Below are 288,358 nucleotides of genomic sequence, written 5' to 3' on the forward strand. Positions count from 1 at the left end.
GCACAAGTGGATATCACACGATTGATCACACGGTTCAATGTGCGGATGGTACCCGGGTCTGAAGGAGAGGAGACTCTCATCCAGACCTGGGTACTATAGAAACTGTAAAAAAAGAATTTAAAATAAAAAATAAAGATTATACTTACCTTCCGATGTCCTCCCCGTGTTTTCTCCCCTCCGTCTGGTCTGCTCTATGGGTCGCGGTGTTGTGAAGGACCTGTCATGACATCATTGAGTCATGTGACCTGTCACGTGACTCAATGACGTCACTGCAGGTCCTTCACACCACCGCGATCAGTGCAAGAGACCGGACGCAGTGGAGAAAATACCGGGAGGACATCGGAAGGTAAGTATAATCTTTTTTTTTTATTTTTTGCCATTCTTATTCTTTTTTTTTTTTAACTAACTTGGTCACACTATATAAATCCATGCATTGATTTATATAGTGTTAACAAGTTGTCAAGCACTTTTCCAAGTGATGCTAAAATCGCTTGGAAAAGAGCTTGATAACCCGCATGCAGAAATGCATGCAAAAACGCTTGACAAACGCTTCTACCTGGCGGGAAAAACGCATGTAAAAAACGCATGCGTTTTTCCTGCTAGGGAGAAGCGGAAAAAATATGCAGTATTGGATCGGATCGGACCGATACCCAAAAATATCGGATATCGCCGATTCCGATACCGGAAACCAATGCAAGTCAATGGGACACAAATATCGGAATGAAAGTAAACCCTTTCTTTCCTTGTAGGTTAATTCTACATGAAGGAAAACAACTAAGAATAATGTAGAATGTATTGGGGGAGGTGGAGGAGACATTAAAGGCATAGAGGTTTAGCCCAATCAAATGGAATAGCAGGAATTAATATTTTTTTTAAGACGTTCGGAGTTACAAAGATATTGACTATGTTAAGCTTTTTTATATTTTGTCAGATATTTATGTTTCACTACTTCCATGCTCTTCACCTTCTTATTTACTTCTCCCACACTTTCTCCTTCATCATCCTCAGCAGCATCTTTTTCATCAACTTCTTCTTCATCTTCTTCTTCTTCACCTTCTTCCTATTATTCTTTTTTTTTACATTCTTCATATTCTTCTTATTCAACTATTATTCTTCTTCATATACTACTTCTTCATCTTCTTCATATTCTTCTTCTTCATCATATTCTTATTTGTGACAGGCATTCCTGTAGTTGTTATCTATAACAGTTTGAAGATTACACCTTCCATTCTGCCTGTCACAAAAGATTTACAACAGGATTTGTCCGCGTTCAGTTTGGCCTGCAGCAGCAGGTATTTTCCAGGGGTACCACGAGGAGGAACGGACTCACCCCCATACACTGCTTAGTCTTCTTCTGCTTATAATTTAGATAATATCTTTTGCTCTGATTTTTAGTCTTATGCTTAATGTTCTTCTGCTTTTTGTTCTGCAGCTTCTTGTTCTTCTGCTTCTTGGTCTTCTGTCTCTTGTTCTTCTGTATCTTGGTGGTTGTCTTCTTGTTCTTTGTCCTCTTGGTCATCTTCTTCAGGGTCATTTTCTTCATCTTCTTTGGAGTGGTCTTCAGGGTCATCTTCTTCAGGGTCGTCGTCTTCGGGGGTTGTCGTCTTCGGGGTCGTTGTCTTTGGGGTCGTCGTCTTCTTTGGGGTGGTCTTCAGGGTCATCGTCTTCAGGGTCCTCGTCTTCGGGGTCCTCGTCTTCTTCAGGGTGGTCTTCAGGGTCGTCGTCTTCAGCGTCGTCGTCAGGGAGATGCAGAGTGATTATCCAAAACCATTTCAAAAAGCTTGAACTTGGAAATGTAGCAGAAGGTACAAGAAGGCTGAGGAACTGCCAAGAACCAGCTGATGGTACTGGAACCCGGATGGGTAGGAGAAGGTACAAGAGCCAATGGAACTACCGAGAACCAGCTGACGGTACTGGAACCCGGATGGGTAGCAGAAGGTACAAGAGCCAATGGAACTACCGAGGACCAGCTGATGGTACTGGAACCTGGTTACTAAGCAGGAGGTACCTGTGCCAGAAAGCACTACCAAGGACCAGCAGACATTGGTGGAACTCGGATACCGAGAAGGAGGCACCTAAGCCAAAGGCACTGCCTGGAACCAGCTGATGTTACTGGATCCCAGGGGGACTTATTCAAGATTGACTTCCAAAGAACCAGCTAATGGTACTGGAACTCAGATAGGCAGCAGAAGGTACACATGAAAAAAAAAGTTGCAAGGCCGCGAGCCGGCCGGAGTTACCGAAACCCACAGTCCTACAGGGGGTGCTTGTCCTATTGGCACTATGGAACCAGCCTTCATTGCCAGATCCCGCAGCCCACATAGGAGTCACCTAAACTGCAGGCACCATGACAGGACAACGTATTGGAGGCAAAGTGACGTTGACACTACCCGGAAACAGCTGGCATGCTGGAACCAGGCTGGGCAGGAGGGAGTACCCGTGCCAAAGACACTGCTGGGATACAGCTGGTGGTGCTGGAACCCAGGGAAAATACTAAAAACAGAGTGGAGCCAGAGGCCTAATTGGAGCAAGTTTAAAATCAGTAGTAGTGTCAATGTGGACAGAGCAGGAGAAATTGCCGGACACACAGCAGGGGATCAGCTGACGTTACTGACCCCAATAACACTGGAGCAAGTGTTGACTGTGCAGACAGCACTTCTGAGCAGCAACTGGCGGTGTTGGAGCCCAGGGATTACAGTTCAGGTGGTAGAAACATGAACACAACAGGAGACCGGGATACTGTTGCCAACCAATTATTTAATCTGGAAGAGGACTGGCAAATTCATGCGAGATGCAGGCCTTGTTCATTTTCAGAAAAGTAAGCCGGTCAACGTTATCGGAGGATAGCCGGATGCAACGGTCTGTTAGTACACCACCTGTGGCACAAAAGATGCGTTCCGATAATACACTAGCAGCAGGGAAAACCAGCACCTCCAATGCATACTGGCTAAGCTCTGACCATGTATCCAGCTTAGAGACCCAAAACTTGAAGGGGGAAGAGCGGTCTGGGAGTACACTGAGAGGGCAAGACATGTAGTCTGTCACCATCTGACGGAAACGTTGCCTCCTGCTGACTGGAGCCATCTGTGATGGTGTAGACATTTGTGGCGGGGACAGAAAACTTTGCCACATTTGGGCCATACTGGTCTTGCCTTGTGCTGAGGCACTGCTTCTGCTCCCTCTTTGTGCAGAGCTTCCTCCACTGCCTCGATGCACTGAGCTGCTTTGTAAAGCACTAGCTGCACTGCTCTCGGGTGGAATGGAGAACGTGATGGAATGCACCAGGGTGTCTTGGTACTCCCGCATTTTACGCTCCCAGTTCAACGGTGTTATGAGGCTTTGTAAATTGTCCCAGTAGCGAGGATCTAGGAGGGTGGACACCCAATAATCAGCCGTGTTGAGAATGTGGGCGATGCGGCTGTCGTTTCTCAGGCACTGCAGCATGAAACCAACCATGTGTTGCAGACTGCCAACTGGCCAAGAAACACTGTCCCCTGATTGAGGCGTGATCTCTGCCTGCTCTGCATCACCCCTCCCTCGCTCTAGATACTGACTACTAGAGCATTGTGTACCTCCCTCCTCTGGACAGATGTCTTCCTCCTCCATTGACTCCTCCTCATCCTCCTCACAAAGTGTCCCCTGCCTAGGCCTTTGTGAGGAACCACGTTGTGCAGACTGTACAGAAGCAGATGGCATTTGTGACTCCTCATCCTTCCAAAACCTCCTCCCTTAGTGCTTGCATTGTTTTTTCAAGCAGGCAGATAAGGGGGATAGTCATGCTGACTAGTGCATCATCTGCACTCGCCATCCACATGGAATAATTGAAGGCACGCAAAACGTGGCAGATGTCCTTCATAGAGGCCCACTCAGTGGTGGTGAAGTGTGAACGGCGCGCAGTGCGACTTGTCTGTGCCTGCTGCAGCTGGTACTCCATTACTGCTGCCTGCTGCTCACACAACCTCTCCAACATATGTAACGTTGAATTCCACCTGGTGGGTAGGTCAAATATGATGCAATGTTCCGGAAGGCGTAATCGGCGCTGCAGAGCTCCAATGAGCGATCTTGCGATGCTGGAACGCCACAAGTGAGCACACTCTATCCGGACCTTGTGCACCAGTGCATCAAGATCCAGATAGTCCCTCAAAAAACTCTGCACGACCAAGTTGATCACATGTGCCAGACATGGGAAGTGAGTGAAGTTGCCTAGGCCCACTACCATGCCTGGCTGGAGATTCGTTGGCACAAACCACACGTCACTTTGCTGCTTGATGGCATTTCAGAGCTCCTGTGCTGTGTGGCTTTGATTCCACAAAGAAATTAATTTCAATACGGCCTGTTGACGTTTGGCCACAGCTGTGCTCATATTGGTCATAACAGGTGACCGTTCACGGGTCGATGTGGAGGTAGACCGTGACGGCTCCTGCAGCGCTGATTCAGAGGAACTGGAGTAGGAGGAGGAGTCAATGTGTACAGACTGGATTCCTGCAATCCTTGGAGTTGGCAGAACACGTACAGTGCCACTCTCAAGATCTGTACCCGGCTTCACAACAATTACCCAATGGGCAGTGAGGGAAAGGTATCGTCCCTGTCCATGCTTACTAGTCCATGCATCAGTGGTCATGTGGACCTTGCTACTGATGGCGTTTTGTAGCGCATGTTTAATTTTTCCCTCCACATGCTGTTGCAGGGCAGGGACGGCTTGCCTGCTGAAATAAAAGCGGCTGGGCACATTGTATTGTGGGACTGCCAATGCCATTAAGTTACGGAAGGTGTCAGTCTCCAACAGCCTGAATGATAGCATTTCAAGGGACAGTAGTTTTGCAATGCCAGCATTCAGAGCCTGTGCTCGGGGGTGGTTTGCCGAGTATGGGCGCCTTTTCTCCCATTCCTGTGCTAACGATGGCTGTAGACTGGCCTGGGAGTGTGAGGATGACAGGGAACGTGGTGCTGTGGGTGGAATGACACTGTGTCTCTGTACAACAGTGCCAGAGGTTCTTCCATGGTGATCCTGTGAGGAAGCTGAACCTGGTGTGTGTGAGCTGGAGGAAGAGGCTACAACTTGAGCTGAAGAGGTGGTAGGTGGTGCTGTAGGTTGGCCTAGGTCTTCAGTGTGTCTTTGTAACTCCACCACGTGCTTGGTCCGCACATGTTTCCACATATTTTTGGTATTGAGGTTGTTGACACTTTTCCCTCTTTTCACTTTCTGATTACACAGCTTTCATTTGACAAAGCAAATGTCATCTGCAGCTGTGTCAAAAAAGGACCAGGCACTGCAAGTCTTGGGAGCGCCCGTTTTGGGTTTTGGAAGATGCATGCTCCTAATGGGTGCCGAAGTGGAGACTACAGGCAACCAAGTCTGTCCCCTCCCTCCCCCTCCTTTTTGGGCCATTCAAGGAATCTCTTCCTCAGAGCTGCTCCTACCACCTTCCTGTACCTCACGCCATGATGGGTCAAGGACCTCATCATCTACACTACCCTCTTCAAACAACTGCTTCTCCTGGGTAGTCTCGAGAGCACGGTACGCACCAGAAAGTGGCACCTGAGTCTCATCATCAGATGTGTACTGAGGTGTGCTGACCATAGGCACTGGCCCATCTGCCTCTTCAGATTCAGAGAGACAAAGCAGTTGTGCATAACTGCATACTACCTCTTCTTCAAATTCTAGAATTCTGCTTGGCTGGCCCCCTTTTTCCAAGCCAAGAGATTCAGAGAACAGATGTAGAGATGGCTCCTGTCCAGGGCTCTCTGACTGCCTGGGCAATTTGGCAGGTGGTGAAGAGACAGATGGGTGCTTTTCAGTGCTCAGGACCTGAGAGGATCAGGAACTAATTGAAGTCGATGCGTTAGCTGCCATCCATCCGACAACGGCTTCAATTTGGTCCTCCTGCAGCAGTGGGGTACAGCGAGCTCCTACAAAGCTGCGCATAAAGGACTGTTCCCTGGTAAAACTGAGGGATGCTGAGTCACTGGTGCCTGCAGCAGGCACAGAATCCCCACGTCCTCTCCCATCAGAAACTCCACTCCCACGCCCATGACCATATGCCTTACTCCCTGCCTTCTTCATCTTGGTAGACTGATAAAGATAGGCAGAAAAGTACTAAGGGCTTAGTGTGCTTATTCCTGAACAGCTGCTAACAGGTATAAGAAACACTAATTTTATAAAGTGTGGACTAGACTTTAATATGAGCTAATGTGGCCTACACAACTGTAAAGTGGAGTGTTTGGTGAACTTTATTTACATTTTTTTTTTCAGAAAGAGACACTGTATGTGCCCAAAGATGTAAAACCGATAGTATCACAAACTTTTTGGAGCTATTACAATGCAGGAAGGTAACCTACAATGCAATAGATGAGGCTACAAAGAATAGGATAATACTAATCTGGCTGGGGCTGCAGAGCACAAGGCTGCAGAAAGGCTCCTCTATCTACTCCTATATAGTTTGTTTGCAAGCAATCTAGCTGGATACGGATGGAAACACACTAATAGGAGAAATCAGGAAAAATGAGCAGCACTAATGCAAAAAAGGACAATGTATGAGGCAGTGACGCACGCTGAGCGGACTACAACCAGATGTGGCTGCAGAACACACTACAGCGTGAGCTGCACTCACACACAGAGACCTCGCAGACAGCCATGAACAGTGCAGAGAACTGTGCACTAGCGCTGCAAGTCAAAAGAAAGCTTCTCTATCTACTCCTATATAGTGTGTTTGGAAGCAATCTAGCTGGATACGGATGGAACCACACTAATAGGAGAAATCAGGAAAAATGAGTAGCACTAATGCAAAAAAGGACAATGTATGAGGCAGTAATCAAGTAAATAAGGTTCCGGCACTCATAAATGATGAAAAAGTCAAATTTTAAATTTGAACTCAATTTCTTTTATTGTTTCTCCAGTGAGTGATTTCCCCCAAGGTATCAACCCCACCGGGGTTTTCATCAGAGGCCTGAATCAATTGAGTTTGGAACCATGAGAGGTAAGTATTCCTCAGGATGGATCTCTGGCAGCAAATGTGAAAGTTGATTAGAGTCCCCAGTGGTATGTAGTATGTGGCACATGTGGCCACCAAACTCCAGGAGGAGGAAGTTAATACATGCTGTCAAGGGTTATATAGGAGGATGGGCTGCCAGTCTGTGTCCTATACAAGGTGACCGAGTATAGGACACAGACTGGCAGCCCATCCTCCTATATAACCCTTGACTGCATGTATTAACTTCCTCCTCCTGGAGTTTGGTGGCCACATGTGCCACATACTACCTACCACTGGGGACTCTAATCAACCTTCACATTTGCTGCCAGAGATCCATCCTGAGGAATACTTACCTCTCATGGTTCCAAACTTAATTGATTCAGGCCTCTGATGAAAACCCCGGTGGGGTTGAAACATTGGGCAAATCACTCACTGGAGAAAGAATGAAAGAAATTGATTTCAAATTTAAAATTTGACTTTTTCATCATTTATGAGTGCCGGAACCTTATTTACTTGATTATTGGAACTACGTTGCATTCCTGGCACCTATCCCATATAGTTGAGCCTGGTATTTAGATTTCTTCTAATGTATGAGGCAGTGACGCACACTGAGCGGACTACAACCAGACGTGGCTGCAGAACACACTACAGCATGAGCTGCACTCACACACAGAGACCTCGCAGACAGCCATGAACAGTGCAGAGAACTGTGCACCAGCGCTGCAAGGCAAAAGAAAGCTTCTCTCTCTACTCCTATATAGTGTGTTTGGAAGCAATCTAGCTGGATACGGATGGAGCCACACTAATAGGAGAAATCAGGAAAAATGAGCAGCACTAATGCAAAAAAGGACAATGTATGAGGCAGTGACGCACGCTGAGCGGACTACAACCGGACGTGGCTGAAGAACACACTACAGCATGAGCTGCACTCACACACAGAGACCTCGCAGACAGCCGTGAACAGTGCAGAGAACTGTGCACTAGCGCTGCAAGGCAAAAGAAAGCTTCTCGCACAGCGGTTTATAAAGTAGCCTGGGTAAAGCACAATAAAGCAAATCGCTATCTCAATCTGTCCCTCAGAACAGCAGCGTCCTGTCCCTAACTGAATTCACAGCAGAGAGAACCCAAAATGGCGGCAGAGGCTTTTATAGTGCATCATGACATCATTTCAGTAGCCAATCACAGCCATGCCATTAGTTAACATGCCTAACATGCCTAACAGGATGTGCCCACACTTCTTAGGATCCTCATTGGCTGAATAAAATCAAACAGGCTCACTGCATTGTGGGAGCTTCCGATTCCGGTATTCGATATTCTAAAAGTATCGGAACTCAGTATCGGAACTCCGATACAGCGAATATCGGTCGATACCTGATATTTCAGTATCGGAATGCTCAACACTACACATAGCCTAACAGAAAACTAAGCAGGCGGTGGTCTCTATCATCATCATGGCCTCACCACGGCACTATGAACTCTCGTGAAGGAGAAGCCAGGACCCACCGGAGGAGTCTCCGGTGTTCTGGTGGGTCCGTCCATCCCTGCTGAGAAGCAGCTCTGGCTAAGAAAAGTGTGGGGGAAGGCTCTCGGACACTTTATGGCAGCTTTTTTAATGTGGATCGGACATGCTTATGCATGTTATTTCTCAACCCGCATTGCAGACCAAGCCATTGCCCAACTCTGTAGTCATGAAATTAAATGCGCAACGAAAGATGTTTGTGTGTCAAAGCACCGCCGACAAGTGCGAGTTGATGCTGGATGGGCTGCCATTGCTTCTTCAACAAGCTGCATTAGAGGACTTCCAGGGAGAAATGCCAGTCCTTTCACTGAGCTAAATACAACTCAGCAAAAAAAGCTGTGGACTGGCTCCTTACCGTCCCTGGCCACATTCACCTGTCCACGTGTTCGTGGTTAGGCGGTCCTTCCCAGCAAGTGCGGAGGGCACGGGTAATGTTGTGGGACCCGTGCTTGTGGAAGGCGTAGACGATACCGGGAAAAATAGTGGTGGCTGGGGACCTAGTATGGATACCCGGTCTCCTCGAGCCTTAAAGGCCCCATTTCATGTGCAAGCAGCTGTCAAAAATTTGGCAGTATAGTATTGCAGCCTGTGGGTGGGAGGGTGGCTGGCTGCATACTTGCGCTTGCATTCCAAGGAATGGGGTAGGGACAACTGAACGCTGCACTGGGACAAGGACATGGATGGTGATTGTTGCAAGTCTGCAATGACAGGTGCATTGCGGGATGCATCTTCGCATGCGCCAAGGATCACTTATGATGGGCACACTTTTAGGCAGTGACCTGGGAGTCAGAAATGCTTCCAGAGGTCTTCCCCATGCTGTTCCTTTGTCTTTTCAGCACTGTATGCATGTGTCTGATGATGTCTCACACACCACATGGCCAGATAATTTTGTAAAATGTTAAAATGACATTTCCCAGTGAATGCATTTGTCTTGGTTGAAATTAATGCAAAAGTGCAAAAATGCATCAAAAACGCAACGTGTGAATATAGCCCAAGATGTGGAGGAGTATTTTTGGTTTTGGTTATTTATTTTGCCTTATATGCAAGTTATTAGCCTGGAAAGGATGTTCCTTAACATATTTCCCAGGAAAATCCATTTTGGTTTTGTTTTTGTATGTTTTATTGTGAGTCCGTAAAAGTGGCATAATACTCTGACAAACTTGTTGACAGCGGTGACCTGGGAGTCAGAAATGCTTCCAGGTGTCTTCCCCACGCTGTTCCCATGTCATTTGAGCACTGCTCCCGTCGATTTGGCCAATTTTTAGGCCCTCTGCAGACCGCTGGTGGGAGCCGCCTAAAAACTACTTGAGATTCCCATAGACTTACATTGGGCTCGTTGCTCGGGTCGAGCACCCGAGTATTCCAATTTGCTCGACCCGAGCAACGAGTACCCGAGCATTTTAGTGCTCACTCATCGCTAATGAAAATGTATTATTTTGTGATCACTATTACTCAAGTAACCCCCAACCTGTATATTTGATATGCAATCTAGCCTATGGGTTAATAATAGTTCTAGCTGTGCCCTGCTTCTTGTTGGGCCTTGAACTTGTTGTGAAAGGTAATTGTTTTTCATTGTTGTCAAAACCCTGTTTAGTTTGCTGGACCTGGAGGTTTCTTCTCCACAATTTTTATCAGGGTAGTTGAAGTCCCCCATAATAATTACATCTCCTTGATTCTCTGTCTCATCTATTTGCTGTACCAGGATATTTTCTGCCGCTTCCATTAATTTTACAGACTTATAACAAACCCCTATCAGTATTTTATTATTCTTTCTCCCTCCCCTTATCTCCACCCAGAGGGACTCTACACTCTCATTAGCCTCACATATCACATAGGATGGGTTTTAGACTACAGCCCTCTAAATTACCAGCACAGTCATAGCTCTCATTCAGCCATGTCTCAGTTATCCATACCATATCATAATTTTCTTCCAACAATATTAATTCTAACTCCTCCATCTTATTGGTGAGGCTTCTGGCATTAGTGTACATGCACTTTATGTTTTTCACTGTACATCTACTCCTACTTGTGTATTGACTGTCCTAACCCCTCCCCCATGCCATCTCCAATTCCAATACTTATACTCATGTCACTATCTACACTATCTTCCCCAACTGTACAGTATTTGCCGACTCCCAGTCTTTAGTTTAAAGACTCCTGCAACCTTTTAGCCATTTTTCCCCCAACACAGCTGCACCCTCCCTATTAATGTGCTGCCCATCCCTAGTGTAGAACCTATAGCCAATAGAGAAGTTGGCCCAGTTCTCCCGAAAACCAAAACCCTTCTTCCTACACCAATTCCTGAACCACTTATTCAACCTCTCTAATTTCCTGCTGCCTCTCTTGCGTGGCACATGTTACAGGCAGTATTTCAGAGAATACTACTTTTGAAGTTTTTGATTTATGGTTACAGCTTAATTCCTTGAAATCATCTTTATCGACCTTCCAGCTACCTCCACCTTTGTCATAGGTATCGATGTGCACCATACCAGCTGGGTCCTCACAATCCCTTCCCAGTCATCTGTCAACCTGATAAGCAATTTTCAGAATGACATGAAGACAACAAACCATTTGGAGATCTCTGTCTTTGTGTCTTTTCCCCTAATAATGGAGTCCCCACTACCAGCAACTGACTGGCTTGCCTTGCGCTTCTATTTCCCCGCTAACTGGAGCAGACATTCCCTTGGTTTTCAGAGGTTGGGTCTTGTTGCAGCAGTCCCAACCCTGTACTGACGCCCCCTTCATCTGTCAACTTTGCAAACTCGTTGGGGTATGCCAGAAGAGGAATAGCCTCCCTGACATTCTTCCCTTTACCCCACCTTCTCACTGTCGCTCAGCTAGCATCACCTGCATTCTAATTTTCACCTCACTGTCCTGAAGCTCCATGCTAGGATCCTCCCCCAAATCTACCACAGCGAGCACCTGCTCAGTGAGCAGCAAACTCTTTTCCATATTGTCAATGGATGTCAGTGTTGCCAGCTGTTTACTTAGATCCAGTACTTTGGCTATCAAATATACAACGGACACACATCTTGCACAGCAGTATGCATGCTCAAACGGTTGCTCAATGTGGGTGGCATTGTCAATAATGGAGCACATTTTCCTGATGGGATTTCACAAGACTGAAATATATAAGCAAATAAGCAAGTAAATACAAACACTGAATTAATAAAAGCTACTACCTTCTAAACTCCCCGAATCCAATGTCACTGAATCACAAGTCACACACTTAAGACAAATGACATTAAGGCTGTGTGCCCACGATGCGTTTTTAATGCGTTTCTGCAGCGTTTTTGCAAGTTGGCAAGTTAGAACTGTAAGATTCTCTACGTGAACCACTGGTGTTTTGTGGAAAAGCACATGTACACTGTGTTCCAAATTATTATGCAAAAAAAGTTTAGGAGTGATAAGTTAAGAATTTTTTTGTTTGTCAGTTAAACTCATTGATGATGACGTGTGTCAGGGCTCTTTATATCACTGTAAGCAATTGCAGACACCTGTGCTAATTAGTTTGGCAGGTGTGTCCAATGAAAGGCAAGACTACTTAAGAAGGCTGTCCCACATTATTAAGCAGCCTACATTTTCTGCCAAAATGGGAAAGAAGAAGGATGTGTCAGCTGCTGAGAAGCAACAAATTGTGGAGTGTTTAGGTCAAGGCATGACTGCAATCAACATTGTCAAGACACTTCATCCTGATCATCGCACAATCAAGAAGTATGTTGCTGATTCACAGTACACACATGTGCGTGCTGATAAGGGAAATGTGAGGACTCTTTCCTACAGGCAATTATGTCAGATTAAAAGAGCAGCAGCAAAAAAGCCTTGCTATAGCAGCAGAACAGTTTTTGCAGCTGCTGGTGCCTCCAACGTCCCCCGAACAACAAGATGCAGGGTCCTTCAGAGGTTTGCAGCTGTACGTAAGCCATCCTGTCGACCTCCTCTATCCACTGTACACAAGCAGAAAATGCTCCAGTGGGCCAAACAATACATGAAGACTGACTTCAAAACTGTTTTGTTTACCAATGTGTGGTGTGCAACGCTCGATGGTCCAGATGGATGGAGTAGAGGATGGCTGGTTGATGGACACCCCATGCAAACACGGCTATGGCGCCAACAAGGAGGAGGTGGAGTAATATTTTGGGCTGGAATCATGGGGAGAGAGATTGTCGGCCCCTTTAGGATCCCTGAAGGGGTAAAGATGAACTCCATAATGTATGTGGAGTTTCTCAAACAGCACTTCCTGCCATGGTTCAAGAAGAAGAACCGTGTATTCCGCAGCAAGATCATTTTCATGCATGATAATGCACCGTCTCATGCTGCACATAACACATCTGCATCTCTGGCTGATATGCGCATAAAAGGGGACAAACTTATGGTGTGACCCCCATGCTCCCCTGACCTCATCCCCATTGAGAACCTCTGGAGCATCATCAAAAGGAGTGTTTATGATGGCAGGAGGCAGTTCACATCTAAGCAACAGCTCTGGGAGGGTATTCTGTCCTCATGGAAAACAATTGAAGCAGAAACCATCCAAAACCTGACAAATTCAATGGACGAGAGAGTTCAGAAGCTCATTTCGAACAAGTGGTCCAATGTGCAAATGTAACATCACCTAGAATAAAGTTTTGAGTTGAAAACTGTTTAATTTCAGTTTCTAATAACCTGCTAATGCTTATAATTTCAAAAATGACCATTTTTGGGTTCTTTAATAAAATGAAAAGGTTGATCGAAGAGTGTGGGGGATCTAAGAGTGTGGCAACCCAGTAGTCAGGATTATTTCGAATTCTGACAATCTGAGGGTCATGTTGCAGTAGTGCAGCAAGAAGGCACTCATGTGTCTTGCACATCTTGGAGCCAAAAAATTATTTTCCGGGCTAGATGCAGCTAAAAATTATTATTCATTTGAAAGCTGGTGGAGCTTAGTATAGACAACGCTCATCTCTAGTGGTGGCATAAGAGGAGGTGGAGGAAGTAGAGGAGGAGGAGTTGTATGCGGAAGGGCTAACATCTGCAAGGTCCAGACGGTCGGCAGCACCAGGGCGGCAGGCATGTGAGGGTGGGGGAGATGATTTTACCAGGGCGCATGGTAGCAGCCAAACTAGTGAGGAAGGTGCAGGAGCCCAGGAAGAAGTGGAGGACGAACTGATGGAAGACTCATCAGATGAGGGAGACCTTGATCACATTTCTGTTGTGCGAGGTTGGGGGGAGAGGACAGAGGAAGGAAGCATGATTGTTACCTCGCCACCAACACAACAGGGACTTGGTGCTCCTGGATGCGCAACACACATGAGTGCCTTCTTGCTGCACTACCTGCAACATGACCCTCGAATTGTGAGAATTAGAAATAATCCTGACTACTGGGTTGCCACACTGTTAGATCCCCGGTACAAAAGTAAATTTGCAGAAATTATTCCTGCCATAGAAAGGGATGCACGCATGCAGGAGTATCAGCAGAGACTGTTGCAGAATCTTACATGTGCTTTTCCACAAAATACCAGTGGTGCACGTAGTGAATCTCACAGTTCCAACTTGCCAACCGTGGGACCGTCAAGTGTTCAGCACTCAAACCGTAACAGAACCACAGTATCTGCTGGTAACATCAATTTTGCGGAATCATTTCACCACTTTTTTAGCCCATCCTTTGCAAGGCCACAGGAGACAAGAAGTCTAACACATAGTCAACGCCTAGAGACGATGGTACAGGAGTATCTCCAAGTAAACATTGAAGCCACGACTGTGTCACTGGACCCTTGCTCTTTTTGGGCTTCCAATCTGGATAAATGGCCGGAGCTAGCCACTTACGCCTTGGAGATCTTGTCATGCCCCGCAGCCAGCGTTCTGTCTGAACGTGTGTTCAGCGCTGCTGGTGGTGTGCTGACAGATAAGCGCACGCGGCTCTCCACTGATAATGTAGACAGACTCACGTTCATAAAGATGAACAAATCATGGATCCGAAACGACTTTTCTACCCCTGTGTCATCCTGGGGAGAGTAAAAGCTTGATGATTGGTTAAAATCACCCTACCAACCGTTTTAAGCTTTCAAATTACTAATCATGTTTATCTGTATCTTGACTGGAAAATAATTTGGGCTTTGTAGCAGTGTGCAGCACTGATCCTATTAGGCCATCTATACTAAAGCTTCACCAGATTTAAAATTAAAAATAATTTTTAGCTGCATCTAGCCCGGAAAATAATTTTGGGGCTCCGAGATGCGCAAGGCACATAAGTGCCTTCTTGCTGCACTACCTGCAGCATGACCCTCATATTGTCAGAATTCGAAGTAATCATGACTACTGGGTTGCCACACTCTTAGATCCCCCAAACTTTTCGATCAACCTTTTCATTTTAATAAAGACCAAAAAAATGGTCATTTTTGAAATTATAAGCATTAGCAGGTTGTTAGAAACTGAAATCAAACAGTTTTCAACTCAAAACTTTATTCTAGGTGATGTTACATTTTCACATAGGACCCCTTGTTCGAAAGGAGCTTCTGAACTCTCTCGTCCATTGAATTTGTCAGGTTTTGGATGGTTTCTGCTTCAATTGTTTTGCATGAGGACAGAATACCCTCCCAGAGCTGTTGCTTAGATGTGAACTGCCTCCCGCCATCATAGACACTCCTTTTAATGATGCTCCAAAGGTTCTGAATGGGGTAGAGGTCAGGGGAGCATGGGGGTCACACCATAAGTTTGTCCCCTTTTATGCCCATATCAGCCAGAGATGCAGATGTTTTATGTGCAGCATGAGATGGTGCATTATCATGCAGAAAAATGATCTTGCTGTGAAATACACGGTTCTTCTTCTTGAACCATGGCAGGAAGTGCTGTTTGAGAAAATCCACATACATTATGGAGTTCATCTTTAGCGCCTTCAGGGATTCTAAAGGGGCCGACAATCTCTCTCCCCATGATTCCAGCCCAAAACATTACTCCACCTCCTCCTTGTTGGCGCTGTAGCCGTGTTTGCGTGGGGTGTCCATCAACCAGCCATCCTCCACTCCATCCATCTGGACCATCGAGCGCTGCACGGCACTCATCCGTGAACAAAACAGTTTTGAAATCAGTCTACATGTAATGTTTGGCCCACTGGAGCCATTTCTGCTTGTGTGAAGTGGATAGAGGAGGTCGACAGGATGGCGCATGCACAGCTGCAAACCTCTGAAGGACCCTGCATCTTGTTGTTCGGGGGACGTTGGAGGCACAAGCAGCTTCAAAAACTTGTCTGCTGCTATGACAAGGCTTTTTTGCCGCTGCTCTTTCAACCTGACGTAATTGCCTGTAGGAAAGAGTCCTCAATTTGCCCTTATCAGCACGCACACGTGTGTACTGTGAATCAGCTACATACTTCTTGATTGCCAAGACACTTCATCCTGATCATCGCACAATGTTGATTGTAGTCATGCCTTGACCTAAACACTCCACAATTTGTTGCTTCTCAGCAGCCGACACATCCTTTTTCTTTCCCATTTTGGCAGAAAATGTAGGCTGCTTAATAATGTGAGAGAGCATTCTTAAGTAGTCTTGCCTTTCATTGGACACACCTGCCAAACTAATTAGCACAGGTGTCTGCAATTGCTTACAGTGATATAAAGAGCCCTGACACACATCACCATCAATGAGTTTAACTGACAAACAAACAAATTCTTCCCTTATCACTCCTAAACACTTTTTGCATAATAATTTGGAACGCAGTGTACATGTGCTTTTCCACAAAACACCAGTGGTTCACGTAGTGAATCTTACAGTTCTAACTTGCCAACCGTGGTCTGTATGGAGTTGTTCAATAAAGGGCCCAAAATTAAGATAACATAGATGGGAGAGGTCTCTATGAATAGGAATTCCTAAGTATTTGATACCCTGTGAGGGCCAGGCAAAGGGAAAGTTGGACTGGATGGAATCCTATATGGATTTGGGGAGGGAGACATCGAGGGCCTCAGACTTCGCTGCATTGATTTTAAAATTTTACCATGTAACAAAGTGATCTATTTCAGCCATAACAGCATGGATGGATATATGTGATTGAGTGATATATACTAGGACATCATCAGCAAATAGAGAGCACTTGTACTCGGTGCCTCCCACCTCAATCCACCTAATATTGGGGTTATGGCGAATTGATGAGAGCAGGTGCTCCGTCACTAGGATGTATAAGAGAGGGGACAGAGGACATCACTGCCTTGTCCCATTGGTGATTGTGAAAGGTGATGAAAATGTTCTGACGCACCCCCTGGGCCTTGGGACACCCGGAGCCGGACCCTTTTTGGTGGATGCTGGTGGTTGTAGTCTTCGTGGCGGCGACCCGGTTCCGTGGCTCAGGGCGGTCAAACCAGTGGCGGAACTATTTATGTGGTTTTGATGTTTAAATGTCCGACTACGCCACCCGTGGATTGCGGTCAGAGTGAACCGCCGCTACAGGGCAGACCGCTGAGGCTGGTGTTGTGGGTGCAGCAGAGCGTAGCATAACTCCCCACGGGAGGAGTATAGCCTCAGGGCAGTGTATGCGGAGGATGGGGGTGATGGTGCAGGGCAGCAGCAGTAACGACACGGAGTCAGTGATGCAGTTCAGGGCCTTTACTCACAGTTCTTATTATCCAGACCACGTCTGCAGGTAACGGCTGCCCACGTCGTACTGTGCTCACCAGGTGAGGGGCTCAGACAACTCCCAGATAACTTTGGAGCACTTCACAGGACCCCCTTTGTGTGTCCTTTGTCTGGCCTTTCTTACCAACACTTCTGTCCGGCTGCCTCGGGCCTCCTCTTGGTAAACTTGGCGCCAGTTTCCCTGACCCTATGTGGTGCCTTCCTAGCGGGTGTAGCGAGGGGCTGCGCCACATAAAATGTCAGAGCCTCCGGTTTCTAGCTGAGGGTCGTTTCCTGCCTCCACTAGTTCGGGGACCGGTCTCCCCCTTTGGCCTGACCCCTCCACGCAGGTGGATTCGGGCGTGCGGTGGCGACTCGCCCGTCCGCACCCCTGGGATCCCTTCATTCCTCGTTCCTGGAGCCTTCTCCGCTCCTCTTCCTTCCTTCTCCCTCTTCCAGGCCTGGGCCTCTGTTACTAGGCCCGCCTCCGGAGCAGAGCTCATGCAGAGCCCCTGCTCCCTGCCACTTCTGCTCAGACTTCTCTGCACCGAACTAAGATGGTGCCCACCTTTTATACTCCCTTCTCAATGCACCCAGGAACTGCTTCCTCCCTGTTCCTGCACTACAGGGTTCCCCTTCCTCAGTGTTCCCTCCCCCCACTCCAGCCAGGGACAGGGACTGTCGTGCCCATCTCAGGGGCATATTGGTCGCCCTGCCCCACGGCAATGTGGTGTAATGCATGCAGGTGTCGGGTCCTGATCCACACTCCATCCTTACCTGAGAGTGAGATATCACACCTCTGGGTGAGGTGCAATACGTCTGTAGCAACCGAGCCCTCAGGGTGCTACAGTTCCATTTATCTTCAGCCTAGGTGACGTATTGCGATACAGGGCTGTGATTTTGGCTATAAAAGGGTCCCCTAGACCCCTACCCCAAGCTTTTTAAGAGAATCATATATGGCGTGCCAGGAGACTCTATGGAATGCTTTCTCAGCATCCAACGAGAGTATCTAATTACAAATTTTTAACTGCATCTAGCCCAGGAAATACTTTGTGCCTAGTAGCAGTGTCTGCTAGTCAGCGGATTATCCCGGCTGTTAAGCAAGCTGCACCACCTGTAGTTTAGACACTTAATTTTTTCAAAGGAAATGCTTCGGGACCATGGGATACTTAGTGAAGAGCATCAGGAGGCACCCCAAGGCATAGGGGCTGGGACTGGCAGTAGGATGCCTTGCGGTGGACAGCCGAGCTCGATCCTTATAAAAGCTTTTTAACTGCAGCAGCTTTAGTGGACGCTACTGGAGCTGGAATTACCGCGGCTGCTGGCATGAGACTTGCCCTCCAATAGATCCTTGTAAATGGATTTAAAGTGTATTCATTCAAATTAGAGAGACAATTTAAATTAAAAAGCTTAGAGCTGCCTCCACCACAGGGGGGCTCGCTCGACCCACCAGCGGACAGGCACCAGTATTGGGAGAGGGGGGCTGGCCGTCAGGGTTCACCGCGGCTCTGGCACAAACCCGGTGACACGGAGGTGGCACGGGCAGGAGCGGACTGGCCGTGTCGGCTTCTCACTTTTTGGATTTTAGAAGGGCATGACATGCCTATATCTGTGTCTCCCCCTCCTTTTACTCCTCCACCTCTTTTCTTTTCGCATGACTATATGTACTTGTCACTTTTCCATGTGTTAGTTATGTCTTCTGAGCAGTTTGTCAGCTTTTGGACACCTTTGAAGGTGTTTTCTATGTGTTTCTATGTGTTTTTGTTTGCCTGCCATTGGTTTTAACGGTGTTCGAAGGTGTTCGACGAACAGTTCGACGAACAGTTCGGCGAACACACGGGTGTTCGACGAACCGAACCGAACTCGAACACTACGGGGGTGGCTCAACACTAGCCACCACCTGACTCCGAATTCTGTTTAACATGTGCTCCAGCATGTAAATCACCAGAATAGTCATGCTGATAATGGCATCGTCAGCACTATACATCTTCGTCGCCATTTCAAAACTGTGCAGAAGGGTGCATAGGTCCCTGATCTGAGACCACTCCTCCAGCGTGATTTGTCCCACTTTTGGATCTCGTTGGACCAGGCTGTAGGTCAGAACGTATTGCACCAGGGCTTGTCGGTGCTGCCACAGTCGCTGCAACATGTGCAGAGTTGAATTCCACCGGGTAGGCACATTGCATTTTAGCAGGTGAAGTGGCAGGCCCAATGACTTCTGTAGAGATGTAAGTCACTGAGCTGCGTGATGCGAACGGCGGACGTGAGCACACAGTGACCGTGCCCTCTGCAGAAGGCCATCTAGTCTGGGATAGTGGGCTAAAAATTGCTGGACAACCAGGTTCAACACGTGAGCCATACAAGGCATGTGTGTGACATTGCCCAGGCGAAGGGCCGCACACAGGTTTGCAGGATTGTTGCACACGGCCTTCCCTGGTTTCAGGTTCAGTGGAGACAGCCATTCATGAAACTGGTTCTCCAGAGCTGACCACAACGCCTCAGCTGTGTGACTCACATTTCCCAGACATTTCAAAGTAAAAACTGCCTGATGCCATTGAGCCCTGCTGCCAGCATAGTAAGGAGGTGTGCAGGATCCCTTCTGCACAGTTAGAAAGCTTGTGCCATGACCAGACAGGCTTTAGGTGCAGGTGGAGGACCGAGAGGAGGTTGAGGAAGCAGAAGCAGTGGAGGAACTTCGAGATAAAGAGTATTGACGCACAACTCGTGGTGACGGCAAGACTTGGACAGCAGCCCCTTGTCCTGCTGTCACCATAGTACCCCAGTAATGCCCCTGTCCATGCCTTCTCGTCCAAGTGTCTGTGGTGAAATGCACCCTGTCACACACAGAGTTTCTCAAAGAAGCGGTGATGTTGTGTGCGACATGCTGGTGGAGCGCAGGCACACCTTTCTTTGAGAAGTAGTGCCGACTGGGCATCTGGTAGTGGGGCACTGCGACGGACATAAGGTCTCAAAAATCCTCTGTGTCCACCAGGCGGAAAGGAAGCATTTCTGTAGCCAAGAGCTTGCAGATGGTGAAATTCAACCTCTAAGCTTTCTCTTGGCTAGGAAGAAATGGTCTTTTACTTGTCCACATCTGAGGGACCGAGGGCTGGCTGTTGTGCTTAGACGGGGTTGAGAAGGGTGTCCCCGGCAAAATGCCCGTCTGTGAGGAAGATGCAGGGAGACATGTTAGGTTGTCTTGATCCAAAGGTGGTGCTATGGAAGTCGGACAGCACTGAACACCAGCTGGTGTTTCCACCTCCAAAGAAAATGATGAACTGCCAATCACGCTGGCTGTTGCGGGTAAAGAGGTAGCAGGTCTGCATCCCAAAACAGGTGTGACTGCTGTCCCCCCAGTCACAGAGGATGAAGAGGCCGTGGATGCACAAGATGTGGCAGACGGTGGTTGGCCCGGCCAGCTTGGCCGCATTGTAGCACAGTGAGCTTCCCACTGCAACTTAGGCTTCATATCCTTGTGCCAGTTCATGCATGAAGTACTCAAACTATCTATTTTTTGGCCTCTACTTAGCTTTTGCTGACAAATGTTACAGATAACACAAGTTGGGTCATCTTTATTGATCTGAAAAAATGCCCAGGCTATGCAAGGCTTAGCACCCATGCGACCTGAAGTGCCACCACGACTTGTGGTCAGAGGCAGAGCTGTGTTTGAGGATGCAGTTGTTGACGTGCTTCCAGTACTACGTCTCTGTCCAGGAAGGTGCAACCTGACCTCATAGTCACTAGCATCCTCCTCCACCTCCTCTGCTGACCTCATCGACTGGCTGACTGTAGGTTGACAGTAAGTGGGATCTCCAACCTCATCATCAGCACCCTGTGTGTTATCACATCCGTCGTCCTCAGAGCCAACCTCTTCCTGCTCTGACAAAAAACTAAAGTTGGCACTCCAATCAGGTATTTGAGTCTCATCATCGTCTTCCTCATTGTCTCCACCAACAGGAGTTACAGTTTGGGAATGATGGTCTACAGTATGGTCAGAACCTTTTGCATCTGGTCCTGGATCCGACTCATAAAGATTCTGGGCATCAGTGCAGATCATTTCCTCGTCTGGATTCACTGAAGCTCTGGAGTAGAGATGAGCGTTGTTCTACTCGAACTGTTCGCCAATCTCAAATTCGAGCTGTTTTGGGCGGTGTTCGAGCCGGTCGGCGAACACGAACAATTTGAGAAAAATTCGGCTGTTCGAGGTTATGTTCGATAACTGTTCGTGCACCAAAATCATAACTGGATTTTTTCTCAGTAATGATGAAAATTAATGTTAATACGCAGTTTGAGTGTACAGCGGGGCGGGGGGAGGGGCAGGGGATGGATCTCTGCAGGAACAATGAAGATCTCCATTTTTTTTTCTCTTTCCCGCATTTGCAGTGGGGAGGTGCAATCTGTCAGCCTATCAGCAGCGCACACACGGAGCGAAGTGCTTTTTTTCACACAAGCAAGGGCATGTGTGATTGGCAGTGTATGTCACATGTCCTTGCCCTATAAGACCAAGCCATTTTCCCCGTCGCCACCATTTTCTCACTGCTGCAGCTGCGTGTTAGACGGCACCGCTGTTGCTGTGTGCGCTATACCTTGTTAATTTCAAGCCAATTTTCGCACAAATATACAGATAGCTTGGGAGTAGGGAATAGTTGTGATTGCAGTCCTTTTAAGGACTAGGTTACAGCATTTCCTACGACTTTTATCAGGCAGGTCTGTGCTCTTAAATAGATAGATTGTGGGAGTAAAGACTAATTGTAATTGGAGTCCTTTTCAGGACTAGGTTACATCAGTTCCTATCAGTTTTTGCCAGGCAGGTCTGTGCCAGTGCTGTGCAAGTTTTTTTCACAGCATTTGGCTGAATCTAGCAAAGCTAATCCTTTTTGGCCTATTGCAGAGTGTGTTAGTCAGTGGAGTAGCCTATCTGTGTTGCAAGATATACCACCTGTGTATAGAATACCAATTTTTTTACTGCACCTAGTGAAGTAAAATCTTTTGGGCATAGCATCATTCTATTAGTCCATCTATACTGACCTCCATCAGGTTGCAAACTGAATATAATTTTTTTCTGCATCTAGCTCTGAAAAAATATTTGGGCTTCTAGCAGTGTGTGGGACTTGTTCTATTAGTCCTTCTATACTGACCTCCAGCAGGTTGCAAATTGAATATAATTTTTTTCTGCATCTAGCTCTGAAAAAATATTTGGGCTTCTAGCGGTGTGTGGGACTTGGTCTATTAGTCCATCTATACTGACCTCCATCAGGTTGCAAATTAAAAATAATTTTTTTCTGCATCTAGCTCTGAAAAAATATTTGGGCTTCTAGCAGTGTGTGGGACTTGGTCTATTAGTCCATCTATACTGACCTCCATCAGGTTGCAAATTAAAAATAATTTTTTTCTGCATCTAACCCAGCCAATAGTTTTGGCCTAATACCACAGTTTGGCCACTCAGCTCTGCTCGGTTACCATCCATTGTTTTTTTGTGCAAACAACTCCAGAGTTGTGAATTAGTTAACCACCAAAATGAGTGGAAAAAGGCCTGCTGCTGGTGGAAAGGGGAATAGGCGTGTTGGGAAGGGGAAAAAAGGTTGTGTCCGTGGGGTAGGTGCAGAAGAAAGACCATCTTCCAGCCAAACTAAAATGTCTACTTCTTTTAGCGGACAATGTGATAAGATCCCTTTCTTACGGCCACGCCAATCGCTACAAATTCCAGATGAGGCACAAAAACAGCAGGTGCTTCAACGGATATCAAGTGCTCCTTTAAGTGGGCTCTCCTCCACATCAACTTCAACATCACAAATACTCCAGTCCTCAAAGGTGTCACCCAAATCGCACTTGCTTCCTCACAGCTCCCAAATCTCCAGCTGCCCGTCTGAGTATGAGGTAGAACAGATGGTTGAGTCTGCAGAGCTGTTTACTCATACTATAGCCTGGGAATCAGAGGTCGACTCCAGCGCTTCTGTGAATCCAGACGAGGAAATGATCTGCACTGATGCCCAGAATCTTTATGAGTCGGATCCAGGACCAGACGCAGAAGGTTCTGACCATAATGTAGACCCTCATTCCCAAACTGTAACTCCTGTTGGTGGAGACAATGAGGAAGACGATGATAAGACTCAAATACCTGATTGGAGCGACAACTTTAGTTTTTTGTCAGGGCAGGAACAGGTTGGCTCTGAGGACGACGGGTGTGATAACGCACAGGGTGATGATGATGAGGTCGGAGATCCCACTTACTGTCAACCCACAGTCAGCCAAGAGATGAGGTCAGCAGAGGAGGTGGAGGAAGATGCTAGTGACGACGAGGTCAGGTTGCGCCTTCCTGGACAGAGACGTAGTACTGGAAGCACGTCAACAACTGCATCCTCAAACACAACTCTGCCTCTCACCACAAGTCGTGGTGGCTCTTCAGGTCGCATGGGTGCTAAGCCTTGCATAGCCTGGGCATTTTTTCAGATCGATAAAGATGACCCAACTCGTGTTATCTGTAACATTTGTCAGCAAAAGCTAAGTAGAGGCCAAAAAATACATAGTTTGAGTACTTCATGCATGAACCGGCACATGGACATGAAGCATAAGTTGCAGTGGGAAGCTCAGTGTGCTACAATGCGGTCTAGCCGGCCGGGCCAACCACCGTCTGCCATATCTTGTGCATCCGCGGCCTCTTCATCCTCTGTGACTGGGGGGACAGCAGTCACACCTGTTTTGGGGCGCAGACCTGCCACCTCTTTACCCGCAACAGCCAGCGTGATTGGCAGGTCATCATTTTCTTTGGAGGTGGTAACACCAGCTGGTGTTGAGCGCTGTCCGACATCGATAGCACCACCTTTGGTTCAAGGCAACCTAACATGTCCGCCTGCATCTTCCTCACAGACCGGCAGTTTGCCGGGGACACCCTTATCAACCCCGTCTAAGCACAATAGCCAGCCCTCGGTCCCTCAGATGTGGACAAGTAAAAGACCATTTCCTCCTAGCCATGAGAAAGCTAAGAGGTTGAATTTCACCATCTGCAAGCTCTTGGCTACAGAAATGCTGCCTTTCCGCCTGGTGGACACAGAGGATTTTCGAGACCTTATGTCCGTCGCAGTGCCCCAGTACCAGATGCCCAGTCGGCACTACTTCTCAAAGAAAGGTGTGCCTGCGCTCCACCAGCATGTCGCACACAACATCACCGCTTCTTTGAGAAACTCTGTGTGTGACAGGGTGCATTTCACCACAGACACTTGGACGAGTAGGCATGGACAGGGGCGTTACATGTCGCTGACTGGGCACTGGGTAACTATGGTGACAGCAGGACAAGGGGCTGCTGTCCAAGTCTTGCCGTCCCCACGAGTTGTGCGTCAATCCTCTTTATGTCATTTTTCCTCCACTGCTTCTGCCTCCTCAACCTCCTCTCGGTCTTCCACCTGCACCCAAAGCCTGTCTGGCCATGCCACAAGCTTTCTAACTGCGCAGAAGGGATCCTGCACACCTCCTTACTATGCTGGCAGTAGGGCTCAACGTCATCAGGCGGTTTTTACATTGAAATGTCTGGGAAATGTGAGTCACACAGCTGAGGAGTTGTGGTCAGCTCTGGAGAACCAATTTCATGAATGGTTGTCTCCACTGGACCTGAAACCAGGGAAGGCCGTGTGCGACAATGCTGCAAACCTGGGTGCGGCCCTTCGCCGGGGCAATGTCACACACGTGCCTTGTATGGCTCACGTGTTGAACCTGGTTGTCCAGCAATTTTTAGCCCACTATCCCAGACTAGATGGCCTTCTGCAGAGGGCACGGTCGCTGTGTGCTCACTTCCGCCATTCGCATCCCGCAGCTCAGCGACTTACATCTCTACAGAAGTCGTTGGGCCTGCCACTTCACCGGCTAAAATGCGATGTGCCTACCCGGTGGAATTCAACTCTGCACATGTTGCAGCGACTGTGGCAGCACCGACAAGCCCTGGTGCAATACGTTCTGACGTATAGCCTGGGCCAACGAGATTCAGAGGTGGGGCAAATCACGCTGGAGGAGTGGTCTCAGATCAGGGACCTATGCACCCTTCTGCACAGTTTTGAAATGGCGACAAAGATGTTTAGTGCTGACGATGCCATTATCAGCATGACTATTCCGGTGATTTACATGCTGGAGCACATGTTAAACAGAATTCGGAGTCAGGTGGTGGCACAAGAGGAGGTGGAGGAAGTAGAGGAGGAGGAGTTGTATGCGGAAGGGCTAACATCTGCAAGGTCCAGACGGTCGGCAGCACCAGGGCGGCAGGCATGTGAGGGTGGGGGAGATGATTTTACCAGGGCGCATGGTAGCAGCCAAACTAGTGAGGAAGGTGCAGGAGCCCAGGAAGAAGTGGAGGACGAACTAATGGAAGACTCATCAGATGAGGGAGACCTTGATCACATTTCTGTTGTGCGAGGTTGGGGGGAGAGGACAGAGGAAGGAAGCATGATTGTTACCTCGCCACCAACACAACAGGGACTTGGTGCTCCTGGATGCGCAACACACATGAGTGCCTTCTTGCTGCACTACCTGCAACATGACCCTCGAATTGTGAGAATTAGAAATAATCCTGACTACTGGGTTGCCACACTGTTAGATCCCCGGTACAAAAGTAAATTTGCAGAAATTATTCCTGCCATAGAAAGGGATGCACGCATGCAGTAGTATCAGCAGAGACTGTTGCAGAATCTTACATGTGCTTTTCCACAAAATACCAGTGGTGCACGTAGTGAATCTCACAGTTCCAACTTGCCAACCGTGGTCTGTATGGAATTGTTCAATAAAGGGCCCAAAATTAAGATAACATAGATGGGAGAGGTCTCTATGAATAGGAATTCCTAAGTATTTGATACCCTGTGAGGGCCAGGCAAAGGGAAAGTTGGACTGGACGGAATCCTATATGGATTTAGGGAGGGAGACATCGAGGGCCTCAGACTTCGCTGCATTGATTTTAAAATTTTACCATGTAACAAAGTGATCTATTTCAGCCATAACAGCAGGGATGGATATATGTGATTGAGTGATATATACTAGGACATCATCAGCAAATAGAGAGCACTTGTACTCGGTGCCTCCCACCTCAATCCACCTAATATTGGGGTTATGGCGAATTGATGAGAGCAGGTGCTCCGTCACTAGGATGTATAAGAGAGGGGACAGAGGACATCCCTGCCTTGTCCCATTGGTGATTGTGAAAGGTGATGAAAATGTTCTGACGCACCCCCTGGGCCTTGGGACACCCGGAGCCGGACCCTTTTTGGTGGATGCTGGTGGTTGTAGTCTTCGTGGCGGCGATCCGGTTCCGTGGCTCAGGGCGGTCAAACCAGTGGCGGAACTATTTATGTGGTTTTGATGTTTAAATGTCCGACTACGCCACCCGTGGATTGCGGTCAGAGTGAACCGCCGCTACAGGGCAGACCGCTAAGGCTGGTGTTGTGGGTGCAGCAGAGCGTAGCATAACTCCCCACGGGAGGAGTATAGCCTCAGGGCAGTGTATGCGGAGGATGGGGGTGATGGTGCAGGGCAGCAGCAGTAACGACACGGAGTCAGTGATGCAGTTCAGGGCCTTTACTCACAGTTCTTATTATCCAGACCACGTCTGCAGGTAACGGCTGCCCACGTCGTACTGTGCTCACCAGGTGAGGGGCTCAGACAACTCCCAGATAACTTTGGAGCGCTTCACATGACCCCCTTTGTGTGTCCTTTGTCTGGCCTTTCTTACCAACACTTCTGTCCGGCTGCCTCGGGCCTCCTCTTGGTAAACTTGGCGCCAGTTTCCCTGACCCTATGTGGTGCCTTCCTAGCGGGTGGAGCAAGGGGCTGCGCCACATAAAATGTCAGAGCCTCCAGTTTCTAGCTGAGGGTCGTTTCCTGCCTCCACTAGTTCGGGGACCGGTCTCCCCCTTTGGCCTGACCCCTCCACGCAGGTGGATTCGGGCGTGCGGTGGCGACTCGCCCGTCCGCACCCCTGGGATCCCTTCATTCCTCGTTCCTGGAGCCTTCTCCGCTCCTCTTCCTTCCTTCTCCCTCTTGCAGGCCTGGGCCTCTGTTACTAGGCCCGCCTCCGGAGCAGAGCTCATGCAGAGCCCCTGCTCCCTGCCACTTCTGCTCAGACTTCTCTGCACTGAACTAAGATGGTGCCCACCTTTTATACTCCCTTCTCAATGCACCCAGGAACTGCTTCCTCCCTGCTCCTGCACTGCAGGGTTCCCCTTCCTCAGTGTTCCCTCCCCCCACTCCAGCCAGGGACAGGGACTGTCGTGCCCATCTCAGGGGCATATTGGTCGCCCTGCCCCACGGCAATGTGGTGTAATGCATGCAGGTGTCGGGTCCTGATCCACACTCCATCCTTATCTGAGAGTGAGATATCACACCTCTGGGTGAGGTGCAATACGTCTGTAGCAACCGAGCCCTCGGTGCTACAGTTCCATTTATCTTCAGCCTAGGTGATGTATTGTGATACAGGGCCGTGATTTTGGCTATAAAAGGGTCCCCTAGACCCCTACCCCAAGCTTTTTAAGAGAATCATATATGGCGTGCCAGGAGACTCTATGGAATGCTTTCTCAGCATCCAACGAGAGTATTTACTTACAAATTTTTAACTGCATCTAGCCCAGGAAATACTTTGTGCCTAGTAGCAGTGTCTGCTAGTCAGCAGATTATCCCGGCTGTTAAGCAAGCTACACCACCTGTAGTTTGGACACTTAATTTTTTCAAAGGAAATGCTTCGGGACCACGGGATACTTAGTGAAGAGCATCAGGAGGCACCCCAAGGCCTAGGGGCTGGGACTGGCACTAGGATGCCTTGCGGTGGACAGCCAAGCTCGATCCTTATAAAAGCTTTTTAACTGCAGCAGCTTTAGTGGACGCTACTGGAGCTGGAATTACGCGGCTGCTGGCATGAGACTTGCCCTCCAATAGATCCTTGTAAATGGATTTAAAGTGTATTCATTCAAATTAGAGGGACAATTTAAATTAAAAAGCTTAGAGCTGCCTCCACCACAGGGGGGCTCTCTCGACCCACCAGCGGACAGGCACCAGTATTGGGAGAGGGGGGCTGGCCGTCAGGGTTCACCGCGGCTCTGGCACAAACCCGGCGACACGGAGGTGGCATGGGCAGGAGCGGACTGGCCGTCTCGGCTTCTCACTTTTTGGATTTTAGAAGGGCATGACATGCCTATATCTGTGTCTCCCCCTCCTTTTACTCCTCCACCTCTTTTCTTTTCGCATGACTATATGTACTTGTCACTTTTCCATGTGTTAGTTGTGTCTTCTGAGCAGTTTGTCAGCTTTTGGACACCTTTGAAGGTGTTTTCTATGTGTTTCTATGTGTTTTTGTTTGCCTGCCATTGGTTTTAACGGTGTTCGAAGGTGTTCGACGAACAGTTCGACGAACAGTTCGGCGAACACACGGGTGTTCGACGAACCGAACCGAACTCGAACACTACGGGGGTGGCTCAACACTACTCTGGAGCCGACCTCTGATTCCCAGGCTATATTATGAGTAAACAGCTCTGCAGACTCAACCATCTGTTCTACCCCATACTCAGATGGGCAGTTGGAGACTTGGGAGCTGTGAGGAAGCAAGTGCAATCGGGGTGACACCTCTGAGGACTGGAGTATTTGTGATGTTGAAGTTGAGGTGGAGGAGAGCCCACTTAAAGGAGCACTTGATATCCGTTGAAGCACCTGCTGTTTTTGTGCCTCATCTGGAATTTGTAGCGATTGGCGTGGCCGTAAGAAAGGGATCTTATCACATTGTCCGCTAAAAGAAGTAGACATCTTAGTTTGGCTGGAAGATGGTCTTTCTTCTGCCGATGTTACTGGTGCTTTAACACCTACCCCACGGACACATTCTTTTTTTCCATTCCCAACACGCCTATTCCCCTTTCCACCACCAGCAGGCCTATTTCCACTCACTTTGGTCGTTAATTAATTCACAACTCTGGAGTTGTTTGCACAAAAAACAATGGATGGGAACCGAGCAGAGCTGAATGGCCAAACTGTGGTATTAGCCCAAAAGTATTGGCTGGGTTAGATGCAGATAAAAATTATTTTGAATTTGCAACCTGGTGGAGGTTAGTATAGATGGACTAATAGAACAAGTCCCACACACTGCTACAAGCTGAAATATTTTTTCAGAGCTTGATGCAGAAAAAAATTAGATTGAATTTGCAACCTAGTGGAGGTTAGTATAGATGGACTAATAGAACAAGTCCCACACACTGCTACAAGCCGAAATATTTTTTCAGATCTAGATGTATAAAAAAATTATATTGTATTTGCAACCTGGCGGAGGTTAGTATAGATGGACTAATAGAACAAGTCCCACACACTGCTACAAGCCAAAATATTTTTCAGAGCTAGATGCAGATAAAAACTATTTTAAATTTGCAACCTGGTGGAGGTTAGTATAGATGGACTAATAGAACATGTCCCACACACTGCTACAAGCCGAAATATTTTTTCAGAGCTAGATGCAGAAAAAAATTATATTGAATTTGCAACCTGGTGGAGTTTAGTACAGATGGACTAATAGAACGAGTCCCACACACTGCTACAAGCCGAAATATTTTTTCAGAGCTAGATGCAGTTAAATATTATTTTGAATTTGCAACCTGGAGGAGGATAGTATAGATGGACTAATAGAACAAGTGCCACACACTGCTACAAGCTGAAATATTTTTTCAGAGCTAGATGCAGTAAAAAATTAGATTGAATTTGCAACCTAGAGGAGGTTAGTATAGATGGACTAATAGATCAAGTCCCACACACTGCTACAAGCCAAAATATTATTTCAGATCTAGATGCAGAAAAAAATTATATTGAATTTGCAACCTGGTGGAGGTTAGTATAGATGGACTAATAGAACAAGTCCCACACACTGCTACAAGAAAAAATATTTTTTCAGAGCTAGATGCAGATAAAAACTATTTTGAATTTGCAACCTGGTAGAGGTTAGTATAGATGGACTAATAGAACATGTCCCACACACTGCTACAAGCCGAAATATTTTTTCAGAGCTAGATGCAGAAAAAAATTATATTGAATTTGCAACCTGGTGGAGGTTAGTACAGATGGACTAATAGAACGAGTCCCACAAACTGCTACTAGCCAAAATAATTTTTCAGAGCTAGATGCAGATAAAAACTATTTTGAATTTGCAACCTGGTGGAGGTTAGTATAGATGGACTAATAGAACATGTCCCACACACTGCTACAAGCTGAAATATTTTTTCAAAGCTAGATGCACAAAAAAATTATATTGAATTTACAACCTGGTGGAGGTTAGTACAGATGGACTAATAGAACGAGTCCCACACACTGCTACAAGCCGAAATATTTTTTCAGAGCTAGATGCAGATAAATATTATTTTGTATTTGCAACCTGGTGGAGGTTACTATAGATGGACTAATAGAACAAGTCCCACACACGGCTACAAGCCGAAAAATTTATTCAAAGCTAGATGCAGAAAAAAATTATATTGAATTTGCAACCTGGTGGAGGTTAGTATAGATGGACTAATAGAACAAGTCCCACACACTGCTACAAGCCTAAATATTTTTTCAGAGCTAGATGCAGAAAAAAATTATATTGAATTTGCAACCTGGTGGAGGTTAGTATAGATGGACTAATAGAACAAGTCCCACACACTGCTACAAGCCGAAATATTTTTTCAGATCTAGATGCAGAAAAAAATTATATTGAATTTGCAACCTGGTGGAGGTTAGTATAGATGGACTAATAGAACAATTCACACACACTGCTACAAGCCGAAAGATTTTTTCAGAGCTAGATGCAGAAAAAAATTATATTGAACTTGCAACCTGGTGGAGGTTAGTACAGATGGACTAATAGAACGAGTCCCACACACTGCTACAAGCCAAAATATTTTTTCATAGCTATATGCACAAAAAAATTATATTGAATATGCAACCTGGTGGAGGTTAGTATAGATGGACTAATAGAACAAGTTCCACACACTGCTACAAGCCGAAATATTCTTTCAGAGCTAGATGCATATAAAAATTATTTTGAATTTGAAATCTGGTGGAGGTTACCATAGATGGACTAATAGAACAAGTCCCACACACTGCTACAAGCCGAAATATTTTTTCAGATCTAGATGCAGATAATAATGATTTTGAATTTGCAACCAGGTGGAGGTTAGTATAGATGGACTAATAGAACATGTCCCACACACTGCTAGAAGCCCAAGCCCAAATATTTTTTCTGAGCTAGATGCAGATAAAAATGATTTTGAATTTGCAAACTAGTGGAGGTTAGTATAGATGGACTAATAGAACAAGTCCCACACACCGCTACAAGCCCATGCCCAAATATTTTTTCAGAGCTAGATGCAGATAAAAATTATTTTGAATTTGCAACATGGTTGAGGTTAGTATAGATGGACTAATAGAACAAGTCCCACACACTGCTACAAGCCCATGCCCAAATATTTTTTCAGATCTAGATGCAGATAAAAATTATTTTGAATTTGCAACCTGGTGGAGGTTAGTATAGATGGCCTAATAGAATAATGCTATGCCCAAAAGGTTTTACTTCACTAGGTTCATTAAAAAAATTTGTATTCTATACACAGGTGGTGTAGCTTGCAACACAGATAAGCTACTCCACTGACTAACACACACTGCAAGAGGCCAAAAAGGATTTGCTTTGCTAGATTTAGCCAAATGCTGTGAAAAAAACTTGCACAGCACTGGCACAGACCTGCCTGGCAAAAAGTGATTGGAACTGATGTAACCTAGCCCTCAAAAGGACAGTAATTACAATTAATCTTTACTCCCAACCTATCTATTTAAGAGCACAGACCTGCCTGATAAAAGTCATAGGAAATGATGTAACCTAGTCCTCAAAAGGACTGCAATTACAATTAGTCTTTACACCCAACCTATCTATTTAAGAGCACCGACCTGCCTGATAAAAGTGATAGGAACTGATGTAACCTAGCCCTGAAAAGGACTGCAATTACAATTAGTCTTTACTCCTAACCTATCTATTTAAGAGCACAGACCTTCCTGATAAAAGTCGTAGGAAATGATGTAACCTAGTCCTTAAAAGGACTGCAATCACAACTATTCCCTACTCCCAAGCTATCTGTAGATTTGTGCGAGAATTGGATTGAAATTAACACTGAAAGTATAGCGCACACAGCAACAGTGGTGCCGTCTAACACGCAGCTGCAGCAGTGAGAAAATGGTGGCGACGGGGAAAAGGGCTGGGTCTTATAGGGCAAGGACATGTGACATACACTGCCAATGACACATGCCCTTGCTTGTGTGAAAAAAAGCACTTTGCTCCGTGTGTGCGCTGCTGATAGGCTGACAGATTGCACCTCCCCACTGTAAATGCGGGAAAGAGAAAAAAAAATGGAGATCTTCATTATTTCTGCAGAGATCCATCCCCTGCCCCTCCCCCCGCCCCGCTGTACACTCAAACTGTGTTTTAACATTAATTTTCAGCATTACTGAGAAAAAATCCAGTTATGATTTTGGTGCACGAACAGTTATCGAACATAACCTCGAACAGCCGAATCTTTTTCAAATTGTTCGTGTTCGCCAAACGGCTCGAACACCGACCAAAACAGCTCGAATTTGAGATTGGCGAACAGTTCGAGTCGAACACCGCTCATCTCTAGTCACAAGAACTTTCCAAGTGATTCTTGTCAATCCACATGTGGAAATGTCAGTGAATAACGCTCCATTTCCGCATGTCCCTGGCAGGAAAATGCAAGTACAATCCACATGCTTTTTTTTCTGCCAGGGAGATGCAGAAATGCTCAGGAAAAAATCCTGAGCATTTCTGCATCGTGGGCACATAGCCTTAGAACGAATCACAATCACAGGCTCTTTCACACGTGCTATAACAGATGATTTAAATACAGTTTTCTCCTCTCTTAGCTGCAACTAACTGCAATGTCTAGATAGATATGATTTGCATTCATAAATTTGTTAAAATTGATAATAAATTGTTATAGGTCCTATGTCACAAGGACAGAATATGATGATGGATATATACTCTCTGTAAATAGCTCACAGTTTGTGAGGTTGTTCAGAAACATTGTTGTCACAGTGTAATCTGGTGATGCGATGTGCCTTAACAATTAATGTTCATGGGAATTTGATAACTCACAAATCATAATTCCACTTAATGCTGTGCAATAAAATATATATCGTACGGCACAATTTATGGAGTCAATGGCTATGATTATCACTCACTGCAGGCAGGCTTCAAAGCTGCTTTGGTTACATTGGGCACAGGATATAAAGCTGTGATACCTGTTCCTTTATTTATGTGTCTGAAACTTCTCATAATTTGGCGTGCTTCCAAAACTACTGGAATCTTTATGCATCTTCCAAAGCCATGCATCAATAGACAGTTGAGACGATAGACAGTTCTGATTATACTAATTTCATCATGGCATTTTTTGCATGACATTTTTCACAGAAAACTCAAAAACGATTGCATGAAAGGAGTTTAATATATTGCTAATATTAATAAAATGACTTGCTATTTCTTTCAACAAGGGGCTAGATGTGATTGAATTATATTGACAGCAGTCTTAAAATTAAGCCAATTATGTATTCACTATAATAATAAATATCCCGTATCCTTAATATTAGTCACAACTCTGTAAAATAGTCTATGCTGGCCCTGTAAAGTTTTCAAGGCATACCTTAATTAAGTCAAAATTGTGTGCAGTAAAGTGCTCTAGACTTGTACTGCCTTCAATTTTTGTGACTGGGTGTACAGATTGTCTTCCAAAGGACTCCTTTTCTGTCACGCAGTCACAAAGCATGTTCTTCCACTTACCTTTCTTAAGGGTATGTGTGACACCCCAGGGGTCTGGTTGCCACAGTGATAGAGATATTACGTCTGAGAGCAGGTGGGAGGTCCTTTGGTCAGGGATCCTGTGCATGCCACACCTCCTGCCCAGTCTTGGGAGGGGAAGGACTTCCCCTATATAAACCTGGGGCTGAGGCAGGGTAGGGAGTTCTGAGAGGAGAAGACAGGGAGCAGAGCTGCTCTATGGGCTCTGCTCCACAGGCAGGCCCTGTCCAGGGGCCTGAGCCTGGAGTCAAGGAGAGTAGAGACGAGAAACAGCAGAAGCAATACTACTACGAGTCAGGGGCTGGCAGCTGCAGAGCTCGCCCTGACTGAGAAGCTTTCTTACCGGACCCGGCGTCCGAGGCTGTGGGGACTAACTCTTACCCAGCAGCAGAAGCCGACCGGCAGGGGATTTCAGGTCCTCAGGCCCAGAAACCCGAAGGCACGGTCACACGCGTGGGACCAGCACCGCCATCGTGGAGCGGAAGCCATTAGAAGGCCCCGAGTCACCGGCCATACGGGTGAGCACCACACGGTACACTCAGGGACGTGAGCTACTTATATCCGCTTCTAGCAAGGTAGCCAGAAGAGTACAGTCAGTTTGGGAGGCCTACAACTCCGCCTGGCCAGGGGAGATCCCATCTGCTCAAGGACTGACCAGGCCCCGTTCACTAGCAAGTACTCCGGGAGGGTCTATCGTTGTTACCAGTAAAGACCCTGAATTACACCGCACCGTCTCTGAGTGGTTCCTGCTACCCCCATCATCCACACCTGCTGCCCTGAGGCCATACCCCTCCCGTTGGGGGTTATACCATCTACGCTGCACCATCCATCCACCGGCCTCAGCGGACTGTCCTGCAGCGGCAGCTCCATAGCTGCATTCAACGGGTGGCGTAGTCGTCCTACATCTACCGCTGTTACATCGCCGCTCAGTTTGACTCCCTGGGCACGGACCGGGTCACCGCCACGAGACTACAACCCTCAAGAGATCCGGCTCCGGGTAAGCTCCCGCGTGCGCAACGCAGCGCGACACAGGCCCAGGGGCGCGTCAACTTTGGCGTAGTCGGCAGGATTTCGTGCCCGCAACCACCGGGTACTGCGTGCCTGAAAAAGAGACTTTTCAAACTTACCAGTGGTGAAGATTCCCGCCATCTGTGAAGATTCCCGCCATCCGTGGAGTTTTCCCGCCATCCGGCGCCATCTTCTGCCTTCTTCCCGTCATCCGAGGAGTTTTCCCGCCATCCGGCGCCATCTTGGAGACGCCGCGCGGGAAGAAGAGGGGCGTGGACTCCGAAAGCGCGCGAGAACTGAAGCCCCGCCTCACGTCCGGACGTTGCGTAAGGTCCTGGAAGGAGCCCAGCAGACGCCGACGTCACAGGAGCGCGACGCCAGGTCCTCTACCCCGACGATTGACTGCGGAGCCGCGGCCTACGGAAGAGGATCTCCGGAAGGTAGGCCACGGTCCACTAGGGGGGAGGAGGACACCAGGAACGGACAGCAAGATGGCGGACCGGCAGCAGACTAAGCTGCCCAGCATCGGCAGTGCCCCAGTCGTCGCCGGCCCCGACCAGCGCCGGGAGAAGACGCGTGACGCAGGAGTGGTCGCGGGAGCAGGTAAGAGGAGACTCCCTGTCCCGGACGCTGCCAGCGTCAGCCTGCTCCCGGGCCCCCTGGTGGAGCCGCCGATTCCGGGCGCTGCAGACACCGACCTGCTCCAGCCCCCGCAACAAGCCCTGCGGCCAAGCCCTCCAGCCCTGGGCACTACCACCACCAGCCCGCGCCCAGGCCCAAAGTTGCACCCTCTGACCCCGGGCGTCATCAACGGCGACCCTCTCCACGCCTGGTCGCAAGGCCTGAACTCCCCAGGTGCAAAAGGACTGTACGCCCTCCACGTTAACCAAGGAGGAGCTGCAGTACTACCAATACGAGGAAAGCCAAGAGGACCCGGACGGGTCTGAAGCCTACACACAAGAAGGAGCAGGAGGATGCCGTTACTGAAGTACGGTAAAGTGGAACTGTACATAGTTACCCGTAGGGGTACTTGTGTTGCTAATTAAAATATGGTCCCCGTTGGGACAAGTGTGAACTGTTCCCGTGTGTCCCCTATCCTTAACCAGGCTGAGGACTGTGAGCAGCCATCCCATCTCCCCACAGGCTGAGGACTGTGAGCAGCCAATCCTTATCCCCACTGGCCGAGGACTGAGAGCGGCCATATCTTGTAAATATTATGTGTTTCCAGTTATTTATAGGAGTCCTTGGTGGATTTACCGGGAATCCTTTGTACAGTTAGTGGAGCGTAACCCAGGATGGACTAAAAGACTGTTAAGGACTCGGGGTAGGACAGACCCCTACCTGGTTACGTCTCCCTGTTTTGGTGAAATGGACACCTTGCTTTCTTCAAAGACTGCACCCGGTTACGGACACGCCGTGACCAGCTTTATGCGTTTCCTTATTGTAATGTTATTGTTTATACTTTGTTATGTTACAAAAATATGTTTAGTCCCGGAGTACTAAATTTCACTAGGGGGGAATGTGACACCCCAGGGGTCTGGTTGCCACAGTGATAGAGATATTACGTCTGAGAGCAGGTGGGAGGTCCTTTGGTCAGGGATCCTGTGCATGCCACACCTCCTGCCCAGTCTTGGGAGGGGAAGGACTTCCCCTATATAAACCTGGGGCTGAGGCAGGGTAGGGAGTTCTGAGAGGAGAAGACAGGGAGCAGAGCTGCTCTATGGGCTCTGCTCCACAGGCAGGCCCTGTCCAGGGGCCTGAGCCTGGAGTCAAGGAGAGTAGAGACAAGAAATAGCAGAAGCAATACTACTACGAGTCAGGGGCTGGCAGCTGCAGAGCTCGCCCTGACTGAGAAGCTTTCTTACCGGACCCGGCGTCCGAGGCTGTGGGGACTAACTCTTACCCAGCAGCAGAAGCCGACCGGCAGGGGATTTCAGGTCCTCAGGCCCAGAAACCCGAAGGCACGGTCACACGCGTGGGACCAGCACCGCCATCGTGGAGCGGAAGCCATTAGAAGGCCCCGAGTCACCGGGTGAGCACCACACGGTACACTCAGGGACGTGGGCTACTTATATCCGCTTCTAGCAAGGTAGCCAGAAGAGTACAGTCAGTTTGGGAGGCCTACAACTCCGCCTGGCCAGGGGAGATCCCATCTGCTCAAGGACTGACCAGGCCCCGTTCACTAGCAAGTACTCCGGGAGGGTCTATCGTTGTTACCAGTAAAGACCCTGAATTACACCGCACCGTCTCTGAGTGGTTCCTGCTACCCCCATCATCCACACCTGCTGCCCTGAGGCCATACCCCTCCCGTTGGGGGTTATACCATCTACGCTGCACCATCCATCCACCGGCCTCAGCGGACTGTCCTGCAGCGGCAGCTCCATAGCTGCATTCAACGGGTGGCATAGTCGTCCTACATCTACCGCTGTTACATCGCCGCTCAGTTTGACTCCCTGGGCACGGACCGGGTCACCGCCACGAGACTACAACCCTCAAGAGATCCGGCTCCGGGTAAGCTCCCGCGTGCGCAACGCAGCGCGACACAGGCCCAGGGGCGCGTCATATGCTGTAGGTTTTGCTTTGTGAATGTGTATGTCTCGCTTAAAAGCCTAACACGAGTTGCTTTTTGAATAAAATGTAGTGCCATATTTATACTAATTCTGATGGAGAGAATATATAGATTTTCCTTTATAATCTGTTTGCTTCTTCTAATTGAGTCTGCAGCCTAGCCCAAAATTGCAAGGTAAAATGTTTTGTAATAAAAGCAATGTGAGCATATCCTTAGACATAGAGAAATATTTGCAAATAAATTTCATTTTGATTTTCCAAAAATTAACATTAAGTATGAATGAAAAGAAAGATGCGAAAGTGAATGAACAGATTAGTGGGAAGGGACCATTTAACATTACAAGAACTAAGTTGATGCCTTGTAAGGCAGCAAGTTTTTTGTGAAAGAGTAACTAAACCTTTTATTATTTTTTTATTCACATTTCATTCCACTAATAACTACAATCAGATTGGTGGGGGTGTGAGTCCTCAGACTCCTACAAATCACTCAAACCTCCACCACCCCCAATTCTTGAACAGTATGCAATTTAGGAGATAGGCGTGCACTGCTACAGCCTGAGTGGCCACGCAGTCCAGAAAACGGATTCAATAGAAAGCTTCAGCTTTCTATTGCATCCATACCCTGTGAGTGTACTTACCCAGGAGCTGTGAACTCCTGTCTCCAGAGCTGCTCACCTCTCATGGTTGTGGGACAGGTTTTAAGAAATTGGTAGGTGTCTCCAGACCCAGAAATCTGCTATCTGTTTGTAATTATTAGGGTAATGAAATGTGTAAAAAAAACATTTCAAAGGTTTAGTTACTCTTTAATCATGTAATAATTTAGTTTCTGTTTGACTTAAATCATGAGTATACTGCTACCAAGCTAATGCTACATTAATAGTTTTTCCCTGAATGTCTTTATTAGACTTATTAGGTATGACTTCACATGGGTTGATTCACATAGGAAACCTATTATCACTACCTAAAAACAGTAGCCACGCAACCAATTGAAGAAAATAATTTCATCTTTATTCCAGAACTTTATAATACAAAACTGCATTAAAAGGTGTGAACCTATGCATGTTAAGAAAGAAAGCAATTAACTTCCAGTTTGACACTACTGATGTAAAACATTATCTAATATAATATGAAATACTTTACCTAATTCATCAGAAGTAGGCAACTATAAACAGCATAGAGTTTATAATAGCCTTGTGCCCACATACAAAATAATCAACAGTAGATAGTGCTATTGGAGGCTCTTATGAATATGCATTTAGTAGTTCATTAATAACTATATCTGCAAACTGATGGTCAAAATGAATTCATAAACTACACTGCTCAACACTGAAAATGTAGCATCAAGAAGGAAAAGTTGTGGAATTTTGGAAACAACTGGATTCATATAAATGTTAATGACATGCCACTGATGACTGAATGGAAACATTTTGAAAACATTATTAATTTATTCCATGTCGAGCATAAGCATCAAGAGCCATAATACACACACTTACACATCTTGGCATGCTATCAATGAGGTTATTAATGGTTGTCTGAGAAATGATTTTCCATGTTAAATGCACTTTGCCACATAAATCAATATTCATAGCTGGCAGCTCCCTTTGAAATTGCCGACCAATGAGGTCTCAAATGTGCTTAATGGAAGACAAGTTTGGAGATGCTGTAGGTAGAGATGAGCAGGTCAAAGTGTGGAAGATCGAGTCTGAGTCGAATTTGCCGAAATTTCCGGTTTAATGTGAATTCAAACACTTGAGATCTGATGTGCAGTTTGTAAAAAAGAAAATTTGCTTGCCACATTGCTCAAACATCAGGGAACAGGCAAACATAATTTTGCATTGCCACTTGGTCTTCTCCATAAGGCCCAGCAGCTATAAAATCTTACAGATTATTACACCATATTCAGTGGTGGTCAGTTTCTGGAGCAACACAGATCAGTAGTTCCCAATGGCGCACAGTTTGTATGGCATTTTGCAAAATGGCCAGCATGATAACTCAGTGGTTAGGACTGTTGCTTTGTAGCACTGGGGTCCTGGGTTCAAATCTCATCAAGGACATCAGCAAGGAGTTTGCATGTTCTCCCTGGATTCTCCGGTTTCCTTCCACACTCAAAATATATACTAATAAGAAATTTAGATTGTGAGCCCAAAGAGGACAGTGATGATGATGTCTGTAAAGCGCTGTGGATTTAATTGCACTATAATAAGTGAGTAAAATAAATTTTCCATCTACAGGGTCACTGGATAAGTCTGGTTAATTAAGTAGAGTGTAAGCTCTCATGGTCATTGGGATACTTTCTCCAGTAAACTGTTTGCTCTTATGGTCAGTGGGGTTAGCTCTCTGTCTCACACCTGTAAAGTGAAAGCTCTCATGATGAGCATGGTCCTCTCTCTCCTGTAGAGTGTAAGCACTAACGGTCAGTGGGTTCTTTTCTCTCTCTAGCTCACCAATTAATGTGAAAGCTCATATGGTCAGCAGGTTCCTCTCTCTCTCGTCTTCAAGCTTTCCAATATTGAAATTTGCGCTAATTTATTACCCACAAATAAAATGTTTTGGGCTAATTTGAATTTCAAACGATTCACTCATCTCTAGTTGCAGGCTATGGCAGCTTGTTTAGACCACACAGGCTACTCACAGTAAATCCAGCAACATGTGGTCTGGCATTGTAGTGTTGAAAAATGGCTCCTGGGACACATTGGAGAAATGGCTATATCTGTGGTTCCACAAACAAATCAGTATAACATCTAGCTGTTAGTTTCCCTGGAATGAAGACTATAAGTGTCTGACTACTGTACATTATGCTACCCCTTAATATAATTCCTGGAGTAAGACCACTGTGATGCTCTCTTATTAAGGTCACTTCATGCAGTTGTCCATGTGGTTTCCAGACCAATCTATGATTATTATTTCACCAGGACAAAAGCAGGACTCATTGCTGAACAGACCTACATTCTAGCCTTCACTGACATCTTGATCTGCGCCATGAGAACTTTTGAGAGCAGTGGTGTAAGGTGAATTGAACGCCTCTAACTGGACATGTGGCTTGTAGCCCAAACTTGTGAAGAAAAGTCTCATTATATTTTGCGCAGACACTGTTTGATGCCTTGGCATATTATTATGTCCAATTTCAATTGCAGTACATAAAAGATCAGTAGGCACTATTCTTTTAATTTGATGATCTATCCGTGCAGAGGTTTGTCTGTGCGCACCATTTTCTGTCAATTCAGTTTGTAGTTGTTCTCCTAACAAGGGATGAGTGAATACTTCAATATTCGGTTCGGATTACAATCGTCGAATTTACAATATTCGCCGATTTATTCGTCAAGCATCGTCGAACATTATCGAATGCCATAGGATTCAATGTGGGTAAAAAAAAACGCATATAAAACACCTTAAAACAGGCCCAAAAGCAGCCAAAACACATCAAATTATGGGTAGACACCTGGAAAGTGCCATCAATTGACCGAGAGTACAAGTGCTATAATTATTATTATTATTACAGCGACATTTATTCCGTGGAGCTTTACATGTGAAAAGGGGTCATGGTTGGTGACTCACCAACTGGTACAAGAGGAGAGAGAACCATGCCTGCGAGGGATGAATGAGTATACAGTAGGTCAGGGTACAGCTAGTCATGCGGCAGTATGCTAGAGTGAGGGTTATCTCAGATTGGACGCTTGTCAGAAGAAGTGGGTCTTCAGCTTCCTTTTCAAGGTTTCCACGGTAGGCAAGAGTCTGATGTGCTGGGGTACACCATTACACAGTAGGTGAGATGCATGGGACAAATCTGCTGAAAGCCTAAATCACAGTAAGCTTCCAAGAGCTCACAATTGAGCAGATTAACCTCTGCACCAATTAATATGAAGGCGAAAGGCTTCTAATGACTACAGGAGTGGGAGGAATCAGATGATGCGGTCTTCAGGCACCTCTCTGTCATGGTAAACCCATGACACCTTGCAAGCTTCAACTAAATTTTCACAAGGTAGACAGCAGCGGTGGTCGGTCTCCTAGACAATGAGCTAACTACTTTATGATGATAGAGGACACCATCTCCTTAACATGCTGCTGGTACTTTTCTGTGGGAATGAGCTCTTCTCCAACCAGCCTGGAATATTTCCAGTGAATTATGGCACAACGCCATGGCATTAGCAGAGCACCCAGTACCAGAAGCGAAGCCATCCACAATTTCCTTCTCAGGAATTTTATTTGGTAGAATGAGTGGCTGCCCAAACATTAGTTTCTCACAAAGGACACTGAGTGGCAGTAGGTGCAAGTTTCTTCAACGTGTTAGATATCAGAGCCAGAAGAACAGAGAGCAGCACGGTGGCTCAATGGTTAGCACTGCAGCCTTGCAGCGCTGGAGGCCTTGGTTCAAATCCCACCAAGGACAACATCTGCAAGTAGTTTGTATGTTCTCCTTGTGTTTGCAGGGGTTTCCCCTAAGTTCTCCGGTTTCCTCCTCAGGAAAAAAGTAGCCATACAGGAGTGTTCACAGTTCAAAAAATTAGGGCCTGACACCACCATTTTCGTGTCCAGCAGATTGGAGATGGTGGATTTCAACTCCTTAGCTTTGTCATGTGTAGGAGGAAAAAATCTTTTACAGGACCAAGGGCTGGCTGCTGTGCTGAGAGAGGACGGAGTATGGTGAACCGGAAAAACTGCTGGATCGTGAGTGAGATGCAGGCGGAGATGTTACGATGGATTAATAAAGTTGTGGTGTGCTCGTTTTCTGAGATTGGTCAAAAACAGCAGGCATGTCTGCTTCTGTTACAGCTGACGGGCTCTCACTCAGCCTGACTGGAGCGGGTAAAGAACTGGAGGTTCTGCGGTGGGAGACCTGCGTGACAATACTTGGCAAGGTAACAGAGGAGGAGGAAGAAGCAGCAGATGTGGTTGATGGGGCGGCTAATGGTTGTTGAGGTCCGCATTTTAGAGAGATTGACAGAGTAACATATGTTGATTGCGCATGTGAAGGTTCATGCATGTAGTAGTCAAATTTTTGCACTGCTTTCTATACCAATTTTGAGTTTATGATGTCTGTGTACCCCTGTGTGGAGATCAATATCTGCACCAAGGGCTTAAAAGATTAAATATAGCCTGTTTTATGTTCCACGGTAGAAAGAAAACCAGTTTCTATTTTATCATGTGTACCCTTGTAAGAACAATATCTACACCAAAGAATTAATTTGAATAGAGTATAACTAGTATAATGGGGACCGACACCTATTCAACTACAGCCAACCCAGTAGATGGAGACTCAATCACGAGTGTTCACATTTCCCTAAATTAGGGCCTAACACCACCAGAGTGGCATCAATTTCACCAGAGTAGAAGTAGTTTAACGGAGACCAAAACCTCTTCCACTACAGCCAACCCAATAGATGGAGACCCAATCAGAATTATCCACATTTACAAAAATTAGTGGCAGACACCAGCAAAGTGGCATCAATTTCAGTACAGTACAAATTGTAGAATTAGGAAAGACACCTCTTCCACTACAGCCAACCCAATAGATGGAGACTCAATCAGGAGTGCTCATGTTTTAAAAAATTAGGGCCTAAAACCACCAAAGAGGCATCAATTTCACCAGACTAGAAGTAGTTTAATTGAGACTATGGAGACATATAATTATCCTCCCAATATACATATCTTGATTCAAGGATAAGTTGTGTGGGATCCTTCAAATATGAAGGTAATTTTATTACTTATTTTTGTAAAAATAAGTCATTAAAATGAGAAAGAGAACTAGTGAGGGAGCCGATCCCCGATATGATAGGCCGTCCTGGGGGATTTTTTTGATCTTTGTGTAATTTCGGTAAATGATAAAAGATGGCTTGATTCGGGCAAGTCATGGTTAAAAAACGTTTTTCTTGTTTATTATCTGACTTCTGTAAGCATCATTTATCAGAACATGATATTCTTTTTCATATATATCAATGAGATCAGAATCCAAAGGTATATAATATTTAGTGTCAGATAAAATATTAAGTGTTTTTTTATATAATCTAGTGTCCCTAATGCTGAAGTGGATAAAATTGCAATTTTGGTGCCACTTCTTGATGTATAAATGAATCAGTGGTATTGGGCTTGGAGGTTTTTTTGTGATTAGTGATCTGAAAGGGTCTGTGGATGGTCAGTTTACGAACAAACCTGTTCAGATCCAAATTCAGATGAAGATCATCTACTCCTTGCGTAGGACAGAAATTTAACCCTTTACTACGTAATAGTCTTTCATCCAGATTTAGGACATCACTGGATACAATGTGGAAAAAAAGTATTTAGACATCCACCAATTGTGCAAGTTCTCCCACTTAAAAAGATGAGAGAGGCCTGTAATTGACATCATAGGTAGACCTCAACTATGAGAGTCAAAATGAGAAAACAAATCCAGAAAATCACATTGTCTGATTTGGAAAGAATTTTTTTTTACATTTTGGTGGAAAATAAGTATTTGGTCATTTACAAAAGTTCATCTCAATACTTTGTTATATATCCTTTGTTGGCAATGACAGAGGTCAAATGTTTCTGTAAGTCTTCACAAGGTTGGCACACACTGTTGCTGGTATGTTGGCCCATTCCTCCATGCAGATCTCCTCTAGAGCAGTGATGATTTGGGGCTGTCGCTGGGCAACACGAACCTTCAAATCCCTCCAAAGGTTTTCAATAGGGTTTAGATCTGGAGACTGGCTAGGCCACTCTAGGACCTTGAAATGCTTCTTACGAAGCCACTCCTTCATTGCCCTGGCAGTGTGCTTGGGATCATTGTCATGTTGAAAGACCCAGCCAAGTTTCATCTTCAATGTCCTTGCTGATGGAAGGATATTTGCATTCAAAATCTCACCATACATGGCCCCATTCATTCTTTCATGTACATGGATCAGTGGTCCTGGTCCCTTGGCAGAGAAACAGCCACAAAGCATGATGTTGCCACCCGCATGCTTCACAGTAGCTATGGTGTTCTTTGGATTCAACTCAGCATTCTTTCTCCTCCAAACACGACGAGTTGTGTTTCTACCAAACAGTTCCAATTTGGTTTCATCTAGCCATGTGACATTCTCCCAATACTCTTCTGGATCATCCAAATGCTCTCTAGCAAACTTCAGATGGGCCCGGACATGTAATGGCTTAAGCAGGGGGACACGTCTGGCACTGCAGGATCTGATTCCCTGGCGGTGTAGTGTGTTACTCATGGTAGCCTGTGTAATGTTGGTCCCAGCTCTCTGCAGGTCATTCACTAGGTCCCCACGTGTGGTTCTGAGACTTTTGCTCACCATTCTTGAGATTATTTTGTCCCAAGGGGATGAGATCTTGTGTGGAGTCCCAGATCGAGGGAGATTATTAGTGGTCTTGTATGTCTTCCATTTTCTAATTATTGCTCCCACAGTTGATTTCTTCACACTAAGCTGCTTGCCTATTGCATATTCAGTCTTCCCAGCCTGGTGCATGGCTACAATTTTGTTTCTGGTGTCCTTCGACAGCTCTTTGGTCTTCACCATAGTGGAGTTTAGAGTGTGACTGTTTGAGGATGCGGACAGGTGTCTTTTATACTGATAACAAGTTCAAACAGGTGCCAGTTCTGCAGGTAATGAGTAGTGTTGAGCCACCCCCGTAGTGTTCGAGTTCGGTTCGGTTCGTCGAACACCCGTGTGTTCGCCGAACTGTTCGTCGAACTGTTCGTCGAACACCTTCGAACACCGTTAAAACCAATGGCAGGCAAACAAAAACACATAGAAACACATAGAAAACACCTTCAAAGGTGTCCAAAAGCTGACAAACTGCTCAGAAGACATAACTAACACATGGAAAAGTGACAAGTACATATAGTCATGCGAAAAGAAAAGAGGTGGAGGAGTAAAAGGAGGGGGAGACACAGATATAGGCATGTCATGCCCTTCTAAAATCCAAAAAGTGAGAAGCCGACACGGCCAGTCCGCTCCTGCCCGTGCCACCTCCGTGTCGCCGGGTTTGTGCCAGAGCCGCGGTGAACCCTGACGGCCAGCCCCCCTCTCCCAATACTGGTGCCTGTCCGCTGGTGGGTCGAGCGAGCCCCCCTGTGGTGGAGGCAGCTCTAAGCTTTTTAATTTAAATTGTCTCTCTAATTTGAATGAATACACTTTAAATCCATTTACAAGGATCTATTGGAGGGCAAGTCTCATGCCAGCAGCCGCGGTAATTCCAGCTCCAGTAGCGTCCACTAAAGCTGCTGCAGTTAAAAAGCTTTTATAAGGATCAAGCTCGGCTGTCCACCGCAAGGCATCCTACTGCCAGTCCCAGCCCCTATGCCTTGGGGTGCCTCCTGATGCTCTTCACTAAGTATCCCATGGTCCCGAAGCATTTCCTTTGAAAAAATTAAGTGTCTAAACTACAGGTGGTGCAGCTTGCTTAACAGCCGGGATAATCCGCTGACTAGCAGACACTGCTACTAGGCACAAAGTATTTCCTGGGCTAGATGCAGTTAAAAATTTGTAATTAGATACTCTCGTTGGATGCTGAGAAAGCATTCCATAGAGTCTCCTGGCACGCCATATATGATTCTCTTAAAAAGCTTGGGGTAGGGGTCTAGGGGACCCTTTTATAGACAAAATCACGGCCCTGTATCGCAATACGTCACCTAGGCTGAAGATAAATGGAACTGTAGCACCCTGAGGGCTCGGTTGCTACAGACGTATTGCACCTCACCCAGAGGTGTGATATCTCACTCTCAGGTAAGGATGGAGTGTGGATCAGGACCCGACACCTGCATGCATTACACCACATTGCCGTGGGGCAGGGCGACCAATATGCCCCTGAGATGGGCACGACAGTCCCTGTCCCTGGCTGGAGTGGGGGGAGGGAACACTGAGGAAGGGGAACCCTGTAGTGCAGGAGCAGGGAGGAAGCAGTTCCTGGGTGCATTGAGAAGGGAGTATAAAAGGTGGGCACCATCTTAGTTCAGTGCAGAGAAGTCTGAGCAGAAGTGGCAGGGAGCAGGGGCTCTGCATGAGCTCTGCTCCGGAGGCGGGCCTAGTAACAGAGGCCCAGGCCTGGAAGAGGGAGAAGGAAGGAAGAGGAGCGGAGAAGGCTCCAGGAACGAGGAATGAAGGGATCCCAGGGGTGCGGACGGGCGAGTCGCCACCGCACGCCCGAATCCACCTGCGTGGAGGGGTCAGGCCAAAGGGGGAGACCGGTCCCCGAACTAGTGGAGGTAGGAAACGACCCTCAGCTAGAAACCGGAGGCTCTGACATTTTATGTGGCGCAGCCCCTCGCTACACCCGCTAGGAAGGCACCACATAGGGTCAGGGAAACTGGCGCCAAGTTTACCAAGAGGAGGCCCGAGGCAGCCGGACAGAAGTGTTGGTAAGAAAGGCCAGACAAAGGACACACAAAGGGGGTCCTGTGAAGTGCTCCAAAGTTATCTGGGAGTTGTCTGAGCCCCTCACCTGGTGAGCACAGTACGACGTGGGCAGCCGTTACCTGCAGACGTGGTCTGGATAATAAGAACTGTGAGTAAAGGCCCTGAACTGCATCACTGACTCCGTGTCGTTACTGCTGCTGCCCTGCACCATCACCCCCATCCTCCGCATACACTGCCCTGAGGCTATACTCCTCCCGTGGGGAGTTATGCTACGCTCTGCTGCACCCACAACACCAGACTCAGCGGTCTGCCCTGTAGCTGCGGTTCACTCTGACCGCAATCCACGGGTGGCGTAGTCGGACATTTAAACATCAAAACCACATAAATAGTTCCGCCACTGGTTTGACCGCCCTGAGCCACGGAACCGGGTCGCCGCCACGAAGACTACAACCACCAGCATCCACCAAAAAGGGTCCGGCTCCGGGTGTCCCAAGGCCCAGGGGGTGCGTCAGAACATTTTCATCACCTTTCACAATCACCAATGGGACAAGGCAGTGATGTCCTCTGTCCCCTCTCTTATACATCCTAGTGACGGAGCACCTGCTCTCATCAATTCGCCATAACCCCAATATTAGGTGGATTGAGGTGGGAGGCACCGAGTACAAGTGCTCTCTATTTGCTGATGATGTCCTAGTATATATCACTCAATCACATATATCCATCCATGCTGTTATGGCTGAAATAGATCACTTTGTTACATGGTAAAATTTTAAAATCAATGCAGCGAAGTCTGAGGCCCTCGATGTCTCCCTCCCCAAATCCATATAGGATTCCATCCAGTCCAACTTTCCCTTTGCCTGGCCCTCACAGGGTATCAAATACTTAGGAATTCCTATTCATAGAGACCTCTCCCATCTATGTTATCTTAATTTTGGGCCCTTTATTGAACAACTCCATACAGACCACGGTTGGCAAGTTAGAACTGTAAGATTCACTAAGTGAACCACTGGTGTTTTGTGGAAAAGCACATGTACACTGCGTTCCAAATTATTATGCAAAAAGTGTTTAGGAGTGATAAGGGAAGAATTTGTTTGTTTGTCAGTTAAACTCATTGATGGTGATGTGTGTCAGGGCTCTTTATATCACTGTAAGCAATTGCAGACACCTGTGCTAATTAGTTTGGCAGGTGTGTCCAATGAAAGGCAAGACTACTTAAGAAGGCTCTCTCACATTATTAAGCAGCCTACATTTTCTGCCAAAATGGGAAAGAAAAAGGATGTGTCGGCTGCTGAGAAGCAACAAATTGTGGAGTGTTTAGGTCAAGGCATGACTACAATCAACATTGTGCGATGATCAGGATGAAGTGTCTTGGCAATCAAGAAGTATGTAGCTGATTCACAGTACACACGTGTGCGTGCTGATAAGGGCAAATTGAGGACTCTTTCCTACAGGCAATTACGTCAGGTTGAAAGAGCAGCGGCAAAAAAGCCTTGTCATAGCAGCAGACAAGTTTTTGAAGCTGCTTGTGCCTCCAACGTCCCCCGAACAACAAGATGCAGGGTCCTTCAGAGGTTTGCAGCTGTGCATGCGCCATCCTGTCGACCTCCTCTATCCACTTCACACAAGCAGAAACGGCTCCAGTGGGCCAAACATTACATGAAGACTGATTTCAAAACTGTTTTGTTCACGGATGAGTGCCGTGCAGCGCTCGATGGTCCAGATGGATGGAGTGGAGGATGGCTGGTTGATGGACACCCCACGCAAACACGGCTACAGCGCCAACAAGGAGGAGGTGGAGTAATGTTTTGGGCTGGAATCATGGGGAGAGAGATTGTCGGCCCCTTTAGGATCCCTGAAGGCGCTAAAGATGAACTCCATAATGTATGTGGATTTTCTCAAACAGCACTTCCTGCCATGGTTCAAGAAGAAGAACCGTGTATTTCACAGCAAGATCATTTTTCTGCATGATAATGCACCATCTCATGCTGCACATAAAACATCTGCATCTCTGGCTGATATGGGCATAAAAGGGGACAAACTTATGGTGTGACCCCCATGCTCCCCTGACCTTTACCCCATTCAGAACCTTTGGAGCATCATTAAAAGGAGTGTCTATGATGGCGGGAGGCAGTTCACATCTAAGCAACAGCTCTGGGAGGGTATTCTGTCCTCATGCAAAACAATTGAAGCAGAAACCATCCAAAACCTGACAAATTCAATGGACGAGAGAGTTCAGAAGCTCCTTTCGAACAAGGGGTCCTATGTGAAAATGTAACATCACCTAGAATAAAGTTTTGAGTTGAAAACTGTTTGATTTCAGTTTCTAACAACCTGCTAATGCTTATAATTTCAAAAATGACCATTTTTTTGGTCTTTATTAAAATGAAAAGGTTGATCGAAAAGTTTGGGGTATCTAAGAGTGTGGCAACCCAGTAGTCATGATTACTTCGAATTCTGACAATATGAGGGTCATGCTGCAGGTAGTGCAGCAAGAAGGCACTTATGTGCCTTGCGCATCTCGGAGCCCCAAAATTATTTTCCGGGCTAGATGCAGCTAAAAATTATTTATAATTTTAAATCTGGTGAAGCTTTAGTATAGATGGCCTAATAGGATCAGTGCTGCACACTGCTACAAAGCCCAAATTATTTTCCAGTCAAGATACAGATAAACATGATTAGTAATTTGAAAGCTTAAAACGGTTGGTAGGGTGATTTTAACCAATCATCAAGCTTTTACTCTCCCCAGGATGACACAGTGGTAGAAAAGTCGTTTCGGATCCATGATTTGTTCATCTTTATGAACGTGAGTCTGTCTACATTATCAGTGGAGAGCCGTGTGCGGTTATCTGTCAGCACACCACCAGCAGCGCTGAACACACGTTCAGACAGAACGCTGGCTGCGGGGCATGACAAGATCTCCAAGGCGTAAGTGGCTAGCTCCGGCCATTTATCCAGATTGGAAGCCCAAAAAGAGCAAGGGTCCAGTGACACAGTCGTGGCTTCAATGTTTACTTGGAGATACTCCTGTACCATCGTCTCTAGGCGTTGACTATGTGTTAGACTTCTTGTCTCCTGTGGCCTTGCAAAGGATGGGCTAAAAAAGTGGTGAAATGATTCCGCAAAATTGATGTTACCAGCAGATACTGTGGTTCTGTTACGGTTTGAGTGCTGAACACTTGACGGTCCCACGGTTGGCAAGTTGGAACTGTGAGATTCACTACGTGCACCACTGGTATTTTGTGGAAAAGCACATGTAAGATTCTGCAACAGTCTCTGCTGATACTCCTGCATGCGTGCATCCCTTTCTATGGCAGGAATAATTTCTGCAAATTTACTTTTGTACCGGGGATCTAACAGTGTGGCAACCCAGTAGTCAGGATTATTTCTAATTCTCACAATTCGAGGGTCATGTTGCAGGTAGTGCAGCAAGAAGGCACTCATGTGTGTTGCGCATCCAGGAGCACCAAGTCCCTGTTGTGTTGGTGGCGATGTAACAATCATGCTTCCTTCCTCTGTCCTCTCCCCCCAACCTCGCACAACAGAAATGTGATCAAGGTCTCCCTCATCTGATGAGTCTTCCATCAGTTCGTCCTCCACTTCTTCCTGGGCTCCTGCACCTTCTTCACTAGTTTGGCTGCTACCATGTGCCCTGGTAAAACCATCTCCCCCACCCTCACATGCCTGCCGCCTTGGTGCTGCCGACCGTCTGGACCTTGCAGATGTTAGCCCTTCCGCATACAACTCCTCCTCCTCTACTTCCTCCACCTCCTCTTGTGCCACCACCTGACTCCGAATTCTGTTTAACATGTGCTCCAGCATGTAAATCACCGGAATAGTCATGCTGATAATGGCATCGTCAGCACTAAACATCTTCGTCGCCATTTCAAAACTGTGCAGAAGGGTGCATAGGTCCCTGATCTGAGACCACTCCTCCAGCGTGATTTGCCCCACCTCTGAATCTCGTTGGCCCAGGCTATACGTCAGAACGTATTGCACCAGGGCTTGTCGGTGCTGCCACAGTCGCTGCAACATGTGCAGAGTTGAATTCCACCGGGTAGGCACATCGCATTTTAGCCGGTGAAGTGGCAGGCCCAATGACTTCTGTAGAGATGTAAGTCGCTGAGCTGCGGGATGCGAACGGCGGAAGTGAGCACACAGCGACCGTGCCCTCTGCAGAAGGCCATCTAGTCTGGGATAGTGGGCTAAAAATTGCTGGACAACCAGGTTCAACACGTGAGCCATACAAGGCACGTGTGTGACATTGCCCCGGCGAAGGGCCGCACCCAGGTTTGCAGCATTGTCGCACACGGCCTTCCCTGGTTTCAGGTCCAGTGGAGACAACCATTCATGAAATTGGTTCTCCAGAGCTGAACACAACTCCTCAGCTGTGTGACTCACATTTCCCAGACATTTCAATGTAATAACCGCCTGATGACGTTGAGCCCTACTGCCAGCATAGTAAGGAGGTGTGCAGGATCCCTTCTGCGCAGTTAGAAAGCTTGTGGCATGACCAGACAGGCTTTGGGTGCAGGTGGAAGACCGAGAGGAGGTTGAGGAGGCAGAAGCAGTGGAGGAACTTTGACAAAAAGAGGATTGACGCACAACTCGTGGGGACGGCAATACTTGGACAGCAGCCCCTTGTCCTGCTGTCACCATAGTTACCCAGTGCCCAGTCAGCGACATGTAACGCCCCTGTCCATGCCTACTCGTCCAAGTGTCTGTGGTGAAATGCACCCTGTCACACACAGAGTTTCTCAAAGAAGCGGTGATGTTATGTGCGACATGCTGGTGGAGCGCAGGCACACCTTTCTTTGAGAAGTAGTGCCGACTGGGCATCTGGTACTGGGGCACTGCGACGGACATAAGGTCTCGAAAATCCTCTGTGTCCACCAGGCGGAAAGGCAGCATTTCTGTAGCCAAGAGCTTGCAGATGGTGAAATTCAACCTCTTAGCTTTCTCATGGCTAGGAGGAAATGGTCTTTTACTTGTCCACATCTGAGGGACCGAGGGCTGGCTATTGTGCTTAGACGGGGTTGATAAGGGTGTCCCCGGCAAACTGCCGGTCTGTGAGGAAGATGCAGGCGGACATGTTAGGTTGCCTTGATCCAAAGGTGGTGCTATCGATGTCGGACAGCGCTCAACACCAGCTGGTGTTACCGCCTCCAAAGAAAATGATGACCTGCCAATCACGCTGGCTGTTGCGGGTAAAGAGGTGGCAGGTCTGCGCCCCAAAACAGGTGTGACTGCTGTCCCCCCAGTCACAGAGGATGAAGAGGCCGCGGATGCACAAGATATGGCAGACGGTGGTTGGCCCGGCCGGCTAGGCCGCATTGTAGCACACTGAGCTTCACACTGCAACTTATGCTTCATGTCCATGTCCCGGTTCATGCATGAAGTACTCAAACTATGTATTTTTTGGCCTCTACTTAGCTTTTGCTGACAAATGTTACAGATAACACGAGTTGGGTCATCTTTATCGATCTGAAAAAATGCCCAGGCTATGCAAGGCTTAGCACCCATGCGACCTGAAGAGCCACCACGACTTGTGGTGAGAGGCAGAGTTGTGTTTGAGGATGCAGTTGTTGACGTGCTTCCAGTACTACGTCTCTGTCCAGGAAGGCGCAACCTGACCTCGTCGTCACTAGCATCTTCCTCCACCTCCTCTGCTGACCTCATCTCTTGGCTGACTGTGGGTTGACAGTAAGTGGGATCTCCGACCTCATCATCATCACCCTGTGCGTTATCACACGCGTCGTCCTCAGAGCCAACCTGTTCCTGCCCTGACAAAAAACTAAAGTTGTCGCTCCAATCAGGTATTTGAGTCTTATCATCGTCTTCCTCATTGTCTCCACCAACAGGAGTTACAGTTTTGGAATGAGGGTCTACATTATGGTCAGAACCTTCTGCGTCTGGTCCTGGATCCGACTCATAAAGATTCTGGGCATCAGTGCAGATCATTTCCTCGTCTGCATTCACAGAAGCGCTGGAGTCGACCTCTGATTCCCAGGCTATAGTATGAGTAAACAGCTCTGCAGACTCAACCATCTGTTCTACCTCATACTCAGACGGGCAGCTGGAGATTTGGGAGCTGTGAGGAAGCAAGTGCGATTTGGGTGACACCTTTGAGGACTGGAGTATTTGTGATGTTGAAGTTGATGTGGAGGAGAGCCCACTTAAAGGAGCACTTGATATCCGTTGAAGCACCTGCTGTTTTTGTGCCTCATCTGGAATTTGTAGTGATTGGCGTGGCCGTAAGAAAGGGATCTTATCACATTGTCCGCTAAAAGAAGTAGACATTTTAGTTTGGCTGGAAGATGGTCTTTCTTCTGCAGATGTTACTGTTGCTTTAACACCTACTTCACGGACACAACCTTTTTTCCCCTTCCCAACACGCCTATTCCCCTTTCCACCAGCAGCAGGCCTTTTTCCACTCATTTTGGTGGTTAACTAATTCACAACTCTGGAGTTGTTTGCACAAAAAAACAATGGATGGTAACCGAGCAGAGCTGAGTGGCCAAACTGTGGTATTAGGCCAAAACTATTGGCTGGGTTAGATGCAGAAAAAAATTATTTTGAATTTGCAACCTGATGGAGGTCAGTATAGATGGACTAATAGAGAAAGTCCGACACACTACTAGAAGGCCAAATATTTTTTCAGAGCTAGATGCAGAAAAAAATTATATTCAGTTTGCAACCTGATGGAGGTCAGTATAGATGGATTAATAGAACAAGACCCACACACAGCTAGAAGCCCAATATTTTTTCAGAGGTAGATGCAGGAAAAAAATATATTCAGTTTGCAACCTGATGGAGGTCAGTATAGATGGACTAATACAACAAGTCCCACACACAGCTAGAAGCCCAAATATTTTTTCAGAGGTACTGTAGATGCAGATAAAAATTAGTTTTAATTTGCAACCTGATGGAGGTCAGTATAGATGGACTAATAGAGAAAGTCCGACACACTACTAGAAGGCCAAATATTTTTTCAGAGCTAGATGCAGAAAAAAATTATATTCAGTTTGCAACCTGATGGAGGTCAGTATAGATGGATTAATAGAACAAGACCCACACACAGCTAGAAGCCCAATATTTTTTCAGAGGTACATGCAGGAAAAAAATATATTCAGTTTGCAACCTGATGGAGGTCAGTATAGATGGACTAATACAACAAGTCCCACACACAGCTAGAAGCCCAAATATTTTTTCAGAGGTACTGTAGATGCAGATAAAAATTAGTTTTAATTTGCAACCTGATGGAGGTCAGTATAGATGGACTAATAGAGAAAGTCCGACACACTACTAGAAGGCCAAATATTTTTTCAGAGGTAGATGCAGAAAAAAATATATTCAGTTTGCAACCTGATGGAGGTCAGTATAGATGGACTAATAGAGAAAGTCCGACACACTACTAGAAGGCCAAATATTTTTTCAGAGCTAGATGCAGAAAAAAATTATATTCAGTTTGCAACCTGATGGAGGTCAGTATAGATGGATTAATAGAACAAGACCCACACACAGCTAGAAGCCCAATATTTTTTCAGAGGTAGATGCAGGAAAAAAATATATTCAGTTTGCAACCTGATGGAGGTCAGTATAGATGGACTAATACAACAAGTCCCACACACAGCTAGAAGCCCAAATATTTTTTCAGAGGTACTGTAGATGCAGATAAAAATTAGTTTTAATTTGCAACCTGATGGAGGTCAGTATAGATGGACTAATAGAGAAAGTCCGACACACTACTAGAAGGCCAAATATTTTTTCAGAGGTAGATGCAGAAAAAAAATATATTCAGTTTGCAACCTGATGGAGGTCAGTATAGATGGACTAATAGAGAAAGTCCGACACACTACTAGAAGGCCAAATATTTTTTCAGAGCTAGATGCAGAAAAAAATTATATTCAGTTTGCAACCTGATGGAGGTCAGTATAGATGGATTAATAGAACAAGACCCACACACAGCTAGAAGCCCAATATTTTTTCACAGGTAGATGCAGAAAAAAATATATTCAGTTTGCAACCTAATGGAGGTCAGTATAGATGGACTAATACAACAAGTCCCACACACAGCTAGAAGCCCAATATTTTTTCAGAGGTAGATGCAGAAAAAAATATATTCAGTTTGCAACCTGATGGAGGTCAGTATAGATGGACTAATACAACAAGTCCCACACACAGCTAGAAGCCCAAATATTTTTTCAGAGGTACTGTAGATGCAGATAAAAATTAGTTTTAATTTGCAACCTGATGGAGGTCAGTATAGATGGACTAATAGAGAAAGTCCGACACACTACTAGAAGGCCAAATAGTTTTTCAGAGCTAGATGCAGAAAAAAATTATATTCAGTTTGCAACCTGGTGGAGGTCAGTATAGATGGATTAATAGAACAAGACGCACACACAGCTAGAAGCCCAATATTTTTTCAGAGGTAGATGCAGGAAAAAAATATATTCAGTTTGCAACCTGATGGAGGTCAGTATAGATGGACTAATACAACAAGTCCCACACACAGGTAGAAGCCCAAATATTTTTTCAGAGGTACTGTAGATGCAGATAAAAATTAGTTTTAATTTGCAACCTGATGGAGGTCAGTATAGATGGACTAATAGAATGATGCTATGCCCAAAAGATTTTACTTCACTAGGTGCAGTAAAAAAATTGGTATTCTATACACAGGTGGTATATCTTGCAACACAGATAGGCTACTCCACTGACTAACACACTCTGCAATAGGCCAAAAAAGATTAGCTTTGCTAGATTCAGCCAAATGCTGTGAAAAAAACTTGCACAGCACTGGCACAGACCTGCCTGGCAAAAACTGATAGGAACTGATGTAACCTAGTCCTGAAAAGGACTCCAATTACAATTAGTCTTTACTCCCACAACCTATCTATTTAAGAGCACAGACCTCCCTGATAAAAGTCGTAGGAAATGCTGTAACCTAGTCCTTAAAAGGACTGCAATCACAACTATTCCCTACTCCCAAGCTATCTGTATATTTTTGCGAAAATTGGCTTGAAATTAACAAGGTATAGCGCACACAGCAACAGCGGTGCCGTCTAACACGCAGCTGCAGCAGTGAGAAAATGGTGGCGACGGGGAAAATGGCTTGGTCTTATAGGGCAAGGACATGTGACATACACTGCCAATGACACATGCCCTTGCTTGTGTGAAAAAAAGCACTTCGCTCCGTGTGTGCGCTGCTGATAGGCTGACAGATTGCACCTCCCCACTGCAAATGCGGGAAAGAGAAAAAAAAATGGAGATCTTCATTGTTCCTGCAGAGATCCATCCCCTGCCCCTCCCCCCGCCCCGCTGTACACTCAAACTGCGTATTAACATTAATTTTCATCATTACTGAGAAAAAATCCAGTTATGATTTTGGTGCACGAACAGTTATCGAACATAACCTCGAACAGCCGAATTTTTCTCAAATTGTTCGTGTTCGCCGAACGGCTCGAACACCGCCCAAAACAGCTCGAATTTGAGATTGGCGAACAGTTCGAGTAGAACAACGCTCATCTCTAGTAATGAGTGGAGGACAGAAGAGCCTCTTAAAGAAGAAGTTACAGGTCTGTGAGAGCCAGAAAACTTGCTTGTTTGTAATTGACCAAGTACTTATTTTCCACCAAAATTTGAAAAAAAAATTTCTTTCCAAATCAGACAATGTGATTTTCAGAATTTGTTTTCTCATTTTGTATCTCATAGTTGAAGTCTACCTATGATGTCAATTACAGGCCTCTCTCATCTTTTTAAGTGGGAGAACTTGCACAATTGGTGGCTGACTAAATACTTTTTTCCCCACTGTAAATTGAATATTCTCACGGTCAATATATCTTTTTGAGTGGAGTTCCATTGTTTTCCATAGTGTTTTCCACCTCTTCCAATTTCCTACCATATCAATCCATAAAAAACTTTTTCCCCCATTAAAAGTGTCCACCACAAGAAAAAGAAAAGAACCATCCTAAGTAAACGAGGAGGTGGAAAATACCATGGAAAACAATGGCACTCCACTCAAAAAGATAGCTCGACCGTGAGAATATTCAATTTATTCAGTCATGTCCTAGATCTGGATGAAAAACTATTACTTAGTAAAGGGTTCAATTTCTTTCCTACGCAAGAAGTAGATGATTTTCATCTGTATTTGCATCTGAACATGTTTGTCCGTAAACTGACCATCCACAGACCCTTTCAGATCACTAGTAATAAAAAAAACTCCAAGCCCAATACCACTGATTCATATATACATCAATAAATACATCGACCAGTCCATGTATTATTAGTTAGCCTATTTAGTATATCAAGGCTGCATTATACAATATATGTACATTTTACCTTTTGTGTCTCCCCCATTTCCTCATAGACTGTAAGCTTGCGAGCAGGGTCCTCACTCCTTTTGATTTGAGATATGCTTATTCTGTATTGTTTGTATAAGTCCCCCCTAAAATTGTAAAGTGCTGCGGAATATGTTGGCGCTATAAAAATAAAAATTATTATTATTATTATAAGAAGTGGCACCAAAATCGCAATTTTATCCACTTCAGCATAAGGGACGCTACTTAGGCGCTTTTTACAGCTTAGTAATGGAAGAATTAAAAAGACCAAACAAGGTATCCAAAATATATGTGAGGAGGAAAAAAAAGCCTTGAAACATCTACAGAACAATGATATAATTACCATTAGACAAGCATATAAAGGAGGTGGGGTAGGTATACAAAATAGAACAGATTATATCAAAGAAGCACTTAATATTTTATCTGATACTAAATATTATACACATTTGGATTCTGATCCCTTGGATATATATGAAAACAAATATCATGTTCTGATAAATGACGCTTACAGAGGTCAGATAATAAATAAAAAAGAAAAAGTTTTTTAACCATGACTTGCCCGATTCAAGCCATCTTTTATCATTTACCGAAATTACACAAAGATCAAAAAAATCCACCAGGACGGCCTATCATATGGGGATCAGCTCCCTCACTAGTTCTCTTTCTCATTTTATTGACTAATTTTTACAAAAATACATAATAAAATTACCTTCATATTTGAAGAATTCCACACAACTTATCCTTGAATCAAGAGATTTATATTGGGAGGATAATTACATATTTTTAACACTTGATGTATCTGCTCTTTACTCCAATATCGAGCAAAATCTGGGATTGGATGTGGTGGATTTTTTTCTCTGAAGATCCAGATATACTACCGGATCAGAAATTATTTCTTTTGTGAGTTTTGAAATTAATCCTTGAACATATTGTGTTTTCCTTTCAAGACAAGCTGTACTTACAGTGGTTCGGGACTACGATGGGGACTCGGGTTGCCCCAAGTTTCAGAAATTTGTTTATCGGGCGATTTAAGTCCCTGTCGCCAATCCTGTCCGCCAAATATGCTGATCAAGAGGTTTAGTACCATTGTTATATAGACGACTTTTTCATTATATGGAAGGGTACAAAAAAATAGGGCAATGCTATTTCTAAATTAATTAAATGAAAATGACTGGGGAATAACATTTTCGGGAAATAACTGAGCAGAAAAACAGTGCTTCTCGATCTAGAAATTTTTATTGAACATCATTCTATAGTAAGTAAAACACACTTCAAGACTACACTGGTAGATACAAATGGTTATTTGGATTATAAAAGTGCTCACTACGCTAAATGGAAAAATAATATTTTGCCCAGCCAATTTCGCCAAATTAGGAGAAATTGTACATCTGTGAAGGACTGTATAGAACAATCTGAAATACTGCTATCCAGATTTAATGGGAAGGGGTACCCCAGGAAACTTGTACAATCTGTGAGCTCAATCTCCTTTTGAGACAAAATGACTGTTTACATTCAAAAAATTCTAATAAAATCAACAGGAAAAGCAAATATGCATCCAAGTGGGGTTATACTTTTATCACCACATTCAATAAGTTAAATTAAACGATCCGTAATATACTTAATAAATATCGGTATCTGTTAAAGAAAGATCTGATAGTAAAAGAACTAATTCCTCCGAAATCCAATATTGTGTTTCGTAGAGGAAAAAATATTAAAAACAATATAGCACCCAGTTTATTAAAGAGCAAACTAAAATCTACCCTGAATACCCCTAATAGTATTAAAACCAAAAGAGTGGGAGCACATAGATGTGGAAACTCACGTTGTCAGTGTTGTCAAATTATTAATCATGGACAAAAAACAGTAAAAATCAAAAATACGGGTAAAATATATAATCTTACTCGAGAACTCACATGTAACTCAGACTATATAGTTTATGTTGTGACCTGTGATTGTGGACTCAATTATGTGGGATGCACTACAAAAACATTACATAGCCGCATGAACGGTCAAAGACACAATGTGAAAATAGTTTTTTTAAAACAGAGCTTGACCAAGCATATCACTTTGAGTCATAATAAAAAATGTAATTCTATAAGGGTTACCCCTTTGGAGCAAATTCCTATGACTGTACTCAATAGGAGATCAGTTCTTAATACCAGAGTCCTATTGGATCTATCGTTTGGGCAGTTTACATCCAGATGGACTTAATAAAGTATTAGAATCCATCTGAGAACTCTTTGAACTCAATTCCCCTCTGATCACATTCATCTTGGTTTGATGCAACTGTTTTTTTCCCTGAAACACACCCGATGTGAGCTTGAGAACTCTTTGGACTTAATTCCCCTCCGTTCACATTTACCTTGGTTTGATGCAACTGTTTTATCCCTGAGCCACACCCGATGTGAACGTGAGATGGAATTTGAGAGGGTCTCCTTGCATATGTTCATACACAATACGAACACTCAGGGAAATCCATTCACAAACGATATACCTTACCTAGGGATAGGATGTAACGAATAGTAGAAAAAAAAAAGAGGGAGAAAGAAAAAAGAATATATATATATATAACAACATTTTTTTTAAAAATTAATGAGGTACCATGTTTAATAATTGAATTAGGTCACCACATGTCTATGTTGTAATGATATATATTTTTAAAATATAGGTTGTTTTTTAAGTGAATTTTTTTTTTAAATGTGTGTTTTTTTTTTTATTCATGTATTTATTAGTGTTGAGCGAGCACTAAAATGCTTGGGTGCTCGAAGCTCGGGCCGAGCTCGCCGTGATACTCGGGTGCTCGAACCGAGCAACGAGCCCAATGTTAGTCTATGGGAGACCCGAGCATTTTTGCAGCGGCACCCCCGGCAGTCTTTTAAAACTCTAACAAGTGCCCAAAACGATAGTGACAGTGCTCAAATAACATGGGGACAGCATGGGGATCGCCCCAGGAAGCATTTCTGACCCCCAGGTCACTGCTGTCAACAACGTGGTCAGAGGTATTAAGCCACTTTTAAATGCTCACAATAAAACGTTCAAAAACGAAACTGAAACTGCTTTCCTGTGAAATATGTTAAGGAAGTTCCTTTCCAGGGTAAAGACTTGTGTATAAGGTAAAATAAATAACCAAAAAAAAAATACTCCTCCACACCTTGGGCTATGTTCACAAGTAGCAATTTTTATGCGTTTTTGCACTTTTGTATTGCTTTCAACCGTGACAAATGTATTCACCGGGAAATGTCATTTTAACATTTTACAATCTTATCTGGCCATGTGCTGTGTAACACATGCATACAGTGCTGAAAAGACATGGGAACAGCATAGGGAAGACCCCTGGAAGCATCTCTGACACCCAGGTCACTGCCTAAAAGTGTGCCCATCAGAAGTCATCCTTGCCGCATCAGAAGATGCAGGCTTGCAACTATCCCCGTGCAAGTCCTTGTCCCAGGGCAGTGTTGAATTGTACCTCCCCCATTCCTTGCAATGCAAGCGCAAATATGCAGCCTGCCATCCACCCACCCCCAGGCTGCAATACCATACTGTTAGCTTGCTCTTGAAATGGGTCCTATTAGTTAGGAGGAGGCTGAAGCTGGCCACTATCTCATGGCTGCTTCGGCAGCGAGGTCTCCATACTCAGTCCCCAGCCGCCACTATTTGTCCCGGTAACCTTCCCCACACTTTTCTTAGCCTGGCCTGCTTTAGGGCAGCATTGGACGAGCCCACCAGAGAACCAGACTCCTACGGTGGGCCCTGGCTTCTCCATCAGGGGAGTTGAGAGTGCCAAGGTGAGGAGCATGATGATGATAGAAGTTAGCATCTGCTTTTTTTTCTTGGAATGCAAGCGCATATATGTAGTAGCGGCTAGGCCTGAGGTGGTCAGCGTTTTGGCGCATATCCTACATCCTCCGAGGATTGATGTATGTTTTCCTGCTATTATCCCAGTTCTATGACTCCTGTTAAAACAAAGCTTCAGGTGATAAATGATGGATGAGGTGGTGGCAAAGGAGAAAGAGCAGGAGGAACAGGGACCATTCACATCAATATCAGGCCAGTCAACCACACATGTCTTGTAGGATATGTTTCTGTACCAAAAGGAGCGTTTCGGCTACACAGTTATAGGGCATACAGTGAGTGCAATGCCTACCAAAAATGTAGAGGCACTCCAATGCCCCTTGGAAGTGACATGGAGGTCAGAGGGTCTTAACTAAACCATTTTTTCCTTTTATAGCAACTGGGTCTCCTGTGCACTGTTGGCCTAAACAGTGAATGGAAGGCTTTCAAAAAATTATGAGGAACTGCAATACCCCTTGAAACAGACGTGGATTACAGCGTACTAAAAACCTTCTACCCATTATTGGTGAGTGGGTCTCCCTTATTGTTCGCCTATGCATTTAAAAGCAAAAGCTGACCAAAATTAGGAGGAAATGCAGTGCCCATTCGAAGGTTAGAGTTAATTAAAAACAACATTTCAATGCCCCTTGGAAGAGCTGTGGAGTTCAGAGTGGTTTAACAAGACGCTTTCAATGCCCCTCGGAAGAGACGTGGAGGTCCCAGTAGCTTAACAAGATGGTTTTAATGCCCCTTGGAAAAGTGCTGGAGGTCACAGTAGCTTAACAAGACGGTTTTAATGCCCCTCAGAAGAGACGTGGAGGTCCCAATAGCTTAACAAGATGGTTTTAATGCCCCTTGGAAGAGAAGTGGAGGTCCCAGTAGCTTAACAAGACGGTTTTAATGCCCCTTACAAGAGCCATACAGTACAGCATATTACAAACATTATTCCCATTAATGGGGAGTGGGTCTCCAAAAGTCTTTGCCTATGCGTTCCAAGCAAAAGCTGACAAAAATTAGGATGGAGGAACTTGCAATGCCCCTTACAAGAGCCATGCAGTACAGCATATTACAAACATTATTCCCATTATTGGGGAGTGGATCTCCCATAATCTTTGCCTATGCTTTCCAAGCAAAAGATGACCAAAATAAGGACAGAGGAACTTTCAATAATGGCAACACGGACCATGTTCACCCTGGTGGTATAGTGGTGGTGGAGGCTGAGGATAAGGAGAGGAACATAAAACAGCCGAAATGAGGAAGCGTATACCCATGTGTGGGTGTGAAGCGGTTCATGTGAATACATCTCCCGAAATAACACAGTGGATTTGACTTAATGTTACTCTGCTGTCGTTTGGTGGTGATGAGAAGTCTGGCCCAACCCAGCCCTTGTTCATTTTGATAAGGGTCAGCTTGTCAGCATTGTCAGTTGACAGGCGAGTGCGCTTATCAGTTATAATTCCCCCAGCAGCACTAAAAACACGCTTTGATAACACGCAAGCGGCAGGGCAGGCCAGGACCTCCAAGGCGTACAGAGCGAGTTCATTCCAAGTGTCCAGCTTGGATACCCATTAATTAAAAGGCACAGAGGAATCACGGAGGACGCTTGTGCGGTCGGCAAGGTACTCCCTCACCATCTTTTGAAACTTTCCACTCCTTGTGAGAGTACCCCGTGCCTCAGGGTCTGTCCGAAGGGAGGATCTGAGAAAACTGTCCCAGAACGTTGACAGTGTTCCCCTGCCTCTGCTGGATTGGAGTTGCGTCTCTCTCGCATGTACGCCTTGGTTGGGCAACAAACTGTGACCTCTGCCGCTAGCGTGTTCAGATGGGAATTTTTTTAACAGTTCTGCAGCAAGGGCCTTCTGGTACTGCCCCATTTTTGTGGACCTCTCCACCTCAGGAATAAGAGAGAGAAAGTTCTCCTTGTAGCGGGGGTCTAAAAGTGTCACCAACCAGCATTGACTGTCACCCAACATTTTGACAACGCGAGGGTCACAGTTAAGGCAGCGTAACATAAAGTCAGCCATGGTTGCCAGACTGGTAATGGGCAAGGCTTCCATGTCCTCACCAAGATGACCACTGTCCATGTTCTCCTCCTCCTCCTCCCCCCTGTCCTCATGCCACCCACGTTGAACCGATGGTATGACAGTTGTACAGGTACTACCGTCTACAGCGCATGATACAAGCTCCTGTTCTTCCTCCTCCTCCTCCTCCTCTCCCTCATTGTCCCCCAATGCACGTTGGGATGAGATGAGGCTGGGCTGTGTGTAATCGACCGCTACGGCTTCTTGATCCATCTCATCATACTCTGGCTGCAATGCCTCCTCTTTAATTCTCTGCAGAGAGCGTTGCAAAAGACAGACAAGTGGAATGCTGACACTAATGATGGTGTCATCACCACTCACCATCTTGGTGGACTCCTCAAAGTTTGTCAAGATGGAACAAATGTCAGACATCCAGGTCCACTCCTGAGGTCTTATGTGTGGAGTCTGATCTGAATATCGACGGCCTTGTTGCAGCTGGTAGTCCACAACTGCTCTCTTCGGCTCACAAATCCTTTGCAACATGTGGAGGGTAGAGTTCCAACGTGTGGGGACATCACACACCAGTCAGTGTGATGGAAGCTGCAAACGCTGCTGCGACACAGCAAGGGCGGCGGTAGCTGTAGCCGACTTGCAAAAATGAGCTGACAGGCGGCGTACTTTGACGAGCAGATCTGGCAACTCGGGGTACGATTTAAGAACCACGAGGTTAAGCACATGAGCCAGGCATGGTACATGTGTGATCTCGCCTCGCCTCAGAGCCGTCACCAGGTTACGGCCATTGTCACACACAACCATGCCTGGATGTAGGTTCAGCAGTGTCAGCCACAGATCTGCCTGCTCTTTCACAGCTGTCCACAACTCACAAGTAGTGTGAGGTTTCGCACCTAAGCTTAAGAGTTTCAGCACAGCCTGTTGCTGCTTGGCAGAGTCAGTACTGCAGTGCTTCCAGCTTGAAACTGATGTGGTGATATCTGAGATGGAGGCTGAACATGAGAAGGAGGATGATGCACAGGAGCTGTACACTGTGGGGGCAACTCTGATTGACATTGGGGCCGCAATCCTCGGTGTGGGGAGGATGTGTTCCGTCCCAAGGTCCGACTGGGTCCCTGCTTTCACTATGTTTAACCAGTGCGCCGTCAGGGAGATGTACCGTCCCTGGCCACAATCACTTGTCCACGTGTCCATTGTCAGGTGGACTCTCCCAGTAACTGCGTTGTTGAGGGCACGGCAGATGTTTTGGGACACGTGCTTGTGTAGTGCGGGTATGGCACACCGGGCAAAATAGTGCCTGCTGGGGACCGAGTACCGAGGGACGGCCAACGCCAAAAGGTTACAGAAGGATTCCGTCTCCACCAGACTAAATGGCAGCATTTCCAACGCAAGCAGTCGTGAAATGTGCAAATTTAGGACTGTGGCCTGTGGGGCATTAGCTGCGAATTTCCACTTTCATTCAAAGGTCTGGGATATGGACAATTGAACGCAGCTGTGGGACGTGGACATGGACGTTGATGCTGTTTCTTGAGAAACTGCCATAACAAGTGAAGGCTGAGAGGAGGGGGCATCTTTGCATGCAGTATGGACAGGGGATTGCGTTGCACAAACAACAGGGGTTCTATTGCATGCACAACAGCGGAAGAAGCAGTGGTGACACCCGCTGACACTGGTCGTGGACCCTGGGGTTCGCCTGACAAAGTCGAGTGCTTTGTTGCCATGTGCCTGATCATGCTGGTGGTGGTCAGGCTGCTAGTTTTGTCACCCATGCTGATGCTGGCATGGCAGGTGGTACTAATGGCCTTTTGGGGGTTATCAGCAGAGTCTTTAAAAAAATTCCAAACTCTGGAAGACCTACAGGCTGTACTGGCAATGTCCCTCGTGTTGATGTTATGGGGAACTGTTGCCTGCCTTCTGTGTGCGGCCACAACACTGCTTCTTCCTGCCTGTTGGGGTACTCTGCCTCCCACACCCTGTGTGCTGCTGGCCTCGCTCTGCATGTCCTCCTGCCACGTTGGGTCAGTTACTTGATCATCCACCACCTCCTCCTCTTCCACTTGCGCACCACGATCCTCCTCCTCACTTCCTGGCAATTGTGTCTCATCATCGTCCACCTCTTGTGACAAATTGCCAACGTCGACTTCCTGTGGCCGTGGCTGTTCAAATATTTGGGCATCGCTACATGGGATCTCCTCTTCCACCACTTCAAGCGGAGCAGGCGAGAGGCACAAATCTGGAAATGGACCAGTGAACAGCTCTTCAGAGAGTCCAAATGTGGGATCAGTTGCTGTCTAATGACTCTCGGCATGGTGGGAGGAAGGAGCATCAGGGTGAGGAGGAGTATGCCGTCGAGACTCATGGCTACTAAGATTTGACCATGTGGAAGACAGACCGGAGGAGGTGGTGCACAGGCAACTGGAAGTATTGTCTGCAATCCAATTAATAACCTGTTCACACTGATCAGTTCGCAATACATGTGTTGTTCTGTGCTTCCCTAGTAATTTGGTCAAGAAGTGGGAGCGAGAAGATGTGGCTGTTGGTTGTGGCATATTTTCACCTTGGCCACGGCCCCGTCCTCTGCACGCACCATCACCAGAACGTCCACTTCCATGTCCCTTGCCACGCGCCTTGCCCATTGTAAAGGAAGTAAAATAGCTTACACTCGCACTATCAATGGAAAAAGGGTAATAGAAAGTAGATTAGAACTGTGAAAGAGGAAAACCACAATTGTATTTCTTTGGCCTACACCCGACTCTTTTAAACAATCTGAACAATCAGGGAGAAGCTATTACTGTTTTCCTTTACGGAAAAAATACCAAAAGCTGGATAATCGAGATTTTTTGTTCTATTTCTCGGGCTTACACCAGACTATTTTCAACAGATATATTTGTGTCTGAACAATCAGGGAGACACTATTACAGTTTTTTTTACGCCAAAAAATGCCAAAAACAGGATAATAGAGATTTTTACCGTGGAACAGCAAAACCACAGCTATAATTTACTGGTGTATTCCAGACTTTTTAAAATATATATATTTGCGGCTGAACAGTGAGCGACACACTCAAACTGCTTTTTTTTTTAGATACAAATGGCCCAAAAGTGGATAATAGAGGTTTAAACCATGGAACTACAAAACCACACTTCTATTTCTCTGGCCTACACCTGACTATTTTCAACAGATATATTTGTGTCTGAACAATCAGGGAGACACTATTACAGTTTTTTTTTACGGCAAAAAATGCCAAAAGCAGGATAATAGAGATTTTTACCATGGAACAGCAAAACCACAGCTATAATTTACTGGTGTATACCAGACTTTTTAAAATATATATATTTGCGGCTGAACAGTGAGCGACACACTCAAACTGCTTTTTTTTTTAGATACAAATGGCCCAAAAGTGGATAATACAGAGGTTTGATCTGTGGAACTGCAAAACCACAGTTCTGTTTCTCTGGCCTACACCAGACTATTTTCAACAGATATATTTGTGTCTGAACAATCAGGGAGACACTATTGCAGGTTTTTTTTTTACGGCAAAAAATGCCAAAAGCAGGATAATAGAGATTTTTCACCGTGGAACAGCAAAACCACAGTTATAATTTACTGGTGTATACCAGACGTTTTTAAATATATATATTTGCGGCTGAACAGTGAGCGACACACTCAAACTGGTTTTTTTTTAGGTACAAATGGCCCAAAAGTGGATAATAGAGGTTTGAACAGTGGAACTGCAAAACCACACTTCTGTTTCTCTGGCCTACACCAAACTATTTTAAACAGATATATTTGAGTCTGAACTGTCACAGACACCCTTTTTTTTTGGGGGGGGGGGGACACCAAAAGGTTAATAAGATGGGTATTTGCACAGTGTGAAGGAGGGAAAAAAAAGAGGATTTAGATGAAAAAAAAAGGATTTTTCCTGGACCTCGAGACCTAGAGCTAAGTCCAGCAATTTCAGCAACAGGAGCACACAGGACTGTAATGTAGCGTTTGCTGGTATAACCACTGCGTCTCCTATACAGCCTGCCTGCCTGATATCTGAAATGGATATTAGTCCTGAGAAGGACTGTTTGTTTGATCTGGCAGCCTTTGCAGACCCTACTCTTACTATTTCATGGTATATATCTCTCCCTAAATCAGCAGCGCTGTCCCTACACTGTCTGATCCCAGCCATCTGTGTCCAAGACGGCGGCGCCCGGTTTTAAATACTCGAGGTGACGCTGTGCGACCAGTCAATCAACGTAATGCCCACAACCAACATGGCTGCGGCATTACAGTGACTGGCTGGCAATCCCTGCATGTTCATTGGCTCTGTAAAGAGCACCAAACATGCAGGGCGGAGACCCGAGCTCCCGCCCGAGTAACCCGGAAATGCTCGGTGCTCGCCTAACATCCCGAGTAGCGTGATGCTCGGGCGAGTACCGAGCAGTGTCGAGCATGTTCGCTCAACACTAGTATTTATGCATTTTATATATGTACCAATATCGTTCGGGTTTAATAACATTGTCTGGGGAGAATATATACCTGGTTCCTTGTGTCTGACACCATTGTAGATACTGATGATAGGAAACTCTGAGAGGAAACACTCCACCCACAACTAATTAGGTATAAGATATAAAAGTTTCTATATGTCTAATTCTTTTACACCTGATGATGACTCATAGAAGTTGAAACATGTTGTGTTTTTAAAAGTTTTCTATGGTAAATGTGTGTTAGGGGGATGGTTGCAAACAACTTTATTTATAATGGAAAGCAACCGAACCCGGGGTCCGCGATGCAGCCTGGAGGACTGCGGCCGAACACCTTCTGGGTAAGAATGTAAAACAACCAACTGAAATAACAATCCCTTCCGTGTTACTGCACACCGGAACGGGAATAGGGATTCGCACTATCTCCGTTAACTGCACGAGAGATGTGCGACAAATAATGTATCTGTAGCCCTGTTTACAGCACAGGGACTACGCAGCAGGCGCTAGGATGCGTGTGTGATTCACGCCGGTGTATACGTGCTCCCAGCCTGCGTGCTACCGGACTGAGGAGTATCTCTCCACGTGGCTTACAGGCGGTGCCGGGAATACGGAGTCAGCAGACTGCTCGGGGTGTTTAGCGACACCTTTGTCGGAGCCAGACTGTCAGACGAAGCTACCTGCCTCCCTCCATCTAAGGGTGCCTATCCCACGCTAAACCTGCCTGACAGAAGCTATATCAGCAATAGCACACGTGGAGCCCAACCGACCAAGCGTCCACACAATAACACCATCTTAGCTCATTGATCAGAGAGCGCTGCCATGTTTGTGGGCGGGCTATTTAAAGATTAAGCCCTGCCCACCGTCACATTATTGGTGACGTCACCAGCGACCAATCAGGCAGTGCTAGGTCACCGGAGCAGCTGACTCCCAAACCACCAATCACGGTCCGCCATGTCATGGGCATGCTCAGTGCAGCGAATCCTGGACTTAGGCTGTAGCAGCCCTGTTTCCCTCCGCAACCTATGCTTAATGTTGCTAGGAACAAAGACCCAAAAGACAACTTGTACATCTCGTGCACCAGCTAGGTGTTGGGACTGACGATGATGCTGAGCAGCATCTGCCCTGGCTGGACTGGAATTGGAGACCACAGAATCCACTGATGGTTCTGAACCCATTTTGGATCCAGCAAACGCCCGACGCCTAACAATGTGGTTAGACAGTAAAATCTGTTTTTAAAACCAATAAATCTAATATTGATATATGGACTGTCTGATCTCCATATCCAAATGGAAGCACCATCCCAAGTTCTTCTTTCCTTGTATTTATTTGCTGAGATAGTGTGGCACAAAAAAAATTAGATTCCGAAATGTGGACTCCTAGCTGAAGCAAAACTAGTAGCACAAAATATTTATATGCAGAAATGTGTCCTGCCTGGCAAAAAATATTACCAGTACAAAATATTTATATGTAGAAATGTGTCCTGCTTTCTGTAACATGCTATTAGCACAAATAAGTTAGATTCACAACTGTGGACTCCTGGCTGAAGCAAAACTTGTAGCACAAAATATTTATATGCAGAAATGTGTCCTGCCTGGCAAAAAATATTACCAGTACAAAATATTTATATGTACAAAAGTGACCTTGTTTCAGAACCATGCTATTAGCACAAAGAATTTATAGTTTCAAATGTGGACTCCTGCCTCGAACACAATATTAGCAGCACAAAAAAGTTATATTCTGAAATGTTGCATGGTGTGTCTGGACCACACCATTAGAAAAAAGGATAGATCTGCTGGAAGGTCGATTTCAGAGGCACACAGGATCCTAGCTTTCTCATTATCCAGTAGCAGCAGGAGGAGCAGCCTTTCTGCGCTGTTACACTGACAAAATGGTGCCAAAACAACATGTCTACTCTTTATAAGGGGAGGGACATGTGACTTCGGCATCCAATAACACAAGCCCTTGTGTCTGGACGTTATGGATGGTTTCTGCACCCTAATTTGCTGCTGGAATCTCCACACATTAAGTTAAGAAGAAAAAAAAAAAAAAGAATAACAGTCCGCAGCTCCTCTGATCTCTCCCTACTCCCTCCCTTCATCAAATATGTTTCCCCCCGATCATCGTACAGCACCACTATCCTAGCCAAAGTCCTAATAATAGCATTAGTGTAAGCGCAATAATTTACCACACTTTGGCCAAATTTTGCCGATTTTGAGTAAAACGCTAGTTGGTCCGAACACATATCCGAATGTGCAATGTTCGTGCCGACTTTAAGATTGGCAGATGTTTTTCAAACAAGTTTGCTCATCTCTACCCCTAATCGCTAGAAGAGCAGAATTCCTCCCTCAAGTGACCCCAATTTGGAATTCATACCCCTGCCAAACATGTAGGTGCTTAATATGGTTTAGGCACACAATGGGGCTCAGAAGGCAGAGGGGCATTTGGATTTGGGAGCGAAGAATTCCTTGTATTTCTTTTGGGATGAGGAGCCGTAACGCTTTTCCAGAGCCTTTGTACTACCAGTAACATGGAAGCCCCCCAATTTTCAGTGACAGATGATGGACTTGAGTGGGGACTTGCTTTTTTTCTGAATTGAGTTGAACCTTCTGTTGGGAACATTTTACATAACATTTGGGATCACATTTATCTGGCGCTCTACGCTGTGCATGTACATTGGGGTTTCCATTTAAATCTGAGTCACTTGATACAGGTGAAACCCTAGTGGGATCCATTCACTATAATGAGGCAACAGAGTTACTTTGGACTACGTCTGGCCTCTGTTTAACTGTGGCTGATTGCGCATTTATGCACGCCTAAAAAGACAGACAATGCCAGATCCTAGGCCAGACAGTGCCCACAGTGCCTCCATCTGCCTCATTAGAAGAAATATTCCATCGGAGGTTCCATCTGAATCACATATTTCAAAGATTTACATGGAATTCCCAGTGTAAGTGTGGGGCCCCTGCGGGTTCAGTCGCCACAGAGATACTGCATCTCACCCAGAGGTGTGGTATCTCACTCTCAGGTAAGGAAGGAGTACTGCCCGGAACCCTAACACCTGCATCCAACACTACACTACTCCAGACCAGCAGGAGGGGCAAGATGCATTGCTTCCCTGCTGAACCCTGTCCCTGGCTGGAGTGGGGGGAACCAAAGTAGGAGGAACCATGTAGTGGGTGTGGGTGGAGGAAGAAGATCAGGGGAGCATTGAAGGAAGTGATATAAAGAGAGAGGCCATCTTGGGAGTGTAGACAGTCTGAGAGGAGAAGTAGAGGGAGCCTGAGCTCTGTAGGAGCTCTGCTCTGGAGGGGGGCCTTGCCAGAGAGGCCAAATACTGAAGAGAGAGAGAGGAGCAGGAAAGGCTCAAGGAATATGGAAGGGGCCCCAGGGGTACGGGTAGTGCTGGAGGCCACCCGTATGCCCGAATCTAGCAGGAGGTGGAGGGGTCAGGTCGCACAGAGGGGACCGGACCCTAAACTAGCAGAGTTCTTTAAGTCTCAACTAGGAAACCAAAGCCTGCAGTATTTCAGATACTGCAGCCACAAGCCACATATAATCACCAGAAAGGTGGCCATAGAGGACCCAGGGGACAGAGAAGACGTCGCCCGGCAAGGTCCGTGTCCACTGGCCTGAGACACTAGGTGTGAGGTGCAGGGAGACGGCCAGTGGAAATACACAGAAGGGGGTCCCGTTACCTACTCTGGGGAGACCTGGGAGTTTGCTGAACCCCTCTCTGAGTAAGCACAGGTCGCCGTGGGAAGTTACTCTAGTACTGGTAATTGGAAGTCTAAGAAACCGTGAGTAAACCCTGAGGACTGCACCTTACTGTCTCTGTGATCATTAGCTACGCCATCCTCTGCACTACACCGTAGCAGCAACATCTACACTGCTCTGGAGCTAAACTCTAATTGTGGAGAGCTAAACCAACTCTGCTGCATTCACACCAGCTCCAGAGGACCTGCTCTGCAGCGGCGGCTCCCTATAGCCGCATACCACAGGTGGCATCACGAACTGTATATAAAAACTATAAATCCCCTGTAAAATATCTCCTTTTTACTGACCGCCCTGCGTCATGGACCGGGTCACCGCCACTGTGACATCACCCCTAGCAATGACTGGCCCGGCACCGAGTACCCTATGGCCCAGGGGGCGCGTCATAAGGGCTCAACATAGAGCTCAGGATAAATGTGAGCCAAGTCTTACTGCGATCTCTGGAAGGCAGAATGAAATCAACAGCTAGTCAAGAATTTGTTTTATTTATTTTGCATGCCACTTCCCGTGCAATATAAGTGATTAGAAGATTTTATTCTTTATTTTTCAGATCTGTGCGATTACAGCAATACCAGTTTTATATTGGATTTTTATGTTTGGCAGCTGTCGCACACTAAAAGACGCCTTTTTTTTGCAATAACTTGTTTTTGCACTGCCATATTTTAAGAGCTATAATTTTTCCATATTTCTGCAGACAGAGTAATGTGATGGCTTGTTTTTTGCAGGATGAGTTGACGTTTTTTTTGGTATCATTTTCGGGCACATAACTTTTTTTCATCGCTTTCTATTCCAATTTTTGGGTGGCAGAATGAACAAACACCAGCAATTCAGTAATTGTTTTTTTGTTTTGTTTTTTTATGCCGTCTCGCATGTGGTAAAATTGATAAGGCCACTTTATTCTTCAGGCAAGTATGATTACAGCAATACCTAATTTATGACTTTGTTTATGTGTTTGCTTTTGCTTTTATAGAAAAAATAATTATTTTTGCATCACTATATTCTGAGAACTATAACAACTGATGAGGCTGTGTGGAGGCTTTTTTTGCAGTACAAGATGATGTTTTCAGTGATACCATTCCTATTTACATTTGCCTTTTTGATCGCTTTTTTTTCTACTTTTTTTACAGCGGTATGATGAAAAAGCATAGTTTGCCACTTTTTTTTTATGGCGTTCACTGAACGGGTTAACTAGTGTGACACTTTTATAGATCGGGTCATTCCAGACTCGGTGAAACCAAATATGTGTATTTTTTGTTTTATTTTAATTTTTTTACATACAAATGTGTATTTATTAGTGCAATATTTTTGATTTATTATTTTGCAATTTTTGTTTATATTTTTACAAAAATAATTTACTTTTTTTATTACCTTTTTACTTAGTCTTTCGGAGGGACTTTCACGACTTTCACTTTTTTTTACTTTGATTACCTGGCTGAGCATTGACATGATGCGACTGCTCAGCCGTGAATCCAGGAGTCACTGAGCTGAGCCTGAGAACTGCTGCCTGTAACTGGTGGTAACTTCAATAATGTCACTGCAGGTCACTGAAGCTGAGTTCTAGGACTCAGTGTCTCTTGGATTCACGACTAAGCGGTTGCATAATGCTACCTCTCAGCCATGCAATCCAGAGGATGCAGAGTTGACCTCTTCGTGGGACAAATGGATTGTCGTCGGACAGGTGAGGAATATAGTGCTTTATTATTATTATTTTTAATTTTAGAGTAATAAATAGGTAAAAGAGGGTGAGGAGTGTTTATTTCAAATAAAGGTTTTTTATATGTTTTATTCAATTAAATTACTTTTTCTGTGTCTGTGTTTTTATTTTATTTTTACAACCGGGTTAGTAATGGGGTAGTCTAATAGACGCTTCTCCATTACTGAACCACTGGGCTTGATGTCAGCTGTCTTTACAAAGTTGATATCAAGCCCACAAATATTACCTCAATTGCCACCACACCAGAGCAAGTGGGAAGAGCTGGGCAACGCGCCAGAATTGGCGCATCTAAAGGATTTACCTTTTCTGGGATGGCTGTGGGCTGCTATTTTTAGGCTGGGGAGGGCCAATATCCATGGCCCCTTCCCAGTATGAGAATATCAGCCCCCAGCTGTCTGCTTTAGCTGGGAAGGTTATGAATTATGAAGGGGACCGCACACCGTTTTTTTTTAATTATTTATTTAAGTAATTTAAAAAAATGGCATGGGACCCCTTTATTTTTAATAACCAGCCGTGATAAAGCTGATAGATGGTGGCTGTAGCCGCAGCTGTCTGCTTTGCTTGTGCAGGTTATCAAAAACAGAAGAGACCACAAGTCTTTTTTACTATTATCTATTTATTTATTGAACAGGTGGCGCCGACTGGTGAATACTTCCATCAGCAGTGCCTGCTCTCAGAGTAGTACGTTCATCACCCAATGCCTGTGACCGACAGTAACCTTTTTACCACTGGTCACAGATGCTGGCTCACACAACATCATCTGTGGGACATATCAGGGTCTGCCTGTGAGGAAATATGAGTGGCTGGCTGTGGGGAAGATAAGAGGGGCTGGCTGTAGAGACATACATATGGATGGCTGTGGGGAAATATGTGGGACTGTCTGTGGGTAAATATTTATGGCTGGCTGGGGGAACATTTGTGGACTGTGGGGACATATAAGGGGCTGGATGTTGGGAAATAAGAGGAGCTGGCTTTAGGGACATACATGGGGCACGCTGTTCAGAAATAAGAGGGGCAGGCTGTCGGGTATTATGTAGGGCTGGTTGGAGGACATACAAGGAGCTGGGTGTGGGGACATTCAAGGGGCACGATGTTGGAAAATAAGAGGGGCTAGTTGTGGGGTCATATATGTGGGGCTGGCTGTGGAGACATATGTGGGACTGGCTGCGGGGACATATGTGGGGATGGGTGAGGAGAAATAAGAGGGGCATTTTGTTGGGAAATAAAAGAGGATAGCTGTGGGGACATATATGTGAGGCTGACTTTGGTGACATATATACGTGGGGTCGCCGGTAGGAAATAATGTGGGGCTAGCTGCGGGGACATGTATGGGGCTGGCTTTGAGGACTTACAAAGGGCTGGCAGTGGGGAAATAAGAGGGGCTCAGTATGGGGAAATAAGTGGGACTTGCTGTAGAGATGTATGTGGGGCTGGCTGTCGGGAAATATGAGGGGCTTACTGTGGGGACATACAAGGGACTGACTGATGGGAAATAAGAGTGGCGGCTGTGGGGACATATATGTGTTAGAACCCTCCTGTTAGTTTTTTCTATCTTGTGTATTGCAGTCATGTGACCATCTGCTCCGCCCTTCTGGCTTTGCTGGACTTCAGTGTTGTTTGACTGTTTTGCAAGCCTTGTGCTTCGGTGCCTATCTCTGTCAGTTTGCTTGGTCATCTTGGACCTCTAGTACTTTTGTCAGTTAGTCTTTTGTGTTCTACAACAATTTCTGTTTAGGAGGTGTCCCATTTTTATCCCAGTCCTTAGTTCTTTTAGGGACCCCTCCCTTATATCTATAGGTCTTCGTTCAGACTAGCCGAGGATGAAGGCGGGTCTGTTCACTAGGAACAGGCAGCCCACTACATCGTAGGGATTCAGCTTAGTCTTACTGTAGGGACAGCTTTCCTCTATCATTCCTTAGTTCTTGTTGCAGATCATAACTATATGAGTCTGGCTGCAGGGACATACAGTGCTGGCCAAAAGTATTGGCACCCCTGCAATTCTGTCAGATAATACTCAGTTTCTTCCTGAAAATGATTGCAATCACAAATTCTTTGGTATTATTCTCTTCATTTAATTTGTCTTCAATGAAAAAAACACAAAAAGAATTGTCCTAAAGCCAAATTGGATATAATTCCACACCAAACCTAAAAAAGGGGGTGGACAAAAGTATTGGCACCCTTTGAAAAATCATGTGATGCTTCTCTAATTCATGTAATTAACAGCACCTGTAACTTTCCTGAGGCACCTAACAGGTGTTGGCAATAACTAAATCACACTTGCAGCCAGTTAACATGGATTAAAGTTGACTCAACCTCTGTCCTGTGTCCTTTTGTGTACCACATTAAGTATGGAGAAAAGAAAGAAGACCAAAGAACTGTCTGAGGACTTGAGAAATCAAATTGTGAGGAAGCATGAGCAATCTCAAGGATACAAGTCCATCTCCAAAGACCTGAATGTTCCTGTGTCTTCCGTGCGCAGTGTCATCAAGAAGTGTAAAGCCCATGGCACTGTGGCTAACCTCCCTAGATGTGGACGGAAAAGAAAAATTGACGAGAGATTTCAACGCAAGATTGTGCGGATGGTGGATAAAGAACCTCGACTAACATCCAAACAAGTTCAAGCTGCCCTGCAGTCCGATGGTACAACAGTGTCAACCCGTACTATCCGTCGGCGTCTGAATGAAAAGGGACTGTATGGTAGGATACCCAGGAAGACCCCACTTCTTACCCCGAGACATAAAAAAGCCAGGCTGGAGTTTGCCAAAACTTACCTGAGAAAGCCTAAAACGTTTTGGAAGAATGTTCTCTGGTCAGATGAGACAAAAGTAGAGATTTTTGGGAAAAAGCATCAACATAGAGTGTACAGGGAAAAAAAAGAGGCATTCAAAGAAAAGAACACGGTCCCTACAGTCAAACATGGCGGAGGTTCCCTGATGTTTTGGGGTAGCTTTGCTGCCTCTGGCACTGGACTGCTTGACCGTGTGCATGGCATTATGAAGTCTGAAGACTACCAACAAATTTTGCAGCATAATGTAGGGCCCAGTGTGAGAAAGCTGGGTCTCCCTCAGAGGTCATGGGTCTTCCAGCAGGACAATAATCCAAAACACACTTCCAAAATCACTATAAAATGGTTTGAGAGAAAGCACTGGAGACTTCTAAGGTGGCCAGCAATGAGTCCAGACCTGAATCCCATAGAACACCTGTGGAGAGATCTCAAAATGGCAGTTTGGAGAAGGCACCCTTCAAATATCAGGGACCTGGAGCAGTTTGCCAAAGAAGAATGGTCTACAATTCCAGCAGAGCATTGTAAGAAACTCATTGATGGTTACCGGAAGCGGTTGTTCGAAGTTATTTTGGCTAAAGGTTGTGCAACCAAGTATTAGGCTGAGGGTGCCAATAATTTTGTCCGGCCCTTTTTTGGAGTTTTGTGTGAAATGATCAATGATTTGATTTTTGCTTCATTCTCTTTTGTGTTTTTTTCTTGCAAGCAAATTAAATGAAGAGAATAATACCAAAGAATTTGTGATTGCAATCATTTTCAGGAAGAAACTGAGTATTATCTGACAGAATTCCAGGGGTGCCAATACTTTTGGCCAGCACTGTATGTGTGGGGCTGGCTGTGGGGACATTTCAAGAGGGGCTGGCTGTGGGAACATTACAAGAGGTGCTGGCTGTGGGGATAAAACAAGAGGGGCTTTGGGGGACATCATATTATATGGGAGACTGTGGGGAACATTATACTGGGAGCTTTGGGGCACATTATACCCGGCTGTGGTGACATCATACTATATATAATATGTTGGGGGCATCATATTGAATAGGGAGCTGTGGAGGACATTATACTACATAGAGTTCTGTGGGGGACATCATTAATGTATAGAGGATTGTGGAGGACATTATACTAGAGTCTGTGGAGACATGTAAAGAGGGCTGTGATGACTATAATGTATAGGGGCTGTAGAGGCAATAATACTGTATAAGGGGCTGAGATGGCCATATTGTATAGGGAGCAGTGGTGGACGTTATACTGTATATTAGGTGGCTGTGGTGGACATTGTACTGCTTGGAGGGCTGTGGTGTATATAGTGTACAGTCATGGCCAAAAGTATTGAGAATGAGACAAATAGTAATTTTTACAAAGTTTACTGCTTCATTTTTTGTAATGGCAATTTGCATATACTCCTGAATGTCAAAGAGTGATCAGCTCAACAGCAATTACTGTACTTGCAAAGTCAATATTTGCCCAGAAAATGAACTTTAACCCCCAAAACACATTTCAACATCATTGCAATCCTGCCTTAAAAGGAGCAGCTAACATCGCTTTAGTGATTGATCCATTAACACAGGTGTGGGTGTTGATGAGGACAGGGCTGGCGATCAATCAGTCATGATTAAGTAAGAATGATATCACTGGACACTTTAAAAGGAGGCTGGTTCTTGGTATCATTGTTTCTCTTCAGTTAACCATGGTTATCTCTAAAGAAACACGTGCAGCCATCATTGCACTGCACAAAAATGGCCTAACAGGGAAGAGTATCGCAGCTACAAAGATTGCACCTTTGTCAACAATCTATCGCATCATCAAGAACTTTAAGGAGAGAGCTTCCATTGTTGTCAAAAAGGCTCCAGGGCGCCCAAAAAAGACCAGCAAGCGCCAGGACCGTATCTTAAAACTGTTTCAGCTGCGGGATCGGACTACCAGCAGTGCCGAGCTTGCTCAGGAATGGCAGCAGGCTGGTGTGAGTGCTTCTGCACCACTGTGAGGCGGAGACTCTTTGAGCAAGGGCTGGTTTCAAGGAGGGCAGCAAAGAAGCCACTTCTCTCCAGAAAAAAATCAGGGACCGACTGATATTCTGCAAAAGGTACAGGGAGTGGACTGCTGAGGACTAGGGCAAAGTCATTTTCTCTGATGAATCCCCTTTTCGATTGTTTGGGACATCTGGAAAACAGCTTATTCGGAGAAAAAGAGGTGAGCGCTACCACCAGTCTTGTCTCATGCCAACTGTAAAGCATCCTGAAACCATTCATGTGTGGGGTTGCTTCTCAGCCAAGGGAATCGCCTCACTCACAGTCTTGCCTAAAAACTCAGCCAAGAATAAAGAATGGTACCAGAATGTCCTCCAAGAGCAACTTCTCCCCACTGTCCAAGAGCAGTTTGGCGCCCAACAATGCCTTTTCCAGCATGATGGAGCACCTTGCCATAAAGCAAAGATGATAACTAAATGGCTCATGGAACAAAACATAGAGATTTTGGGTCCATGGCCTGGAAACTCCCCAGATCTTAATCCCATTGAGAACTTGTGGTCAATCATCAAGAGACGGGTGGACAAACAAAAACCAACAAATTCTGGCAATATGCAAGCATTGATTATGCACGAATGGACTGCTATCAGTCAGGATTTGGTCCAAAAGTTGATTGAGAGCATGCCAGGGAGAATTACAGAGGTCTTGAAGAAGAAGGGGCAACACTGCAAATATTGACTTGCTGCATTAACTCATTCTAACTGTCAATATAACCTATTGGTACTCATAATATGATTGCAATTATATTTCTGTATGTGATATAAGCATCAGACAAACACTAATAAAAACCAGAGGCCAGCAGATCATGTGAAAATATAATTTTGGTGTCATTCTCAAAACTTTTGGCCATGACTGTATATTGGGGGACTGTTGTGCATATTATACTATTTGGGCTGCTATGGTGACCATCATAACGTGTAGGGAGAAAATGTGAGTAGAGGGTACAGTTTAGAGAGGATAAAGTCGTGGGCAGTATGAGGTCAAAGTGTGAAAAAGAAGCACATAATGGATATGAATAGGGGGCAGTGTGAAATGGGGACACAGTATGAAGAAAGGTTACCATGGCTGGGAGACAGTGCAGAGATCTAGAGACTATAAGACTGTGGAGAAGAGACAGCCATGGTATAGGTTGTGGTTCATAAGGACGGATGGTGTGGCATTATATCTGATAACGGCAGACAGTGTGGTGGTTATAGCTGATATTGGCAGACAGTGTGGTGGTTATAGATATTTAAGGTGGACAGTGTGGAGGCCATATACCATTGGAGGCTTATTTAGGGCATAGTATGGACAGATATTTTTATGCAGAGAGCATTACAATGACACTCTTATTTTTAAGGGCACTGTGTTGGCATGTCCTGCAGAAGACTGAAGAAGAGAGAATCTAGAGTTAAGAGTTGTGGAAGTGAAATATCATCATGGCATCAGGAAAAGATAGAGATGAAAAAAAAAAGAAATTACTCAATCAGAGAAGATGTCACCTATAATGAAACTGGATGTAAATGTTTACTTGTTGATACTGACTATGTCTCATCAGTGCTGTGGTTCCAGTATGGTCCGCAGTCTGATAATGACTGATAACAACAACTCCCAGCATCTTACCACTGATAAGGACATACAGAAAGTTGTAGGTACATGAGAAACAAATGTATATGGCACTGACTTGACATTACAATTGATTTCTGTACTAAGCTTGGTGATGTAATCTTGTAGTGATGGTGGTTCTGGTGACGTATACATGTACAGATGATGTTACTGTTGTATTTATTTAGTGACCGTGGTTCCTGTTATTTGTTCATGTAATGATTGAGGTTCTGGTGATACACTAATCTACTGATGCTGGATCTGATGAGGTATTTATGTACTGATTGTTGTTTCTAGTAACGTATACATGTGCTGGTGTTGTATTTATCTACTAATGGTGGTTCTCGCGATGTATTCATGTACTTATTGAGGTTCTGGTGACTCATGAATAGAGATGAGCGGTGCTCGAATCGAACTGTTCGCTAATTTCAAATTCGAGCTGTTTTGGGCGGTGTTCGATTTGAAAAAAATCCGGCTGTTCGAGGTTATGTTCGATAACTGTTCGTGCACCAAAATCATAACTGGATTTTTTCACAGTATTGCTGATAATCAATGTTAATACACAGTTTGAGTGTACAGCGGGGTGGGGGGAGGGGCATGGGATGGATCTCTGCAGAAATAATGAAGATATCCATTTTTTTTTCTCTTTCCCGCATTTACAGTGGGGAGGTGCAGTCTGTCAGCCTATCAGAAGCACACACACAGAGCGAAGTGCTTTTTTTCACACAAGCAAGGGCTGTGTATGTCACATGTCCTTGCCCTATAAGACCCAGCCATTTTCCCCGTTGCCACCATTTTCTAACTGCTGCAGCTGAGTGTTAGACGGCACTGCTGTTGCTGTTAGCGCTATATTGTGTAGCTGAATTGCAAGCAAATTTTCTCTTAAATAGACAGAAAGGTTTAGGGAGTAGAGACTAGTTTGTAATTGCAGCCCTTTTGAGGGCTAGGTTACAGTAGTTCCTAGCACTTTTAGCAGGCAGGTCTGTGCTCTTAAATAGACAAATAGGTTGGGAGTAGTGACTAGTTGTAATTGCAGCCCTTTTGAGGGCTAGGTTACATCAGTTCCTATCACTTTTTGCCAGGCAGGTCTGTTTTAGTGCTGTGCAAGTGTTTTTCACAGCATTTGGCTAAATCTAGCTAAGCAAATCCTTTTGGGCCTCTTGCATTGTGTGTTAGTCAGTGGAGTAGCGCATCTGTGTTGCAAGCTACACCACCTGTGTATGTAATACAAATTTTTTACTGCACCTAGCCAAGAAAAACCTTTTGGGCATAGTAGCAGTGTATGGTACTCATTGTATTAGGCCATCTATACCCAGCTCCACCAGCTTTGAAATTAATAATAATTTTTAGCTGCATCTAGCCCGGAAAATAATTTTGGGCATAGTAGCAGTGTGTGGTACTCATTGTATTAGGCCATATATACCAAGCTCCACCAGCTTTGAAATTAATAATAATTTTTAGCTGCATCTTGCCTGTAAAATAATTTTGGTCATATTAGCAGTGTGTGGTACTCATTCTATTAGACAATCTATACTAAGCTCCACCAGCTTTCAAATTACTAATAATTTTTAGCTGCATCTTGCCTGGAAAATAATTTTGGGCATAGTAGCAGTGTGTGGTACTCATTGTATTAGGCCATCTATACCAAGCTCCACCAGCTTTGAAATTATTAATAATTTTTAGCTGCATCTAGCCCGGAAAATAATTTTTGGCTTAGTAGCAGTGTGTGGTACTCATTGTATTACGCCATCTATACCAAGCTCCACCAGCTTTGAAATTAATAATAATTTTTAGCTGCATCTAGCCTGGAAAATAATTTTGGGCTTAGTAGCAGTGTGTGGTACTCATTGTCTTAGGCCATCTATACCAAGCTCCACCAGCTTTGAAATTAATAATAATTTTTAGCTGCATCTAGCCCGGAAAATAATTTTGGGCCAAGTAGCAGTGTGTGGTACTCATTGTATTAGGCCATCTATACCAAGCTCCACCAGCTTTGAAATTAATAATAATTTTTAGCTGCATCTTGCCAGTAAAATAATTTTAGGCATATTAGCAGTGTGTGGTTCTCATTCTATTAGGCCATCAATACCAAGCTCCACCAGCTTTCAAATTACTAATAATTTTTACCTGCATCTTGCCTGGAAAATAATTTTGGGCCTGTAGCAGTGTTTGGTACTCATTCTATTAGGCCATCTATACCAAGCTCCACCAGCTTTCAAATTAATATTAATTTTTAGCTGCATCTAGCCCGGAAAATAATTTTGGGCATAGTAGCAGTGTGTGGTACTCATTGTATTAGGCCATCTATACCAAGCTCCACCAACTTTGAAATTAATAATAATTTTTAGCTGCATCTTACCTGTAAAATAATTTTGGGCATATTAGCAGTGTGTGGTACTCATTCTATTAGGCCATCTATATTAAGCTCCACCAGCTTTCAAATTACTAATAATTTTTAGCTGCATCTTGCCTGTAAAATAATTTTGGGCATATTAGCAGTGTGTGGTACTCATTCTATTAGGCCATCTATACTAAGATCCACCAGCTTTCAAATTAATAATAATTTTTAGCTGAATCGTGTCTGGAAAATAATTTTGGGCATAGTAGCAGTGTGTGGTACTCATTCTATTAGGCCATCTATACTAAGCTCCACAAGCTTTCAAATTAATAATCATTTTTTTTCTCTCTGAACGTGTGTTCAGCGCTGCTGGTGGTGTGCTGACAGATAAGCGAACGCGGCTGTCCACTGACAATGCAGATAGACTCACGTTCATAAAGATGAGCAAATTATGGATCCGCAAGGACTTTTCTACCCCTGTGTCATCCTGGGGAGAGTAAAAGCTTGAGGATTTGTTAAAATCACCTCACCAACTGTTTTAAGCAACTCTGGGGCAATTGATGCCACTTAGGTGGTGTGTGTGCCGCAAATTTTTTGAAAAAATGGAGACTCTTTTTGGAGTCCACTTGCTGTGTTTTACGTGATATTGGCATCGCCAATTACAGGTGGGTTGGGTCTCCCTCCCCCCCTTTTAACCGTAAGAAACTACATACACTATGGCTTGGGGTAACACAGATGGTTGAGTCTGAAGAGCTGTTTACTCAGAGGTCTGCTCCAAAGCTTCATTGTCTGCTAGTCAGCGTAGTAACCCAGCTGCGAAGCAAGCTGCACCGCCTGTGTATCTAATAATGAATTTTAACTGCATCTAGCCTAGGCAGACTGTGGTGATCCCCAACCAAACCCAGACGCTCAACCCCCTAACGCCCCCCTTTCATTGACAATACAATCATGTAACTCTAACTACTGGATGGGTGAGGATCGGTCACAGCTTTATTAACTGTTTATACTCATTACATTAGAAAGGCATTTTATTTCTAAAATAATTCAGCTTGTTGCAGCATGCCCTATGTCTCCAGTCTCCACAACAGCAAGTTGGCCAACAAGTGTAACTCTCCAACATGTCCTTTCTATTTCCAGGCCACGGAGGATCCTGCATACTCGGTTGCAGGACTCTCACCCCCATCCATCACTCTTAACACTTGTTCCACTCCATCCTGGAGTCCTGACAGGAATATGTCCAGTCCAATATCCATTAAGTGAACACAGTCGGACTGCATGAGCAGTATGAGGCCTGCTTTATCTCCTTCCAGTTGTCCACCTCTGTCTCTTATAAATTTTGGCATCCAAATATATATTAGCCGCCTTGTCCGTTCGATGGCCGTGATGTCTCGGGCACCTTGCCATACCAGGCTGGGCACAATCTCTGACTATTTTTGTGAAAAATTCTCTGAAGCACTCAGTGTCTAGTTTCGTTATTGCCATTAGTTATACGCTCTTGTGATAACTTAGGTCGTTACCCCCGGCCTGTATAACTAAGATGACCGGACCTCTTGCCTCTCTCCCTACCTTGATTGCCTCCATTAGTACCTGTGGCCATTGCAGGCCTCTAATACCTCTCCAGTTGAAATATGTGTTATGAAACTCTAATTTCCTGCTGCCTGGGCGGACTTTCGCCCTTTTTTCTGCCCAATATATATACGAGTGGCCTATCACCCACACTATTGGCTTAGCATCACCTGTAAAAGAAACAAACCACGTTAGGATAACAAGTCCGGTCTTATGTATCTCGCCAAACACGTGGATTGTCATCTCCCTATCCTCTGAACTTCCGTTTGTGACAGTCCTACTCTTGCTGCTTCCGTGACCGCGCCTATGCGGAATGAGTGTGTCCCATAATCTTTGGGATGGTTCCCTGCCGATGTTATGCATTTATCAAATATAGCTTGGAACTGGTATCTTGATAATGGCGTTCCAACAATGTGTGATAGGAAGAAATTACTTTGTGATCTGATGGTTATATATGTTTTTACTATTGTTACCTGGCTCAGAGTACCATTTGTGAGTTGTAGAAGTCCCCAAGTGACCCTGCCCGCTGGAACCGTTTTCGATTTGCGTATGCGTAGACATATTGCATTATTGGCTATGACTACGTCCTGGTGTAATAAGCCTCCACTGGTGGTAATTTTGGATTGAGGGACTAATTCGCTTATGCATAGCACCCCGAAGAAGGCGAACGCAAATACAGTAGACAGTAGTGTTGCTTCGAATTGTGAGTATCATGTTAATAGTGTTAGGGATATGAATAGAGATGAGCGGTGTTCGAATCGAACTGTTTGCCAATCTCAAATTCGAGCTGTTTTGGGCGGTGTTCGAGCCGTTCGGCGAACACGAACGATTTGAAAAAAATTCGGCTGTTCGAGGTTATGTTCGATAACTGTTCGTACACCAAAATCATAACTGGATTTTTTCTCAGTAATGCTGAAAATTAATGTTAATACACAGTTTGCGTGTACAGCGGACGGGGGGAGGGGCAGGGGATGGATTTCTGCAGGAATAATGAAGATCTCCATTTTTTTTTCTCTTTCCCGCATTTACATTGGGGAAGTGCAAAATGTCAGCCTATCAGCAGCACACACACGGGGCTAACTGCTTTTTTTCACACAAGCAAGGGCATGTGTCATTGGCAGTGTATGTCACATGTCCTTGCCCTATAAGACCCAGCCATTTTCCCCGTCGCCACCATTTTCTCACTGCTGCAGCTGCGTGTTAGACGGCACCGCTGTTGCTGTGTGCGCTATACCTTGTTAATTTCAAGCCAATTTTCGCACAAATCTACAGATAGCTTGGGAGTAGGGAAGAGTTATGATTGCAGTCCTTTTAAGGACTAGGTTACAGCATTTCTTACGACTTTTATCAGGCAGGTCTGTGCTCTTAAATAGATAGGTTGGGAGTAAAGACTAATTGTATTTGCAGTCCTTTTCAGGACTAAGTTACATCAGTTCCTATCAGTTTTTGCCTGGCAGGTCTTTGCCAGTGCTGTGCAAGTTTTTTTCACAGCATTTGGCTAAATCTAGCAAAGCAAATCCTTTTTGGCCTATTGCAGAGTGTGTTAGTCAGTGGAGTAGCCTATCTGTGTTGCAAGCTACACCACCTGTGTATAAAATACCAATTTTTTTACTGCACCTAGTGAAGTAAAACCTTTTGGGCATAGCATCGTTCTATTAGTCCATCTGTACTAACCTCCACCAGGTTGCAATTTGAATAAAATTTTTTTCTGCATCTAGCTCTGAAAAATTATTTGGGCTTCTAGCAGTGTGTGGGACTTGTTCTATTAGTCAATCTATACTGACCTCCATCAGGTTGCAAATTAAAAATAATTTTTATCTGCATCTAGCTCTGAAAAAATATTTGGCCTTCTAGCAGTGTGTGGGACTTGGTCTATTAGTCCATCTATATTGACCTCCATCAGGTTGCAAATTGAATATATTTTTTTTCTGCATCTAGCTCTTGAAAAATATTTGGGCTTCTAGCAGTGTGTGGGACTTGGTCTATTAATCCATCTATACTGACCTCCATCAGGTTGCAAATTAAAAATAATTTTTATCTGCATCTAGCTCTGAAAAAATATTTGGCCTTCTAGCAGTGTGTGGGACTTGTACTATTAGTCCATCTATACTGACCTCCATCAGGTTGCAAATTGAATATAATTTTTTCTGCATCTAGCTCTGAAAAAATATTTTGGCTTTTAGCAGTGTGTGGGACTTGGTCTATTAGTCCATCTATACTGACCTCCATCAGGTTGCAAATTGAATATAATTTTTTTCTGCATCTAGCTCTGAAAAAATATTTGGGCTTCTAGCAGTGTGTGGGACTTGGTCTATTAGTCCATCTATACTGACCTCCATCAGGTTGCAAATTGAATATAATTTTTTTCTGCATCTAGCTCTGAAAAAATATTTGGGCTTCTAGCAGTGTGTGGGACTTGGTCTATTAGTCCATCTATACTGACCTCCTTCAGGTTGCAAATTGAATATCATTTTTTTCTGCATCTAGCTCTGAAAAAATATTTGGGCTTTTAGCAGTGTGTGGGACTTGGTCTATTAGTCCATCTATACTGACCTCCATCAGGTTGCAGATTAAAAATAATTTTTATCTGCATCTAGCTCTGAAAAAAATATTTCAGCTTGTAGCAGTGTGTGGGACTTGTTCTATTAGTCCATCTATACTGACCTCCTTCAGGTTGCAAATTCTATATCATTTTTATCTGCATCTAACCCAGCCAATACTTTTGGCCTAATACCACAGTTTGGCCACTCAGCTCTGCTCGGTTCCCATCCATTGTATTTTTGTGCAAACAACTCCAGAGTTGTGAATTAGTTAACCACCAAAATGAGTGGAAAAAGGCCTGCTGCTGGTGGAAAGGGGAGTAGGCGTGTTGGGAAGGGAAAAAAAGGTTGTGTCCATGGGGTAGGTGTTAAAGCAACAGAAACATCTGCAGAAGAAAGACCATCTTCCAGCCAAACTAAAATGTCAACTTCTTTTAGCGGACAATGTGATAAGATCCCTTTCTTACGGCCACGCCAATCGCTACAAATTCCAGATGAGGCACAAAAACAGCAGGTGCTTCAACGGATATCAAGTGCTCCTTTAAGTGGGCTCTCCTCCACCTCAACTTCAACATCACAAATACTCTAGTCCTCAGAGGTGTCACCCCAATCGCACTTGCTTCCTCACAGTCCCAAATCTCCAGCTGCCTGTCTGAGTATGGGGTAGAACAGATGGTTGAGTGTGCAGAGCTGTTTACTCATACTATAGCCTGGGAATCAGAGGTCGGCTCCAGAGCTTCTGTGAATCCAGACGAGGAAATGATCTGCACTGATGCCCAGAATCTTTATGAGTCGGATCCAGGACCAGACGCAGAATGTTCTGACCATAATGTAGACACTCATTCCCAAACTGTAACTCCTGTCGGTGGAGACAATGAGGAAGACGATGATGAGACTCAAATACCTGATTGGAGCGACAACTTTAGTTTTATGTCAGGGCAGGAACAGGTTGGCTCTGAGGAAGACCGGTGTGATAACACACAGGGTGATGATGATGAGGTTGGAGATCCCACTTACTGTCAACCCACAGTCAGCCAAGAGATGAGGTCAGCAGAGGAGGTGGAGGAGGATGCTAGTGACGACGAGGTCAGGTTGGGCCTTCCTGGACAGAGACATAGTACTGGAAGCACGTCAACAACTGCATCCTCAAACACAACTCTGCCTCTGACGACAAGTCGTGGTGGCTCTTCAGGTCGCATGGGTGCTAAGCCTTGCATAGCCTGGGCATTTTTTCAGATCGATAAAGATGACCCAACTCGTGTTATCTGTTACATTTGTCAGCAAAGCTAAGTAGAGGCCAAAAAATACATAGTTTGAGTACTTCATGCATGAACCGGCACATGGACATGAAGCATAAGTTGCAGTGGGAAGCTCACTGTCATACAATGCGGCCAAGCCGGCCTTGCCAACCACCATCTGCCACATCTTGTGCATCCGTGGCCTCTTCATCCTCTGTGACTGGGGGTCAGCAGTCACACCTGTTTTGGGACGCAGACCTGCCACCTCTTTACCCACAACAGCCAGCGTGATTGGCAGGTCATCATTTTCTTTGGAGGTGGTAACACCAGCTGGTGTTGAGCGCTGTCCGACATCGATAGCACCACCTTTGGATCAAGGCAACCTAACATGTCCACCTGCATCTTCCTCACAGACCAGCAGTTTGCCGGGGACACCCTTCTCAACCCCGTCTAAGCACAACAGCCAGACCTCGGCCCCTCAGATGTGGACAAGTAAAAGACCATTTCCTCCAAGCCATGAGAAAGCTAAGAGGTTGAATTTCACCATCTGCAAGCTCTTGGCTACAGAAATGCTGCCTTTCCGCCTGGTGGACACAGAGGATTTTCGAGACCTTATGTCCGTCGCAGTGCCCCAGTACCAGATGCCCAGTCGGCACTACTTCTCAAAGAAAGGTGTGCCTGCGCTCCACCAGCATGTCGCACACAACATCACCGCTTCTTTGAGAAACACTGTGTGTGACAGGGTGCATTTCACCACAGACACTTGGACGAGAAGGCATGGACAGGGGCGTTACATGTCGCTGACTGGGCACTGGGTAACTATGGTGACAGCAGGACAAGGGGCTGCTGTCCAAGTATTGCCGCCCCCCCCTAAGAGTTGTGCATCAATCCTCTTTATTTCAAAGTTCCTCCACTGCTTCTGCCTCCTCAACCTCCTCTCGGTCCTCCACCTGCACCCAAAGCCTGTCTGGTCATGCCACAAGCTTTCTAACTGCGCAGAAGGGATCCTGCACACCTCCTTACTATGCTGGCAGTAGGGCTCAATGTCATCAGGCGGTTTTTCTTTGAAATGTCTGGGAAATGTGAGTCTCACAGCTGAGGAGTTGTGGTCAGCTCAGGAGAACCAATTTCATGAATGGTTGTCTCCACTGGACCTGAAACCAGGGAAGGCCGTGTGCGACAATGCTGCAAACCTGGGTGCGGCCCTTCGCCGGGGCAATGTCACACACGTGCCTTGTATGGCTCACGTGTTGAACCTGGTTGTCCAGCAATTTTTAGCCCACTATTCCGGACTAGATGGCCTTCTGCAGAGGGCACGGTCGCTTTGTGCTCACTTCCGCCGTTCGCATCCCGCAGCTCAGCGACTTACATCTCTGCAGAAGTTTTTGGGCCTGCCACTTCACCGGCTAAAATGCGATGTGCCTACCCGGTTGAATTCAACTCTGCACATGTTGCAGCGACTGTAGCAGCACCGACAAGCCCTGGTGCAATACGTTCTGACGTATAGCCTGGGCAAACGAGATCCAGAGGTGGGGCAATTCACGCTGGTGGAGTGGTCTCAGATCAGGGACCTATGCACCCTTCTGCACAGTTTTGAAATGGCGACGAAGATGTTTAGTGCTGACGATGCCATTATCAGCATAACTATTCCTTTGATTTACATGGTGGAGCACATGTTAAACAGAATTCGGAGTCAGGTGTTGGCACAAGAGGAGGTGGAGGAAGTAGAGGAGGAGGAGTTGTATGCGGAAGGGCTAACATCTGCAAGGTCCAGACGGTTGGCAGCACCAAGGCGGCAGGCATGTGAGGGTAGGGGAGATGGTTTTACCAGGGCGCATGGTAGCAGCCAAACTAGTGAGGAAGGTGCAGGAGCCCAGGAAGAAGTGGAGGACGAACTGATGAAAGACCCATCAGATGAGGGAGACCTTGATCACATTTCTGTTGTGCGAGGTTGGGGGGAGAGGACAGAGGAAGGAAGCATGATTGTTACCTCGCCACCAACACAACAGGGACTTGGTGCTCCTGGATGCGCAACACACATGAGTGCCTTCTTGCTGCACTACCTGCAACATGACCCTCTAATTGTGAGAAATAGAAATAATCCTGACTCCTGGGTTGCCGCACTGTTAGATCCCTGGTACCAAAGTAAATTTGCAGAAATTATTCCTGCCATAGAAAGGGATGCATGCATGCAGGAGTATCAGCAGAGACTGTTGCAGAATCTTACATGTGCTTTTCCACAAAACACCAGTGGTGCACGTAGTGAATCTCACAGTTCCAACTTGCCAACCGTGGGACCGTCGAGTGTTCAGCACTCAAACCGTAACAGAAACACAGTATCTGCTGGTAACATCAATTTTGCGGAATCATTTCACCACTTTTTTTAGCCCATCCTTTGCAATGCCACAGGAGACGAAGTCTGACACATAGTCAACGCCTAGAGACGATGGCACAGGAGTATCTCTAAGTAAACATTGAAGCCATGACTGTGTCACTGGACCCTTGCTCTTTTTGGGCTTCCAATCTGGATAAATGGCCGGAGCTCGCCACTTACGCCTTGGAGATCTTGTCATGCCCCGCAGCCAGCGTTCTGTCTGAACGTGTGTTCAGCGCTGCTGGTGGTGTGCTGACAGATAAGCGCACTCGGCTCTCCACTGATAATGTAGACAGACTCACGTTCATAAAGATGAGCAAATCATGGATCCGAAATGACTTTTCTACCCCTGTGTCATCCTGGGGAGAGTAAAAGCTTGATGATTGGTTAAAATTACCTCACCAACCATTTTAAGCTTTCAAATTACTAATCATGTTTATCTGTATCTTGGCTGGAAAATTATTTGGGCTTTGTAGCAGTGTGCAGTACTGATTCTATTAGTCCATGTATACTAAGCTCCACCAGATTTAAAATTACTAATCATGTTTATCTGTATCTTGGCTGGAAAATAATTTGGGCTTTGTAGCAGTGTGCAGTACTGATTCTATTAGGCCATCTATACTAAGCTCCACCAGATTTAAAATTACTAATCATGTTTATCTGTATCTTGGCTGGAAAATAATTTGGACTTTGTAGCCGTGTGCAGTACTGATTCTATTAGGCAATCTATACTAAGCTCCACCAGATTTAAAATTAATAATAATTTTTAACTGAATCCAGCCCGGAAAATAATTTTGGGGCTCCTAGATGCGCAAGACACATGAGTGCCTTCTTGCGGCACTACCTGCAACATGACCCTGAGATTGTCAGAATTCGAAGTAATCCTCACTACTGGGTTGCCGCACTCTTAGATCCCCCACACTCTTCGATCAACCTTTTCATTTTTATAAAGAACAAAAAAATGGTCATTTTTGAAATTATAAGCATTAGCAGGTTATTAGAAGCTGAAATCAAACAGTTTTCAACTCAAAACTTTATTTTAGGTGATGTTACATTTGCACATAGGACCCCTTGTTCGAAAGGAGCTTCTGAACTCTCTCGTCCATTGAATTTGTCAGGTTTTGGATGGTTTCTGCTTCAATTGTTTTGCATGAGGACAGAATACCCTCCCAGAGCTGTTGCTTAGATGTGAACTGCCTCCCGCCATCATAGACACTCCTTTTGATGATGCTCCAGAGGTTCTGAATGGGGTAGAGGTCAGGGTAGCATGGGTGTCACACCATAAGTTTGTCCCCTTTTATGCCCATATCAGCCAGAGATACAGATGTGTTATGTGCAGCATGAGACGGTGCATTATAATGCATGAAAATGATCTTGCTGTGCAATACACGGTTCTTCTTCTTGAACCATGGCAGGAAGTGTTGTTTGAGAAACTCCACATACATTATGGAGTTCATCTTTACCCCTTCAGGGATCCTAAAGGGGCCGATAATCTCTCTCCCCATGATTTTAGCCCAAAACATTACTCCACCTCCTCCTTGTTGGCGCTGTAGCCGTGTTTGCGTGGAGTGTCCATCAACCAGCCATCCTCCACTCCATCCATCTGGACCATCGAGCGTTGCACGGCACTAATCCATGAACAAAACAGTTTTGAAGTCAGTCTTCATGTATTGTTTGGCCCACTGGAGCCGTTTCTGCTTGTGCGCAGTGGATAGAGGAGGTCGACAGGATGGCTTACGCACAGCTGCAAACCTTTGAAGGACCCTGCATCTTGTTTTTCGGGGGACGTTGCAGGCACCAGCTGCTTCAAAAACTTGTCTGCTGCTATGACAAGGCTTTTTTGCCGCTGCTCTTTTAACCTGACGTAATTTCCTGTAGGAAAGAGTCCTCAATTTGCCCTTATCAGCACACACACGTGTGTACTGTGAATCAGCTATATACTTCTTGATTGCCAAGACACTTCATCCTGATCATCGCACAATGTTGATTGTAGTCATGCCTTGACCTAAACACTCCACAATTTGTTGCTTCTCAGCAGCCGACACATCCTTTTTCTTTCCCATTTTAGCAGAAAATGTAGGCTGCTTAATAATGTGGGACAGCCTTCTTAAGTAGTCTTGCCTTTCATTGGACACACCTGCCAAACTAATTAGCACAGGTGTCTGCAATTGCTTACAGTGATATAAAGAGCCCTGACACACATCACCATCAATGAGTTTAACTGAAAAATAAAAAATTCTTCCCTTATCACTCCTAAACACTTTTTGCATAATAATTTGGAACACAGTGTACATGTGCTTTTCCACAAAACACCAGTGGTTCACGTAGTGAATCTTATAGTTCTAACTTGCCAACCGTGGTCTGTATGGAGTTGTTCAATAAAGGGCCCAAAATTAAGATAACATAGACTGGAGAGGTCTCTATGAATAGGAATTCCTAAGTATTTGATACCCTGTGAGGGCCAGGCAAAGGGAAAGTTGGACTGGATGGAATCCTGTACGGATTTGGGGAGGGAGACATCGAGGGCCTCAGACTTCGCTGCATTGATTTTAAAATTTGACCATGTAACAAAGTGATCTATTTCAGCCATAACAGCAAGGATGGATATATGTGATTGAGTGATATATACTAGGACATCATCAGCAAATAGAGAACACTTGTACTCGTGCCTCCCACCTCAATCCACCTAATATTGGGGTTATGGCGAATTGATGAGAGCAGGTGCTCCGTCACTAGGATGTATAAGAGAGGGGACAGAGGACATCCCTGCCTTGTCCCATTGGTGATTTTGAAAGGTTATGAAAATGTTCTGACGTGCCCCCTGGGCCTTGGGACACCCGGAGCTGGACACTTTTTGTAGATGCTGGTGGTTGTAGTCTCCGTGTCGGCGACCCGGTTCCGTGGCTTAGGGCGGTCAAACCAGTGGCGGAACTATTTATGTGGTTTTGATGTTTAAATGTCCGACTATGCCACCCGTGGATTGCGGTCAGAGTGAACCGCTGCTGCAGTGCAGACCGCTGAGGCTGGTGTTGTGGGTGCAGCAGAGCATAGTATAACTCCCCACGGGAGGAGTATAGCCTCAGGGCAGTGTATGCGGAGGATGGGGGTGATGGTGCAGGGCAGCAGCAGTAACGACATGGAGTCAGTGATGCAGTCCAGGGCCTTTACTCACAGTTCTTATTATCCAGACCACTTCTGCAGGTAACGGCTGCCCACGTCGTACTGTGCTCACCAGGTGAGGGGCTCAGACAACTCCTAGATAACTTTGGAGCGCTTCACAGGACCCCCTTTGTGTGTCCTTTGTCTGGCCTTTCTTACCAACGCTTCTGTCCGGCTGCCTCGGGCCTCCTCTTGGTAAACTTGGCGCCAGTTTCCCTGACCCTATGTGGTGCCTTCCTAGTGGGTGTAGCAAGGGGCTGCGCCACATAAAATGTCACAGCCTCCGGTTTCTAGCTGAGGGTCGTTTCCCGCCTCCACTGGTTTCGGGGACCGGTCTCCCCTTTTGGCCTGACCCCTCCACGCAGGTGGATTCGGGTGTGCGGTGGCGAGTCGCCCGTCCGCACCCCTGGGATCCCTTCGTTCCTCGTTCCTGGTGCCTTCTCTGCTCCTCTTCCTTCCTTCTCCCTCTTCCAGGCCTGGGCCTCTGTTACTAGGCCTGCCTCTGGAGCAGAGCCCATGCAGAGCCCCTGCTCCCTGTCACTTCTGCTCAGACATCTCTGCACTGAACTAAGATGGTGCCCACCTTTTATACTTCCTTCTCAATGCACCCAGGAACTGCTTCCTTCCTGCTCCTGCACTACAGGGTTCCCCTTCCTCAGTGTTCCCTCCCCCCACTCCAGCCAGGGACAGGTACTGTCGTGCCCATCTCAGGGGCATATTGGTCGCCCTGCCCCACGGCAATGTGGTGTAATGCATGCAGGTGTCGGGGTCCTGATCCACACTCCATCCTTACCTGAGAGTGAGATATCACACCTCTGGGTGAGTTGCAATACCTCTGTAGCAACCGAGCATTCGGGGTGCTACAGTTCCATTTATCTTCAGCCTAGGTGACGTATTGCGATACAGGGCCGTGATTTTGGCTATAAAATGGTCCCCTAGACCCCTACCCCAAGCTTTTTTCCCACCAGTATTGGGAGAGGGGGGCTGGCCGTCAGGGTCCACCGCGGCTCTGGCACAAACACGGCGACACGGAGGTGGCACGGGCAGGAACGGACTGGCCATTTCGGCTTCTCACTTTTTGGATTTTAGAAGGGCATGACATGCCTATATCTGTGTCTCCCTCTCCTTTTACTCCTCCACCTCTTTTCTTTTCGCATGACTATATGTACTTGTCACTTTTCCATGTGTTAGTTATGTCTTCTGAGCAGTTTGTCAGCTTTTGGACACCTTTGAAGGTGTTTTCTATGTTTTTCTATGTGTTTTTGTTTGCCTGCCATTGGTTTTACCGGTGTTCGAAGGTGTTCGACGAACAGTTCGACGAACAGTTCGGCGAACACAAGGGTGTTCGACGAACCGAACCAAACTCGAACACTACGGGGGTGGCTCAACACTAGATATGATGTGAGAAATCAGTTTTAGTGACACGGGATGGGACGTCTACACTCCTGACTTGGCAGACCCCTTTTCAACCCTTTTATGGATTGTCTGATGATGAATCTCTTTGTCACATGTCCCCAATTCAGTAGTTGGAAGTGAAATGCTACTCCGGTCAGCCACCTCTGCGCTGACGCCCCTGATATGCCCCTCATCATTAGCTGGTGGAGAAATTCTATGGTGACTTGTGATCTGGCTTGTTCACATTGGTTAACCCGTCTGCCTGCTACTAGTCGTGTCCCCTCTTCCCATGCCTTACCGTATGCTTGCCACGTCGACGGGCAACTGACGCTCTGATTAATGGCATCAACTATTCTCCACTAGATCCCATCGGAAGGCTGGGCTACTGTTGCACGATGGGTGGGTGTTGGGGAGGAGATCTGTGAAAATCTGCCAATTGAATTGTTATAAAGCGTTAGCAGCAGCGTTAGACCCCTCAGCATCATGCCTAGCGCAGACCCATACATTGTGTTTTAGGCACAGGAATGCTAGCCGGCGTAGTAGGCCTAGCACTGGGAGAGACAATGATGCCATATTATTAATGAAGTGCGCTAGGCTGGTGTTTTTAGTTACGAAGGGTATATTTTTGTTAGCCAGGCGCGCGCCCCATATTTCTATTGCTACCACTATTGGAAATAGTTTCAGGACTGTCTGTTTTTTGTCAGCACTTGTTCTGCCCAATACGGAGGCCATAAGCTTGTAAACCATTGGTTATTTAGTATCGCTGCATATCCACCTGATTCTGCCGCCCCGGTGAATAATCTTCGTTGAAAGTTGGACTGTTCTGCTGATATAAATAACGTGTGACCGTTGAATGATTATAAGAAGGTTTTCCACACCTCTAAGTCCACCAGTAGCTGCCTGATGATTCTGATTGTATGACTCGGTTTAGATGCCCCTTTTGTTGCGGGTGATAAATGAAAAGAAAAAACCCTTCCGACTGGCATCACCCGGCTCTCAAGCACGAGGAGACCTAGTAATACTTGCATCTGCTGTAGTGTTACTTTCCATACTGCGCAAAAAACCTGGATCAGGTGTAATGTTTTGGTATTTTTTCCCATGGGAGGCGGAACAACCTTGCTGTGGTGTCGATTTCGATGCCTAAGAAAGATTTTTTTTAGTTGTGGGGCCTATGTTTTTGGTTGGGTATAATGGGACTCCAAACCGATGGGAGATGTTTGTTAATTCGTTGAGTAAGGGGCAGCGAAAGTGGATGACCAATCGCCACATGACAGAAAAAGAAAGGAAAAAATCAGCTCACCCACCTAGAAGATCAACAGCACGGAGCCAGGAGTGCTACCAGACGAACATGAGGAACCAGGAAGATCCAGCTGAATAAATCATCTAAAATCCACTATTTATTGGGTCATACAAAAAATATTTTAAAAGTCCACCTTGGAGAAGAACAGCAAACGCGTTTCGAACTAAAGGTTCTTAATCATTGCATAGCAAAAAAACAGCAAGGAAGTGGTATTTATATGTCATGTACTGTTCAAGGTTGAGTTAATCAGAAATTTAAACACACATACCATGTTAAAATCGTATAGCATAGAAACAATGCATATAAATGTAAATAATCCAAAAGAAAAAGAAAAGAAGAAAAAAGGAACATATATATAATAATAATCTATAAATGATCATTCATAATGATACATCAAATCATGTCTGATGCTTAAACCCGCTGGTACACATGTATTTAAAGTATAAATCTACCAACTTTCTCTATTAAGGAGCTTTCTCCTATAATCATCCACCAAATCTCCACCAGTCGCCATGGCCCACGGAGGGGACACCACAGTCAGTGAATCCTTCCTTATTTAGTATAAAGTCTGCCAATACTTTGGGCGTATTAGCCCAGCTGCGAAGCAAGCTGGACCGCCTGTGTATCTGATAATAATTTTTAACTGCATCTAGCCTAGGCAGACTGTGGGGACCCCCAACCAAACCCAGATGCTCTGCATCTAACCCAGCAAATCATTTGATAGTATTGCTAGTAGCAGAGTAGCATGCGCTCTAAACCTAGCATAGCCTGTGCATTTTTTCAGATCGATAAGGATGACCCAAATCATGTTATCTGTAACATTTGTCACCAAAAGCTAAGTAGAGGCCAAAAAATCCATAGTTTGAGTACTTCATGCATGAACCGTCACACGGATATGAAGCATAAGTTGCAGTGCGAAGCTCACTGTGCTACAATGCGGCCTAGCGGGCCGGGACAACCACCATCTGCCCCACCTGTGTCATTCTGGGGAGACTAAAAGCTTGAGGATTTTGGAAAATCACCTCACCAACCATTTTAAGCAACTCTGGGACAATTGATGCCACTTAAGTGGCGTCTGTGCCACAATTTTGGGAAAAAATGGAGACTCTTTATGGAGTCCCCTTGCTGTGTTTTACATGACGTTGCCATCGTCAATTCCAGGTGGGTCGGGTCTCCCCCCCCCCCTTTTAACCGTAAGAAACTACATACCCTATGGCTTTGGGTAACACAGATGGTTGAGTCTGAAGAGCTGTGAACTCATACTATAGCCTGGGAATCAGAGATCTGCTCCAAAGCTTCGGTGTCTGCTAGTCAGCGGAGTAGACACCACCTGTAGATCTAATTACAATTTTTTTCTTCAAATTCAAGGTTTTTTTTATTTTTGTGTTGAAAAAGTACAAGAAAATACAATATACATAGTAAAAGGGGTAGTATAACCATAAATCTATGCATAACGACAGTACATTGGGGGGTACAGGGAGGGTTTTCCATCAATATCCAAATCAAGCATGTATTTTTCCATATGAAAGATAGAGAGAGAGGGAGCGGACCACGGCAGACCACCAATCAATAAAGTGCGATTATGATCATTGTTGTGCCGACATCACGGATAACTTTAGTTGGGGGCTAGATGGTAGGCGTCAGAGTTTTGCAAATCAATCCAATCCCTCCAAATCACACAGTATCTATCAACACCAGCTGGTGAATTGGCAATCAGATGCTCCATCCTATTAAGGAGGGAGATCTCAGGAAACCATTCCTCCACAGTGGGTGGGTCTCTGCTTTTCCAGTGTCGTGGAATGACATTCTTAGCCGCCTGTATTAGGTAGCCTATTGATGACCTTTTATAACTACGTTTACTTATTGGTAACATTGATAAAAGGAGGGCTTCTGGCGTATTAGGGATAGTCAAACCAGTCATTTTCTCAATCATGGGAACCACCTTTGCCCAAAATGCATTTATTAAAGGGCATGCCCACCATATGTGTGATATTGTCCCTTCCCCCTCCCCACATCTCCAATATCTATCTGAGACCACTGGATACCATCTATGAAGGACTGCTGGTACCCGGTACCATCTAGACATAATTTTGAAGGAGGTTTCCTGAGCTTTGGACCCTATTATGGTTTTATGTGTTAGGAAGAAACATTTATCCCATTGTGAGTCAGAGAAGGACTTCCCCAGTTCCCTTTCCCATGCATCACAGAATTCTGGCCTATTGTCAGTTACCTGGGCAATGAGGAGATTATACAGTAGGGAGATGGAGTGTGTAGGGGGTGACAATGATCGGCTCAATTTTTCAAAGTTTGTGAGATCTCTATGAAGATGTGTGTGCTTCTTACAGTTGAATAGAAGTGTTGTAACTGGCTAGATTCAAAATTAGCCTTCGGGGAAGTGGCTCTTCCCTGTAACAAGTCATTGAGGGGGAGCAGCGAAGTATTGGAGATGACATGAGAAAATAATATCGGATGGGATTTATTGAACCGAGAAATCTATTTGCAGATAGTCCTGGTGGGAAATCTAGATTATCAGAAATCGGGAGCAAGGGGCCCTGGGGGTCGATTGAGGATGAGCTTTTTTTTTGGGATCTCAAAGCCAAAGCAGTGGCATAAGTACTATATGACATGAGGCCAACAGAGGGGACAATTACATGGGCGCACCATGGGAGAGTGGTAAGAGCTTTAGGACAAATGGATTGAGCTATTTTGACCCACAATTTCCCCTCCGAATGATGGAAGAAGTCCAGGATTCTAGCATGTACTGCTGCCATGTAATGCCTTCCACAATCTGGAAGGCAAAGGCCCCCCTTTTGTTTGTGTCTGATCAGAAAGACCCCCCCGAATAAGTGGACACCCACTTGCTCAGATAAATCTGCAAAAGCTACTGCGTAGTCTTTTAGTCTTTTCCAAAAATTTGAGGGAATTACCACCGGAATGGTTTGGAAGAGGTATAAGAGTTTAGGTAGGACGTTCATTTTTAGTATATTTATTCTGCTGAACCAGGAAAAATCCTTCACAGTCCAAGAAGTAAAATCTCTATGGAGTTGTTCAATAAAGGGCCCAAAATTAAGATAAAATAGACGGGAGAGGTCTCTATGAATAGGAATTCCTAAGTATTTGATACCCTGTGAGGGCCAGGCAAAGGGAAAGTTGGACTGGATGGAATCCTGTATGGATTTGGGGAGGGAGACATCGAGGGCCTCAGACTTCGCTGCATTGATTTTAAAATTTGACCATGTACCAAAGTGATCTATTTCAGCCATAACAGCAGTGATGGATATATGTAGTTGAGTGATATATACTTGGACATCATCAGCAAATGAAGAGCCACCTCAATTCCCCTAATATTGGGGTTATCGTGAATTGATGAGAGCAGGTGCTCCATCACTAGGATGTATAAGAGAGGAGACAGAGGACATCCCTGCCTTGTCCCATTGGTGATTATGAAAGGTGATGATAATGTTCCATTTATCGTCAGCCTAGCTGACGGATTGCGATACAAGGCCATGATTTTGGCTATAAAAGGGTCCCCTACCCCAAGCTTTTTAAGAGAAAAATATTTGGCGTGCCAGGAGACTCTATGGAATGCTTTCTTAGCATCCAACGAGAGCATCTAATTACAAATTTTTAACTGCATCTAGCCCAAACAATACTTTAGGCCTAGTAGCAGTGTCTGCTAGTCAGCGGATTAACCCAGCTGTTAAGCAAGCTACACCACCTGTAGTTTGGACACTTAATTTTTTCAAAGGAAATGGTTCGGGCCCCCGGGACACTCAGTGAAGAGCATCGGGGAGGCACCCCAAGGCACAGGGGCTGGGACTGGCGGTAGGACGCCTTGCGGTGGACTGCCAAGCTAAATCCTTATAAAAGCTTTTTAACTGCAGCAGCTTTAGTGGACGCTACTGGAGCTGGAATTACCGCGGCTGCTGGCATGAGACTTGCCCTCCAATAGATCCTTGTAAAAGGATTTCAAGTGTACTCATTCAAATTAGAGAGACAATTTAAATTAAAAAGATTAGACCTGCCTCCACCGCAGGAGGGCTCGCTCGACCCACCAGCAGACAGGCACCAGTATTTGGAGAGGGGGGCTGGCCGTCAGGGCCCACCGCAGCTCTGGCACAAATCCGGCGACATGGAGGTCGCACAGGCAGGAACGGACTGGCCGTGTCGGCTTCGCACTTTTTTGGTTTTTAGAAGGGCATGACATGCCTATATCTGTGTCTCTCCCTCCTTTTACTCCTCCACCTCTTTTCTTTTTGCATGACTATATGTACTTGTCACTTTTCCATGTGTTGTGTCTTCTGAGCAGTTTGTCAGCTTTTGGACACCTTTTAAGTGTTTTCTATGTGTTTTCTATGTGTTTCTATGTGTTTTTGTTTGCCTGCCATTGGTTTTAACGGTGTTCGAAGGTGTTCGTCGAACAGTTCGACGAACAGTTCGGCGAACATACGGGTGTTCGACGAACCGAACCGAACTCGAACACTACGGGGTTGGCTCAACACTGCTCATGAATATACTGATGGTGATTCTGGTGATGTGTTCATGCACTTATGGTGGTTCTGACGCCATATTCATGTACTGATGTTGGCTGAAGTGACCTGTTTATTTATTGATTATAGTCCTGGTGCTATATTTAAGTACAATATATGGCTCTAGTGTTCTATTTATGTACTGATGATGATTTTGGTTTCTTATTCCTGTACTGATTATGGTTCTGATGATGAGTACAGCAACAGAACCATCATCACTGCATGCATACGTCACCAGAGCGATCAGTAGTATATGGATACAACACCAGAACAGCCATCACTATATGAATACAGTACAGACCAAAAGTTTGGACACACCTTCTCATTTAAAGATTTCTCTGTATTTTCATGACTTTGAAAATTGTACATTCACACTGAAGGCATCAAAACTATGAATTAACACATGTGGAATTATATACTTAACAAAAAAGTGTGAAGCAACTGAAAATATGTCTTATATTCTAGGTTCTTCAAAGTAGCCACCTTTTGCTTTGATGACTGCTTTGCATACTCTTGGCATTCTCTTGATGAGCTTCAAGAGGTAGTCACTGGAAATGTTTTTTCAACAATCTTGAAGTAGTTCCCAGAGATGCTTAGCACTTGTTGGCCCTTTTGCCTTCACTCTGCGGTCCAGCTCACCCCAAACCATCTTGATTGGTTTCAGGTCTGGTGACTGTGGAGGCCAGGTCATCTGGCGTAGCACCCCATCACTCTCCTTCTTGGTCAAATAGCCCTCACACAGCCTGGAGGTGTGTTTGGGGTCATTGTCCTGTTGAAAAATAAATGATGGTCCAACTAAACGCAAACCGGATGGAATGGCATGCCACTGCAAGATGCTGTGGTAGCCATGCTGGTTCAGTATGCCTTCAGTTTTGAATAAATCCCCAACAGTGTCACCAGCAAAGCACCCCCACACCATCACACCTCCTCCTCCATGCTTCACGGTGGGAACCAGGCATGTAGAGTCCAGCCGTTCACCTTTTCTGTGTCGCACAAAGACACGGTGGTTGGAACCAAAGATCTCAAATTTGGACTCATCAGACCAAAGCACAGATTTCCACTGGTCTAATGTCCATTCCTTGTGTTCTATAGCCCAAACAAGTCTCTTCTGCTTGTTGCCCGTCCTTAGCAGTGGTGTCCTAGTAGCTATTTTACCATGAAGGCCTGCTGCACAAAGTCTCCTCTTAACAGTTGTTGAAGAGATGTGTCTGCTGCTTGAACTCTGTGTGGCATTGACCAGGTCTCTAATTTGAGCTGCTGTTAACCTGCGATTTCTGAGGCTGGTGACTCGGATAAACTTATCCTCTGAAGCAGAGGTGACTCTTGGTCTTCCTTTCCTGGGGCAGTCCTCATGTGAGCCAGTTTCTTTGTAGCGCTTGATGGTTTTTGCAACTGCACTTGGGGACACTTTCAAAGTTTGCCCAATTTTTCAGTCTGACTGACCTTCATTTCTTAAAGTAATGATGTCCACTCATTTTTCTTTACTTAGCTGCTTTTTTCTTGCCATAATACAAATTCTAACAGTCTATTCAGTAGGACTATGTAACGGGTCTGGGAGGCGGAACTTCTGAGCTACTATACAAGGGGGCGGTCCTTGTAAGGGAGCGGGTGGCGACCAGGCAGGCAGTCACAGCAGGTGACCGGGACAGTCTCTAGAAGAACGGGCAGGAGGTCACGGCAAGTGACCGGGGCAGTCTCTGGATGAACGGGCAGATGGTCACGGCAAGTGACCGGGGCAGTCTCTGGGTGAACGGGCAGATGGTCACGGCAAGTGACCGGGGCAGTCTCTGGGTGAACGGGCAGATGGTCACGGCAAGTGACCGGGGCAGTCTCTGGGTAAAGGGTTGGTACGACCTGTGGCGGTTGATGGTAGACGTGAGCTCCCAGGTGAGCAGGCGAGAGTCTCTGGATAAACAGGTGGTCACAGCATGTGACGGCGGAGCCTCCAGGAAGACCAACAGACAGGCGGCAGATGAGCGCTCCCAGGTGAGCGGGCAGAAGTCTCTGGACAGGCGGGTGGTCACAGCACGTGACGGCAGAGCCTCCAGGTAGGCTAGCAGACAGGCAGCAGATGAGCGCTCCCAGGTGAGCGGTCAGGAGTCACTGGACAGGCAGGTGGTCACAGCACGTGACGGCAGAGCCTCCAGGTAGGCTAGCAGGCAGGTAGCAGATGTGCGCTCCCAGGTGAGCGGGCAAGCTGGTCCATAGACAGACTGACAAGAGTTGGAAGGCAGACCGTCGGACCTCAGGCAAGCAGGCAGGTAGTTGAATATGAGGCAGGAATAAGACAGCAAGCTGGCAGGAATCTGGCAGGTATCTGGCAGGTAACTGGCAACGGGACCTGAGGGCTGAAGCAGAGTAGTGAACAGTGCAACAACATTGCTCGGGCACCTCCATTTTGGAGGAGGTGCCTTATATATGGTGAAGTCCTCCGGCCATTGGCCGGGGACTCCTTAGGACGGCGCGCGCGGCCCCTTTATGAGGGAGGGAGAGCGCGCGCGTGCGCCCTAAGCACAGTGGCCGGGAAGGAGCGCGCGCTGCCAGCAGAGCGGGAGGAGGACGGCGGGCACGGAGCAGAGAGGTGAGGGGAACAGCGTCCCTGCCTAGCAGAGGGCAGGGACGCCGGCGCTACAGACTATCAGCTGTGTATCCACCAGACTTCTGCACAACACAACTGATGGTCCCAACCCCATTTATAAGGCAAGAAATCCCACTTATTAAACCTGACAGGGCACACCTGTGAAGTGAAAACCATTTCCGGTGACTACCTCTTGAAGCTCATCAAGAGAATGACAAGAGTGTGCAAAGCAGTCATCAAAGCAAAAGGTGGCTACTTTGAAGAACCTAGAATATAAGACATATTTTCAGTTGTTTCACACTTTTTTGCTAAGTATATAATTCCACATGTGTTAATTCATAGTTTTGATGCCTTCAGTGTGAATGTACAATTTTCATAGTCATGAAAATACAGAAAAATCTTTAAATAAGAAGGTCTGTCCAAACTTTTGGTCTGTACTGTACATCACCAGAATCACCATCAGAACAGAAATTCAAAACAAGAACCACCATCAGTACATGAATGTGGTCCCACGACCACCATCAGTATAGTAACATGGCACATGTACCACCATCAGTACAGATATACGGCATCAGAACCACCATGAGTTTTGCTGCAAACTGTATTTGTCACATGACGGGCATAAAAAACATAAGTATCCTTTTATCTAAAATGTGATCTGTTTAGTTTCCATTCAGGTATCCTCCAAATGCTGGAAACTTTAATTGTAAACAATTGGCCCCCATTATAGGGCACCAAAATACCTTGTCCCGGCCCTGGAACTGCCATATGACATATATTGAGAAGGGGTTAAAATAAATTACTTTATTTGTCGTACATAGATGTAGCTATACTCACAAGGGGTTAATTAAGGGTGAGGGGTCATACTTAAGGGATTATAAGTAGAGATGAGCGTTGTTCGACTCGAACTGTTCGCCAATCTCAAATTCGAGCTGTTTTGGGCGGTGTTCGAGCCGTTCGGCGAACACGAACGATTTGAAAAAAATTCGGCTGTTCGAGGTTATGTTCGATAACTGTTCGTGCACCAAAATCATAACTGGATTTTTTCTCAGTAATGATGAAAATTAATGTTAATACGCAGTTTGAGTGTACAGCGGGGTGGGGGGAGGGGCAGGGGATGGATCTCTGCAGGAATAATGAAGATCTCCATTTTTTTTTTCTCTTTCCCGCATTTACAGTGGGGAGGTGCAATCTGTCAGCCTATCAGCAGCGCACACATGGAGCGAAGTGCTTTTTTTCACACAAGCAAGGGCATGTGTCATTGGAAGTGTATGTCACATGTCCTTGCCCTATAAGACCCAGCCATTTTCCACGTCGCCACCATTTTCTTACTGCTGCAGCTGCGTGGTAGACGGTAGAGATGAGCATTGTTCTACTCGAACTGTTCGCCAATCTCAAATTCGAGCTGTTTTGGGCGGTGTTTGAGCCGTTCGACGAACACGAACGATTTGAGAAAAATTCGGCTGTTCGAGGTTATGTTCGATAACTGTTCGTGCACCAAAATCATAACTGGATTTTTTCTAAGTAATGATGAAAATTAATGTTAATACGCAGTTTGAGTGTACAGCGGGGTGGGGGGAGGGGCAGGGGATGGATCTCTGCAGGAATAATGAAGATCTCCATTTTTTTTTCTCTTTCCCGCATTTACAGTGGGGAGGAGCAATCTGTCAGCCTATCAGCAGCGCACACACGGAGCGAAGTGCTTTTTTCACACAAGCAAGGGAATGTGTCATTGGCAGTGTATGTCACATGTCCTTGCCCTATAAGACCAAGCCATTTTCCCCGTCGCCACCATTTTCTCACTGCTGCAGCTGCGTGTTAGACGGCACCGCTGTTGCTGTGTGTGCTATACCTTGTTAATTTCAAGCCAATTTTCGCACAAATCTACAGATAGCTTGGGAGTAGGGAATAGTTGTGATTGCAGTCCTTTTAAGGACTAGGTTACAGCATTTCCTACGACTTTTATCAGGCAGGTCTGTGCTCTTAAATAAATAGATTGTGGGAGTAAAGACTAATTGTAATTGCAGTCCTTTTCAGGACTAGGTTACATCAGTTCCTATCAGTTTTTGCCAGGCAGGTCTGTGCCAGTGCTGTGCAAGTTTTTTTCACAGCATTTGGCTATATCTAGCAAAGCTAATCCTTTTTGGCCTATTGCAGAGTGTGTTAGTCAGTGGAGTAGCCTATCTGTGTTGCAAGATATACCACCTGTGTATAGAATACCAATTTTTTTACTGCACCTAGTGAAGTAAAATCTTTTGGGCATAGCATCATTCTATTAGTCCATCTATACTGACCTCCATCAGGTTGCAAATTGAATATAATTTTTTTCTGCATCTAGCTCTGAAAAAATATTTGGGCTTCTAGCAGTGTGTGGGACTTGTTCTATTAGTCCATCTATACTGACCTCCATCAGGTTGCAAACTGAATATAATTTTTTTCTGCATCTAGCTCTGAAAAAATATTTGGCCTTCTTGCAGTGTGTGGGACTTTCTCTATTAGTCCATCTATACTGACCTCCATCAGGTTGCAAACTGAATATATTTTTTTTCTGCATCTACCTCTGAAAAAATATTGGGCTTCTAGCTGTGTGTGGGACTTGTTCTATTAATACATCTATACTGACCTCCATCAGGTTGCAAACTGAATATAATGTTTTTCTGCATCTAGCTCTGAAAAAATATTTGGCCTTCTAGCAGTGTGTGGGACTTTCTCTATTAGTCCATCTATACTGACCTCCATCAGGTTGCAAAATAAAAATATTTTTTTATCTGCATCTAGCTCTGAAAAAATATTTGGCCTTCTAGCAGTGTGTGGGACTTTCTCTATTAGTCCATCTATACTGACCTCCATCAGGTTGCAAACTGAATATATTTTTTTTCTGCATCTACCTCTGAAAAAATATTGGGCTTCCAGCTGTGTGTGGGACTTGTTCTATTAATCCATCTATACTGACCTCCATCAGGTTGCAAACTGAATATAATTTTTTTCTGCATCTAGCTCTGAAAAAATATTTGGCCTTCTAGCAGTGTGTGGGACTTTCTCTATTAGTCCATCTATACTGACCTCCATCAGGTTGCAAATTAAAAATAATTTTTATCGGCATCCAGCTCTGAAAAAATATTTGGCCTTCTAGCAGTGTGTGGGAATTTCTCTATTAGTCCATCTATACTGACCTCCATCAGGTTAGAAATTAAAAATAATTTTTATCTGCATCCAGCTCTGAAAAAATATTTGGCAGTCTAGCAGTGTGTGGGACTTTCTCTATTAGTCCATCTATACTGACCTCCATCAGGTTGCAAATTAAAAATAATTTTTTGTCTGCATCTAGCTCTGAAAAAATATTTGGCCTTCTAGCAGTGTGGGGGACTTTCTCTATTAGTCCATCTATACTGACCTCCATCAGGTTGCAAACTGAATATATTTTTTTTCTGCATCTACCTCTGAAAAAATTTTGGGCTTCTAGCTGTATGTGGGACTTGTTCTATTAATCCATCTATACAGACCTCCATCAGGTTGCAAACTGAATATAATTTTTTTCTGCATCTAGCTCTGAAAAAATATTTGGGCTTCTAGCAGTGTGTGGGACTTGTTCTATTAGTCCATCTATACTGACCTCCATCAGGTTGCAAACTGAATATAATTTTTTTCTGCATCTAGCTCTGAAAAAATATTTGGCCTTCTAGCAGTGTGTGGGACTTTCTCTATTAGTCCATCTATACTGACCTCCATCAGGTTGCAAACTGAATATATTTTTTTTCTGCATCTACCTCTGAAAAAATATTGGGCTTCTAGCTGTGTGTGGGACTTGTTCTATTAATACATCTATACTGACCTCCATCAGGTTGCAAACTGAATATAATTTTTTTCTGCATCTAGCTCTGAAAAAATATTTGGCCTTCTAGCAGTGTGTGGGACTTTCTCTATTAGTCCATCTATACTGACCTCCATCAGGTTGCAAAATAAAAATATTTTTTTGTCTGCATCTAGCTCTGAAAAAATATTTGGCCTTCTAGCAGTGTGTGGGACTTTCTCTATTAGTCCATCTATACTGACCTCCATCAGGTTGCAAACTGAATATATTTTTTTTCTGTATCTACCTCTGAAAAAATATTGGGCTTCCAGCTGTGTGTGGGACTTGTTCTATTAATCCATCTATACTGACCTCCATCAGGTTGCAAACTGAATATAATTTTTTTCTGCATCTAGCTCTGAAAAAATATTTGGCCTTCTAGCAGTGTGTGGGACTTTCTCTATTAGTCCATCTATACTGACCTCCATCAGGTTGCAAATTAAAAATAATTTTTATCTGCATCCAGCTCTGAAAAAATATTTGGCCTTCTAGCAGTGTGTGGGACTTTCTCTATTAGTCCATCTATACTGACCTCCATCAGGTTGCAAATTAAAAATATTTTTTATCTGCATCCAGCTCTGAAAAAATATTTGGCATTCTAGCAGTGTGTGGGACTTTCTCTATTAGTCCATCTATACTGACCTCCATCAGGTTGCAAATTAAAAATAATTTTTGTCTGCATCTAGCTCTGAAAAAATATTTGGCCATCTAGCAGTGTGTGGGACTTTCTCTATTAGTCCATCTATACTGACCTCCATCAGGTTGCAAACTGAATATATTTTTTTTCTGCATCTACCTCTGAAAGAATTTTGGGCTTCTAGCTGTATGTGGGACTTGTTCTATTAATCTATCTATACAGACCTCCATCAGGTTGCAAACTGAATATAATTTTTTTCTGCATCTAGCTCTGAAAAAATATTTGGGCTTCTAGCAGTGTGTGGGACTTGTTCTATTAGTCCATCTATACTGACCTCCATCAGGTTGCAAACTGAATATAATTTTTTTCTGCATCTAGCTCTGAAAAAATATTTGGCCTTCTAGCAGTGTGTGGGACTTTCTCTATTAGTCCATCTATACTGACCTCCATCAGGTTGCAAACTGAATATATTTTTTTTCTGCATCTACCTCTGAAAAAATATTGGGCTTCTAGCTGTGTGTGGGACTTGTTCTATTAATACATCTATACTGACCTCCATCAGGTTGCAAACTGAAAATAATTTTTTTCTGCATCTAGCTCTGAAAAAATATTTGGCCTTCTAGCAGTGTGTGGGACTTTCTCTCTTAGTCCATCTATACTGACCTCCATCAGGTTGCAAAATAAAAATATTTTTTTGTCTGCATCTAGCTCTGAAAAAATATTTGGCCTTCTAGCAGTGTGTGGGACTTTCTCTATTAGTCCATCTATACTGACCTCCATCAGGTTGCAAACTGAATATATTTTTTTTCTCTATCTACCTCTGAAAAAATATTGGGCTTCCAGCTGTGTGTGGGACTTGTTCTATTAATCCATCTATACTGACCTCCATCAGGTTGCAAACTGAATATAATTTTTTTCTGCATCTAGCTCTGAAAAAATATTTGGCCTTCTAGCAGTGTGTGGGACTTTCTCTATTAGTCCATCTATACTGACCTCCATCAGGTTGCAAATTAAAAATAATTTTTATCTGCATCCAGCTCTGAAAAAATATTTGGCCTTCTAGCAGTGTGTGGGACTTTCTCTATTAGTCCATCTATACTGACCTCCATCAGGTTGCAAATTAAAAATAATTTTTATCTGCATCCAGCTCTGAAAAAATATTTGGCATTCTAGCAGTGTGTGGGACTTTCTCTATTAGTCCATCTATACTGACCTCCATCAGGTTGCAAATTAAAAATAATTTTTTGTCTGCATCTAGCTCTGAAAAAATATTTGGCCTTCTAGCAGTGTGTGGGACTTTCTCTATTAGTCCATCTATACTGACCTCCATCAGGTTGCAAACTGAATATATTTTTTTTCTGCATCTACCTCTGAAAAAATTTTGGGCTTCTAGCTGTATGTGGGACTTGTTCTATTAATCCATCTATACAGACCTCCATCAGGTTGCAAACTGAATATAATTTTTTTCTGCATCTACCTCTGAAAAAATATTTGGGCTTCTTGCTGTGTGTGGGACTTGTTCTATTAGTCCATCTATACTGACCTCCATCAGGTTGCAAACTGAAAATATTTTTTTGTCTGCATCTAGCTCTGAAAAAATATTTGGCCTTCTAGCAGTGTGTGGGACTTTCTCTATTAGTCCATCTATACTGACCTCCATCAGGTTGCAAATTAAAAATAATTTTTATCTGCATCCAGCTCTGAAAAAATATTTGGCCTTCTAGCAGTGTTTGGGACTTTCTCTATTAGTCCATCTATACTGACCTCCATCAGGTTGCAAATTAAAAATAATTTTTATCTGCATCCAGCTCTGAAAAAATATTTGGCCTTCTAGCAGTGTTTGGGACTTTCTCTCTTAGTCCATCTATACTGACCTCCATCAGGTTGCAAACTAAAAATAATTTTTTGTCTGCATCTAGCTCTGAAAAAATATTTGGCCTTCTAGCAGTGTGTGGGACTTTCTCTATTAGTCCATCTATACTGACCTCCATCAGGTTGCAAACTAAATATATTTTTTTTCTGCATCTACCTCTGAAAAAATATTGGGCTTCTAGGTGTGTGTGGGACTTGTTCTATTAATCCATCTATACAGACCTCCATCAGGTTGCAAACTGAATATAATTTTTTTCTGCATCTACCTATGAAAAAATATTTGGGCTTCTAGATGTGTGTGGGACTTGTTCTATTAGTCCATCTATACTGACCTCCATCAGGTTGGAAACTGAATATAATTTTTTTCTGCATCTAGCTCTGAAAAAATATTTGGCCTTCTAGCAGTGTGTGGGACTTTCTCTATTAGTCCATCTATACTGATCTCCATCAGGTTGCAAATTAAAAATAATTTTTATCTGCATCCAGCTCTGAAAAAATATTTGGCCTTCTAGCAGTGTGTGGGACTTTCTCTATTAGTCCATCTATACTGACCTCCATCAGGTTGCAAATTAAAAATAATTTTTTGTCTGCATCTAGCTCTGAAAAAATATTTGGCATTCTAGCAGTGTGTGAGACTTTCTCTATTAGTCCATCTATACTGACTTCCATCAGGTTGCAAACTGAATATATTTTTTTTCTGCATCTACCTCTGAAAAAATATTTGGGCTTCTAGCTGTGTGTGGGACTTTCTCTATTAGTCCATCTATACTGACCTCCATCAGGTTGCAAATTGAATATAATTTTTTTCTGCATCTAACCCAGCCAATAGTTTTGGCCTAATACCACAGTTTGGCCACTCAGCTCTGCTCGTTTCCCATCCATTGATTTTTTGTGCAAACAACTCCAGAGTTGTGAATTAGTTAACCACCAAAATGAGTGGAAAAAGGCCTGCTGCTGGTGGAAAGGGGAATAGGCGTGTTGGGAAGGGGAAAAAAGGTTGTGTCCGTGGGGTAGGTGTTAAAGCAACTGTAACATCTGCAGAAGAAAGACCATCTTCCAGCCAAACTAAAATGTCTACTTCTTTTAGCGGACAATGTGATAAGATCCCTTTCTTACGGACACGCCAATCGATACAAATTCCAGATGTGGAACAAAAACAGCAGGTGCTTCAACGGATATCAAGTGCTCCTTTAAGTGGGCTCTCCTCCACATCAACTTCAACATCACAAATACTCCAGTCCTCAAAGGTGTCACCCCAATCGCACTTGCTTCCTCACAGCTCCCAAATCTCCAGCTGCCCGTCTGAGGTAGAACAGATGGTTGAGTCTGCAGAGCTGTTTACTCATACTATAGCCTGGGAATCAGAGGTCGACTCCAGCGCTTCTGTGAATCTAGACGAGGAAATGATCTGCACTGATGCCCAGAATCTTTATGAATCGGATTCAGGACCAGACGCAGAAGGTTCTGACCATAATGTAGACCCTCATTCCCAAACTGTAACTCCTGTTGGTGGAGACAAAGAAGAAGACGATGATGAGACTCAAATACCTGATTGGAGCGACAACTTTAGTTTTTTGTCAGGGCAGGAACAGGTTGGCTCTGAGGACGACGGGTGTGACAACGCACAGGGTGATGATGATGAGGTTTGAGATCCCACTTACTGTCAACCCACAGTCAGCCAAGAGATGAGGTCAGCAGAGGAGGTGGAGGAAGTTGCTATTGACGACGAGGTCAGGTTGCGCCTTCCTGGACAGAGACGTAGTACTGGAAGCACGTCAACAACTGCATCCTCAAACACAACTCTGCCTCTCACCACAAGTCGTGGTGGCTCTTCAGGTCGCATGGGTGCTAAGCCTTGCATAGCCTGGGCATGTTTTCAGATCGATAAAGATGACCCAACTCGTGTTATCTGTAACATTTGTCAGCAAAAGCTAAGTAGAGGCCAAAAAATACATAGTTTGAGTACTTCATGCATGAACCGGCACATGGACATGAAGCATAAGTTGCAGTGGGAAGCTCAGTGTGCTACAATGCGGCCTAGCCGGCTGGGCCAACCGCCGTCTGCCATATCTTGTGCATCCGCGGCCTCTTCATCCTCTGTGACTGGGGGGACAGCAGTCACACCTGTTTTGGGGCGCAGACCTGCCACCTCTTTACCCGCAACAGCCAGCGTGATTGGCAGGTCATCATTTTCTTCGGAGGTGGTAACACCAGCTGGTGTTGAGTGCTGTCCGACATCGATAGCACCACCTTTGGATCAAGGCAACCTAACATGTCCGCCTGCATCTTCCTCACAGACGGGCAGTTTGCCGGGGACACCCTTATCAACCCCGTCTAAGCACAATAGTCAGCCCTCGGTCACTCAGATGTGGACAAGTAAAAGAACATTTCCTCCTAGCCATGAGAAAGCTAAGAGGTTGAATTTCACCATCTGCAAGCTCTTGGCTACAGAAATGCTGATTTTCCGCCTGGTGGACACAGAGGATTTTCGAGACCTTATGTCCGTCGCAGTGCCCCAGTACCAGATGCCCAGTCGGCACTACTTCTCAAAGAAAGGTGTGCCTGCGCTCCACCAGCATGTCGCACACAACATCACCGCTTCTTTGAGAAACTCTGTGTGTGACAGGGTGCATTTCACCACAGACACTTGGACGAGTAGGCATGGACAGGGGCGTTACATGTCGCTGACTGGGCAGTGGGTAACTATGGTGACAGCAGGACAAGGGGCTGCTGTCCAAGTCTTGTCGTCCCCACGAGTTGTGCGTCAATCCTCTTTATGTCAAAGTTCCTCCACTGCTTCTGCCTCCTCAACCTCCTCTCGGTCTTCCACCTGCACCCAAAGCCTGTCTGGTCATGCCACAAGCTTTCTAACTGCGCAGAAGGGATCCTGCACACCTCCTTACTATGCTAGCAGTAGGGCTCAACGTCATCAGGCGGTTTTTACTTTGAAATGTCTGGGAAATGTGAGTCACACAGCTGAGGAGTTGTGGTCAGCTCTGGAGAACCAATTTCATGAATGGTTGTCTCCACTGGACCTGAAACCAGGGAAGGCCGTGTGCGACAATGCTGCAAACCTGGGTGCGGCCCTTCGCCAGGGCAATGTCACACACGTGCCTTGTATGGCTCACGTGTTGAACCTGGTTGTCCATCAATTTTTAGCCCACTATCCCAGACTAGATGGCCTTCTGCAGAGGGCACGGTCGCTGTGTGCTCACTTCCGAAGTTCGCATCCCGCAGCTCAGCGACTTACATCTCTACAGAAGTCGTTGGGCCTGCCACTTCACCGGCTAAAATGCGATCTGCCTACCTGGTGGAATTCAACTCTGCACATGTTGCAGCGACTGTGGCAGCACCGACAAGCCCTGGTGCAATACGTTCTGACGTATAGCCTGGGCCATCGAGATCCGGAGGTGGGGCAAATCACGCTGGAGGAGTGGTCTCAGATCAGGGACCTATGCACCCTTCTGCACAGTTTTGAAATGGCGACGAAGATGTTTAGTGCTGACGATGCCATTATCAGCATGACTATTCCGGTGATTTACATGCTGGAGCACATGTTAAACAGAATTCGGAGTCAGGTGGTGGCACAAGAGGAGGTGGAGGAAGTAGAGGAGGAGGAGTTGTATGCGGAAGGGCTAACATCTGCAAGGTCCAGACGGTCGGCAGCACCAAGGCGGCAGGCATGTGAGGGTGGGGGAGATGGTTTTACCAGGGCGCATGGTAGCAGCCAAACTAGTGAGGAAGGTGCAGGAGCCCAGGAAGAAGTGGAGGACGAACTGATGGAAGACTCATCAGATGAGGGAGACCTTGATCACATTTCTGTTGTGCGAGGTTGGGGGGAGAGGACAGAGGAAGGAAGCATGATTGTTACCTCGCCACCAACACAACAGGGACTTGGTGCTCCTGGATGCGCAACACACATGAGTGCCTTCTTGCTGCACTACCTGCAACATGACCCTCGAATTGTGAGAATTAGAAATAATCCTGACTACTGGGTTGCCACACTGTTAGATTCCTGGTACAAAAGTAAATTTGCAGAAATTATTCCAGCCATAGAAAGGGATGCACGCATGCAGGAGTATCAGCAGAGACTGTTGCACAATCTTACATGTGCTTTTCCACAAAACACCAGTGGTGCACGTAGTGAATCTCACAGTTCCAACTTGCCAACCGTGGGACCGTCAAGTGTTCAGCACTCAAACCGTAACAGAACCACAGTATCTGCTGGTAACATCAATTTTGCAGAATCATTTCACCACTTTTTTAGCCCATCCTTTGCAAGGCCACAGGAGACAGGTAGTCTGACACATAGTCAACGCCTAGAGACGATGGTACAGGAGTATCTCCAAGTAAACATTGAAGCCATGACTGTGTCACTGGACCCTTGCTCTTTTTGGGCTTCCAATCTAGATAAATGGCCGGAGCTAGCCACTTACGCCTTGGAGATCTTGTCATGCCCCGCAGCCAGCGTTCTGTCTGAACGTGTGTTCAGCGCTGCTGGTGGTGTGCTGACAGATAAGCGCACGTGGCTCTCCACTGATAATGTAGACAGACTCACGTTCATAAAGATGAACAAATCATGGATCCGAAACGACTTTTCTACCCCTGTGTCATCCTGGGGAGAGTAAAAGCTTGATGATTGGTTAAAATCACCCTACCAACCGTTTTAAGCTTTCAAATTACTAATCATGTTTATCTGTATCTTGACTGGAAAATAATTTGGGCTTTGTAGCAGTGTGCAGCACTGATCCTATTAGCCCATCTATACTAAGCTCCACCAGATTTAAAATTAATAATAATTTTTAGCTGCATCTAGCCGGGAAAATAATTTTGGGGCTCCAAGATGCGCAAGACACATAAGTGCCTTCTTGCTGCACTACCTGCAACATGACCCTCATATTGTCAGAATTCGAAGTAATCATGACTACTGGGTTGCCACACTCTTAGATCCCCCAAACTTTTCGATCAACCTTTTCATTTTAATAAAGACCAAAAAAATGGTCATTTTTGAAATTATAAGCATTAGCAGGTTATTAGAAACTGAAATCAAACAGTTTTCAACTCAAAACTTTATTCTAGGTGATGTTACATTTTCACATAGGACCCCTTGTTCGAAAGGAGCTTCTGAACTCTCTCGTCCATTGAATTTGGCAGGTTTTGGATGGTTTCTGCTTCAATTGTTTTGAATGAGGACAGAATACCCTCCCGCCATCATAGACACTCCTGTTGATGATGCTCCAGAGGTTCTGAATGGGGTAGAGGTCAGGGGAGCATGGGGGTCACACCATAAGTTTGTCCCCTTTTATGCCCATATCAGCCAGAGATGCAGATGTTTTATGTGCAGCATGAGATGGTGCATTATCATGCAAAAAAATGATCTTGCTGTGAAATACATGGTTCTTCTTCTTGAACCATGGCAGGAAGTGCTGTTTGAGAAAATCCACATACATTATGGAGTTCATCTTTAGTGCCTTCAGGGATCATAAAGGGGCCGACAATCTCTCTCTCCATGATTCCAGCCCAAAACATTACTCCACCTCCTCCTTGTTGGCGCTGTAGCCATGTTTGCGTGGGGTGTCCATCAACCAGCCATCCTCCACTCCATCCATCTGGACCATCGAGCGCTGCACGGCACTCATCCGTGAACAAAACAGTTTTGAAATCAGTCTTCATGTAATGTTTGGCCCTCTGGAGCCGTTTCTGCTTGTGTGAAGTGGATAGAGGAGGTCGACAGAATGGCATATGCACAGCTGCAAACCTCTGAAGGACCCTGCATCTTGTTGTTCGGGGGACGTTGGAGGCACCAGCAGCTTCAAAAACTTGTCTGCTGCTATGACAAGGCTTTTTTGCCGCTGATCTTTTAACCTGACGTAATTGCCTGTAGGAAAGAGTCCTCAATTTGCCCCTATCAGCACGCACACGTGTGTACTGTGAATCAGCTACATACTTCTTGATTGCCAAGACACTTCATCCTGATCATCGCACAATGTTGATTATAGTCATGCCTTGACCTAAACACTCCACCATTTGTTGCTTCTCAGCAGCCGACACATCCTTTTTCTTTCCCATTTTGGCAGAAAATGTAGGCTGCTTAATAATGTGAGACAGCCTTCTTAAGTAGTCTTGCCTTTCATTGGACACACCTGCCAAACTAATTAGCACAGGTGTCTGCAATTGCTTACAGTGATATAAAGAGCCCTGACACACATCAAAATCAATGAGTTTAACTGACAAACAAACAAATTCTTCCCTTATCACTCCTAAACACTTTTTGCATAATAATTTGGAACACAGTGTACATGTGCTTTTCCACAAAACACCAGTGGTTCACGTAGTGAATCTTACAGTTCTAACTTGCCAACCGTGGTCTGTATGGAGTTGTTCAATAAAGGGCCCAAAATTAAGATAACATAGATGGGAGAGGTCTCTATGAATAGGAATTCCTAAGTATTTGATACCCTGTGAGGGCCAGGCAAAGGGAAAGTTGGACTGGATGGAATCCTATATGGATTTGGGGAGGGAGACATCGAGGGCCTCAGACTTCGCTGCATTGATTTTAAAATTTGACCATGTAACAAAGTGATCTATTTCAGCCATAACAGCATGGATGGATATATGTGATTGAGTGATATATACTAGTACATCATCAGCAAATAGAGAGCACTTGTACTCGGTGCCTCCCACCTCAATCCACCTAATATTGGGGTTATGGCGAATTGATGAGAGCAGGTGCTCCGTCACTAGGATGTATAAGAGAGGGGACAGAGGACATCCCTGCCTTGTCCCATTGGTGATTGTGAAAGGTGATGAAAATGTTCTGATGCACCCCCTGGGCCTTGGGACACCCGGAGCCGGACCCTTTTTGGTGGATGCTGGTGGTTGTAGTCTTCGTGGCGGTGACCCAGTTCCGTGGCTCAGGGTGGTCAAACCAGTGGCGGAACTTTTATGTGGTTTTGATGATTAAATGTCCGACTACGCCACCCGTGGATTGCGGTCAGAGTGAACCGCCGCTGCAGGGCAGACCGCTGAGGCTCGTGTTGTGGGTGCAGCAGAACGTAGCATAACTCCCCACGGGAGGAGTATAGCCTCAGGGCAGTGTATGCGGAGGATGGGTGTGATGGTGCAGGGCAGCAGCAGTAACGACACGGAGTCAGTGATGCAGTCCAGGGCCTCTACTCACAGTTCTTATTATCCAGACCACGTCTGCAGGTAACGGCTGCCCACGTCGTACTGTGCTCACCAGGTGAGGGGCTCAGACAACTCCCAGATAACTTTGGAGCACTTCACAGGACCCCCTTTGTGTGTCCTTTGTCTGGCCTTTCTTACCAACCCTTCTGTCCGGCTGCCTCGGGCCTCCTCTTGGTAAACTTGGCGCCAGTTTCCCTGACCCTATGTGCTGCCCTCCTAGCGGGTGTAGCGAGGGGCTGCGCCACATAAAATGTCACAGCCTCCGGTATCTAGCTGAGGGTCGTTTCCTGCCTCCACTAGTTTCGGGGACCGGTCTCCCCCTTTGGCCTGACCCCTCCATGCAGGTGGATTCGGGCGTGCGGTGGTGACTCGCCCGTCCGCACCCCTGGGATTCCTTCGTTCCTCGTTCCTGGAGCCTTCTCTGCTCCTCTTCCTTCCTTCTCCCTCTTCCAGGCCTGGGCCTCTGTTACTAGGCCCGCCTCCGGAGCAGAGCTCATGCAGAGCCCCTGCTCCCTGCCACTTCTGCTCAGACTTCTCTGCACTGAACTAAGATGGTGTCCACCTTTTATACTCCCTTCTCAATGCACCCAGGAACTTCTTCCTCCCTGCTCCTGCACTACAGGGTTCCCCTTCCTCAGTGTTCCCTCCCCCCACTCCAGCCAGGGACAGGGACTGTCGTGCCCATCTCAGGGGCATATTGGTCGCCCTGCCCCACGGCAATGTGGTGTAATGCATGCAGGTGTCGGGTCCTGATCCACACTCCATCCTTACCTGAGAGTGAGATATCACACCTCTGGGTGAGGTGCAATACCTCTGTAGCAACCGAGCCCTCAGGGTGCTACAGTTCCATTTATCTTCAGCCTAGGTGACGTATTGTGATACAGGGCCGTGATTTTGGCTATAAAAGGGTCCCCTAGACCCCTACCCCAAGCTTTTTAAGAGAATCATATATGGCGTGCCAGGAGACTCTATGGAATGCTTTCTCAGCATCCAACGAGAGTATCTAATTACAAATTTTTAACTGCATCTAGCCCAGGAAATACTTTGTGCCTAGTAGCAGTGTCTGCTAGTCAGCGGATTATTCCGGCTGTTAAGCAAGCTACACCACCTGTAGTTTGGACACTTAATTTTTTCAAAGGAAATGCTTCGGGACCACGGGATACTCAGTGAAGTGCATCAGGAGGCACCCCAAGGCATAGGGGCTGGGATTGGCAGTAGGATGCCTTTCGGTGGACAGCCGAGCTCGATCCTTATAAAAGCTTTTTAACTGCAGCAGCTTTAGTGGACGCTACTGGAGCTGGAATTACGCGGCTGCTGGCATGAGACTTGCCCTCCAATAGATCCTTGTAAATGGATTTAAAGTGTATTCATTCAAATTAGAGAGACAATTTAAATTAAAAAGCTTAGAGCTGCCTCCACCACAGGGGGGCTCGCTCGACCCACCAGCGGACAGGCACCAGTATTGGGAGAGGGGGGCTGGCCGTCAGGGTTCACCGCGGCTCTGGCACAAACCCGGCGACACGGAGGTGGCACGGGCAGGAGCGGACTGAACGTGTCGGTTTCTCACTTTTTGGATTTTAGAAGGGCATGACATGCCTATATCTGTGTCTCCCCCTCCTTTTACTCCTCCACCTCTTTTCTTTTCTCATGACTATATGTATTTGTCACTTTTCCATGTGTTAGTTGTGTCTTCTGAGCAGTTTGTCAGCTTTTGGACACCTTTGAAGGTGTTTTCTATGTGTTTCTATGTGTTTTTGTTTGCCTGCCATTGGTTTTAACGGTGTTCGAAGGTGTTCGACGAACAATTCGACGAACAGTTCGGCGAATACACGGGTGTTCGACGAACCGAACCGAACTCGAACACTACGGGGGTGGCTCAACACTAGTAGACGGCACCGCTGTTGCTGTATGCGCTATACCTTGTTAATTTCAAGCCAATTTTCGCACAAATCTACAGAAAGCTTGGGAGTAGGGAATAGTTGTGATTGCAGTCCTTTTAAGGACTAGGTTACAGCATTTTCTACCACTTTTATCAGGCAGGTCTGTGCTCTTAAATAGATAGGTTGTGGGAGTAAAGATTAATTTTAATTGCAGTCCTTTTCAGGACTAAGTTACATCAGTTCCTATCAGTTTTTGCCAGGCAGGTCTGTGCCAGTGCTGTGCAAGTTTTTTTCACAGCATTTGGCTAAATCTAGCAAAGCTAATCCTTTTTGGCAAATTGCAGAGTGTGTTTGTCAGTGGAGTAGCCTATCTGTGTTGCAAGCTACACCACCTGTGTATAGAATACCAATTTTTTTACTGCACCTAGTGAAGTAAAACCTTTTGGGCATAGCATCATTCTATCAGTCCATCTATACTGACCTCCATAAGGTTGCAAATTGAATATAATTTTTTTCTGCATCTAGCTCTGAAAAAATATTTGGCCTTCTAGCTGTGTGTGGGACTTGTTCTATTAGTCCATCTACCCTGACCTCCATCAGGTTGCAAGCTGATAATATTTTTTTTCTGCATCTGCCTCTGAAAAAATATTTGGGCTTCTAGCTGTGTGTGGGACTTGTTCTATTAGTCCATCTATACTGACCTCCATCAGGTTGCAAATTCAAAATAATTTTTATCTGCATCTATCTCTGAAAAAATATTTGGCCTTCTAGCAGTGTGTGGGACTTGTTCTATTAGTCCATCTATACTGACCTCCATCAGGTTGCAAATTGAAAATAATATTTTTCTGCATCTAGCTCTGAAAAAATATTTGGCCTTCTAGCAGTGAGTGCGACTTGTTCTATTAGTCCATCTATTCTGACCTCCATCAGGTTGCAAATTTAATATAATTTTTTTCTGCATCTAGCTCTGAAAAAATATTTGGCCTTCTAGCAGTGTGTGGGACTTGTTCTATTAGTCCATCTAAACTGACCTCCATCAGGTTGCAAATTGAATATAATTTTTTTCTGCATCTAGCTCTGAAAAAATATTTGGGCTTCTAGCAGTGTGTGGGACTTGTTCTATTAGTCCATCTATGCTGACATCCATCAGGTTGCAAATTTAATATAATTTTTTTCTGCATCTAGCTCTGAAAAATATTTGGCCTTCTAGCAGTGTGTGGGACTTGTTCTATTAGTCCATCTATACTGACCTCCATCAGGTTGCAAATTGAATATAATTTTTTTCTACATCTAGCTCTGAAAAAATATTTGGGGTTCTAGCAGTGTGTGGGACTTGTTCTATTAGTCCATCTATGCTGACCTCCATCAGGTTGCAAATTGAATATCATTTTTTTCGGCATCTAGCTCTGGAAAAATATTTGGGTATCTAGCAGTGTGTGGGACTTGTTCTATTAGTCCATCTATACTGACCTCCATCAGGTTGCAAACTGAATATAATTTTTTTCTGCATCTACCTCTGAAAAAATATTTGGGCTTCTAGCAGTGTGTGGGTCTTGTTCTATTAGTCCATCTATACTGACCTCCATCAGGTTGCAAACTGAATATAATTTTTTTCTGCATCTACCTCTGAAAAAATATTTGGTCTTCTAGCTGTGTGTGGGACTTGTTCTATTAGTCCATCTATACTGACCTCCATCAGGTTGCAAATTGAATATAATATTTTTCTGCATCTAGCTCTGAAAAAATATTTGGCCTTCTAGCAGTGTGTGGGACTTGTTCTATTAGTCCATCTATACTGACCTACATCAGGTTGCAAACTGAATATAATTTTTTTCTGCATCTACCTCTGAAAAAATATTTGGGCTTCTAGCAGTGTGTGGGACTTGTTCTATTAGTCCATCTATACTGACCTCCATCAGGTTGCAAACTGAATATAATTTTTTTCTGCATCTAGCTCTGAAAAAATATTTGGCCTTCTAGCAGTTTGTGGGACTTGTTCTATTAGTTCATCTATACTGACGTCCATCAGGTTGCAAACTGAATATAATTTTTTTCTGCATCTACCTCTGAAAAAATATTTTGCCTTCTAGCTGTGTGTGGGACTTGTTCTATTAGTCCATCTATACTGACCTCCATCAGGTTGCAAATTGAATATAATATTTTTCTGCATCTAGCTCTGAAAAAATATTTGGCCTTCTAGCAGTGTGTGGGACTTGTTCTATTAGTCCATCTATACTGACCTCCATCAGGTTGTTAATTGAATATTATTTTTTTCTGCATCTAGCTCTGAAAAAATATTTGGCCTTCTAGCTGTGTGTGGGACTTGTTCTATTAGTTAATCTATACTGACCTCCATCAGGTTGCAAACTGAATATAATTTTTTTCTGCATCTAACCCAGACAATAGTTTTGGCCTAATACCACAGTTTGGCCACTCAGCTCTGCTCGGTTCCCATCCATTGTTTTTTTGTGCAAACAACTCCAGAGTTGTGAAATAGTTAACCACCAAAATGAATGGAAAAAGGCCTGCTGCCGGTGGAAAGGGGAATAGGCGTGTTGGGAAGGGGAAAAAAGGTTGTGCCCGTGGAGTAGGTGTTAAAGCAACCTTAACATCTGCAGAAGAAAGACCATCTTCCAGCGAAATTAAATGTTTACTTCTTTTAGCGGACAATGCCTTAAGATCCCTTTCTTACGGCCACGCCAATCGCTGCAATTTCCAGATGAGGCACAAAAACAGCAGGTGCTTCAACGGATATCAAGTGCTCCTTTAAGTGGGCTCTCCCCCACATCAACTTCAACATCACAAATACTCCAGTCCTCAGAGGTGTCACCCCAATCGCACTTGCTTCCTCACAGCTTCCACATCTCCAGCTGCCCCGTCTGAGTATGAGGGAGAACAAATGGTTGAGTGTGCAGAGCTGTTTACTCATACTATAGCCTGGGAATCAGAGGTCGGCTCCAGCGCTTCTGTGAATCCGGACGAGGAAGTGATTTGCACTGATGCCCAGAATTTTTATGAGTCGGATCCAGGACCAGACGCAGAAGGTTCTGACCATAATGTAGACCCTCATTCCCAAACTGTAACTCCTGTTGGTGGAGACAATGAGGAAGACGATGATGAGACTCAAATACCTGATTGGAGCGACAACTTTAGTTTTTTGCCAGGGCAGGAACAGGTTGGCTCTGAGGACAACGGGTGTGATAACACACAGGGTGATGATGATGAGGTTGGAGATCCCACTTACTGTCAATCCACAGTCAGCCAAGAGATGAGGTCAGCAGAGGAGGTGGAGGAGGATGCTAGTGACGACGAGGTCAGGTTGCGCCTTCCTGGACAGAGAGGTAGTACTGGAAGCACGTCAACAACTGCATCCTCAAACACAACTCTGCCTCTGACCACAAGTCGTGGTGGCTCTTCAGGTCGCATGGGTGCTAAGCCTTGCATAGCCTGGGCATTTTTTCAGATCGATAAAGATGACCCAACTCGTGTTATCTGTAACATTTGTCAACAAAAGCTAAGTAGAGTCCAAAAAATACATAGTTTGAGTACTTCATGCATGAACCGACACATGGACATGAAGCATAAGCTGCAGTGGGAAGCTCAGTGTGCTACAATGCGGCCTAGCCGGCCGGGCCAGCCACCGTCTGCCCCATCTTGTGCATATGCGGCCTCTTCATCCTCTGTGACTGGGGGGACAGCAGTCACACCTGTTTTGGGACGCAGACCTGCCACCTCTTTACCCGCAACAGCCAGCGTGATTGTCAGGTCATCATTTTCTTTGGAGGTGCTAACACCAGCTGGTGTTGAGCACTGTCCGACATCGATAGCACCACCTTTGGATCAAGGCAACCTAACATGTCCGCCTGCATCTTCCTCACAGACGGGCAGTTTGCCGGGGACACCCTTCTCAACCCCGTCTAAGCACAACAGCCAGCCCTCAGTTCCTCAGATGTGGACAAGTAAAAGACCATTTCCTCCTAGCCATGAGAAAGCTAAGAGGTTGAATTTCACCATCTGCAAGCTCTTGGCTACAGAAATGCTGCCTTTCCGCCTGGTGGACACAGAGGATTTTCGAGACCTTATGTCCGTCACAGTGCCCCAGTACCAGATGCCCAGTTGGCACTAGTTCTCAAAGAAAGGTGTGCCTGTGCTCCACCAGCATGTCGCACACAACATCACCGCTTCTTTGAGAAACTCTGTGTGTTACAGGGTGCATTTCACCACAGACACTTGGACGAGTAGGCATGGACAGGGGCGTTACATGTCGCTGACTGGGCACTGGGTAACTATGGTGACAGCAGGACAAGGGGCTGCTGTCCAAGTCTTGCCGTCCCCACGAGTTGTGCGTCAATCCTCTTTATGTCAAAGTTCCTCCACTGCTTCTGCCTCCTCAACCTCCTCTCGGTCCTCCACCTGCACCCAAAGCCTGTCTGGTCATGCCACAAGCTTTCTAACTGCGCAGAAGGGATCCTGCACACCTCCTTACTATGCTGGCAGTAGAGCTCAAAGTCATCAGGCGGTTTTTACTTTGAAATGTCTGGGAAATGTGAGTCACACAACTGAGGAGTTGTGGTCAGCTCTTGAGAACCAATTTCATGAATGGTTGTCTCCACTGGACCTGAAACCAGGGAAGGCCGTGTGCGACAATGCTGCAAACCTGGGTGCGGCCCTTCGCCGGGGCAATGTCACACAAGTGCCTTGTATGGCTCACTTGTTGAACCTGGTTGTCCAGCAATTTTTAGCCCACTATCCCAGACTAGATGGCCTTCTGCAGAGGGCACGGTCACTGTGTGCTCACTTCCGCCGTTCGCATCCCGCAGCTCAGCGACTTACATCTCTACAGAAGTCGTTGGGCCTGCCTCTTCACCGGCTAAAATGCGATGTGCCTACCCGGTGTAATTCAACTCTGCACATGTTGCAGCGACTGTGGCAGCACCGACAAGCCCTGGTGCAATACGTTCTGACGTATAGCCTGGGCCAACGGGATCCAGAGGTGGGGCAAATCACGCTGGAGGAGTGGTCTCAGATCAGGGACCTATGCACCCTTCTGCACAGTTTTGAAATGGCGACGAAGATGTTTAGTGCTGACGATGCCATTATCAGCATGACTATTCCGGTGATTTACATGCTGGAGCACATGTTAAACAGAATTCGGAGACAGGTGGTGGCACAAGAGGAGGTGGAGGAAGTAGAGGAGGAGGAGTTGTATGCGGAAGGGCTAACATCTGCAAGGTCCAGACGGTCGGCAGAACCAAGGCGGCAGGCATGTGATGGTGGGGGAGATGGTTTTACCAGGGCGTATGGTAGCAGCCAAACTAGTGAGGAAGGTGCAGGAGCCCAGGAAGAAGTGGAGGACGAACTGATGGAAGACCCCTCAGATGAGGGAGACCTTGATCACATTTCTGTTGTGCGAGGTTGGGGGGAGAGGACAGAGGAAGGAAGCATGATTGTTACCTCGCCACCAACACAACAGGGACTTGGTGCTCCTGGATGCGCAAGACACATGAGTGCCTTCTTGCTGCACTACCTACAACATGACCCTCGAATTGGGAGAATTAGAAATAATCCTGACTACTGGGTTGCCACACTGTTAGATCCCCGGTACAAAAGTAAATTAGCAGAAATAATTCCTGCCATAGAAAGGGATGCACGCATGCAGGAGTATCAGCAGAGACTGTTGCGGAATCTTACATGTGCTTTTCCACAAAACACCAGTGGTGCACATAGTGAATCTCACAGTTCCAACTTGCCAACCGTGGGACCGTCGAGTGTTCAGCACTCAAACCATAACAGAAGCACAGTATCTGCTGGTAACATCAATTTTGCGGAATGATTTCACCACTTTTTTAGCTCTTCCTTTGCAAGGCCACAGGAGACAAGAAGTCTGACACATAGTCAACGCCTAGAGACGATGGTGCAGGAGTATCTCCAAGTAAACATGGAAGCCATGACTGTGTCACTGGACCCTTGCTCTTTTTGGGCTTCCAATCTGGATAAATGGCCGGAGCTAGACACTTACGCCTTGGAGATCTTGTCATGCCCCACAGCCAGCGTTCTGTCTGAACGTGTGTTCAGCGCTGCTGGTGGTGTGCTGACAGATAAGCGCACGCGGCTCTCCACTGATAATGTAGACAGACTCACGTACATAAAGATGAACAAATCATGGATCCGAAATGACTTTTCTACCCCTGTGTCATCCTGGGGAGAGTAAAAGCTTGATGATTGGTTAAAATCACCTCACCAACCGTTTTAAGCTTTCAAACTACTAATCATGTTTATCTGTATCTTGGCTGGAAAATTATTTGGGCTTTGTAGCAGTGTGCAGTAATGATTCTATTAGGCCATCTATACTAAGCTCCACCAGATTTAAAATTACTAATCATGTTTATCTGTATCTTGGCTGGAAAATTATTTAGGGCTTTGTAGCCGTGTGCAGTAATGATTCTATTAGGCCATCTATACTAAGCTCCACCAGATTTAAAATTAAGACTAATTTTTAGCTGCATCTAGCCCGGAAAATAATTTTGGGGCTCCGAGATGCGCAAGACACAAAAGTGCCTTCTTGCTGCACTACCTGCAACATGACCCTCAGATTGTCAGAATTCGAAGTAATCCTGACTACTGGGTTGCCACACTCTTAGATCCCCCACACTCTTCGATCAACCTTTTCATTTTAATAAAGACCAAAAAAATGGTCATTTTTGAAATTATAAGCATTAGCAGGTTATTAGAAACTGAAATCACACAGTTTTCAACTCAAAACTTTATTCTAGGTGATGTTACATTTGCACATAGGACCCCTTGTTCGAAAGGAGCTTCTGAACTCTCTCGTCCATTGAATTTGTCAGGTTTTGGATGGTTTCTGCTTCAATTGTTTTGCATGAGGACAGAATACCCTCCCAGAGCTGTTGCTTAGATGTGAACTGCCTCCCGCCATCATAGACACTCCTTTTGATGATGCTCCAGAGGTTCTGAATGGGGTAGAGATCAGGGGATCATGGGGGGCACACCATAAGTTGTCCCCTTTTATGCCCATATCAGCCAGAGATGCAGATGTGTTATGTGCAGCATGAGACGGTGCATTATCATGCATGAAAATGATCTTGCTGTGGAATACACGGTTCTTCTTCTTGAACCATGGCAGGAAGTGCTGTTTGAGAAACTCCACATACATTATGGAGTTCATCTTTACCCCTTCAGGAATCCTAAAGGGGCTGACAATCTCTCTCCCCATGATTCCAGCCCAAAACATTGCTCCACCTCCTCCTTGTTGGCGCAGTAGCCGTGTTTGCGTGGGGTGTCCATCAACCAGCCATCCTCCACTCCATCCATCTGGACCACTGAGCGTTGCACGGCACTCATCCGTGAACAAAACAGTTTTGAAATCAGTCTTCATGTAATGTCTGGCCCACTGGAGCCATTTCTGCTTGTGTGCAGTGGATAGAGGAGGTCGACAGGATGGCGTACGCACAGCTGCAAACCTCTAAAGGACCCTGCATCTTGTTATTTGGGGGATGTTGGAGGCACCAGCAGCTTCAAAAACTTGTCTGCTGCTATGACAAGGCTTTTTTGCCGCTGCTCTTTTAACCTGACGTAATTGCCTATAGGAAAGAGTCCTCAATTTGCCCTTATCAGCACGCACACGTGTGTACTGTGAATTAGCTACATACTTCTTGATTGCCAAGACACTTCATCCTGATCATTACACAATGTTGATTGTAGTCATGCCTTGACCTAAACACTCCATAATTTGTTGCTTCTCAGCAGCCGAAATAACCCTTTTCTTTCCAATTTTGGCAGAAAATGTAGTATGCTTAATAATGAGGGACAGCCTTCTTAAGTAGTCTTGCCGTTCATTGGACACACCTGCCAAACTAATTAGCACAGGTGTCTGCAATTGCTTACAGTGATATAAAGAGCCCTGACGCACATCACCATCAATGAGTTTAACTGACAAACAAACAAATTGTTCCCTTATCAATCCTAAACACTTTTTGCATAATAATTTGAAACACAGTGTACATGTGCTTTTCCACAAAACACCAGTGGTTCACGTAGTGAATCTTACAGTTCTAACTTGCCAACCGTGGTCTGTATGGAGTTGTTCAATAAAGGGCCCAAAATTAAGATAACATAGACGGGAGAGGTCTCTATGAATAGGAATTCCTAAGAATTTGATACCCTGTGAGGGCCAGGCAAAGGGAAAGTTGGACTGGATGGAACCGTGTATGGATTTGAGGAGGGAGACATCGAGGGCCTCAGACTTCGCTGTATTGATTTTAAAATTTGACCATGTAACAAAGTGATCTATTTCAGCCATAACAGCCTGCTGATGGATATATGTGATTGACATCATCAGCAAATGCAGAGCACTTGTACTCGGTGCCTCCCACCTCAATCCACCTAATATTGGGGTTATGGCGAATTGATGAGAGCAGGTGCTCCGTCACTAGGATGTATAAGAGAGGGGACAGAGGACATCCCTGCCTTGTCCCATTGGTGATTATGAAAGGTAATGAAAATGTTCTGACACGCCCCCTGGGCCTTGGGACATCCGGAGCCGGACCCTTTTTGGTGGATGCTGGTGGTTGTAGTCTCCGTGGCGGCGACCCGGTTCCGTGGCTCAAGGCGGTCAAACCAGTGGCGGAACTATTTATGTGTTTTTGATGTTTAAATGTCCGACTACGCCACTCGTGGATTGCGGTCAGAGTGAACCGCCGCTGCAGGGCAGACCGCTGAGGCTGGTGTTGTGGGTGCAGCAGAGCGTAGCATAACTCCCCACGGGAGGAGTATAGCCTCAGGGCAGTGTATGCGGAGGATGGGGGTGATGGTGCAGGGCAGCAGCAGTAACGACACGGAGTCAGTGATGCAGTCCAGGGCCTTTACTCACAGTTCTTATTATCCAGACCACTTCTGCAGGTAACGGCTACCCACGTCGTACTGTGCTCACCAGGTGAGGGGCTCAGACAACTCCCAGAAAACTTTGGAGCATTTCACAGGACCCCCTTTGTGTGTCCTTTGTCTGGCCTTTCTTACCAACCCTTCTGTCCGGCTGCCTAAGGCCTCCTCTTGGTAAACTTGGCGCCAGTTTCCCTGACCCTATGTGCTGCCTTCCTAGCGGGTGTAGCGAGGGGTTGCGCCACATAAAATGTCACAGCCTCTGGTTTCTAGCTGAGGGTCGTTTACAGCCTCCACTAGTTTCGGGGACCGGTCTCCCCCTTTGGCCTGACCCCTCCACGCAGGTGGATTCGGGAGTGCGGTGGCGACTCGCCCATCCACACCCCTGGGATCCCTTTGTTCCTCGTTCCTGGAGCCTTCTCCGCTCCTCTTCCTTCCTTCTCCCTCTTCCAGGCCTGGGCCTCTGTTACTAGGCCCGCCTCTGGAGCAGAGCTCATGCAGAACCCGTGCTCCCTGTCACTTCTGCTCAGACTTCTCTGCACTGAACTAAGATGGTGCCCACCTTTTATACTCCCTTCTCAATGCACCCAGGAACTGCTTCCTCCCTGCTCCTGTACTACAGGGTTCCCCTTCCTCAGTATTCCCTCCCCCCACTCCAGCCAGGGACAGGGACTGTCGTGCCCATCTCAGGGGCATATTGGTCGCCCTGCCCCACGGCAAAGTGGTGTAATGCATGCAGGTGTTGGGGTCCTGATCCACACTCCATCCTTACCTGAGAGTGAGATATCACACCTCTGGGTGAGGTGCAATACGTCTGTAGCAACCGAGCCCTCAGGGTGCTATAGTTCCATTTATCTTCAGCCTAGGTGATGCATTGCGATACAGGGCCGTGATTTTGGCTATAAAAGGGTCCCCTAGACCCCTACTCAAAGCTTTTTAAGAGAATATTATATGGCGTGCCAGGAGACTCTATGGAATGCTTTCACAGCATCCAACGAGAGTATCTAATTACAAATTTTTAACTGCATCTAGCCCAGGAAATACTTTGCGCCTAGTAACAGTGTCTGCTAGTCAGCGGATTATCCCGGCTGTTAAGCATGCTACACCACCTGTAGTTTGGACACTTAATTTTTTCAAAGGAAATGCTTCGGGACCACGGGATACTCAGTGAAGAGCATCAGGAGGCACCCCAAGGCATAGGGGCTGGGACTGGCGGTAGGACGCCTTGCGGTGGACAGCCGAGCTCGATCCTTATAAAAGCTTTTTAACTGCAGCAGCTTTAGTGGACGCTACTGGAGCTGGAATTACGCGGCTGCTGACATGAGACTTGCCCTTCAATAGATCCTTGTAAAATGATTTAAAGTGTATTCATTCAAATTAGAGAGACAATTTAAATTAAAAAGCTTAGAGCTGCCTCCACCACAGGGGGCTCGCTCGACCCACCAGCAGACAGGCACTAGAATTGGGAGAGGGGGGCTGGCCGTCAGGGTCCACCGCAGCCCTGGCACAAACGGAGGTGGCACGGGCAGGAACGGACTGGCCGTGTCGGCTTCTCACTTTTTGGATTTTAGAAGGGCATGACATGCCTATATCTGTGTCTCCCCCTCCTTTTACTCCTCCACCTCTATTCTTTTCGCATGACTATATGTACCTGTCACTTTTCCATGTGTTAGTTATGTCTTCTGAGCAGTTTGTCAGCTTTTGGACACCTTTGAAGGTGTTTTCTATGTGTTTCTATGTGTTTTTGTTTGCCTGCCATTGGTTTTAACGGTGTTCGAAGGTGTTCGACGAACAGTTCGACGAACAGTTTGGCGAACACATGGGTGTTGGACGAACCGAACTGAGCTCGAACACTACCGGGGTGGCTCAACACTATTTATAAGGGTCAACTGGTTGGGGCATCCAGTCCTTTGGAAGTGCATTGAGCTGTAGGTTGGATTGCTGCTAAAGGGAGAAAAAAAATCCTCTTTAAATCTTCTTCCTTAGTAAGTGCAAACGTAAGTATGTGTGTGACTTGTTTTTCAGTGACTTTGGATTCAGGGAGTTTTGAAGGAAGAAATTTGGACTGAATTGCTGTCTGTATTTTATTAATTCTTTACATTTTTTTTACTTAACATTTCTGTTTAGTGCAATCCCCATTAGGAAATGAGCTCCATTATTGACAATGCTATCCAGTGAACATCTTGCCACATGTATGCAATCCTTGAATAGCCAGTCGTGGGTGCAGACTGTTGTGCGAGATGTGAGCACGTTGTGTGTTTGGAAGCCCAGGTACTGGATCTAAATGAGCAGCTGGCAAAACTGACATCCATTGACAATATGGAAAGGAGTCTGCTTTTCACTGAGCAGCTGCTCACTGGGGTAGATGTGGGGGAGGGTGGTAGTAGGGAGCTGCACGACAGTGAGGCAGCTAGCTGGGTGACAGAAGGTGGTAGAGGGAAGAGTGCCAGGGAGGCTAGTCCTGATCTGGCACACTCCAATAAGTTTGCAAAGTTGGCAGATGAGGTCGGTGTCAGTACAGGGGTAGCACTGCTGAAAGCCAGAAAAGTGTCAGCTCCTGTAAGGGGGCAAATAGAAGAGCAGGGCAGGCCAGGCAGGTGCTAGTAGTGGGGGACTCAATTATTAGGGGAACAGATAGGGCAGTCTGTCACAAAGACAGGGATCATCGAACAGTGTGCTGCCTACTTGGCACTCGAGTCTGGCACATCGCTGATCGGGTTGACAGATTACTGGGAGGGGCTGGTGAGGACCCAGCAGTCATGGTGCACATTGGCACAAATTACAAAGTTAGAGGTAGGTGGAAGGTCCTTAAAGATGATTTCAGGGAATTAGGCTGTAAGCTTAAAGCAAAAACCTCCAAGGTGGTATTCTCTGAAATACTGCCTGTACCACGTGCCATGCCAGAGAGGCAATGGGAGATTAGGTAGATAAATAAGTGTCTCAGGAATTGGTGTAGGAAGGAGGGGTTTGGGTTCCTGGAGAACTGGGCCAACTTCTCAGTTGGCTACAGGTTCTACGCTAGGGATGGGCTGCACCTCAATGGGGAGGGTGCAGCTGTGCTGGGTGAGAAAATGGCTAGAAGGTTGGAGGAGTGTTTAAACTAGGGATTGGGGGGAGGGTATTCATTTTATAGGTGGGGAAGATAGTGCAGATAGTGACCTTGCCACAAATGAAGAAATTGGGGTTGTGGTTATAATAGTCAATATAGTAAGAAGGAATAGAGGTACAGAGAGATACATAAAATGCATGTACACTAATGCCAGAAGCCTCACCAACAAAATGGAGGAATTAGAATTAATTTTGTTGGAAAATAATTATGACATGGTAGGGATATCTGAGACATGGCTGGACGAGAGCCATGACTGGGCAGTTAGTTTACAGGGCTATAGTCTGTTCAGAAATGACCGCACAAACAAGCGAGGGGGGTGTGTGTTTATATGTAAAATCATCCTTAAAACCCATCTTGCATGAGAATATATGTGAATCTAATGAAAATGTAGAGTCCCTGTGGGTGGAGAAAAGGGGAAGGGGAAAAAATAATAAATTACTGATAGGGGTTTGTTATAGATCTCCAAAAATAATGGAAGCAGGGGAGAATATCCTCATAAAGCAAATAGATGAAGCAGCGACTCAAGGAGATGTCATTATTATGGGGAACTTTAACTACCCTGAAATACATTGGGGGACAGAAACCTGTAGTTCAAGCAAAGGTAATAGGTTTTTGGCAACTATGAGATGCAATTAACTTTCACAACTGGTTCAGGACCCTACAAGAAGGGGGGCACTGCTAGACCTAATATTAACCAACAGGCCAGACCGCATGCCAAATATACAAGTTGGGGGTCACTTGGGTAATAGTGATCACAAAATAATAAGTTTTCATGTATCCTTTAATAAGATGTGTAGTAGAGGGGTTACAAGGACACTAAACTTCAGGAAAGCAAATTTCCAACGGTAGAGATGATCTTAGTGCAATAAACTGGGATGATATCCTGAGACATAAAACTACGCAAAGCAAATGGGAGACATTTATTATCATCCTGAATAGGACCTGTGCACAATATATACCCTATGGGAATAAACATGCTAAAAATAGGAGGAAACCACTATAGCTAAAAAGAGCTGTAAGGGGCGCAATAAGTGACAAAAAGAAAGCATTTAGAGAACTAAAGCAAATAGGTAGTGATGAGGCATTAAATAAATACAGAAAATTAAATTAATTCTGTAAAAAAACAAATCAAGGCAGCAAAGATTGAGACAGAGAGACTCATTGTCAGAGAAAGTAAAAATAATACCAAAATATTCTTTAACTACATAAATAGTAAAAAAACTAAAAAATTATAGTGTTGGCCCCCTTAAAAATAGTCTGGGTGAAATGGTGGATGAGGATGAGGAAAAAGCCAATATGCTAAATGATTTTTTTTCAACAGTATTTTCACAAGAAAATCGCATGACAGAAAACATGATCAGTGATAACAAAAATTCTCCATTAAATGTCACTTGCTTAACCCTGTAGGAAGTATGGCGGCGTCTAAAAATCATTAAAGTTGACAAATCCCCGGGCCCGGATGGGATACACCCGTGAGTACTGTAGGAATTAAGTAACGTCATAGATAGACCATTGTTTTTAATCTTTAAAGATTCCATAATAACAGGGTTTGTACCACACGACTGGCGTATAGCAAATGTGGTGCCAATATTCAAAAAGGGGACAAAAACCGAACTTGGAAATTATAGGCCAGTAAGCTTAACCTCTACTGTGTGTAAAATCCTGGAGGGTTTCCTAAGAGATGCTATACCAGAGTATCTGAAAAAGAATAACCTCATGACCCAATATCAACATGGGTTTGCGAGGGATCGTTCCTGTCAAACTAATTTGATCAGCTTTTATGAGGAGCCAAGTTCTGGACTGGACCATGGAAATACAGTGGATGTTGTGTATATGGACTTTTCAAAAGCTTTTGATACGGTTCAATACAAAAGGTTGAAACATAAAATGACAACAATGGAGATAGGGGAAAATATATGTAAATGGGTTAAGAACTGGCTCAGTGATAGGAAACAAAGGGTGGTCATTAATGGAATACACTCAGACTGAGTCTCAGTTAACAGTGGGGTTCCACAGGGGTCAGTATTGGGCCCGCTTCTTTTTAACATATTTATTAATGACCTTGTAGGGGGCATACAGAGTAGTATTTCAATATTTGCAGATGACGCTACCTCTGCAAGGTAATCAATACAGAGGAGGACAATTTTATATTACATGAGGATCTATGTAAACTAGAAGCTTGGTCTGATAAATGGAAAATGAGCTTTAATGGGGATAAATGTAAGGTAATGCACTTGGGCAGAGGAAATAAAATGTATAATTATTAGTGATGAGTGAGTATGTTCAGTTAACCCTTTCGCCGAGCATGCTCGGACGAGCACCGAGGAGTTACAGCTGCTCGGTGTTATGTTTGAATCACTCCGGTGTGAATGATTTGCGACTGTTTGACAGTTTTAATACATGTGAGGAATGCATTTTTCTTACACATTCCTCACATGTATTAAAACTGTCAAACAGGAAAGAAGGTTTAATCATAATCACAGACACGGATTCTTTACTGTAAGAGCAGTGAGACTATGGAACTCTGCCGCATGATGTAGTAATGAGTGATTCACTACTAAAATTTAAGAAGGGCCTGGATGCCTTTCTTGAAAAGTATAATATTACAGGTTATATATACTAGATTCCTTGATAGGGCGTTGATCCAGGGATCTAGTCTGATTGCTGTATGGAGTCAGGAAGGCATTTTTTCCCCAATGTGGAGCTTAGTGTTTGCCACATGTTTTTTTTTTGCCTTCCTCTGGATTAACATGTTAGGCTATGGGTTGAACTAGATGGACTTAGTCTTCCTTCAACCTTAAAAACTATGCTACTATGTTACTATTGTACAACACTGCAAACTATGTTGGTGTTATGCGAATAAATAGCACGAATTATTATGTGCTGCGAGCTTTTGCTGTGTAAATTAATGAACAATCATACATGCATTTCAAAAACAACAAATCTACCACAAAGCCTCTTCCTTCCTAGGTCCTATAACCACTGAATAAAATAGGAAATTCCTTTTTTTTAGCATTTAATATGTTTTATTTTTAGATTTCACCACTACTTACCTGTTTCATAAGGCACTAGGCTTCAATTTATTTCTTTCATTGCACAATTGACTTACTTATAAGGTTGTGCCAGCTTCAATGTTCTTTTATATAAGTCTAATAATTTTCTTTTAAGCTGTTCAATGCTAATCTCAAAATTATCCGCTTACCTCTAAGACTTACTGCTTTTGCAATTGGTAGAAGTCAGTAAGGTTCATATTAGCAATGTATTCCCTACAGCTGTGAATTACAAAATATAAAAGTGTGATTAAATACAATTACTACTACAATTAGAATGATTTCTTCTGTTCCTTTCCATTTTAAACAGAATTTTTTTACACAGCCCATAGCTGTAAATAGTTAATCATTCTTATAGCTCACAGTTTGTTATGGAGCCGATTCTACTTGAAGTCCAGCTTCTTAAAATGCCAATTCACAATAGCTATTCTGATAGATTTTGATTTTCATATTCATTCATGTCTCAAACAAAAAATACAGCAATGAATTGTCTTATGTTCCCAATTAATACACATTTGTTGCAGTTGAGTGGTTCACACATGTGCTGAACGGAAAACACAGAAGCTGTGAATTCTGCTAACCAAGTGTTGCCATGGTATCTTACTTGATAAAAAAGAAAACCCATATCGCTTTGACAACTCATATTTCTAAACGTGACTTCTCTTCATGAAATATACATACTATACTGGGTGATAAGGTAGCTGTCACAAAGTAAAATAATGGGATTGTTTGATCTGCTCCAATAATGTATACACTATTATTTAGTTGAGCTACCAATTTAGTATGATATAGCGAACATAAAGCAAATCACTTTTTTAAGTTATTTTCTTTTTACTGGAACTAAAAGTTAAAATACTATAAGCAGTTATAAGTGCAGAATTTCTTCATGATTCGGTTTCTTAGGCTATGTTCACTGTTTTTTGAGCCATTTAAAAACCACAAATTTTTCAAGCAGAAACTGTTTTTGAAAACGCTCCTTTTTTGGGGAGGTTTTGGAGGAGATTTTTTTTTTCTGAAGAGGATTCAAGAGATTTGGAAAGGTTTCTTTCTTTAAGTGTTCTTTCCAGCCTTTTGACATGACAGTGCTTAGTTGGAGAGGTTTTCTTCAGGATCTGATTCGAAAAGTGTGCTCATACTAAATTATTTTGCTGAGTTTTCAGAACAGAAACTTTCCAGCCCTTCAATTAAAACTTGTGGTATTTGAATTCCTTGTGGTTTCTGGAGCATTTTTGAGCACATTCCAATGTCTAGAATTATAAATCTGGTCACAGACATCTAGATAGAATTTTATACAATTTGCTATGAACTGCATGATATTATAGATGACATAGAAGGGTTGATCCTCCTGACCTCTCCTGACTGATTCCCTTTAATATTTGATGCATTTTATCAGTGGCGTATGCCTCCATGCCCCTCATCAGAAATGTACTTTTCAAAAATGTGATGTGTGGGTGTAGCCACGCTCTATCCCACCCTGGCTCCTCTCCTGCTCCACCCATTTTGACAGAGGAATTTGAATCCAGTATGTAAACACAAAAATTCACTAGATTTTTTGGGCAACTCTGAATTTTACACCAGTGTTTCTGGCATAAACACTTTGATGTATTGGCTCGTTTGATATTTTAGTGTGTGAAGTTAGAATTATAATACCTTTTTTCTTCTTGCTTCTGCATTTCTGTTTTTGGAAAAACAGAAGCTGTGATACTTTGCTCTGTTTGTCAAGTATCACAGGTGAGCAAAAGACTGCATTGACCTACAGATGTAGTCAAGTTTGAGTTGACAAATAATGCATCATCTTGATAACTTTTCTCAGAAGCTAATTTCAGGATTAATAATTCTAGCCTTCCTTAAAAATAAATTGTGATCAAATAAATTTTAATCTAAATCTATTTAGTGCCATTAAAATTCTCTACAGTTCTATCAACTGTTGCATTTTTTCCGACTTCCTGCGTGATGACGTTTCGTTTGAGTATCCCAGTGCATGCTAAGATACTCAAACGAAACATCATTGAGGGGTAGAGGCTGCTGTCACTGCATCAGCCCCTGACCCCTCCCAGGAATGAAGCCTCATCGGTGACGCTCATTTCAGGAGCTGGGCTAGTCTGTGCTCTGTCCCTGCACGCTGTTATTGTGCAAAGTACACAATCACAGTGCGTTCTGTGTTGCCGGCTCAGATCAGTAGTAATGAGCCAACAACAGAGTAGCGTTCACTGTCAGTGTAAATTGTCAGGATACCCAGCATTCAGAGATCAGAGCCACCCCAACAAACAAGACCACAATGATGTTTCATTTGAGAATGAGGGAATTTTTAATGCAAGCATTTTAGAAATGAATTTAGATTAAGGCACTAAATAGATAGTCATTTAGATTAAAATGAATTTGACCTTCGGGCCACCCCTTTAAATGCTAGGTATGCATAGGTATTATGAAGTGTGTACATTTATTGCTCTTATTACAAAACCTAAAGGACACATCTTTAAACTTCTTATAAAACTGTCCATTTAGTCTTTTGGTAATACAACCATTTATTCAGACTTACTAATCAACTCTTCAGTCCCTTCGGTGGTTTATCATCAACTTGACCATCTGTTACTGCTGGCTCAAATCCTCCAGAGGCTAATCTTCTGCAATACTTATTATGCCAAAAAAAACTATGTGCATTTTCCTTTCCTCTATTCTTACCTAAATACCTTGGATGCAGCTGACATGGCATTCACAGTATAAAGCTTTTATAGGATATTCAGTAGAAAAATAAAGAATTATGCTAACATTTACACCATAAATGGTAGTATAAATAAAATAGTGTACCTAAATATGTATTTTGCTAATTTAAATTTTTATTGACTGTGCTTTGTGATATTAAAATTGATTAAGGTATAGGTGTAATTTTTAACACCTACACATTTTTATATTATAACCAAAAAAAAATGATCCTCTTTTAAAGGACAAGTGGGGCAGTCAAAGGATGTTACACACACGCCCGGACTGACTGGCGTGAGCATGATTAGTGATCCCACTGGACGATGAACTGAGGAGTGCCTGGAGGGGCGTCACTAAGTATCAACTTGGTCCGACCAAGGTCACACGGCGGCTCAGTCGACTCCTTGAACCAGGGAGGAACCGAGCAGAGGGACCAGGTGCAACTCCAGGTTAGACCCCGGTCACAGCTGTTGACCCACACTGGGGAATGCAGGAACTGGTAGGTTAGGCTGGCATACAGACAGGTGGGTACTGGCAGGCACGGCTGGTATGCAGACAGGTGGTTATTGGCAGGCACGGCTGGTATGCAGACAGGTGGGCACTGGCAGGTAGGAACACAGGCAGGATAGGGAACAGTACAGATTGGGACACAGGAATGGAGCCGCAGGTGCGGTAGACAAGCAGAGCAGAGCAAAACCCGCAGATGCGGTAGACAAGCAGAGCAGAGCAAAACCTGTAGGTGCGGTAGACAAGCAGAGCAGAGCAAAACCCGCAGGTGCGGTAGACAAGCAGAGCAGAGAAAAACCCGCAGATGCGGTAGACAAGCAGAGCAGAGCAAAACCAGCAGATGCGGTAGACAAGCAAAGCAGAGCAAAACCCACAGGTGCGGTAGACAAGCAGAGCAGAGCAAAACCCGCAGATGTGGTAGACAAGCAGAGCAGAGCAAAACCCGCAGGTGCGGTAGACAAGCAGAGCAGAGCAAAACCTGCAGGTGCGGTGAACAAGCTGAGCCAAGCGAAACCGCAGGTGCGGTGAAAAAGCAGAGCAGAGCAAAACCGCCAGTGCAGTGAACAAGCAGAGCAGAGCGAAACCGCCGGTGCTTTGGACAAGCAGAGCGGAGCGAAACCGCAGGTGCGGTGGACAAGCAGAGCAGAGGGAAACCGCAGGTCTGGTGATCAAGCAGAGCAGAGCGAAATCGCAGGTGTGGTGAACAAGCAGAGTAGAGCGAAACCACAGGTGCGGTGAACAAGCAGGGCAGATCAAAACCGCAGGTGCGGTGAAATAGCAGAACCAGATACACACAAGGTACTTACAATGAAATAGCGAGTGTACACAAAACTCACAAACAGAAGTTCAGAGACAACGAGCTGGAGTTAGGTGCAGGTTCAGACACTGCAGGAAAAGGGAAGGTTCGGACATAGAGAGAAACAGGTAATAGGCTAGGACACAGTTCAGACAGGAACTGAGCCAGGAATAAAATACAGGAATGAGCCTGGGAACTCAGTCCCCAGGGTGGCGGAGACAGACTAGAAGTCACAGAAGCAGGTAACAAGCCTGGGTATACAGCCCCCAGGGGCAGAAACAGACAAGATACAGGACAGGACCTGGCAACTCAGCTGCACAGAACACACTGTATGATAGTGTTGCTCAGGCACCCCCTACTGGGTGGAGGGGATTTAAGTATCCAGTGACTCACAACAATAGGCTGGGGAGGCATTAGAAGTGCGCACACAGTAACTATAAGAATCAGGCAGTAGCCGCGCCGCCGCCCTAAGCAATCAGACAAGAGACACAGCAGGTACTGGAGCAAAGTGTGCAGCCTGGATGGCGGTCTTGCATGATGGGAGGTGGTAAGCCATGCCAGCACGCCGCCAGGGATGTTACACAGGAGATTGTTTAACTTGATTTCTGGAAAAAAAAACATGAACAAAAACTTGGATGAAAAGACAGATGCGAATCTATGATAGTACTTTTGCATTTGTCTTCCATAGTCTCCAATGCTATAAAAAACTGAACAATTTTTTATTTGTTTTTTAAGGAGTAAAAAAATGCATCAGTCTGTGTTTTTTTTCTTCTACAAATAAATGGATTGAAACAGATAGGGGCATAAACATTTATGAAAATGACACTTATTTGATATATGTTTTTACACTATACTCTATGTAAATACAAAAGTATCCGTATCCATTTAAATACGTTTTTGTACAGTACAGAAACATCAAGAACACCAAAAAACGAAGTGTGAAACAGGCCTAATTTAGATACCTGGTTTAGTTAAAATTATAGATGAGTGGCATTTTCAAATTTGTTCTGACAAAAGTAATATGCAAATTACCTTTTCAGAGAGGAAGAGGACTGGAACTCTAGTGCCACCTTAATGGAAGAAGCAATCCTAAAAGTCAATATTGACCCTTTAACGAGCCTTGCCACATGTCTTATTATGACTAGTATGACTTTTATCCTAAGTCGTTAAAGTGTCGATATTGACTTTTAGGATTTCTACTTCCAATAGGTGGAACTAGAGTTCTAGTCCTCTTCCTCTCTGAAGAGGTAATTTTCACATTTAATTTCCCAGAGGAACATTGCAAGGCTTAAAAGTCTCCCCACATTAACATGCCAGGCTAGGCATGCCACTTTTCCCAAGGAGAAACGTTACGTCTAGGATTCAGAAAAATGTAAATTGTATATGTGTGTCTGTGTGTATATATATATTTATATATATATATATATATATATATATATATATATATATATATATATATACAGATTTTAATACATAGAAGTGCCCTGTTGGTTTATCTAGAGCCATTGTTTAGCAACACTAATGGAGGATAGCTTATATGCTCTGTTTTGGGAAATTTGACACAAATAATTGTTCTTTATCTACAATCCAAATTTAAGATATGGTTTATGATGTCACCCTGGCACTGGACTAGCAAATTATATTTAACTGAGCAATTAGTGTGCTATTTACTAAATATTAAAATAAAGACCAAATCAATTGGCCATATTTATGGTTTTCCGTGAAATTTGTATTATATGCTTTAGCAGATATTTGTAGGCAGGATTCAGGTCACAAAAAATGAATACTTGTAATTATTGTCAGAGTTAGAAATAGCTTTGTATAACCTCTTTACTGTACAGAGTAATAAATTGCTGAAAATAATTACATGTTCATTGGGAACATTAGCTTTTTATAATATTTACATTTCGACCTTAAAGTTTTCCTTTACGACCCCAATTTAAAAAAGTTGTGATGCTGTCTGTGTAAAATGTAAAAAAATGCATTGATTTATAGCCATATTTTGTATGGAACACATTGCAGAAGTTGAAAGTTACATATTTTTCAATTTAATTTGAAAAAATTAACTCATTTAGAAACTGATGACAGAAACACATCTTAAAAAAGTTGTAACACAGATAACACATGACTGTATGTAAAAAAAAACATTTCAGTGAGAGAGTCTCTCAGAAAAAAAGATGGTCAGAGGTTCACCAATCTGAAAAACCAAATCTAAAAATTGTGCAACAATTTCAGTAATATAGTCCTCAGCACAAAATTGTAAAGACTTTGAATATCCCAGCAGCTACAATACATAACATCATCAAAAGATCCAGAGAACAAGGCAGATGCTCAATATTGGATGTGTGTGATATATGGGCCCTCAGACGGCACTGCATTAAAAACAAGCACAATTCAATTATCCTTTTTTTCACTTCTTTGTGAGTTTTTCTTTTCTTCTTTGTGAGTACTTCCCTGCTTTAATCATGTTTTTATTTGCATTCTGTCGTAATAAAGGATGAATTTATTTAAACTCTCTGCTTGTATGTGTACATTAATTTTTGATAGTAATTTTGGATCTATCACTATCTTAGTTATGTGTTTTGTGTGTATACATGTATATTTGATATGAGCAGATCTTTTCAAATTCAAATGTACGATTTTGCAGTATTTTCTAGAAAAACATTTGATTTACAGTGAATACATTCATGGAAATTGCATAATTAAAAAGCCTCAACACACCTGGAAATCTTTGAGTACCCCTTGGAGTCAACTGAACTTGTTTTAAGCTCTGTAATGCAAACACAACCCTTTTAATGTTTAAATGACCTCCACTTATCTGGCTAGAAGAAAATGGATGGTAACCAGAGGAAATAAACAGAAAATGTAATAACATACTGCAGTATCAGACTTTTTAGGCTACTCAAATTGTTAAAATGGTCCAAAAAATTTTTTTTCGGGGTGTCGAGGGAAATGCATACATTGCTGTTGTTTATAGACTGGTGGTTCAAACAGAAGAAGCTTTGTCATTTTCACACATTTAGATGCAACAATTATCCTTTGTTTGGGAGTATAAAGAGCTCTTTGGTAAATGAAGCAATCACTTTTTTATAATATGTTCAAAAATTATCCCTATAGGGAGACAAAACAGGTGTACTTTATTCTTTTGATTGTGATTAGTGTTGAGCGATACCTTCCGATATCAGGAAATATCGTATCGGATTGGATCGGGCCGATACCCAAAAAGTATCGGATATCGCCGATTCCGATACCGGAAACCAATGCAAGTCAATGGGACACAAATATCGGAATGAAAATAAACCCTTTCTTTCCTTGTAGGTTAATTCTACATGAAGTAAAACAACTAAGAATAATGTAGAATGACATGAAAAGCCGGCAATTCAGCAGCGGCATTTACCGTTACCCGACAATTTACAACAGAAAGAATAGAGCATCACACATAGATTAGATAGATAGAAACATGTCAGTCACATATATATGAAGTACAGTGACAGTGTTGCTTACTGTACTTGTCATTTAGTGTAAAGGATTTATTAAAAAAAATATTAGTGCTTTCGTGCACCGTCTCTTTAAAAAAGCCGGCCGGCAATTCAGCAGCGGTACCCGACAATTTATAACAGACAGAATAGAGCTTCACACATAGATTAGATAGATAGAAACATGTCAGCCACACATATAAGAAGTACAGTGACAGTGTTGCTTACTGTACTTGTCATTTAGTGTAAAGGATTTATTTAAAAAAATAATAGTGTTTTCATGCACCGTCTCTTTAAGAAAGCCGGCCGGCAATTCAGCATCTGTACCCGACAATTTAGAATAGAAAGAATAGAGAATCACACATAGATTAGATAGATAGAAACATGTCAGTCACATATATATGAAGTACAGTGATAGTGTTGATTACTGTACTTGTCATTTAGTGTTAAAATAAAGGATTTATTTAAAAAAAAATTGGCGTGGGGTTCCCCTTAATTTTAGGCTCTAGCGGAGGTTAAGCAGACAGCTGGGGCAAATGTTTGAAGCCTGGGAAGGGGGTAATACCCACGGAGCTTCCCAGGCTACTAATATCAGCCCCCAGCTGAATACCTAGCCTTTACTAGCTATTAAAATGGGGGAACCCCCCAAAAAAAATAACGTGGGGTCCCCCCTAATTTAATAGCTAGCACAGGCTAGTCAGACAGCTGGGGGCTGATATTAATAGCCCAGGAAGGGTGCCATGAATATTGGCCCCCTCCCAGGCTAGAAACACCAGCCGTCAGCCGCCCCAGAAATGGCGCATCCATAGGATGCGCCAATTCTGGCACTTAGCCTCGCTCTTCCACGCTGCCCTGGTGCGGTGGCAGGGGGTAATAGGGTTGGGGTTGATGTCAGCTTATAATGCCAGCTGACATCAAGCCCAGGTTAGTAATGGAGAGGCGTCTATAAGACACCCCCATTACTAACCCCATAGTCAAAGTTAAAGAAAAACACAAACACCCAGAATAAAGTCCTTTAATTGAAATAAAGACACAATCCTTTATTGTTCTAAATTAAACCATACTTACCATCACGCCCATTCCAGCTGAAGCCAACGATCTCCTGCAATAAAAGAAAAATAATAAACCAACCTCATCCTTACCTTTCCATGGCTCCCACGACGGCTCCAGCTCTGCTACATCGAGATGACAGGCTGGACCGCAGCAGAACGCTGCCATCCAGCCTGTCATCCCGCAGACAGTGAGAAGCGCAGGCATGCTTGCGCTCCTCAGTGTCTCTCTGTGACGTCATCCAGATGAGCCGAGTTCATGTCCAATGAACTCAGCTCACCTCATGCACGTCACTGACAGCGTGGGAAAATTCTCACGCTGAAGTGCTGAGTGCAGGAGAATTTTCCCACGCTGTCAGTGACGTACATGAGGTGAGCTGAGTTCATTGGACATGACCTCGGCTCATCTGGATGCCGTCACAGCCAGACACTGAGGAGTGGAAGTATGCCTGCGCTTCTCAGTGTCTGCGGGATGACAGGATGGATGGCAGCGTTCTGCTGCGGTCCAGCCTGTCATCTCGATGTAGCAGAGCTGAAGCTGTCGTGGGAGCCATGGAAAGGTAAGGATGATGTTGCTTTATTATTTTACTTTTATTGCAGGAGATCGTTGGCTTCAGCTGGAATGGGCGTGATGGTAAGTATGGTTTAATTTAGAACAATAAAGAATTGTGTGTTTATTTCAATTAAAGGACTTTTTTCTGGGTGTTGTGTTTTTTTAAATACTTTACTAGAAATTCATGGTGGTCATGTCTAATATTGGCGTGACCCCATGAATTTCGGGCTTAGGGCCAGCTGATAATGCCAAGCTGGCCTTAACCCCTTTATTACCCAGTGAGCCACCGCACCAGGGCCCTGGATGAGTTGGGTACAGCGCCAGAAGATGGCGCTTCTATGAACGCGCCATTTTCTGGGGCGGCTGCGGACTGCAATTTGCAGCGGGGGTGGCCCAGAAAGCTTGGGCCTCCCTGCGCTGCGGATTCCAGCCCCCAGCTGCCTAGTTGTATCTGGCTAGGCACAAAAATAGGGCGAAGCCCCGCGCATTTTTTTTTTAAATTATTTCATGAAATTCATGGAATAATTAAGAAAAAAAGGGCTTCCCTATATTGTTGTGTCCAACCAGGTACAAATAGGCAGCTGGTGGTTGGGGGCAGCCCATTCCTGCCTGCTGTACCTGGCTGGACACAAATATAGTGTGAAGCCCCACGTCAATTTTTTTTTAATTATTTCATGAAATAATTTTTTTAAAAAAGGGCTTCCCTATATTGTTGTGTCCGGCCAGGTACAAATAGGCAGCTGGTGGTTAGGGGGCAGCCTGTTCCTGCCTGCTGTACCTGGCTGGACACAAATATAGGGCGAAGCCCCACGTCAATTTTTTTTAAAATAAATCCTTTATTTTAACACTAAATGACATTTGAGGAGTTAATAAAGATGCAGTCCCTAAATTATTATTTATTTTTTAATTAATTTTTCCCAAAACTTTTGACGTGGGCTTCGCCATATTTTTGTATGCCAGCCAGGTACAGCATCCAGCTTCTATGAACGCGCCATTTTCCGGGGTGGCTGCGGACTGCAATTTTCAGCGGGGGGGGGGGCAGAAAGCTTGGGCCTCCCTGCGCTGCAGATTCCATCCCCAAGCTGCCTAGTTGTACCTGGCTGGACACAAAAATAGGGAGAAGCTTCAAGTATTTTTTTTTTTTAATTATTTCATGAAATTCATGAAATAATTAAGAAAAAAAGGGCTTCCCTATATTGTTGTGTCCAACCAGGTACAAAGAGGCAGCTGGTGGTTGGGGGCAGCCCGTTCCTGCCTGCTGTACCTGGCTGGACACAAATATAGTGCGAAGCCCCACGTCAATTTTTTTTAAATCATTTCAGGAAATTCATGAAATAATTAAAAAAAATTGATGTGGGGCTTCGCCCTATATTTGTGTCCAGTCAGGTACAGCAGGCAGGAACGGGCTGCCCCCAACCACCAGCTGCCTATTTGTACCTAGCCGGACACAACAATATAGGGAAGCCCTTTTTTTCTTAATTATTCCATGAATTTCATGAATTTAAAAAAAAAAACGTGGAGCTTCGCCCTATTTTTGTGTCCAGCCAGGTACAACTAGGCAGCTGGGGCTGGAATCTGCAGCGCAGGGAGGCCCAAGCTTTCTGGGCCCCACCCGCTGCAAATTGCAGTCCGCAGCCACCCCGGAAAATGGCGCGTTCATAGAAGCGCCATCTTCTGGCGCTGTACCCAACTCATCCAGGGCCCTGGTGCGGTGGCTCACTGGGTAATAAAGGGGTTAAGGCCAGCTTGGCATTATCAGCTGGCCCTAAGCCCGAAATTCATGGGGTCACGCCAATATTAGACATGACCACCATGAATTTCTAGTAAAGTATTTAAAAAAAACACAAACACCCAGAAAAAAGTCCTTTAATTGAAATAAACACACAATTCTTTATTGTTCTAAATTAAACCATACTTACCATCACGCCCATTCCAGCTGAAGCCAACGATCTCCTGCAATAAAAGAAAAATAATAAACCAACCTCATCCTTACCTTTCCATGGCTCCCACGACGGCTCCAGCTCTGCTACATCGAGATGACAGGCTGGACCGCAGCAGAACGCTGCCATCCAGCCTGTCATCCCGCAGACACTGAGAAGCGCAGGCATACTTCCACTCCTCAGTGTCTGGCTGTGACGGCATCCAGATGAGCCGACAATGAACTCGGCTCACCTCATGTACGTCACTGACAGCGTGGGAGAATTCTCCTGCACTCAGCGCTTCAGCGTGAGAATTTTCCCACGCTGTCAGTGACGTGCATGAGGTGAGGTCATGTCCAATGAACTCGGCGCACCTCATGCACGTCACTGACAGCGTGGGAAAATTCTCACGCTGAAGCGCTGAGTGCAGGAGAATTTTCCCACGCTGTCAGTGACGTGCATGAGGTGAGCTGAGTTCATTGGACATGACCTCCGCTCATCTGGATGCCGTCACAGCGAGACACTGAGGAGCGCAAGCATGCCTGCGCTTCTCAGTGTCTGCGGGATGACAGGCTGGATGGCAGCGTTCTGCTGCGGTCCAGCCTGTCATCTCGATGTAGCAGAGCTGAAGCTGTCCTGGGAACCATGGAAAGGTAAGGATGAGGTTGCTTTATTATTTTACTTTTATTGCAGGAGATCGTTGGCTTCAGCTGGAATGGGCGTGACTGTAAGTATGGTTTAATTTAGAACAATAAAGAATTGTGTCTTTATTTCAATTAAAGGACTTTTTTCTGGGTGTTTGTGTTTTTTTTAAATACTTTACTAGAAATTCATGGTGGTCATGTCTAATATTGGCGTAACCCCATGAATTTCGGGCTTAGGGCCAGCTGATAATGCCAAGCTGGCCTTAACCCCTTTATTACCCAGTGAGCCACCGCACCAGGGCCCTGGATGAGTTGGGTACAGCGCCAGAAGATGGCGCTTCTATGAACGCGCCATTTTCCGGGGCGGCTGCGGACTGCAATTTTCAGCGGGTGGGGCCCAGAAAGCTTGGGCCTCCCTGCGCTGCGGATTCCAGCCCCCAGCTGCCTTGTTGTACCTGGCTGGACACAAAAATAGGGCGAAGCCCCACGTATTTTTTTTTTTAATTATTTCATAAAATTCATGGAATAATTAAGAAAAAAAGGGCTTCCTTATATTGTTGTGTCCGACTAGGTACAAATAGGCAGCTGGTGGTTGGGGGCAGCCCGTTCCTGCCTGCTGTACCTGACTGGACACAAATATAGGGCGAAGCCCCACATAATTTTTTTTTAATTATTTCATGAATTTCCTGAAATAATTAAAAAAAAATTGACGTGGGGCTTTGCACTATATTTGGGTCCAGCCAGGTACAGCAGGCAGGAACGGGCTGCCCCCAACCACCAGCTGCCTATTTGTACCTGGTTGGACACAACAATATAGGGAAGCCCTTTTTTTCTTAATTATTCCATGAATTTCATGAAATAATTAAAAAAAAAAAAACGTGGAGCTTCTCCCTATTTTTGTGTCCAGCCAGGTACAACTAGGCAGCTGGGGGATGGAATCTGCAGCGCAGGGAGGCCCAAGCTTTCTGCCCCCCGCTGAAAATTGCAGTCCGCAGCCGCCCCGGAAAATGGCGCGTTCATAGAAGCTGGATGCTGTACCTGGCTGGCATACAAAAATATGGCGAAGCCCACGTCAAAAGTTTTGGGAAAAATTAATTAAAAAATAAATAATAATTTAGGGACTGCATCTTTATTAACTCCTCAAATGTCATTTAGTGTTAAAATAATGGATTTATTTAAAAAAAAAATGGCGTGGGATCCCCCATAATTTTAGTCTCTAGCGGAGGTTAAGCAGACGGCTGGGGCAGATGTTTGAAGCCTGGGAAGGGGGTAAAACCCACGGAGCTTCCCATGCTACTAATATCAGCCCCCAGCTGAATACCTAGCCTTTACTAGCTATTAAAATGGGGGACCCCCCCCAAAAAAATGACGTGGGGTCCCCCCTATTTTAATAGCTAGCAAAGGCTAGGCAGACAGCTGGGGGCTGATATTAATAGCCCAGGAAGGGTGCCATGAATATTGGCCCCCTCCCAGGCTAGAAACACCAGTCGTCAGCCGCCCCAGAAATGGCGCATCCATAGGATGCGCCAACTCTGGCACTTAGCCTCGCTCTTCCACGCTGCCCTGGTGCGGTGGCAGGGGGTAATAGTGGTGGGGTTCATGTCAGCGCCAGCTGCCATGAAGCCCAGGTTAGTAATGATGGGCGTCTATAAGACACCCCCATTACTAACCTACAAAGTGTTAAAAAGAAAAAACACACACTACACCCAGAAAAAAATAATTTATTTGAAATAAAACACACAATTTTATTTAATTCTTAGTTTACTAAAAATAATAGTTACCTGTCCACGTTCCTGCGCTGATCTCCCATGCACAGCTGTCACATCTGGAGATGGTGACAGCTGTGCATGGCTGCTGTAAGCTCACGCTGCCGGGAACACGTCCGCTCCCGGCAGCGGGAGCCACTGACTGAGGTCACCGGAGTGCATTCAGTCAGCGCAGCTCCGGAGACCTCCTTTACGGCACTGCTGTACCGTGGGAATTTCTCATTATACAGCAGGGCCGTAAAGCAGCTAACCGGAGCAGCGCTGCCTGAACTCCGGTGAACCCGCTTATGCTGTCATTTTAGCGGCGGCAGCGGTTCAGAGCGGTCACATTCTATGTGGCTGCTCTGAACTGGAGATCTTCGTGGGACACTCGTGGACTACTACGGAGGGGTAAGGATAAGGTTGTGGTTTATTATTTTATATTTTATTACAGGAGATCGATGGCTTCGGGGAATTAGGTGTCTTGGTGAGTATAGGTGTAGTTTTTTATTTTTTACTTTATTTTAGGTGGCGATCGGCGGGGACAGGTAATGTATGAACTAATTTCTTTTAGGTAACCACTGGCCACCAATGACATGTATTTAACATTTATTGGGGACACAGTAGGGCAATTTAAATAGCAGGATCAGTCTGATGGGAACTACTGCTCCCATCGAGCTGATCCTGCTGGCAGGAGTGGACGGGGGACAGACATAGGCCGATGGGAGTAGTAGTGTCACATCGGCCTATGTCTGCCTGCACGCACACACACCGCACACACCCGCACACATCGCACAGACACCCCGCACACACACCCCGCACACACACCCCTCACACATCGCACAGACACCGCGCACACCCGCACAAACATCGCGCACACACCCCGCACACACACCCCGCACACACACTAATCATGACGGGTCTGGGAGGTGAGGCTGACCTGTGCGGCCGTGGGAAAGTTCATGTGAGTTCATGCAGTCAAGCATGAACTCACATGAACCCTCTGAGGGCAACGCGGCGACTTCAAATGAACAGCTGATCAGCATCACCTGATACCTCAGCTGTTCATTTGAAATAACCGGCGGGAAAGCGCAGCACAGAACGGGAAAGCCAGCGGTGAAGTCTTTTCACTGCCGGCTTCCCCGCCCGGGTCCTTCACTCCCCGCTCCTTGGAGCTGCGCTCCCCGCCCGGTCCTAACTTACGATCGGGATGGGAGGTGGCGAGGGGAGCGGAGGATCGGGGTGGGAGGCTGCGGGGAAGCAGTATGGGGCTGTGTGATTGTTTAAAAGCCGGCGGCTTTATACCGCCCGCCGGCTTTTAAACAATCAGGAGAATTCTCCCCCGCTGGGATGGCATTCTGATGACAGGCTGGATCGCGCTGCCATCCAACTTGTCATCCTTCACAGACACTACAGAGCGCAGGCATTATGGGAACTTCCGATTCCGGTATCCGATATTGTAAAAGTATCGGAATTAAGTATCGGAATTCCGATACCGCGAATATCGGCCGATACCCGATATTACAGTATCGGAATGCTCAACACTAATTGTGATGAAACAATGGTCTCTTAACTAGAAGAGAAAAATATTATCCATCTTTTTTTTGTGGTCCGCAACTGGTTTGCCAATAAAAAAATGCTTAGGCAACTACAAATACTTTTTATTAAGCAATTCAAAAATTATCCCCTTATAAAGAGGGCCATTGTTTTGAATGTGAAGAAGTTCTGACTCTGGGCCATCAAGCCTTTTAAAAAATTAGCCCTATTTTTCTAGCTCTTTGTTGAGGGTACAAAACCAATAGAGTACATTTCCCAGCATCAGTAGTACAGTCAGTCAAGAAGTATGAAACACATTGGGAAGACAGGAGGAGTGTAGATATCATGGCTGTGCAGTGGCTGTGGCAGGAGCAGCATAATAGACTAAAAAGATGGAAAAGACTGTAAAGTTCAGAGTCAGCAATGGCCCCAGATGCAGTAGTACAGACTAGCACTGAGCAGCCAAGAGGTTTGTGGTTGGCATGGCTGTGGCAGGAGTAGCATAGTAGAGAGTTAAGATGGGGCAGACCATTAAACGCTTGCAATTATAAGACCATAAATGGCAGCCCCAACAGTTGCAGTAATACAGTATAGATGAAATGATGTTCAGGGTTGAGATGTTTGGCACAGTGTAGTCCATAGACCCTGATGGCAGCAGAATTGTGGATGACAGACAAGGACAGCCAGGCAGACAGATGGTAAAGCCAATTTAATCATTGGCATCAGCCAAAGATGCATGAAAGTCTGCAGTAATCCATGCACAATTCTTTTTGACAAATATTAGGCTTATAGCGGACTCTTAGTCACTGTGGTGTGAAAAATCCATGGCCATGCTGAACACCTTCATCCACTATACAAAAGCTTTAGCAATTAGAGAACACAGATTTTCCTACTAATATGCCAATTTCAACACCCCAAAAATGTCTGAGCAATTTTTCAAAAAAAATGTTTAATTTGAAAAAAAAAAATCATTTATGAAATTTAAAGAAGTTTGGTTGGATAAATCAAAAATGTTACCCTTTCTCACAATCCTGATAAGGGTTATACCAGGAAAATTCAACTAAGATGCCGTAACAATAATATTTAATTCACTCAAAATTAGAAAGAAAAGAGAGTTTGTTGCATTGAAAAACTGATGCATGTAACGTAATATATTTTTGTTAAAAAATGTTGTATTTTGGGCCCAAGCCTGGCATCGACAGATCTTTAGTACAACATAACATAGTAGCTAGATATCTTCCATTGAGCCTGACAGCAATTCTTTTCCCTTGATTACTTACAGGGACCCGCACCCACCTCATTATGACACCACCAATACTATTTTACAGTGCCTCCATGACTCTTATTCACTGATACTCTGTTTTCTCACTTGTTTACTCATTTATCTCTCTGCTACACTAATCTGTCTCTGAATCCTTCTGGCTGTTCCCATACAACTAAGTAACAACCATCTATCTGTATGAAACTGATTTCTACGCATTGACTTTGTATATTTTTTTTTTTTGGTCATTTTGTAAATAGTATCTTTAAGTGTATTATTTGCTTATTATGCAAGTAAGAAGTATACATCACTCCTGGTGAGTGATTTAGGTGCCCAACGCTTTAAGAATATTTAAGTGGCAAGTGTATATTATTTGTTTACTGTCTTATCGCTAATGACATGTCCATCTACTTTTCCTATAGTGACTACGGCACTGGGTCGAAATATCAATATTATGTTGCTTCCATTCCTACACCTTTGGAAAATTGAAATACACGTCTGTTTATTTGCCTTCACTTGGAATATAATATTCTTGCAACTGTGAAACAAAAATATGTGGTGAAATTCCTTGCTATATGAATCAAGGGCTTGCATCTCCTCTCACCTGCACCTCAAAGCCTCATAGACAGAGATGTCAAACATATTCTCAGTCAATACAGGCTGGGACACTTCCCCAAGCTCTACAACTTTGCCATAATAGAGAAACAAGCCATTAACTCAATCAGGGAAAATATTATTATTGTCATTAAACCAGCTGGCAAAGGGGATACCATTGTAGTTATGGATCGCACACAGTATCTATACGAGATACACCTCCAACTATCGCACACCACCACATGTACCACATATACCAGGATTCTGAAAGGCCCAACTGCTATTATCAGGGATAAAATTCACCATACTCTTTACTTGTATCTTGAGAAAGGAACCATAGATCAAATAATGGATACATTCTTGATCAACGTGCACACCGTCACTCCAGTATTTTACACTCTACACAAATCATTTCTCAACCCCACAGGTCACCACACTGTGGCCTCCAATTATTTGATTCTATCCACACTATCCATCTACCTCGAAAAATCCTCACACCGCTCACCCGCAGCATGCGCTACTTTCTACTTAACATCGGACATTTCCTACAGTCCCTTCAAAACTTGATCTTGCTTCCCCCAGACAGCTTGCTAGTGACACTCAATGTCAATAGCCTTCACACATCTATAACTCATGACAAAGGCCTAGAAGCCGTCTCTCATTTACTTTTCACCACTCATATGGATAGTGATTCTATCCAACTTGACCTTGACCTGCTGTTCAATGTCCTAGATGAAAACTTCCTCCTCTGCGATTACTATTACCTCCATGTGGCTAGTCAGCGTCAGCCACTTGTGCGGGCTGAACTATTCTTAATTTTGCGAGATGTATTATTCTTTTGTTCAGTAAGTCAAGGGACATGAGCCATTTTTTCATGTGAGACTGTCCGGTGCCCCTTTTTGTATGCTAATTTGTGGAATGCTTGCTGATTACAAATTGCTTAAACCCCTTTGGGGTGTACTAGTCTGCATCATTTGAAGGACAATTATGCAGTCTAATTAAACTAGCAAACAAAGAGGGAACAACTGTAATTATTTCCTCCCCCAATCTTGTGGGCACAATGCCCTGAAATGGGAGATGTGAGATATAAAAGGGGCTTGCTCCTGTCAATGGTGTAATTATACAGGACCATGGTTCCAGATGATGGATTACAGAACTGCTCCACTGCCCAACACTGACACTGAGCCCACAAATTTGTTTGGAGAACCCAGATTGGAACAATTCGGTCACCTGGCCCCATACCTCCCTGTGCTCAGTCAGCTTCCTAAGCTTGTCACTATCTCCTCTCAGTGGCTGCCTGCCAAAAGCAGGGTGCTGCTGGCTGGGGTAGTTGGCCCTGGATGCCCTGAAGTCATGGAGGTTCTAATCCCTGGTGAGCCAGTGTAAGAGTTAGACTCTGTCACTTTTAACATCTTGTATCCTTGCTGGGAATGTACTATATGCTGTTAACTGTTGGTGATCCAATAAAGTCTTAGCGAAGTGTGGTACTCTCAACCTGTGCTGTTTGAGTAGTGTTCTGCCCATGGGGAAGGATTATGGGCATTCAATGGGATGAGCCCTGGCTTGTGGGGTCCTTTTAAAGACAACCAGGCCTGCGGATGAGAGCACTCACTGACACTCGTGTCTTCACAATCCAGACCTGGTGAACAGTGATGAGCTCAAACATAGCCCAGGGGTACGCTAATGCTGACATGAGGCTCTATGAAGAACAACATGTCTACATCTATTAGCTTTTTCTATAATTCTTAGTGTGCTGGTACAAGTACATAGGCGACATTTTCTGTATATGGCACGGCACTTGCGACACACTCACCACCTTTGTCAGAACAGTCAACTCAGTCAGACCAGGACTCAAAGTTACGCTCAACCATAACCCCAACTAAAAACCTTTTCTCAACACACTGGTACTTAAGAATCCAGAAGGGCTTCTCTCCACTGACCTATACTCCAAACCCAAGGACTGCAACAGTTTACTATACTAATCCAGCTATCACCCTAGAGCTACCAAAAACAGTCCACCGAGATCACAATTCCACAGAGTTACCAGGATCGTCTCAGACATCTCTTTAAGCTTAAAAGGAAGCAAGGGTTTGTCAAAAAAAAATTCAAGGACAGACATTACCCCTCAAATCTTCTTCTGCAAGAGGAAAACAGAACTCTGTTTTCACCTCCTTCCCTCGCAATATCAAAGATCATCTGGTTAAGGCTGACATAGGTAGCACCAAGAAACTACCTACCCAATGCTTCTTTGGTAACAGGAAATGAGGAATATTTCCCTGCCTCAATTGTGCTGCATGCTCGAATGTCATCAAATCCAGTGAGATTGCTCATCCCTGGACAGGCCACTAGTACCCCATCAAGGGATACTACACATGCGATTCCAACTTTGTTGTTAATGTCGTAAAATGTCTTTTCAGGCTGCTCTACGTTGGTGAGACCACACCACATGTAAGAGATCACATAACTAGCCACAAGTCCACCATCCATTGTGACAAAACTTGGCTGCCCCTACCTCACCACTTTTCCAGTGCCAGACACACAGTTTCACAATTTTATCACCATTTTGCATTTATTTATTTATTTTTTTTTTTTCTTCTATTTTTTTTTTATATTTATTTTTTCATTTTTCACTGTTTTATATTTGTTTTGAATTTTATTTTTTTTATGTATTTTCATTTTTTATTTTTCTCTCTCTGTTTCCCTCTTCCACTTTCACATTTCTCTACCTTCCTTTTTCACTCCTCCCCCTTTCCTTCTTTTCCTTCCCTTTATTCACTTTACTCTCGTCTGTACTGTACATCTCCTATCAATCCTTCGGGTCCACTTTCCCTAAGCCAATTCCAGGGCGCCCGTGCCTGCTTCACCCTCCGCAACCCAACTATGTGAGCGCACCCTTACCCCAGCACAATTCCCGCCCCGCCTTCCTCATGATGCGTCCTTCCTTCTTTCTATGTCCACAGCCCTGGCATCTCCACATACATGGTGCTCACGTGCATGTTTATGCATCTCCCTGGCAACACCTTCGAACCCGATGCCATCACACACATAGCGCCCTCCCCCGAAGTCGTTTAGTACTTCAGTTTCAGCGCTCCCAATCACCAGATGTAAAACACAGCATATGGGCCTTTTTACCACAATGGATATAAGCCATAAGCCTGACACACGTAAACCAGTGTCCTGGGACCTTACTGTATCAAGCCCTCCACCTCCAAAATGTTTGCCTGTGTTTTTACATCTAAGAATTTTTTGGACTAAAGCTTTGGAAGATATCGCTTTGGTGCCGGATTTTTTCGTACTTAATTGGACTCTTTGGGATTGTGGCCAGGCACAAAGGGACAGGTGAGCAGGAGAAAAAAAACTTTTTCTTTATTTATGATTGTGACCCATCTATCTATAGTGCTGTATATTGTGGTCCAAAATATCGACCTATGTGAACCTGATTTCTAAGCATTGACTTTGTATTTTTTTGTACATTTTGTAAATAGTGTCTTTATGTGTATTATTTGTTTACTGTTCTTATCACTAATGACATGTCCATTAGAGATGAGCGTTGTTCTACTCGAACTGTTCGCCAATCTCAAATTCGAGCTGTTTTGGGCGGTGTTCGAGCCGGTCGGCGAACACGAACAATTTGAGAAAAATTCGGCTGTTCGAGGTTATGTTCGATAACTGTTCGTGCACCAAAATTATAACTGGATTTTTTCTCAGTAATGATGAAAATTAATGTTAATACGCAGTTTGAGTGTACAGCGGGGCGGGGGGAGGGGCAGGGGATGGATCTCTGCAGGAACAATGAAGATCTCCATTTTTTTTTCTCTTTCCCGCATTTGCAGTGGGGAGGTGCAATCTGTCAGCCTATCAGCAGCGCACACACGGAGCGAAGTGCTTTTTTTCACACAAGCAAGGGCATGTGTGATTGGCAGTGTATGTCACATGTCCTTGCCCTATAAGACCAAGCCATTTTCCCCGTCGCCACCATTTTCTCACTGCTGCAGCTGCGTGTTAGACGGCACCGCTGTTGCTGTGTGCGCTATACCTTGTTAATTTCAAGCCAATTTTCGCACAAATATACAGATAGCTTGGGAGTAGGGAATAGTTGTGATTGCAGTCCTTTTAAGGACTAGGTTACAGCATTTCCTACGACTTTTATCAGGCGGGTCTGTGCTCTTAAATAGATAGATTGTGGGAGTAAAGACTAATTGTAATTGGAGTCCTTTTCAGGACTAGGTTACATCAGTTCCTATCAGTTTTTGCCAGGCAGGTCTGTGCCAGTGCTGTGCAAGTTTTTTTCACAGCATTTGGCTGAATCTAGCAAAGCTAATCCTTTTTGGCCTATTGCAGAGTGTGTTAGTCAGTGGAGTAGCCTATCTGTGTTGCAAGATATACCACCTGTGTATAGAATACCAATTTTTTTACTGCACCTAGTGAAGTAAAATCTTTTGGGCATAGCATCATTCTATTAGTCCATCTATACTGACCTCCATCAGGTTGCAAACTGAATATAATTTTTTTCTGCATCTAGCTCTGAAAAAATATTTGGGCTTCTAGCAGTGTGTGGGACTTGGTCTATTAGTCCATCTATACTGACCTCCATCAGGTTGCAAATTAAAAATAATTTTTTTCTTCATTTAGCTCTGAAAAAATATTTGGGCTTCTAGCAGTGTGTGGGACTTGTTCTATTAGTCCTTCTATACTGACCTCCAGCAGGTTGCAAATTGAATATAATTTTTTTCTGCATCTAGCTCTGAAAAAATATTTGGGCTTCTAGCGGTGTATGGGACTTGGTCTATTAGTCCATCTATACTGACCTCCATCAGGTTGCAAATTAAAAATAATTTTTTTCTGCATCTAGCTCTGAAAAAATATTTGGGCTTCTAGCAGTGTGTGGGACTTGGTCTATTAGTCCATCTATACTGACCTCCATCAGGTTGCAAATTAAAAATAATTTTTTTCTTCATTTATCTCTGAAAAAATATTTGGGCTTCTAGCAGCGTGTGGGACTTGTTTTATTAGTCCATCTATACTGACCTCCATCAGGTTGCAAATTAAAAATAATTTTTTTCTGCATCTAGCTCTGAAAAAATATTTGGGCCTCTAGCAGTGTGTGGGACTTGGTCTATTAGTCCATCTATACTGACCTCCATCAGGTTGCAAATTAAAAATAATTTTTTTCTGCATCTAGCTCTGAAAAAATATTTGGGCTTCTAGCAGTGTGTGGGACTTGGTCTATTAGTCCATCTATACTGACCTCCATCAGGTTGCAAATTGAATAAAAAAAATTTCTGCATCTAGCTCTGAAAAAATATTTGGGCTTCTAGCGGTGTGTGGGACTTGGTCTATTAGCCCATCTATACTGACCTCCATCAGGTTGCAAATTAAAAATAATTTATTTCTGCATCTAGATCTGAAAAAATATTTGGGCTTCTAACAGTGTGTGGGACTTGGTCTATTAGTCCATCTATACTGACCTCCATCAGGTTGCAAATTAATAATAATTTTTTTCTTCATTTAGCTCTGAAAAAATATTTGGGCTTCTAGCAGCGTGTGGGACTTGTTCTATTAGTCCATCTATACTGACCTCCATCAGGTTGCAAATTAAAAATAATTTTTTTCTGCATCTAGCTCTGAAAAAATATTTGGGCTTCTAGCAGTGTGTGGGACTTGGTCTATTAGTCCATCTATACTGACCTCCATCAGGTTGCAAATTAAAAATAATTTTTTTCTGCATCTAGCTCTGAAAAAATATTTGGGCTTCTAGCAGTGTGTGGGACTTGGTCTATTAGTCCATCTATACTGACCTCCATCAGGTTGCAAATTGAATAAAAAAATTTTCTGCATCTAGCTCTGAAAAAATATTTGGGCTTCTAGCGGTGTGTGGGACTTGGTCTATTAGTCCATCTATACTGACCTCCATCAGGTTGCAAATTAAAAATAATTTTTTTCTGCATCTAGCTCTGAAAAAATATTTGGGCTTCTAGCAGTGTGTGGGACTTGGTCTATTAGTCCATCTATACTGACCTCCATCAGGTTGCAAATTAAAAATAATTTTTTTCTTCATTTAGCTCTGAAAAAATATTTGGGCTTCTAGCAGTGTGTGGGACTTGTTCTATTAGTCCTTCTATACTGACGTCCAGCAGGTTGCAAATTGAATATAATTTTTTTCTGCATCTAGCTCTGAAAAAATATTTGGGCTTCTAGCGGTGTGTGGGACTTGGTCTATTAGTCCATCTATACTGACCTCCATCAGGTTGCAAATTAAAAATAATTTTTTTCTGCATCTAGCTCTGAAAAAATATTTGGGCTTCTAGCAGTGTGTGGGACTTGGTCTATTAGTCCATCTATACTGACCTCCATCAGGTTGCAAATTGAATAAAAAAAATTTCTGCATCTAGCTCTGAAAAAATATTTGGGCTTCTAGCGGTGTGTGGGACTTGGTCTATTAGTCCATCTATACTGACCTCCATCAGGTTGCAAATTAAAAATAATTTTTTTCTGCATCTAGCTCTGAAAAAATATTTGGGCTTCTAGCAGTGTGTGGGACTTGGTCTATTAGTCCATCTATACTGACCTCCATCAGGTTGCAAATTAAAAATAATTTTTTTCTTCATTTAGCTCTGAAAAAATATTTGGGCTTCTAGCAGTGTGTGGGACTTGTTCTATTAGTCCTTCTATACTGACCTCCAGCAGGGTGCAAATTGAATATAATTTTTTTCTGCATCTAGCTCTGAAAAAATATTTGGGCTTCTAGCGGTGTGTGGGACTTGGTCTATTAGTCCATCTATACTGACCTCCATCAGGTTGCAAATTAAAAATAATTTTTTTCTGCATCTAACCCAGCCAATAGTTTTGGCCTAATACCACAGTTTGGCCACTCAGCTCTGCTCGGTTACCATCCATTGTTTTTTTGTGCAAACAACTCCAGAGTTGTGAATTAGTTAACCACCAAAATGAGTGGAAAAAGGCCTGCTGCTGGTGGAAAGGGGAATAGGCGTGTTGGGAAGGGGAAAAAAGGTTGTGTCCGTGGGGTAGGTGCAGAAGAAAGACCATCTTCCAGCCAAACTAAAATGTCTACTTCTTTTAGCGGACAATGTGATAAGATCCCTTTCTTACGGCCACGCCAATCGCTACAAATTCCAGATGAGGCACAAAAACAGCAGGTGCTTCAACGGATATCAAGTGCTCCTTTAAGTGGGCTCTCCTCCACATCAACTTCAACATCACAAATACTCCAGTCCTCAAAGGTGTCACCCAAATCGCACTTGCTTCCTCACAGCTCCCAAATCTCCAGCTGCCCGTCTGAGTATGAGGTAGAACAGATGGTTGAGTCTGCAGAGCTGTTTACTCATACTATAGCCTGGGAATCAGAGGTCGACTCCAGCGCTTCTGTGAATCCAGACGAGGAAATGATCTGCACTGATGCCCAGAATCTTTATGAGTCGGATCCAGGACCAGACGCAGAAGGTTCTGACCATAATGTAGACCCTCATTCCCAAACTGTAACTCCTGTTGGTGGAGACAATGAGGAAGACGATGATAAGACTCAAATACCTGATTGGAGCGACAACTTTAGTTTTTTGTCAGGGCAGGAACAGGTTGGCTCTGAGGACGACGGGTGTGATAACGCACAGGGTGATGATGATGAGGTCGGAGATCCCACTTACTGTCAACCCACAGTCAGCCAAGAGATGAGGTCAGCAGAGGAGGTGGAGGAAGATGCTAGTGACGACGAGGTCAGGTTGCGCCTTCCTGGACAGAGACGTAGTACTGGAAGCACGTCAACAACTGCATCCTCAAACACAACTCTGCCTCTCACCACAAGTCGTGGTGGCTCTTCAGGTCGCATGGGTGCTAAGCCTTGCATAGCCTGGGCATTTTTTCAGATCGATAAAGATGACCCAACTCGTGTTATCTGTAACATTTGTCAGCAAAAGCTAAGTAGAGGCCAAAAAATACATAGTTTGAGTACTTCATGCATGAACCGGCACATGGACATGAAGCATAAGTTGCAGTGGGAAGCTCAGTGTGCTACAATGCGGTCTAGCCGGCCGGGCCAACCACCGTCTGCCATATCTTGTGCATCCGCGGCCTCTTCATCCTCTGTGACTGGGGGGACAGCAGTCACACCTGTTTTGGGGCGCAGACCTGCCACCTCTTTACCCGCAACAGCCAGCGTGATTGGCAGGTCATCATTTTCTTTGGAGGTGGTAACACCAGCTGGTCTTGAGCGCTGTCCGACATCGATAGCACCACCTTTGGATCAAGGCAACCTAACATGTCCGCCTGCATCTTCCTCACAGACCGGCAGTTTGCCGGGGACACCCTTATCAACCCCGTCTAAGCACAATAGCCAGCCCTCGGTCCCTCAGATGTGGACAAGTAAAAGACCATTTCCTCCTAGCCATGAGAAAGCTAAGAGGTTGAATTTCACCATCTGCAAGCTCTTGGCTACAGAAATGCTGCCTTTCCGCCTGGTGGACACAGAGGATTTTCGAGACCTTATGTCCGTCGCAGTGCCCCAGTACCAGATGCCCAGTCGGCACTACTTCTCAAAGAAAGGTGTGCCTGCGCTCCACCAGCATGTCGCACACAACATCACCGCTTCTTTGAGAAACTCTGTGTGTGACAGGGTGCATTTCACCACAGACACTTGGACGAGTAGGCATGGACAGGGGCGTTACATGTCGCTGACTGGGCACTGGGTAACTATGGTGACAGCAGGACAAGGGGCTGCTGTCCAAGTCTTGCCGTCCCCACGAGTTGTGCGTCAATCCTCTTTATGTCATTTTTCCTCCACTGCTTCTGCCTCCTCAACCTCCTCTCGGTCTTCCACCTGCACCCAAAGCCTGTCTGGTCATGCCACAAGCTTTCTAACTGCGCAGAAGGGATCCTGCACACCTCCTTACTATGCTGGCAGTAGGGCTCAACGTCATCAGGCGGTTTTTACATTGAAATGTATGGGAAATGTGAGTCACACAGCTGAGGAGTTGTGGTCAGCTCTGGAGAACCAATTTCATGAATGGTTGTCTCCACTGGACCTGAAACCAGGGAAGGCCGTGTGCGACAATGCTGCAAACCTGGGTGCGGCCCTTCGCTGGGGCAATGTCACACACGTGCCTTGTATGGCTCACGTGTTGAACCTGGTTGTCCAGCAATTTTTAGCCCACTATCCCAGACTAGATGGCCTTCTGCAGAGGGCACGGTCGCTGTGTGCTCACTTCCGCCGTTCGCATCCCGCAGCTCAGCGACTTACATCTCTACAGAAGTCGTTGGGCCTGCCACTTCACCGGCTAAAATGCGATGTGCCTACCCGGTGGAATTCAACTCTGCACATGTTGCAGCGACTGTGGCAGCACCGACAAGCCCTGGTTCAATACGTTCTGATGTATAGCCTGGGCCAACGAGATTCAGAGGTGGGGCAAATCACGCTGGAGGAGTGGTCTCAGATCAGGGACCTATGCACTCTTCTGCACAGTTTTGAAATGGCGACGAAGATGTTTAGTGCTGACGATGCCATTATCAGCATGACTATTCCGGTGATTTACATGCTGGAGCACATGTTAAACAGAATTCGGAGTCAGGTGGTGGCACAAGAGGAGGTGGAGGAAGTAGAGGAGGAGGAGTTGTATGCGGAAGGGCTAACATCTGCAAGGTCCAGACGGTCGGCAGCACCAAGGCGGCAGGCATGTGAGGGTGGGGGAGATGATTTTACCAGGGCGCATGGTAGCAGCCAAACTAGTGAGGAAGGTGCAGGAGCCCAGGAAGAAGTGGAGGACGAACTGATGGAAGACTCATCAGATGAGGGAGACCTTGATCACATTTCTGTTGTGCGAGGTTGGGGGGAGAGGACAGAGGAAGGAAGCATGATTGCTACCTCGCCACCAACAAAACAGGGACTTGGTGCTCCTGGATGCGCAACACACATGAGTGCCTTCTTGCTGCACTACCTGCAACATGACCCTCGAATTGTGAGAATTAGAAATAATCCTGACTACTGGGTTGCCACACTGTTAGATCCCCGGTACAAAAGTAAATTTGCAGAAATTATTCCTGCCATAGAAAGGGATGCACGCATGCAGGAGTATCAGCAGAGACTGTTGCAGAATCTTACATGTGCTTTTCCACAAAATACCAGTGGTGCACGTAGTGAATCTCACAGTTCCAACTTGCCAACCGTGGGACCGTCAAGTGTTCAGCACTCAAACCATAACAGAACCACAGTATCTGCTGGTAACATCAATTTTGCGGAATCATTTCACCACTTTTTTAGCCCATCCTTTGCAAGGCCACAGGAGACAAGAAGTCTGACATATAGTCAACGCCTAGAGACGATGGTACAGGAGTATCTCCAAGTAAACATTGAAGCCACGACTGTGTCACTGGACCCTTGCTCTTTTTGGGCTTCCAATCTGGATAAATGGCCGGAGCTAGCCACTTACGCCTTGGAGATCTTGTCATGCCCCGCAGCCAGCGTTCTGTCTGAACGTGTGTTCAGCGCTGCTGGTGGTGTGCTGACAGATAAGCGCACGCGGCTCTCCACTGATAATGTAGACAGACTCACGTTCATAAAGATGAACAAATCATGGATCCGAAACGACTTTTCTACCCCTGTGTCATCCTGGGGAGAGTAAAAGCTTGATGATTGGTTAAAATCACCCTACCAACCGTTTTAAGCTTTCAAATTACTAATCATGTTTATCTGTATCTTGACTGGAAAATAATTTGGGCTTTGTAGCAGTGTGCAGCACTGATCCTATTAGGCCATCTATAATAAGCTTCACCAGATTTAAAATTAAAAATAATTTTTAGCTGCATCTAGCCCGGAAAATAATTTTGGGGCTCCGAGATGCGCAAGACACAGAAGTGCCTTCTTGCTGCACTACCTGCAGCATGACCCTCATATTGTCAGAATTCGAAGTAATCATGACTACTGGGTTGCCACACTCTTAGATCCCCCAAACTTTTCGATCAACCTTTTCATTTTAATAAAGACCAAAAAAATGGTCATTTTTGAAATTATAAGCATTAGCAGGTTGTTAGAAACTGAAATCAAACAGTTTTCAACTCAAAACTTTATTCTAGGTGATGTTACATTTTCACATAGGACCCCTTGTTCGAAAGGAGCTTCTGAACTCTCTCGTCCATTGAATTTGTCAGGTTTTGGTTGGTTTCTGCTTCAATTGTTTTGCATGAGGACAGAATACCCTCCCAGAGCTGTTGCTTAGATGTGAACTGCCTCCCGCCATCATAGACACTCCTTTTAATGATGCTCCAAAGGTTCTGAATGGGGTAGAGGTCAGGGGAGCATGGGGGTCACACCATAAGTTTTTCCCCTTTTATGCCCATATCAGCCAGAGATGCAGATGTTTTATGTGCAGCATGAGATGGTGCATTATCATGCAGAAAAATGATCTTGCTGTGAAATACACGGTTCTTCTTCTTGAACCATGGCAGGAAGTGCTGTTTGAGAAAATCCACATACATTATGGAGTTCATCTTTAGCGCCTTCAGGGATCCTAAAGGGGCCGACAATCTCTCTCCCCATGATTCCAGCCCAAAACATTACTCCACCTCCTCCTTGTTGGCGCTGTAGCCGTGTTTGCGTGGGGTGTCCATCAACCAGCCATCCTCCACTCCATTCATCTGGACCATCGAGCGCTGCACGGCACTCATCCGTGAACAAAACAGTTTTGAAATCAGTCTTCATGTAATGTTTGGCCCACTGGAGCCGTTTCTGCTTGTGTGAAGTGGATAGAGGAGGTCGACAGGATGGCATATGCACAGCTGCAAACCTCTGAAGGACCCTGCATCTTGTTGTTCGGGGGACGTTGGAGGCACAAGCAGCTTCAAAAACTTGTCTGCTGCTATGACAAGGCTTTTTTGCCGCTGCTGTTTCAACCTGACGTAATTGCCTGTAGGAAAGAGTCCTCAATTTGCCCTTATCAGCACGCACACGTGTGTACTGTGAATCAGCTACATACTTCTTGATTGCCAAGACACTTCATCCTGATCATCGCACAATGTTGATTGTAGTCATGCCTTGACCTAAACACTCCACAATTTGTTGCTTCTCAGCAGCCGACACATCCTTTTTCTTTCCCATTTTGGCAGAAAATGTAGGCTGCTTAATAATGTGAGAGAGCCTTCTTAAGTAGTCTTGCCTTTCATTGGACACACCTGCCAAACTAATTAGCACAGGTGTCTGCAATTGCTTACAGTGATATAAAGAGCCCTGACACACATCACCATCAATGAGTTTAACTGACAAACAAATTCTTTCCTTATCACTCCTAAACACTTTTTGCATAATAATTTGGAACGCGGTGTACATGTGCTTTTCCACAAAACACCAGTGGTTCACGTAGTGAATCTTACAGTTCTAACTTGCCAACCGTGGTCTGTATGGAATTGTTCAATAAAGGGCCCAAAATTAAGATAACATAGATGGGAGAGGTCTCTATGAATAGGAATTCCTAAGTATTTGATACCCTGTGAGGGCCAGGCAAAGGGAAAGTTGGACTGGATGGAATCCTATATGGATTTAGGGAGGGAGACATCGAGGGCCTCAGACTTCGCTACATTGATTTTAAAATTTTACCATGTAACAGAGTGATCTATTTCAGCCATAACAGCAGGGATGGATATATGTGATTGAGTGATATATACTAGGACATCATCAGCAAATAGAGAGCACTTGTACTCGGTGCCTCCCACCTCAATCCACCTAATATTGGGGTTATGGCGAATTGATGAGAGCAGGTGCTCCGTCACTAGGATGTATAAGAGAGGGGACAGAGGACATCCCTGCCTTGTCCCATTGGTGATTGTGAAAGGTGATGAAAATGTTCTGACGCACCCCCTGGGCCTTGGGACACCCGGAGCCGGACCATTTTGGTGGATGCTGGTGGTTGTAGTCTTCGTGGCGGCGATCCGGTTCCGTGGCTCAGGGCGGTCAAACCAGTGGCGGAACTATTTATGTGGTTTTGATGTTTAAATGTCCGACTATGCCACCCGTGGATTGCGGTCAGAGTGAACCGCCGCTACAGGGCAGACCGCTAAGGCTGGTGTTGTGGGTGCAGCAGAGCGTAGCATAACTCCCCACGGGAGGAGTATAGCCTCAGGGCAGTGTATGCGGAGGATGGGGGTGATGGTGCAGGGCAGCAGCAGTAACGACACGGAGTCAGTGATGCAGTTCAGGGCCTTTACTCACAGTTCTTATTATCCAGACCACGTCTGCAGGTAACGGCTGCCCACGTCGTACTGTGCTCACCAGGTGAGGGGCTCAGACAACTCCCAGATAACTTTGGAGCGCTTCACGGGACCCTCTTTGTGTGTCCTTTGTCTGGCCTTTCTTACCAACACTTCTGTCCGGCTGCCTCGGGCCTCCTCTTGGTAAACTTGGCGCCAGTTTCCCTGACCCTATGTGGTGCCTTCCTAGCGGGTGGAGCAAGGGGCTGCGCCACATAAAATGTCAGAGCCTCCGGTTTCTAGCTGAGGGTCGTTTCCTGCCTCCACTAGTTCGGGGACCGGTCTCCCCCTTTGGCCTGACCCCTCCACGCAGGTGGATTCGGGCGTGCGGTGGCGACTCGCCCGTCCGCACCCCTGGGATCCCTTCATTCCTCGTTCCTGGAGCCTTCTCCGCTCCTCTTCCTTCCTTCTCCCTCTTGCAGGCCTGGGCCTCTGTTACTAGGCCCGCCTCCGGAGCAGAGCTCATGCAGAGCCCCTGCACCCTGCCACTTCTGCTCAGACTTCTCTGCACTGAACTAAGATGGTGCCCACCTTTTATACTCCCTTCTCAATGCACCCAGGAACTGCTTCCTCCCTGCTCCTGCACTGCAGGGTTCCCCTTCCTCAGTGTTCCCTCCCCCCACTCCAGCCAGGGACAGGGACTGTCGTGCCCATCTCAGGGGCATATTGGTCGCCCTGCCCCACGGCAATGTGGTGTAATGCATGCAGGTGTCGGGTCCTGATCCACACTCCATCCTTATCTGAGAGTGAGATATCACACCTCTGGGTGAGGTGCAATACATCTGTAGCAACCGAGCCCTCGGTGCTACAGTTCCATTTATCTTCAGCCTAGGTGACGTATTGTGATACAGGGCCGTGATTTTGGCTATAAAAGGGTCCCCTAGACCCCTACCCCAAGCTTTTTAAGAGAATCATATATGGCGTGCCAGGAGACTCTATGGAATGCTTTCTCAGCATCCAACGAGAGTATCTACTTACAAATTTTTAACTGCATCTAGCCCAGGAAATACTTTGTGCCTAGTAGCAGTGTCTGCTAGTCAGCGGATTATCCCGGCTGTTAAGCAAGCTACACCACCTGTAGTTTGGACACTTAATTTTTTCAAAGGAAATGCTTCGGGACCACGGGATACTTAGTGAAGAGCATCAGGAGGCACCCCAAGGCATAGGGGCTGGGACTGGCACTAGGATGCCTTGCGGTGGACAGCCGAGCTCGATCCTTATAAAAGCTTTTTAACTGCAGCAGCTTTAGTGGACGCTACTGGAGCTGGAATTACGCGGCTGCTGGCATGAGACTTGCCCTCCAATAGATCCTTGTAAATGGATTTAAAGTGTATTCATTCAAATTAGAGGGACAATTTAAATTAAAAAGCTTAGAGCTGCCTCCACCACAGGGGGGCTCTCTCGACCCACCAGCGGACAGGCACCAGTATTGGGAGAGGGGGGCTGGCCGTCAGGGTTCACCGCGGCTCTGGCACAAACCCGGCGACACGGAGGTGGCACGGGCAGGAGCGGACTGGCCGTCTCGGCTTCTCACTTTTTGGATTTTAGAAGGGCATGACATGCCTATATCTGTGTCTCCCCCTCCTTTTACTCCTCCACCTCTTTTCTTTTCGCATGACTATATGTACTTGTCACTTTTCCATGTGTTAGTTGTGTCTTCTGAGCAGTTTGTCAGCTTTTGGACACCTTTGAAGGTGTTTTCTATGTGTTTCTATGTGTTTTTGTTTGCCTGCCATTGGTTTTAACGGTGTTCGAAGGTGTTCGACGAACAGTTCGACGAACAGTTCGGCGAACACACGGGTGTTCGACGAACCGAACCGAACTCGAACACTACGGGGGTGGCTCAACACTAATGTCCATCTCTTTTTCCTATAGCAACTATGTGACAAAGACCCAGGACCAGGTCGAAAGATTAATATTATGTCGCCTCCATTGGTGCACCTTTGAAAAATTGAAACACATGTTTGTTTATGTTCCTTCACTTGGAATAAAATATTCTTGCAACTGTGAAATAAGAGTGTGTGGTCAAATTCCTTGCTATATGAACCAAGGGCTTGCACCTTCTTCTGTCTGCAACTCAAAAACCTCACTGTGTGTGATCATCAATTCTCTTTACCACCATTCTTTTGCAAAAGGCAGTATAAGCCAAATGGTCTGGTATCAATTGTGGTGAACTTGGATATATGTGAGTACAATTTCCATGTAATTATTGTATTATTGTATTAGAACTGATGATGCAATGGAGGTATAGGTGGAAGTGTATGGAAAGCAGTAGATGAGGATGACGATGGAGCTCACGACAACGGAAACTGTAGAAAATCACTGCATGAGCTCAGGAATACTTCCTTAAGTAATTGTCTGTGAAAACCATTCATCCCACAATCCCCAAATGCAAGATAGCTTTTTATATGAAAGAAGAAGCCTTATATCAACACAATCCTGAAATGCTGCCACCTTCTCTGGACCAAAGCTCATTTAATATAGACTGAGGCAAAATGGAAAAGTGTTCTGAGTAGTGATGAGCGAGCACTATAATGCTCGGGTACTCGTTGCTCGGGTCGAGCAAATTGGAATACTCGGGTGCTCGACCCGAGCAACGAGCCCAAATGTACAGTAAGTCTATGGAAAACTCAAGCATTTTTCAGGCGGCTCCCCCCGGCGGTCTGAAGAGGGCCTAAAAATTGCCCAAATCGATGGGAACAGAGCTCAAATGATATGGGGACAGCATGGGGAACACCCCTGGAAGCATTTCTGACTCCCAGGTCACTTCTGTCAACAACGTTGTCAGAGGTATTACACCCCTTTTACGGACTCACAATAAAACATACCAAACCAAAACCAAAATGGATTTTCCTGGGAAATATGTTAAGGAACATCCTTTCCATGACATGTACCATGTATATAAAGCAAAATAAATAACCAAAAACAAAAATACTCCTCCACACCTTGTGCTATGTTCAAACATAGCATTTTTGATGGGTTTTTGCACTTTTGCATTGCTTTCAACCAAGACAAATGCATTCCCCAGGAAATTTCATTTTAACATTTTACAACCTTATCTGGCCATGTGGTGTGTGACACATCATCAGACACATGCATACAGTGCTGAAAAGTCATGGGAACAGCATAGGAAAGACCTCTGGAAGCATCTCTGACTCCCAGGTCACTGCCTAAAAGTGTGCCGATCATAAGTGATTCTTGGCGCATGCGAAGATGCCTCCCGCCATGAACCTGTCATTGCAGACTTGCAATAATCACCTTCCACGTCCTTGTCCCACTGCAGCGTTCAGTAGTCCATACCCCATTCATTGGAATGCAAGCGCAAGTAAGCAGGCAGCCAGCCACCCACCCACCCACAGGCTGCAATACTATACTGCCAAATTTTTGACAGCTGCTTGCACTTGAAATGTGGCCTTTTAGGCTCGTGGTGGCGGAAGCTTTTCATAACCTCATGCCGGCAGCAGCCGGGTGTCCATACTCGGTCCCCAGCCGCCACTATATTTCTCGGTATCACCTGCGCCTTCCACAAGCACAGGTCCCACAACACTACCCGTGCCCTCCCCAGAGCACTTACTGGGAAGGACCGCCTAAACACAAACACGTGGACAGGTGAATGTGGCCTGGGACGATACGGAGCCAGTCTACAACTTTTTTTGCTGACAGTTGTATTTAGCTCGGTGAAAGGACTGGCATAGAGGGAAACCCTATCTACCCTGCATGTCATTTCTCTCAGGAAGTCCTGTAATGCAGCTTGTTGCAGAAGCAATGGCAGCCCATCCAACATCAACTCGCCCTTGTTGGTTGTGCTTTGACACACACACATCTTTCTTTGCGCATTTAATTTCTTGAATACAGAGTTGGACAATGGCCTGATCTGTAATGCGGTTTGAGAAATAACATGCATAAGAATGGCCGATCCACATTGAAAAAGCAGCCATAGAGTGTCCGGGAACCTTCCCCCACATTTTTCTTAGTCAGGGCTGCTTTTCGGCAGGGTTGGATGGGCCCACCAGAGACCCGGAGACTCCTCCAGCAGGCCCTGGCTTCTCCTTCAGGAGAGTTCATAGTGCCGAGGTGAGGCCATGATGATGATAGAGGCCACCGTCTGCTTAGTTTTCTGTTACTTGGAATGCAAGTGCAAGTATGCAGCCAGCCACCCACCCATCCACAGGCCGCAACACTAAACTGCCAGATTTCCGGTCAGCTTTTTGCATTTGAAATATGGCCTTTTAAGCTTGTGGAGGCAGAAGCTTTTCACAACCTCATGCTGGCGGCAGCCTTGTGTCCATACTCGGTCCCCAGCCGCCACTATATTTCCCAGTATTGCCTCCACCTTCCACAAGCACGGGTCCCACAACATTACCTGTGCCCTCCCCAGTGCACTTACTGGGAAGGACCACCTAACCACAAACACGTGGACAGGTGAATGTGGCCAGGGATGGTACGGAGCCAGTCCACAACTTTTTTTGCTGACAGTTGTATTTAGCTCGGTGAAAGGACTGGCATAGAGGGAAACCCTATCTACCCTGCGTGTCATGTCTCGCAGGAAGTCCTGTAAAGCTGCTTTCACTTGACATGTGGCCTTTTAGGCTCAAGGAGGCGGAAGTTTTTCACAACCACAAGCCTCATGCCTCGTGTCCATACTCGGTCTCCATCCGTCACTATTTCTCCTGGTGTTGTCTCCATCTTCTACAAGTGCGGGTCCCTGAACATTACTGCTGGTACTTTCTGTGGGAATTTGCTTGCCTCCTACCAGCCTGGAATATTTCCAGCAAACTATGGTACGACACCATGGTATTAGCACTGCCCCCAGTACCAGTAGCGAAGCCATCCCCATTTTCCTTCTCTGGAATTTTATTTGTTAGACTGAGTGGCTGCCCAAATACATTTTCTCACAAAGGAGCTTAAGCTAGAGTGGCAGTAGGTGCAAGTTTCTCCAGCCTGTTAAATATTAGAGGGTGAACGGCAGCACATTGGATCAGTGGTTAGCACTGAAGACTTGCAGCGATGGGATCCTGGTTCAAATCCCAGCAAGTACAACATCTGCAAGGGCTTTGTATGTTCTCCCCGTGTTTGCATGTGTTTCCTCCTCAGAAAAAAAGCAGCCATACAGTGTCCGGGAACCTTTCCACACACTTTTCTTAGCCAGGACTGCTTCTTGGCAGGGTTGGACGGTCCCACCAGCGAATCCTCTGGAGTGCCTTAGCTTCTACCTCAGGAGAGTTCATGATAGCATTAACTTTGCAGCTGCTATGGGTCTCTTGAGCGGGGGAGAAAGGTGAGCCCTCAGAATCAAATCCTCTGGTGGGCACAATGTTTTTCAATCTGAAATAGCTTCTCAGTGGGAGTTGTATTTCACCACAGCCATATTCTTTAGCTCGGTGAAAGGACTGGCATAGAGGGAAACCGTATCTACTCCGGCTGTCATTTCTCCGTCACCAGGTTCCGCCCATTGTCACACACAAACATGCCCGGCTGTATGTTCAGTGGTGAGAGCCACAGATCAGGCTGCTGTGTTACAGCTTTCAACAAATCTGCAGCGCTGGGCGGTTTGTCAATTAAGCATTAAGCATGTTATCTTCAGCACAGCCTGTTGCCGCTTGGCCAAGGCAGTGCTGCAGTGCTGTCAGCTTGTGACTGATGTGGTCATTTCGGAGATGGAGGAGGAGGTGCATGATCTGAACAATGTGATTACATTGTTGTTAAATTGGTGATGCTGTTTTTTATACTAAAGAAAGATCCTATTGTTTTGTTTTATGTTTTTTTTTTAAGACAAATGCATTCACCGGGAAATGTCATTTTAACATTTTACAACCTTATTTGGCAATGTGGTGTGTGACACATCATCAGACACACCTGTTTTATTTATGATGGAGGGACTCGGAAAGTCATAAAGCCTATTTTTATAGGGACATCAGACGGCCCTTACTATTCTTAAAAGGCCAGCAGTCGGCCCTACCTATTGTAAGAGAGCCATCAGCCGGCTATGTTGTTCCCATTATTAACAAGTGTGTCTCCTATACTGTTATTGCATATCCAGTGACTGCAATGGCTGCCAAAAATTTGGGCGCAACCTAATACCCCTTTGAAGAGACATAGAGGAGGGTCTCTGTAAAAAAAATGTTCCCATTATAAAGGAGTGAGTCTCCTATAGTGGTAATGCCCATGCTGTGACTGCAAGGGCTGCCAAAATTTGGGAAAAACCCCACTAAGAATTTAAAGACACATGGAGCCGGGCCTAGGTAACAAGGCACAACATGTTCCCATTAGAAAGGAGAGGGTCTACTATACAGTTATAGGGTATGCAGTGAGTCCAACGGCTGACAATTTTAGGAAAAACCCCACTAAGAATTTAAAAACACACAGAGCAGGGCCACAGTAACAAGGTATGACATGTTCCCATTAGAAAGGAGAGAGTCTGCTATACAGTTGTAGGGTATGCAGTGAGTCCAACGGCTGACCAATTTTAGCAAAAACACCACTAAGAATTTAAAGACACATGGAGCAGGGCCACAGTAACAAGGTACGACATGTTCCCATTAGAAAGGAGAGGGTCTGCTATACAGTTATTGGGTATGCAGTGAGTCCAACGGCTGACCAATTTTAGTAAAAACACCACTAAGAATTTAAAGACACATGGAGCAGGGCCACAGTAACAAGGTATGACATGTTCCCATTAGAAAGGAGAGAGTCTGCTATACAGTTATAGGGTATGCAGTGAGTCCAACGACTGACCAATTTTAGTAAAAACACCACTAAGAATTTAAAGACACATGGAGCATGGCCACAGTAACAAGTACAACATGTTCCCATTAGAAAGGAGAGAGTCTGCTATACAGTTATAGGGTATGCAGTGAGTCCAACGGCTGACCAATTTTAGGAAAAATCCCAATAAGAATTTAAAGACACATGGAGCAGGGCCACAGTAATGACAAATTTCCATAAGAAATGAGAGAGTCTCCCATAGTGCTGGCCTATGCAGTGAATGCAAGGGCTGCCAAAAACTTGGAGGCACTTCAATGCCCTTTGGAAGAGACGTGGAGGAGGGCCTCATAAAAAAATGTTCCCATTAGAAAGGAGTGGGCCTCCTATACTTGTAATGTCCATGCACTAAGTGTATGGGCTGACAAACATTTACCCCTGGAGGGTATACATGAACATACTGTATAATTTTTTTTTTTTTACGGGCATCATAAACACCCTTAAAAAAAAGTAGGTGGGTGTTGCATCACGGACCACGGTCACCGTGGTGATATGGTGGTGGAGGATGAGGAGAAGGAGAAGGACAAGAGCAAATATCCAAAATCAGGAAGTTTATACCCATGTGTGGGTGTGAAAAGGTGCATGGGAATACACCTCCCAAGAAAAGACACTGGATTGGCGTTTATGTTACGCTGCTATCATTCGGAGGTGTTGAGAAGTCTGGCCCAATCCAACCCTTGTTCATTTTTATAAGAGTCAGCCTGTCAGCATTTTCAGTTATAATTCCACCAGCGGCACTAAAAGCCCACTCTGATAAAACGTTGGCGGCAGGGCAGGCCAGGACCTCCAAGGCATAGAGCCAGTTCATTCCATGCATCCAGCTTGGATACCCAATAATTATAAGGTACAGAAGAATCACGGAGGACCTTGGTACGGTCGGCAAGGTACTCCCTCAGCATCTTCCAAACTTTGCACTCCTTGTGAGAGTACCCCGTGCCTCAGGGGCTGTGCGATGGGAGGGTCTGAGAAAACTCTCCCAGAACTTTGGCAGTGTTCCCCTGCCTCTGCTGGATTGTCTCTGCTGCCTCTCGCCTGTACTCCTTGGTTGTCCAATGAAGTGTTCCCTCTGCCGCCAGCGTTTTCAGATGGGAATTTTTTTAATAGTTGCGCAACAAGGGCCTTCTGGTACAGCCCCATTTTTGTAGACCTGTCCACCTCAGGAATAAGAAATATAAAGTTCTCCTTGTAGCGTGGGTCTAGAAGTGTCACCAACCAGTAATTACTGTCAGCCAAAATTTTGAGAACGCGAGGGTCATGGGAAAGGCAGCGTAACATAAAGTCAGCCATGCGTGCCAGACTGGTAACGGGCAAGACTTCCGTGTCCTTCCCAAGATGACGACTGACCATGCTCTCCTCCTCCTCCTCTCTGTCCTCTGGCCATCCACACTGAACAGACGGAATGACAGCTGTGCAGGTAGTACCATCTATAGTGCATGAAACTAGCTCCTGTCCTTCCTCCTCCTCCTCCTCTTCCTCATTGTCACCCAATCCACATTGGGATGAGATGAGGCTTGGCTGAGTGTAATCACCCTGTATGGTTCCTTGCTCAATCTCACCGTGCTCCGCCTGCAATGCATCCTCTTTGATTGTGAGCAGAGAGCGTTTCAGAAGACAGAGAAGTGGGATGGTAATTATGGCATCATCGCTGCTCACCATCTTGGTGGAGTCCTCAAAGTTTTGGAGGATGATACATATGTCTGACATCCATGTCCACCCCTGAGGTCTTATGTGTGGAGTCTGAACTGAATACCGACGGCCTTATTGATGCTGATACTCAACAACTGCCCTCTTTTGCTCGCAAATCCTTCCCAACATCTACAGTGTAGAGTTGCAACGCGTGGGGACATTACACACCAGTCTGTGAGCCGGAAGCTGCAAACGCTGCTGAAACACTGCAAGGGCGGCGGAAGCTGTAGCTGACTTTCTAAAATGGGCACACAGGCGAAGTACTTTAACAAGCAGATCCGGCAGCTCCGGGTAGGATTTGAGAAACCACTGAACCATGAGGTTAAGCACATGGGCCAGGCATGGTACGTGTGTGAGCTCGCCTCGCCTCAGAACCGCCACCAGGTTCCGGCCATTGTCACACACGACCATGCCTGGCTCTAGGTTCAGTGGTGTGTGCCACAGATCTGCCTGCGCTTTCAGAGCTGTCCACAACTCTTCAGCATTGTGTGTTTTTTTGCCTAAGCATATTACCTTCAGCACAGCCTGTTGCCGCTTGGCCGAGGCAGTGCTGCAGTGCTTCCAGCTTGCGACTGATGTGGTCATTTCGGAGATGGAGGCTGAAGAGGAGGAGGAAGCTGAGGAGGATGAGGTGCAGGAGCTGTAGACCGTGGGGGCAACCCTGATTGACCTAGGGACCGCAATCCTTGGCGTCGGGAGGACGTGTTCCATCCCAACGTCCGACTGGGTCCCGACTTTCACTATGTTAACCCAGTGTGCCGTCAGCGAGATGTACCGTCCCTGCCACAAGCACTTGTCCACGTGTCCATGGTTAGGTGGACTTTACCGGTAAATGCATTGTTGAAAGCACGGCTAATGTTTTGGGACACGTGCTTGTGTAATGCGGGGACGGCACACCGGGAAAAATAGTGGCGGTTGGGGACCGAGTACCGAGGGACGACCGCCGCCATCAGGTTGCGGAATGCTTCCATCTCCAGGAGCCTAAAAGGCAAAATTTCGAGCGCAAGCAGTCGTCAAGTGTGAGAATTTAGTAGTGTGGCCTGTGGGGCGTTGGCTGCATATTTACGCTTGCGTTCCAAGGACTGGGGTATGGACAACTGAATGCTGCAGTGGGACAAGGACATGGACGTGCTGCTACTTGAGAGTGTTCAACGACAGGTGCAGGGCAGGAGGCATCTTCGCATGCACCATGGACAGGGATTGGCTTGCATGCACAACAGCGGAAGAAGCAATCGTGCCACCCACAGACACTGTTCCTGGACCCTGGGGTTCGGCCCACAAAGTTGGGTGCTTTGCTGCCATGTGCCTGATCATGCTGGAGGTGGTCAGGATGTTAGTTTTGCCACCCCTGTTGATGCTGGCCTGGCAGGTGGTGCAAATGGCTTTTTGGGGGTTATCGGCAGAGTCTTTAAAAAACAACCAGACTTGGGTAGACCTAACAGTTGTACTGGCAACTTCCTTCGTGTTGGTGTTACGGGGAACGGTTGCCTGCCTTCTGTCTGCGGTCACCACACTGCTTCTTCCTGCCTGTTGGGGTGCTCTGCCTCCCTCCCCCTGTGTGCTGCTGTCCTCGCTCTGCATGTCCTCCAGCCAGGTTGGGTCAGTTACTATATCATCCACCACCTCGTCTTCTACTTCCGCATCCTGGTCCGGTCCTCCACCTGACTTTCTGGCCATTGTGTCTCATCATCGTCCACCTCTTGTGACTCTTTCCCACCGTCGCCTTCGTGTGTCCGTGGCTGCTCATATATTTGGGCATCACTACACGCGATCTCCTCTTGCCCCACTTCAAGTGGTCCGGGCGAGAGGACCGAATCTATAAATGGAAAGGGGAACAGCTCTTCAGAGTGTCCAAGTGTGGGATCAGTTATCTCTGGGTACTCAGCATGGTGGGAATATGCTGTCCAGACGCAAGGCTACTGAGACTTGACCATGTGAAAGACAGGGTGGTGGTGGTGGTAGCTAAGTGACTGGAAGCATTATCCGCTATCCAACCAACAACCTTTTGACACTGCTCTGGGTTCAATAGTGGTGTGCTGCGGTCCCCTAGAAATTGGGATAGGAAGGTCAGGCGAGATGATGTGGGTGTTTGTTGTGGCACCATTTTGGCTTGCCCACGGCCTAGTTCTCGGCCTCTGCATTCACCATTACCATCACGTTCAGTTCCCCGTCCCTTGCCACGTGCCTTGCCCATTTTAAATGGAGGACAGTATCTTCCACGCTCACTACCAATGACTGAGTTTGGAGCGAATTTAAATGTGATCCGTGTGATGGAGAAAACAGAGATTTAAATACCTGGCCTGTAGGTAAGTAGTTTGACCAGCAAACTGCTGTGAATTGCTTCACTGACACACTGAAAGAAATTTTTAATGGAGGCCAGAAATGGCAGCATTTTCTGAAAACGTATATGCAATCCGTGTGACGGAGAAAACACAGTTTTAAATACCTGGCCTGTAGGTAACTGTTCTGAACAGCAAACCAGTGTCAAAAACTTTGCTGACACACTGAAAATTTTTTTTAATGGAGGCCAGAAATGGCAGTATTTCCTGAAAATGTATATGTAATCCGTGTGACGGAGAAAGCACAGTTTTAAATACCTTGCCTGTAGGTATCTGTTTTGAACAGCAAACCAATGTCAAAAACTTTGCTGACACACTGAAATTTTTTTTAATGGAGGCCAGAAATGGCAGTATTTTCTGAAAACATATATGTAATCCGTGTGACGGAGAAAACACAGTTTCAAATACCAGGCCTGTGGGTAACTGTTTTGAACAGCAAACCAGTGTCAAAAACTTTGCTGACACACTGAAAAAAAAAATTAATGGAGGCCAGAAATGGCAGTATTTTCTGAAAACGTATATGTGATCTGTGTGACAGAGAAAACACAGTTTAAATAGATGGACTTTTAGCGCTGTAATATGGAAAGGACCTGGCTGTATTCTGCAGTGCCAACAAGCAAATGGCACAGAAAAATCGTGTTCTCTGGATTGCTTTTTAAGCAAATAATGAGGATTAAGGTGCAAAAAAAATTATTCCTGGCCCCTGAGACCTGGGCCTATTTCCAGAAATATCTAACAGCAGCAGCCGACAGAACTGGAATGAAGCCTCTTGTGCTATATGCACTGCAGTCTGCTATATACACTGCCTGCCTGCCTATATACACTGCCTGCCTGATATCTCAGCAGATGGATTAGTTAGTCCTCAAAAAGACTGTTTGTTAAGATGTATATTTGTAATGTACGGTTTTTCTCCCTGCACTACCTAATACACAAGCAAATCTCTCCCTGACACAGCAGCATCTCTCCCTACACTGTCTGATCCTGAGTGACTGTGACGAGCATGGCGGCGCCAGGTCTGATACACACCTGATGACGCTGTGCGGCCATCCAATCACTGTAATGCCACAACCAACATGGCTACGGCATTACAGTGCATGGCAGGCAATCCCAGCATGTTCAATGGCTCTATAAAGAGTGCCAAACATGCAGGGAGGGGACCCGAGTTACCACCCGAGCAACCCGGAAATACTCGCCGAGCGCCGAGCTTGTCAAGCACCATGATGCTCGGGCGAGTACCGAGTAGTGGTGAGCACGTTCGCTCATCACTAGTTCTGAGGTCAGATGAATCAAGATTTGACATTAACTATTTAAACCACAGACACAGTGTCCTGTGGACTCAAGAGGAGAAGGACCATGCAGCTTTTTATCAGCGCATAATTCTAAAGCCTGGACCTTTGGTGGTATGAGGTTCCATTAGTGCCTATGGCATGGGCACTTATGCAACATCTTAGATATCTTAAAAGGCACTATAAATGCTGAGCATTATGGAGGATTTAGAAACAGTTATGCGCCCATCCAGACAATGTCTATTTCAGTTAAATCCTTACATATTTCAGCAAGACAATACTAAACCACATACTGTATCAATCACAATGGCATGACTTCAGAGAAGAAGAGTTTGACCGATGAACTGCCTTCAGTCCAGGCTTTTCACCAATAATAAACATTTTAAACATTATAAAATTAAAAATCCGTCAATCAAAATGCCCAGGAATGTTGAGCAGCTAGAATCCTACATCAGACAAGACTTGTAAAACATTCCTCTACCAAAACGCTAGCAATTGGTCTCTTCACTTCCCAGATTTTTACAGACTGTTGTAAAAAACAGTGGGTACTACACATGATTCTATTCCAAATTTTTTGAAATGTGTTGCTGCCATTCATTTCCAAATCAGCTATTTTTTTCAATATCTAATTTTAAAATTGTTCTATTGTGAAAAAAATATTGCTAAGAGATTTCCAAATCAAGGTATTCTTGTTTTCTTCACATATTTCACCTCCTACCAACTTTTTGCGAATTTGGGCTGTATTTAGTTAATAAGAGAGATAAAAATAAACTATATAAAAATTATGATAGAAAACTTATTTACCACTTGGAAATTACTGCAGAATTCTAAATCTTAAGTCGTCACTGCCATTTCAGCAAACTTTGCATAAATCAATAATATAAGCATAATTTTTCGTTCTGAAAAACTGTTAAAATTTTTTAGCTCAAGACAAGACTGCCAGCTCAATAAATTTTCAGATTATAGCTGCCTATTAAAAATGGAAGAGAAGGGAGAAAAAGATAGAGGGAGAGATGGAAAGATAACATTGCAGTTTCTAGTGTTGTACCTCACCCCAGTATTGGATTCTTAGCTACACTACTTCAAACTGCTGTAAAATGCTGCTGCTGCTTCTGACAGTGTACTACATAGACACAGGATGCAGGAAACCTTATTCTTGTGTTCACTGTATGTGATCTAAGGGGTAACATTTTTCCTTGCGGAGAAAGACATGTTAATCATGTCAAGGTGAGGAGACTTTTAAAGCCGCAATGCTCCTCTGGGAAATATGCAAATTGTTTCTTCAGAGAGGAAGAGGACTAGAACTCTAGTGCCACCTATAGGAAGTAGCAATACTAAAACTCAATAGTGACCCTTTAACAAGCCTTATCACATGACTTAGGATATAAAGTAAGCCATAACCAGACTAAATTTGCAGACACTGTGTTTCGGGGTACTGCCCCTCGTCAGTGCAAAGTGTGAGTTCTGGTTTGGCTGGGTGAGTGGCGTCAGACCGATATCTAAGGGGCAACATTTCTCTTTGCGGAGAGAGACATGTTAATCATGTCATGGTGAGGAGACTTTTAAAGCCGCAATGCTCCTCTGCGAAATCTGTGAGACATTTTTGCAGCTAATCTAACTTAAAGATATCTGAAAATTAGAGGTAAGATTCTTCTGATGGGCAAACTGTTGAAAAATGCAGGATTCAATTCAAAATATGGCAAGTAAAAAGTGTTACTCCTAGTGTACACAAAGAACAGCTTATTCTGAAAACTACAGTTACAAATACACTTTAATAATTGATTCATTTACAGTATTTCCACCTTCGCTAAAAAAGGATCAAACAACCAGTTTAAACCTTTTCCAAAGACTGAAGATAAAAGTGTAGATTTTTATTAAATTCCAATCTGCTATTATTTGCATGGTTATCTTGCAGATAATTTCAAGTTCAATAGTATGCTCTGGGTGTGCATTTTTAAAGTGTTGCTGTAGGTGCAGTAGTTGTGTAAAGATCTGTAGTGCATGTAACAATTTTTTTAATTAAATACTATTTGATCAGTGATGTGCAAAACTCTGTTAGTGCTCAAGGTAGTGGTTTCTTAAGAAGGCTCCCAATAAACCCTTTAAGTTCAGCATGATGATGGATGAATGTAGAGATGTAGGGAGGGTGTAAGGAATGGATGGAGGGATGGTTGGATAGATGGATGGTGTAGCGCTGGCATCCCTGAATGCTCCTCCCTCCTTCTGGCATGGACGTCGACCCATTAACCCTGTACCACACCTGCTCCTCCTTCGGCTGTTGCCTGGAGTATGCACACTGCTCGCAAATCACTGGACACTGCGCTTAGGGCATGCATGCACCCTCATTCTTAAAGGAACAGAGCGACATTCTAAAGTGTTCCTGGCCAATGGCTAGGAGACATTATTTAAGGCACCTCCACCTGATGGGAGGTGCTGAAGCAATGATTTAATTCAGTAATCAGCACGCATGCTAATTGTCAAGTCCCCAGTACTGACCAGTAAGTTTACCTGACCAGTACTTGTCGGTCTGTACTTGCCTTCTGCTCCTGTATTTTAGCCATGCTCGCCAGCATCTGCCTATATATCAGCTGTCTGAACATCAGCCGTACCCACCAACACCTGCCTGTCTGCACATCAGCCATGCCCGCCAGCACCTGCCTGTCTGCACATCAGCCGAGCCCACCGGCATCTGCCGTGCCCGCCAACTTCTGCCTGTCTGTACATCAGTCATTCCTGACTGCATTTGCTGGGCCAGCCTGTATATCAGCCATTTCTGCCTGCACTTGCCGTGCCAGCCTGTATATCAACCGTACCTTCCTGCTCCTGCCATGCCAGCCTGTATTCCAGCCATACCCACCTGTATCTGCCGTGTCTCCCGGTATTCTTGTTGTGTCTGCCTGGACTTTCCAAGTCCATCTAGTCTTGTCTGTTCCATCTACCTGCCTCTTTGGGCGTCAGCTGCTGTGTGTCTGAGGGCTCTCTTGGAGTAGCAAAGAAGTGGAAAGAAAACTATCCCTTACTGCTTCTTTTGCTGCTACTTCTGTATGTTTTTATTGATACAGAGAAATAATTTCAAACCAATTATGTGAAGTTATTTTTTTATAATCCATAAATTGAGACCATCTTTTCAATAACACCATTTAACACTATGAAGCCCACTCATAAGAGAAAAAATGCCATGTTTGTTCAAAATGTGTTTGCCCAGTCTTCCTGAAGACTACTTCACTCTATGGTGCTAATAATACATTTGTTGTTATTCTTTTTCATCTAGAAACAGTACATTTTCATTTTTCTGTATTTTAATAATCTACCTATGGTATTTCTGAAACCTCTTAGTTCTCCATTACTTATTATACTATTAGTAAATGATGTTTGATGGATTAATATATCTACATGAAGACTATAGTTAGTATATGTAATTGAAATGTGTTTGAAAGGTGCAGACAGAACCAACACTTAAGTGCTTATTAGTAAGAGATCATCAATAACTGTATTTTACTTAACAAGGACATCAATAATTTCATTTCATAAAATGATCTATATTGTAAATTAGGTGATGCTATAATTTTAAATGAATTATCACAAAGTCACACTGAAGATTGGTAAACATTTTTTTTCACAAATATAGCTTATATTTCATTATTTACGGTTACTTAAAGTATGTGGAATTGACTATGAGCAAGAAATGAATTAATAGCATGAAGTATTCAGCTTAATATGTTTCTTTCAATCTCCTTATAATGTTCTTTTGATCTTCTAGGATCAAAAATTCAAAATGAGATGAGTGCAAGCAATATATCATACAATGTATAGATGCAGAAACCAACTGCCAAACATGTAATGCATTCATCTTTAACCCCTTCCCGACCTTGGACGTATCCATATGTCCAGGTCGGTCGGTACTTACCGAACTTGGACTTTTGGATACATCCAGGCAATTTTGCAGGTGTCTGCTGATTCTGTCAGTTTGTAAAATGGGGTCTCTTATGGGGGATTCTTTTGGCATCTTAGGGGCTCTGCCAATGGGACATGGCAGCCTCAAACCAGTCCAGCAAAATCTGAAAGCCATTATGGCACTCCTCTTTTGAGCTTGACACTGTGCCTTAAAAGTAGTTTTCGACCACATATGGGGTATCTGACTACTCAGGACAAATTCCACAACACATTTTGGGGTCCATTTTCTCCTGATATCCTCATGAAAATTAAAAAATTTGGGGCTAAAACAACATTTTTGAGGGAAAAATATATTTTTTGCATTTTCATAGATCAACGTTTTAAAATTCTGTGAAGCACCTGCGGTATCAAGGTGCTCACCACATGTCCAGATGAATTCCTTGAGGGGTTTAGTTTCCAAAATAGGGTTTTCACTGCTTAAGCACAACAGGGGCTCTCCAAACATGAGATGACACCCACAGACCATTCCACACAAAACAAATAATAGTTTTCCCCTACATATGGGGTATCTGCGAACTCAGAAGTAATTGCTCAACAAATTTTGGTGCCATTTTCTCCTGTTACTCTTGTGAAAATAAAAAAATTCTGGCTAAAGGCACATTTTTGAGGGAAAAAATGGGATTTCTTTATTTTCACGGCTCATTGTTATAAACTTTTGTGAAGCACCTGGGGGTTCAAGATTCTCACCACACATCTAGTTTCCTGAGGGGTCTAGTATCCAAAATGATGTTACTTGTGGGGGTTAACTACTGTCTGGGCACATCACAAGGGCTCTGCAAATGCGACATGGCAACCGCTAATTATTCCAGCAAACTTTGCATTCAAAGTGTCAAATGGCACTACTTTCCTTCCAAACCATGCTGTGCATCCTAACAGTAGTTTTTCACCACATATTGGGTATCGACATACTCAGGAGAAATTGCACAACAGATTGTATGGTGCAATTTTTCCTGTTACCCTTATTAAAATTCTAAATTTGGGGATAAAAAAACATTTTTCGGGAAAAATGTGATTTTTTTTATTTTCACGGCTCAACATTATAAACTTCTATGTGAGCAACTGTGGAGTTTAAGGTGCTCACCACACATCTAGATAAGTTCCCTGAGGGGTCTTGTCTCCATAATGGTGTCACTTGTGTGAGGTTTCCACTGTTTAGGCACATCAGGGGCTCTACCAATGTGACATGGCATCCACTATTTATTCAAGCAAATTTTGCATTCAAAAAGTCAAATGGCGCTTCCTCCCTTCCAAGCTCTGCCTTGTGCCCAAACAGTAGTTTTCCTCCATATATTGGGTATCAGCATAATCAGAAGAAATTGCACAACAAATTGTATAGTGAAATTTCTCCTGCTACCGTCTTGAAATTGCAAAATCAGGGGCTGAAAACATTTTTGCTGGAGAATTTGCCCAACAAATTTTGAGGTCCATTTTCTCCTGTTACCCTTGTGAAGTAAAAAAATTGGGTCTAAGGTAACATTTTTGTGAAAAAAAGTTACGTTTATTTTTTACTACCATGTTACATCAATTCCTGCGAAGCACCTGAAGGGTTAATAAACTTCTTGAATGTGGCTTTGAGCACCTTGAGGGGTGCAGGTTTTAGAATGGTGTCACTTTTGGGTATTTTCTGTCATACACACTCCTCAAAGTCACTTCAAATGTGATGTGGTCCCTAAAAAAACGGTTTTGTAAATTTTGTTTGAAAACTGAGAAATCGCTGGTCAACTTTTAATCCTTCTAACTTCCTAACAAAAAAAAAGTATGTTTCAAAATTTGTGCTGATTTAAAGTAGAAATTTGGGAAATGCTTTTATGATCTATTTTGTGTGACATAACTCTCTGATTAAAGGGCATAAAAATTAAAAGTTTGAAAATTTCAACATTTTCAACATTTTCTCCAAATTCTGTTTTTTTCTCAAATAAATGCAAGTCATAGAATCAATGGGATCCGTTGAAGTATTCCAGAGTTATTACCTCATAACAGTGTCAGAATTGTAAAATTTGGTCTGGCCATGAAGGAGAAAACAGACTTGGGGTCTGAAAGGGTTAAAGAAGTTGAATGCTGTACCTACTTGTGCAAAATCTTAGTTTAAGAGAGGATGTAGCAGTTGTTATAAAGTGATGTAAGTTCTTGACATGCATGCTTAAAAAAGCTAATACAAGAAATGGTGTGTACAATCAACAGTTAGAATAATAAGAAAGTTGGCCTGTATTAAAAAGTTATGATGTTCATCTGGCTGTATAGCCTTACCATGGCATTCCATAGGTGCACAGTTTATACGTCTCCTCCTCCTCCAAAGGTGCCAGTACTTTTTCTTTGTATTATATAATTTTGAATCATGTGTTACTAATTACAGTATTTTTATTCATGACAAAGCCACAGTAAGGCTATGTGCCCACGATGCAGAAATGAAGCAGAAAATTTCTGCAGCATTTCTGCATCTCCCTGGCAGAAAAAACACATGCGGATTGTACATGCGTTTTTCCTGCGAAATACATGCGGATTCACATGCGTTTCCGCATGCGGATTGACAAGCGCTTTCCAAGCGATTTTAGCATCACTTTGAAAGTGCTTGACAACTAGGTCACACTATATAAATCCATGCAAACAGCATGGATTTATATAGTGTGACCCGAGAGAATGGTTAAAAATAAAAAAATAAACCTATACTTACCTTCCGATGGCCCGGCGTGTTTTGTTGCGCTCGTTCCTGGCTGCAAGCTGATCGCGGGACACTGCACTGAAAGACCTGCCGTCACATGAATGTGATGTCACCGCAGGTCCTTCAGTCCTGCCCGCAAGCACAGGGAAGGAGACCGGGGGCCATCGGAAGGTGAATATAATCTTTATTTTTTATTTTGTTCTTGTTTTTACAGTTTCTATGGTACCTGGGTGTGGATGAGAGTCTTCTCTTCTCCACACTCGGGTACCATCCACACATTAGAACGCGCCAATTATGCAAGTACAGATGCAGTCTTGCAGAATTGGCGCGTTCTAATGCAAGTCAATGGTGACGAAAACGCAGCGCTTTCACAAAATAATTGGTAGTGCTGCGTTTCTTTCCGCAATGATAATTCGCAGCGGAAATTTCCACAGCATGTGCACAGCACATGCGGATTATCATTGGGGAACATTGCTGCCCTTCTACCATGCGTTTTTAATGCCTTTCCGCAGCTGCAAAAATGCTGCAGAAACGCATTAAAAACGCATAGTGGGCACACAGCCTAAAGAAGCAATACATATGGAGTCCATTCCTTTGGTCATTTACCCACTCCACCCCAATATCAAGAGTTTGGTTTCACATACTGTGCTTTGGTGTAATTGAATTTGGATATTACATTATTGGCTGTTTTTTAATATTTGTATTTAATAATGCCTTATAAACTTGCATTCAATTCTTGTTTACTTATTTTACCTAACTTTCTTTCTACATTTATTAATTAAATTGGTCCTCAATGTCTTACCTTTTAAGCATTTCCGCATATTGTTAACATAATAGTGTTTAATGCCATGGGTTCAGTTCACACTACTTGCATATAACTGGTAGTGTATTTTGTGTGGCTTTAAATGTTTTTATCTTTAGGTTGGATTTTGTTCAGTTTTTTCTTAAATATACACCTCACCTTTGTTTGTCATTTAATAAAGCTATAATTATTCTAGCTTTTGAATGTGCATACCATTTCTTGTATTGGCTTTTTTATAGGTACAGTGGGGAAAAAAGTATTTAGTCAGCCACCAATTGTGAAAGTTCTCCCACTTAAAAAGATGAGAGAGGCCTGTAATTGACATTATAGGTAGACCTCAACTATGAGAGACAAAATGAGAAAATAAATCCTGAAAATCACATTGTCTAATTTGGAAAGAATTTTTTTTCACATTTTGGTGGAAAATAAGTATTTGGTCAGTTACAAAGAAGCAAGATTTCTGGCTCTCACAGACATGTAACTTTTTCTTTAAGAGGCTCCTCTGTCCTCCACTCATTACCTGTAGTACTGGCACCTGTTTTTACTTGTTATCAGTATAAAAGACACCTGTCCGCAAGCTCCAACAGTCACACTCCAAACTCCCCTATGGTGAAGACCAAAGACCTGTCAAAGGACACCAGAAACAAAATTGTAGCCCTCCACCAGGCTTTAAAGACTGAATCTGTAATAGGCAAGCAGCTTGGTGTGAAGAAATCAACTGTGGGAGCAATAATTAGAAAATGGAAGACATACAAGACCACTGATAATCTCCCTCGATCTGGGGCTTCACACAAGATCTCACCCCGTGGGGTCAAAATGATCTCAAGAACAGTGAGAAAAAATCCCAGAACCATATGGGGGGATATAGTGAATGACCTGCAGAGAGTTGGGACCAACGTTACACAGGCTACCATCAGTAACACACTAAGCTACCAGGGACTCAAATCCTGCAGTGCCAGACGTGTCCCCCCGCTTAAGCCATTACATGTCAGGGCCTGTCTGAAGTTTGATAGAGAGCATTTGGATGATCCAGAAGAGTATTGGGAGAATGTCATATGGTCAGATGAAACCAAATTAGAACTGTTCGGTAGAAACATAACTCGTCGTGTTTGGAGGAGAAAGAATGCTGAGTTGCATCCAAAGAACACCATACCTACTGTGACCCAGAGGGGTGGCAACATCATACTTTGGGGATGTTTCTCTGTCAAGTGACCAGGGCGACTGATCCATGTACATCAAAGAAGGGCATTGAAGATGAAACTTGGCTGGGTCTTTCAGCATGACAATGATCCCAAGAACACTACCAGGGCAATGAATGTGTGGCTTCGTAAGAAGCATTTCAATGTCCTGGAGTGGCCTAGCCAGTCTCCAGATCTAAACCCTATAGAAAACCTTTGGAGGAAGTTGAAGGTCTGTGTTGCCCAGCAACAGCCCCAAAACATCACTGCTCTTGAGGAGATCTGCATGGAGGAATGGGCCAACATACCAGAAACAGTATGTGCCAACCTTGTGAAGAATTACAGAAAATGTTTGAACTCTGTCATTGCCAACAAAGGATATATAACAAAGTATTGAGATGAACTTTTGTAGGTGACCAAATACTTATTTTCCACCAAAATGTGAAAAAAATTGGCTGACTACTTCTTTCCACACTGTACATCTCCTATACTTATAATACTAGTAACAAACGACCCAGTAACATATTAGTTGTGAACTAAAGCACCGATTGTAGGTGCAATAATCCACCAACAAAAGACCACTCCAAAATAACCATATGAAACAGGATGAAACGGAGTATAATGGTAAAAGTAGCAAATTTTTATTCAGAAAGCACACTAAACATATTGTTTAAAATATGTGAACAGGACAGACAGACATACTGTAGTTAACAGCCATGAGTCATCCATAATAAATAATTCCTCATAAACAGACAATAGAAAACATATAGTGCTTAGGGGAAGATGTTGAGCCAAAATTCTGGAAGATGTTTTAGGGAGTCAAAGAGTAAAAAGATGAGTGCATATCAATGACGACCCCACAATAAATATAGTACCATATCTCACACTCAATAACAGCAATGCAAATGATATCCAGGAGGACCTTTTGTATCTGTAGAAGCTGGTCACATGGTATTCCACGTGACCCCTAACCTATTAATGTCACTGCTCATAGCGCGCATGCGCACCACAACGTCCCCATCACGCAGTCACTGTCCAGCCATCAGGTCCAAACCGCTCATGCGCGGGAGCATGAAAAAAAAGGCTCCCGGTCATGCGCAGCAGACATTGAGATGCTGAGCAGCACCACGCGATCAAAGGTGGCGAGGCACACATGCGCTCCTCATTGACACCAAAGCCACAGGGATATCAATCTGTTGGCAACAGAACAGGCATGTAATATAATATAAACATATTTATGTCATGAATCAAGGGCATAAAAGGTAAACGTACGGCATAGACAATGTGTTTATAACGTCTTATTAAGTATTTTGTAAAACATTTAAACTTAGATGGTCTTTGCCGAGATGGTAATAATAGCTAATTTCATGCATCCTTCTGAAGTAATCTTGTTGATCAAGAGGGACATCATTTACTAAAAAGAAATGTAAACAGAAAAGAGAAAAAAGAAAATGAATACACAACAATAATGCATAAAAAATTATTAAAACATAGGTTGTATGGAGAGATCACTGTAAGTGTAGCTGTCGAGGAGAATGGGAATTCCAGAGGAACTGAGGAGTGAATCACCATCGTCTATAGAAAAGAGTAGAAACTGAGGGACTCATTAAGATCATTTGGGGTTATTGTGTCTAATGTTACAATATATTTAGCTTCACGCTGTGAAGCTGGTGATATATATTTAGTTGATTAGATATCACCTTTAATGGTGCATGTAAGAGAACAAATTCCTTTTTGTCTCTGCGGTATCCATCTTGTCTTATAACTCCTGTATCATGGTGATAAAATAACACTGCTGGGTGGGGCACATTTCTATTCATACCCCTAATGTTCCTTTTGGCTACATATTTCGTTGGGAACTTTTTGCTTGCATGTGCTTAAAAAGCAGAAATCCTAAGTACACAATACAAAGCTGTGCTGTATTGACTCCCTGAGCGCTCATAAAAGAAATCTTATTAATTGGAATTCAAAGGCATTGAAGAGAGTGCTTTTTACACACAGAGAAATGGCATCTGAAAAGGGTCCAGATGCGCATTATGCCATCCAGATTTCTAGAGAATGGATGCTCCAGAAAATGTAAAGCTAAAAAGTTGCAGCATTAGGTAAGAAGCTTATTCTTTGCATTTTCTGTGAGATCACGTATCTCCATTTCAGGTAAGTTATTGTGTATTAAATTGAATGGTCCAAGAACTGAAGACATACCTATGCCTTTTTGAACTGTGTGCAAGTGATAGAATTAGTATATAAGTATGAAATATAGTGGTACTTGTATTTGGAGGATTATTAGTGTTGCTGTGTTTTGTTTAGCTATTCGCAAGGATCAACTCAACAGGAGGAGTGTCTTACTGGTTTTATGTAGGTTTTTAAGTCACTTTGGTGACTACTTACAAATAAAGTGTAGGGTTTTAAATGTCTTCAGTGGCTACTAGTGATGAGCGAGCGTGTTTGTTTAACCCTATAAACGAGCACGCTTGGGTACTCGCTGAGTAGTTTTGGCGTGCTCAACATTTCAGTAACAGCCACCGCGGCTTCATGTGTCACATCTGTTAGACAGCTGTGATACATGCAGGGATAGCCTGTCAAGCACGCTCGCTCATCACTAGTGCCTACCTACATAAGAGAAAAAGTGGACCAGTAATAATACAAGATTTAAGCGTTTTCGCCTGAGGGAGCTTGGGGGCAATTATGGAAGCTTGCAATAGTAGTCAAAGGAAGAAAATCTAAAGGAAACACAGCAAAGGGATTGATCAGAAAATGTGAAAGCCAAGCAAGGATGCAATGAGATATTGTAAAAAAGGATGTTGAAAAGGCTTAAATTCCCCTAGTCAGGGGTCAGGTTTGTATGTGTTCAAGTGATGGCTGTTTGTAAGGACAGCATGGTCAGTTGTAAGACAATGGTCTAAAGGTCAGCAGTGAAAGAATGTGGCCGAGAAAGTGATTAGTGGGGGATGTGTGGAGAAATCACTATAGTTAAAAGAGTGCTGAGTGAATGATTTTATAATAGACTTGAAGGACAGGACCAGACAAGATCAAGACAGGATATATACAGTATGTAGAGTACAGAATTTAGGGTAGACAATAGTTGTTTAAATTGTGGAGCACCCAGACCTTACCTCAGTGTTCCGAATGACCCTATTCCACCTCACTCATATTTGTCGACAAGAAGTGGGGAGGGGAATAAAAGTAACACAGTAGGTGAATACTGATGGAAAGCACTTCTAACAACTGACTATGATGAAGGGGGACCATAGACTAGTTCTCTTCAGACATGAGCGACTGCCCCTCCTAAACGTCTACTGAAGAGTACGAATTCGGAAGCTTAATTGATCAGTTAACTACTGTATTTTTCGGGCTAGAAGATGGACTTTTTACCTCCAAAATTTTGGAGAAAAGTGGGGGGTTCATCTTATAGTCTGGATAACATTCAATCCAGCTGTGGCTGGATGGGTTGTGGTGCAGCGCTGAAGGAGCAGATCGCAGGCAGTAGCCAGCTGCTGCAGTTATCACATGTGCCCACACCTTATGGGGTGGAGAGGAGTGAATATTCATTTTCTTTAATAGAACGCACAATGTCAGTCGCATCTGCTGGCTTCCTACAGCTACTGTGCGATCACGTGTGCCTGCTATTAAAGAGAATGAATACTCACTCCTCCTCACTCCCATGAGTGTGGGGAGCAGTAAATATTCATTCTCTTTAACAACAGGCACACATGATCGCCAAGCCGCTGGAGGAGCCGCAGCTGCGGCTAACAGTGTGCCGGTTATTAAGGAAAATGAATATTTACTGCTCCCCACGCCCATAGTTCCAGCGTGAAGAGGAGTGAATATTCCGGCAGCTGACCTCAGCATGTGAGGGTGCATGGCAGTGCTATCATGCGCTGCTTACAGGCTGAGATCAGCTGCTGCCAGCAGAACTGGACACAGTGCTGGAAGGTGAGAAGAATCATTTATTTTTTTATGTGTGCAGCTTGTTGGGGGACATGTATACCAGGATGGGGACATATATATAACAGGATGGGGGATATTAGAATGGAATTGGGGTACATAACCCCAATAACTGTGTCAGCAACAGACCACTCATAAAAGTGCATCATGACTACATTCTTTGCTTATATTTTTTTTTTTATTTTCCTCCTCTAAAACCTAGGTACATCTTATGGTCCAGTGCATTTTATAGTCCAAAAAATATGATATTCTAAAACAGTTTCTAACCCTGATGAGAAGCCTGCTCCTTCTTCTTCAGACATCCAACACATACTGGACCTTGAGGCATTGGTCACTGTACATATTATAATGTAGGACATGGGACTGTCAAAAGTATATCTAATTAATCGATTTGAAACTATTTTCAGATATTAAACTGTAATGTAAAATCCTGCATCTTGAGGTCTGACAAAGCAAAGGGAACAATCCATAAGCCTTAAATGACATACATCCGGAAAAAAATGAGTAGGTGGAAAATATTTTGCCCATTTGTAGATGATTTGAATGGACCTACGAGATACTCATGTTTGGAGCTACTTTTGTTAATGAAATAAAGGAACCCAATAAGGAAAGAAGCCAGCACTCTTAATATTGCGAGAAAGTGTGATTTAATGAGAATCGCAGTGCAAAAAGATAAAATGTCGTTTTGGTCAACAAGACCTTCTTCAGACTGATTGCAATATGAGCACTGGGTTATAAAGATGAAATAGTGCTGTGCAGTAAGGGGTATGATGCCCAGGGCATCACACCCCTGCCGAATATCTCCTGGGCACCATACCCATTTTCTGCACAGCGCTATTTCATCTGTATGTGGCGCCCAGCTGTGCTTGGTACCACAGATCCTAGAGGGGTGCATTAAAGGATTTCTCCACAAGAGGCCCCCACAGCATACACTCACCTCCACCTTCCACCTCAGACAACCAGAGGGAGCCCGTTAGGGACATAAATAGGGAAGGTGGAGCTAGGCAGTTCAGTCTGGAGTCTGGAGTCTGGAGTCTGGAGTTGACAGAGAGTCAAGTCTGTTGAGAGAGTTCCTGCAGTAGATGTGCCTGAGAGGAGTCAGCTGCAGTGGAGCACAGTCCAGACTCAGTTGTAGCTCAGTTAGAGCTTAAGGTGTGCCGACTACACCAAGTTATGTGACGCCTCCTCGCTCACTAGCCCTACCCTGAGAGATGGGGGTACTCGGAACCGGGTCAGATGTTGAGGGTTGCAGTCGTGGCCTAGGCCCGGCCCGTGCCCAGGGTCATCACATCAAAAATAAGGGGCTAGGAGGAGCGGTGGTAATCGAGTGGATTCAATGACTACACCACTTCTGTCCTGTAGGGGGCCTAAATGCACCAGAGTGCTGCCCCGGGCCGGGATAGAGGAGATGGGGGGAACCAAAGATAGGGGGAACCATGTAGTGGGTGAGGGTGGAAGACGCACTTTTAGGCTACACTTAGTATTTCATATTTAATCAACGGCCATCTTAAGTTCAAGGTCTTTGATTGTGGTCATCATCACTGAACATGACTTTCTGTTAGAACCTGCAGCTGATTGAAGATACACGGTCCTCGTGCTCTGGCCTTGAGGCGAGGAGCGGGCTAGAGTTAACGGATGTCTCTACCCGGTCAATGTCCCTACCTAAGAAGGCCTGGAGGGGAGTAGAGGAGAAAAGCTCCACAGGCAAAAGGATCCCAGGGGGATACAGACGGAGATTCATACGCCACCTGTACTCTTTATTCTGGCCAAGCCAGAGGGACTCCTGCTGCTGCAAGAGGGGACCGGCCCCCGATATCTGACTTCGCTACTTCACGTCTTAGTCGGAGAAGCTCCGGAGGCTCAGTGGATCCCACCGGGTAACGGACGGAGCGGCATACGCCACCCGTACCCTTGTTCTGTGTATAACCAGAGGGAGACCCAGCCTTACAATACGCACCACATACGGACGGGAGAGAACCTAGTGGGAAAGTCTAGGAACACTCTGGTGCGGGGGTACTGATTCTTGCACCCGAGCTACCCGGAGTGTGTTGAACCCCCTTTCTGGTGGCCGCAGCGCGCCGTGAGGAGCGAGGAGAAGCCTTGCAGCTGATGCCTAACTTCGTGAGTAAAGCTTGGAAGACTTCATCCGTGCCTCCGGTCCCTTATTTCAGCGCGGCACCACACCACCCACTACGACTCCCCTGATCTGCCTTCTCTGCCCTGAGGCCCTGCTCCGCCTGTGGGGAGTAGTACCATCTGCTGCTGCCACGACATCCCGCCTCAGAGGACTGCCGCAGCGCTGGTGGCGAATCACCAGGCACCACAGGTGGCGTAGTCATTGAATCCACTCGATTACCACCGTGCCTCCTAGCCCCTTATATTTGATGTGATGACACTGGGCATGGGCCAGACCGAGGCCACGACTGCAACCCTCAACATCTGACCCGGTTCCGAGTACCCCCATCTCTCAGGGTAGGGCTAGTGAGCGAGGAGGCGTCACATGTATAACCCAGTGTTAATAGAGCAATCTGTCTGAAGAAGATGTTGTTGACCTAAACCTCATTTTGTCTTTATGGATTGCGAATCTCATTAAAAATACACTTTCTTGCAAAAACACACTTTCTTTCAGTGCCAGATAGTGTCTCACTACTCGACATGCTTTGCGCTCTGCAAGTATTTCCGAGTTGCTCGGGCGGGAGCTAGGGTCCCCACCCTGCATGTTTGGTGCTCATTAGAGAGCCAATGAACATGCAGGGATTGCTTGCCACACACTGTAATGCCGTAGACATGTTGGTTGTGGCATTACAGTGATTGGCTGGCCACATAGAGTCATCGGTTCTGTATAAGACCTGGTGACCCTATGCTCGTCACAGTATAACCCAGAAACAGTCAGAGTAGGGAGAGATGCTGCTGAGCTAGGGACAGAATTGGAGGTGTAATGGTTAGATATAGGTATTCCATACCAGGATACATATCCATCTGAACTAACAGTCCTTCTGAGGAGTAATCCAGCTGCATATATTCAGTGGTGATCACAGGAGTTGGGCAGGCAGGCAGGGTTTATGCCAGTGTATACAGCACAAGAGGCTCCATTGCACGTTCTATCTGCTCCTGCTGTTACAGATATCCATAGACATAGCCCCAGATATCAGGGGCCAGGGCTAATTTTTTTTAATCTTAATCCTTATTATTTGCTTAAGAAGCAATCCAGAGTACACCATTTTACTGCTCCATTTCCTTTTTAGCAGAATACAGCCAGATTTTTTTGATTATATTCGCATTACTGTATTGTGGAAGCAGAGAAACTTTTTTTCAATGACCAGACGTGATCCCATATCACTGCCGTAATAATACAGAAATTTTCTGGAGCGTGCCAAATATTACACTTCATTTCAAGTCAACCAGCTGTGTTTTGTTGAACCAATTGACACTTGATCGCTGACAAATACCATACTATCAGGTGACTGCCTGAAACCGTGGCCATCAGACGTGATCCCATATGACTGCTGTAATAGTACAGAAATTTTGTGGCGCATGCCAAATATTCCACTGAATTTAAAGTCAGCCAGATGTGTTTTGTTGAACCAATTAACACTTGGTCTCTGACAAATACCATACTATTAGGCGACAGTGTATAACCGTGGCCATCAGACGTGATCCCATATTACTGCTGTAATAGTACAGAAATTTAGCAGAGCATGCCAAATATTCCACTGAATTTAAAGTCAGCCAGCTGTGTTTTGTTGAACCTATTGACACTTGGTCTATGACAAATACCATACTATTAGGCGACAGTGTGAAACCGTGGCCATCAGACGTGATCCCATATGACTTCCGTAATAGTATAGAAATTTTGTGGAGCGTGCCAAATATTCCACTGAATTTAAAATCAGCCAGATGTGTTTTGTTGAACCAACTGACACTTGGTCGCTGACAAATACCATACTATTAGGCGACAGCGTGAAACCGTGGCCATCAGATGTGATCCCATATGACTGCCGTAATAGTGCAGAAATTTTATGGAGTGTGCCAAATATTCCACTGAATTTAAAGTCAGTTTTAAAGCGTTTTGTTGACCCAATTGACACTTGGTCGCTGACAAATACCATACTATTAGGAGACTGACTGAAACCGTGGCCATCAGACGTGATCCCATATTACTGCCGTAATAATAGAGAAAGTTTTGGGAATATGTCAGATATTACAAAGCATTTAAAGTCTGCCAGGGGTATGTTGTTCCAAACTATTGACACTTGGTCGCTGACGAATGCCATACTATTAGGCGACTGCCTGAAACTGTGGTCATCAGACGTGATCCCATATGACTGTCCAAATAATCCAGCAATTTTTGTAAGAGTGTCAAATATTACACTCCATTTAAAGTATTGCTATTGTTGGTTCAAAGATGTTCACAATTGGTCACTGACAAATAGCATATCAGTGAGCAATGTTGTCAGAGTATCATGCCACTTTTACAGACTGACAATAAAAAAACAACCTAAAATGAAAACAATGTTGAGAAACATTCTTTCCAGGGTAATGATTTTTATATAAGGCCAAAGAAATAATAAAAAAAAAAGTTATGGACTCTGGAAGACATTTATGCGACCAGAATGAACACTCATCTGGAGCTGATGATACCACCTAGCACCTGTCCCTATTGTAAATGCATCTAACAGCATTATCGATAAGGCATAGAATAGATTTTACATTTTTTTTGGGCTGCAGCATGCAGTATAAGGCAATAATACCTGACTGGATCGATGTAATACACTACCCATACTGCAATACATCACCTGTAAACGAATTTCAGATAAGACAGTTAATATTCTAGAATATAGAATCTATTTGAATTTTCCTTCCCATTTTTAAGGAGTAGGTCTCCTATATTGTTATTGCTTATGCAGAAATTTCAAGGGCTGCCAAAAATTAGGACGCACTCCAATACACATTTGAAGAGACGTAAAAAATAAAATAAAATTGAAAGCATAGTAGGATCTTTAGTATAAAAACCAGACTCACCAATGTAACCTCAATGTAATCACATTGTTCAGCTACTGCTCCTCCTCCTCCTGTTCGGCCTCCATCTCCGAAATGACCACATCAGTCACAAGCTGGAAGCACTGCAGCATGTAACATCCCTGGCGGCATGCTGGCATGGCTTACCACCTCCCACCATGCAAGACCACCATCTTACCTATCAATCTAGGCTGCACACTTTGCTCCAGTACCTGCTGTGTCCCTTGTCTGATTGCTTAGGGCGGCGGCATGGCTACTGACTGATTCTTATAGTTACTGTGTGCGAAATCCTAATACCACCCCAGCCTATTGCTGTGAGTCACTGGATACTTAAACCCCCTCCACCCAGTAGGGGGTGCCCGAGCAACACTTTCATTCAGTTTGTTCTGTGCAACTGAGTTGCCAGGTCCTGTTCTGATTCTTGTCTGTTTCCGCCCCTGGGGGCTGTATACCCAGGCCTGTTACCTGTATCTCTGACTTCTAGTCTGTCTCCACCACCCTGGGGGCTGAGTTCCCAGGCTCGTTCCTGTTTCTTATTCCTGGTTCAGTTCCTGTCTGAACTGTGTCCTAGCCTATTACCTGTTTCTCTCTATGTCCGAACCTTCCCTTTTTCCTGCAGTGTCTGAACCTGCACCTTACTCCAACTCGTCTCTGAACTTCTGTTTGTGAGTTTTGTGTACACTGGCTACTTCATTGTAAGTACCTTGTGTGTATCTGGTTCTGCTTGCTCACCGCACCTGCGGTTTTGCTCTGCCCTGCTTGTTCAACGCACCTGCGTTTTCGCTCTGCTCTGCTTGTTCATCACACCTGCGGTTTTGCTCCGCTCTGCTTTTCCACCGCACCTGCAGTTTCGCTCCGCTCTGCTTGTCCACCGCACCGGCGGTTTCGCTCTGCTCTGCTTGTTCACCGCACCTGCGGTTTAGCTCTGCTTGTTCACAGCACCGGCGGTTTCGCTCTGCTCTGCTTGTTCACCGCACCTGCGGTTTCGCTCTGCTCAGCTTGTTCACCACACCTGCGGTTTCGCTCTGCTCAGCTTGTTCACCGAACCTGCGGGTTTTGCTCTGCTCTGCTTGTCTACCGCACCTGCGGGTTTTGCTCTGCTCTGCTTGTCTACCGCACCTGCGGGTTTTGCTCTGCTCTGCTTGTCTACCGCATCTGCGGGTTTTGCTCTGCTCTACTGGTCTACCGCATCTGCGGGTTTTTGCTCTGCTCTGCTTGTCTACCAAATCTGCGGGTTTTGCTCTGCTTGTGTACCGCATCTGCGGGTTTTACTCTGCTCTGCTTGACTACGGCATCTGCGGGTTTTGCTCTGCTCTGCTTGTCTACCGCACCTGCGGGTTTTGCTCTGCTCTGCTTGTCTACCACACCTGCGGGTTTTGCTCTGCTCTGCTTGTCTACTGCACCTGCGGGTTTTGCTCTGCTCTGCTTGTCTACCGCACCTGCGGGTTTTGCTCTGCTCTGCTTGTCTACCGCACCTGCTGGTTTGCTCTGCTCTGCTTGTCTACCGCAACTCTGGGTTTTGCTCTGCTCTGCTTGTCTACCGCACCTGCGGATTGGCTCTGCTCTGCTTGTCTACCGCATCTGCAGATTGGCTCTGCTCTGCTTGTCTACCGCATCTGCGGGTTTGGCTCTGCTCTGCTTGTCTACCGCATCTGCGGGTTTTGCTCTGCTCTGCTTGTCTACCACACCTGCGGCTCCGTTCCTGTGTCCCAGTCTTTACTGGTCCCTATCCTGCCTGTGTTCCTACCTGCCAGTGCCTGCCTGTCTGCATGTCAGACGTGCCTGACAGTGTCCAGCTGTCTTCATACCAGCTGTGCCTACCAATACCCGCCTGTCTGCATACCAGCCGTGCCTGCCATTACCCACCTGTCTGTATGCCAGTCTAACCTGCCTGTTCCTGCATTCCCCTGTTTGGTTCAACAGCTGTGACTGGGGTCTGACCTGGAGTAGCACCTGGTCCCTCTGCTCGGTTCCTCCCTGGTTCACGGAGTCGACTGAGCCGCCGTGTGACCTTGGTCGGACCGAGTTGATACTTAGTTACACCCCTCCATGCACTCCTCGGTTCATGGTCCAGTGGAATCACTAATGCTCACGCCAGTCAGTCCGGGCGTGTGCATAACAGTTTGCTCAGGCCATGGTCCCCATTGAGCCCCACGGCCCTTCGCTCGCGGAGACATTTGGATTCTTGTCTGGCGAATATGTGCACCAAGGAAAAATTTTTTCTCAAGCTGAGGTCCAGGCGATTTACGCACTAGCCCAAATGGAGCTATCAGCACTCGTTCCTGCGGATCCACCACGGTACTGTGGGGATCCAAAACAAAGCCATGCGTTTGTGGAGCAATGTATGCTGCATTTCAAATTTTATGCTCACTATTTTCCCACTGATCGGGTTAAAGTAGAATTCATGATGTCCTACTTAGCGGGTGATGCCTTGAATTGGATCACCCCCTTATGGGAAGCATGGGATCCTATCGTCTCTGACCTGCAGTCCTTCCTGGTGGCCTTTTTAATGGTCTTTGATGACCCTAACCCTGAGGCTTCTGCTAAAGCTTCCCTTCCCAATATCCTGGAGCAGTCCCGATGGGTGATGCGTGTGGGTAGCCCACCAGCTCTCCAGCTTGAAGAGACTGCTGCCCACACAGAATTCACACAGGATGACAATGCTCCACAGAATACTTCTCTTCCCAACCTCAAGAGGCAGTCCAGACGTGCAAGGCATAGAGGTAAATCGTCACGCCAGGTTCTGTCCTCCCAAAGACCTCCTGTTCCCCAGCCTGTTAAGGCAGCTACCCGCACAGAATCCATGTTCGTCAGGCAAAGCAGAGGCCGGAATTCAGTCACAAAATCGGTTTGCGGTCCTGCTGCGGTTGTTTGGAACACCCTGACTGTCTCTGTCCAGCGAAGGTTGGAGAATCCCAAGACATTAGGCCTGTAGGAGAGGCTGCCCTTGGCGTTAGTGTTTCCTCTCCACAGATGACCGTGACTGTCTCCTTGGCAAATGAAGGCCTCGGATTAACCGGAAGTTTCGGGCGTAAAGCCTTGAAGAGTCGGTGTCTGATTCCCATCCGACAACTCCAGAATCCGGTTTGGGCATTGTCAGCGGAAGGCGAGCCCTACTTAGAAACAGTCAAAATAAGTCTGTACAAATTAAGCTGCAGATTGGAGCATTACACATGAAAAAATTGACATTCCAGGTGCTGTCTGTTTAACCCACAGGTCGTCCAGAGCCGAGAGATTTAGTGCCCGCTCAGGTCTGGAGATCCTGCGTGGTGTTTCCTGGGGGACTGCTGAGGTACAAGGGGTGTCCAGTCCCCATATCTTCAGGACAGTCAGCAGTGTCTTCTTCTTCTTCTTCACCAGATCTGCTAGTCACTGACTTGCTGTGGGCTGAAGTCTCCGAAGGAAGGGAAGCAGAGGTATTGTCCCCACACAGTCTCGATGATTATACCAATGATCTGGCTTTAGGCACCGCCCCGCCTCGCAGACGTGTCATCTCAGAAACCAGACTGAAGTTGGTCCCTAAGCAAGGATCCTCCATCCCTGACAAATCTGGCAATAAGTCCATCAAGGCGATGGCTACCTCCAAGTCTCTGCACCCCTGAAACCAGGCGGAGGACCTCCAGTTTCCTCCTGAATCCTCCGGGGTGCTACCTGATAACAAATTGAAAGAGACTTTTCTGCACCCTGAACCTGGTACTTCGCCCACTTCATCCAGTAAGCTTGGCCAAGTGTACATCAAGGGGGTGGTTACCCCCGAGTCTCTGCACCCCTCCAACCCGGTGGAGGATCTCCAGTTGTCCCGTGAATCCTTTGGGGTGCTACCCGATATTAACAAATGGTGAGAGACTTTTCTGTGTCTTGTTCCTGGTACTTCACTCACTTCATCTGCTACTGAGGATGGCTCGATGGGAGGAAGCATCCTAGTCACCAAGATGGTGAGACGAGTTTCGTTCCCTCTAGTGGACAGAAGAGGTAATCTTCTTGAAGAGAAGGATCGGCCTCCAAATTCTCTGCAGAAAATCCTTGCAGACTTGAAGAAGAGGGGGCGTAAAGGGGCGGGATACTGTAACATCCCTGGCGGCGTGCTGGCATGGCTTACCACCTCCCACCATGCAAGACCGCCATCTTAACTATCAATCCAGGCTGCACACTTTGCTCCAGTACCTGCTGTGTCTCTTGTCTGATTGCTAAGGGCGGCGGCGCGGCTACTGCCTGATTCTTATAGATACTGTGTGCACACTCCTAAAGTCTATTGCTGTGAGTCACTGGATACTTAAAACCCCTCCACCCAGTAGGGGATGCCCGAGCAACACTTTCATTCAGTTTCTTCTGTGCAACTGAGTTGCCAGGTCCTGTCCTGTATCTTGTCTGTTTCCGCCCCTGGGGGCTGTATAGCCAGGCCTGTTACCTGTATCTCTGGCTTCTAGTCTGTCTCCGCCACCCTGGAGGCTGAGTTCCCTGGCTCATTCCTGTATCTTATTCCTGGTTCAGTTCCTGTCTGAACTGTGTCCTAGCCCATTACCTGTTTCTCTCTATGTCCGAACCTTCCCTTTTCCTGCAGTGTCTGAACCTGCACCTAACTCCAACTCGTTGTCTCTGAATTTCTGTTTGTGAGTATTGTGTACACTCATTACTTCATTGAAAGTACCTTGTGTGAATCTGGTTCTGCTTGTTCACTGCACCTGCGGTTTTGCTCTGCCCTGCTTGTTCACCGCACCTTCGGTTTCACTCTGCTCTGCTTGTCCACCTCACCTGCGATTTTGCTCCGCTCTGCTTGTCCACCGCACCGGCAGTTTCGCTCTGCTTGTTCACCGCACCGGCGGTTTGGCTCTGCTCTGCTTGTTCACCGCACCTGCGGTTTCGCTTTGCTCAGCTTGTTCACCGCACCTGCGGTTTCGCTCTGCTCTGCTTGTTCACCGCACCTGCGGTTTTGCTCTGCTTGTCTACCGCACCTGCGGGTTTTGCTCTGCTTGTCTGCCGCACCTGCGGGTTTTGCTCTGCTCTGCTTGTCTACCGCACCTGCGTGTTTTGCTCTGCTTGTCTACCGCACCTGTGGGTTTTGCTCAGCTTGTCAACCGCACCTGCGGGTTTTGCTCTGCTCTGCTTGTCTACCGCACCTGCGGGTTTTGCTCTGCTCTGCTTGTCTACCGCACCTGCGGGTTTTGCTCTGTTCTGCTTGTCTAACGCATCTGCGGGTTTTGCTCTGCTCTGCTTGTCTACCGCACCTGCGGCTCCGTTCCTGTGTCCCAGTCTGTACTGGTCCCTATCCTGCTTGTGTTCCTACCTGCCAGTGCCCGCCTGTCTGCATGCCAGCCGTGCCTGCCAGTGCCCACCTGTCTGCATGCCAGCCGTGCCTGCCAGTGTCCACCTGTCTGCATTCCAGTCGTACCTGCCAATACCCACCTGTCTGCATACCAGCCGTGCCTGCCAGTACCCACCTGTCTGTATGCTAGCGTAACCTACCTGTTCCTGCATTCCCCGGTGTGGGTCAACAGCTGTGATCGGGGTCTGACCTGGAGTAGCACCTGGTCCCTCAGCTTGGTTCCTCCCTGGTTCACGGAGTCAACTGAGCCACCGTGTGACCTTGGTAGGACCAAGTTGATGCTTAGTTACGCCCCTCCAGGCACTCCTCGGTTCATGGTCCAGTGGGATCACTAATCATGCTCATGCCAGTCAGTCCGGGCGTGTGCGTTACAAAGCATCAGCCAAGGGGCAACAGGCTGTGCTGAAGGTAATATGCTTATGCTTAGGTGACAAACTGCACATGGCTGCAGAGTTGTTGAAAGCTGTAACACAGCAGGCAGCTCTGTGGCTCTCAAAGCTGGACAAACAGCCATGTACGGTCATGTGTGACAAAGTCCGGAACCTGGTGATGGAGAAATGACAGCCGGAGTAGAAACGGTTTCCCTGTATGCTAGTCCTTTCATCTGACCTAAAGGTTATGGCTGTGGTGAAATACAACTCTCTCCGAGATGCAGCCTTGGCTAAGAAAAATGTGTGTGAAGGTTCCCAAACACTCTATGGCTGCTTTTTTTACAGTGGATTGGACGTGCTTATGCACAGTTTTTCTCAAAATGCTTTGCAGATCAGGCCATTGTCCAACTCTGTAGTCATGAAATTCAAGGCGCAAAGAAAGATTTTTGTGTGTCGAAGCACCACCGAGAAATGGGAGCTGATGTTGGATGGGCTGCCATTGCTTATGCAACAAGCTGCATTAGAGGACTTCCTGGGAGAAATGACAGCCAGAGAAGATACGGTTTCCCTCTATGCCAGTCCATTCACCGAGCTAAAGAATATGGCTGTGGTGAAATACATCTCTCATCGAGAAGCAGTGTCAGACTGAAGAACATTGGGCCCACCAGAGGATTTGATTCTCTGAGGACCCACCTTTCTTCCCCGCTCAAGAGCCCCATAGCAGCTGCAAAGTTTGCGCTATCATGAACTCTCCTGATGGAGAAGCCAGGGCCCACCGGAGGAATCTATGGTTCTCTGGTGGGCCCATCCAATGCTGCCAAAAAACAGCCCTGTCTTTGGGAAGGTTCCTGGACACTCTATGGCTGCCTTTTTTTACTGTGGACTGGCTCCAGCAATCTATAAGATAGCAATCTGTAATATCCCTTCACTGGCTCCCAATTGCCCAGCGTATCCAGTTCAAACTACTAACACAGACCTACAAAGCCATCCATAACCTTTCTCCTCTGAACTTATCACTGCAGATATATTCCCTTACGTAATCTCTAGTCTAACATGCTGGAGAAACTTGGACCTACTGCCACTAAGTATCTCCAGCTCCTTTGTGAGAAGCTAATGTATTTGGTCAGCCACCCAGTCTACCAAATAAAATTTCTGAGAAGGAAATTGTGAATGACTTCGCTACTGGTACTGGGGGCATTGCTAATAACATGGCGTCATGCTATAATTGGCTAGAAATATTCAAGGCTCATTGGAGCCAAGCTGATTCCCATAGAAAAGTATTAGCAGCAAGCTAAGGAGATGGTGGCCTCTATCATCATGAATAATGTGCTCGTTGACTTGGAAAAAGACTACTGTAGCTGCCTACCTTGTGAATATTGTGTTGAAGCTTGATTGATCTAGGGCCCGCAATCCTATGTGTCGGGAAGATGGGTTCCATCCCAGTGTCCCACTGGGTCCTGCTTTCACAATATTAACCCAGTGATGCGTCAGTGAGATGTACGGTCCCTGGCCACATTCACTTGTCCATATGTCTGTGGTTAGGCTGTCCTACCCACTAACTGCGCTGGTGAGGGTACGAATAATGTTTTGGGACCAGTGCTTGTATAAGGCGGGTACGACATTGGGAGAAATAGTGGTGGCTGGGGACCGAGGGACAGCCGCCGCCATGAGGTTGCGGAAAGCTCCCGCCTCCACGAGCCTAAAAGGCAAATTTTCTAGTGCAAGCAGTCGAGAAATGTGTCAGTTTAGTAATGTGGCCTGTGGGTGGTTGGCTGCATATTAGTGCTTGCGTTCAAAGGACTGAAGTAGGGACAACTGAACGCTGTGCTGGAACAAGGACGTGGACGTGGTTGCTGATGGTTGTAAGTGTGCATCGACAGATGCAGGGTGGGAGGCATTTTTGCCTGCATCATGGATATGCATGTATAACAGGGGAAGAGGCAGTGGTGTCACCTGTAGACACTGTTTCTGGACCCTGGCATTCGGCCCATCGACTCCCTCGTCCACCACCTTGTCTTACACTTCCGCACCCCAGTTCTCCTCCTGACTTTCTGTCCATTGTCTTATCATCATCCACCTCTTGTGACAGTGACTGCACTTTCCCTCTCTCACCTTCTGGTGACCATGGCTGCTGAAATATTTGGACATCGCTACATGCGATGTTCTGTTACCCTGCTTGAAGCAGGCCAGTCAAGAGGCCTGAATCTATATAAATGGAAAAGTGAACAGCTCTTGGGGTAACCCTGGACTATAATCTCTCCTTCAAACCACATATCCAAGCTATTTCCACTTTCAAGTGGACCGAGCGAGAGGCCAGAATCTATAAATGGAAAGATAAACAAAACAGCTCTTCTGAGTGTCCAAGTGTGGGATCAGTTGTCTCAGGGAACTAAGAATGGTGGGAGGAAGAAGGATCAGGGTGAGGAATATGGCGACTCCAAGTAAAAAAAAATCTTATGCATCTGCACATTCCTCAACCACAAATCTACAAAAACGAATGCATACTCTCATTATCTCCCGCCTCAATGACTACAACCTCCTGCTCTGTGGCCTCCCTTCTAACACTCTGGCACTCCTCAAATCTATCCTAAACTCTGTTGCCCGACTAATCTACCTGTCTACTCGCTATTTCCTGTTCTTTCCTCTCTGCCAATCCCTTCACTGGCTCTCCATTGCCCACAGACTTCACTTCAAAACCCTAACCTTGGCATACAAAGCCATCCACAACCTGTCTCCTCCATACCTCTGTGACCTAGTCACCCGGTACTTACCTGCATGCAACCTCTGATCCTCACAAGAACTCCTTCTCAGTTCTTCTCTTACCTCCTCTTCCCACAATCGCATGCAAGATTTCTCCCGTGCATCCCCCCTACTCTGGAACTCTCTACCCCAACATTTCTGACTCTCGCCTACTGTTGAAACCTTCAAAAGGCACCTGAAGACCCATCTCTTCCGACAAGCGTACAACCTCCAGTAACCCACGCTCCACCATGCCACTGCACGACCATCTCTATCCTCACTTACTGTATCCTCACCCATACCTTGTAGACTATGAGCCCTCAAGGGCAGGATCCTCTCCTCTCCTGTACCAGTCGCGGTCACATTTTTGCTAAAGATTATTGTAATTGTTTTTGTGATGTATTTGTATACCCCTTTTTCACATGAAAACCGCCATGGAATAAATGGTGCTAAAGTAATAATAATAATGTGGTCCAGACCAAGTGGAAGACAGGGAGGTGGTGGTGGCAAACTGACTGGAAGTATTATCTATTTATCTGCTATCCAACCAACAAGCTTTTCACACTGGTCTGGCTTCAAGAGTTACATTCCGCGGTCCCCTAGAAAGCTGGACAGAAAGCTAGGTCAACATGATGTGGGAGCTTTTTGTGCTCCCTCAACAGGAACAGTTTTATCTTGTCCATGGCCTCAGCCTTTGCGTGCACCATCACAATTACGTCCACTTCCCCGTCCTTTGCCACTAGCCTTGCCCATTTTAAATGGAGTTTGATATTTGTCACGTTGCCAAAAATGTCTGTATTATTACCGCAGTAATATAGGATCATATCTGATGACCACAGTTTTAGGCTGTGACCTGGGAGTCAGAGCTGCTTCCAGGGGTCTTCCACATTCTGTTCCTATGTCTTTTCAGCACTGTATGCATGTATCTGATTGTGTCTCACTCTCCACGTGGCCAGATAAGGTAGTAAAATGTTAAAATTACATTTACTTGTAAATATTTTTTTTATCGTTGAAAGCTATGCAAAAGTGCAAAAATGCATCAAAAACGCTACGTGTGAACAGAGCCCAAGGTGTGGAGGAGCATTTTTGGTTTTGTTTATTTATTTTACCTTACATAGTCATTACCCTGGAAAGGATGTTCCTTACCATTTTCTCCAGGAAATTCATTTTGGTTTCGTTTTTGGATGTTTTATTGTGAGCCTATAAAAGTGGCAGTGACCTGGGAGTCAGAGATGCTTCCAGGGGTCTTCCCCATGCTGTTGCCATGTCATTTGAGGACTTATCCCATCGATTTAGGCAGTTGTTAGGCCCCCTGCAGACCTCTGGGGGGGTTGTCGCCAGAAAAATGCTCGAGTTTCCCATAGACTTAGATTGGGCTTGTTGCTCGAGTTAAGCTCTCAAGCTTTCCAATTTGCTCGACTCGAGCAACAAGTACCCAAGCATTTTAGTGCTCGCTCATCACTTGTGCCAGATTCTTTCCTTATTTTGTTTCTTATCCGGGCTCTGCATTTTCATACAGAGTGACATACTGTATATTCCAGCTTGAAATAAAGTAATCCATTAAGGAGGGATTTCTGAACACTTGTCCTGGAAGGGGAAGGATTCAAAAGAACTTTTTCAATTAGCTAAATCAGTGCAGCAGTAGTTTATTCAAACGCATAGAACAAAGGGAGAGAACAAAGGGTGAGCACAAAAGGGAGAGAAGAATGCAACAGCTCACACTTACGCAACAGATTGCTGCAAATGATTCTTTTTCACAATAAGATGTTGGTACAAAATAATTAACAATAGTTTCTTATTCTACTAGTCCTAACCCCTGATTAAAATCAACTTTGGAGATTTGAACTTAATTTTAGATTTGCTAATAGACACTTGTTCAGGGGAATCTTTTGTGCATGCAAGTAATGTCTTTCTTTGGGGAATCATCGAAGATTTCATCCCATGCATTTTACTGTAATTGACATGGGAAACTCATTTCTTTTCTGTGCCACTGCACCCAGGCTACCAGTATTTATTTGCTGTTACTCATGGCGAGAAACAGTATATATGGACGATGTTACCACTATTGATGAGCGAACCTTTAAAGGTTCCATTTGTTTCAGATTGCGACCTTCCTGATGTTTGCCAAACAATTCGTCAAACGGTTCATCGAACGTATCCGAATCCCATTGCATTCAATGGGAGGCAAAACCAAACCCATACACAACACCTTCAAAGGGGCCCAAAAGCTTCTGGAACAGTTCAAATTAATTGATCCACAGCACAAATTTTATAATGGTACAGAAGCCGTCAGCCATGGGCCATTTATGAGGTATCAGGTTCTGGGCCAGCATTTACAGCTTTGAATTTAATTTCAAATTAAGACAAGGTGGGTGAGGGATAGGTGTAGGCCTGCTGTGCTGGGAGCTCTGATACCACATGCAACAGCTCAAGCTGCTTTTCTGCTCAGCCACACTCAGATGGCACAAGCATCAGTTTCATAGAGTATTATTGGTACAATTTAAGGATAGTAACGCAGGTTGTTGACTGAAAGTAAGTGGGGTTTGGCCAGTCTGGGAACCCTACTGCTGCAGGCAACACACATGAAGGACACCCAACCATGAGTCTCCACACTACAAAAAAATAGGGGCAGACACCACCAAAGTAGCATCAATTTCACCAGAATAAAAATAGTATAATGAGGACTGACACCCCTTCCATTAAAGAAAACACACCAGATGGAGACCCAACCAAGAGTCTCCCCATTTAAAAAAAATTGGGGGCAGACACCACCAAAGTGGCATCAATTTCACTCAAATAGAAATACTATAATGGGGACCGACACATCTTCCACTGCAGCCAACCCATTTTTGAAGACCAAAATGTGAAAGGGTCCAAACCTTCCCTGATAGTATTGATATTGAGCTCGAGATACTCCTGCTCCATCCTCTCTAGTCGTTCATCATGTGGCAGACTTGTACTCTGTTGTGCTGGTAGAGCTGGTCTAAAAAATGTGTGAAAGGACTCACAGAAATTGCTTCTGCCACTTACACTGCTGCTGCTAATGTTTTTGCATTGACGAATTGACCTTCCTGGGGTTGGAAGTCTAATGCTGCGATGCACACTGTGTGCCTCATTGCTGTCTTGGGGAAAACCTGTCTTAAGGTGGTCTAAAATTGTGTTTCGATACTCAAGCTTGCGCAGGTCCCTTGCCAGGGCAGGAAGCATCTGTCAAAATTTACTCTTGTAATGTGGATCTAACAGTGGCAATCCAGTAGTCAGCACCATTTTTAATCCTAAGTATATGGGTATCATGTTGCAGATAGAGCAGCAAGAAGGCACTCATGTGTCGGGTTCTTCCATGTTTTTGAAGCCCATGGTGTGGTTGTGGCTGGGTAACACTGATGCTTGTTTCCTCCGTCCAATCCCGCCAACCACGGACAACAGAGAGGGGATCATTATCCTCTTCATTTCCTGACTTTTGCACGCCCATCGCCTATTCCTTCTCGTCCTCCTCCATTTGTTCCTCGGCTCCTGCACCTTCACTAACAGCTGTAATACACCCTGCCTTGGCACCTGCCTGTGTGATGACAGTGTTGAACATAGAGACATTATTATTATACCTTCCGCATCCTCCACTGCTTCCTCCTCTTCCTCTGGGACCACACCTCCTCTCACACACTATTCCAAGTGTGCTCCATCATGTAGATGACTGGAATAGTGATGCTGATGACCACATCGTCAGCGCTGATCATTTTAGTAGCCATTTCAAAACTGTGCAGAATGGTGCAGAGGTCCTTAATCTGTACCCACTCTGCAAACGAGATTTGCACCACGTCCTTACTGCGTTGGCTCAGGCTATACAACATGAGATACTATGTCAAGGCTCATCGCTGCTGCCACAGTCACTGCAACATGTGCAGAGTGGTATTCCACTGTGTCGGCACATCGCATATTAACCAGTTAACTAGTATGCACAAAGACCTCTGTATCGATGCAAGCCGATGATCAGTGGGGTGCGAACGTCAAAAGTGAGTACACAATGATTGTGCTTTCTGCAGCAGCGAATCCAGGCCGGAATAGTGGCGGAGAAATTGCTGTACCACCAGGTTGAGGATGTGAGCCATGCAAGGCACGTGTGTGAGGTTGCCCCGGCATATGGCTGCCACCAGGTTTGCACCGTTATAGCACACAGCCTTCCCTGGCTCCAGGTTCAGCGGAGACAGCCATTGATCAAGCTCGGAATGGATAGTTGTCCACAACTCTTGCTATTTATAATTGCGATCTCCAAGGCATATTAATTTAAACATTGACTGATTGCGGTGAGCCCTGGCTGCGCAGTATGAAGGTGGGGGGAATTCACTCTGCACTGTTGGAACGTGTGTCCCATGAAGACAGAGGTTGAGGGCGCAGGTGGAGGCCCTAGAGGAGGTGTAAGAGGCAGAAGCAGTAGAGGAAGTGTTAGATACAGAGGTATGTCCCCCAAGCCTTTAATTTTCCAACCCCTGTTGTCTATTAGTTTAGTTCTCCATGTTCTGGTGTGTATTTATTTCGTTCTCCAACCCTAGCTGATTAGTAGTTTAGTTCTCCAACCCTTGTTGTCTACTAGTTTAGTTCTCCATGTTCTGGTGTGTATTTGTTTTGTTCTCCAACCCTAGGTGTTTAGTAGTTTAATTCTCCAACCCCTGTTGTCTATTAGTTTAGTTCTCTATCTTTTGGTGGGTTGTGGTTAAGTTATCCATCCCCAAGCACCCTGCAAGCCTTGGGGATTCCAAGACTTGTGGAGCAGCCCCTTCCCAGCCGGCCCCACAGCAACCTGAGACACCCAGTGGCCAGTCAGCAAGATGTAACGCCACAGGCCATGCTTGCTTATCTAGGTGTCAGTGGTGAAATGCACCCTGTCAGACATAGATTTTTCCAAGGAATTTGTGATGTTGTCTGTAACATGCTGGTGTAGTGCAGGCACAGCTTTCTTTGAGAAGTAATGGCAACTGGGCAACTGGTACTGGGGGACTGTGACTACCATCGGCTTTCAGAAAATGTCTGTATCCACCAGGTGGAAAGGCATACTTTCCATGGCGAACAGATTGGAGATAGTGAAGTTCAAGCTCTTTGCTCTGGCATGTGTATGAGGAAACAATCTTTTATGTGACCACAACTGTGATACCAAGGGCTGGCTGCTGTGCTCTGAGAGAGGGTGGAGTAGGGTGAACATGACAAACTGCTGGACTGCTTCAAAGGTGCAGGCGGAGATGTTATGGTGGATTGAGAAATATGTGGTGTGCTCGGTGTCTGTGATCAGTCAAAAACAGCACTTCCATAACAACTGATGGGCTCTCACTCGCCCGGACTGTAGAAGGTAAACAAGTGGAAATTCTGCGGCCTGAGACCTGTCTGAGAACACCTGCCATGGTAATGGAGGAGGAAGAAACAGCAGCTGCGGTTGATGGGGTGGCCGGTGGTTGGTGAGGTCCTCTAGTATGCATTTTAGCGCAGTGACATTCCCAATCTAATGGATGTTGATCGTGCATGTGCCAGTTAAAGCATGTATTAGTCAAATTATTGCAACTTTTGCCTCTACTCGGTCATTTTTAACAAAGTTGGCAGGTAACGTGAGTTGTTTCATGCTTTGTGGTCTCCAAAAAGCCACAGGCTAGGCAAACTTTGCCGCCCCTGCGAACTGCAGACCTGTGACCATTGCTGGCCACAGTCAGAGTTGTGGCTGTGGATGCAGTGCTTGTTGTGGTTGCATTACTCAGTGCCTGTGTGAGAAGCTGCAACATAACTCCACGTCTTCCTCCTCCTCCCCCTCCTCTGCTGAGATACTCTGCTGCGTGCGTCTGGGTTACACCAAATGGGATCTACAACCTCATCGTCATCCTCTCTGTTCTCCTACTCCTTTCTCTGTGAGTCACCATACTCCTCTTGCTGCCCTGAAAGCACAGTATAGTCTGCGTGCGCCTCAGGTATCTGAGTTTCATCAGTATCACCTCTATGATGATGACACACAGATCTATCTCTCTGGACCTGATATCACCTCCTTACAAACCAGAATCTCACAATGTCTGTCCATTATTTCATCTTTCTTCTCTGCTAGATTTCTAAAAGTTAACATGGATAAAACAGAATTCATCATCTTTCCACCATCTCATTCAACCACCCAAATGACCTATCAATCAAACTCATTGGTTGCCCACTCTCCCCAGTCCCGCAAGCTTGACTCTGATCTGTCTTCAAACCTGAGGTCCAAGCCCTTTCCACTTCCTGCTGACTCCAACTCAAAAATATCTCCTAGATCTGCACATTCTTCAACCATGAATCTGCAAAAACACTAGTGCATGCCCTCATCATCTCCCACCTCGACTACTGCAACTTCCTGCTCTGTGGCCCCCCTTCTAACACTCTCTGACCCCTCCAATCTATCCTAAACTCTGCTGCCTGACTAATGCATCTGTCACTCCGCTATTCCACGGCTTCTCCCCTCTGTCATTCCTTGCACTGGCTCCTCATAGCCCAGAGACTCCAGTTCAAAACCCTAACTTTGGCATACAAAGTTATCCAAAACCTGTCTCCTCCATTTATTTGTGACCTAGTTTCCTGGTACTTAACTCCACGCAATCCCCAATACTCACAAGATCTCCTTCTCTATTCCCATCTTATCTCATCTTCCCACAATCACATACAAGATTTGTTCTGTGCATCTCCCCTGCTCTGGAACGCTCTACCCCAACATATCAGACTCTTGCCTATTGTGGAAACCTTCAAAAGGAACCTGAAGACCTACCTCTTCCGACAAGCATACAACCTGCAGTAACCCTTGATCCACCATACCGCTGCACGAACAGCTCTACCCCTACCTAATATATCCTCACCTATCCCTTGCAGATTGTTTGTGAGCCCTTGTGGGCAGTGTCCTCTCTCCTCCTGTGCAAGTCAGTGGCTCTTTTTTATTCAAGATTATTGTACTTGTTGTTTACTATGTACAGTATACTCCTTTTCACATGTAAACCGCCATGGAATAAATGGCGCTATAATAATAAATTATAATAATTATGCTATTTGCTCTCTGGGTCAATTGATGCCACTTTTCCTTGGGTCTACCCCTAATTTGAGCTGTTTTGGCAGCTTTTGGGCCCTTTTGAAGGTGTGTATGAGTTTGGTTTTGCCTCCTATTGAATGCAGTGGGATTCGGATATGTTTGATGAACTATTCATTGAACTGTTCGGTGAACAACAGGAAATTTTGCAGATCTGAAAAAAATCAAACCTTTAAAAGTTCATTCATCTCTAATGGTGAACAACCATCCCGTCCAGCTCTTTAGTTGTTCACAAAAAAACCTGGCCCTGTCAAGGCTGATTAACCCCTCTCAGCACATTACCAGTGATCCCGTTACAGAACATAAAGAAATTCTAATTTTATAAATTAAGTCCAAGCCTTATGATACATCATGTTAAAGACCATACCGTTTACTTGCACTTAAAGCTATCTTGTACAACTATAGTTTTAAGTAAACATATATTTTTTACTTGTAATGTTTTTTTTTTTTTACTTTTATAGTTATTCATTATATATTGAATCCTCCAAAGGGGATTAACCCTTGTCATATTTTACATAGTTTTAGACTTTCCTCATAATATACAAGCCAGAAAGGTATACATTATCCTGCTATTAATGCTGAAACTTCACATTGACTTTAGAAAAAGTCAAGTCAGCATCTGTCAGACAAACTTCTAGTCTTAAAATAAATCTACTGAAATGACATGAATCTGTCAGGATACTTTCTAGACTTTTTAACATGGCATCAATATCCTGTTTAGTCTATAATTGGGTGTGGACTTAAAGAGCATTAAAAGTTGTAAGCCATTTTACATATGTACTCTATTTAGAGCTTTAATACCTAGAAACTTAATACAATTTTTCAACTTAAACATTTATTATTCATCGCTAGAATAACACACAGCATTTCAAAACACAATTTAAAGAAGACCTTTCTCCAGATTTTCATGTTGAACTGGACACATGATGTAATGGTGGCTGCACAGTGGAATAAAACTTTTTTTTTTTGCTTGTTTTTTTTTTTATTTTGTCTCTTCGTTGTGGAGATATTAGCCATCAAAACATTTGCCACCTAATGTGTTAATTTTTTAAAGTCCAAGTGGGTGTTATTAGAGTTTTCACTGGGAGCGTGTACTTCTTCTCCTAGTATGATTCTCACCAATCATAAGCAGACAGCAACACCCAAAGGAAAGAAGAACAATCCCCACCATAGCTTAGAATAGGTTTCTCAGTGAGTGAGATATAATGATACAGCTCCGATCTCCTGGTATAACTTCCTTCATAAATCAATGTGGGGGAGGGACAGTGCAGCTGAGTTTAGCTGTGTCACAGAAAAGAAAAAGAAAAAAATCTTTGTGCTTTACCATATTAGATAATAGATAGGGTAGTTGGAATCAGAGAAACAGAAGAGTCTGCCATTACAAACTCATGTCAACCTTCAACGTACTTAGAATAGAAATGGAGAACTATCATGGATTTCTGTTATTCTACATTACTTGAAGGGGCATTTCACGCTTATTATGTGGAAAGTACTTAAAAAAAACTGTATAAGGCTGTGTGCCCACGATCCGTTTTTCAAGCGTTTACGCTGCGGAATTTCCGCAGTGTAAACGCTTGGAAAAAGCTTGGTAAACCTTCCCCCATGGTCTCCAATGCAATTCCGCACTTTCAATGCTCATGCTGCGGATTTTTCCACAGCATTTATGCTGCGCTCAAAAATCCGCAGCATGTCTATTAATTTTGCGGAAGCGCTGCGTTTTCACCGCCATTGACTTGCATTAGAATGCGCCAATTCCGCAAGACTGCATCTGTACTTGCGTAATTGGCGCATTCTAATGTGTGGATGGTACCCGGGTGAGGAGGACCGGAGACTCTCATCCGGACCCAGGTACCATAAAAAAAGGAATAAAATAAAAAATAAAGATTATATTCACCTTCCGACGGCCCCCGGACTCCGTCTCTTCGCTTGCTGACAGATCGCGCAGGACTGAAGGACCTGCGCTGACATCACAGTCATGTGACTGCAGGTCTTTTCAGTACCGCGATCTGACGGCAGCCAAAACAGGAGCGCAGCAAGTCTCGGGGGCCATTGGAAGGTAAGTATAGTTTATTTTTTTATTTTTAACCACTCTCTCGGGTCACACTATATAAATCCATGCCTTTTGCATGGATTTATATAGTGTGACCTAGTTGTCACAAGCACTTTCCAAGTGATGCTAATCACTTGGAAAGCGCTTGCCAACCCGCATGCGGAAATGCCAGTGAATAACACTTCATTTCCGCATGTCCCTGGCAGGAAAACGCATGTACAATCCGCATGCGTTTTTTTCTGCCAGGGAGATGCAAAAATGCTCAGGAAAAAATCCTGAGCATTTCTGCATCGTGGGCACATAGCCTTACACATACTCATCTAATGATTCTTTACTGTTCTTTTCCTAGCGGTGCCTAGTTCCCCATCCAGGTCTCTTTGCTTCCTCTTTTCGTAGGCATGCGCATGTGACTGCTGCAGCCTTTATGATCAGTGTTTGGTGGTAGCACTTAATTGTCCATTAAACCAGATTAGGATGTGCATTATTTTCCTATATAACCTCAATGTAGGTTGTACAGACAGGTGTATGCTGTTACATGTGACACAAAGATGTGTTGGTCACTGCTGAAATCTTTGATAGATCACGTTTTTCACTGCCAGGAACTAAGGCGCTGTTGCATAGGAGTGGCAGGGAATTTGCTTAATTTTTACACCATACTGGTCCCCTAGAAATCCCTGAGGAATGTGTCCCTAACATCCTATTGGAGTGTAGAACTATTGCAAAAGATCACTTCTTATATTTGATCAAGTGCTACAGTTTACTACTATAATACTCATATACTGTAGATGGCTCTGCTCTACATCACTTGTCCTAAATTTGATATGATTCCTATGTCTGTGTATAAATTTAGGATATAACAGATAAACCTTGTCTAAAGAAGAAACCATGGAGTCTAAAAGGCTTGCCATTTTTCATGATTTTATCAAGTTAGCCATTAAAAGGTATCAGTCACTAAGAACTACTGAGAGGATTTTTTACATTTTCAAAAAATTAAGACTCAGGTTAAGCAATTTTTCTATCCAAACATGTCACTTTTATAGTATACTTTGCAACACACATGTGGTTTAATTCTATTTAGTAGATCTACTTTATAAAATAATTATTTTCAGCAAAAATGTTATAATTTTGACTTCATGTTCATATTAGGACAAGAACTAATATGGTGCCAATCATGCCATCAGAATTAGTGTTTGTTAGTAAATTCCTGATGTGTGCTTATTGCATTCTGTTAATACCAATAGAAAATCAAACACAAATATTTGCTAGCTCTCTACAAAGAATAGTAAATGGGAACATATATTTATAGGGAGTGTTTTTAAGTGCTTACTACATAAGTATTTATTACAAATGAATATATAATTTACAGTATATGTTTTGAGCAGAATGAACAATTACTTACAGCCTATAGTATAATGTTCAGTATGCATACTGTTGGAAAAACAATTATTTTCCTGCATTAGACAAAGCTAATAACATTATGTAAATCTAATTAATAAGAAGCACCCTGCTGCTTATAAAACACATATTTTGTTCAAGCAAAAAAAATTCAACATACTTATGGCATAATAACATTTTTTTCACTGTGTAATGTTGCTAGGAGAATGAAAAAGTGAGAGAAAATCCTCTGCCGGATATAAAGAAGCTCTGAAGTATCTAAATTATCATGTCTATCTTATACCTTTTCAGTAGGAAAATAACTAAGTAAATTCAAATTACACAATTTTCAATATGTAATGAGGTTTTTCTCAACTAAAAGCAAATTGAGAGGCATCTACGTTATAATAATACAAACAAAGACTACAAAAATATACCCCTGTATTTAGAAGAAAATTCCTATGTCTGTTGTTTATTATAGCAGTGACATATCAGTAATCACCTTCTTAGGCCAGTTTATGTGGGGCAAAATGCAGTCACATATTATTGACACTGCATTATCACACCAATACGCATTTTCTTACTTTTATAATTTATGTAGATCATTTAATTTATTACTCTATACAACATTTTATTGAAAAATATGAACTAAAACACAAGTACACATTTCATAAATGTCAGATTAAAGTAATAAGAGCATAGAGATCACCTTTGGCTCAGTAAACAAAGACATACATATTTTAATTCCAAGACAATTATTCCATGAGTCTCTGATCAAGTATAATCCTGAAAATGTATCTTGAATTTAAATGAAGTGGAGAAAAGGTAGACGGTTGGGAGGGAGGGGAAGAAGAGGCCAACAAATTACCTCACCAAAAAAGCAAGTTCAACTTCATTTAGAATTTTGCTCTAAGGTTGAGTCATTTCTCTTATATCAACTTAAAATGATACATACTGTTAGCGATTAAGAACCCGTATTGCATGTGAGTATTAAAGTAGATGAAAATGTAGCTTTCCCATATCATGTGTTTTACAATTGCAGGATGTTGATAGACTGGTGCTGGTCAGTTTGTGAGGAAAGCTGCTCTAACAAGATAAAGTGGCCAACCACTTTACCAATGAACAAAATTCAGAAAGGGGTATCTTAACTTTCGTCTTAGCAGCAATACATTGTCTTGCAGATGTTAAAATATGTGACAATGGCCATCGCAAAATAAGAGGAATATCAATTAACTCCTTCCCAATGGTACATTTTATTTGGAAAGGTGTTCTCACAAATGGATGTACCAGTAAGTACCGAATATCATGCAGGCATAGAAGTTCAACTGACAGTCAAACTCCTGAAATGACAGCCATGGTCAATGCTAGAACTAATCCTGGATGTTTAACCTTCTAACAATCAATAGCATCTAGATGGCCATGAAAGGGAGAGCTGCCATCAGGATTTTCATTGCAACTGGAGGTTGAACAGTGACATCTAGCTCTTCTATGTACAGTGGCCTGTTAGGACCTACCGTAAGTAAGATTTAGCATGCCTCTTGTCACGTAAAACTGACAAATGTAATATTCTGCAATATATGAGTCTTGCAATGTATTAGACCAGCGATCAGATTATTTAGTGTTTGAGTGACATAGTGTTACACAATAAAAAAAGTAACTATGTGAAAAACAAAATAAAGAATGGAAAATGTGCTTTACTATAATGAAATATTTTTATGGAAAAAAAAAAATAAACAAAAAACTTACATATTTGGCATCAACTCATCTGGAATAACTCATGCTATGAAACTGTCAAACTATTTAATCCATACAGGGAACAACGTAAAAAAAGTCTAAAAACATTTTTTGACATCATTAAGCCACATAAAAAGAGGTAAAAATAATCAAAAAGTCGGATGCAAAAAAACTTGAAAACATCAACTCATCCTGCAAAGAAATGATGACTAACTAAGGTAACTAGATATATTATGCTGTATATTTGTAAAGGTGAAGAAGATGACTAACACCCCTCTGAAGACACCTGATGTTTATTTATGTGAAAATTGTATTTTATTGCATGATTTATCCTCCTGAAGGCTACAGTTTCTGTTATTTAGGGGTGACAGGGTTAACTGTAGGGCCGGCCCATAGTTGGGGAGGAGTAATGGAGATTAGTGTGTAAGTTTCTGATTTAGGAGTTAGTTGAGAGTCTAGATAGAGCTGGAGGGAAAGGAAGGATACCTTCAGAGGGTTCTGTCATCATTGGATGTGTGTGAAGAAGCAGACCTGCAAGGGACCATGTGATTCAGCAATCAATCTACAGTGGCAGCAGTTTTCAACTTATCAGTAGTGATGAGCGAGTACTAAAATGCTCGGGTACTTGCTGCTCGAGTCGAGCAAATTGGAATGCTCGAGTGGTCGGTCCGAGTAACAAGCCCAATTTAAGTCTATGAGAAACTCAAGCATTTTTCCTGTGGCCCCTCCCCCGGGGGTCTGCAGAGGGCGTAAAAATTGCCCATATCGATGGGTAAAGTGCTCAATTGACATGGGAACAGCATGGGGAAGACCCCTGGAAGCATTTCTGATCTCAGGTTAGTGCTGTCATCAATGTTGTCAGAGGTATTTCACCACTTTTACGAACTCACAATAAAACATACAAAAACTAAACCAAAATGGATTTTCCTGGGAAATATGTTAAGGAACATACTTTCCAGGGTAATGACTTGTATATAAGGCAAAATAAATATACAAAAACTAAAAAGCTCCTCCACACCTTGGGATATGTTCACACGCATAGACCAGCATAGACCAGGTCAAAGGGTCTCCTTAAAACAATGTTCCCATTATTAGGAAGTGGGTCTCCCATACTATTTGCCTATGCAGTGAATGCAACGGTTACCAAAAATTTTGAGGAACTCAAATGCCCCCTGCAAGACATGTAGAGGTCGGAGGGCCTCTTGAAAAAACATTCCCATTATTAGGAAGTGGGTCTCCAATATTGTTTGCCTAGGCAGTGAATGCAACGGCTGCCAAAAATTTGGAGGAACTCCAATGTCCCTTGCAAAAGATGTAGATATGTTGATATGGTACATATGGTGGTGATATGGTGGTGTAGGATGAGGATGCTGAGAAGGAGTAGGACAAGAGCAAATAGAAAAAATCAGGAAGCGTATACCCATATCTGGGTGTTTAGACAGAGGTGCATGGGAAAAGTTAGACCTCCCAAAAAAACGACACTGTATTTGAGTTTATGTTACGCTGCTGTCATTCGGTGGAATTGAGAAGTCTGGCCCAATCCAGCCCTTGTTCATTTTTATAAGAGTCAGCCTGTCAGCATTTTCAGTTGACAGGCTGATACGCCTATCGGTTATAATTCCACCAGCGGCACTAAAAACCCGCTCTGACAGTATTAGTGTGACATGTATGGAGTGTCAAATTTGACTACTAAAACAAGTGTGCAAAAAACACAGGCACAGTTAAGTCTCAGACATTCTTCCTTACATTACTTTTTTGATATGACTGTTATATCTTTTATACACAAAATTGATGCTTTTTTTTTTTGTTTCAATATAGCAGAATCAATATAGTGTGAGCCCGCCACATATACTATATAATATATTTATATTCCATTGTGCCTCTTGTTATTTGCAATCCCTTCTTGATTCAGATTTAATTTTACTGTCCTGATTATCTTATTTTTCTATACAGGATGATATCCATTCAACGTGGATTGCTTGGATGATTATGTGATTGATGTTGCTATGCAGTGGAGATGATATTTATGCTATTTGCTATTGAGATGCATGGGTGGTGATCTTATTTACATGCTGGCATATGCGGAGCTGATATTCATTGGCCCCTAACATTCAGTGGTAGGTTTTCAATATATCCAATCATGTGTCTACTGTAGTTAAGCATTGGATACTCTGTCTACATGAATGATTATTGGGATGCTTTTGCGATAGCCTGAATTGGGAGTCGGCACATGTGTGGTTAATGTATAACAGCATTTTGACGTACCATGATACGAGTTCAGTATTTTATTACTATTGTTTCAATATAATACCTGTTCATATTAGACTATTGATCTTCAAAATAGTGATGACAATCACTATATTATGTGGTCGAGATGTGTACTCATAACTACTAATGAGAGTGTTGGGTCGAATATTTGTGATTGGTTAACCCCTTCACCTCCCAGCCTGTTTTCACCTTAGCCAATTTTTTTCAATTCTGACCAGTGTCACTTTATGAGGTAATAACTCTGGAAGGCTTCAAAATATCCCAGTGATTCTGAAACTGTTTTTTCGTGTCATATTGTACTTCATGTTAGTGGTAAATTTAGGTTGCTATGATTTGCAATTAATTATGAAAGTATCAAAAATTTGATAAAAAATGTAAATATTTTACAATTTCAAACTTTGATATTATATGCCCTTAAACTAGATAGTTATACCACACAAAATAGAAAATAAATAACATTTAACACATATCTACCTTACATTAGCATTTTTTTTAACCCTAGAACGCATGACCATAAAAATCTACACTTTCACATACCTGGGGCCTTTTAGGCCCGTGTGCAAATAACATGGAATAAATCAAACAAAAATGACAAGCAACTATATACCTGAGGAATACCTAGAGTTTCAAAATTCTAACTAAAGTAATCTTGCAGAAAATAGAAAACAATTAACAGGGCAGGCCTGCGAGGCCCCAGGTATGCGTTCTAGGGTTAAACATATTTTTGTTAGGAAGTTATATTGGATAAAAGTTTATCAGCTCATTTTTCCAACAAAATTCACAATACCAAATATTTTAGGGACCACATCCCTTTTAATGTGACTTTGAGGCCTCTATGTGACAGAAAATACACAAAAGTGACACCATTTTAAAAACCACACCCCTTAAACCACATTTAAGAAATTTGTTAGCCCTTTAGGAGCTTCACCAGAATTAAAGCAATGAATAAAGCAATTTGGAAGTAAAAAATTAAAATTTTTATTTTTCCCACAAAAATATTGAATTAGCCCCAAAGTTTGCATTTTCAAAAGGGTAACAGGAAAAAATGGACCATTCAATTTCTTATGCAATTTCTCCTATACTGATATCCTATATGTAGTAGAAAACTACTGTTTGGGTCCATGGCATGGCTCAGTAAGCGAGAAGCACCCTTCAACTTTTGGAGCACAAAATTGGCTAGAATTGATAGACGCCATGTTGCATTTGCAGAGCCCATGATGTGCCCAAACAGTGGAAATTCTCCACAAGTAACCCCATTTTGGAAACTATACCACTGAAGGAACTTATCTAGAGGTGTGGGGAGCACCTTGAATCTGCAGGTGCTTCACAGAATTTTATAATGTTGAGCCATGAATATAAAAAATCTAGTGATGAGCGAGCACTAAAATGTTAGGGTACTCATTACTTTGGTCAAGGAAATCGTAATGCTCGGGTGCTTGACCCGAGTAACGAGTACAATGTAAGTCAATGGGAATCCCGAGCATTTTTCTGGCAGCCCCCCCAACCCGGATGTCTACAGCAGCCTTAAAAATTGGTCAAATCGATGGAAACAGTTCTGAAATGACATGGGAACAGCATGGGGAAGACCCATGGAAGAATCCCAGGTCACTGCTATGAACAATGTTGTCAGAGTATTACGCCACTTTTACGGACTGACAATAAAACATACAAAAATGAAGATAAAATGGATTTTCCTGGAAAAAATGGTAAGAAACATTCTTTCCAGGGTAATGACTTGTACATACGGTAAAATAAATAACCAAAAACAAACCTGCTCCTCCACACTTTGGGCTATGTTCACACGTAGTGCTTTTGATGCGTTTTTACACTTTTGCATTGCTTTCGAAAGTGAAAAATACATTCACCACTAAATGTAATTTTAACATTTTAATACCTTATCTGGCCATGTGGTGTGTGAGACATGATGAGACACATCATGTTTCATTTATGAAAGAGGGACTCTGAAAGTCACAAAGTCTATTTTTAAAGGGCCATCAGGTGGCACTTATTATTGTTAAAGGGTCAACAGTCGGCCCTCACTATTGTTAGAGGGCCATCAGCCGGCAATGCTTTGCATGGCCACATATTGCTACTGCAATATAACATCCATCTGAGGTGGTCAAATTTTCTTTTTTGCATATATTCTGTAAAGTTTGAAACTTGGATGTCCAGTAGGCAGCCCTCACAATTTACAGAGTGCGAGCAGGCGGCCACCACTATTTTTAGTGGGCCAGCAAGCGTCTTGGGACAAATGAGATCAAAATGTAGCTTTTTTGTAACGTTCATCATTCAACTGTTTACTGTAAATGGAATGTGGCTTACAAATAAAAGCACAGTACTTTTAGTCAAATATGGTGGAGGTTCAAATATATTTAGGGGTTGTTCAGCTGACTCTGGCACAGGGTGCCTTGACTGTGTACAAGGCATCATGAAATATGAAGATTCCCAAAGGATTTTGGTTTGCAATGTAGTGCCCAGTGTCAAATCTGGCTTTACATCCCAGGTCATGGGTCTTCCTGCAGGACAATCACCCCAAATATAATTCAAGAAGCACCCAAAAATGGATGGAAACAAAGCACTGGAGAGATTTGAAGTGGTAATTCCCGCTCCAGTGGCGTCAAGTCTCCCACCACTACCTTTTACTTACAGAAGCTAAACATATTAAATCTGGAAAATTATTTTAAGTTTGATTAATTTCTGTCAAATTTGAAAAATTTCTGACAACTTCAATGGATTTCTGTCAACTATGATAAATTTCTGTCAACCTTATTAATTTCTGAGTACAGATCACCGTAAAAATTATGAATCGGTCAATGAGTGCATGGAGAACATCAATCAAGTTATGCACTGTGGAAGATATGTATGTGACCAGAATGAACACTCACTTCCAGCTGATGATACCTAGCACCTGTAACGGGTCTGGGAGGTGGAACCTCTGAGCAACGATACAAAGGGGCAGTCCTTGTAAGGAAGCAGGTGGCTCCCAGGGTAGGCGGGCAGGTAGTCACGGCAAGTGACGGGGACAGTCTCTGGGTAGAAGGGCAGGAGGTCACGGCAAGTGACGGGGACAGTCTCTGGGTAGAAGGGCAGGAGGTCACGGCAAGTGACGGGGACAGTCTCTTGACAGGCGGGTGGTCACGGCAAGTGACGGCTAAGCCTCCAGATAGGCTAGCAGGTGGGTAGCAGGTGGACGCTCCCAGGTGAGCGGGCAAGAGTCTCTGGACAGGCAGGTGGTCACAGCAAGTGACGGCTAAGTCTCCAGATAGGCTAGCAGGCAGGTAGCAGGTGGAGGCTCCCAGGTGAGCGGGCAAGAGTCTCTGGACAGGCAGGTGGTCACAGCAGGTGACGGCAGAGCCTCCAGGTAGGCTAGCAGGCAGGTAGCAGGCGGACGCTCCCAGGTGAGCGGGTAAGAGTCTCTGGACAGGCAGGTGGTCACAGCACGTGACGGCAGAGCCTCCAAGTAGGCTAGCAGGCAGGTAGCAGGCGGACGCTCCCAGGTGAGCGGGTAAGAGTCTCTGGACAGGCAGGTGGTCACAGCAGGTGACGGCGGAGCCTCCAGGTAGGCTATCAGGCAGGTAGCAGATGAGCGCTCCCAGGTGAGCGGGCAAACAGATCCATAGACAGACTGGCAGGGATGGTAGGCAGACTGTCGGACCGCAGGAATGTAAGCAGATAGACAAGTATCAGGCAGGTGTCAAGCAGGAATCTGGCAGGTAACTGGCAGGTATCTGGTAACGAGACCTGAGGGCTGAAGCAGAGTGATAGGCTATGCAACAACATTGCTCGGGCACCTCCATTTTGGAGGAGGTGCCTTATATATGGTGAGGTCCTCCGGCCATTGGCCGGGGACTCCTTAGGACGGTGCGCGTGGCCCCTTTAAGAGAGGGGGAGCACGCACGCGCGCCCTAAGCATAGTGGCCGGGAAGCAGTGCGCGCTGCCAGCAGAGCGGGAGGAAGAAGCCGGGCACGGAGCTCAGAGGTGAGGGGAACAGTGTCCCTGCCTAGCAGGAGGCAGGGAAGCCGACGCTACAGTACCCCCCTTTAGGCCCCCCCTTTTTTAGGCCAGACAGAAATTTATCAAGGATGAGAGGGGCATGGATGTTCTCCCGGGGCTCCCACGTTCTCTCCTCAGGACCAAACCCCTTCTAATCCACTAGAAAAAAGGTCTTTTCTCTTACCCGTTTGGTGGCCAGAATGTTCTCTACCTCAAACTCATTTTCAGCGGAAACCGGAGAAGGAGGCGTACCTGTAGACTTGGAAAAAGAGTTAAGTACCACGGGTTTGAGGAGAGATACATGGAAGGAGTTAGGGATCCGCAAGTTGGCCGGGAGTTTCAATTTATAGGCCATCGGATTGATTTGTTTGATAACTTCCAGTGGGCCGTTGAACCGAGGCCCTAACTTGTAGGAAGGAATCTTGAGCCAGACATACTTGGACGAGAGCCAGACTTTATCTCCAGGACGGAATTGTGGAGGATCCAGGCGTTTTTTGTCAGCGTGTTTTTTCATCCGCTCGGACGACTGAAGGAGTGCGGATCGGGTACTCTCCCAAATGGAGGAGAATTCGCTAGCGAGAGATTCCGCAGCCGGATTGTCCACCGAGGTGGAGACGGGAAATGGGATCCGAGGATGCTGACCGAAGACTACAAAAAACGGGGATTTGGAGGACGATTCGCTCTCGTGATTATTGTAAGAGAACTCGGCCCATGGTAGGAGATCCACCCAGTTCGAATGGTGGGCATTAACGAAGTGCCGGAGGTAACTGGTCAGGATTAGAGATGAGCGTTGTTCTACTCGAACTGTTCGCCAATCTCAAATTCGAGCTGATTTGGGCGGTGTTCGAGCCGTTCGGCGAACACGAACGATTTGAGAAAAATTCGGCTGTTCGAGGTTATGTTCGATAACTGTTCGTGCACCAAAATCATAACTGGATTTTTTCTCAGTAATGATGAAAATTAATGTTAATACGCAGTTTGAGTGTACAGCGGGGTGGGGGGAGGGGCAGGGGATGGATCTCTGCAGGAATAATGAAGATCTCCATTTTTTTTTCTCTTTCCCGCATTTACAGTGGGGAGGTGCAATCTGTCAGCCAATCAGCAGCGCACACACGAAGCGAAGTGCTTTTTTTCACACAAGCAAGGGCATGTGTCATTGGCAGTGTATGTCACATGTCCTTGCCCTATAAGACCAAGCCATTTTCCCCGTCGCCACCATTTTCTCACTGCTGCAGCTGCGTGTTAGACGGCACCGCTGTTGCTGTGTGCGCTATACCTTGTTAATTTCAAGCCAATTTTTGCACAAATCTACAGATAGCTTGGGAGTAGGGAATAGTTGTGATTGCAGTCCTTTTAAGGACTAGGTTACAGCATTTCCTACGACTTTTATCAGGCAGGTCTGTGCTCTTAAATAGATAGGTTGTGGGAGTAAAGACTAATTGTAATTGGAGTCCTTTTCAGGACTAGGTTACATCAGTTCCTATCAGTTTTTGCCAGGCAGGTCTGTGCCAGTGCTGTGCAAGTTTTTTTCACAGCATTTGGCTGAATCTAGCAAAGCTAATCCTTTTTGGCCTATTGCAGAGTGTGTTAGTCAGTGGAGTAGCCTATCTGTGTTGCAAGATATACCACCTGTGTATAGAATACCAATTTTTTTACTGCACCTAGTGAAGTAAAATCTTTTGGGCATAGCATCATTCTATTAGTCCATCTATACTGACCTCCATCAGGTTGCAAATTGAATATAATTTTTTTCTGCATCTAGCTCTGAAAAAATATTGGGCTTCTAGCTGTGTGTGGGACTTGTTGTATTAGTCCATCTATACTGACCTCCATCAGGTTGCAAACTGAATATATTTTTTTCAGCATCTACCTCTGAAAAAATATTGGGCTTCTAGCTGTGTGTGGGACTTGTTCTATTAATCCATCTATACAGACCTCCATCAGGTTGCAAACTGAATATAATTTTTTTCTGCATCTAGCTCTGAAAAAATATTTGGCCTTCTAGCAGTGTGTGGGACTTTCTCTATTAGTCCATCTATACTGACCTCCATCAGGTTGCAAATTAAAAATAATTTTTATCTGCATCTACCTCTGAAAAAATATTTGGGCTTCTAGCTGTGTGTGGGACTTGTTCTATTACTCCATCTATACTGACTAGAGATGAGCGGTGTTCGACTAGAACTGTTCGCCAATCTCAAATTCGAGCTGTTTTGGGCGGTGTTCGAGTTGTTCGACGAACCCGAACGATTTGCAAAAAATTCGGCTGTTCGAGGTTATGTTCGATAACTGTTCGTGCACCAAAAGCGTGTCCTGCATGTCTGGTGCTATTTTGAGCACCAATCATGCAGGGATTGTCTGCCACTCACTGTAATGCCACAGCCATGGTGGTTGTGGCATTACAGTGATTGCCCAAATCGATGGGAACAGTTCCAACAGTGAAACATGAAAAGCCGGCAATTCAGCAGCGACATACACCGGTGCCCGACAATTTAGAACCGAAAGAATAGAGCTTCACACATAGATTAGATAGATAGAAACATGTCAGTCACATATATACGAACTACAGTGACAGTGTTGCTTACTGTACTTGTCATTTAGTGTAAAGGATTTATTAAAAAAAATATAATAGTGTTTTCATGCACCGTCTCTTTAAAAAAGCCGGCCGGCAATTCAGCAGCGGTACCCGACAATTTAGAATAGAAAGAATAGAGAATCACACATAGATTAAATAGATAGAAACATGTCAGTCACATATATATGAAGTACAGTGACAGTGTTGCTTACTGTACTTGTCATTTAGTGTAAAGGATTTATTAAAAAAAAATAATAGTGTTTTCATGCACTGTCTCTTTAAAAAAGCCGGCAGGCAATTCAGCAGCGGTACCCGACAATTTAGAATAGAAGGAATAGAGAATCACACATAGATTAAATAGATAGAAACATGTCAGTAACACATATATTAAGTACAGTGACAGTGTTGATTACTGTACTTGTCATTTAGTGTAAAGGATTTATTTAAAAAAATAATAGTGTTTTCATGCACTGTCTCTTTAAAAAAGCCGGCCGGCAATTCAGCATCAGTACCCGACAATATAGAATAGAAGGAATAGAGAATGACACATAGATTAGATAGATAGAAACAGGTCAGTCACATATATATGAAGTACAGTGACAGTGTTGATTACTGTACTTGTCATTTAGTGTTAACATAAAGGATTTATTTAAAAAAAAATTGGTGTGGGTTTCCCCGTAATTTTAGTCTCTAGCGGAGGTTAAGCAGACAGCTGGGGCAGATGTTTGAAGCCTGGGAAGGGGGTAATACCCACGGAGCTTCCCAGACTACTAATATCAGCCCCCAGCTGAATACCTAGCCTTTACTAGCTATTAAAATGGGGGACCCTCCCAAAGAAATGACGTGGGGTCCCCCCTATTTTAATAGCTAGCAAAGGCTAGGCAGACAGCTGGGGTCTGATATTAATAGCCCAGGAAGGGTGCCATGAATATTGGCCCCCTCCCAGGCTAGAAACACCAGCCGTCAGCCGCCCCAGAAATGGCGCATCCATAGGATGCGCCAATTCTGGCACTTAGCCTCGCTCTTCCGACTGCCCTGTAGCGGTGGCAGTGGGGTAATAGGGCTGGGGTTGATGTCAGCTTATAATGCCAGCTGACATCAAGCCCAGGTTAGTAATGGAGAGGCGTCTATAAGACACCCCCATTACTAACCACATAGTCAAAGTTAAAAGAAAACACAAACACCCAGAATAAAGTCCTTTAATTGAAATAAAGACACATTCCTTTATTGTTCTAAATTAAACTCTACTTACCATCACGCCCATTCCAGCTGAAGCCAACGATCTCCTGCAATAAAAGAAAAATAATAAACCAACCTCATCCTTACCTTCCCATGGTTCCCACGATGGCTCCAGCTCTGCTACATCGAGATGACAGGCTGGACCGCAGCAGAACGCTGCCATCCAGCCTGTCATCCCGCAGACACTGAGAAGCGCAGGCATGCTTGCGCTCCTCAGTGTCTGGCTGTGACGGCATAAAGATGAGCCGACAATGAACTCAGCTCACCTCATGCACATCACTGACAGCGTGGGAAAATTCTCCTGCACTCAGCGCTTCAGCGTGAGAATTTTCCCACGCTGTCAGTGACGTGCATGAGGTGAGCTCATTCATGTCCAATGATCTCAGCTCACCTCATGCACGTCACTGACAGCGTGGGAGAATTCTCACGCTGAAGCGCTGAGTGCAGGAGAATTTTCCCACGCTGTCAGTGACGTGCATGAGGTGAGCTCATTCATGAACTCGTCTCGTCTCATCTTTATGCCGTCACAGCCAGACACTGAGGAGCGCAAGCATGCCTGCGCTTCTCAGTGTCTGCGGGATGACAGGCTGGATTGCAGCGTTCTGCTGCGGTCCAGCCTGTCATCTCGATGTAGCAGAGCTGAAGCTGTCATGGGAACCATGGGAAGGTAAGGATGATGTTGCTTTATTATTTTATTTTTATTTAGCAGGAGATCGTTGGCTTCAGCTGGAATGGGCGTGATGGTAAGTATGGTTTAATTTAGAACAATAAAGAATTGTGTCTTTATTTCAATTAAAGGACTTTTTTCTGGGTGTTGTGTTTTTTTTAAATACTTTACTAGAAATTCATGGTGGTCATGTCTAATATTGGCGTGACCCCATGAATTTCGGGCTTAGGGCCAGCTGAAAATGCCAAGCTGGCCCTAACCCCTTTATTACCCAGTGAGCCACCGCACCAGGGCCCTGGATGAGTTGGGTACAGCACCAGAAGATGGCGCTTCTATGAAAGCGCCATTTTCCGGGGTGGCTGCGGACTGCAATTTGCAGCGGGAGGGGGTCCCAGAAAGCTTGGGCCTCCCTGCGCTGCAGATTCCTGCCCCCAGCTGCCTAGATGTACCTGGTTGGACACAAAAATAGGGCGAAGCCCCACGTTTTTTTTTTTTTAATTATTTCATGAAATTCATGAAATAGTTAAGAAAAAAAGGGCTTCCCTATATTGTTGTGTCCGGCCAGGTACAAATAGGCAGCTGGTGGTTGGGGGCAGCCCGTTCCTGCCTGCTGTACCTGGCTGGACCCAAATATAGTGCGAAGCCCCACGTCAATTTTTTTTTTAATTATTTCATGAAACTAGATGGTGGCCCGATTCTAACGCATCGGGTATTCTAGAATATGTAGGCGGCAGACCCGGCGCAATCAGCAGAGCGGTGTTTAAATTGGGCGCCAAAATCGCTGACTGGTCGCGGCCAGCAACCGCGTCCAATCAGCAAAGCAGTGTTGAAATTTGGCGACTATATCGCTGATTGGTCACGGCCGGCGGTCGCGACTAATCAGCAGAGTGGGGTTTAAATTTTGCGCCAATAATGCTGATTGGTCGCGGTCGCGACCAATCAGCAAAGCGGTGTTTAAATTTGGCGGCAACAATGTTGATTAGTCGTGGCCGGCGGTCGCGACCAATCAGCAGAGCGGGGTTTAAATTTGGCGCCAATAATGCTAATTGGTCGCAATCGCCGGCCGCCACCAATCAGCAGAGCGGTGTTTAAATTTGGCACCAAAATCGCTGAATGGTCGCGGCAACCGTGACCAATCAGCAGAGCGGGGTTTAAATTTGGCGCCAATACTGCTGATTGGTCGCGGCCGGCAACCGTGACCAATCAGCCGAGCAGGGTTTAAATTTGGCGCCAATACTGCTGATTGGTCGCGGACGGCGACAGCGATCAATCAGCAGAGCGGTGTTTAAATTTGGCGCCAATAATGCTAATTAGTCGCAGCCGGCATCCGCGACCAATTAGCAGAGCGGGGTTTAAATTTGGCGCCAATCTCGCTGATTGGTCGCGGCTGGAGTCCGCGACCAATCAGCAGAGCGCTGTTTAAATTTAGCGCCAAAATCACTGATTGGTCGCGTGCGGAGAGCGCGACCAATCAGCGAATCGTATTGGTGAGGACCGGGGAGTGCCGCTGCTTGGTCGGATACTTCCGCTGCGAGAAGCCGGGAGATGAGCGACTGCTCGCAGCAGAAGTATCCCGACCCGCAGCGCCGCTCCCCGATCCTCCCTTGACATCCTAGCCGCTGATGTCCCCACAGTACCCGCATGGTGTTACAAAGATCCGGACATTTGTGTTAAAAATCGCTGATTGGTCGCTGGTGCTGCCCGCGACCAATCACCGATTTGGGCGCCAAATTTAAATATCGGCCGCGACCAATCACCGATCTTGGCTCCACATTTAAACACCGCTGTGCTGATTGGTCGCCGACGCTGGGCGCGACCAATCACCGATTTTGGCGCCACATTTAAATAGCGTCCGCGACCAATCAGCACAGCGGTGTTTAAATGTGGAGCCAAGATGGGTGATTGGTCGCGGCCGATATTTAAATTTGGCGCCCAAATCGGTGATTGGTCGCGGGCAGCGCCAGCGACCAATCAGCGATTTTTAACACAAATGTCCGGACCTTTGTAACACCATGCGGATACTGTGGGGACATCAGCGGCTAGGGTGTGAAGGGAGGACCGGGAAGCGACGCTGCGGGTCGGGATATTTCTGCTGCGAGCGCCCGCTCATGTCCCGGGTTCTCGCAGCGGAAGTATCCGCACAGGCAGCGCCGCTGACATCCATGCGGCTAGGGTGTAAAGGGAGGACCGGGGAGCGGCGCTGACATCCAATTGGTCGCGGCCGATATTTAAATGTGGCGCCCAAATCGGTGATTGGTCGCGGTCTTGGCGTGCGACCAATCACTGATCTTGCCGCCAAAGTTAAACACGACCAATCACCGATTTGTGCGCCAAATTTAAATATCAGCCTCATGCACGTCACTGACAGCGTGGGAAAATTCTCCTGCACTCAGCGCTTCAGCGTGAGAATTCTCCCACGCTGTCAGTGACGTACATGAGGTGAGCTGAGTTCATTGGACATGACCTCACCTCATGCATGTCACTGACAGCGTGGGAAAATTCTCACTCTGAAGCGCTGAGTGCAGGAGAATTCTCCCACGCTGTCAGTGACGTGCATGAGGTGAGCCAAGTTCATTGTCGGCTCATCTGGATGCCGTCACAGTCAGACACTGAGGAGCGCAAGCATGCCTGCGCTTCTCAGTGTCTGCGGGATGACAGGGTGGATGGCAGCGTTCTGCTGCAGTCCAGCCTGTCATCTCGATGTAGCAGAGCTGGAGCTGTCCTGGGAACCATGGAAAGGTAAGGATGAGGTTACTTTATTATTTTTCTTTTATTGCAGGAGATCGTTGGCTTCAGCTGGAATGGGCGTGATGGTAAGTATGGTTTAATTTAGAATAATAAAGGAATGTGTCTTTATTTCAATTAAAGGACTTTATTCTGGGTGTTTGTGTTTTCTTTTAACTTTGACTATGGGGTTAGTAATGGGGGTGTCTTATAGACGCCTCTCCATTACTAACCTGGGCTTGATGTCAGCTGGCATTATAAGCTGACATCAACCCCAACTCTATTACCCCACTGCCACCGCTACAGGGCAGTGGGAAGAGTGAGGCTAAGTGCCAGAATTGGCGCATCTTATGGATGCGCCATTTCTGGGGCGGCTGACGGCTGGTGTTTCTAGCCTGGGAGGGGGCCAATATTCATGGCACCCTTCCTGGGCTATTACTATCAGCCCCCAGCTGTCTGCCTAGCCTTTGCTAGTTATTGAATTAGGGGGGATCCCACGTCATTTTTTGGGGGGGTCCCCCATTTTTATAGCTAGTAAAGGCTAGGTATTCAGCTGGGGGCTGATATTAGTAGCCTGGGAAGCTCCATGGGTATTACCCCCTTCCCAGGCTTCAAACATCTACCCCAGCTGTCTGCTTAACCTCCGCTAGAGCCTAAAATCACGGGGAACCCCACGCCAATTTTTTTTTTAATAAATCCTTTATTTTAACACTAAATGACAAGTACAGTAATCAACACTGTCACTGTACTTCATATATATGTGACTGACATGTTTCTATCTATCTAATCTATGTATGATTCTCTATTCCTTCTATTCTAAATTGTCGGGTACCGCTGCTGAATTGCCGGCCGGCTTTCTTAAAGAGACGGTGCATGAAAACACTATTATATTTTTAAATAAATCCTTTACACTAAATGACAAGTGCAGTAATCAACACTGTCACTGTACTTATTATATATGTGATTGGCATGATTATATCTATGTGTGAAGCTCTATTCTTTCTGTTATAAATTGTCGGGTACCGCTGCTGAATTGCCGGCCGGCTTTTTTAAAGAGACGGTGCACGAAAACACTATTTTTTTTAATAAATCCTTTACACTAAATGACAAGTACAGTAAGCAACACTGTCACTGTGCTTCTTATATGTGTGACTGACATGTTTTTATCTATCTAATCTATGTGTGATGCTCTATTCCTTCTTGTCTAAATTGTCGGGTACCGGTGTATGCCGCTGCTGAATTGCCGGCCGGCTTTTTTAAAGAGAGCGTCTTCTGAGCAGTTTGTCAGCTTTTGGACACCTTTGAAGGTGTTTTCTATGTGTTTCTATGTGTTTTTGTTTGCCTGCCATTGGTTTTAACGGTGTTCGACGGTGTTCTAAGGTGTTCGATGAACAGTTCGACGAACAGTTCCTCGAACATCCCGGTGTTCGACGAACCGAACCGAACCCGAACACTACGGGGGTGGCTCAACACTAATACTGACCTCCATCAGGTTGCAAATTGAATATAATTTTTTTCTGCATCTAGCTTTGAAAAAATATTGGGCTTCTAGCTGTGTGTGGGACTTGTTGTATTAGTCCATCTATACTGACATCCATCAGGTTGCAAACTGAATATATTTTTTTCTGCATCTACCTCTGAAAAAATATTGGGCTTCTAGCTGTGTGTGGGACTTGTTCTATTAATCCATCTATACAGACCTCCATCAGGTTGCAAACTGAATATAATTTTTTTCTGCATCTAGCTCTGAAAAAATATTGGGCTTCTAGCTCAGTGTGGGACTTGTTCTATTAATCCATCTATACAGACCTCCATCAGGTTGCAAACTGAATATAATTTTTTTCTGCATCTAGCTCTGAAAAAATATTTGGCCTTCTAGCAGTGTGTGGGACTTTCTCTATTAGTCCATCTATACTGACCTCCATCAGGTTGCAAACTGAATATAATTTTTTTCTGCATCTAGCTCTGAAAAAATATTTGGCCTTCTAGCAGTGGGTGGGACTTTCTCTATTAGTCCATCTATACTGACCTCCATCAGGTTGCAAACTGAATATATTTTTTTCTGCATCTACCTCTGAAAAAATATTTGGGCTTCTAGCTGTGTGTGGGACTTGTTCTATTAGTCCATCTATACTGACCTCCATCAGCTTGCAAATTGAATATAATTTTTTTCTGCATCTAACCCAGCCAATAGTTTTGGCCTAATACCACAGTTTGGCCACTCAGCTCTGCTCGGTCCCCATCCATTGATTTCTTGTGCAAACAACTCCAGAGTTGTGAATTAGTTAACCACCAAAATGAGTGGAAAAAGGCCTGCTGCTGGTGGAAAGGGGAATAGGCGTGTTGGGAAGGGGAAAAAAGGTTGTGTCCGTGGGGTAGGTGTTAAAGCAACAGTAACATCTGCAGAAGAAAGACCATCTTCCAGCCAAACTAAAATGTCTACTTCTTTTAGCGGACAATGTGATAAGATCCCTTTCTTACGGCCACGCCAATCGCTACAAATTCCAGATGAGGCACAAAAACAGCAGGTGCTTCAACGGATATCAAGTGCTCCTTTAAGTGGGCTCTCCTCCACATCAACTTCAACATCACAAATACTCCAGTCCTCAAAGGTGTCACCCCAATCGTACTTGCTTCCTCACAGCTCCCAAATCTCCAGCTGCCCGTCTGAGTATGAGGTAGAACAGATGGTTGAGTCTGCAGAGCTGTTTACTCATACTATAGCCTGGGAATCAGAGGTCGACTCCAGCGCTTCTGTGAATCCAGACGAGGAAATGATCTGCACTGATGCCCAGAATCTTTATGAGTCGGATCTAGGACAAGACGCAGAAGGTTCTGACCATAATGTAGACCCTCATTCCCAAACTGTAACTCCTGTTGGTGGAGACAATGAGGAAGACGATGATGAGACTCAAATACCTGATTGGAGCGACAACTTTAGTTTTTTGTCAGGGCAGGAACAGGTTGGCTCTGAGGACGACGGGTGTGATAACGCACAGGGTGATGATGATGAGGTTGGAGATCCCACTTACTGTCAACCCACAGTCAGCCAAGAGATGAGGTCAGCAGAGGAGGTGGAGGAAGATGCTAGTGACGACGAGGTCAGGTTGCGCCTTCCTGGACAGAGACGTAGTACTGGAACCACGTCAACAACTGCATCCTCAAACACAACTCTGCCTCTCACCACAAGTCGTGGTGGCTCTTCAGGTCGCATGGGTGCTAAGCCTTGCATAGCCTGGGCATTTTTTCAGATCGATAATGATGACCCAACTCGTGTTATCTGTAACATTTGTCAGCAAAAGCTAAGTAGAGGCCAAAAAATGCATAGTTTGAGTACTTCATGCATGAACCGGCACATGGACATGAAGCATAAGTTGCAGTGGGAAGCTCAGTGTGCTACAATGCGGCCTAGCCGGCCGGGCCAACCGCCGTCTGCCATATCTTGTGCATCCGCGGCCTCTTCATCCTCTGTGACTGGGGGCACAGCAGTCACACCTGTTTTGGGGCGCAGACCTGCCACCTCTTTACCCGCAACAGCCAGCGTGATTGGCAGGTCATCATTTTCTTTGGAGGTGGTAACACCAGCTGGTGTTGAGCGCTGTCCGACATCGATAGCATCACCTTTGGATCAAGGCAACCTAACATGTCCGCCTGCATCTTCCTCACAGACCGGCAGTTTGCCAGGGACACCCTTATCAACCCCGTCTAAGCACAATAGCCAGCCCTCGGTCCCTCAGATGTGGACAAGTAAAAGACCATTTCCTCCTAGCCATGAGAAAGCTAAGAGGTTGAATTTCACCATCTGCAAGCTCTTGGCTACAGAAATGCTGCCTTTCCGCCTGGTGGACACAGAGGATTTTCGAGACCTTATGTCCGTCGCAGTGCCCCAGTACCAGATGCCCAATCGGCACTACTTCTCAAAGAAAGGTGTGCCTGCGCTCCACCAGCATGTCGCACACAACATCACCGCTTCTTTGAGAAACTCTGTGTGTGACAGGGTGCATTTCACCACAGACACTTGGACGAGTAGGCATGGACAGGGGCGTTACATGTCGCTGACTGGGCACTGGGTAACTATGGTGACAGCAGGACAAGGGGCTGCTGTCCAAGTCTTGCCGTCCCCACGAGTTGTGCGTCAATCCTCTTTATGTCAAAGTTCCTCCACTGCTTCTGCCTCCTCAACCTCCTCTCGGTCTTCCACCTGCACCCAAAGCCTGTCTGGTCATGCCACAAGCTTTCTAACTGCGCAGAAGGGATCCTGCACACCTCCTTACTATGCTGGCAGTAGGGCTCAACGTCATCAGGCGGTTTTTACTTTGAAATGTCTGGGAAATGTGAGTCACACAGCTGAGGAGTTGTGGTCAGCTCTGGAGAACCAATTTCATGAATGGTTGTCTCCACTGGACCTGAAACCAGGGAAGGCCGTGTGCGACAATGCTGCAAACCTGGGTGCGGCCCTTCGCCGGGGCAATGTCACACACGTGCCTTGTATGGCTCACGTGTTGAACCTGGTTGTCCAGCAATTTTTAGCCCACTATCCCAGACTAGATGGCCTTCTGCAGAGGGCACGGTCGCTGTGTGCTCACTTCCGCCGTTCGCATCCCGCAGCTCAGCGACTGACATCTCTACAGAAGTCGTTGGGCCTGCCACTTCACCGGCTAAAATGCGATGTGCCTACCCGGTGGAATTCAACTCTGCACATGTTGCAGCGACTGTGGCAGCACCGACAAGCCCTGGTGCAATACGTTCTGACGTATAGCCTGGGCCAACGAGATCCAGACGTGGGGCATATCATGCTGGAGGAGTGGTCTCAGATCAGGCACCTATGCACCCTTCTGCACAGTTTTGAAATGGCGACGAAGATGTTTAGTGCTGACGATGCCATTATCAGCATGACTATTCCGGTGATTTACATGCTGGAGCACATGTTAAACAGAATTCGGAGTCAGGTGGTGGCACAAGAGGAGGTGGAGGAAGTAGAGGAGGAGGAGTTGTATGCGGAAGGGCTAACATCTGCAAGGTCCAGACGGTCGGCAGCACCAAGGCGGCAGGCATGTGAGGGTGGGGGAGATGGTTTTACCAGGGCGCATGGTAGCAGCCAAACTAGTGAGGAAGGTGCAGGAGCCCAGGAAGAAGTGGAGGACGAACTGATGGAAGACTCATCAGATGAGGGAGACCTTGATCACATTTCTGTTGTGCGAGGTTGGGGGGAGAGGACAGAGGAATGAAGCATGATTGTTACCTCGCCACCAACACAACAGGGACTTGGTGCTCCTGGATGCGCAACACACATGAGTGCCTTCTTGCTGCACTACCTGCAACATGACCCTCGAATTGTGAGAATTAGAAAGAATCCTGACTACTGGGTTGCCACACTGTTAGATCCCCGGTACAAAAGTAAATTTGCAGAAATTATTCCTGCCATAGAAAGGGATACACACATGCAGGAGTATCAGCAGAGACTGTTGCAGAATCTTACATGTGCTTTTCCACAAAACACCAGTGGTGCACGTAGTGAATCTCACAGTTCCAACTTGCCAACCGTGGGACTGTCAAGTGTTTAGCACTCAAACCATAACAGAACCACAGTATCTGCTGGTAACATCAATTTTGCGCAATCATTTCACCACTTTTTTAGCCCATCCTTTGCAAGGCCACAGGAGACAAGAAGTCTGACACATAGTCAACGCCTAGAGACGATGGTACAGGAGTATCTCCAAGTAAACATTGAAGCCATGACTGTGTCACTGGACCCTTGCTCTTTTTGGGCTTCCAATCTGGATAAATGGCCGGAGCTAGTCACTTACGCCTTGGAGATCTTGTCATGCCCCGCAGCCAGCGTTCTGTCTGAACGTGTGTTCAGCGCTGCTGGTGGTGTGCTGACAGATAAGCGCACGCGGCTCTCCACTGATAATGTAGACAGACTCACGTTCATAAAGATGAACAAATCATGGATCCGAAACGACTTTTCTACCCCTGTGTCATCCTGGGGAGAGTAAAAGATGGATGATTGGTTAAAATCACCCTACCAACCGTTTTAAGCTTTCAAATTACTAATCATGTTTATCTGTATCTTGGCTGGAAAATAATTTGGGCTTTGTAGCAGTGTGCAGCACTGATTCTATTAGGCCATCTATAATAAGCTCCACCAGATTTAAAATTACTAATCATGTTTATCTGTATCTTGGCTGGAAAATAATTTGGGCTTTGTAGCAGTGTGCAGCACTGATCCTATTATGCCATCTATACTAAGCTCCACCAGATTTAAAATTAACAATAATTTTTAGCTGCATCTAGCCCGGAAAATAATTTTGGGGCTCCGAGATGCGCAAGACACATAAGTGCCTTCTTGCTGCACTACCTGCAACATGACCCTCATATTGTCAGAATTCGAAGTAATCATGACTACTGGGTTGCCACACTCTTAGATCCCCCAAAACTTTTCGATCAACCTTTTCATTTTAATAAAGACCAAAAAAATGGTCATTTTTGAAATTATAAGCATTAGCAGGTTTTTAGAAACTGAAATCAAACAGCTTTCAACTCAAAACTTTATTCTAGGTGATGTTACATTTTCACATAGGACCCCTTGTTCGAAAGGAGCTTCTGAACTCTCTCGTCCATTGAATTTGTCAGGTTTTGGATGGTTTCTGCTTCAATTGTTTTGCATGAGGACAGAATACCCTCCCAGAGCTGTTGCTTAGATGTGAACTGCCTCCCGCCATCATAGACACTCCTTTTGATGATGCTCCAGAGGTTCTGAATGGGGTAGAGGTCAGGGGAGCATGGGGGTCACACCATAAGTTTGTCCCCTTTTATACCCATATCATCCAGAGATGAAGATGTTTTATGTGCAGCATGAGATGGTGCAATAAAGGGCCCAAAATTAAGATAACATAGATGGGAGAGGTCTCTATGAATAGGAATTCCTAAGTATTTGATACCCTGTGAGGGCCAGGCAAAGGGAAAGTTGGACTGGATGGAATCCTATATGGATTTGGGGAGGGAGACATCGAGGGCCTCAGACTTCGCTGCATTGATTTTAAAATTTGACCATGTAACAAAGTGATCTATTTCAGCCATAACAGCATGGATGGATATATGTGATTGAGTGATATATACTAGGACATCATCAGCAAATAGAGAGCACTTGTACTCGGTGCCTCCCACCTCAATCCACCTAATATTGGGGTTATGGCGAATTGATGAGAGCAGGTGCTCCGTCACTAGGATGTATAAGAGAGGGGACAGAGAACATCCCTGCCTTGTCCCATTGGTGATTGTGAAAGGTGATGAAAATGTTCTGACGCGCCCCCTGGGCCTTGGGACACCCGGAGCCGGACCCTTTTTGGTGGATGTTGGTGGTTGTAGTCTCCGTGGCGGCGACCCAGTTCCGTGGCTCAGGGCGGTCAAACCAGTGGCGGAACTATTTATGTGGTTTTGATGTTTAAATGTCCGACTACGCCACCCGTGGATTGCGGTCAGAGTGAACCGCTGCTCCAGGGCAGACCGCTGAGGCTGGTGTTGTGGGTGCAGCAGAGCGTAGCATAACTCCTCACGGGAGGAGTATAGCCTCAGGGCAGTGTATGCGGAGGATGGGGGTGATGGTGCAGGGCAGCAGCAGTAACGACACGGAGTCAGTGATGCAGTCCAGGGCCTTTACTCACAGTTCTTATTATCCAGACCACGTCTGCAGGTAACGGCTGCCCACGTCGTACTGTGCTCACCAGGTGAGAGGCTCAGACAACTCCCAGATAACTTTGGAGCGCTTCACAGGACCCCCTTTGTGTGTCCTTTGTCTGGCCTTTCTTACCAACCCTTCTGTCCGGCTGCCTCGGGCCTCCTCTTGGTAAACTTGGCGCCAGTTTCCCTGACCCTATGTGGTGCCTTCCTAGCGGGTGTAGCGAGGGGCTGCGCCACATAAAATGTCACAGCCTCCTGTTTCTAGCTGAGGGTCGTTTCCTGCCTCCACTAGCTTCGGGGACCGGTCTCCCCCTTTGGCCTGACCCCTCCACGCAGGTGGATTCGGGCGTGCGGTGGCGACTCGCCCGTTCGCACCCCTGGGATCCCTTCGTTCCTCGTTCCTGGAGCCTTCTCCGCTCCTCTTCCTTCCTTCTCCCTCTTCCAGGCCTGGGCCTCTGTTACTAGGCCCGCCTCCGGAGCAGAGCTCATGCAGAGCCCCTGCACCCTGCCACTTCTGCTCAGACTTCTCTGCACTGAACTAAGATGGTGCCCACCTTTTATACTCCCTTCTCAATGCACCCAGGAACTGCTTCCTCCCTGCTCCTGCACTACAGGGTTCCCCTTCCTCAGTGTTCCCTCCCCCCACTACAGCCAGGGACAGGGACTGTCGTGCCCATCTCAGGGGCATATTGGTCGCCCTGCCCCACGGCAATGTGGTGTAATGCATGCAGGTGTCGGGTCCTGATCCACACTCCATCCTTACCTGAGAGTGAGATATCACACCTCTGGGTGAGGTGCAATACCTCTGTAGCAACCGAGCCCTCAGGGTAATACAGTTCCATTTATCTTCAGCCTAGGTGACGTATTGCGATACAGGGCCGTGATTTTGGCTATAAAAGGGTCCCCTAGACCCCTACCGCAAGCTTTTTAAGAGAATCATATATGGCGTGCCAGGAGACTCTATGGAATGCTTTCTCAGCATCCAACGAGAGTATCTAATTACAAATTTTTAACTGCATCTAGCCCAGGAAATACTTTGTGCCTAGTAGCAGTGTCTGCTAGTCAGCGGATTATCCCGGCTGTTAAGCAAGCTACACCACCTGTAGTTTTGACACTTAATTTTTTCAAAGGAAATGCTTCAGGACCATGGGATACTCAGTGAAGAGCATCAGGAGGCACCCCAAGGCATAGGGGCTGGGACTGGCAGTAGGATGCCTTGCGGTGGACAGCCGAGCTCGATCCTTATAAAAGCTTTTTAACTGCAGCAGCTTTAGTGGACGCTACTGGAGCTGGAATTACGCGGCTGCTGGCATGAGACTTGCCCTCCAATAGATCCTTGTAAATGGATTTAAAGTGTATTCATTCAAATTAGAGAGACAATTTAAATTAAAAAGCTTAGAGCTGCCTCCACCACAGGAGGGCTCGCTCGACCCACCAGCGGACAGGCACCAGTATTGGGAGAGGGGGGCTGGCCGTCAAGGTTCACCGCGGCTCTGGCACAAACCCGGCGACACGGAGGTGGCATGGGCAGGAGCGGACTGAACGTGTCGGCTTCTCACTTTTTGGATTTTAGAAGGGCATGACATGCCTATATCTGTGTCTCCCCCTCCTTTTACTCCTCCACCTCTTTTCTTTTCGCATGACTATATGTACTTGTCACTTTTCCATGTGTTAGTTGTGTCTTCAGAGCAGTTTGTCAGCTTTTGGACACCTTTGAAGGTGTTTTCTATGTGTTTCTATGTGTTTTTGTGTGCCTGCCATTGGTTTTAACGGTGTTCGAAGGTGTTCGACGAACAGTTCGACGAAAAGTTCGGCGAACACACGGGTGTTCGACGAACCGAACCGAACTCGAACACTACGGGGGTGGCTCAACACTAGTCAGGATCTGATTAATCCGCTCCACTTGACCATTGGACTGTGGGTGGTAAGCGGAGGAGAAGTCCAGGGTGACGTTAAGCAGCTTACATGTGGCTCTCCAGAAGCGTGAGGTGAACTGAACCCCACGATCCGACACGATGTGGAGAGGCAGGCCATGGAGACGGAAGATATGGTGGATAAAGTCTTTAGCCAGCTTGGGTGCAAACTGGAGGCCCGACAGGGGAATGAAGTGAGCCATCTTAGAAAAGCGGTCAGCGACCACCCAAATGACCGTACAACCGGCAGAGACAGGGAGATCCGTTATAAAGTCCATAGCTATATGCTGCCACGGGGCAGTAGGTACTGGAAGAGGAAGGAGGCGACCGGCTGGCAGGTGTCTCGGAACCTTGTTGCGGGCGCAGGACACACAGGCTGAAACAAAGTCTATTACGTCCTTGTGCAGGGTAGGCCACCAGTAATGCCGGGTAATAAGCTGGAGGGTCTTTTTCTGACCGGCGTGGCCAGCTAGCTTAGATGAGTGACCCCAGTGTAGGACCTTCTTCCAATCAGGTACTGTTACGAACGTCTTACCGGGAGGGAGACGATTTAGATTCACTGGGGCCACCTGCATTATTCTGGCGGGATAAATGATGTGCTAAGGCTCCTCCTCTAGATCAGACACCAGGAAGGATGGGGACAAGGCGTCAGCTTTGATGTTTTTGTCTGCCGGGCAAAAATGAAGAACGAAATCAAAGCGGGCAAAAAACAAGGACCACCGGGCTTGGCGCGGGTTAAGTCTCTGGGTGCTCTGGAGGTAAGCCAAGTTCTTGTGGTCCGTGTAAATAATTACCGGGTGAAGAGCCCCCTCGAGCAGGTAACGCCACTCCTCCAGTGCCAGCTTAATGGCCAATAACTCTCGGTCTCCTATAGAATAATTGCTCTCAGAAGGGGAGAAGAGTTTGGAGAAGAAACTGCAAGTTACCATTCTTCCGGAAGACGACTTTTGGGTAAGTACCACTCCGGCTCCAGAGGAGGAGGCGTCCACTTCCAGGAAGAATTGTTTGTTGCCGTTCGGACGATGCAGCACCGGGGCGGAAGAGAAAGCCTGTTTTAAGGAAAGAAAGGCTTCCTCTGCTTCGGGCGGCCATTCTCTGGGATTAGTGCCCTTACGGGTGAGCGCAGAGATTGGGGCAGTCCGGGAAGAGAAGTGCGGTATGAAGAGGAGGTAGTAGTTGGCGAAGCCCAGGAACCTCTGAATAGCCTTCAACCCCTCTGGTCGGGGCCACTTCTGGATGGCAGTTTCTCAGGATCCATTCGTAGGCCGGTCTGAGAGATTATGTAGCCCAAAAACGGAAGCAAGGTCTGCTCAAAGAGGCACTTCTCATATTTAGCGTAGAGGTGGTTCTGCCTGAGCCTGAGCAGGACCTGACGAACATCCCTCCGGTGAGTGAGAAGATCCGGAGAGAAGACCAAGATCTCGTCCAGGTACACCACTACGCAGGAGTAGAGAAGGTCCCGGAAGATGTCATTGACCAACTCTTGAAAGGCGGCGGGAGCGTTACAGAGACCGAAGGGCATTACCAGGTATTCATAGTGGCCATCCCGAGTGTTGAATGCCGTCTTCCATTCATCCCCCTGATGTATACGGACCAGGTTATACGCCCCACGGAGGTCCAGCTTGGTGAATATTCTAGCCCCCCTCAGACGGTCAAATAATTCCGGAATGAGTGGAAGGGGGTATTTATTCTTCACCATGATCTGGTTAAGGCCTCTATAGTCTATACAGGGACGGAGTGAACCGTCCTTCTTTTTGACGAAGAAGAAGCCTGCTCCCGCCGGGGAGGTCGATTTCCGGATAAATCCCCGGGTCAGATTCTCCTCAATATATTCAGACATGGACCGGGTCTCAGCAGCGGACAAAGGGTAAATACGCCCACGGGGAGGAGTAGCGCCGGGCATCAGGTCGATTGGGCAGTCGTATGGTCTATGAGGGGGTAGTGTCTCTGCCTCCTTTTTATTAAAGACGTCCGCATAAGACCAACAGGGAACCGGAAGACCAGGTAGATTGGCTGGGGTAGGAGATGGACGGACAGGATGGACGAAAACTAAACAAGTCTTATGGCAGTCCTGTCCCCAGCGAAGGACTTCTCCGGTCTGCCAATCAAGCACGGGTGCATGTTTCTGAAGCCAAGGTAGGCCTAGCAAGAGGGCGTGAGAGAGTCCAGGAAGAACATGAAAGAAGATGCTCTCAGAGTGCAGCATTACCACCTGCAGGGATATGGATTCGGTGATGAGTTGGATGGGATGTGGCAAGAGGCCCCCATCTACGGCAGCAACAGATAAGGGTACAGCTAGGGGTTTGGTGGGAATGCGGTATTTCTCTAACAGGGACTGAGAAATGAGATTTCCGGCAGCTCCAGAGTCAATTTGGGCTAGTTCAAAATAACGGTTCTCCCCGCAGATGATAGAGACCGACAGCACCAGAGATGGAGAGGGTTTACTCTTATCTAGGACGACCTCTCTGAGCGATCCTAGACACAGGCGTTTCCCGACCTCTCCGGGCAGGAACGGATCCGGTGCTCCTTACTGCCACAGTAGAAGCAGCTCCCCTCGGCTCGGCGTAACTCTTGACGGGTCTTGACCATCTCGGTCTGGTCGACCTGCATAGGCTCGGGTGAGTGCGCCTGGGGAGTAACGGGAGAAGTGACGGGTTTCTGGAAGGTAGGGGCTAGACATGGAAACCTCCTCTCACGGGTGACCTCTTTGGCGTGCTCCTGGAACCGGATGTCAATCCGGGTGGCAAGAGTTATTAAGTCGTCGAGAGTGGTAGGAATGTCCCGACCGGCGAGTTCATCTTTAATACGGCCGGACAGACACTCCCAAAAGACAGACACCAGGGCGTCGTTATCCCAGGCCAGCACCGAAGCAAGGGTACGGAACCGTATGGCATATTGGCCCACGGTGAGATTTCCTTGACGGAGGCGTAGCAGAGATGATGTGGATCATAGAATCATAGAATCATAGAATGTAGAGTTGGAAGGGACCTCCTGGGTCATCTGGTCCAACCCCCTGCTCAAAGCAGGATTCACTAAATCATCTCAAACAGATGTCTGTCCAGCCTCTGTTTGAAGACGTCCATTGAAGGGGAACTCACCACCTCTCGTGGCAGCCTGTTCCACTCATTGATCACCCTCACTGTCAAAAAGTTTTTTCTAATATCTAATCTGTGTCTCCTCCCATTTAGTTTCATCCCATTGCTTCTAGTCTTTCCTTGTGCAAATGAGAATAAAGATGATCCTTCTACAATGTGACAGCCCTTGACATATTTGTAGACAGCTATTAAGTCTCCTCTCAGTCTTCTTTTTTGCAAGCTAAACATTCCCAAATCCTGCAACCGTTCCTCAAAGGACATGGTTTGCAGACCAGTCACCATTCTGGTCGCTCTTCTCTGAACTTGCTCCAGTTTGTCTATGTCTTTTTTAAAATGTGGTGCCCAAAACTGTACACAGTATTCCAGATGAGGTCTGACCAAAGAGGAGTAAAGTCCGATAATGACTTCACGTGATCTAGACTGTATGCTTCTGTTAATACATCCCAGAATTGTATTTGCCTTTTTTGCTGCTGCATCACACTGTTGACTCATGTTCAGTCTATGATCTATTAGTATACCTAAGTCTTTTTCACATGTACTGTTGCTTAGCTCTATTCCTCCCATTCTGTATATGCTTTTTTCATTTTTATTGCCCAGATGTAGTACTTTGCATTTTTCCCTGTTAAAAACCATTCTGTTGGTTGCTGCCCACTGCTCCAGTTTATTTAGGTCTTTTTGAATCCTCTCTCTCTCTTCTCTAGTATTAGCTATCCCTCCTAGCTTTGTGTCATCAGCAAATTTAATCAGTTTACCCTCAATTCCTTCATCTAAATCATTGATAAAGATGTTGAACAATACAGGTCCCAGGACGGAGCCCTGTGGTACTCCACTTGAGACATTCATCCAGCTGGATGTGAAGCCATTTACAACCACCCTTTGAGTCTGATCACTAAGCCAGTTATGAATCCACCTAACAGTTGCTTGGTCCATTGCATACTTGGTCATTTTTTCAATAAGGATGGTGTGAGATACTTTGTCAAATGCTTTGCTGAAGTCAAGATATACTATATCTACAGCATTTCCCTGATCCACCCAGTCAGTGATTCTGTCATAAAAGGAAATTAAGTTTGTCTGACATGACTTGTTAGTTACAAACCCATGCTGACTCTGGTTAATCACTTCATTCTTATCCATGTACTTACCTACATGTTGTTTAATAATTTGTTCAAAGATCTTTCCTGGTATAGAAGTCAGACTCACCGGCCTATAGTTCCCTGGGTCCACCTTCTTCCCCTTTTTGAAGATAGGAACAACATTTGCTCTTCTCCAGTCTTCTGGGACTTCTCCTGTTCTCCAAGAATTTTCAAAGATTATGGAGAGTGGTTCTAAAATTTCTTCTACGATCTCCTTCAGTACTCTGGGGTGTAATTCATCTGGACCTGGAGACTTGAACTCATTTATGTTAGCTAAATATTCCCTCACAATCTTTCTGTTTACAGATAACTTGGATTCTTCTATTCCTTTAAAACGACAGTGAAGATCAGTTGATGATACATTTTCTTTCTGAGAGAAAACAGATGCAAAATATGAATTAAAAAGTTCGGCCTTCTCAACATCCTCTCTTACCATTTCTCCATTTTCATCCTGTAAAAATCCTATAGCATCTTTGACTTTTCTTTTACTTTTGACATACCCCCAAAATCCTTTTTTGTTGCTTTTGACATCTCTTGCAAGCCTTAATTCATTGTCAGCTTTAGCTAACCTGATACGTGCCCTACAGGATCTGCAGACTGCATTATAATCTTCTTTAGATATGCCTCCCTCTTTCCATTTAATAAACATTTCTTTCTTTCTTTTGAGCATGTGTTTAAGTTCTGTGTTCATCCATCCTGGTTTCCTTAAATGCTTCCCATTCTTCCTACTTTTCGGGATTGTTAACGATTGTGCTTTGAGAATCTCAGTTTTAAAAATTTCCCATCCTTCCTGGACATTTTTGTCCTTAAGGACATCCAGCCATTGGATCCCTCCTATTCTCTTTCTGAGTCTCTTAAAATCTGCCTTTCTAAAATCTAACCTTGAAGTTTGAGTCTTCACATGTCTTCCTCCTCTAGTTATCGAAAATTCTATAATAGCATGATCGCTGCCTCCTAGGGTCCCAGCCACCTTTACCTCCTCAACCATTTCATCCCTGTTTATAAGGATTAGATCCAAAGTAGCAGATCCCCTTGTTTTCTCCCCTACCTTTTGGAAGATAAAGTTGTCAGCAAGAGAGGATAAGAATTTGCTTGACCTGTTAGTTTTACTTGAGAGAGATTCCCAACAAATGTCTGGATAGTTGAAATCTCCCATGACCACTACGTCATATTTTTTTGAGAACTTGGTCATTTGATACATAAAGAGTTCATCCATATCTTCAGCTTGCCCAGGTGGCCTGTAGTAAATGCCTACAATGGTGTCCTTTCCGTTGTTCTCTCCTTGTATTCTTACCCAAACAGTTTCCACAGAACTCCCAGTCTCTGAAGCTTCAATCTCTGTGCAGATATACGCTTTTCTAACATACAATGCGACACCTCCTCCTCGTTTATCAAGTCTGTTTCTTGCAAATAAGTTGTATCCTTTTAGCCTTTTATTCCAATCATGTGTATCGTCCCACCAAGTTTCAGTGATTCCAATGACATCATATTTCTTTTCCTGCATTAGTAGTTCCAATTCTCCTTGTTTGTTGCCCATGCTTTGTGCCTTTGTATAAAAACATTTTAGTTTGTGATTGGTTTCTCTTCCTCCCATACTTTTATTATTTAAATTGTTTTGTCTTTGTTCTTCCTTTCCACTTCCAGTAGCAGAGATCTCAATAGTATTTGTCAGCTGTATGGCTTTTTCTGGCCTTTTGCTTCCCTTCCCACATTGTTCTAGTTTAAAGCTCTCCTGATGAGTGTAGCAAGGCGACTTCCAAATACATGTTTTCCAGTCTTTGTAAGGTGCACCCCATCTCTAGCAAGTAGTCCATCGTATAGGTAATTCATTCCGTGATCCAGAAATCCAAATCCTTGTTGACGGCACCATCGACGTAGCCAGTTGTTCACCTGTAGAATCTTATTCCACCTCATTGTTCCATGGCCATCCACTGGGAGGATGGATGAGAAGACCACCTGCGCTCCCAATTCTTTCACTTTCTTGCCTAAGTCTTCAAAGTCACTGCAGATGGTTTCCAGGTCCTTTCTTGCGGTGTCATTTGTCCCCACATGTATTAGCAGGAATGGGTAGTGATCTGTAGGTCTGAAGAGTCTTGATATCCTGTCAGACACATCTTTAATTTTTGCTCCTGGAAGACAGCACATTTCTCTTGAGGTTATGTCTGGTCTGCAGATAGCGGCCTCTGTTCCTCTTAACAGGGAATCCCCCATGACCACCACTCTCCGTTTTTTCTTCACAACATTCTTCTTTCTCCATCCAGGAGGATTCTGAGGGCTTACAAGGTTATTCATTGCTGGCAAAGTCTTATTTTGCTGTATTTCTTCATGGTTCTCCTGCGTGAGAGCCTGGTACTGGTTCCTGAGCAGTATGGGTGCTGACTGCCTCTCGATCCTCCTGCTTCTGTGGGTCACATGCTTCCATTCCTCTGTTTCGTCAGGTGCAGTTTGAATTTCTTCTCTTTCTGAATCATGAAGAGATAATTCTGCTCTGTCTAAGAACTCTTCACCTTCCTTAATGATTTTCAAGGTAGTTAACCTCTCTTCTAGATTTCGCAACTTTTCCTCCAACAGGGACACAAGCTTGCATTTCTGGCATGTGAAGTTTGGCTTTTCCACTGGCAAGTCTGTGAACATGTAGCAGGATATGCAGCTCACCAAATGGCTCCTGGACTCTTCCATGTTCTTACTGTTAATGTTCTGAAAACAGTGAAAAAAGCTTCAAAAAAAGCTTCAAAATGCGCGCGCCGGAAATTATCTCCTCAGGACTCCTCCCCTGGTTTAGGTCTTCCGTCCTGGTTCGTCGAAGACTTTCCGGAAAGCCGTGAGAAAGGCTGGCAGGTTGGACACCAGGGGGTCTCCTCTCTCCCATAGAGGATTTAGCCAAGCCAGTGCCTCTCCCATGAGATGGGACATGATGAAGGCTACTTTGGCTCAGTCGGTGGAAAACTGGTGTGCCAACAGTTCGAAGTGCAGAGTGCACTGGTTTATGAAGCCCCGTGCCTAGCTGGGATCTCCGCCAAAACGAGGAGGAGCGGAGAGGCGGGGACCGGGAAGAGATGCCATGGTGTTGATGGGCTGTGGCGGTGCCGGGGTAGTAAGTGTGCGTTTGGAGGCAGCTCCCGAAGAGGTAGACAATGTGTCCAGGCGGGAGTTAACACTACGCAGGTGACTCAGGATAGACTCCTGTTGGGAGCTCTGACGGGAAAGTTCATGACATAAGTCCGAGAGCGAGGGAGCTTGGGTGCCACCGGGTTCCATGGCCCGAGCAAACTGTAACGGGTCTGGGAGGTGGAACCTCTGAGCAACGATACAAAGGGGCAGTCCTTGTAAGGAAGCGGGTGGCTCCCAGGGTAGGCGGGCAGGTAGTCACGGCAAGTGACGGGGACAGTCTCTGGGTAGAAGGGCAGGAGGTCACGGCAAGTGATGGAGACAGTCTCTGGGTAGAAGGGCAGGAGGTCACGGCAAGTGACGGGGACAGTCTCTTGACAGGCGGGTGGTCACGGTAAGTGACGGCTAAGCCCCCAGATAGGCTAGCAGGCGGGTAGCAGGTGGACGCTCCCAGGTGAGCGGGCAAGAGTCTCTGGACAGGCAGGTGATCACAGCAAGTGATGGCTAAGTCTCCAGATAGGCTAGCAGGCAGGTAGCAGGTGGACGCTCCCAGGTGAGCGGGCAAGAGTCTCTGGACAGGCAGGTGGTCACAGCAGGTGACGGCAGAGCCTCCAGGTAGGCTAGCAGGCAGGTAGCAGGCGGACGCTCCCAGGTGAGCGGGTAAGAGTCTCAGGACAGGCAGGTGGTCACAGCACGTGATGGCAGAGCCTCCAGGTGGGCTAGCAGGCAGGTAGCAGGCGGATGCTCCCAGGTGAGCGGGTAAGAGTCTCTGGACAGGCAGGTGGTCACAGCACGTGACGGCAGAGCCTCCAGGTAGGCTAGCAGGCAGGTAGCAGATGAGCGCTCCCAGGTGAGCGGGCAAACAGATCCATAGACAGACTGGCAGGGATGGTAGGCAGACTGTCGGACCGCAGGAATGTAAGCAGATAGACAAGTATCAGGCAGGTATCAAGCAGGAATCTGGCAGGTAACTGGCAGGTAACTGGCAGGTATCTGGTAACGGGACCTGAGGGCTGAAGCAGAGTGATAGGCTATGCAACAACATTGCTCGGGCACCTCCATTTTGGAGGAGGTGCCTTATATATGGTGAGGACGGCGCGCGCGGCCCCTTTAAGAGAGGGGGAGTGCGCGCACGCGCCCTAAGCATAGTGGACGGGAAACAGCGCGCGCTGCCAGCAGAGCGGGAGGATGACGCCGGGCACGGAGCGGAGAGGTGAGGGGAACAGCGTCCCTGCCTAGCAGGAGGCAGGGACGCCGACGCTACAGCACCTGTCCCTATTATAAAAGCAGCTAATGTTATTAATAGGGAATATCATTTTTTTTTCAGCACGGAAATCCCTGACTAGATACCTGTAAGATGCCTGTAAGACGCTATCCCAACTACTATAGGTCATCCGTACACTAATTACAAATAAGAGAGGAAATATTGTACAATAAAAAATAGAATGTAACCAGCTCCGAAGATTTTTTTTGGTACTTTACACCACCAAACTATGAAGGAACGCAACCAACCCCACCTGCTTTGATGAATTTCTAATTACAGATCACCGTTAAAAATTATGAGTCGCTCAATGAGTGTATGGAAAAATCAATAAAGTTATGGATTGTTCTAGGGATGTATGCAACCAGAATGAACACTCATTTCCATCTGATAGTACCCCTTATGTGCGTTTCACGTGTTAATTTTTGAGAAAGCGTATTGTTAACACGCAAAATGAGCGTAGGGGTTCTACACTTTCTGCTTGTGCATCCTCTGGGGGGGCTTCATCTGTCATATGGGTAAGGTTTCTTCTATTTAAACATTTGATGGTGCTTTCTTGACATGCTTTCATTGACACACATGTAACATAGGATTTACTATATGCATGTCAAAGTTCCACCTATCAGCCACAATACAATACCTTGTATGTTTGCATGCTGCAGGTGTTTTCCCTACCCCAGGATTGTTGCTTGTTGATATTCTGCCTGTTCTTATTATTTGTAAGATTGAATCTTTTTAATCAGTATTAAATAAAAATTTATATTTTATATACACTCCCTTTGCTCCTCCTTTTTCCAAGTATTCGTTCAGTGTTCTGGACCTCTTTATATGCATGAATGATCTATGATAATCTAATTTCTCGCACTTCATTATGCCTATGGGATTTGTATTACTAACCTATTATGTTTGTGTTGACTTTTGAAATGTGGATTTCTCTGATTGGTCAAGAAAGACAGACTATTGTTTGTGTACGCCTGCATGTTGACACTTAAGCTGATATTTAGCTCTTTCCACTTCCGAGCAGATCGAGTGAGAGTCCAGAATCTATAAATGGTAATATGAACAAAATAGCTCTTCAGAGTGTCCAAGTGTGGACCCATCATTGCTCTCCCCAGCCCCATCAGCCTCATTATTCACCTCCCCAGCCCCATCAACCCCATCATTCCTCTCCCCAGCCCCATCAACTACATTATTCCTCTCCCCAGCTCCATTATTGCTCTCCCCAGCCCCACCATCCCCATCATTGCTCTCCCCAGTTGCCGTCACTCCTCTCCCCTGCCCCATCATTGCTCTCCTCAGCCCCACCATCCCATTATTCCTCTCCCCAGCCCCATCAACCCCATCATTCCTCTCTTCAGCCCCATCATTCCTCTTCCCAGCCCCATCATTGCTCTTCCAAGCCCCATTATTGCTCTTCCATGCCCCATCATTCCTCTCCCCAGCCCCATCAGCCCCAATATTGCTCTCCCCAGCCCAACAACCCCATTATTTCTCTCCCCAGCCCCATAATTCCTCTCCCCAGCCCCATTATTGCTCTCCCCAGCCCCATCAGCCCCATTATTGCTCTTCCCAGCCCCATCACTCCTCTCCCCAGCCCCATCATCCTTCTCCCCACCTCACCAGCCCCATTATTGCTCTTCCCAGCCCCATCATTCCTCTCCCCAGCCCCACCATCCCACCATTGCTCTCCCCCCACCTCCCCTCCCCAGCGTTTCAGTAAAAAAAACAAAAAAAAAACTTACCTCAGCTCGCTCCCCTGCAGCATCCTCCTGGTTGCCGGCAGCTTTCTTCCTGACCCAGGCGCCTGCTGCATGATGACGTCATCACGCTGTGCGCGTCTGGGTCAGGGATGAAGCAGAGGATGAAACATCCAGCTCCGCTGCTGTTCTCCTCCTGACAGCAGTAGAGCTCCAGGGATCGCTCATTGACCGCCATATGCAGGGAGCAGCTGCACCTTGTGGGCCCCTTGGTGCAGCTCCATGGTGGGGATTTGGCGCATCTGCACCGGCAGTGGTATGTCCACCCCTGGACTGCTATGGAGCCCCCCTGGCTCACGGGCCCCATAGCAGTCGCGTGGTCTGTCGCCATTGGCGGTACGCCACTGTGTAGTAGCATCTTTAATGTGGATGTAGAAAGGTAAAGGGAGCACAGAATGTAAAACTATGACAGAGTAATGGTTTAATAAGGCTTTCTTTGAATAAAATAGACCCATATATAACAATATTCAAAAACAAAGATTTTGCATGGCTCAGAATTAATAAATGTTACTTTACTTTGTCAATGTCTAAATCAATAACATTAAGTGAAATGTGACATAATTCACTTCATGGAGTGCTTTGATAGCAGAAAGACACAGTAAATTTACCTGGAGATTTACCTTGAAGGTGCAATAGTGTATAATTAAACGAAATTATGGCAGATGTTTCATCTTACACAATCCCCAAGTGTGAAACACAGGTTTGACAAATACAATTAAAAATCAAATCTTAGGCATCCAGCTGTTAAGTTGTCAGAACAAAATCACATGTAAAACACATGCTGACATCTATTTGTCAAACTACATATTAAAAAACATATTTATACCTTGACACTAGAAAAAATTAAAAAATAAATATTTAAGTATATTGTTTAATCGGGGATGAAAATCCACATTCTTAAATGTACTGTGCAACGTACTATAGAAATATGAAATTAAAGCATAAATATAGTAAAACAAATATGTGAAGATGTAACATTTCATAATATTACACACATATTGGGCCCAAAACAGCAAGATATCATTGTGCATAAAATGTAATTCTACACCTAAAGTAAGATGTTGTGTGGCTTTTGCTGTGTTAAATGTCAATAACACTTTTCTGCATAATGATACATTTTTGTGACATGGCATAACTTAACACATTGTGTTTAGAGATAAATGAATCATTTCTGTGCTAATCAAATTGAAGTCAAATTTTATGAAATTCGCAGAATTGTCAGATTTGAACAATATGCGATTAGATTTGAATAGAATCTCCCCAAAAAAAGTCTGCCGCCATTTGCACATAGCAGAAGGCTGACGTCCTCAGGCGTGACCATACAGGTTTCCCTATAGCCTCTAACGCTATCACAAAACAGAGCTATCATAACACAGCCAATAAGGAGGGACTATTATGATTGTATAAAAGCCTAAACAGGGAAAGCAGTAGCCATTTAAGGGTGATATTAGAATAATGAGAATTTGTCAAAGCTCTCAAAGCTCATAAATAAAAATGTCAAAGTTCTCAAAGCTCACAAATAAAGATTTGAAAAAAAAACTTAAAACATTGGAAAACTACTGTATATACAATAATGTGTTGTATAGCATTGTTTAAGATGAGAGTAGCAATTTTGGAATGATAGAGTGAGAGAAAGAGAAGACGTGCTAGCAGCAGTGCCAGACGGAGTGTGATTGATCAGTGATATGGTATGGCTAGCATCTGCATTTGACACATTAAATTATAAAGTAATAGAATGCAGAAGAAAGACAACACAGTATTTTTACAAAAAGAAAAAGAGGAAATCAAGGTCAGATGGTTTGCTTGCTTTTCACAATCTACTATACTAATTTTTTACATTTGTCACTCAGTCATTCTTGTGAAAAAGGGAATAACTGTTTTTTAAAATTATTATCATTTATCTGCGAGTATCTGCTTTACAAAGTGTGTGTGTGTGTGTGTATGTGTGTGTGTGTGTGTGTGTGTCGAACTAAATTTTTTTCCTCATCAGTTTTCCTTGCCAAATTTTACATGTGTACAAGCCACACCAATACACAGTGGCATGTAAAAGTTTGCGCACCCCTGGTCAAATTTTCTGTTATTTTGAACAGTTAAGAAAGTTGAAGATGAAATGATCTCTAAAAGGCCTCAAGTTAAAAATGACACATTTCCTTGTAATTTAGGCAAAAAATATATATTTTTTCATCTTTTACATTTTAAAAGTTCCAAAAAGGAAAATGGGCCGATACACCACCTTTTGTAAGTATCATAGCTTGTAAACGCTTTTTGTAGCCAGACAAGAGTCTCTCAATTCTTGTTTAAGGGATTTTCATCCATTCTTGCTTGGAAAATTCCTCTAGTTCTGTGAGATTCCAGGGTCGTCTTGCATGCACTTTTATTTAGAGGTCTAGTCACAGATTTTCAATGATATTCAGATAAGAGGACTGTGAGGGCCATTGTAAAACCTTTTGCTTGTGCCTCTGGAGGTAGTCTATTATGAATTTTGACTTGTGTTTAAGATCATTATTCATTTGTAGAAGCCATCCTCTTTTCAACTTTAGCTTTTTACAGATAGTTTTATGTTTGCATCAATAATTTGTAGAAATTTCAATGAATCCATTCTTCCCTCTACATGTGAAATGTTTCCCGTCCCATTGGCTGCAACATAACCTCAAAGCATGATTGCTCCACCTTCATGCTTAATGGTTGGCGAGATGTTCTTTTCCTGAAATTATGTGCCCTTTTTTTCTCCACACATACTTTTGATCATTGTGGCCAAAGAGTTCACCTCATTGGTCCAAAGGACTTGTTTCCAAACTGCATCAGGCTTGTTTAGATGTTCTTTTTCATACTTCTGATGCTGAATGAAGGCCATATTGTGCAGGTGTATCTGAACAGTAGAGCAATGTACCACACTCTGCTAAATGTTTCTGAAGGTCTTTTCCAGTCAAGCGTGAGTTCTGAATTGCTTCTTTAACAATCCTACGAGCAGCTCTCACTGAAATTTTGTTTGATCTTCCAGACCTTATCTTGACCTCCACTGTTCCTGTTAACTGCTATTTCTTAATTACATTTCAAACTAAGGAAATGACAAGTTGAAAACACTTTGCTATCTTCTTATAGCCTTCTCCATCATTTTCATTTTCGGAGAGCTAGGCAGCTGCTTAGATGAACCAATTGCTGCTGTTTTTTTTTTGGTACAAGGTTAGAGGAGTCAGGGATTTTATAAAGCTGGGAAACTTGTATCACCTCACCTTTCCTAATGATGATAGTGAACAAGCCATAACCCTAACAGGCTAATTAAGGTGTGAAAACTTGTTCATAGTTATCTGAGCACACAAATCTCCAAGGGTGCCCAAACTTTTGCATTGACCCATTTTAATTTTTGGAATTTTTAAAATGTAAAAGATGAAAAAAAATATATATATATTATTAAAATACAAAGGAAAAGTTTCATCTTTAACTTTAGACCTTTTAGAGATCATTTCATCTTCAAATTGGTTAACTCTTCACAATAACAATAATTTTGACCATAGGTGCCCAAACAGTTACATGCCACTGTAGTTCATTTCTGCAGGTGCTCGCTTTTTGGTTATGTACCTACTAGAGATGAGCGGTGTTCGACTAGAACTGTTCGCCAATCTCAAATTCGAGCTGTTTTGGGCGGTGTTCGAGTTGTTCGACGAACCCGAACGATTTGCAAAAAATTCGGCTGTTCGAGGTTATGTTCGATAACTGTTCGTGCACCAAAAGCGTGTCCTGCATGTCTGGCGCTATTTAGAGCACCAATCATGCAGGGATTGTCTGCCACTCACTGTAATGCCACAGCCATGGTGGTTGTGGCATTACAGTGATTGCCCAAATCGATGGGAACAGTGCCAACAGTGAAACATGAAAAGCCGGCAATTCAGCAGCGGCATACACCGGTACCCGACAATTTAGAACCGAAAGAATAGAGCTTCACACATAGATTAGATAGATATAAACATGTCAACCACATATATACGAAGTACAGTGAAAGTGCTGCTTACTGTACTTGTCATTTAGCGTAAAGGATTTATCAAAAAAAATAATAGTGTTTTCATGCACTGTCTCTTTAAAAAAGCCGGCCGGCAATTCAGCAGGGTACCCGACAATTTATAACAGACAGAATAGAGCTTCACACATAGATTAGATAGATAGAAACATGTCAGTCACATATATAAGAAGTACAGTGACAGTGTTGATTACTGTACTTGTCATTTAGTGTAAAGGATTTATTAAAAAAATAATAGTGTTTTCATGCACCGTCTCTTTAAAAAAGCCGGCCGGCAAATCAGCATCTGTACCCAACAATTTAGAATAGAAGGAATAGAGAATCACACATAGATTAGATAGATAGAAACATGTCAGTCACATATATATGAAGTACAGTGACAGTGTTGATTACTGTACTTGTCATTTAGTGTAAAGGATTTATTAAAAAAAATAATAGTGTTTTCATGCACCGTCTCTTTAAAAAAGCCGGCCGGCAAATCAGCATCTGTACCCAACAATTTAGAATAGAAGGAATAGAGAATCACACATAGATTAGATAGATAGAAACATGTCAGTCACATATATATGAAGTACAGTGACAGTGTTGCTTACTGTACTTGTCATTTAGTGTAAAGGGTTTATTAAAAAAAATAATAGTGTTTTCATGCACCGTCTCTTTAAGAAAGCCGGCCGGCAATTCAGCATCTGTACCCGACAATTTATAACAGACAGAATAGAGCTTCACACATAGATTAGATAGATAGAAACATGTCAGTCACATATATATGAAGCACAGTGATAGTGTTGGTTACTGTACTTGTCATTTAGTATTAAAATAAAGGATTTATTATTAAAAAAATTGGCGTGGGGTTCCCCTTAATTTTAGGCTCTAGCGGAGGTTAAGCAGACGGCTGGGGCAGATGTTTGAAGCCTGGGAAGGGGGTAATACCCACGGAGCTTCCCAGGCTACTAATATCAGCCCCCAGCTGAATACATAGCCTTTACTAGCTATTAAAATGGGGGACCCCCCAAAAAAAATGACGTGGGGTCCCCCCTAATTTAATAGCTAGCAAAGGCTAGGCAGACAGCTGGGGGCTGATATTAATAGCCCAGGAAGGGAGCCATGAATATTGGCCCCCTCCCAGGCTAGAAACACCAGCCGTCAGCCGCCCCAGAAATGGCGCATTCATAGGATGCGCCAATTCTGGCACTTAGCCTCGCTCTTCCACGCTGCCCTGGTGCGGTGGCAGGGGGTAATAGGGTTGGGGTTGATGTCAGCTTATAATGCCAGCTGACATCAAGCCCAGGTTAGTAATGGAGAGGCGTCTATAAGACAACCCCATTACTAACCCCATAGTCAAAGTTAAAAAAAACACAAACACCCAGAATAAAGTCCTTTAATTGAAATAAAGACACAATCCTTTATTGTTCTAAATTAAACCATACTTACCGTCACGCCCATTCCAGCTGAAGCCAACGATCTCCTGCAATAAAAGAAAAATAATAAACCAACCTCATCCTTACCTTTCCATGGTTCCCACGACAGCTTCAGCTCTGCTACATCGAGATGACAGGCTGGACCGCAGCAGAACGCTGCCATCCAGCCTGTCATCCCGCAGACACTGAGAAGCGCAGGCATGCTTGCGCTCTGCAGTGTCTGGCTGTGACGGCATCCAGATGAGCCGAGTTCATGTCCAATGAACTCGGCGCACCTCATGCACGTCACTGACAGCGTGGGAGAATTCTCCTGCACTCAGCACTTCAGCGTGAGAATTCTCCCACGCTGTCAGTGACGTACATGAGGTTAGCTGAGTTCATTGGACATGAATGAGCTCACCTCATGCACTTCACTGACAGCGTAGGAGAATTCTCACGCTGAAGTGCTGAGTGCAGGAGAATTCTCCCACGCTGTCAGTGACGTGCATGAGGTGCGCCGAGTTCATTGCACATGAACTCGTCTCATCTTTATGCCGTCACAGCCAGACACTGCAGAGCGCAAGCATGCCTGCGCTTCTCAGTGTCTGCGGGATGACAGGTTGGATGGCAGCGTTCTGCTGCGGTCCAGCCTGTCATCTCGATGTAGCAGAGCTGAAGCTGTCGTGGGAACCATGGAAAGGTAAGGATGAGGTTGCTTAATTATTTTACTTTTATTGCAGAAGACATTGGCTTCAGCTGGAATGGGCGTGACGGTAAGTATGGTTTAATTTAGAACAATAAAGAATTGTGTGTTTATTTCAATTAAAGGACTTTTTTCTGGGTGTTTGTGTTTTTTTTAAATACTTTACTAGAAATTCATGGCGGTCATGTCTAATATTGGCGTGACCCCATGAATTTCGGGCTTAGGGCCAGCTGATAATGCCAAGCTGGCCCTAACCCCTTTATTACCCAGTGAGCCACCGCACCAGGGCCCTGGATGAGTTGGGTACAGCGCCAGAAGATGGCGCTTCTATGAATGCGCCATTTTCCGGGGTGGCTGCGGACTGCATTTTGCAGCGGGGGGAACCCAGAAAGCTTGGGCCTCCCTGCGCTGCAGATTCCAGCCCCCAGCTGCCTAGTTGTACCTGGCTGGACACAAAAATAGGGCGAAGCCCCACGTATTTTTTTTTTAATAATTTCATGAAATTCATGAAATAATTAAGAAAAAAAGGGCTTCCCTATATTGTTGTGTCCGGCCAGGTACAAATAGGCAGCTGGTGGTTGGGGGCAGCCCGTTCCTGCCTGCTGTACCTGGCTGGACACAAATATAGGGCGAAGCCCCACGTCAATTTTTTTTTAAATTATTTCATGAAACTAGATGGTGGCCCGATTCTAACGCATCGGGTATTCTAGAATATGTATGCGGCAGACCCGACGCAATCAGCAGAGCGGTATTTAAATTTGGCGCCAAAATCGCTGATTGGTCGCGGCCAGCAACCGCGACCAATCAGCAAAGCGGTGTTGAAATTTGGCGACTATATCGCTGATTGGTCACGGCCGGCGGTCACGACTAATCAGCAGAGCGGGGTTTAAATTTTGCGCCAATAATGCTGATTGGTCGCGGTCGCGACCAATCAGCAAAGCGGTGTTTACATTTTGCGTCAATAATGCTGATTGGTTGCCGTCGCAACCAATCAGCAAAGCGGCGTTTAAATTTGGCGCCAATAATGGTGATTGGTCACGACCGCGACCATTCAGCAGAGCGGTGTTTAAATTTGGCGGCAACAATGTTGATTAGTCGCGGCCGGCGGTCGCGACCAATCAGCAGAGCGGGGTTTAAATTTGGCGCCAAAATCGCTAATTGGTCGCGGCCGGCAACTGTGACCAATCAGCAGAGCGGGGTTTAAATTTGGCGCCAATACTGCTGATTTGTGGTGGCCGGCAACCGTGACCAATCAGCCGAGCAGGGTTTAAATTTGGCGCCAATACTGCTGATTGGTCGCGGACGGCGACCGCGATCAAACAGCAGAGCGGTGTTTAAATTTGGCGCCAATAATGCTGATTAGTCGCGGCCGGCATCCGCGACCAATTAGCAGAGCGGGGTTTAAATTTGGTGCCAATCTCGCTGATTGGTCGCGGCTGGAGTCCGCGACCAATCAGCAGAGCGTTGTTTAAATTTGGCGCCAATCTCACTGATTGGACGCGTCTGGGGTCCGCGACCAATCAGCAGAGCGTTGTTTAAATTTGGCGCCAAGCTCGCTGATTGGTCGCGGCCGCTATTTAAATGTGGCGCCCAAATCGGTGATTGGTCGCGGGCAGCGTCCGCGACCAATCAGCAGAGCGGTGTTTAACTTTAGCGCCAAGATCACTGATTGGTCGCGTGCGGAGAGCGCGACCAATCAGCTAATCGTATTGGTGAGGACCGGGTAGCACCGCTGCCTGGTTGGATACTTCCGCTGCGAGAACCCGGGACATGAGCGACTGGTCGCAGCAGAAGTATCCCGACCCGCAGCGCAGCTCCCCGGTCCTCCCTTGACACCCTAGCCGATGATGTCCCCACAGTATCCGCATGGTGTTACAAAGATCCGGACATTTGTGTTAAAAATCGCTGATTGGTCGCTGGCGCTGCCAGCGACCAATCACCGATTTGGGCGCCAAATTTAAATATCGGCCGCAACCAATCACCGATCTTGGCTCCACATTTAAACACCGCTGAGCTGATTGGTCGCCGACGCTGGGCGCGACCAATCACCGATTTTGGCGCCACATTTAAATAGCGTCCGCGACCAATCAGTACAGCGGTGTTTAAATGTGGAGCCAAGATGGGTGATTGGTCGCGGTCGATATTTAAATTTGGCGCCCAAATCGGTGATTGGTCGCGGGCAGCACCAGCGACCAATCAGCGATTTTTAACACAAATGTCCGGACCTTTGTAACACCATGCGGATACTGTGGGGAGATCAGCAGCTAGGGTGTGAAGGGAGGACCGGGGAGCGGCGCTGCGGGTCGAGATACTTCTGCTGCGAGTACCCGCTCATGTCCCGGGTTCTCGGAGCGGAAGTATCAGTACCAGGCAGCGCCGCTGACATCCATGCGGCTAAGGTGTGAAGGGAGGACCGGGGAGCGGCGCTGACATCCAATTGGTCGCGGCCGCTATTTAAATGTGCCGCACAAATCGGAGATTGGTCGCCGTCTTGACCGCGACCAATCACTGATCTTGCCGCCAAAGTTAAACACTACTGTGCTGATTGGTCGCGGACGCTGCCCGCGACCAATCACCGATTTGTGCGCCAAATTTAAATATCAGCCTCATGCACGTCAGTGACAGCGTGGGAAAATTCTCCTGCACTCAGCGCGAGAATTCTCCCACGCTGTCAGTGACGTACATGAGGTGAGCCGAGTTCATTGTCAGCTCATCTGGATGCCGTCACAGTCAGACACTGAGGAGCGCAAGCATGCCTGCGCTTCTCAGTGTCTGCGGGATGACAGGCTGGATGGCAGCGTTCTGCTGCGGTCCAGCCTGTCATCTCGATGTAGCAGAGCTGAAGCTGTCGTGGGAACCATGGAAAGGTAAGGATGATGTTGCTTTATTATTTTTCTTTTATTGCAGGAGATCGTTGGCTTCAGCTGGAATGGGCGTGATGGTAAGTATGGTTTAATTTAGAACAATAAAGGATTGTGTCTTTATTTCAATTAAAGGACTTTATTCTGGGTGTTTGTGTTTTCTTTTAACTTTGACTATGGGGTTAGTAATGGGGGTGTCTTATAGACGCCTCTCCATTACTAACCTGGGCTTGATGTCAGCTGGCATTATAAGCTGACATCAACCCCATCCCTATTACCCCACTGCCACCGCTACAGGGCAGTGGGAAGAGCGAGGCTAAGTGCCAGAATTGGGGCATCCTATGAATGCGCCATTTCTGGGGCGGCTGACGGCTGGTGTTTCTAGCCTGGGAGGGGGCCAATATTCATGGCTCCCTTCCTGGGCTATTAATATCAGCCCCCAGCTGTCTGCCTAGCCTTTGCTAGCTATTAAATTAGGGGGGACCCCACGTCATTTTTTTGGGGGGGTCCCCCATTTTAATAGCTAGTAAAGGCTATGTATTCAGCTGGGGGCTGATATTAGTAGCCTGGGAAGCTCCGTGGGTATTACCCCCTTCCCAGGCTTCAAACATCTGCCCCAGCTGTCTGCTTAACCTCCGCTAGAGACTAAAATTAAGGGGAACCCCACGCCAATTTTTTTTAATAATAAATCCTTTATTTTAATGCTAAATGACAAGTACAGTAACCAACACTATCACTGTACTTCATATATATGTGACTGACATGTTTCTATCTATCTAATCTATGTGTGAAGCTGTAGTGCCGGCGTCCATGCCCTCTGCTAGGCAGGGACGCTGTTCCCCTCACCGCTCTGCTCCTTGCCCGGCGTCCCTCTCCCGCTCTGCTGGCAGCGCGGGCTCCTTCCCGGCCACTGTGCTTAGGGCGCACGCGCGCGCCCTCCCTCCCTCTTAAAGGGGCCGCGCGCGCCGTCCTAAGGAGTCCCCGGCCAATGGCCGGAGGACTTTACCATATATAAGGCACCTCCTCCAAAATGGAGGTGCCCGAGCAATGTTGTTGCACTGTTCACTACTCTGCTTCAGCCCTCAGGTCCCGTTGCCAGTTACCTGCCAGTTACCTGCCAGATTCCTGCCTGATTATCTGCTACCTGCCTGCTAGTCTGAGGTCCGACGGTCTGCCTTACTACTCCTGTCAGTCTGTCTAAGGACCAGCCTGTCAGGCTCACCTGGGAGCGCACATCAGCCACCTGCCTGCTTGCCTGAGGTCCGACGGTCTGCCTTCCAACTCCTGTCAGTCTGTCTATGGACCAGCTTGCCCGCTCACCTGGGAGCACACACCTGCTACCTGCCTGCTAGTCTACCTGGAGGCTCCGCCGTCACGTGCTGTGACCACCTGCCTGTCCAGTGACTCCTGCTCGCTCACCTGGGAGCGCTCATCTGCTGCCTGTCTGCTAGCCTACCTGGAGGCTCTGCCGTCACGTGCTGTGACCACCCGCCTGTCCAGAGACTTCTGCCCGCTCACCTGGGAGCGCTCATCTGCCGCCTGTCTGTTGGTCTTCCTGGAGGCTCCGCCGTCACATGCTGTGACCACCCGTTCATCCAGAGACTCTCGCCTGCTCACCTGGGAGCTCACGTCTATCATCAGCCGCCACAGGTCATACCAACCCTTTACCTAGAGACTGCCCCGGTCACTTGCCGTGGCCATCTGCCCGTTCATTCAGAGACTGCCCCGGTCACTTGCCGTGACCATCTGCCCGTTCATTCAGAGACTGCCCCGGTCACTTGCCGTGACCATCAGCCCGTTCATCCAGAGACTGCCCCGGTCACTTGCCGTGACCTCCAGCCCGTTCACTCAGTTACTGTCCCGGTCACCTGCTGTGACCTCCTGCCTGTCTTCCCTGGTCGCCACCCGCTCCCTTAAAAGGACTGCCCCCTTGTATAGTAGCTCAGAGGTTCCGCCTCCCAGACCCGTTACAGTTTGCTCGGGCCATGGAACCCGGTGGCACCCAAGCTCCCTCGCTCTCGGACCTGTGTCATGAACTGTCCCGTCAAAGGTCCCAACAGGAGTCCATCCTGGGTCACCTGCGGAATGTCAATACTCGCCTGGACACTCTGACTGCTCCACCAACAACCTCCGCCAGTGCCATGTCTCGCAATCCGGCAGCTCCGCTGTCCACTAACACCATGATATCCTACCCCGGACCTCGGCTTTCTGCACCTCCTCGCTTCGGAGGCGACTCAGCCCAGGCTCGGGGCTTCATAAATCAGTGCACCCTGCACTTTGAACTATTGTCCCACCAGTTTAACTCCGACCGAGCCAAAATTGCATTCATCATGTCCCATCTCACCGGGGAGGCCCTGGCCTGGCTAAATCCTCTATGGGAGAGAGGAGACCCCCTGGTGTCCAACTTGCCTGCTTTTCTCACGGCTTTCCGGAAAGTCTTCGACGAACCCGGACGGAAGACCTCATCCGCATCATCGTTGCTACGCCTCCGTCAGGAGAGTCTCACCGTGGGCCAATTTGCCATACGGTTCCGAACCCTTGCCTCGGAGCTGGCCTGGGATAACGACGCTCTGGTTTCCGTCTTCTGGGAGGGTCTGTCCGGCCGTATTAAAGATGAACTTGCCGGTCGGGACATTCCTACCACTCTCGATGACTTAATAACTCTTGCCACCCGGATTGACCTACGGTTCCAGGAGCGTGCCAGAGAGGTCACCCGTGAGAGGAGGTTACAACGTCTAGCTCCTACTTTTCAGAAACCCGTCACTCCTTCTGTCTCTAACCAGGTACACCCTCCTGAGCCTATGCAGGTCGACCAGACCAAGATGGTCAAGACCCGTCAGGACTTACGCCGTGCCGAGGGGACCTGCTTCTACTGTGGCAGTAAGGAGCACCGGATCCGTGCCTGCCCGGAGAGGTCGGGAAACGCCTGTGTCTAGGTTCGCTCAGAGAGGTCCACCTAGACAAGAATAAATCCTCTCCATCCCTGCTGTTGTCAGTTTCAATCGTCTACGGGGAGAACCGTTATTTCGAACTAGCCCAACTGGACTCTGGAGCAGCCGGGAATCTTATTTCACAGTCCCTGGTAGAGAAATACCGCATCCCCAACAAACCTCTGGCTGTACCCTTGTCTGTTGCTGCCGTGGATGGGGGGCTCTTACCACGCCCCATCCAACTCATCACCGAATCCATTACTCTGCAGGTGGGAATGCTGCATTCTGAAAGTATCTCCTTCCATGTTCTGCCTGGACTCTCTCACGCCCTCTTGCTAGGCCTACCTTGGCTCCAGAAACATGCACCCGTTCTTGACTGGCAGACCGGAGAAGTCCTTCGCTGGGGACAGGGCTGCCATAAGCCCTGTCTGGTTCCCGTTCATCCCGTCCGTCCTTCTCCTACCCCAGCTAATCTACCTGGACTTCCGATTCCTTATTGGTCTTATGCTGATGTCTTTAATAAAAAGGAGGCAGAGACACTACCCCCTCATAGACCATACGACTGCCCTATCGACCTGTTACCTGGTACTTCTCCTCCCCGTGGGCGTATTTATCCATTATCCGCTGCTGAGACCCGGTCGATGTCCGAATATATTGAGGAGAATCTGGCCAGGGGATTCATCCGGAAATCTACCTCCCCGGCGGGAGCAGGCTTCTTTTTCGTCAAAAAGAAGGACGGCTCTCTCCGTCCCTGTATAGACTATAGAGGCCTTAACCAGATCACGGTGAAGAATAAGTACCCCCTTCCGCTCATTCCGGAGTTATTTGATCGTCTGAGGGGGGCTAGAATCTTCACCAAACTGGACCTCCGTGGGGCGTACAACCTGGTTCGTATCCGTCAGGGGGATGAATGGAAGATGGCATTCAACACCCGGGACGGCCACTATGAATATCTGGTAATGCCCTTTGGCCTCTGTAACGCTCCTGCCGTCTTTAAAGAGTTGGTCAATGACATCTTCCGGGACCTTCTCTACTCCTGCGTAGTGGTGTACCTGGACGACATCTTGGTCTTCTCTCCGGATCTCCAGACTCACCGGAGGGATGTTCGTCAGGTCCTGCTCAGGCTCAGGCAGAACCATCTCTACGCTAAATATGAGAAGTGCCTCTTTGAGCAGACCTCGCTTCCGTTTCTGGGTACATTATCTCTCAGACCGGCCTACAAATGGATCCTGAGAAACTGTCTGCCATCGAGAAATGGCCCCGACCAGAGGGGTTGAAGGCTATTCAACGGTTCCTGGGCTTCGCCAACTATTACCGCCTCTTCATACTGCACTTCTCTTCCCGGACTGCCCCAATTTCCGCGCTCACCCGTAAGGGTACTAATCCCAAAGAGTGGCCGCCCGAAGCAGAGGAGGCCTTTCTTTCCCTAAAACAGGCCTTCTCTTCCGCCCCAGTGCTGCATCGCCCGGACGGCAACAAGCAGTTCTTCCTGGAAGTTGACGCCTCCTCCTCTGGAGCCGGAGCGGTACTTACTCAAAAATCATCTTCCGGGAGAATGGTAACTTGTGGCTTCTTCTCCAAACTCTTCTCCTCTTCTGAGCGCAACTATTCCATAGGAGACCGAGAGTTATTGGCCATCAAGCTGGCGTTGGAGGAGTGGCGTTACCTACTCGAGGGGGCTCTTCATCCGGTAATAATTTACACTGACCACAAGAACTTGGCTTACCTCCAGCATGCCCAGAGACTTAACCCGCGCCAAGCCCGGTGGTCCTTGTTTTTTGCTCGCTTTGATTTTGTTCTTCATTTTCGCCCGGCTGACAAAAACGTCAAAGCAGACGCCTTGTCCCGATCCTTTCTGGTGTCCGATCTCGAGGAAGAACCTAAACATATCATCGATCCCGCCAGAGTAATGCAGGTGGCTCCCGTGAGTCTAAATCGTCTCCCTCCCGGTAAGACGTTTGTTTCAGTACCTGATCGGGAGAAGATCCTACACTGGGGCCATTCGTCTAAACTAGCTGGCCACGCCGGTCAGAAAAAGACCCTCCAGCTTATTGCCCGGCACTATTGGTGGCCTACCCTGCACAAGGACATAATAGACTTTGTTTCTGCCTGTGTGTCCTGCGCCCGCAACAAAGTCCCGAGACATCTGCCAGCCGGACGCCTCCTTCCGCTTCCTGTACCTGCTGCCCCCTGGCAGCATATAGCAATGGACTTTATAACTGATCTCCCCGTCTCTGCCGGTTGTACGGTCATTTGGGTGGTCACTAACCGCTTTTCCAAGATGGCTCACTTTATTCCCCTGCCAGGCCTTCCGTCTGCACCCGAGCTGGCTAAAGACTTTATCCGCCACATCTTCCGTCTTCATGGCCTGCCCCTCCACATCGTGTCGGATCGTGGGGTACAGTTCACCTCACGTTTCTGGAGAGCCACTTGTAAACTACTAGACGTCACCCTGGACTTCTCTTCCACTTACCACCCACAGTCCAATGGTCAAGTTGAGCGGATCAATCAGAACCTGACCAGTTACCTCCGGCACTTCGTTAATGCCCACCATTCTGACTGGGTGGATCTCCTACCATGGGCCGAGTTCTCTTATAATAATCACGAGAGCGAATCCTCCTCCAAATCCCCGTATTTTGTAGTCTTTGGTCAGCATCCTCGGATTCCTTTTCCTGTCTCCACCTCGGTGGACAACCCGGCTGCGGAATCTCTCGTTAGCAAATTTTCCTCCATATGGGAGAGTACCCGCTCCGCACTCCTTCTGTCATCCGAGCGTATGAAAAGACACGCTGACAAAAAACGCCTGGATCCTCCTCAATTTCGTCCAGGAGATAAAGTCTGGCTCTCATCTAAATATGTTCGACTCAAGATACCTTCTTACAAGTTAGGGCCTCGGTTCATCGGTCCTCTGGAGGTCATCAGTCAGATCAACCCGGTGGCCTATAAATTGAAACTCCCGGCCAACTTACGGATCCCTAACTCCTTCCATGTATCTCTCCTCAAACCCGTGGTGCTTAACTCTTTTTCCAAGTCTACAGGTACGCCTCCTGCTCCGGTTTCTGATGAGGACGAGTTTGAGGTAGAGAACATTCTTGCCACCAAAAGGGTAAGAGGAAAGACCTTTTTTCTGGTAGATTGGAAGGGGTTTGGTCCTGAGGAGAGAACGTGGGAGCCCCGGGAGAACATCCATGCCCCTCTCATCCTAGCTAAATTTCTATCTGGCCTAAAAAAGGGGGGGCCTAAAGGGGGGGGTACTGTAGTGCCGGCGTCCCTGCCCTCTGCTAGGCAGGGACGCTGTTCCCCTCACGGCTCTGCTCCGTGCCCGGCGTCCCTCTCCTGCTCTGCTGTCAGCGCGCGCTCCTTCCCGGCCACTGTGCTTAGGGCGCACGCGCCCCCTCCCTCTTAAAGGGGCCGCGCGCGCCGTCCTAAGGAGTCCCCGGCCAATGGCCGGAGGACTTTACCATATATAAGGCACCTCCTCCAAAATGGAGGTGCCCGAGCAATGTTGTTGCACTGTTCACTACTCTGCTTCAGCCCTCAGGTCCCGTTGCCAGTTACCTGCCAGTTACCTGCCAGATTCCTGCCTGATTATCTGCTACCTGCCTGCTAGTCTGAGGTCCGACGGTCTGCCTTACTACTCCTGTCAGTCTGTCTAAGGACCAGCCTGCCCGCTCACCTGGGAGAGCACATCAGCCACCTGCCTGCTTGCCTGAGGTCCGATGGTCTGCCTTCCAACTCCTGTCAGTCTGTCTATGGACCAGCTTGCCCGCTCACCTGGGAGCACACACCTGCTACCTGCCTGCTAGTCTAACTGGAGGCTCCGCCGTCACGTGCTGTGACCACCTGCCTGTCCAGTGACTCCTGCTCGCTCACCTGGGAGCGCTCATCTGCTGCCTGTCTGCTAGCCTACCTGGAGGCTCTGCCGTCACGTGCTGTGACCACCCGCCTGTCCAGAGACTTCTGCCCGCTCACCTGGGAGCACTCATCTGCCGCCTGTCTGTTGGTCTTCTTGGAGGCTCCGCCGTCACATGCTGTGACCACCCGTTCATCCAGAGACTCTCGCCTGCTCACCTGGGAGCTCACGTCTATCATCAGCCGCCACAGGTCGTACCAACCCTTTACCTAGAGACTGCCCCGGTCACTTGCCGTGACCATCTGCCCGTTCATTCAGAGACTGCCCCGGTCACTTGCCGTGACCATCTGCCCGTTCATTCAGAGACTGCCCCGGTCACTTGCCGTGACCATCAGCCCATTCATCCAGAGACTGCCCCGGTCACTTGCCGTGACCTCCAGCCCGTTCACTCAGAGACTGTCCCGGTCACCTGCTGTGACCTCCTGCCCGTCTTCCCTGGTCGCCACCCGCTCCCTTACAAGGACTGCCCCCTTGTATAGTAGCTCAGAGGTTCCGCCTCCCAGACCCGTTACAGAAGCTCTATTCTGTCTGTTATAAATTGTCGGGTACAGATGCTGAATTGCCGGCCGGCTTTTTTAAAGAGACAGTGCATGAAAACACTATTATTTTTTTTAATAAATCCTTTACACTAAATGACAAGTACAGTAAGCAACACTGTCACTGTACTTCATATATATGTGACTGACATGTTTCTATCTATCTAATCTATGTGTGAAGCTCTATTCTGTCTGTTCTAAATTGTCGGGTACAGATGCTGAATTGCCGGCCGGCTTTTTTAAAGAGACAGTGCATGAAAACACTATTATATTTTTTAATAAATCCTTTACACTAAATGACAAGTACAGTAAGCAACACTGTCACTGTACTTCATATATATGTGACTGACATGTTTCTATCTATCTAATCTATGTGTGAGGCTCTATTCCTTCTTGTCTAAATTGTCGGGTACCGGTGTATGCCGCTGCTGAATTGCCGGCCGGCTTTTTTAAAGAAAGCGTCTTCTGAGCAGTTTGTCAGCTTTTGGACACCTTTGAAGGTGTTTTCTATGTGTTTCTATGTGTTTTTGTATGCCTGCCATTGGTTTTAACGGTGTTCGACGGTGTTCTAAGGTGTTCGACGAACAGTTCGACGAACAGTTCCTCGAACATCCCGGTGTTCGACGAACCGAACCGAACCCGAACACTACGGGGGTGGCTCAACACTAGTACCTACCTAGCATTTCTTATTTAGTCATTTTTAGGAAGGGTGTTGAAATTTTTGTTGAAAAACAAATTAAAAAAATTAAAATTTCAGACATCTAATTGTGCATGTCTGTTTTTGTAAACATGTTTGCCTAGCTCAATTTGACAAATATACACATCGCACATACTTTAAACTGCGGTCTGCTACTGCCATATTTTTCTTTTTGTACATGTATCTACTTAACAACATTTCTTATTGTAGTTTTTGGGAAGGGCTGAAAAGATAATCAAAAGTTAATTATAGTATGGTACAAACGGTATGGTAAAAAAAAATTAAGTGGCAATGGATTGGGTAGTGAAAAAAACAGATCATGGCTAAAAATGTGGAGCCACTAACAATAACAGAAGCACCACCACCACTAGCACCATCTGTCTATGCAGTAGTGCTGCTAAACGCAGGCCACAATTGGCCTTCTTTGCCTCCACGCATATATCATTAGTGAGGAATTGGAGAGAATATGGCATATATGACACATCACCGATCTTAGTCACAACAGGATGATGTTACCTCTAACAGCAGCACTTTTAGTTTGAATCAGTGTTTGCAGTGACTGTGTTTAGATTAAATAGATTGAAAAAGAAATTCCATACAGTACTCGGAGACATCAGAGTGTTATACATCTTTTCAGGGCAATTGAAGTACCTGCAATTCATTTGCTGAAAATCACATTTTTGGAAAAAAAAATTGCCAACCATGGCAAATACGAATATCAAAGATTTTCAAATCAGTGTACAATGTAATTGTACAGATAAATCAAGTGACATACTAGTAACATCTCCAATTGAAGTAACTTTCACCTTTCATCTTTAGCAGCACAGACTGATATGACTTCTTCTAGCCACAACTCATCTCTGCAGAATTTAACACACAGACATTTATGGCTAATCGCTTGTAGAGCTCTCTTCCTTTTTATTCCACCACTTATATACTGTTCACCGTTTCTACTTCGTACTCTTTGAAAAATACATTTAAAATATAACCTTTAATACTTATTTCATAAAATACAATGCTAAAGACACGTCATCCTAATGAACAAAACATGTATAAAAGAAGGGGAGCTACATGTCCCTATAGCTCACACTCAAACTGACCCCTACCTGACAGTGGAGGTTGGCACCCTTTTTTCCTACACCAGTGGTGCCCCCCCCTCCTTTTTCATTAGGATGATGAGTCTTTTGCATTGTATTTTATGAAATAAGTATTAACGGTTATATTTACATTTATTTTTCAAAGAGTATGAAGTAGAAACTGTGAATTGCTGTTGATTACATACTACATATACCACTTTACGGTGAATACACTTATACACTGTGACAGAAAAAAGTGTCACAGTGGAGCAAAACAGAAACAGTACCACCTTCTTATTACCCCGAGTACCAGTAATAAAATATTATAGTAGTAACGCTCCCCTTTGTGACTCCCACAAATTAGAAACATCCTCCATTGCGGTCCCCACACAGTAGTATTGCATTTGTCCCCTACTGCTGCCCCGTACAATAGTGAAATTTCTTTTATTAGTAGAAATGTCAGTCTTTGTGTTCAAATGATGTATCATTAACCCCCTTCATGACCGGAGCATTTTCCATTTTTGAGATTTCGATTTTTGCTCCCCTTCTTCCCAGAGCCATAACTTTTTTATTTTTCAGTCAATATGGCCATGTCAGGGCTTATTTTTTGCGGGGAAAGTTGTAATTTTGAACGACGTTACTGGTTTTACCATATTGGGTACTGGAAAAAAATTCCAAGGCGGTAACATTGCAAAAAAAGTGCAGTTGTTTTTTGTATTTTTTTTTTACCATGTTCACTGGATGCTAAAACTGACATGCTATTACTATTCTCCAGGTCATTATGAGTTCATAAATACCAAACATGTATGGGTTATTTTTTATTTAAGTGGTAAAAAAAATCCAAAATTTGCAGAAAAAAAGGCGCCATTTTCCGAGACCTTGTAGCATCTCCATTTTTCAGGATCTGGGGCTGGGTTAGGACTTATTTTTTGCATACCGAGCTGATGTTTTTATTGATATTATTTTGGGGTAGATCCGATGTTTTTATCGCCCGTTATTGCATTTTATTGCAATGTTGCGGTGACCAAAAAAACGTAATTCTGGAGTTTAGAATTTTTTTCTCATTACGCCATTTACCAATTGGATTAATTCTATTTTCATATTGATAGACTGGGTCATTATGAATTTGGTGATACCAAATATGTGTATGTGTGGGGTTTTTTTTTTTACTTTTTTATTTTGAATGGAGCGAAAGGGGAGTGATTTCAACTTTTATATTTTTTTTATTTTTTTTATATTTTTGAAAACTTTTTTTTCACTTTTTGCATGCTTCAAAAGTCTCCATAGAAGAAGAGAAGCTGCAGTTGTCAGATCCCCTCTGCTACACACAGACGATGATCAGATCGCTAATGTGTAGCAGAATTGCTCACTTGCTATGAGCACCGACCACTGGCAATGACAACCACAAGGGTCTCCTGCAGACCCCGGGTTGTCATGCCAACCCATAGGTGACCCACAATCATGTTACGGGGTCACCGATGGGCGGGGCCAATAACGCGCTTCCCAGAAGCTCGAGTTAAATGCCACTGTCAGAGATTGACAGCGGCATTTAGCTAGTTAATAGCCATGGGTGCGATTCCATCCACGGCTGTTGCGGGCACATGTCAGCTGTAATAATAATAATAATAATAATAATAAGTTTTTACTTTTATAGCGCCAACATATTCCGCAGCACTGTACAAATTTTAGGGGGGACATATACAGACAATACAGAATAAGCATATCTCATATCGAAAGGAGTGAGGGCCCTGCTCGTGAGCTTACAGTCTATGAGGAAGTGGGGGAGACACAAAAGGTAAAAAGTACATATATTGTATAATGCAGCCTTGATATACTGAATAGGATAAATAATAATACATGGACTGGTCGTCAGCCAGTATGTGTGCAGTCCTGACAGAGGCTATTATGTGCATGGTTGGTATGAACCCGAAGTTGAATTAGATTTTAATATGGGGGAAAACTGGGACGGACAGAGTGTGTTTAGGCGATATGCCAGACTAAAGAAATGTGTTTTTATGGTTCGCTTGAAACTGTGGGTATTGGGAATTAATCTAACTGTCCTGGGTAGTGCATTCCAAAGAAATGGCGCAGCACGCGAGAAATCTTGGAGACGGGACTGGGAAGTTCGGATTATGGAGGATTTTAGTTTTAAGTAATTTGCAGAATGGAGGGCACGTGTAGGGTGGTAGACTGAGACAAGGGAGAAGATGTAGGGGGGTACTGAAGCATGGAGCGCTTTGTGGGTAAGCGTGATAAGTTTAAATTTAATTCTATATTGGATGGGTAACCAATGCAATGACTGGCACAGGGAAGAGGCATCGGAGTAGCGATTGGCGTGGAATATGATCCTGGCTGCTGCGTTCAGGACGGATTGGAGAGGGGAGAGTTTAGTAAGAGGGAGAACGATTAGTAGAGCGTTGCAATAGTCAAGACGAGAATGAATAAGAGCTACAGTAAGAGTTTTTGCTGACTCAAAGGTGAGAAAAGTCCTGATTCTTGAGATGTTTTTGAGGTGTATATGACATGAACGAGCGAGTGATTTGATGTGAGGAGTGAAAGAAAGATCTGAATCAAAAATGACCCCAAGACAGCGGGCTTGTTGCTGGGGTGTAATGGTTGAGCCACAAATGGAAATGGCAATATTGGGCACAGGTAGGTTAGTGGAGGGAGGAAAGACGAGTAGTTCAGTTTTTGACAGATTCAGTTTTAGGTAGAGGGAGGACATGATGTTAGACACAGCAGAAAGACAATCACTGATCTTTTGTAGTAATGCAGGGGTGATGTCCGGAGCAGAGGTGTATAATTGGGTGTCATCAGCATAGAGATGGTACTGAAAACCAAATCTACTGATTGTTTGTCCAATAGGAGCGGTGTATAAGGAGAAAAGAAGGGGGCCTAGGACTGTATAGCTGTATAGATCAGATGACATGTGCCCGGAAAGGTGCGGGCTCAGCGCAGGAGCCCGCACTAAACAGGGGGATCTGACGTGGGGTGTACTATTACGCTACACATCAGAAAGGGGTTAATGCCACTCTCCCCAGTGGCATCCACAGAGTAGTACACTTTTTTCTGTCCCATAAAGCAAACCTGTCACCAAGAAGATGCAATGCGATCTGCGTGCACCATGTTATAGAGAAGGAGGAGGTGAGCAGAATGAAATGTGATTTTGTAAGAAAAGATTCAGTATAACCTGTGATTTATTCATTTATACCTCTGCACTTTCTGGGATTTCCGGACCAAAAATGCCAGAAAGAGCAGAGGATTAAATGATGAAAATACACGTTATACCTAGTCTTTTCTCACAACACTATATATATCAATCTGCTGAGCTCCCCCTGCTTTATAACATAATGCCTGCAGATTAAACTACATTTTCATGGTGACAGGTTTCCTTTAACATCTCCACCTTTCATGCCTCAATATAGTTGGAACATCCTAAATAGTATATTGATATATTAATAATGCTGAAAGCTCAAGGGGGGCATTGTTAATACATGTGACAACAATGGGGTACATTATAAATGTTCCACACTTTGGCCCCATACAGTAATATTGTTTTATATTCTGACCTTCAAAGACCAATATGGTCCCCAAATTGACTCCCATACAGAAATAATGCCTTCCATTCTGGCCACAATACAGTAATAATGCTCCTGCCAATTGACCTCACACAGGAATAATATCCCCATTATGACCCCAGTGTAGCAATATTTATCCCCATACTGGCCCTAATATAGTAAAAATAATCTCCCATTCTGACCCCAATACATCAATAATGCCTCCTATTCTGGCCCCAATATAGTAATATTGTCCCACATTATGGCTCCAATATATTAATAATGTGCCTCATTTGGGTCCTAATATAGTAATAATGTCCACCATTCTGGCTTGGCATCAATATAGTAATAATGTCCCCCATTTTATCCCAATATAGTGACTATGTTACTTATTCTGGACCCAAAATATTAATAATATCCCTGATATTGGCCCCAGTTTAGTAATTATGTCCCCATTCTGGCCCCAATATTGTAAAAATGTCCTCCATTTTGGCCCTAATATTGTAATAATGTCCCTCATTCAATCCCCAATATTGTAATAATTTGCCCTATTATGGCCTCAATATTGTAATAATGTCACCCATTCTGCCCAGAATGTCCCCCATTTTGGCACCAATAAAATAATAATAATGTGCCAGTGACTAAATTATAGTAATAATGACCCCTATTCTGGCTCCAATATAGTAATAATGTTCTCCATCCAGACCCCAATATAGTACTAATGTCCCCTATTCTGGCCCCAATTAAGTGATAATTTTCCCCAATCTGACCCCAATATAGTAATGATTTCCTCTATTGTTCCCCCAATATAGTAATGATGTCCACTATTCTTCCACAATATAGTAAACATGTCCCCCATTCTGGCCCCAATATAGTAATAATGTCCAATCAAATAGCATCCTCCCACATCCATGTTTTTATAGAGAATCAAATAAAAGGACTTTTTATAGAATGGTGTATGCCACCTACTTCTTTCTTTTTTTATTTTGCTAAGTCATCACTCTGTAGGCTGAGCACCATGATATTCCTTTGGCCTGGCAGTACTTTTTTCTATCCTCGAACCTTTTCCCTGAAAAGGTTTTCTGATGGTGCCGAATCATTTTTTCATAGTAATAACATCCCCAATTCTGGCCCCAATTTAGCAATATTGTCCCTGATTCTAACCCAAATACATAAAAGATGTACCCCATTCTGGCCCTAATATAGTAATAAAATCCTCAATACTGTCCCCAATATAGTCAATATAGCAATAATGTCCGCAATTTTATCCCATATTAAAAATTTCCACCATTCTGGCCTCAATATAATAATAATATGTCTCATTCTGTCCCATTATAGTAATACTGTCCCCTATTCTGGCCCCAAATAATAATAATAATTTTCCTCATTATGGTCCAAATATTGTAATAATGTCACCCGTCATGGCCCCAATATAGTAATAATGTTCCTCATTCTGTCCCGATATAGTTAATAATGACCCCATTTTGACCCCAATATAGTAAAAATGCCCCCAATTCTGGCCCTAAAATAGTAAAGATGTCTCCAATTATGGCCCCAATATAGTAATAACATCCTTGATTTTGGCCCCGATATAATAACAATGTTCCCCATTTTGGCCCCAATATAATAACAACAATATTGAACTTTATTGATATTTTTATTGATGCTATTTTTACTATCTTGGGTCCATATGAAATTATGATAGCTTATTATTGCAGTGGTTTACAGACGTGCATCAACTGAAATATAGAATTTTTGGCAATTTGATTATTTTTCTTTTCATCCTTTAACATACTGTTTACATTTTTTTATATTTGGATAGATGGGACTTTTTTGTACACAAAAATATCAAATGTTTATTTTTTTTCCATTTAAACTTTTATGTATTTTTTAAACTTTTTTATTTATTTTTACTTTCATTTTCTACTCCCCTTAGGAAAGTTTCCCTGCAATCATTTGATCCCTTATACTACATACTAAAACACTATAGTATTGCAGCATTGAGTGTAATTGCGATTCTCTTATGAAACGTAGTTAGTGGCACATTTAAATGGTTAACAGAAGTGATCGGAGCTTGCTCCGGCTGCTGCTGTTATTGAAAGATTCTTGCTAGATGAGGCATAAAATAACTAAATTCGGTTACTCGCATATTTTCATTGCATCTTTTTTTACTTGCGTATTTATTGAGTTTTTCCAGCTGTAGTTTTCGTCACTTTTTGCTATGTTATATAGCATGACTCATATTTTAAATAATACTACTTTGCTTTGGAAACAGACTTAACATTGGTAAAACTTTATTGATAAATTCATGGACGGATTACATGCGATTTTATATACTTTTTATTTGCGGATTTTCCTAATCTTATTCAAGACTAAGGGGAAAACTTGAAAATAAAGTGCATATTTACTGAAAGAGAAATTGACATGTTGCAAGTTTCAAAATAACACCGCTGCTCAGATTACGCAATAGAAAAAAAAAAAGAACATTGACCATGAGATTTATAAAAATCCTATAGACTTTGCTGGAACTGGAACACGCAGAAGGATTTTTGCACACAAATGTACCAAATACTCATTTTGGGAATTTGGCCTTACACAGTCGGCATCTGCTAAATATGAAGCTGATTTAACTCCTGAGCCTGCTTTATACAGCCATTTGTGACCTGTAAAGACAAAGTACACTGTGTGCAGAATTATTAGGCAAATAAGTATTTTGATCACATGATACTTTTTATACATGTTGTCCTACTCCAAGCTGCATAGGCTTGAGAGCCAACTACCAATTAAATAAATCAGGTGATGTGCATCTCTGTAATGAGGAGGGGTGTTGACTAATGACATCAACACCCTATATAAGGTGTGCTTAATTATTAGGCAACTTCCTTTCCTTTGGCAAAATGGGTCAGAATAGAGATTTGACTGGCTCTGAAAAGTCCAAAATTGTGCGATGTCTTTCAGAGGGATGCAGCAGTCTTGAAATTTCCAAACTTTTGAAGCGTGAACACTGAACAATCAAGCGTTACATGGCAAATAGCCAACAGGGTCGCAAGAAGAGTGTTGGCCAAAAAAGGAGCAAAATAACTGCCCATGAATTGAGGAAAATCAAGCGTAAAGCTGCCAAGATGCCATTCGCCCCCAGTTTTGCCATATTTCAGAGCTGCAACGTTACTGGAGTATCAAAAAGCACAAGGTGTGCGATACTCAGGGACATGGCCAAGGTAAGGAAGGCTGAAAAACCACCACCTTTGAACAAGAAACATAACATAAAGCATCAAGAATGGGCCAAGAAATATCTTAAGACTGATTTTTCAAAGGTTTTATGGACTGATGAAATGAGAGTGACTCTTGATGGGCCAGATGGATGGGCCAGAGACTGGATCAGTAAAGGGCAAAGAGCTTCACTCCGACTCAGATGCCAGCAAGGTGGAGGTGGGGTACTGGTATGGGCTGGTATCATCAAAGATGAACTAGTGAGACCTTTTCGGGTTGAGGATGGAGTGAAGCTCAACTCCCAGATCTACTGCCAGTTTCTGGAAGACAACTTCTTCAAGCAGTGGTACAGGAAGAAGTCGGTATCATTCAAGAAAAACATGATTTTCATGCAGGACAATGCTCCATCACATGCATCCAACTACTCCACAGCGTGGCTGGCCAGTAAAGGTCTAAAAGAAGAAAAAATAATGACATGGCCCCATTGTTCACCTGATCTGAACCCCATAGAGAACCTGTGGTCCATAATAAAATGTGAGATCTACAGGGAGGGAAAACAGTACACCTCTCGGAACAGAGTCTGGGAGGCTGTGGTGGCTGCTGCACGCAATGTTGATCGAAAACAGATCAAGCAACTGACAGAATCTATGGATAGAAGGCTGTTGAGGGTCATCATAAAGAAAGGTGGCTATATTGATCACTAATATTTTTGGTTTTTGTTTTTGAATGTCAGAAATGTTTATTTCTAAATTTTGTGCACTGATATTGGTTTACCTGGTGAAAATAAACAAGTGAGAGGGGATCATGTTTGGTCTTTATTAAGTTGCCTAATAATTCTGCACAGTAATAGTTACCTGCACAGATATCCTTCTAAGATAGCCAAATCTAAAAAAAAAAACACTCCAACTTCCAAAAATATTAAGCTTGGATATTTATGAGTCTTTTGGGTTGATTGAGAACATAGTTGTTGATCAATAATAAAAAAAATCCTCTAAAATACAACTTGCCTAATAATTCTGCACACAGTGTACATCACAAGTAGTTAAGGGATTAAATAGGTTGCACCCTTTTGGCACACATTACTCTATATTAGTGTTTCCCAAACGCTAGTCCTCATGGCCCCCAACAGGTCATGGTTACAGGATCCTTAGTATTGCACAGGTGATGGATGTATCATCAAGGCATGAGGAATTCTCTCACCTGTGCAATACTATGGAAAATCTGAAAACATGACGTATTGGGGGTTGTGAGGACTGGAGTTTGGGAAGCAGAGTTCATTGTTAAAAAAAATACAGCTGAGCTTTAGGCAGCCTCCCTGGGATCTCTGCCACTGTCCCAATTTTGCCTGTTTGCTGCAGTGTTGATGTTATCTCCCTCCAATAGAACCATGTGGAGTTACCACAGAAGATCCAAGATGCAAAAAATATATATTGCACTCGAAAATAGACCTGGGCTACTGAATGTAAAGGAATCAGGCACAAAAAATGCAAAGTGTGCTTCATCACAGTAAAAATATCCAGATAGAGTGCAAGGAGCATTAAGATAGTCACTTAATAGCTACTATATAGATAAATATATTGCTGCACACAAATAACATGCCAATATACAATTGCCAGGTCAAAATGTGGCGCCCTGCTGCGCTTGGTACCACAGATCCTAGAAGGGTGCATGAATGGATTCCTCCACAAGAGGCCCCCATAAGCATTCACACATCTCCACCTTTCCACCTCAGACCACCAGAGGGAGCCCGTCAGGGATATAAATAGGGAAGGTGGAGCTAGGCAGTCAGTCTAGTCTGGTCTGGAGTCTAGTCTGGAAGCAGTCCGTGAGAGAGTTCCTCTGGAGAGTTCCCGCAGAAGATAAGCCAGTGAGAGGTCAGTCTGCAGTGGAGCTCAGCTAGACTCAGGAGCTCAAGTAAGTGAGCCCAAGGCGTGCCGACACCTGTAAGAGCGTGAAGAACGGCAAGCTGCCGTTAGTGTGAGTAGCCTAGCGAGGGCATGAGCGTGGCCGAAGGTGAGTGGAAAGTGAGTAGCAGTGGGGGCAGAGGAGCTTATCCAGCTCACCCCGGAACTTATAACGGACACCGGGTCCGAGCTTACCGGGATCTCTACGACCCAGTAAGGCATAACCGGAATCCCTGGAGAACTACAGGTCCCAGGTTCACCAGAGAGCTGATACGTAACAGAGCCAGGAGACACATAGGCCCCGTAAGCTGGGAACGTGCACTCCAAGAGAAGGCCCTACCACAATGTCAGCCGGTGCAGGACAGAGACAAAGTTAGGCCTAGCTTCAGGCAGGTCAGAAACTTACTATGCAGAGGCAAGAAACAGGAGGCCCTATACCCGCTCATTGGGGAGGATCCTGATATGCACCCTTCACCCTACAGTGCTACGGGATGTGCCTGAGTTGCCACCAGTAAAAGGTTCTGAAGTGACTGTAGTGTCTGTCCCTGTTCTTGCTCTGACCCGGCTGGGTCTCACCTGTCCTGCATCCCCCTCTCCATACACTGCCCTGAGGCCTAGCTCCACCTGTGGGGAGCTATACCATCGAGCTGCCTTATCACCGGCCTCAGCGGACTGCCGCAGCGCTGGTGATTCTCACGAAAAACCACAGGTGGCATCACAAACTTCCATTTAATTAGCAAACCCAACCACCCTTTTTTAAAAGAGAGGCCCAGAGTACGGGCCTGGGAGCCGACCACCGCGACATCCTCAAGGTCAGGCAAAAGGCCCGGGTACCGAGTCATCCCCCCCCATATCCCCCTGGGCTCTACAAAAACACATCAGATTGTGAAAGCAGAGTATAGTTACCATGATTTTTATTCCCTCTTATGAGCGTTTCACGCTGTCACTTCTTCAGAAAGGGTACAAAGTAGAAAGAAGTGTGGCCTCTTATATGTTTACACATCCAATCAGCTGTGTGAAAATCAAAGGGTACAGCTGTTGATGGCACTTACCCCATGCAGCCACACCACCGGTCTCCGGATGCAGCGCTCAAGTAACACGCTGGTCCTCCGATCTGCAACAGGATATTGTCACAGAGGGGCGGAGTCGGCATGCGGCCAGGAGAGCATGTTACTAGTTGTGAAGACCCGGGGTCTTCTGTGGGCGTAACACTACTCAGACAACACAGGGTGAGGGTACAACAGCGTGGCAATACTTTATTGAACAACAAAACGGACAATAAACACATAGAGCAGTCCCCAGCAAATACCGAAGATCGCACAACATTACACAGTCTCACCCTTCCTTCTCCACCGACCTTATTTTTTTTTACTTTATTTGTATTTTGCCAACATCTTAGTCTCATTCACACCAACATTATTCACTTTTCTCACCAATTTTTGGTTCAGCACTATCTCTTTTTTCACTCTGCTGCCTTATATTATTCCATACCTTATTAATATGGTGCCACACTGCCACCTTCTAATGAAGAAATCATTCCCTCTTCTTAGTGACGCGCCCCCTGGGCCATATTCTTTAGGGGAATATCCGGAGCCGGATCAGATGGGGGTTGTAGTTTTCCGAGTGGCTGTGACCCGGTCCGTGCCCAGGGTGTCAAGCTCAGTTGTATGTGGCAGTCCTACAGATGTTATTAAGTTCTTAATGTCGACTACGCCACCCGTTGTATTGCGGTCACTACGGACGCCGCTGCAGCAGGGTCCGCTGAGGCTGATGGTGTTGGTGCAGCTTTTGGTAGTATAACCCCCAACGGGTGGGGTATAGCCTCAGGGGGTCAGGTGCAGAGGATGGGGGTTGTGGTGGTGCAGCATAGATGTTAAGTGAAGACAGAGTCGGGTTGTGCAGTTTAGGGTATTTACTCACTGCTGATGTTCCGGTCACTCCAGCTTCAAGTGACCACCCGAGCCGTGCTGCGTCCACCAGGTCCTGGATTCAGCAAACCCCCAAACAAGTCCGGAGCGTGACCCTGAGCTCTCCTTCTGTCCTTTCCTCTGGCCGTCCCCACTAGTGATCCACCTAGGTCCAGCTCCCTCGGGCCTTCTGTTGGGACACCCTTGGCCTTGGGTTCCCTGACCCTCCACGTGGTTTGCCTTCGGGTTGGATGTGGTGGGTGGCCGTGGCAGACGCTGCCCACGGCCTCCGGTCTCTGGCTAGGGTGTGCTTTTGCCCCCACCAGTTTGGGATCCGGTACCCTATTGCCGACTCTTCACCCGGGGATTGAATTTGGGTTCTCAGAGTCCTTTCTTTTTCCCTCTCTGGGTCTTTCCTTCTCTGCTCCACTCTTTCTCTGCAGGCTCATCTGGACCTCTGCTTCTTACTCTGACAGACTGACCCTGATCTTTGATGGTGCCCACCTTATATACTCCCTCTATGTGTGAGCTCAGGTGACCAGCACCCAATGAGCTCCTATCTTTACCCAGGCTGCTCCCCCTATCTGCCCCTACACTACTTGGGATGTACCACCCCCCTCCCACTCCAGCCAGGAACAGACTCGGTCGTACCTGCACATTTCTAAGTGGGAGTACCGTCGGCCTGCTCCTCGGAAATGGGATGTGTGTAGTGCATGCAGCCTACCGAGCTCAGGTCCACACTCCATCCTTACCCGGGAGTGGAATATCACACCTCTGGGTTGAGGTGCAATACCCCTGTAGCAGCCGAATCCTCAGGGTGCTACATTAGCATTATGGGTGCTAGGATAATACACCCATTGCTTATAGGACAAATCTTCCCAATCAATAACATAACCCCTGTAGGCAGACAGCCGAGCTCTGTTCTCCTGCTTGTAGTGTCATGGTTGTCCAGGTAACACTCCCTCCTGCTTACAAGACTACTCCTCCCACTAGTGATGCGTCCCTTGTGACGTTCTCAGGCTGACAGCCGGGCGCCTCCTCCCTGCTTCCAACGTCATAATCTTCCGGGAAACGTGCTCTCCTGGCTGCATGCCGACTCTGCCCCTCTGTGACAATATCCTGTTGCGGATGTGTGGACTGATGTGTTGCTTGAGCGCCGCATCCAGAGACCAATGGCATGGTTGTACAGGTAAAGTGCCATCAGCAGCTGTACCCTTTGATTTTCACACAGCTGATTGGCAGTGTGAACATATAAGCAGCCACACTCTGTACCCTCTTTGAAGAAGCAACAGCGTGAAACGCGTTAGGGGGAATGCAAGTCATGCTAACTATACTCTGCTTTCACAATCTGATGTTTTTGACCTGGCAAATGTTTACTGTCATGTTATTTGTGTGCAGCGCTATATTTATCGATATAGTGGCTATTCAGTGACTATCAAAATACGCCTTGCATTCTATCTGGATATTTCTACTGAGATGAAACCCTCTTTGCATTTTTTTTTTGCCTGATTCCTTTATATTAAGTAGCCCAGGTCTATTTTGGAGTGCAATATATATTTTTTTGCATCCTGGATCTTCTGTGATAACTCCACACGGTTGTACTGGAGGGAGATACAACTATATGAATATCCCATACTCATATATGTTGCTGTTCTTAAATTTATGTATATGCATTACCCACTTTATATCAGCACACTAAGTGATCATACAGTTTACATCCGTTAGAATCCCACTATGGGAATATATTGTGCAATAATTTTGTGATGTCATTGGACTTGAATGTTTGTATATGATTTGTACTGATTTGTATGTTCATGTGTGGTGTTATATTTCTCCATGTGGATTTATATACACATACATTTTTTCACATCTTGTATAACAAGTATAACAACCTGTACCGGTGACTTGTCTTTTTTGCAGTAGGTTTCCCTTTTTTAATTTTATTTTTTAACTTGTAAATCATTTGAAATACATGTTTAATAAAATGTATACATTTTTACTATATTGTTTTATCACTTCTTTCATGAGAGTTTTTCTTTAGGCTAGATATACTTCATACTCCCATAAACTCATAGGACCAATTTAGGGTATCCGTGTTTAACGCTGCAAAGTGTAGGAGAAGCTTTGTAATGTATTTATTTATCCATCTGTGAAAAACACTGAAGACATTAATTCCTAAAGACGGACACACTGATGACACACCGATCCAAAACACAACACTGATTATAGCAGTACCATTTTTTCACATCCACATGAATGAGGTCTTAATATCAACCTTTCATTGCCTTTGTCATTCTTAGCATATTCATTTGCATAACTTCATTGTAGTTGGGGCTCAGATTTTTTGATCTAGGGTTTCAAATCCCCTGCATAGAAATAAATTTAATCTAAACCATGCTGTCTGTTTATAACCACCACTAGAGAGAGCTCGGAAGGTTACTGTATATTGTGTTAGCATTTAAAGTCGATTAATAGCCAATGGCATTTATTCTATAAGGGCCCATACCAGTTATAGAAAATGGAAAAAATGATATTCTCCGATCCCCTGCAAGCAGCGGTAACTGGCCGTAGACGCTAATTGGCTCAGCAGTCATTTCTGGCCATTATCAGACTGTTGAAGAGAGAACAATGTAGTGCAGATCGACAGTGACCATATAAGTGCTATAATTGGACCTTCTGAGCATTGATGAGAGTTAATATTATTTTTTAAAATATTTTTAAACAACAAAATATATTTATTAAAAGACAGATACATTGAGACACTAACTAGAAAATGATGCAGATATAATCTCTATATGGGATGTTGAATGTTCAGTAAAATATGATTAACAAATAAAACAACAAAAATATATAAGACCAACATTAACTCACCATTCATGGAAAACAGCAATTATTAAAAAAAATAAAGATGTATTTAATTCACACTACTATTAAACATACAGCTTTCTCTGCTTTTTATGCTGCTTTATAAAAGTACATTGCTCTGTTTGCTAAACAAAGTAAATAAGTTATGTATGTTTGTCTATAAATTTGGATGCATTATTAATTAGTCACTAAAAAAGCAAGGAGGCTCCAGCTTCTGGTGAAATAGTAAAAAATTCTTACTTTATTGGAATGTTAAAACACTTCATGGTGGAAAAGTGGGAGACAGGAAAATGTGGTATGGTGACGGGTTTCGAATGCGATCCGGCTTTCTTCCTCAAAACCCGATGGGAAACATTTCCCATCAATCCTATATAACAAAAAGGACAAAATCCAATTTGATAAAACCCCCACGTGGTAAATCAATTAAGAAATAAGACATAGAAAACATGTGTGAACCAAATGAAAAAAACACTCAAATGAATGACAATAAAGCATATAACCAATGCGAATATAAAGAAAAAAAATTAAGAAATGACACATAAAGGAAAAAAAAATAACAAACAAAAAATTAATTTGCCACTGCCTGACAAATCCGTATGCTAACATGCAGCGATATTTGCAGTCACATTATAACATATTGCTCAGAATATATTGTTCTAGATTATTGTACTTTGATTTACTTCCTCTAGGTTTTCTATAATCTAAATATAAATTACCGTAATCATCAGTCACTAATGGATTATGCATTTTAGCTAATACCGCTGTGCTAGCACGTGCATATAATGTATTTGCATTCACACTAAAAGACTTGGATACTAACCAACTAATTTTCTTTTTAAATCTGGGTCATGATTGTAAGTGGCTTTGTAAAATACTGGTGCACTGCAGAAGGTGATTGGAACTGCACAATCTACAATTGTTTACAGACCTTGGTGACCCTAAATGGTCTTGTGATATTATCAAATATTTCCCTGATTTGCGATATAATGGGACTGTTAATTAGTGTTGAGCCACCCCCGTAGTGTTCGGGTTCGGTTCGGTTCGTCGAACACCGGGATGTTCGAGGAACTGTTCGTCGAACTGTTCGTCGAACACCTTAGAACACCGTCGAACACCGTTAAAACCAATGGCAGGCAAGCAAAAACACATAGAAACACATAGAAAACACCTGCAAAGGTGTCCAAAAGCTGACAAACTGCTCAGAAGACACTCTTTAAAAAAGCCGGCCGGCAAATTCAGCAGCGGCATACACCGGTACCCGACAATTTAGACAAGAAGGAATAGAGCATCACACATAGATTAGATAGATAGAAACATGTCAGTCACACATATAAGAAGCACAGTGACAGTGTTGGTTACTGCACTTGTCATTTAGTGTAAAGGATTTATTAAAAAAAATATTAGTGTTTTCATGCACCGTCTCTTTAAAAAAGCCGGCCGGCAATTCAGCATCTGTACCCGACAATTTAGAACAGAAAGAATAGAGCTTCACACATAGATTAGATAGATAGAAACATGTCAGTCACATATATAATAAGTACAGTGATAGTGTTGCTTACTGTACTTGTCATTTAGTGTAAAGGATTTATTTAAAAAAATAATAGTGTTTTCATGCACTGTCTCTTTAAAAAAGCCGGCCGGCAATTCAGCAGCGGTACCCGACAATTTAGAACAGAAAGATAGAGCATCACACATAGATTAGATAGATAGAAACATGTCAGTCACATATATATGAAGTACAGTGATAGTGTTGGTTACTGTACTTGTCATTTAGTATTAAAATAAAGGATTTATTATTAAAAAAATTGGCGTGGGGTTCCCCTTAATTTTAGGCTCTAGCGGAGGTTAAGCAGACGGCTGGGGCAGATGTTTGAAGCCTGGGAAGGGGGTAATACCCACGGAGCTTCCCAGGCTACTAATATCAGCCCCCAGCTGAATACATAGCCTTTACGAGCTATTAAAATGGGGGACCCCCCAAAAAAAATGACGTGGGGTCCCCCCTAATTTAATAGCTAGCAAAGGCTAGGCAGACAGCTGGGGGCTGATATTAATAGCCCAGGAAGGGAGCCATGAATATTGGCCCCCTCCCAGGCTAGAAACACCAGCCGTCAGCCGCCCCAGAAATGGCGCATTCATAGGATTCGCCAATTCTGGCACTTAGCCTCGCTCTTCCACGCTGCCCTGGTGCGGTGGCAGGGGGTAATAGGGTTGGGGTTGATGTCAGCTTATAATGCCAGCTGACATCAAGCCCAGGTTAGTAATGGAGAGGCATCTATAAGACACCCCCATTACTAACCCCATAGTCAAAGTTAAAAAAAACACAAACACCCAGAATAAAGTCCTTTAATTGAAATAAAGACACAATCCTTTATTGTTCTAAATTAAACCATACTTACCATCACGCCCATTCCAGCTGAAGCCAACGATCTCCTGCAATAAAAGAAAAATAATAAAGCAACCTCATCCTTACCTTTCCATGGTTCCCACGACAGCTTCAGCTCTGCTACATCGAGATGACAGGCTGGACCGCAGCAGAACGCTGCCATCCAGCCTGTCATCCCGCAGACACTGAGAAGCGCAGGCTTGCTTGCGCTGCTCAGCGTCTTTCTGTGACGACATCCAGATGAGCCGAGTTCATGTCCAATGAACTCGGCTCACCTCATGCACGTCACTGACAGCGTGGGAAAATTCTCACGCTGAAGCGCTGATTGCAGGAGAATTTTCCCACGCTGTCAGTGACGTGCAGGAGGTGAGCTGAGTTCATTGGACATGAGCTCACCTCATGCACATCACTGACAGCGTGGGAGAATTCTCCTGCACTCAGCACTTCAGCGTGAGAATTTTCCCACGCTGTCAGTGATGTGCATGAGGTGAGCCGAGTTCATTGGACATGACCTCGGCTCATCTGGATGCCGTCACAGCGAGACAGTGAGGAGCGCAAGCATGCCTGCGCTTCTCAGTGTTTGCGGGATGACAGACTGGATGGCAGCGTTCTGCTGCGGTCCAGCCAGTCATCTCGATGTAGCAGAGCTGAAGCTGTCGTGGGAACCATGGAAAGGTAAGGATGAGGTTGGTTTATTATTTTTCTTTTATTGCAGGAGATCGTTGGCTTCAGCTGGAATGGGTGTGATGGTAAGTATGGTTTAATTTAGAACAATAAAGAATTGTGTCTTTATTTCAATTAAAGGACTTTATTCTGGGTGTTGTGTTTTTTTTAAATACTTTACTAGAAATTCATGGCGGTCATGTCTAATACTGGCGTGACCCCATGAATTTTGGGCTTGGGGCCAGCTGATAATACCAAGCTGGCCCTAACCCCTTTATTACCCAGTGAGCCACCGCACCAGGGCCCTGGATGAGTTGGGTACAGCGCCAGAAGATGGCGCTTCTATGAACGCGCCATTTTCCGGGGTGGCTGCGGACTGCAATTTGTAGCGGGGGGGGGCCCAGAAAGCTTGGGCCTCCCTGCGCTGCAGATTCCAGCCCCCAGCTGCCTAGTTGTACCTGGCTGGACACAAAAATAGGGCGAAGCCCCACGTCAATTTTCTTTAAATTATTTCATGAAATAATTAAGAAAAAAAGGCCTTCCCTATATTGTTGTGTCCGGCCAGGTACAAATAGGCAGCTGGTGGTTGGGGGCAGCCCGTTCCTGCCTGCTGTACCTGGCTGGACACAAATATAGTGCGAAGCCCCACTTCAATTTTTTTTAATTATTTCATGAAATTCATGAAATAATTAAGAAAAAAAGGGCTTCCCTATATTGTTGTGTCCGGCCAGGTACAAATAGGCAGCTGGTGGATGGGGGCAGCCCGTTCCTGCCTGCTGTACCTGGCTGGACACAAATATAGTGCGAAGCCCCACTTCAATTTTTTTAAATTATTTCAGGAAATTCATGAAATAATTAAAAAAAAATTGACGTGGGGCTTCGCACTATATTTGTGTCCAGCCAGGTACAGCAGGCAGGAACGGGCTGCCCCCAACCACCAGCTGCCTATTTGTACCTGGCCGGACACAACAATATAGGGAAGCCCTTTTTTTCTTAATTATTTCATGAAATAATTTAAAGAAAATTGACGTGGGGCTTCGCCCTGTTTTTGTGTCCAGCCAGGTACAACTAGGCAGCTGGGGGCTGGAATCCGCAGCGCAGGGAGGCCCAAGCTTTCTGGGCCACCCCCGCTGCAAATTGCAGTCCGCAGCCACCCCGGAAAATGGCGCGTTCATAGAAGCGCCATCTTCTGGCGCTGTACCCAACTCATCCAGGGCCCTGATGCGGTGGCTCACTGGGTAATAAAGGGGTTAGGGCCAGCTTGGCATTATCAGCTGGCCCTAAGCCCGAAATTCATGGGGTCACGCCAATATTAGACATGACCACCATGAATTTCTAGTAAAGTATTTAAAAAAAACACAACACCCAGAAAAAAGTCCTTTAATTGAAATAAACACACAATTCTTTATTGTTCTAAATTAAACCATACTTACCATCACGCCCATTCCAGCTGAAGCCAACGATCTCCTGAAATAAAAGAAAAATAATAAAGCAACATCATCCTTACCTTTCCATGGTTCCCATGACAGCTTCAGCTCTGCTACATCGAGATGACAGGCTGGACCGCAGCAGAACGCTGCCATCCAGCCTGTCATCCCGCAGACACTGAGAAGCACAGGCTTGCTTGCGCTCCACAGTGTCTCTCTGTGAGGGCATCCAGATGAGCCGAGTTAATGTCCAATGAACTCGGCTCACCTCATGCACGTCACTGACAGCGTGGGAAAATTCTCCTGCACTCAGCGCTTCAGCGTGGGAGAATTCTCACACTGAAGCGCTGAGTGCAGGAGAATTCTCCCACGCTGTCAGTGACGTGCAGGAGGTGATCTGAGTTCATTGGACATGAGCTCACCTTATGCACGTCACTGACAGCGTGGGAGAATTCTCCTGCACTCACCGCTTCAGCGTGAGAATTTTCCCACGCTGTCAGTGACGTGCATGAGGTGAGCCGAGTTCATTGGACATGAACTCGGCTCATCTGGATGTCGTCACAGAGAGACGCTGAGCAGCGCAAGCAAGCCTACGCTTCTCAGTGTCTGCGGGATGACAGGCTGGATGGCAGCGTTCTGCTGCGGTCCAGCCTGTCATCTCGATGTAGCAGAGCTGAAGCTGTCGTGGGAACCATGGAAAGGTAAGGATGAGGTTGCTTTATTATTTTTCTTTTATTGCAGGAGATCGTTGGCTTCAGCTGGAATGGGCGTGACGGTAAGTATGGTTTAATTTAGAACAATAAAAGATTGTGTCTTTATTTCAATTAAAGGACTTTATTCTGGGTGTTTGTGTTTTTTTTAACTTTGACTATGGGGTTAGTAATGGGGGTGTCTTATAGACGCCTCTCCATTACTAACCTGGGCTTGATGTCAGCTGGCATTATAAGCTGACATCAACCCCAACCCTATTACCCCCTGCCACCGCACCAGGGCAGCGTGGAAGAGCGAGGCTAAGTGCCAGAATTGGCGCATCCTATGAATGCGCCATTTCTGGGGCGGCTGACGGCTGGTGTTTCTAGCCTGGGAGGGGGCCAATATTCATGGCTCCCTTCCTGGGCTATTAATATCAGCCCCCAGCTGTCTGCCTAGCCTTTGCTAGCTATTAAATTAGGGGGGACCCCACGTCATTTTTTTTGGGGGGTCCCCCATTTTAATAGCTAGTAAAGGCTATGTATTCAGCTGGGGGCTGATATTAGTAGCCTGGGAAGCTCCGTGGGTATTACCCCCTTCCCAGGCTTCAAACATCTGCCCCAGCCGTCTGCTTAACCTCCGCTAGAGCCTAAAATTAAGGGGAACCCCACGCCAATTTTTTTAATAATAAATCCTTTATTTTAATACTAAATGACAAGTACAGTAACCAACACTATCACTGTACTTCATATATATGTGACTGACATGTTTCTATCTATCTAATCTATGTGTGAAGCTCTATTCTGTCTGTTATAAATTGTCGGGTACAGATGCTGAATTGCCGGCCGGCTTTTTTAAAGAGACGGTGCATGAAAACACTATTATTTTTTTTGATAAATCCTTTACGCTAAATGACAAGTACAGTAAGCAGCACTTTCACTGTACTTCGTATATATGTGGCTGACATGTTTATATCTATCTAATCTATGTGTGAAGCTCTATTCTTTCGGTTCTAAATTGTCTGGTACCGGTGTATGCCGCTGCTGAATTGCCGGCTTTTCATGTTTCACTGTTGGCACTGTTCCCATCGATTTGGGCAATCACTGTAATGCCACAACCACCATGGCAGTGGCATTACAGTGAGTGGCAGACAATCCCTGCATGATTGGTGCTCTAAATAGCGCCAGACATGCAGGACACGCTTTTGGTGCACGAACAGTTATCGAACATAACCTCGAACAGCCGAATTTTTTGCAAATCGTTCGGGTTCGTCGAACAACTCGAACACCGCCCAAAACAGCTCGAATTTGAGATTGGCGAACAGTTCTAGTCGAACACCGCTCATCTCTACTGTTAATGTAGTAAAATGTCAAATTAATAAATATTTCCCTGATTGGGAATATAGTTGGACTGTTAATATAGTAAAATATCACAACCTTGTTCCTTTATGTGCTCTTGATACATGATTAACTACACTCAATAATTAACACTGATCACTATATAATCTGACAATTAATATTTAATATCCATAATTTATTGGATCATATGCTGTACATATTTTTCCATTTAACTTGATTAAAATGGTATTAAAATGATAAATACGCATTTTAATATGTATTAATGTGAATTAAATAATGCTTGATTTCTTTAAATAATTGCTGTTGTCCCTGACTGCTGTGTGAACATGGCCAATTTTTTGAACAGGTCTGAGCTCTTTTAAAAATAAATTCCATTGGCTAGACCCATATTTTAAAAAAAGTAAACATATATCAATGCAGTTAACTGTTGAGCTTCCTTTAGCATTGTCTTCAGGCAGCCGGTTAATTATGTTTTGTACAGTATCTGTACTGCTTTGTATTGGAAACCAAATTGCCCACTTTTAAGACATCCCAAGAAAATATTCAGCACCCTAATGAAACCTTCTAAACTGGTAACATGATGAACAGTTACTTGTAACATCAGCAATGTTCTATATCTTTTACATGTTTTTAAAACATATGTACAATACAATTTTACTGTATATTTAATCATAAATAATGCTACACATAAAAAAGTATGAATATGAAATATGTGTATGTGCACGAACTATTTCCAGTATTGCTGGAAATGGCAACAGCCATTTGCTCCAAAACTCAGAATTAGCATTGTTAACAGTAAAGATCACAACCCTATAAATCCCTAATGTATGTAAATAAAGAGCATTGCATATAGTGATAAAAATGTTCTACCTCTGAGCTCTTTATTCTTATGAATATTAATAATTGTATATTTCATTCAACATGAAGTGCTGAAGATGACATACTTGTTACCAAGGAAACTGAGACTTTTGCATATGCTATTCAATGAATAGCAAATTACTTACCCGCGATACTGATATAACAGTATTGCACTTTTTTGCTTGCTTAATTGTAATAAGCATTCACCCCCTAGAACATTTTCCTGTTTTGTTGCGCATCAACACATACAGTGGTGGCCAAAAGTATTGGCACCCCTGCAATTCTGTCCGATAATACTCAGTTTCTTCCTGAAAATGATTGCAATCACAAATTCTTTGATATTATCATCTTCATTTAATTTGTCTTCAATGAAAAAACACAAAAATAATTGTCCTAAAGCCAAATTGGATATAATTCCACACCAAACCTAAAAAAGGGGGTGGACAAAAGTATTGGCACTGTTTGAAAAATCATGTGATGCTTCTCTAATTCGTGTAATTAACAGCATCTGTATCTTACCTGTGGCACCTAACAGGTGTTGGCAATAACTAAATCACACTTGCAGCCAGTTAACATGGATTAAAGTTGACTCAACCTCTGTCCTGTGTCCTTGTGTGTACCACATTGAGCATGGAGAAAAGAAAGAAGACCAAAGAACTGTCTGAGGACTTGAGAAACCAAATTGTGAGGAAGCATGAGCAATCTCAAGGCTACAAGTCCATCTCCAAAGACCTGAATGTTCCTGTGTCATCAAGAAGTTTAAAGCCCATGGCACTGTGGCTAACCTCCCTAGATGTGGACGAAAAATAAAAATTGACAAGAGATTTCAACGCAAGATTGTGCGGATGGTGGATAAAGAACCTCGACTAACATCCAAACAAGTTCAAGCTGCCCTGCAGTCTGAGGGTACAACAGTGTCAACCCGTACTATCCGTCGGCGTCTGAATGAAAAGGGACTGTATGGTAGGATAACCAGGAAGACCCCACTTCTTACCCCGGGACATAAAAAAGCCAGGCTGGAGTTTGCCAAAAATTACCAGAGAAAGACTAAAACATTTTGGAAGAATGTTCTCTGGTCAGATGAGACAAAAGTAGAGCTTTTTGGGAAAAAGCATCAACATAGAGTGTACAGGAAAAAAAAAGAGGCATTCAAAGAAAAGACCACGGTCCCTACAGTCAAACATGGCGGAGGTTCCCTGAGGTTTTGGGGTTGCTTTGCTGCCTCTGGCACTGGACTGCTTGACCATGTGCTTGGCATTATGAAGTCTGAAGACTACCAACAAATTTTGCAGCATAATGTAGGGCCCAGTGTGAGAAAGCTGGGTCTCCCTCAGATGTCATGGGTCTTCCAGCAGGACAATGACCCAAAACACACTTCCAAAAGCACTATAAAATGGTTTGAGAGAAAGCACTGGAGACTTCTAAGGTGGCCAGCAATGAGTCCAGACCTGAATCCCATAGAACACCTGTAGAGAGATCTCAAAATGGCAGTTTGGAGAAGGCACCATTCAAATATCAGGGACCTGGAGCAGTTTGCCAAAGAAGAATGGTCTACAATTCCAGCAGAGCATTGTAAGAAACTCAATGATGGTTACCGGAAGCGGTTGTTCACAGTTATTTTGGCTAAAGGTTGTGCAACCAAGTATTAAGCTGAGGGTGCCAATACTTTTGTCTGGCCCATTTTTGGAGTTTTGTGTGAAATGATCAATGATTTGATTTTTGCTTCATTCTCTTTTGTGTTTTTTCCTTGCGTGCAAATTAAATGAAGATAATAATACCAAAGAATTTGTGATTGCAATCATTTTCATGAACAAACTGAGTATTATCTGACAGAATTGCAAGGGTGCCAATACTTTTGGCCACCACTGTAGGTCACAGTAGATTTAACAAGGCATTTAGATCTTTAACCATCAGGAAAAGGATCTTTAAAGTAAAGATAAAAACAAATCTGTACAAATTTGTTTTTTAAAGAGAACCTGACAGCTGATACATGCTGCCCAAACCATGGGCAGCATTTATCAGTCACTGACTGTATTATCTCAGCCAGGAATGTTTAACTCTGAAACGCTGTGGTGTTTCAGAGATGGACATACTTTAATAGCCGCCGAGGGACCGAGACCACGCTGTAAACTAATGGGGCAGGTAGGTCCCTGGCGGCTTCTCCCCACACGCTACCCTGGATTGACAGGTCTCTGCCTATGTGTGCATATAGAATTGGAGAGCATGTATTAGCTGACAGGTTGCTTGGTTGTCTACCCCGTAGGAGGCAGAGACGCCGACGCTACAGTACCCCCCCTTTACTCCCTTCTTCTTTAGGCCCGCAAGAAATTTTTTTAGAAGACGAGGGGCATGAATGTTTTCCCTGGGCTCCCAAGACCTCTCCTCAGGACCAAACCCCTTCCAAACCACAAGAAAGAAAGTCTTTCCTCTTACCCTCTTGATGGCCAAAATGTTTTCTACCTCAAAGACGTCCTCAGCGGAGACAGGAGCTGGAGTGGTACCTGGATCATCAGAGAAAGAATTAAGGACAACCAGTTTGAGGAGAGTCACATGAAAGGAGTTGGGGATTGTTAAGGAGGCCGGGAGTTTCAGCTTGTAAGCAACTGGATTTATTTGGTTCAGAATCTTGAACGGACTGATGAACCGTGGACCCAACTTGTATGATGGTATAGACGGACATGCTTAGTGGAAAGCCAGACCTTGTCTCCCGGACGGAATTGAGGCGGATCCAGACATCTCTTATCAGCATGCTTCTTCATCCGCTCGGAGGACAGAAGAAGCGCAGATCTAGTGTCTTCCCAAATCACAGAAAAT

Source organism: Phyllobates terribilis, unplaced genomic scaffold (assembly GCF_046119375.1).
Source record: "Phyllobates terribilis strain yellow unplaced genomic scaffold, ASM4611937v1 Scaffold_3__8_contigs__length_932513732, whole genome shotgun sequence".
NCBI classification, from domain to species: domain Eukaryota; kingdom Metazoa; phylum Chordata; class Amphibia; order Anura; family Dendrobatidae; genus Phyllobates; species Phyllobates terribilis.